The sequence below is a fragment of the Lutra lutra genome, chromosome 6, assembly GCF_902655055.1.
Source record: "Lutra lutra chromosome 6, mLutLut1.2, whole genome shotgun sequence".
NCBI classification, from domain to species: Eukaryota; Metazoa; Chordata; class Mammalia; order Carnivora; family Mustelidae; genus Lutra; species Lutra lutra.
Genome location: NC_062283.1, coordinates 152,528,711 through 152,814,504, shown reverse-complemented (window position 1 = coordinate 152,814,504; position 285,794 = coordinate 152,528,711). Strand labels below are relative to the sequence as shown.

General features: G+C 53.7%; 3 protein-coding genes and 1 long non-coding RNA gene across 22 annotated transcripts; 2 read left to right on the top strand and 2 right to left on the bottom strand.

Moving 5' to 3' along the window:
• The first annotated feature begins 58,033 nt into the window (after positions 1 to 58,033).
• On the top strand, positions 58,034 to 72,051 carry FRMD1 (FERM domain containing 1). The gene is given in 15 exon segments (XM_047732034.1): positions 58,034 to 58,298; positions 61,432 to 61,522; positions 65,273 to 65,352; positions 65,567 to 65,606; positions 65,609 to 65,642; positions 66,608 to 66,794; positions 66,953 to 67,243; positions 67,348 to 67,472; positions 67,924 to 68,041; positions 68,648 to 68,782; positions 68,784 to 68,823; positions 69,359 to 69,427; positions 69,580 to 69,678; positions 70,886 to 71,053; positions 71,921 to 72,051. Coding segments are annotated over 15 exon segments (1,677 nt in total). The 5' UTR covers positions 58,034 to 58,229.
• A 7,436-nt stretch (positions 72,052 to 79,487) lies between these two features.
• On the bottom strand, positions 79,488 to 124,517 carry KIF25 (kinesin family member 25). Of its 2 annotated transcripts, XM_047734678.1 has the most exons (16): positions 124,109 to 124,517; positions 116,831 to 116,896; positions 112,395 to 112,517; positions 110,745 to 110,883; positions 109,972 to 110,075; positions 106,427 to 106,515; positions 104,439 to 104,475; positions 95,098 to 95,165; positions 89,593 to 89,667; positions 87,117 to 87,245; positions 83,497 to 83,673; positions 82,380 to 82,531; positions 81,045 to 81,188; positions 80,559 to 80,714; positions 79,768 to 79,918; positions 79,488 to 79,633 (listed from the first exon to the last, which is right to left on the bottom strand). In XM_047734678.1, the coding sequence occupies exons 1-16, from the start codon at positions 124,178 to 124,180 to the stop codon at positions 79,615 to 79,617; spliced, it is 1,701 nt and encodes a 566-aa protein (XP_047590634.1). In that variant the 5' UTR covers positions 124,181 to 124,517; the 3' UTR covers positions 79,488 to 79,614. The 2 variants fall into 2 exon arrangements, with proteins under 2 accessions (XP_047590634.1, XP_047590635.1); XM_047734679.1 differs by lacking the exons at positions 112,395 to 112,517; positions 116,831 to 116,896; positions 124,109 to 124,517 and adding an exon at positions 111,017 to 111,498 and having other exon boundaries at positions 79,768 to 79,933.
• LOC125102978 (uncharacterized) lies at positions 88,183 to 92,942 on the top strand. The gene is made up of 3 exons (XR_007128247.1): positions 88,183 to 88,836; positions 90,365 to 90,473; positions 92,012 to 92,942. It is a non-coding gene; the product is annotated as an uncharacterized LOC125102978 (long non-coding RNA).
• Positions 124,518 to 126,862: 2,345 nt separating the features above from the next.
• Positions 126,863 to 260,778, bottom strand: AFDN (afadin, adherens junction formation factor). Of its 18 annotated transcripts, none has more exons than XM_047733893.1 (34): positions 260,489 to 260,778; positions 224,472 to 224,667; positions 221,172 to 221,287; positions 218,847 to 219,010; positions 216,036 to 216,196; positions 209,735 to 209,892; positions 201,809 to 201,920; positions 201,173 to 201,340; positions 193,778 to 193,872; positions 192,530 to 192,792; positions 187,158 to 187,227; positions 183,619 to 183,731; positions 179,963 to 180,024; positions 179,631 to 179,836; positions 177,756 to 177,776; positions 176,883 to 177,028; positions 176,498 to 176,592; positions 175,834 to 176,099; positions 174,185 to 174,328; positions 172,573 to 172,771; positions 168,717 to 168,820; positions 166,603 to 166,689; positions 152,670 to 152,735; positions 152,385 to 152,458; positions 151,853 to 151,971; positions 150,087 to 150,281; positions 149,154 to 149,245; positions 148,637 to 148,822; positions 144,866 to 145,864; positions 142,596 to 142,634; positions 136,052 to 136,186; positions 132,622 to 133,144; positions 129,573 to 129,657; positions 126,863 to 128,817 (listed from the first exon to the last, which is right to left on the bottom strand). In XM_047733893.1, the coding sequence occupies exons 1-34, from the start codon at positions 260,591 to 260,593 to the stop codon at positions 128,664 to 128,666; spliced, it is 5,718 nt and encodes a 1,905-aa protein (XP_047589849.1). In that variant the 5' UTR covers positions 260,594 to 260,778; the 3' UTR covers positions 126,863 to 128,663. The 18 variants fall into 18 exon arrangements, with proteins under 18 accessions (XP_047589849.1, XP_047589860.1, XP_047589851.1 ...); XM_047733904.1 differs by having other exon boundaries at positions 132,850 to 133,144; XM_047733895.1 differs by having other exon boundaries at positions 142,596 to 142,631.
• Positions 260,779 to 285,794: the final 25,016 nt, after the last annotated feature.

Genomic DNA, 285,794 nt, shown 5'->3' with positions numbered 1-285,794 from the left:
TGGTGCGTGGCACACAGTTATTTTCACTCACCGCTCTCCTGTTACACTTGGCCCTTGAACGGCATGGGGGCGAGGGGGCTGACCCGCTGCATAGCCAGAAATCCACATACTCCACGGACAGCGCATCGTAGGACACTGCATCCAAAAGTAACGATGTCCTGTACGGTGACTAATGTGACATAATAAAAAACATCCACATATTCCTTTTAAGTCCTCCCAAAATGTAACTACTCACAGCCCACTGCTGACCAAAGGACTTGCCAATGACGTAAAGAGTGGGTAAACAGATATTTTGTGAGACGTACGTATCATACACCGTATTCTCACAGCACAGTCAGCGAGAGGAAGGAACATGTTATTGAGGAATCATCAAGAAGAGAAGGTAATTTACAGCACTGCCCTGTATTTATTTAAAAAAAAAAAAGAAGTTACTCTGTAAACAAGTGGACCCACGCAATTCAAGCCCGTGTTGTTCAAGGGTCAGCCGTGGCCATCAGCCGCGTGAGGGCGGAATCACAGGCGTCTTTTTCTCTGCTCTATCCCAGCGTCTATGATAGGGAGACCGAGGAACAATGTTTTACTCACACGCGTGCGGTCCCTGCCGATGTGGCAGGGGACAGTACCGCCGTGTCCCATCGAGCTGGGAGAGAGAACACGCGTGCATGCACAGGTGTGTATCTGCGTGGGCACACACACGGGCTCTGTGTTGGTGCCACGAAGAAAGACCCGCACAGCAGGGGTGGACAGTGACAGGAGCGCAGGCGAAAGACCTACAGACCAGGGCGAGGGGAAGGGTGCTGTGTTCACCGCTGGACGTGTACGACAGTAGAGACAACAATATCGTCCAAAATGAACGACAATCAGCAAAGTGATTCTACATTCGCAGAAAGGGAAAAGCCAGACCCGAAATTCACACGGGTTCTGAAGGGATCCCCAAAGCCAAGATAGTCCTTGGAGAGAAAACGAACATGTTTCCCAAGTTCAAAACTTACTACGATGCTGCAGCAACGACATTAGTGTGGGGTGGGAGAAAGACATACAAGTCGGCATAGACGTAACTAATGAAAGCAACAGCACGTGCACGAGGGGAATCGCGGGGAGAATCCGGAAGTGGGCCTGTGCCTCTGCGGCCAGTGGCTTTTCAACAAGGTGCTACAACTGCTCGGCGGGAAGCCGGCAGCCCGGAGGACACGCGCTCAGTGTCACTGTGACCTGAGCCCCACTGCGCATTGATCTCACCCAGGATGGGTCAGACCTGGGGCACCTGGGGTTGGGGGGCATTCGGCTGAGCGTCTGACTCTTGATCTCGGCTCAGGTCATGCCCTCAGGGTTCTGGGATCGAGCCCCATGTCAGGCTCCGAGCTCAGTGGGGCATCTGCTTGACGATTCCGTCTCCCGCGCCCCTCCCTCCACCGCCACCCTCCTCTCGTTCTCTCTCTCTCTTGCTCTCAGATTAATAAATAAAATAAAATCTTTAAAACAAAAGACGAATTTTTAGAGTGGGCAAAGGACATGAATGGACAGTTCTGTATTTCTCCAAAAAACACGTAGGGATGGCCAAAAGACACGTGCAAAGGGCTCAACATCCTTCATCCTTGGGGAAATACATTTCCAACTGTGTCATCCCCTCTAGGATGGCCACCATGGGCGGGGGGAGGCGGGGAAGGGGGAACCCCAAACGTGTTGCTGGGATGATCAAATGGGACAACCACTTCCAAAACTAGTTTGATGGCTCTTCAGAAAGTTAAGTATAGAATTACAAGATGACCCCGCAAGTCAGCCCCAGGTCTACACCCCAGACAGAAGGAAACAGGACATGGGAGCAGCTGCTCATGCACGAAGGTCCCGACACACGGCAGGAAAGGGAGTCGGCAGCCCGGGGGCCTTCCGGCACTTAATGGAGGCGTGTGCTCTCCCCATGCAACAGAGCATCACTAGGCCATAAAAGAGACAAGCTCTGACTCGCGCTGCCAGGGTGAATCTTGAAAACATCGTGTCTGGTGAAAACACAGACACACAAGCTCACATACTGTACGATTCCTTTCGTGTGGAACCGGCAGCACGGGTCATCCACCGGTCAGAAGGCAGAGCAGAGGCTGCAGGGGGCTAGGAAGGGGGCAGTGGAGAGGGGCTGCGGATGGATGGGCACGGAGGGGCATTAGGGGACACGAACGTGTCTGGGAATAAGAAAAAGGTCTCGGGGCGCCTGGGTGGCTCAGTGGGTTAAGCCGCTGCCTTCGGCTCAGGTCATGATCTCGGGGTCCTGGGATCGAGCCCCGCATCGGGCTCTCTGCTCTCTCGGGGAGCCTGCTTCCTCCTCTCTCTCTGCCTGCCTCTCTGCCTGCTTGTGATCTCTCTGTCAAAAAAAAAAAAAAAAATCTTAAAAAAAAAAAAGAAAAAGGTCTCGGTCACACAACATTTGAGAGAACCGAAGACCACGGACACACTCACTGGAAAATGGTTCATGGTCCAGTCACGCTACACGGACGCGACAGGTTTCAGGAACGCGGACTTGAGCTGCGTGGAAGGCTGCACGTGACGGGGGCTGGAGGACCCGACCGCACTGCAGGCGGAAGGAGGGACATCAAGGACGTCAAGGACACCAACCAGCTGTGCGGGTGAATCATGTAAACAGAGGGCGAGGGTCTGAGCGGCAGCTTGAGGCTGTGGCGCCCGTGTCAGGAAGCTTCTAGAAACTCAGGGCGGGCATTGCTGTGACGGGCTTCCCACGCCATGCCATGAACTTTGTGCCACGGGCCAGCAGCCACTGAAGGTGGCAGCGTTTCTGGTGGCCCCACACTGGGAGCACCGCTCTGGAGGTGTGGGGAGGGTGGTCTGGGAGAGGGAGCACCGAGGCAGGGGCCAGGGGAGAGGCAGGCCAATCTCAGGAGGGCAGCCACCGGGCCGTGGGAGCCGCTGGGGGCTCGGGTCCAGGCAGCCCTCGAGAATTCGAGCTTGAGCACTCAGCGTCTGCCAGGCCACAGGGCATGCGGGCTCGTGGCGGGTTCCCACAGCTGAGGGCCGCGGCTTCCTCATGGGGACGTGCATCAGACAACAGGGCCCGTCCCGCCGACACGCGTGCAGTCAGTGCTGGGTGGGCACGGGCCATCACGGACGTCGCAGCGTCTAGAGCAGACGGACTCATGCTCGTCGGGGGGTCAGGGTGGCACACAGGTCAGCTGCTCTGACCACGGGCAGGGGCAGGAAAACGTCACCGTTGTCTCCTGTAACGGACAGTCTTTCTACCTGTCCCCACCCCGGGGACGATGGTCAGGAGCAGTCCCGGCCCTCCACGCAGGCCAGGAGAATCTGGTAAAGGCTCAGCCTTGCTGAGAACCATCCCTCTGTGGTCCTCCCGCCACACACCCCCTGGCAGCCTCTGCACACCTGGGAAAGGGGCTTTGGGCTGGAAGAGCGGCCACCATTGACTCGCACACGTCTTGTGCCCCTCTGATGCCCCTGGGCTCTGGCCCTGCCACCTGCCATCCGGACGCTGGAACCTGCCCCCCCCGCCCGGGACACCAGACCCTCCCTCCTCCGCCCTTGCTCCCATCGCCAGCCCTCACGGTTCCTCTTTCTCCAGCGAGCCTTCCCCAGCCGCACAGCTGGTCCCCGGCCGCACGGGACCTCACGGGGGAAACCCAGGGCTGGTCCCCAGGCTGAGTTCCCAGGGTGGTTCTAGTCCTGACCTTTTAAAAGCCTGTTCATTTTTAGGATTGAGGTTTGCTAATACCCATTTCCTAAGCGTCTGGTTGGCAATCAGACCAGGCCGCGGGGAGGGGGCTTCAGCACTCAGGGGAGGGCTGATTTGGTCATACCTGCTCGGTCGTGGCCGTGGAGCCCACTGAGGAAGCTGACAGCTTTCTGCTGAAGCTCTCCAGGACAAAGTCTGTGGCCCATTGTTCTTTGTATTAAAACACAATTGAAAGTCCAGTATTTTTTTTTTTTACCAACGAAAAACTTGCACTGTGGTATTGTAAGTCGGTCTCTTGGCTCTGGTTCTGGCTTTTATTCAGGATGACGGCTAAGGAAGTCAGCAGGCGAGCTTTGATTCTTTGTGCCGGGGAAACTCGTGGTGTTTACATTGGCACCTGGCAACCTCACCTGTCCCAGCTCCCAGGCAACAGAAAGCCCTCTGGGTCTTCAGGGCAGAATGAGCCATTGAGCTGAAACGCTACGGGATGGCACGTCCTGTGTCTACAGAAAGAAACCTTTGGAAATCCGAACACACAAGCACACGTTACAGAAGCCTGGTGTGATGGGTGTCTGTCCCGTAAGTTCTTAGGATTCTGGTGCCATTCAGGGACAGCAAGATGGGAACCCACTGAAAAATCAGGCTGACGAGTTTAGGAAACAAGTCACGTCTTTACACTAAAGAATTAGTGACAAGCTCTTACGAGCACGTTTCCATCGCATGACTGCCTTTTAGTGTCTCTCAGCCGCCGGCACCGTGAGGGCACAAGGAGGATGGGAGACCACCAGACGACATGATTACAGCCCCAGCTGGACTGAGCATCGGCCCTGGGCCTCCTGGGACTGTGGAACAGTGAGGAGGCCGTGACCTGGCTGAAGGTCCCCCCATAGGCTCAGAAGCTACAAGGAACTCAGTGAGCGGCTCCTCGTCAAGGTTTTCGCAGAGGCAAGTGACGGCAACCAACGGTCAGCATGTGCGCTGGGCTCGTGGGAGCCCCGGGCAGGAGCCCCCCACCTGGGGACCAGATCAAGGGTCTGATGAAAGCACCAGACCGTTTCCAGGAGAGAAAATAACAAAACACACACAGGAATGCACACACACACACACACACACACAGAGGCACACGTACATGCACACGTGTGCACACACAGGCACACACACACAGAGACGCAGGCACACAGACACAGACACATGTGCACACAAGGACACACATATGCACACACGGGCATATACACAGTGAGAGACACATGGGCATACACAGGCACACATGAACACACATGTACACAGAAATGCATGTGCACAGACATGTGCACACGCAGACACACGCACATGTGTGCACACAGAGATGCACAGGCACACGTGAACATGCACGCTCACACACAGGCTTGCACACCTGCATACAGACACCCACACACGCGCACACACACGCACCCGCACACACACGCAGAGGGCCGGGGTTTCCGCGGCCTGTTCCCCTGCCAGCACCCGCCGTGTAGGTCCCGTCAGGCAGCCCAAAGCCCCAGCTCTGCAGACAGAGCAACCGGCATCCTCCAGTCTGACCTACGCAGGGACCAGGTCAGCGTGCTCCGGGTCAGGGACTGTTAACGGCAGAGTCAAGGCAAGATGTGGCTCCCCGAGGCCATGCGCCCATCAGACGCCACCACCGGGCACCGGCTCCATGACAGACACACGCGGGAGTCCCGTGCCCCCGGGCCTGGGGCCTGAGGAGGACGGCTGGGATGTGCTCCTGGCCCCAAGGCTGGCATTCTAGGGCCGAGTCACCCATGAAGCAAGAACACAGTAGGGAACTTGTGAAAAGCAAAACAGCCAGTTTCCTTGCCCAAAAGAAGCATCGCGAGCCGTCACCAATCAATCATCCCTTTCTTACTTCACAGACAACGAAACAAACGTGTCTCCTTCTTCCCAGTCTCACCTGGAAATCCGTGAGTAAACGGGAAGTGCATAGACAGCTTCTGGAAGTGAAGAGGCATCCTGAGGTCCAGCAGGCCCGTCCCCAGCAGGGAAGGTGTGGGCGGTGGTCACACAGGTCCCAGGAGGGGACCTGGGATCTGCGCCCTTTAACCGCGCTCATGTACGGAGCGGATGCTCCGTGCCCAACAGAAGTGAGTCCCCCCGCAGGCCGGGACCAGGGCGTCTGGGAGCAGCGCGGAGGGGAACCAGGTAACGCATCCTGGAGCCATGGATCTACACGCCGCCTCCCTCTCCGCGTGTCTGCACAGACGGCTCCGTGAGCTTCAGTCTTCTCAGGTAAAGGGCTGAAGCCAGAAAACCGTCCCACCCGTTTTATGGGATGTTGAAGGAAACTGCCCACAAGATGTTTGCGTGCAAGCCTCACGGGTCCTCGGGGGCGCTCCCCAGCCAGTGGCCGATTTCTTCCAAAGGCAGAAGCACCTTAGCCTCGTGCTCGGGAGAGGGTGAAGAGCCAACGCCAGCCGTGGAGGGCGGACTGTGGCAGCCCCGGCTGAGGTCAGGGCACCGCTCAGAGCTGGGCGGAACGTTATGGGCCTCACATGTTCAAAATAAGAAACAGACCCTCAGACCTACACAGGGGGGAGGAAGGGAGCCGGCTGCTGAGTTAAGGCTCCCCTCCTCCACAGGGGTGGGCTCCGGCAAGACAGTCTGAGCCCCTTTCTGACGTCCCGTGACGACCCTCCAGCTGCCCCTCAGAGACAACCAGGCTGTTCCCTGGAAATCCCTTTCTTGTGATCACTTCAGGACATTATCCAGCCACACTCACTCAACCAAATCTCTTCCCCGCAAAAAGTGTTTTTAATTTTTTTTTAAATTTGTTTTGGTGACGTTGAAAGGACACCTCAGCGCATCCTTTCAAGCGGTTCCTCTGAGAGGGTTTCACGACCACCGTAGGCTGGACTCCACCGAGCACCCGCCCCAACAGACACACCCCTGCCGCCGCTCGAGGGGCGCCGCGTCCCAGCAGGCTGCGGGGAGAGCCAGGACCCTACGTCTACACTCCCCGTGGCTGCCCATACTTCCACGACCACTTCTCATCTTCAGGAAACGTTCTTTCTTCAGATTCTCTGGTTCGCCAGCGACAGTCCGGATGGCACACGTCCTAGAGCCATCCTGGCTGCAGAGGCGAGGCCAGTGACCTTGAGCAGGTCCAGTCTACGCAACGCCTTTATTGGCCTCTGGACAGATGTGGGCATGGGTTCCCGCTGAGCCCTGCCCAACCCTCCGGCACTTGTAGCCGTCACGACCTGGGAGGACTTCAGGAGCCGGTGGACAGGTTTCCCCGGTGTTTCCACACTGAGAGGGAGCGCTGTCCCAGGAGACCATCCTCTCTGCCGCTGTTGTCTCTGCCATCCTCGGGGACAGCCAGAGACGCAGCAGGAGAAACACACGTGAGCGCGGTCCACGCATCTGCCTTTGAGGCCCAGCTCCACCGCACATAGTAAGACCTCAAGCAGGACTGTTTGTCTGTTGAGACATTTCTTAAATTGTACTAAGTATTTACAAGCATGGAGGGAGAGATAGCAGGATGTGGGTCCTAACGTGACTCCGAGGCATGGACAGGAAAGTGCGTGTGGGCCCCTAAGCCCTGTGCTTGCCCTGCGTGGCCGGCGTGTGCTGGCTGCGATTCCCTCTGAGCCCCCGCGCGGGCAGGTGAGAGCAGCAGGGAAGGGAAGCCCAGGGAGACGGGCACGGGTTTGGGAGCCGCTCGTCCCGACCTCAGAGCCCAGGGCCATGCTGCTCCGTCGCTGGGAGGATGCCGTGTACTGTTCGACCACACACGTGTCCGTGTGAACACGTGCTCTTTTAAGCTCACCGTGGCACGGGCAGGGGAGCAAATCCAAGGCTGAGCACGTGGGGGGCCCGGGTCAGGGCGTAACTGGCAGAGCTGGCTGTCCCCACCCTATGCGCTGAGGGAACCTCAGAAGTCGCCAGCCCCCCGAGGGAGGCACACATACAGACACCCGGATTCCGAAGGCCCCGGCTAGAGCCCTTCACGGGACGGGGGTCTCAAGCCATGCTGTGCACATCCAGAGTGTCGGGGTCCCCAACGTGCTCCCTGTGAGCAGCAGCTGCCCCCCTTTCCCACAGAGAGCAGCAGGGATCCCGTCAGCGGTGTCCCTGGGCATGCTCGGTCCCCAGCTTCCTCTTCTCTCTTTGTGACGGGGACAGGCGGTTCCCAGGGACTCGAACTGAGGACAGAGAAGGCACACTGAGTGAGTCCCCGAGTAGGGGGCAGGGGACAGAATCCTGGATGCAGGGCCAGCGGCCATCCCAACGCACAGGGACCTGGGTGCCTCGGCCATCTCCCCAGGTCAAAGGCATCGTAGGCACAGGTGGACTGCTGGCTGGGAGTCCGACATCCCGCTCAGGGGTGGTGTCAGGTTCCCTCCCATTTAAGACGCCGTGGGACGTTTGGAGCATCAATAAAACACTTGAAAGACAAATTACTGTTGGGAAACACCATGAAACGGGCACGTTATTACGAATGAGAATGTGGGTCCACTTTCGAGAATCCTCCCTCCCACCTGGAGTGCCGTCAGCCTGCCTCAGAGCAGGGGTGGATGGAGCTCATTCGGAGGCCCCGTCAGTGTCCTCTGAGGGGAAGACCCACTCCTGCCCGGACGTCTGTCACTCGTCGCCACCTGACCCTGCTGTTAACCACTCGCTACCTGAGCCCCAGCAGCTGTTTCCAGACTTGCTCTCCTCAAGTCCCTAAACTCATACGGCTTGTAACAGAGACACCTCTGTGTTCAGAGACTTCATCCCTTTGCCAGGACATGGGGACTAGATTAAGAGAGGAAGCTCCAGGGCATTCAGAATAACTCGACAGGAAACACGAGGATAAGGCAGTCAGCCGACTCAACCTGTCGCGTTTGGCCCTCAGCTCGCAGGCCTTAGGGGAAGGCAGAGGGGACAAGGAACCGACTGAGGCCAGAGAGTGGCGGCCCCATGGGAGAGGCAGGTGCATGGGGAAAGGGGGACCCACAGGAGAAGGGCTGGGAGTCTGAGCTCCAAGGGAAAGCACTCTCGTCTTTCCACCAGGACCCCTCCAGCCACACGACAGAGCACAGGGGAACAGGGCTCTGAAGTCGGGGAGTCTGTAGGTATGGCATGGCTTCCGCTGTCTGTGGGGCCAAGCCCCTCGTGTGCCCTCGCCGGGAGCAGGAGCTGGCCCCAGAAACCCGCAGCGGCAGTGACCAGGGCCCAGCGGGGCCACTGTGCGGAGGGAAGAGAAGGGCAGAACCGGGGAGCCGTGCAGGTCGCGCTCCCATCACTAGGGGACTCACCGGATGTGACACGAAAGAGACGGTCCAGCTGATGTGCAGACTGGGGCTTGGCCACATGGGAAAACTGTGTCTGGTGTCAAGGTATCAGCTACAGACGGAGAAGCAGGGGCGTTGGTGGTGGGGAGGGGGCGGTAGTAACTGAGGAAGGGAAGAACAGCCCCGTCGAGGCCGGCAGGTTCTGACCGGCTGGAGAACATCCAGGTGCCGGGCACAGAGGCAACTGCGAGCGGCGGGCTGGGGCTGAGGAAGGGCTGTGGCCCTGCAGGCGGGTGCTGCCCCTCAGGGCCGATGCGCCAGAGCCAACAGCAGACAAGCAGACGCCGCTTCCGGCTGCATGGGGAGTAAGGACCCCAGGATAATGGGGGGTGCCTCGGCCACACCGTTCTAGGCATCACCTCCAGCGACCCTTCCAGGAGACCCGAGGTTGGACCGATCCTCCAGACAGGGAGACTGACTTCTGGAGGGACCTGCCCAGGCCACGCAGTTTTTAAGGGGAAAGAGAGGGGGGCCTTGTTCTCTGACCCCAGAGACTGGCCGAGAGCTGGGTTGGGGCTGCCACATGGGAGAGCAGAGTCAGACAGACACAGACTCCAACCTCCTGACCTCGGCCAGAGCGGTGGGCAGCGGTGGGTGCCTGACCTCGGCGTGGGCAGCATCTCTGGGGCCAGGAAGACACAGTGAGGACACAAACGACGTGACTCCGTCCCCGACCACCAGATGCTTGAGTCTGTGCTGGTAGCCAGGAGCACAGTGAGACTGCTCTGCGACGCTCCCCGGGTGTAAAGGCAGTGTCTACCCCGGGGCGGCGGTCACCGGGGCGATGAGACGGCGCGGGCATTGGCGGTCATCCTAGCGCCTTCTGTCCTGCCGAGCTGCACCCCGGCGTCTTCCAGGCCGTGCAGGTGCTCCTTTGTGGGACCGCGCACCCAGGTAGTGGAGGGAGTGCAAGCACCACTGCAGCTTCTCCCACCGGCAGCTCCGTCACACTGGCCCCCCGGTCCCCTCACTCCAACCTGATGGAGATGCGACCTCGGGACGGTTCAAGGAAAAACTTGGTCAGGTTAGGGGTCGCAGACGGCCCGCGGGCCGAGCCCACAGTTCATTGTTCTTCGCTCCTTTCCTTCTCCCTCGCAGACGCAGCCTGGGAGGAGACCCGAGGATGCTTGGGACCAGGCCACGGACCCCCCACGGGGTCTATGAAGCCACAATCCTCGGAAGGTGCCCCACGGCCGAGGGCACATGGGCTCAGGGAGACAGGGTCACGTTCATCTGCTCCAGCTGCCGGGAAAAACACCACAGCCCGGGGGACACGCGCAAGGCCGTCTCCTCAGTCTGGAGGCTAGAGATCCGGTGTCCCCGTGCCCCCAGGGCTGCTTTCTCCTGAGAGCCAGCTCCGCGGCTCACCGATGCCACCTTTCCTTTCCACGTCTCTGTCCAAACTTCCTTTCAATGAGGCAGTGGTCACCTTGCGCGGCGCGAGGGCCACCCCCAGTGACCACTGAACTCGATCACCTCTGCACAAACCCGATTCAAATACAATCATCATTCTAAGGTCCTGGGGTAGGACTTCAACACGGGGATTTGGGCGTTCACAGTCCAGCCCCCCAAAGTTGACACCACAACAGTGTTAGGGACCAGGTGGAGGGTCTGGGTTTCACCTGGACGGATGAAATCAATCGTTTACCCTCTTAGTTTCCCCCTCTCTGCAACACGGATGATTCCATCTCCTCTGCACGGCCGTAAAGACCGTCATCGACGCTCTGCACGGTTTCTAAACCGTCTGCCCCTGTTACTTACACTGCATTTGTATCTTCCTGGTGGCAGTCCTGGGCCTGCCCTCTCGCACCCCATCCGAGCCAGGGTCCAGTCACACCTGCTGCCACCCCTGCACCTGACTGACACCCACATCACACCCCGGCTGGTGTCTCGTGTCCTGCCCCTGGACAGCGGGTCCCCGAGTCTGCGTCTCCGTCCTCCCTCCTCGGCTCTGCAGTGGCTCTGCTTCCTTTCAGAGAAGGAGCCAGAGGGTCCCGTGGCCCCTGCCGACCGCATCCCAGCCACACTGACCTCCATGCCCCCATCAGGTGCCCGCTCATGCCTCGAATGCCCTCCACCTGCCTCTGCCCAGCTCAGCCCCCGCTTGGCCGGCCTGTCTCCTGCTCCGGTGACCTCCTTACGCTCACCTGGACAGACTCCTCCCCACAGCCCACCACCTGTCACAGGACAAAATCATCCGTGCTCGGTCACCAGCGCGAGAACCCGTGAGGCGAGGACGTGGTGTGCCCTCCTGACTCCTGGAGCTGTGGTAGCCGGAAGGGGCCCGGCAGAGAACAAGCTGTCCCTTCTATGCTCACAAGCTGACTCGGGCTCCACGGCGCCTGCACAGGAACCCCGCACATTCCCGCCTCGTGGTTCCTACACCACTGGGTCTGGACGGCCCTGGGGCCGAGCCACTGCTTCCCCTGTCACTCTCATGTCCTGAATGCAGTCTCATTTCAGGTTGTGGAACGTCTGGTCCAATCCCCAAGAGAGCCTTCCCGCGAGGATGCGAGGGGACGTCCCGATGAGCAGGTCAGCATTCTTCAAAGGAACCCTCGCAGGCCCTGGGGAACCGGGTTTCCTCTGTCACGGGCAGAGCCAGGGGCAGATTCAGTCCTAGGGCCAATGCCCACGGCCCCTGGTGGCCTTGCTCAGAGACTGGGGCGCACCCCAGCCCCACCCAGGGGCCACTGCAAAGGAGAAAGTACTGGACCTCAGGAGTAGACATCGTCTGTGAGACTCTGACCACAGAACCTCGCTTACAGCCCCGGGAGTCATGTCTGCACGGTAAGACCACATTCTCCCATGACCGCCCCCAGTGACGGGCTCGGTTTGGCTCCTATGAGTTTTGAGAAAACATCCCTCTTATCCCTGGAGCCTGGACCCCTCGGCAATTCTTCCTTACCACAAACACTAAGTCTCTCCAAGCGACCTAATCTGCTCCAAATCTGTGCCCCCGCACCTGTCACCTTGCTGTCACCGTGTGCAAACACGCTGCCGCGTTCACTCTGTGGTGCGTGTACGTCCGTTCTGGGGAGAGACACCAGTGAAATAAACACACACGCCGGCTCTGAGCAGGAAGGGACCCGGGTCCCCCCACAGCAGACTGAAGTAAGATGTGCTTCTACGAAGACTGTCCCTTCTTCTCGCGGTCACGGGGTCCCTGGACGCTGGCACAGCTGCGCTCAGAGATCCCGGCGGACAGAGAAGTCTTCCCTGCACTTCTTCATCCCATGGAAAGGGGGTGGCTGCGCCTCTAGCCTCGCGGCTGCCCTTGCCCCAAACATGCTCCGTGAGCCCAAATCAGTGTTCACACGTCAGGTGCCCGGAAGTAGATCCTTGAATTTAAACTTCCTAAAAGAGATTGATGAGAACCTTTCATTTATGAACGAGAGCGTTCCCAGCCCCAGACTCTGCCGGTGGCCGCGCCGTGGCTTCCAGAGAAAGGAGAGAGGAATTGCCCCACCTTCTAGTTATGTCACACACGAACCAGCAGAGTCTCACATCAGCATTTCTGTTATTAGGAAGGGCTTAGAGGGGCGCCCGGCCGGCTCCGTTGCTGGAGCATGGGACGCGGTCTCAGGACGCGAGTCTGAGCTCCACGTTGCGCAGAGTTTGCTTAAAAATGTCTGCATAAATAAAAAGAAAGAAAGAAATGCTAGAGATTGGAGGCGGAGGCAGGGAGCCTGGGAAGGGCTCCGTCTCCGGGCGGATGCACCCGCGCCTTCGCCCACCTCCCAGGTCCCTCCTCAAAACGCCCACTCGCAGTGGGTCGCTCACTCCACGCCCATTTTGTCGAGAAACAAACACGTCCTGAGCCGGTGACGGTCGTCAAGGGGCCACTTGTGGCCTGTCCCACGCAATCATCAAGGGGCCGCTGGCCCTCGGCGGCTCCATCTCTGGCCCTGTCTCTTCCCAGAGAGAATTAAACCGAAAGACCGTCCTTCCCCTGAGCGAGGCATCTCTTGGTGTAACAACGGTGCTCTGGGCCTTCCAGAAAGGCCGCAGGAAAATAACCGAACTCCCCCCTTCCGTGGCTTCGATGTCTCGTGCTGTCCTGCACATTCAAGGGTCCTCTCCCGAGCGGTGTTGTGGGGAATTTTGCGGGGAGACGACTTTCCTCGGTGAGACACCTGCTCTGAAGGCAGGTGGGCGGAGGACCTGGGATCACGAGAGCCGCGAAGGGCTCAGGGGAGAACTAGAACCTTCTGGGCTGCTGTCCTCAGCTCTTCATTGCGAGAGACGGGACGGGGTTCTCCAGCGTGGTCACGCCGCATGGAGGCTTGGAAGCCACCCATTGCCACTGTCCCGTCTCCTGTCTTCTGTCAGATGGACGTAAGCGTCTGGAGGAAGAGTCGCTTTTTCTGACTCACACGAAGGCATCCTTCGGGCTAACGGTGGCCTCGACCTGAGGGGGAAGACAGGACCCTAACATGTTCCCGCTGACGGGGACCCGAGACCGTGGCTTCTTCCCCTCCATCCCTCCCGTGACAGGCCCAGAGAGCATCGACGCCAGGACAGAGAGTCGGGAAAGCTGAGGGACGTGCATTCCCTCTCCTTTCCACCCCTGTTAGGGCAAGAGGCGGATCGCCGTGGGCCCGGCTTCGGAAACGAAAGAAAATAGTTGAGCCACGTAACTATGACATCCCATAATTAAATCGTGCTAAACTAAGTTCAAATCGCTTTTATTCAAGTGCCTTAAATGTTTCTCAAATGCCTAAGTATTCTTTTCTTTTTTTTCCCCTTCCGGAAACCGCCACAGCACGTCCAGAACATTCCAGCACCCCGAGAGGATAACAACGCTGACGCGACCTTCCCGGCAAGCAGCGACCCGGAGAGCGCGCCTCTGTGTGTCCTTCAGCACACGGCGTGCCGACCCCAGCGCCCGGAACCATTCTCCAAGCTTTTCCTTCCAAAATGTTGTGTGCGCCCCACCCAGGGAGGAGGACAGCTTCAGCCGTGAGGCCGGTTCCTGGGTGACGCCGGCAAGGCCAGGGCGTTCCCGCGGGCGTGGACAGGAGGGAACGTCCTGCACGAAACGGCGGTGATGTCATGCATTCCGTAGTCCCAGTGGCCTCGGGATATTAGCGCCTCCCAGTCCCAGCGCACTGGGTCATTAGTCACTCCCTGCCTCCCTCTCTTTTCCCTTGAGTGAGTCTGACAAAACCTACTTTAGAAAGTGACCGTATTTAGTTCAGTTCCAAACGTCTAGGAGGCGCCCGCCCCCACCCAGTGGGATGGAGCCCACACGCAGCTTCCATCGTCCGCGCCGGCTGAGGAAAGCCCGTCTCTGTCCCCAGCTACATGTGAGCCATGAGTGACCGGCTAAGCGACCACCTGGGATGCGTTTCCGGTCTCTGTGAACACGGACGGCGGTACTCCCGGAACACGTGACAGGTGCCAGCGGCGAGAGCGAGCACACCTAGAATTGCGGGCCTGGGCGTCACCGACCGTGCGGCGGAAGCGCTGGCGGAGCCCAGCACAGCTGTTTCGGGCCCAACCCACCGCCGCCCAGCGACTGGCCCGGATCACGGCAGGCAGCCCCTCACAGAGGGACACGAGATGGCCCCAGGGGTCCCTCAAGAGCCCAAGACTGTCCCAAATCCCTTAGCAAGAAGAGGACGGGGGTCCAGTCACAGCCTCCAAGCTCAAGGCAGGCCGCTCGGAGCAGCTTTCCGATGCTTTCACAGAGCCGGCAGATGGGAACGCGAGAATCCCCGAGTCCCCGCCCAGCTCGGGGTCGGAAACGTTTCCTTTCCAGCCGACATGTGGCCCAGAGCTGGGAGCGCAACGGAGCATCGGGGATCATGTGACCCACGACCAGTGCAGGTGCGTGGCCCAGGGGCTGCCGTCCCCCTTGGGACCCGCTCGTGCAGCTCGAGCGCCCACCAGGGCCAGGGACGTGTGGAGCCCACGGACCGGACCCCAGGCCCCGTTTGCTTGACCAGCACAGACGCTGGGACAAGCAGCTCCCAAGGCTGGCGCTTCAGGGAAGTCAAAAGCCTCTTCCCACGACTGAGCCATGTCCCCACCCCCACGTGGGTACCCCAAGCCCTCCCCTGCTCCAAACGCCACCAGCAGTGCCCCCTTGTCTCAGCAGCATCTGCCCAGCGAGCGAGGGCCTCACACCAACGCCCTCCCCCAAGCTGGGGGACCCCAAGCGCAGGGCTGAGACTCACCCATCGTCCCGCCGTCCTCTGCCCAGCAGAGGACCTCGGGTCAGGGAGGTCGGGTGACGTAACTCACACTTAAGAAAAAGGAATCCCAGCACCAACTCTGGCTTGACCCAAGGTCAACCCGCTTCATGCCTCTGGGACCCCAGCGCGACCCTGGGCGGTTCTGTGCTTCTCCGCTCTTCTGGAAACAGACGCAGAAAGAACCCGACCTCGAACGTGGCTGGACGTGCATGTGAGCCGCATTTCCTCTGTGTGAGATTTTTATTTATCTGAGAAAGAGAGCACGAGAAGGGGAGGGTCAGACGGAGAAGCAGACTCCCTGCCGAGCAGGGTGCCCGATGCGGGACTGGATCCCAGGACCCTGGGATCATGACCTGAGCCGAAGGCAGAGGCTTAACTGACTGAGCCACCCAGGCGCCCTGAGCCGCGTTTCTGAAAAAGGGAAGTCAGAAAACTTCTAACAGGACCGCGCGGAGCAAGGAATCTGTTTCCTTCCGAGGGACGGGAGGGTTAGGATTCTAACGTGTGAATTTGGGGAGGACACGTTCAGTCCATAGCACGTAGCATCCACCGTCCAGAGCCACTAAACGACAGTGCCGATCTGCCCACCAGAAGGGACCCTACACTCCAAGCCAGCCCTGCAGGCAGGCAGCACCACTCAGACTGGGAAGGTAGGACCTGGTCAGCTTAGCTCGTGACCCATGACCTTGGAGAGCATGTTGGGCTCTCCAGACCTTCATGACACACACAAAAGCCAGAGAATGCTCGGGATATAACTTTGGAGTGATGGGCCCCAGACCCCATCTGCCCGGGACTGAGACAGAGGATGGATGCCCGGGAAGAGGAGCCCCGTGGTGCGCACGCGGCCACCACTCGGATCTGAGGGAGCCCTCAGAGATGGTCCCTGGAGATGCCCTCCTCTCCGGAGTGTCCCAGGGCCCAGGGGATCCAGCACTGTCTGGTCTAACTTGGATGCTATTAGGGGAATCCAAAGGTAGAAATGTAGATACTAAGGGAAATTTTGGTTGGAATGGGAAAAGCGGTCATACAAATGGCTGGAAACTAGGAACTGTAGTCCCTTTCTGCTGAGAAGTGTTTAGATAAGCTGCCCAAAGTGTCTCCTGACGGCACCTCTCTCCTCCCGCCTAGACTCTTAGACAGCCCTCAGCTGCGTCCAGCACTCATGGGCCTGAGCCCTAACCTCCCTTAGTCCGCGGCCCGGGAGGCAGCCCAGGGTGTGAGAGGCGCAGTCCACATCCCCCTTCCTCCCGTCCCCACGAGGCTGTGGGCACTGAGGTTCCTGACAGGTGGATGATGGCTCTCCGTCACATGATACGGTCGGGGACACTTCCAGCAGGGTGCCCTAGAGGACGTCAGTGCTGGAGGTCCACCCAGGCCTGGAGGGGAGCCAGGGAAGAAGGAGGACGAGGGCCTGAGAGCCCAAGCAGCGGGCGACCCCAGCAAGGAGCCTGGTGGTTCGAGCCTCGGCGACTGGTACCTGGAAGGCTAAGCGTGCTCTACTTGGACTCAGTGACGGAGCCCAGCCCAGAGGGTGGAGGCCGGCATCCCCTCATGGGATCCAGGACTGGAGCCGGACATTCAGCAATGCAGGGGCGCCTGAGGGACCCGCCACCTGGCTGCACGTGTCCCGCGGACTCCCACACCTGAGCTGCGTGGGCCTGGACAAGCATGGATTCTCAGCATGGCCAGCAGAGCGAGGGGTCCCCTGAGGGACCTGCCCACCCCCTACGTCTGAGCCATCGAGAGACCAGACCGGCGTCCCGATGTATTCAGCCTCATCACGCTCCTTCATTCTCATGTTCCCGCGACCGAGTCAAGCATACGCCTTGGTCGATAGCGAGAACATGTTGAAAAGTGTCTCCAACCAGCTGAAGCGCCACAGGGATCCCAGCATGGGCCACGGACCCCTGGAAGGACGTCCCGTGGGTAAGTGCTCAACCCGCAGGCCTCCGGGGGGGCTCTCAGGGAGGAGAAGCCACAGCCGAGACTCAGGGCGTCGGTCGAGGCACGCGCACGCGGATGCTGATAGCAAGAACGCAACGTTGGAAGCAGCTTCCTGGGCGGGGAGGAGACGCGGAGACAGGGCTCTGAGGTCTTCGGAAACAACAGGATCCACCGCCATTCCTCCGTCACCGCACACCCTTCACTTGGCCGTGGGTGTCCCCAGCAGGGCAGTAGCGAGCCCGGCGGGCAGCCCCCCGGGAAGCCCGCGGAAGCACCTTCCCCGGAATCCCGGTGCTGGTGCAGTGGTGCGCGCGGAGCCCAGACGAGGCGAGGGGGCACAGAAGTGCCCAGAAACAGGCCGTCTCCAGCCACCCCCAGGGCCCTCCCTATCTGGTGGGTCATGGCAACCTGTCAGGTGGGGCACGGGGAGAAGCCTGGCCGGGAGGGGGGAGGTGGGGGCAGCCCGAAGGCCATCACCCTGGGCTTCCCTGCCTCCTGGTGCGTGATGTGGGGGAAGCGAGCGGGGGAAGCGACCTCACTGCAAAGCCCATGACGGGGAACTTCCTGCAGATCCCAGCAAAGACTCACAGGTGGGCTGAGTGCCAGTGACCCGGTGCTCCCGACGAGGACAGGGACGCATGGGGACGTCAGTCACACGGTCACGGTTACAAAGCGGACACGATTCCCTCACACCCGGTGGCCGAGCTCAGGCCCCGGAAGCAGCCTCCGCCCTCACAGCCCGGACGCAGACGCTCCGCCGCGGGTCCTGGGGGCCACGGGCCGCTCTCCTCAGGCACCTCCAGGTCAAGCGGCGGCGCTCTGACCCGCACGCGGCAGGAGGGGAGGGGGAGAGCCAGCAGCCGCTCGCTGTCGGGTGCTAAAGCTTCGCGACATCACCCCGAGCCTCCCAAGCACACGGAGCAGGAGGAGGAACTTGGCTCTGCTGGGGGCTCCTCGGTGGAAAGACCGTCTCCTCCCCAAAGCACAGAGTTGCCGACGCCGACCCCACAGGGTCCAGCGGGCCGACTTCCGGGGCTTCCTACACAGCTCCGGTGTAAGAGGGAGCAGCAGTGGGAAGGGGACGGTGCGCATCCTCGCCGGCGGCCGCACCCGGGGAGAAGCCCGAGCCCTCGTGCAGCTCACGGCTCATGGTCTCCTCACGGCCATGCCCCCGCTGCGCCCTTTCCCGCTGCTCCCTCTGCCACGCGAGTTCGGCCGTGGTGCTAGAGGATTAGCCGCCTTTGTCGGAAACTGTTTGGTTCATGAGAAGCAGAGACAAGTCGGTGACTGAGTCACCTCGCCTCTCGCTGGGCAGCAGAATCACTCTCATGTCGGTTCCGGCTGAGTTTTCCCAGAGGGCAACAATGTCCCTTCAGAAGGGCCCAGCCTCGGCTTGGCCTTCTTCCCTCTCCCGTCCCACCTCGGGCATCGCTCCCACTGGCTCTGTGGGACGCGTGTTGTTTTAGCTGCAGACACTGTGGCTCCTTTAATCCGTCCCTGGCCTCACCTAGCATCAGCGGCCACGTCCCTGCAGCTCCTGGGGACTCTGCTCCGTGAGCAGCTCAACCCCCCACCCCGGCCACAGGCTGCTCCCTGAGCACGATGACCAGGCTGGCGCTAGTGGTGTCTTGCGAGTTTGTGAGCTTCAGATGTCCTGACGGCTTGTGGGAGATAAAACACACCTTGACGGAAGGTGGGCAAATCCGTAAGCACAGGATAGGGAGAGACATCCCAGGCTCGCTGGGAAGACCGGGTGCTCTCCTGGGATGTTCCTGGGCTCCCGGCCCTGCAGGTGAGGCCCATGGACCAGCGGGCAGGAAGGGGACCGCCCTCCTCTGGGGAAGCCGAAAGCAGCCGCACCCCACCTGCAACTTGCTAAACGCTGACGGCACAAAGGCAGAAAGGAGAGCTCAGATGTTTGACAGCAAAGCTGGGACCGATGCTCTGGGATTTCGGGAGGACGTGCTGAGAACAGCGAGAACGCAGGCGTGACTGCCCTTCTGAGTCAGGAGGACCAGCCTGGACAGAGCTCACGCATGCGTGCACACACACGGGAAAGCAAAGGGAATAGCAAGCAATGGTGGGATGGTGCCAGCGCTCCCCGCCACACCGCTGGGCCGGGAAACCAGGGAGCGAGAGACCTCGGCTGCCAGCCTCCACCCCAGCCTCCTACCAGAAGAGGCTGATGTAAAAGCTCATGGGAGAAGGACACACGCCAGCTGGGACGCGGCCCGAGAAAGGGATGCAGGCAGAGCCCAGGGGCCCATCAGGCAAGCGTGGGACCCACCAGACCCTGCACGGTCTCTGCTTCGGGTGGGCCGGCTTCACCAACACCCAGCACGGCGTCCCGTTTTCCGAGAATTATCACTGAATTCCAGTGACATAAGTCACTTCACATTCACCTACTTATCTTGAAAGTGACGTTTATCTTGAAAGAAGGTGAACCGAGATCCCAAATAGAGAACATCACCGGGTGAAAGGCGGACTGGACCCTCCCTTTAAGACCGTGAGGAGCACGTGTATAAGTTCCGGAAAACGCTCGCGGCACCGTCACATTGAAGTCACTCTTCAAGCCGTGACAATGTCGGGGCGTGACTCGGTCACCTACACGAGGGTCTGCGCGGGGGCCTCCAACTTCCATGCTCTGCAGCGGAGCCGGGCGGGCTTCCCGGCAGAGGTGCTGGGGGCAGAGGTCAGGATGCCGGGGGCGGGGAGGCCCCAGATCCCCCGGTCCCCGTCACTGACACCGTCTTCTCTGCCTGGTTTCTCCATCTGCGCGGGGCGGAGGGGTCACCCAGGGCTCACCAGGGACCAGCGGAGCCCCCGCGCTCACGGAACCGGAGTCTTCGCTGCCCTACGTGCTGTCAGGACAGACGGATGGACTTCCACAGCCAGCCTGAGGTCGTGTCCACCTGGTGCCGCTGTCTGGAGGGGCTTGGTGGCGCCTGCTGCTCTGCTGAGGGGCAGGGCCCATCCTTCCATCTCATTTGAACTCACTGGGCTTCCGGCTCTTCGTCTGGGAACCAAGAGGCTGTTGACACGGTTTTTAAGGTCCCTTCCGGAGCAATTTGCTACGGATTCAAGATTCTACTAGGAAAAGTTAAGCTGAAAAGACCAGAGGTGGGGACGGATCCAGACCAGGAGCCTGGGACGGGGGATCAGGCTGCAGGGGTCTCCTGGCCCAGGGCTGCCTTGTGAGCCCGGCTTCCAGCCGCACAAAGGGATTTCAGGAAGGGGAACAGAGAGAAGCAAGTCCTCCGTGGACAGCCCCGCTCCGGGGGCTCCTGCGGATCAGACAGACGGCTCTGCTCCCAGAGGCTCACTGAGAGAACCCAAGAACCTCGTCGTAAGAGAAAACAGCCCACGGGACACGGGGCAGCCATAAGACCCTCCAGAAACATCTGAAATCTTGCAGCTTGTGGTCCGCGTGTGGCTGGGGACATGCTCCTCGTCATGCTTCCTGCCTGAAGCCCTCGGGTCCCGGGACGGAAGCCATCACTCTCCGACGGCCCAGCTGTGAGGGTGTGGGACTCAGCAGGATGCAAACATTTTCTCCCTCCCCTAAACCTCGGGGCAGGACACGTCTTTATCACGGTCAGCTCCTGGCCCACCCCAGGGCTCAGGACACATCCGTTCTATCCCAGGTGGGACCACACTTGGCTTTGCAGGTTCCCGCTGCGCGCGTGGCTAGAGCCCGGAGAGAGTCAGTGGCCGGGGTGTTCATGTGAAACGAAGCCGCCCTCTGTTACCTTTCCTGGTCCAGACCCCAAATCAAGGGTCCTGGTCACTCGTCCCCACCCCCCAACTCCGGTGTGTGCTGAAGCTTTGGCAAAGAAACAGGGCAGGGCAGAGGCCATGCTCCCTGCCCCCACCCCTCCATCTGCAGAGAAGAGGCAGCCCCCTACCCTGCTTCCTCAGTCCTCAACCCCGAGCATCCAGCCCTGAGAAGTGACTTAAGAAATAGTGGACGTTTGTCCTTGTTTTCGACCGGCCCAGACGCTGCGGATCACTCTGTATGCGCTTGCCTGGTTGTTTGCACAAAAGCAGCACCGTCGTCCCGTGTGACAGTCGGAGGAAACGGGACGCGAACGACACAGGGTTCCCAGGGAGGCGCCGCTGGGAGGGGAGGAGCAGAGGGCAAGCCAGGCCGAACCAAATCCCCAACATCCAACAAGACGCGTGAGAGTTTCAGCGGCTGGAAGAGACAGCGTGGATGGCAGAGGAGAGACAGAGGCCCGCGGGCAGGGCCCTGCTGGGGGGGAGCTGGTACAGGCCTTCAGGTGGGTCGCTTGTCAGCACAGCGAGAGGTCTGGTACGTCGCCTTCCAGAGTGACTTCCCCCGCGGGTGTGAACACATAAAACATGCACCTGTGCTTCCGTGTGAGCATTAGTGCACACATGTGCGCGTGTAACACGGCCGGACCGGGTGGCTGCTTTCTCACTTAAGTAAACCTGGCGTCTCCGCACGTCCGCACGAACATGGCGTTCCGGTTACTTTTAAATGTTGAGGTCCCCCGTCTCACTCAGGCAACATTACTGGCCCAGAACGTGTGGATTTCTTCACCTCTTGTCTCAGACGAGTCCCGCAGTGAACATGTCTGCACACAGGCTGGGTTTCCGGCCCATGAGCAGGCGCATTTATGATTTCAGCAGATACTGCTACGTGACCTCCAAATGGGAGGCCAGTTTACAGGCCACCGAGGTCGATGGGAGCACCTGTTGTCACGGCCAAGGTTCCGGGTCCTCGAGGACTGATTGAAAGCGGACATGACCTTGCCTTCGGGGGCGGCCCTGGGTCGCGTGGGCCTCCATGGGCTTCCCTCAGGGAGAGACTGCCTGTATCTCTTGTGTTCTTCAGGGTTTCGTCCCCCTTTGATAAGTGTGCGTTAAAACCACAAGCCTTTTGTTTCACGAACGGGAAATACTCCTCCCGCTGAGAGCTTGGGTCTGACTTTGGCCAAGCGCGTCCTCCTGCTCAGACCGTCTTGTCTTCACAGGGCACACACTGCCCGTTTCTGTCCCTTGTGTCTTTTGGGATTTGGGCCATCCTGCTTCTGGCCCAACACGATGAGTGCATTTTCCCTTCCGCTCTAGCATGTGGTGGTTTCCATGTTAAAGGCAGCCGGGGGGCCAGCCGGACCTCGCCACTGTGCCAGGACCTTCCGCGTGCGCTCCCGCAGCCTCTGACTGTCCGCAGAGATGCAAAGCTACCGATCTTATATCATCATTTTCCCTTGTAACTAACTCCGAAAGCCCAGTGAGCAATTCTGTCCTGCTGAAGGAGGATCCCACCGGCAAACCACCCCGGGACCATTGCAGGACCCGCCCGCCTTGGGGGGCCTAGCTCGGTGCCCCCCAACCCCACAAAGCCAGTGGGAACTCGGCCCCACATCCCCCGTGAGCGGCAGGCGCCGATCGCCACCTGCTGGAAGTACGGGCAAAGAAACAAAAAACAAAGACGAAAGCGCAGAACAGGTTCTGCCTAGAGACGGCCCTTCTACCGTCTGCAGGAATAAGAAGCAGCTTTAGATCCTGGAAACGCACCATGTGCAGGACACCGCGGCAAAAACTCACAGCAGCCGCGAGATGGGTCACACGGGGTTTCCGGTCAGACCTCAACACCAGGAGGGTCAGGTGGGGGGGTCCCAGGTCACAGGGGGGTCCTGGGTCAGAGCTCAACACAAGGCGGGTCGGACGAGGGGACCCTGGCGCGGAGCTCAGATACTTTTTGCAACCCTGTCATTTAGCATAACACCATGTCCGGAGGTCCAGGGACCCCTGGAAAATGAAAATGTTGATGAGAAAATTGATGTTCGAGTAAACCTCGTCCCCTAGGGAGACGTCATCATATACGTACAGAATAACTCCCCACCTTCCTGGCAAGCCTCCCCCTACCTGAGATGGCGTCTGAAGGGGTCATGAGGACGGTGATGGGGATGGCGGTGCCAACCCATGGGCACACGTCACCTCATCTGAACCTCTCAGGACACCACGGAGGGGAGGTCCCAGGCTGGTCTTTACTTTACAGACGAGGAAGCCATGAACCAAGAGGCCTTCAGGGCTGCGGGCTGAGCCGGGCCATCTGCTTCTGCAAAATTCCGTCCTGGGACCACGTGTGCCTTCTACAAGCGCGTGAACCACAGAATAACAGATGTTTAGATTTGGCCAAACTAGCACATTTTCAAAGCTACTTTGTCAAAGACAGAAAAATTGCAGAAAGTCTCCCCAAACCAAACACCAGAGACGTTTCCCCTCCTGCGGCGTGTTCTCCAGCAGGGCGGGTGCTGGACATTCCGTGCCCGTCCTCCCACCGCCCCCGCCTCCGGGCACGGCAGGCCGCGGCTGCTCTGAGCTCCCTCACCGCTCTCAGCCTGAGGTTTCCAGGGCCGTGGCCCGAGTCAGGAAGCTGCTGTCTGTTCCCGAGGAGCCCGGAGTCGATGCTAATCTGTCCCCGCGGAAAGTGGTGCTCAGGGTCCAGCAGGAGCCAGGGGTCCGCGTGCCGCCCAGCTCTTGCGGGCTCAAGGCCCCCCCGAGAGCGACCCTGTGGGACGGCCTCAGCGCCGTCTTCTGCTCCGATAGGGAGCGGTCCTCGAGCGGTGCTCTCGGCCCTTCTGTCTCTGTCACGTCACTTCTGGCATGCCCGTCCCCTCCCTCTCGCCTTCTGCCGGAGGGTCCTGAGGGCAGAGCTGTGGCCCGTCTGCCTTCTCTTCCCCACCTCAATCACAGGAGGCCCCGCGTGTGCTCGAGCGTCAGCAGCCTCCGGCCGAGGGTCTCCAAGCCCAGGGTTGGGGGGGGACAGGCTCCAGGGACCCTGGGCTCCGCCCAGAGCCTGCCCCCGTCTGTGGGAGCCTCTGGTGGATAATGAAGAGCGGAGCAGCCCGATGCAGCGCCTTCCTGCCCGCGGTCGGCGGAGCAACTGTCCAGCCCGGCAGACAGGCGGGCAGACCCCCGGGGGGCAGGGGCGTTTCTGCCGCGGCTCCCCAGCTCCCAGACCCCGAGGAGTGGTCGTGAAGCCACCTCCCAAAACGTTCCCCCAAATCTGCCAAAACCTTCTCAGTGGCATCGAATTCTATGTTCCTAGTTTCAAGTGGGAGGGATTAGGTGAACCCCCTTAACCTTCCATGCTACCGCGATACTATCAGATTGTTTCCAAGACCACCGCCTGGCCCTTCTGTTCAATCCAAGCCGTCTAATGAGTTGAAGGGCTCAGGCCGGTTTACAGGACTGCCTGAGCCAGGCCTCGTGGGAGGCCACACCCTGGGAAGGTTCCTGTCCTCTCGTTTCCAAAGCAGACACCGTAAGTCACGTTAGCCATTTAAATTAAACAACAGTCCGCCGTTGAGTTGACGATTTTGCATTTCCCAACAAAATATCTGTTAGCCCCTTGGCAGACACACGCGGACAACCCAGCTGTGAGTCTCTGGCCCTAACTGATGATTAATTTTTAAAAAATTAATTCCAGCAAATGATGTTCAAGGGATGAGAGGAACAGAAAACAGAACTCAGTTAAAAAGTTGCTTTCTCCCTGGACGGCAGGCGGGTCGGGAGCTCCGGAGGGCACGGGCCATGCCGCGTCCTGGTGCGGAGGAGGACATTTCCCGGGACAGCGGATCACCCTTCGCACATGCGTGCCCCGAGGAGACGTGAGGGGTTGGGGCAACCGTGCGGGACGGAAGGGGGCTAAGGTCTCACAGCAAAGCCGCCCGTAGTGGGCTGCAGTCTGTCCCCGAAGGACCACCTGACGCGCGTGTGGCCCGGCCGGTGGGGTTCACTACTTGCCGCGGGCGGGTCTTGGAGTCGCGGGTGGGGGAGGGGCTGAGGACGTAGAGGTCGCCTGGGGACGGGGTGCTCTTCAGGGCATCCTGTAGAAGGCAGAGCAGCCCCAGGCCAGCGGCCTGACAAAGTAGGAGCTGTGGGGTGCCCTCTGGTCGGGGCACGAGTCAGCAGCCACTGTGGCCTCCACACCCTGTCCCCCCACCCCCAGGCAGCCCCTGAAGGCTGGTTCCACAGCCCTCCCTGGGCACGGAGAGGACACATTCTGGCACCAGGACCCCATGTGGCCTCCACATACCAAGAAGTGCACTGTGGTCCCATTGACTCCTGACTGCCCCCCCCCCCCGGCCTGTCCCCAGCCCATCCGTCATCCAGCAAAGCTGTTGGAAGCCCCAAGCCCCCAACGGGGCCGCGTGAGAACCTGCTGAGCCCGCTGCTCTGAGCCTGCGGCATCCCCGAGGGGCCCCGAGCCTGGAGTGAAGGCGGCATCCCCACCCTGGAGACCGGCCCCGCTGCTGCAGGGGTCCAAGGTCCACGTCCCGGTCTGAGAACCGGCTCCCATTCTTGTCCGAAGACCCCTCCATCGAGCTTGTCCGAATGACCAGAGAGCAAGCTGCGCCCGACCAAGCAAGTTCGGGATCAGGCGGGAACTGAGGAGCACCCTGGGGAGCTGCGGGAGGCTGGGGCCCCCTGGCCTGCCCCCAAGGCTGTCCCTGGCCTCACTGCTCACCCCCCACCCCTTCTACCCTCCTTCCTCTCCTCCCCTCCCCCTCCAGGGAGCCCTCCTTTCCGGAGTCCGAGGTCTTCCCACGAAGTGAAGTGGGAGAAACAGAGCGTCTGTCCTCCAGAGCACCGAGCGGGCCATGGGCAGGTTGTCGGCGTGAGGGGGCGAGCAGGATCGTTCCGCGCCTGGAGGAACCTGGAAAGCACGAGTCCTCCAGGAAGGGTGGACAAGTGTGGTGATGAAGCGAATGGGAAGGCCCCACGGGGGACGACCCCGAAGCCCCAGCCCCAGAAAACTTTACCCAACTGAAGCAAGACTGGGGGTGGGCTCCGCAGAGCCCCAGGTCACCTGGACACGGCCCCTCCTGACAGGACCCAGGAGGCCCCCGTGACACCCCCCAGCCAGGTCATGGAGGCTGAAGGACCCCTGACGACCTCGGTACGCACCCCGGATGTCTCAGCCTTAAACAAAATGCCCTGATCCTCCCTCTTCCTCGTCTGCACTGGAAGTCAGTCTAGATTCTTTCCGAATGTGCTGGAAAATGAGCGTTCTGGGACAGCTGCCCCAAGCCCCAGGGTTACCATCTGGGAGAGGGGGTGGAGCGCCTTGTGTGCCCCAAGTTCTTCCGAGACTGTCCCACCATGATCCTTCCTCCTCTTGCCCTTAGTGGTCCCCGAGTGTCCAGCAGCACCTTCCACCAGCGGTCGGGACCCCGGGGTGTTTTAGATGGACGGTCACTGGGGCCTGTCCCCCGCCCCTCCACACCCAGCAAGGGAGGACCTGGGCTCCCTGCCCGGGGAATCCTGGTCTTTCGGTGGCCCTGTCTGCCCCGAGGGCCCACTGGCCAGGGAAGGAGCCGGCGTGAAGCCTTCACACGGTTGTGTGAGGGGTCGCAATTACCCCCACTTAAATCCCGCGCTCCAGGGAGTGCCCGATACCCTTCTGGGCAGGGGTTGGGGCTGGGATTAGTCCTTAAAAATCAGTCCCAGAACAGCAGCAGCTCTAAGAAAGTACCGCAGGCTGGGGGACTTGTTGATGAGACCTTTATTTCTCAAGTTCTGCAGGTGGGGATCCAAGACCGCGGACGCTGACCCCCACAGTCAGAGTCCAGTGAGGACCTGCGCTCCGGCTCATAGACACGGTCTCGTGCCGTGTCCTCACACAGGGGAGGGGGAGGGGGGTCTCCAGGCTCTCCCACATCAGGGGCTCATCCCACCTCTGAGGGCTCCACCCCATGACCTGATCCCCCTCCTAGTGCTCGTATCGGGGGGGAGGTTTCAGTACATGAATTTGGGGACACAAACCTCGAGACTGTAGTTGGGGTGAGAGGCATCTGGAGATGAGCTGGAGACAGCAGGCACCAGACCAGGGCCTTGAGTCTCACCCCAAAAGCCAGTTCCCAAGAGCCCTTCTGCCGTCTGTCTGTCATCAGTGGCTCATCTGTCATCAGTCACTCTGAGACTGGGGTTGGGGCTGCTATGTGGAAGGCATTGCGCATACCAGTGGTGCATAAGCGAGTCTGTGGGCTGGCCCCTGAGGTGCTCAGCGCAGCTGTGGCTACCGGTCCCCTCCCGTGGTAACTCCGCAGGGGCTCTCCTCGCCTTCAAGACTCTCAGGGCCTGGAGCCTGCTTCCCTGCGGGCCAGACTCGGATTTCACCCAGGACCAGGACGGTGCCTGCATGGGCTTTGTTTCCCTGGTGCACGGGCGTCCGGCCCCTGATGGAAGCGCCACAGCTGTTCGGGGAATGAGTGAAGGCAGGCAGCACGATGGAGCCTGTAGGGGGGTCTCTGCCCAGTGCGAGGAGCACCGCGGCAAGTCCCACCGCGGTGAGCACAGCACAGCCAGAACAGCCACGGGGCAGTGGGCATCCCCCCAGAGCAAACCCCTTGCTGCCTCTCCCTCCAGCACCCCCTTGCGCAGACATCTACCCAGGAGCCAAGGACTCCGGGTCTGTGAAGTCACTGCGGTTGAGACACGGCACATGTACAGACGGCTCTGAAGCAGGTCCCATGCTTGGTTGTAATCACGGCTGTGAGTGTCCACAGAGACCAGGATGAAGCACTCCATGGCCCCCGGGAGGAGAAGCTGGGGCCAGTAGGAAAGGGAAGCTGTGCCCATGCCAGCATCCACTGGCCTTTTGCAAGTGAGGGAGACACACATTTCCCTGCAAGTCAGGTTCATTGCATCCAAGTCATTGGGGCACCCAACCAAGATGGTGGCCACCTATGTCCACAGTGACTGGGAATCAATGTAATAAGGGGCTTCCAGTGGGATGGTCTTTCCATGGTCAAATCATTCTCCCCCCAAACTCAGCAGAAACTACATTATTTACCAAATAAATAACACACTATTTCATAGAAGGCTTAGCAAACACATCACTGTGGTCCACAAACTAACATTTACTGGGTGCATATTAGATGCCATGCTAAGCCCTTTGTAAAGATCGGATCATTTCATCCACATGAAACCTTCATTAAGAAGGTACTATTGGGGGGCACCTGGGTGGCTCAGTGGGTTAAAGCCTCTGCCTTTGGCTCAGGTCATGATCCCAGGGTCCTAGGATCGAGCCCTGCATCGGGCTCTCTGCTTGGCCAGGAGCCTGCTTCTCTGCCTGTCTCTCTTCCTACTTGTGATTTCTGTCTGTCAAATAAATTAATAAAATTTAAAAAAAAAAAGAAGGTACTATTGGACCTTAATGAAGAAGCCGAGACAGGTGAAGTGACTTCAAGACAGCGCAGGGAGCAAGAGCGTGTGCCTGGAGTTGCCGTCAGAGCTTAAATCCCAACTCCGCCACTCGTGACATCTCACGGGTCCGTGATGGTGATGAGATGCGGTGATGATGGTGGAGATGATGATGATATGATGGTGATGGTGATGGTGATGGTGGTGATGGTGGTGACAATTTTGAAGTAGAAGCCGGTGGCTGCTATAGGACACTCTGTACTACTAGGGAAACTGACTGGACAGCAGCCAGAGAACAATACTAAACTTTCCCACCAGCATGCAATAAGGAGAGAAATGTCTGGACCAAGAAGCAGAGCTCCATCAGCTGGAATGTGAATTCTCCTCCACAGAGATAAGTGTGGTAAACAAAACAAGGAGCTCTGTCAGAGGGCACTTGTGGAGTTTCTGAGCACTTGGCATTGCCGCTGAGAACCAGCCCAGACAGACGCTCCCACGCAGCTTATCCTGCCAACTCCAGTGCAGCCGGCGGGCCCGGAGCCTCTGAAGGGCCCCTCGAATTGGGGAGGATAATTTTCTTGACTTTGAACAGAGTAGATCAAGATAGCACACACCTGGATCTTCTCGGGCTGGCTTTTGATGGGGTTGGAGACATCCCCGGACAGACGCCAAGCCTTCCCGACAAAACCACGAGGCTGCAGAAGACCGTGGAAATCATCAGGCCTCAGAAAACCAGACGTGACTGTTGAGGCACATTCCCGTAAAGTGGATGGAGAGACGTGGTTTTCGTCGGAAGCTAACGTACGGACCTGCTTAATACGCAAGGCAGTTTAAGGTGGAAACTGGTGTTACAGCAAAGTGAGTATTGAAACAAGGGCGGAAAGTAGGTAGCGAAGCGGCCACTTATTTTGAAAGGGTGGGAAAGGAATTGGGGCACTGAGATGAGCTCTAAGGGATGGGACGTCTCGGAGGGACTTGGGTTCCGACTCGGTGTAGCTCATCTCTTTTCGAAGCAATTTTCCTCTGTCTTGGTTCAGGCATTCTGCAGGGGAGGATGCGGGCTATGGCGAGCCAAAACCATGCTACTGCCCAGCGGGAAATGGCCCAAGTACCAGCTGCAGAGGGAGGAAGAAGGCCCTTAGCTCAGGGGCGTCGCCTCGGGGAGAAGTCGCACACATACCGCGGGCGGCTCCATGCGTTGCCACCAGAGGGCGCCACAAGCCCGCCCGCCAGCTTGGCCGGGTACTTCGCGAAATCCAAGTGCAAAGATTCTTCTGTGCGAGCCGCGGTGGAACACCGTTGTTCTCCAGTTGCTGCAACACACGTTTGATTAAAATCCCGTAACCCCACAAGGTAGAGCCGACTTTCTAAACCATACATTTGTAAGTTTGGATCAAAATACGCTTGACCTCGTCAGTCCGACGTTTGGTCAGCCGCAGTCTGTTTTACTTCCAGTCATTTTCTCTCAGACCCTTGACCTGCCTTCATTTCGACAGAACACATTTTAGTTCCATGTTCTGCTCGTGGACAGCGAGTTGTCGCTTCCCGCGCTGACCCGTACAGGCGACCTCTGCCCTTTCGGAGGACGGCGCGGCTTCTGCCCACCTCCACCTTCTCTTCCCCAGTCCCACGGGAAACAGGATGTGAAACTGTCCACACTCCCAGACGGGCTGGTGGAGCAGGACAGCTATGCCCCGAGGCCGGCCGGCTGGCCGCCTTCCCAGGCTTGTCATCCCCCCGCGCACAAACCAGTCCTGCCAGGCACCCGGCCGCAACCCGCAGGCCACCACGCCATGCTGTACGAGGAAGGGGATGGCAGAGAGCGCCTCTCCCGGCGTGCCGGTGGCCGGAGAGCAGAACATGAAGAGTGGCCCTCACGGGCAACACGAGGCAGGGAGTGACACGGACAAGCTGGCCTTACTGATTTCTCGTGTGCGAGCTCTCCACGGCGACCCAGCTCTGACGAACTGACTGCCCATGGCCACCCCCGCGCATGCCTGACCTGCTCCGGGGGCACCCAGAGGGCCGTGTCACCGTTTCTGCAAATGGCCCCCGTAGAAGGCACGGTGCACCCCCAGGTCCCAGCTCTCAGACGTCCTGGTGGCAGGAGTTCAGGCCAGTGGTGTGTCGTCCACAGTGAAAGCAGGAGAACCAGGCTCCAGCACTAGGGTCGGGGTGCACCGGGCTGTGTCACGAGGCTGGAGGCCTCACCCACGGGTGCCGGATGCCCCTCCACACAGCCTCTTTCTCAGCACAGAGTGTGGGCCCCGGGTGTGGGCACCGAAGCTGCTGGGAGGGCACCCAGGAGGGAGGCAGCGACCCCTTCATTCAGCCGACCGCCCAGTGCAGGGAAGGCCGGGTGGGATGCGCTGCCGCAAGCCTGATGAACCTGCCATGTGGACACCAAGTGTGGAAAGTCACCATTACCCCAGAGCTCATTCCTGAGCCATGCCCCCCCCCCGTAGCAGCCTCACTGTCCCTCAGAAGGCTCCGCAGTCCTGGCGCCATGCTGCACCTGCAGGCCTGGGGGCCTGAATGAGCTGGGGTCCAGGAAGTGTGTGTGTCCTAGAGTTTGTTTTCTGGGGACAGCGTCGGTGCTGAGGAAAACACAGAACCTCTTGAGACTGTTCTTAGGCCAAACTACAAATTCGGACGACACACATACACGCGTGCACACACACGCACACTCACATGTGTGAGCATGGACACACACTTGTGTGCGTACACGTACACGTGCACACACGTGCCCGCACACACGGGGCCAGTCTCGGGGTCAGCATGGTGGTCAGCGCAGTGTGCCGTGTGCACCGTCATCGGGAGGAGCCTGGGGACGAGGGACTCACACACCTGCCAGGCTGGCCCAAAGCACGGGGGCTGCCTCCACTCTTCAGAGCGCCCAGCGAGACCCCCAGGCACCCTGTGTGTCAGGGGCTGGCTCGGAGTGGGGAGTTGAAACAGGAAGAAGCTGTGCCCATGGTATAAAGTGGTATTAAACATGTAGGTTCGCACGCTGGGCCCTCCGCCGGCCCACAATGCCCTGTCCAGCAGGACCTTCCTTCTCTTAGCAGGTGTCTCCCCGCACACCCTCTGCAAGCCCATTGCGGGGGGCAACCCCTCAGAGAAGTCCCACCCGAGGACTCCCCGGGGGACACAAACCGCCAGAACCCTGTGCACATAGGCCTTCAGGCTGGCTTCAAGCCTGCGCTGTGTGATGGGTGGTCACCACAGGTCCCCTAGCAGCAGAGGCATGAGTGTCCCAGACGCATCCCAGAGCTCCAGCTCCTGGTGACCAATGAACACCCCGAAGTGAGAGTGTTGAGGCTTTTCAGAGAGTTTTCAGCGATGTCCCCCTGTTGGACAGGTGGAGACAGGTTAGAATTACGTCTATTCGATATCGCCAAGGAGTTGAGGGACTGCAAATTGGCACGATACTGGAGGCTGGTCCAGGAATATGTCTGAAAGCTTCGAACACCCAGAAAGTCAGCGTCTCACCCTCCAGCCCGAGAAACAGCAGCTCGGGGGCCCAGACTTCAATGCAAGGATGTTCCAACAGCCACTCAGGATGGAGGACAGTGGGACATTACCCAAATGTCCAGCAGCGGAAAATCCACTAACTCCATGGCAGGATACACCGACCATGGGATACTTTGTATCCACTATCGTGACATTGTTACTCTGTATTTGCTAATGAGCAGCTGCTCACAATTTATGCTTAGTGAGGAGCCAAGCTGTATATTACCCATCCAGTTCTTGCAACAAAGTCACGTACATGTGTATATGCGTGCGTTTACATACAATGCACACGGCACATGCACACAGGACATGCACACGGCACACGGCCTATGTGCACAACAAATACATAAATTCCTGTGAAGTAAGCAATAACAGCTCCCGAAGTTTGTGTGGAGGAGCTAAGCTTTACCGAGCTGGGAGCTTTCTGCGTGAGCTCATTGGTGCAAATCTGAGTTTGAAGAGAAAGACGTCCTTGTGAAAATCCATATAGACCAAAGTCAGGCACAAGTTTCTCGTCTGATTATCTGCCCACCCCATCTTCTCCCAGGGCGCGGCCCAGGTCTGGGAGCTTCCCTCACGGGCAAGGGGTTGGGGGACAGCAGGCAGCCCTGTCGGGGCAAAGGGCTCCAGAGCTGTCTGAGCCCCAGTGACCCAGCACAGAGCCCCGGGCTGGTGGCCGGCCGCACACCTCTGCTTCGGGAAGGGCCCGCGGGTGCCCTCAGGGGCGGCCCCCCAGCTAGTTCACAGCATGGCCTGCTTGTCTCCCAAAGAGACAGTACCTGAGGTGGGACCTCAGCATAAATCCAGAGCCTCCGAAGACCGCTGAGATGAAAAGCTTCCATGCTTTCTTGCTGACTAGCCACGCTCCGCAGACCTGCGGAATCCTCTGGAAAGGCTGCTGACGGGGCAGGAAGCCACCAAGTCTATCTCCACCCGTGGGTCTCCGGGTCGAGCGGAGAACTTACTGAGCAAAAGCATGGCCTGCTCTGGCGACCCTCCCCTTGCTGGGCACAAAGGAGGCAGCCTGAGCTGGGCTGCTGGTGGAGAAGGATGTGGCCCGCAAGGGGGTCGGGAGCCGGTCGCAGGGAGACGTCCCCAGCGTGGGCTCTGGTCACAGGAGAGCCAAGAGCGTCAGCGCCTGGTGCTTCCAGGACGCCCTCGAGGACGGAGTGCCCAACGCAAACCAACCTCCAGCGTGGCTTCTTCACCCTGACACGAATTCCCAGCCACACAATGGCATCTGGGCATTGACAGGACACTACTCGCTGAACGTTTACCTCTCACTGGTTGAGTAACATAGAACCTGCTTTATTGTATGGTCTGAGGTCATCTGAATTTCCCCCATGTTTGGACAGTTCCTCGGCACCTTTTCTGAACGGCCCCCCTTTCTGCCTGACTCAGCCGTGGGACGAGCATGCGTCAGTGTCCACCCCAGGACCTGTGTCCGTCTGCACAGACACGCGAGCCCCGTCTGCCTGTCCTTCCACTGCGGCCCCGCTCTCACTCTTGTGACTGGTGCCATTTGAAGGTCACACGATAACGCAAGCATGACTATGTCCTGCTCAGTCCCCATTTCCTCCAACATTTTCTTGACTGTTTTCACACATTTGTCCTTTTTTCAAGAATTTTTAGGGGTGCCTGGGTGGCTCAGTGGGTTAAGCCGCTGCCTTCGGCTCAGGTCATGATCCCAGGGTCCTGGGATCGAGCCCCGCATCGGGCTCTCTGCTCAGCGGGGAGCCTGCTTCCTCCTCTCTCTCTGCCTGCCTCTCTGCCTGCTTGTGATCTCTCTCTGTCAAATAAATAAATAAAATATTTTTTTAAAAAAAGAATTTTTAAATGCACGAGAATATTTGATTATAAATGCAGTATCTTTATAAATGGATTTTACAAGAAACTCTATAATATTTGTCAGTTTCAAAATGGTGTCATCTACAACTGATCATAATTCTGCGTCTTCCTTACTCACAGGGCGCCCGTTACTTCCTCCTCATATTCCGTAGCATTTCTCAACGCTCCAGAGCAACGTGACATGTGGGAAGTAAGAGCAGAGGCCCCTGTTTTCATTGCAGCAGGTGTCTACCTCATGCTCCCTTCCCTGCCAGCAAGGACCTGGGTCGGCAAAGGAACTTTACCTGCTTAAAACCTGTATTTCTGTTCCAGCTTGACCAGTATTTACCCAGAAAAAGCTGGAATCTTGAGAAATAGAGCAATTGTAACCATTTAATTGTAACCCTGTGCGCTCTCAATGCAATGTATGTGACGGGATTTTTCCTTCAGTTACTTGTGCAACCCTGGGGTGGTCAAGTCACCTTCTTGTGTAAGAACCTCATGCAGGGCCATCACACCTCTAGCCGGGAGGGGCGGGTCTACACAGGCTTGCGTGCGTGTGCATGTGTTTGCATGCACGTGTATTTAGCAAAGATCAGGAGCAGCCCCGCTCAAGGAAATCCCAGAGGAGCCCTGTGCCCTTAGCCTTTTCCTCTCTTTATCACATTTTAAATTTTCACGTATTAAAACTTCTTTAAGCTAAAAAGAATTTTTGTAAAAAAGTAAAGCTGCAACGTTGTCAAAAATTATTTAGCCTTGGACACTTTAGATATTTTTCTGTCCTCTCTACACATTTTTCACATGATTCTGGTAATAACGAGGTATGTGTGAAATTTGGACCTGCCCCTTTCTCTGGCCGCCTTTCTAAATAATTTTCATATGGTGTGAGGACCCTCCCATTTCCGTTTTAGCCACTGCTTAATGTGCTACTGCTACTTATCCCTCCCCCATACACTTCCACTGTTGTAAATTTAATTAGCCCCTTCCCTCTTAGAAAAGTGAATTTGACAAACGTCTTTGTGTATGTCATTTTTACGGGATACACACATAGAATATTGTGTAAACTCAAAGTGTACAAGTGTTCATTTGATGACTTCAGTTTACATATTGTACGAGATTGTCAGTGTAGCAATAATTAGCATTTCTATCTTTTCCGTGGTCAGAATGATTAAGTTTCAGAGTGTGAAAAGTCCAACGGTTGTGGTACAACACGGCCGTCTGTACTCACCAGCCTGGCACTGGGTTGCTGTGGCGTATTTCTTAATCATTGCGAGTTCAGACCCTTAGACACCATCCATCTTCCCCAGAACTCCCAAACCCTCGGGACCACGATGCTCCTGCATTTCATTTTCTAGATTCCACGAGTGGGATCATACACTACTTGCCTTTCTCTGACCTCTCTCGCCCCACAGAACACCTCCGGGTCCATCCAGGCTGTTGCAGACGGAGAGCTGTCCTTGCTCGTGGCCGGCCAGCGCTCAGTCGGTCACACACCACGTCTCTTCCTCCCTTCACGCGTGGACATGTAGGTTGTCTCCGTGTCTCGGCTCTTGTGAACAATGAGGCAATGCACTTAGGACTGGAAGGACCAATGTCTTTTTTTTTTAAGTTTCTGGTCACTTATTTCCTTGGATAAGCATCAAGGAGTGGGATGGGCATAAGAAATGGGCACATTTTGGTGATTCTTTACAGTGACCAGATGGTGTCAGATAAGACCGTGTCCATGAGGTCGGTTCGCCGGGACAGACACGGGCCCAGCAGCTGAAACAACGCCTATTGTCTCCTAGTCCTGGAGGCGAGGCCAGAGGTCCGACACACGTGTGGACTCGCTGGTCTCTGCGGAGGCCTCGCTCCTCGGCATGTAGATGGCCATCTTCTTCCCGTGTCCCCACCTGGCCATCTTCTGTGCACGTCTTGTCCCACTCTCCTCTACTTGCCCGGACCCCAGGCGTTGTGGATCAGAGCCTGCACGATGATCCCTCAGTGGTGCTGGCTGGTGCTGGCTCCCCAAGCTGGAGATGCCCATGGCTTTGAGCAGACCTGGCCCCGGGGGGCCAGGGGCGGGGGTTCAAGTGGAGAGAAAGAGCCTGTGGCGGGCTGGTATGGGAATGACCCGAAGGACCTGTGCCCTCACCCCGGTGCTGCACATTCTGGGCACCTGGCTGGGCTGTCCCTTCAGAAAGGCCATTTCGCCTGCCCAGGACTGCCCTGGGAAACCCCTCTGGAGCCTCCCCTCCCTCCGGCTTTGCCCCCAGAAGCCTAGCAGGGGCCGCTCAGCTTTTTCTTCCCCCAGTAGTTCTCCTGTCTCTCAGGATCTTTCTGGGATTCCTAGAGCCTGGTGTTGAGATTATTGAAACTGGCGTTTCCAGTTTTACCCTTGGTGCCTTTCCTTTTCTTGTACTTTTCTTCTCTTCCTCCTTCCCCGTAGACTCGGGACGGTCACCTCCCGCCCACGCTCTACTGTATCCATCTGTCCTGTACGTAGCCACCTGTAATGTTGTCACTTACAATACATACATATACAGATTTAGTCTTTGACTGATTTCCAGCACAGGGCACCTACAACCCTCCGAATTTCCCAAGCACTGAGAGTGTAGTGTTAAGGAGGTGACTTTTGGAAACCAGCCCCCCAGGGTGAGAGCAGGTTGCCAGGGGAACCAATCACACAACTAGAGTCTCTGACCTTTCAGTCTCACCCCTACCCTGGGGGAGAGAAGGGGCTGGAGGTTGGGTTCAGTCACAAATGGCCAATGATTTCATCAATCAGGCCTCTGGAAGGAAACCTCCATGAAAACCCCAGTGAACGGGCTTGGAGAGCTTCCAGGTTGGTGAACACGTGGGGATTTGGGGAGAGTGGCGCACCTAGAAGGGTCACAGGGGGGCCCCAAACCTTCTCCCCCATACCTGTCCTTTATGTGTCTCTCCAATGGGGCCATCCCCGTTGTGTTCCTTCCAAAAATACTGGTGATCTCAGGACCTTCCTGAGTCTAACTGGCCCTGTGAGCCACAGGGCAGCCCAGCTGGGTCTAGGAGGAGAGGTGTCCGCCCATTCCCAGGAGCACCCCCACCCCCGCAGGCCCGGGGTGGGGTTGTCTGTAAGCTCTACTCAGTGATTTGGGCCCCTCGGCGGGAATGAGGGAATGTCACTAGGTCAGAGGGCTGCCTGGGTCACCCCCAAGTCATGATCTGATAAGACCCTGCAGCCCGCCTGGCGGTTTCACCTTCAGGACCGCTCACTCCCAGGCCCTCCCATGGCCCAGGATCTGCTTTTGTGTCTGCGGACAGTCTCGGCCCTTCCTCGGGGGATCCCTCCCCGAGGCCCCCACGATTGCAATAGCTTGGTGCCCAGCACCCCATAACACACCGAGCTCTCCCCCGCCTCGGGCAGACTTTCCCTCCGGGGTCCCCGCCGTCTACGCAGCGCCTGCAAAGCCAGTGGGTCGGCGCGGGGCTGCGGGTGGGGCGGGCGTTCTCAGTCTGCAGCGCAAGCCGGTCCGGCCAGTTCAGCTCGCGCCCAGAGCCGGGGCTTCTCCAGGGCCGCGCGTTCACCTCTCCGCGTCCGGGACGATCCCCTGACGGGCGGACCCGGGAGGCTCCCGCGACCCGGCGAACGCTGAACAATGCGACCCGGGATCCGGGCGACCTCGGTACGCTGCGACCCCCAGACTGATAATCCTGCGGCGGGCAACTCCACCGCTGCCTGCGAGCCGCGCCCCTGCCCTCTGGCGCGGAGTGGGGACCGGGCGGGGACCGGGGATGGCGCGGGGCGGAGCGAGAAGCGCGGCAAGGAGGGGGAGGGGACAGATCGGGGGCGGCTGGACCGCGAGGGGAGACGCGGCTGGAGCGCAGCTTAGTTGAGAGGACCCGGCGGGCCGGGATGGCAGGGGAAGGGCAGGAGGGCGGGAAGGGACGGCGGGGCCGGCCGGGGCGGGGCGGGGCGGGGCAGGGCAGGGCAGCGAGGGGTAGAGGCGGGACCGGGAGGGGAGAGGACGGGTGCGGGGCTGGGAGGCGAGGGCGGGAAGGGGCAGGGCCCGGAGGAGAGAGGTCGAAGCGCGGGCCCACCGCGGCTCGGGAGCTCCCCATGCGATGGCCCCCAAGCCCGGCCCCTGTGATCGCCCTGCGATCACCCCCAACCGCGGCCCCCGCGCGGCTCAGCCCAGATGCAGGAAAAGCGGCGGCCGCGTTCACGCTGCTGCACTTGGGTCCCGACCCGGACCGCAACCCCGACCCGGATCCCAACCCCCGACCCGACCCCGATCCCAATCCGGATCCGGACCCTGACCCGGACCCGGACCCTCAGCCGGAGCCGGACTCAGACCCCGACTGGTACCCAGACCCAGGCCCCGACTCTGACCCAGAGCCGGACCCCACCCCGGACCCTCACCCATTCCCGGACCCCAGTCCGGAACTGTGAGCCCGACCTGCACTGGGACTGCTACCCCCGCCCGTGAGCCCGTCTGTCCCCTCCCCAAGACCCCCCACGGACGGGCCACTGGGGGCCGTGGGCAACGGGCTGGACAGGCTGTCACCCTCTGCCACCGTCGCCTTTAGGAGTTTGTGTCCGGAAGTCCCGAGCAAAGGGCTCCCTGTTACCCCCTTGGTGGCTTCTGACTTAGAGGCAGGGTCGGGGTCCCTGCTCCCCACCCCTTGGCCCACCACCCTGCCTCTCCCCCCATCCCTCTCCCCATCCGGCTCTTCCCCTCTGCACCCCTCCCATCTTTTCCTCCTGGACCTGAGGCAGGTGCAGGGGCTGCGAGGCCCCTTAACCTTCCCCGGGGTGGCCAGAAATTCAGTTCCCTGAGCAGCCAGCTGGAGCAGGTGCCCAAATAGACTCAGAGGCTGGGCAAGACTTGGGTCTTCCCGGCCTGCAGGCTTGCTGTAGCCGCTGTGGAAAGCATCCAGGGGAAACGGGGGGTGGGGCAGGGAGGGCTACTGACCTCAGTGGGGCAGGACCCAATGCCAGGGGGGCAGGCTTAGGTGGTTTGGGTGGTTTGTGTAGGGGTGTGTGCAGGGGCCGAGACAAAGGTGACAAAATGACATCTTAGCATTTAATCACCAAGTGGAGGACGTTTCCTTTGTTCCGGGAGGCTCTCTAAAGCTCCTGAAAATAAGGCTAGAGCACAAGAGGGCAGTGGTCAGGGGGTGGGGCGGGCCGGGTAGCATGGGGTCAGAGGCGACTCTGGGGGTCGTGGTCCGAGGAGTCGGCACATGAGTGTTGGCGTGATAGTGTGCTTTACAGCAGGCCGTGGCCGTGGCAGGGGCGGGTGGCGTGCTGCTGTCCAGGCCAGGGGCAGTGCCTGCTTACCTGGCCCCTCACCTGGTCCCAGCAGAGCCCGACTGGTCTGCCCTGAGGTGTCTCTGGTCCCGTCCACTCAGCCATGCCCTCTGCCCTCCTGACCAGGTCCTCGAGCAGGTCTGCCTTCTGTTTGTTCTAGAAGTTTCTATAACTTCTGAGGAGCTTAGATGGCCAGCTTTGGCTAACAGGCGTTTGGGTCTTGCAGCGGGCCACGCCGTCTACGGATAAGGTACGGGTACGAGTAAATCCACGGTTCTTCCGGCACATTTCGTGTTCCTTTGCTTAAGCCTTGCAAGAGGTGTCCCGGGGGGCGAGGGGCCCAGCTGGGGGGCTGCGGCGCACGATGATGCAAATTTGTCCACTGTTGCGCAGATGCATTCCTTGTTCAGCGAGTGGCGGAACTATTTCCTTACTTGTAGGAGGTGTCCACGCTTGTGTGGACGTCTCAGGATTCCCACCCAGAACTTTCCCACCCAGAATCGCTTGCTTAAATTTCTGTCCGAAGCACCGCCCTGAGCTCAGACCATGCCCTTTGTACGTGACAGGAATGGCACGTTCTGTTGTTTTGTTTTGTTTTTTCCCTAAGATTTTTAATTAATTCATTTATTTGACAGGCAGAGATCCCAAGTAGGCAGAGAGGCGGACAGAGGGGGTGGGGAGAGTAGGCTCCCTGCTGAGCAGAGAGCCTGATGCGGGACGCGATCTCAGGACTCCGGGATCATGACCTGAGCCTAAAGCAGAGGCTTTAACCACTGAGCCACCCAGGCGCCCGTGCGTTCTGTTTTTAACATGACAGGGCTTTGAAGAGCGGCTCAGGTCTCCACTCCTGGAGACCTGACCACAGGCCTGGGCAGTCAGACGACGCCTGTCCTAGGGTGAAGCCCTCACCACAGCGGTGCTGCGATCACCTGACCTCGACTCTTCTCCCAACCGGTTGATCGCGTGGTTCGACCCTGGGACTCTGGCTCGGCTGCCTGTCTCTGCCCTGCCTGCTGTGCTAGAGCGGGGAAGCCCAGCCCGAGGCTGGTGTGAGAACATAACAGAGGAGCCGTCGCAGTTATAACGCGGACGTCCTGACGCTGGTTCCTGCATGCCAGTGGCAGCTCAGGGCCGGAGGGGCATCAGGCCCTTAATTCTGGCCTGTGCTCCTCCAGCTGCCCGCGTGACCTGGGCTCTCACCGTCCTGCCGATGGCACCAGGCCGGGACCCTGCGTCAGCGCCCCCATCATCTGTGAGCTCTTGGAGGGACAGTGGGAGACAGCACTGGTGAGGGCTGGTTCCCAAGACAGGGCCCACCCTCGTGGCCTGGCTGCGATGTTCAAAGTCACACTGCGATCCCCAAGGGGTCGTGACCCGGGTCACTTCCACCGACAATTTAATGGAGGAGGAAGGAGTGCATGTTTACAGAGTGTCCGTGAACACCCAGGACTCCAACTCCTGCTCTTGGGACAGGGCAGTCACTACCCTAACAGTCACCGTGGGACCCCCCAGGCAGGAGGCCGAGTCTGCTTGGATGAGCCCGCTGAGCCCCGAGGCTTGGCCCGCCCTGCCTTGGGCCTGCCCGCCAGCTGGGGGCCCCCCAGGGACCAGCCTGCTCTCACAGTTTCCCCTCTCCTGCCGGAGGCTTAGCGGGGGGTGAGGGACGCACTGTTGACCCTGAGGTCAGTCCTTTCTCTGAACAAATGTTCGTGGGGCACCTGCTGCGTGCTGTGAGTCAGGCTGGTGGCTGGACACACGGGGGTGTGGGCACCCAGTCTCCACTCTGCTCCTCTCCAGGAGCCCCAGACGGAAACCCTCAGTGTGTCACAGGGAAAGGTGGTGCGCCAGTGGGGCTGGTGCCCAGAGGAGAGCTCTTCAACATGGCTGGTCTGGCGCCTCTGCAGGGCCTGGGGACCTGCCCCGAGAAGGGTGGGTCACAGTGCGAGGCGTGTTGCAATCAGACCTGGTGGGGTGCTGTAATCAGGGGGCAGGAAGGAGCCAGGGTCAGAGGGAGCATGTTGCACGCGGAGGGACTCCAGGAGGGAAGGTCCGGTGGGGGCTGGGGGGACTCCAGACCAGGAGGGGGCAGAGGGAGGGCTTGAGGGTGGGTGAGGGCAGCCCACCACGGCTGGGGCTAGAGGGGCCGTGGGACAGGGGGACTTCATGTGTCTCGTCCTATTGTCTGGTTGCCCGGGTGCCTGGGGAGAGGCGAAGGGAGGATGAGGCTGTGAGGGTGAGTGGGCCGTCCCTGGAGCCCCAGCGAGGGACCCGGGTGGACAGAGGAACGGAGGAAAACATCAGAGTGACAGGAGAGGCGGCCTTCTGGGAGCAGGTGCACAGCTGGTGGGGAGAGACGGGAAGGACAGGGCAGCCCTCGGTGGCAGAGCAGAGGGGCAACGAGGCCCGAGTTCTTGGATGGGCGGAGGCGGCCACAGGCTCCTCCCATGAGCTCCCCCGGGAGCCATCGTGCTCAGCACCCAGCGCTTAGATGAGGAGAGTGGGTGTGGGACCCTGGGAGTATCAGTCCCTTCTCAGGGAGCCAAGAGAGCTCAGAACCAACAGGATATGCGCACAGCGGGGTTGGGGGAGAAGGCAGGTTTGCAGCATGGGTTCCCGGGCTTGTGGGACTGGAGGCCCGGGCAGAGCTGAGGTTGAAGGCCATGGACAGCAGAACCGCTCCCTCCCCAGGGCCTCAGACTAGGGTTCTGACGCCTTCAACTGATCGGACGTGGCCCTCAGGCATGACAGAGGAGACTTACCTGCTTTACTCCAGTCTGCTGACATCGAGGCTAATCTCCCCTGAAAACCCCTTCACAGCAGTGTTCAGGTAATATTTGACGACGACACCCCCCGGGGCTCTGTGGCCCGGCCCAGTGGACACATCAGCCGACAGTCCCCACACTGTCCTCTGGACGTCAGATGGCCCGAGGATGGACCCAGGCCTGAGGCGGGAGGGAGGAGGGGAGAGGGAGTCCCGGGGCAGCCAGTGGAGCCGGGGTGGGGGGCACTGGAGCACCTCCTACCACAGTTTATATGCAATATGAACTGGTTTTCCCAGTTCACTAGGGGGGCAGCTGGCAAGTCTCCAGGGAGTGGAGCAGACTTGGGGGGAGAGGGGTAAATGCTGGGTGGGGGACGCAAGGGGCTGGGCTGCAGGGGGCTGGCTGGCACCAGGCCTGGGGAGGGGAAGGGCTGTGGGCCGGCCATGGGCTGGGCTCAGATGGGCTGGGTGGGAGGCCGTTGCCTTCAAGGTGCCACACGCGGCTTAATGGGCTGCCCTCCGTCCGCTCTGGGAGTTTGCTGACCCTGTTCTCCCTGAGCTCCTGAGAGCAGGTGCGTGTGTCGGTGCCAGACCCGAGTCCAGGCTCCCAGGCAGGCTTTGTGCCAGGACGTGGAGGGGCTCGGAAACAGCCAGTGTTGGCAGAAACCAGCTCTGCGCCCTGGGCAACAGGACCAGAGTGACTTCAGGGAACATCACCACGCCTGCCGGGCCACACCAGGACTGGCTTTGTTGCTGAAACTCACAGAATTTCGTGAATGGTGCAATGCGTGCGTGTTAAAAAAAATTAGCCTGGGGACACCTGAGTGGCTCAGTGGGTTAAGCCTCTGCCTTCAGCTCAAGTCGTGGTCTCAGAGTCCTGGGATCGAGCCCTGCATCGGGGTCTCTGCTCCCCCCACCCTTTGCCTGCTTCTCTGCCTGCTTGTGATCTCTCTCTGTCAAATTAATAAATAAAATCTTGAAAAAAAATTAGCCTGGGATCGTTGCTTGAAGTTCGTATATATTTTACATTGCTCTTTGCCATCGGCAACAGTTTGGATCAGTGATCTCTCTGAAGATGCTGGAAATGCAGAGCTCTCGGGTCAGGGCTGTTTTCCCTGTCTGTGGGGGAGCCAGGCATGGAGCATAGCTTGGTATAGACACATGCTGGGCCCGGGCTGCTTCCACTGGGGGCGGGCTCTGCAGGACACACCAGTCCAGCTCGCTGAGCCACACACGCTTTCTCTGTAGAGGAAGGGGAATCAGGGCATCCCGGCGTCAGAGCCCAGAGATGTGCAGGGTGGGTTCCCTCCTTACTGCCAGCCTGCCTGTGCCAGGTGTCTCGCTCTGTCCACACTCACTGGGAAGGACGGAGACGTGGCTTTGAGCTTGGACCAGGCTGACCTCCGGTTCAGGGTTCCCTCTGTACCAGGCTGCCCAAGTTGTGGACTCCTAACTTCTAGGAAGCCCAGTTTCTGTGTGTTTATGTCCATGACTCAGTCCCAGAGCCCAGCAGGGAGCTAGCTTTTCAAAAGGGGGCAGTTAGCAGAGGACAGTGCTGCCCCCATAGGAGATGTCCCTTCCTGGGATCCAGGGGTGCCGGGGACGGACTGACCTGGGCAGCGCTCGGCCCTGTGCCTGGCGTTCTGCTGGATGTGTTAGCACTTTGTCTCATGGGGGCTAAAGGGATGCATCTTCTGCTGCTCGGTTTTCCTGTCTGTGCTTTGACCTTGGTTTGTAACTCTGGAACACCCAGGCCCTGGCCCCTTGCGTCAGACTCATTCTCCGTGGGATCGCAGGAGGGATCTTCGTGGCTGCAGGCCGGAAGGTGTGCCCTAGGGCAGCTCTGGTCTGGAGGCCCCGAGGGAATGCGCCAGGCCTGGGAGGACACCGGGCGGGGTAGGCTCGTGTTCGCTTCTAGCCCCATCGGTCCATTCTGTTCTTGAGCAATTCTCCTGTGCTCCCTTGGACGGTGGTTCCCTCCCTGTAACGTGGAGATAGCATGGCCTTTTTGTCTCATAGGACTGTGTATATGAAGGCATTTGGGAACGTTTAAAGCATAAATATAACATATATTTAAATATGAAGTACAGATGTCAGTTGTTAGCCAAGCTCCCAGGCAGCGCAGAAGGCAGCTGGGGGTTCCCTGCCATCAGCCTGGGAAAGCTGACTCTCCAAGGCCACCTGCTAGAGAGTGGCTGGCGGGGCCCCAGGTCACCTGAGCAGCACAGCCATCTCTTAAGACAGACCCGGCCGAGGATCTCTGTTCACCGTGACCACCCAGCACCCTACCGCCGGACAAACGGAACAGGAAACACAACAAAGCCAAAAAACCTTTTCATTCTACCTCTAACAAAAGGGGTTTGTTTACCTCTTCAGTTCTGGTTGACTTGCGCTGAACTCGGCTTCCCAAGTGAAGGAGCAGAAGGTTCTGGGTCGTTTTGAAGAGCAGGTGCCGTTCAGAGAGTCTAACCAGGGAGGTCCGGGTACGTTTATTTTACTCCAAACAAAGCATAGTCAGAGTCTCTAAGAGTTCCAAAGACTTGGCCTCTAATCCCATGTCTGTTTCCTGCAAAGATCTAAGAACCTCTTTGAAGGTTCTGTAAAAAGACCGTGAGTTTGCCTTCCTTGACCTTCCTGGGACACCGATGCCACCTTGAGCAAGAGAAAACCCTGGAGCTGGTCAGGGAAACCTGAGCCGCCTTGTAAAGGTTAACGCAGAAATGTGAAAGGAACCTCGTTCTAGTCCACAGTGACCTTCCTGCTTGGGGCTGGACATCACCGAGTGCAACACCACAGGTGTGGGCTCATTGCAGCGGACAGGCTGGAGGACGGAGTGTGTGAGTGACGCCCGTGGCCTTGAGCTGGGCGGTGGGGGAAGCCACACGGAGCTCGAAAGGCTTTGGGTCCTCAGGTCCATCTCCAGGACTGGGCGTCGTGTGCCCCATGCTCGTCAAGGCTGACTTTGCGCCGCTTCTCTTTGGCCAGGTCTGCCTCACGGGACGGCTGCCGTGGGGCCACCCTCGGGGTGGCCTTCTACCCGGGCCAGGTGTCCATCCATTCAGTGGGTCGTTACTGGGAACTCACTTTAGCCCGACGCTTGGCAAGGCCGTGGGGACACAGCAGCCGGGACGTGTGTGAAGCGGGGCCGGTCATGACCACGACCCTGGGAGAGCCGTCTCGGCCCCGCTGCGTGCTGGGAGTCAACGGAAACAGGGAGACGAGCTGGGTGCCTCGGGAGGGAGAGCTGTGGGCAGCCAGGGCGCCCTCCCCACAGAGACAGGAGTGAGAGGTCAGCCGCACTGAGCCTCGCCGAGAGCCATGGGTGGTGGGAGCCCCGGGGGCAGCAGGGGGCGGGCTCCGCTGTTCCAGAAGCTGGAGGGGCACCGGCCGGCAAGGCCAGCCCTGGAGACCGGGGACGGCAGCCGCCCGGACTCGTCCCTCCAGACCCAGCGCCTTCGTGACAGCACACGTGCTCCCGAGTGAGGGGGCGAGAGCTGTGGGGACGGGGGGAGGCCGTCAGTCTGATGTCCCGCGGTGGCCACCTTTGCATGGCAGTGAATAGACACGGGGTCCCCCACCAGGCAGGTGCCATGACCCCGCTCAGCAAGGTTTCTGGGTGCCTGCTGCGCTTGTGTGCGGCTCTGTGGCCCGGGTTCTCAGGCACGGTCCTGGGAACTTGCTCAAAATGCAGATTCCCAGGCCCCTGCCTCGTGGGCTGGGCCTACCGCAGAGCTACCGTGTTCCGGATGCACACTGGGGTCGGAGAACACTGCTCCTGGGAGCGGGGCGTCCCCGAAGAGGCCAGATTGGGGCCCGCAGGGACTGGGGAGGCTGCAGAGAGCACGGTCGGGAGAGACCTGGTGGGGAAGCTGAGTTCAGCCAGGGGTCCTGGGAGCACTGAGGGGAGGAAGAGGATGGAGAGCACATTCCTGGGGGAGAGGAAGGCCTGAGCCAGACTCCCGAGGCACAGAGGGCAGCTCGTGGGGGAGGATTCGAGGGCAGGGCCCTGGCGTCCTGCCCGGCCCCACAGGAGTCTGGAAGTGTTGGGCCCCACGGGCCACTCGCCCCAGAGTCTCTGCAGCCCTGCGGTTCTGAAGGCAGGTGCGTGTGGCTTTGCGATACTGTGTTGGTTACAGCGAAGTGGTCTTGACAAGTAGGAGGGCTTGGGATGTCCTTGGTCTTCCCCCACCAAGTCCTTGGAGAGTCGGCCTCACGAACTGGTGGTGACAACACCTTGTACTTCGCAGGACACCTCTGTCCTACTGAGGCAGTGAAGGGCTGGACCCAGGGGCCCCGCATGTGCCTGGGAGCAGCTCCCTCCGGGGCCTATGGGAGTCAGCAGACCAGGCAGGTAGGGGCTCTCGACAGCCCTGGGTTCCAGCGAGCAGGCCGGACATGAAACTGGTAGGAAACCATGGGCAGCAGCCCGAGGCCTGGATTCCAGAGACAATCCGCGAGGCTCAGTTTGTAAATCTGCACAATGGCTGCAGAAGCCACCCGGGGGTCACTGCGTCAAACCTGGGCAGGTAGTGGCTCTGTTTTAGCTCAACACACACTTGGCCAGTACACACAGTGGGGCTACGTCCGTGAACAAGGCTTTACAGAGCTTCCTCTCCAGGGAGAGAGAAACAATGAACGGCGTGTCTGGTTATGCTCGGTGCTGTGAAGGACAGTAAGCCCCGGGAATCAGGATGGGCCTCCCCAACAAGGAGGCATGTGAGCTGGCTTCTGAAAGCCAGGCAGGTGTGCAGGACGAGCCATGCAGAACGGCAGATGCACCGGTCCTGGGGCAGGAAGACAGGGAGGCCAGAGAGCAAACAGGGCAGCCCGTGGAGCTGTCAGTCTCTAGCTTCTCCCTTGAGGACAGTGGGAACCAGGCTTGGACATGATACACCCCACGGTCAGCAGGATTCCGGAGGCGGAGGTGTCGGGTATGTGAGCAAGTCTGGAAGCAGAGACTTTGGGAGCCCATGGTCCTAACCCAGGCAGGAGACAAGAGGGGTGTGGACCAGTAGTGTTGGGGGGTGGGTACGTGGGCAGGTTGGTGCGATGGTGTTTAAAAGGGAACTCGCTACTGTCTGGACTTGGGGTAGGGGAGAGACAGGAAGGAGGTGGCCCCCAGTTCTGTGTCCCAAGCAGCGGGAAGGACGGACGTCGTTGCTAAGGGGCTGTCATCTGTGCTTCTCAGTGAGGACAGCGGAGCCTGCGGAAGCTCGTCTGTGGCTCAGCACACGTCCCCTGCATCAGTGAAGAAGGGCTCCTGCCGAGGGCCGTGGCTCCAGCCATGCTGCCCGCTGTCGGACCGGCTCTGGGGCGTGCTGTTCCAGCCGTGGGAGGCCTTCTTGTCCTCCAGCAGACTCCTGCTCCCACCCTGAACCCCAGGAACACCTCAGTCTAACTCGGAGTTACCCCCTCCCCGCAAGGTGCCTTCTGGGATGTCTGGGGCCCCAGGGGCTTCGGAGGGTCAGCGCTGGTTCAGCCAGTAAGGATGCAGAAACGATGAAGTCACTAAGAGCCGGTCCGCTTTGTCCCGACGACATGCGCAGAGACCCAGCCTGTGGATGAGTGAATAGCCCACCCGGGCTACGGCTGCCATGAACCTATGAGTCACAGAGGGAGGGGTAGGACAGCCCAGGTTCCCCAGGAGGGCACCTGTGGCCCGTGCCACGGAGGAGGAGGCTTGCAGGCAGGGCTCCAAGGAGTGGAAGTGAGCCATCTGGCAGACAGACAGACAGACAAGGAAATCACAGGCACGTCTGTCTGTCCCTGTCACTGATGCGGGTTGAAGGGTGAGGGATGGGAGGGAGCTCAGAGCTCCAAGGCTTGGCCTGTCTGTGTGTCTGTCTGTCCACACAGCACCCCCAGGCCGCCCGCCCCTGCTCCCCATCCCAGCGAGCAGTTAAGCCTCAGTAACCCGCTGCGGTGGCGGGGCTGCTCGGCCCCCGCCCTGCTCGTCCAGCCCCCTGCCGAAGCCTGCCTTCCCTGCCCTTTCCTGCGGCCAAGGGCACGGGCATCAGGGCTCTGCTGGGCTGACCCAAGGGCCCCGGAGCTGTCCCACCATGTGTCCCAGCCAGACAGCATCGGCAGCCCTCAGGCGGGGACCCAGCTTGCGAGCCTCGTCCTCTCGTCTCCACCTCAGTGGCAATGATGATGTCCTAGCCCTCGCTCGCCACCTGTCCAGGGTGTGGGGGTCCTCGGTGGGACTCCTGCCAGCTCTTCCCGGGGACTCCATGGAGTGGGAGACCCACCGTCCTGAGGGGGAGAGGGGCGTGGTTCCAGGCGCACACCAAACACTGTCCACTGCTGCCATCCTCTGGCTGGCCCCGGTGACCCCCAGTTCTGGATGTCCTGCGTGGGAAGGCCCAGGAAGGTGACAAGGGCCACCATCCACAGGGACTCTCCTGGAAATGGAGGGGTGGGTGCAATGAGGAAGACGTCTTACTTCTCCCCTTAAATGCTGTGACCGAGGGGGAGCTGACACGTGATGTTTGAGTGGACGTCCCAGAGGCCGGCGCTGTCCCTCCTCCATGGCAGGAGGACAGACCTCAAGGCGGGATGCGCTCACAGTCGGCCAGATAGCCTCCACTCGCCAACGAGCTGGCCAAGAAGCTGATCTCACTGGCCACCCCTCGACTCTGTCCCCACAGCGGCCCCATGGCTGCTGGCCAGCCCCTCATCTGTGGCTCTGTGGGGCGTGCGTGGGGCACCCCTGCCCTGGGGCTCTCAGTGGGCCCGCAGCAGCAGCAGGGGAGAGGCCAGCTCAGGGAGGCTGGAAATCAGGCACCGCCTCGTGAAGATATGCAGGATTCCTTCTGCACGTGGGGTGTGCTCCTCCTATCTCCCGGGGACGCAGGGGCCATGCTCCGGCCCCCAGCCTCGGGACAAGGGCGCATCCCTGTCCTTGTCTGCCACACCTGGGTCTGGGGGCCCCCATGGGACCTGTGCCAGCGCCGTGCTGCTGGGCCCCAGATGTGCTTCCGTCGGGCTCAACCTCACTCACGGAGGCCCTCGCTCAACGGGACGGCCGATCTTTCTGATTTCAGAACACGTGTCCGCAGTGACTCATCTCCCTGAAGGGAACCCTTCCACGAGCATTTACACAAAAGGCACATGCCATTGAGTTATAACGAATTCAACCGTTTTGTGCCCGTTTCTGAAAGATCCGTGCCCGCCAAGAGACGGTATTCCATGAAGGGGTGGGTGACCCGGGACCTCTGTCCCAGCTGGCCTGCGGTCCAGGGGAGACTGAGGCGGCCTGGGGGCCAAGCAGGGCCTGTCTCGGAGGCCGTGGGCTGCTGGGGGGTCTGACCTGTGCTGTCTCAGGAAAAGAAATGCTCACATACAGCCTGGGCCTAGGGGCTGGTGGTCTCTAGTGTGCCCAGGGACGTCCCTCTCCAGGGCCCGAGGGTCTCGTGCTCCTGGGGGTGTGATGTTCACAGGCCTGGTCCTGCCGTGTCCAGGGGCCACGGGTCCCCCACCAGCCCTGGCTCCCAAGAGTCCCTCAGCTGCCTTCCTCCCCTGGTCTGTCCTCTCGCTGTCCCAGATGTGCCCTGTTGTGCAGGGCTCATGGGGATGGGTGTGAGCACAGGGCCCTGCGTCCTCCTGCAGGATGGGGGGCAGGCCCTGCTCCTTGCCCCGAGCAGTGTGTGAAATCCCGCACAGCAGCGTCTGTCCCACAGAGCGGTCGTCTGCGCCGAGGCCCGCCGCAACCTGCAGCGAAAAGAGGGAGCTGGTGCAGCCGGGCCGGTGTGGGGGCCTCCCGCACGCCCTGCTCCCGGGCTTTCGGTTTTAATTGAGATCAAGAGTTCTGACCGGGAGGCAAACAAAACACAGTCCCGTGTGGTCAGCACAGAACCTCCCCGTTGCCCTCGTCCTTCTCTGGACAAGCTCTTCCTGCTTCTTAGGGGACAGGGAGTCCCTGCTCGCCCCATCCCAGTGCAGCAGGTGGCCCCTGCTTCCCAAAATGCTGAGCTGTCCTTCCAGGGTCGTTGTAAGAGCGACGCTTCCCATGGGATCCCAGGAGGCTCCCCACAGGTGCAGGCTAGAAATGCCATAGCCAGCCCTGGGCGGGTCTCTTGGCTTTCTGCACCTGTTTCCCTAGTAATAAAATGAGCAAACCGGGGTGCCCCTGCCGCCACTCCATCCTGGGAACGGTGGGAACGAGGGAGGCGCTTGGTGAGGTGCCGTGAGGACCCTCGGGGCCTGCGGGCTGGGCGCCCCGGGAGACACATGGCGTATGCACACCGGACGCAGGGGTGCAGGTGAGGGGAGGCCACCGCTGGGCCCTTCACAGCCCGACACCTAAGCAGCGCGACCTCTGGACACAGAGCCCTCACCCCAGGGCGCGTCATTGTGACCACAAGCAAACCAGTGCGGGAAAGGGGGGCCGTGTCAGCAGGGCGTGTGCGTGGGCTTGGAGGAGAGGCCCCAGTCCGCGTCCTCCTCCGTCAGACTGTGCGCTCCGCACTCCCACACGCACGCACCGTGCACGGCACACACACGTGTGCTCACGCCACGCCTGGATTTTCATGTTTTTCTGTGGTAATATAAGGCGTTACGTATTTTAATAGCTTTCCGGGGGTGTGACTGAAATGCTGTAAAATACACTGCTTTGCCGTGAACAGTTTGGTGCATTTAGCGGATCTGCGGTCCGCAGCCCCCGCCGTCTGAGGTGTCCCTGCGCATCGCCCCCGGCCCGGCGGCTGCAAACCCGCTCCCTGCCCCTGCGGGCGTCGCCCATCGCGGCCAGCCCAGGGCTCCCCAGAACGCGCGCTGAGGGCCGGCCTCGGCCTCCGCTCCCGCCCCGCCCCGCGGGTGTCCCGCCCCGCGGGTGTCCCGCCCCGCGGGTGTCCCGCCCCGCGGGTGTCCCGCCCCGCGGGTGTCCCGCCCCGCGGGTGTCCCGCCCCGCGGGTGTCCCGCCCCGCGGGTGTCCCGCCCCGCGGGTGTCCCGCCCCGCGGGTGTCCCGCCCCGCGGGTGTCCCGCCCCGTTTCCTGAAGCTGCGCCGGCGACGTCCACTTCTCCAGCCCGGCTTTCCGGACGTTCTGAGCAGAGCCTGCAGCGCGGGGGGAGGGGCTGGAGCAGCGCGGGGGCCGGAGGGGGCCGGAGGGGGCCGGAGGGGGCCGGAGGGGGCCGGAGGGGGCCGGAGGGGGCCGGAGGGGGCCGGAGGGGGCCGGAGGGGGGCGGGGGCGGGGCAGGCGGCCCCGCGCTCCGGCTCCCCCCCGCCCCGCCCCCTGCATCAGAAGAGGAGCGTGGACAAGCAGCGTGTTTGGGGGGGCGGTCTTGCCACGTTCCTGTTTTCCCGGGGGAGGACCGCGTCCGCCTCGCGGCTAAGCCCGGGAGCTGGGGCTGCGGACCGCTGCGCAGGGGCGGAGGGCGCGGGGTCGGCCTTCCCGGGGCGTCCTCGCGCGGCTCCCCGCACCGGCCCTGGGCCTTCAGCCTGCGGGGCGTGGGGGCGGGGCTGAGGCGGGGCGTGGGGGCGGGGCTCGGCGCGTCCGGGAACCTCACCGGCGGGGAGGACGCCCGGTGTCCCCTTTCTTTCGCCGGAGGCGTTCGGAGCCCCGTCGCCCAAAGCCCTGAGACACGGACCCCAGCCCCAGACGCACGTGGGGCGCGTCACCCCCGCCATGTGGCTTCGGGACTTGAGCGCGCCGCTTCCCCGCTCCCTCCGTGCGCGCGGTTCCTCCGCCATCCGCGCGCGCGTGTGCGCGCTTGGTGGGGTCGCCCGCCGCCCCCACGGTCTCCCCGTGTGCCCGGAGGCTCGTGGAGAGGAGCGGATCCTGCCGTGCTGTGCGGAGAGACAGGAGCCGCGGGGGCCGCAGTCACTGGCCCCCAGGCCCTCGGAAGCCCGTGGAATCACGAAAACCAGCACGTGCTCCCTGGGGCTGTCGGCCTTGCCGGAAACGGTTAAAGCGCCCGCAGAAAGGCTACGCAGGCGTCCGGTGATGAACAGAGAAGACGACCGGGCGGCAGCCCTGCAGATCCGCGGGGAACCGGCTCAGCCTGGAGGGGCGGGCGTCTGGGCGCAAGGGGCGCATGGCGGACTGGCAGAGCCTGCGCCCGCTCCCTCTCCTCATCTGGGGAGAGTCCCAGACCTCCTCACCCCTGCAGGGCGACAGCAGAGGGGACAGGGGGACCCAATTTCACAGGACCTGCCCAGCTGCCTCACAGCACCCCCTGGACACTGCCGCAGGAACACCTGTCCCAGGGATCTGGAGCCCCTCAGGGCGCTGCTCTTCATCCCCTTTGATTCCGGGTCTGGTGTCACCCCTTCCAGAGGTCCGAGTTCCCGTGGCAGCTCACCCCAGCCTTCCCCTGTGGGAGTCTTCCTCACTGTGGGGCAGGGAGCCGGTGACCCTCGGCCGGGGGCTGCGACGTGGGCTTCTTCTGCTCAAGGGAGGCCGGGTGTGCCTGCAGGCGATGGCTTTGGGAGCCGTGATGCGGCATTCCACATCCATTCCCTCTGTAGCAGGGGACACTGGGGACTGGACTCTGGGCCCTGATACTCCAGGTGACTTTCTGGGATCTGTGGGCCCTGCTCTGGCTCTCCTTCTAGCTTCTCCAGAAACCTCCGGAATGATCCTGCTTCTGGTATTTGTGTCCTCGCCAAGGGCTCCTACTGTGACCCTTTGTCCCGCTCCCTGGGAAGGAGGGAGGCAGTGCTGGCAGAGGCACACGGGCTGTGAGTTGGTCCCTGGGGGGGGTGGGGTCAGCTGGAGGCAGGGGAGGGCAGGTACCAGCCTGACTCTGTTCATTTGCACTCCAATGGGCGCGCACCTGTCCGGGCCCCACTCCTCTTCCACTTACTTCCCCAGCCAGGAGCTCAAGTTGCGACCAGTCCCCAGGTGAGTTGGGGTGGTACTGATGAGGGAGTAGGAGGCTGGCTGAAGACAAAGCAAAAGCTGGCACCCTGCACCCCCTCTCCATCCGCCCTCCTCGATAATGTGTGTGACATTCCAACTGGGGTTAGTCTAACTCGAGACAGAGACTGTAAGGAATATTCCCACGCAGCTGCCGAAACTCCCTTTGTTTCGGGGAAGTTTCCCGGTCTTCTCTGGCCCGACGTGGACTGCTTAACCCCTCCGCCTTGCTGGTGGGAAAGCATGGCGTCTGCTCCTCTGTTGGGGCTGATGAGCTCTAACACCGGGAAGCCTTTCTCTGCCTCCTGGCGGCACCTTGTTTCCTCTGTCTCCCCTTCTCCTGCTTCTGCACCAACGTGCGTGCGGCCTGCATGACCGGCCTCTAGACCATGCACCGCGGCTCCTTCTCTCTTCACTGTAAAGGAGCACGAAGAGCAGCCCCTGGACCTAACACCCCCCACTCCAGATCCTCCCACCCGTGTCTCAGGTAAACATTCAAAGTGGAGTGGGCCCAGGTGGAACGTAAATCAGTATTGGAACTAAGTTAAGTTTGTTGGTTTAATTAAGATAAGACGTGTCTTTTAAGTTATCAGCAGTAAATGTGAAACTTTGAAGTTTACTGAAGGTCAAATAAGCTCGTGTTATTTGTTAAAATCTGTTAGCAAAGAAATGAGTAAACTGATGGTTAGTTATCTGTCTCAAAGTTTTAATGGGTAATTGCTGAGATAGCTTTCAAAGTCTTTAACCTGAAACTGAAAGTTTTAGTTGGATGACAAATGGAATTAAATTTGTTAGACATCTAGGTATTTTTCCAGATAGGATAAAATGTTAAGTCATTAGTTACTGGATGTAGGTTTGTGCTTTTGACTTCTTACTGCAGAAGAAACTAAGAGTATTTAAATCTTTTGATAAACGTGTTTTGCACTTAACTGATTCATAAACTTGCCTTCTGAAAAATTCTGTTGTAACAGTTCACAATTGGTTAATACTTAGTCTTCACTAGAGATGAAGGTATTTCTAAGAGTACAAAATTCTGAGTATAACTAAGACTGATGGAAATAAGGGAAACAACTCTGTGGAAAAGTAGATGATATGTAAGAAAGATTTAAGGAATGGAAATACACTTTCTTGAGGGTAAGAGAAGGTAATTTTGTCCTAAATGAGATGGTTGTTTGGAAGTAAATGACTTGGGACAAAACTTCAATGCAAAGGAAAGTTGTAGAAGGTTTGTGAAGGGAAATCTTCAGAAAAGGAATTTTAGCTATGGTCAGGATGGACTAAGATCGAAATGAATGGGTTTTAAAGGTACATTGGTATAAGACTGAAATTGTCTCTGTTCAAAAGGACAAAGTTTTCATAGATTAATTGATCTGCTGTTAGAAAATATAAATGGTTTTCTCTTTGCCTGCCCAGAAACCCAGTTTCTCTGTTTTGTTTTATCAGGTGTTTACCATCCCTAATTATATTTAGGCATGTGCTTTAAAACTTCATAAGATTTTAGCAAATGTTGACAAGATTTAAGTTGTAAATCTCTTTAACTCAGGCTTTTCCTTGGTATGCTAAGTTACTCATGAAATACTGCTAAACCAATGATAAACCTTGGGTTACATTTGGAAAGATACTATAACTATTTTAGAGATTCTATGCACTTCCTAAAGTTTTAATGTTTTGAGAGATCATCGCTTGATATTGTAAGTATGGAAATGTCGTGTGTCACAGAAATAACTTGATTTCTTTGCCAGCTAAATTGTAAACTCATCTCATCAGCTCTAACCATATCCATTCTGAGTTTTTGTCATTTATAATTGTTTTAATTCTCTTGTAAAATGAGTTTTATCTTCAAGGAGATTCATATAAAGGACTTTAGGACAAATACAGATATTTGATACACTTGAAAATCCTAAACTAAATGGGTAAGGATTTCCAGAACTAACGGAAGCTGCATTCACCAGGTTCAGTAACATGGGACTAAAGGAACTAAAACACTATAGTTTTGACTTATTTTAAAACATTGCTGGTTCTCTAATGTTTGCTCTTCCAGACTAGGGATACTTTTTCTTAAGTTATCTGTAACTTACAGAGATGTAAAAGTATTGATTTGTAAACAAATCAAGGCATTCAACTTTTCTCTCTATCTGAACCCTCTGCAACCAAAAGGTCTCAGTAAGTATTCTTCCTTCCATGGCAATCAGTCATTTGCATAAGTTCAGTAAGAATCTGTTCTCCTTGTAACAGGATGCCAGTGGAAACTGGTTATTTTACCAAGGCTTTGACTGGGATGTCCTATTTGAAAAGACTCAGATATGACCAGACAGCTTTAAGGAACTAAGGTTGACTTTATGAAACCTGGAGCCATAAAGCCCCTTGGGACTGTTGGCCTGATACGGTGCTTACAGAGTTCCCAGGAGCCTCACCAGGTGAGTAAACAATGTCACTTCCGGGCAGGATACTTTGGGAACCTCAGGAAGAGAAATTCGCCCAAATGGACAGGTATTGCTGGCGTATCTGACGGCAAGTACGTGGCTTGGCTTCTGGCCCGGAGAGGCTACTGAAAGTTCAACCTAGAGATTCCTCATAAGAAGCTCCAGCAAAGCAGATTCTAAAAGGTCTGTAAGATCACACTCACTGTTCTTGCTGAGCTTATGTAAATAATTAGGCCACGTTTGTTAAAACTGGACTTGTTTCTCAAGTGAATTAGACCTGATTTGGCTCTCTCTGGAAATGAGGGTTATTTTAGAGAGAAAAATTATGTTTTAATAACACACCTTTATGGATGTTAAATTCTAGATCGGATTGTCTTTAAATGTTTGTTTACCTAAGCTAGACAACTTGAGGTAAACTTCAAAAAAGTTGCACAATAGCTTCTTTAGTTGATCTTATTATTTTGTGGGGATATTAGCAGAACCCCATGGCACATGATTAAACAGCTGGAAAAATGGGATTGATTCCCCAACAATTGTATAACTTAACTAACACCTTGTGTGTGGCTGGAATAATGAAATTGCCTAAAAGCCAACATACCGCACTCCATAGGATTAACTATGGACTTGTGGAGATAATGGATGACCCCACTTTCTTTATGAGTGGATTGGATGATGCATGGGGGACTCCCCTTACCTCTTGACAAGTTTTCTCCCACTTGCCAGTGATCCTCTGTAATCAGGATATTGTTAAGGCTGGAGCACTCAAAGGGCTTCTTAATGGTTTCATCCCTTAGTCGTATGTATCCTAGAGGCCACCACTGTTGAGGTGCAATTGCAAACAGATGCTTTAGCTAAGCAGAGAACAGCCCTCCTCATAAGAGCCTCAAAGCTCACTATGGGACAGCCCCTGACTGTAATGACGTCACATCAGGTCCAGATTTGTCTTAGAAACCAAAGGCCACCAGTGGATGATGGAGGCCGACTTATTAAATACTGGGCTACACTTACAGATATGCCAGAAATAGTACCTAAAACTTGTCAAACTTTAAACCTAGTTACCTGTATGACTGAACCTGACCACTGTACTTCTTTCTCTATAGAGCAAAACTGTTCAGAGGTTATTGATCTTGCTTACTCTAGTTGGCCAGATTTAAGATGCCCCTGTTAAAAATACGAATGACAGTTGGTTTACTGATGACAATAGTGTTCATAAAAAGAATAAGAAAAGCTAGATATGCCATAGTGCTCACTAGCACTTTGCAATTGCCAAAGCCTAAAAATAAACATTAACACTGACTCCAAATATGCCTTCCTGGTACTACATGCCCATGGAGCTGTTTGGAAGGAAAGGGGATTGCTGTCAAGCCATAACTCCCCAATCAAATATGGGCCTAAATTACAAAATCCTCCTTATCACTATACTGAGGATGGCATATATCAAATCTGGGATACATATTTGTGGCTCACACCCACGATTGGACGGCTCAGTCAAAAGGCAGTTTTCTGCTGGGAACAAAGAATCATATGTATGATACTTGGGCAAATAACGCACGACATCTGGGACGGCTATCATTAGAAATGTGTTCCCAAATAATAGTACTCCAGGCTACTGACTGGTTTGCTACTGATTGGGTAAGGCGACCTGGCATTAGATGGTCAGCTCCAAACGGAACCCACTGGATATGTGGACTAACCTGTGGCCCTGGCTTCCTCCAGGGTGGATAGGTCGCTGTACTTTAGGATTTGCCTGGATTCATGGGCGCATTACTAAAACCATCACCACTCCAGCTAATCTCCCCAATTTAAAGCAAAGATGGACACGATCTGTTTTTAAATGATATGATCACTTAGCACCCATTTTTGTTCCATCTGTGGGACTGGAGGATGTCATGTGGCACGTAGAAGCCCTTAGTAAATATACTACAAAGGCACTCAGTGATTCACTAAATAGCATCTCCCTACTTAATACCGAAGTCTCGCAGATGTGCAAGGCGGTCCAGAAAACAGGATGGCCTCAGACGTCCTGCAGCAGCACAGTGTGGCACATGTGCAGTTATCAAAGCAGAATGTTGCGTGCACATCCCAGACTATCACCGAAATGTCACAGGACTAATAAAAGGTATGAATGCCCAGATTAAGGCTCTACAAGATCCTTCTCTCTCTCAGTGAAGGTTAAGTTCCTGGTTTGGAGGAGGACTATGGCCAACAATTAAAAATCTCCTTTTCGGGCTTCTCATTCTTACCGCCTTCTTAATCTATTATGTTGCTTTGTTCAGTGTTTCTCTCCTTGGTGCCCAGACTCCATTGCTGCAATGACTTCAGCGACAGATGATCCTGACGAGGCACAGAGACACTTCTTCACTGTCAGAGCTGGATTCAGCTGCCTCCGCCTCTCCTACCTCCCCTACACATTCCTCAACTGATCAATGTTGACCGAGTCGGTAGGGACAGCTCTACACCCCTATTCAGCAGGAAGAAGTTACAGAAGATGAGACCTTCCACCTTCAACTACCTTAAAGATTTAAGGGTCAAAATTGTTCAGGGGGGAATGATGAGGGAGCAGAAGGCTGGCTGAGGACAAAGCAGAAGCTGGCACCCTGCACCCCCTCTCCACCCGCTCCCCTCGGTAATGTGTGTAACATTCCTGGGCACCCCTGACCGCCATAAGAAACAAATAGTTAACTTGCAGAGATCACAATCCTGCAAGACAGGAATCTCCCGCCTATCTTGATGTTAATGGCTTGCTAAAAGACAACAGTGGCCTCCCCGCACCTCTGCACCTCCGCACCTCCTAGGCCCTCTTTAGCATATGAAAACTCCTAACCTCCCTTCCCCTCACCTTCCCCCAACCGCAGGGTACAGAACCTGCCACCCCTCACAACCCGGGGGGGCAGCTCTTCCCGCCCACGGTCCTGTCCCCGGGCTTTCATAAACCGCCGTTTTGCACCAAAGATGTCTCAAGAATTCTTTCTTGGTCATCGGTTCCGAGCCTCAGCTCACCGAACCTCACCTAGGTTCTAGAACTTCATCAGTATGTTCCCCACCTGTGGCCGGGGAGGACACAACAGGTGGTGACACGTGGCCCCGTCTGTGTGGGTGGCACATAGGTGTGGGCAGCTCAGCTTTTCCCCCCGCAGTGCCCCTGACCAGTCTTCCCTGCAGGAGGCCATGGACGGGGCCCCATCCTGACAGCCTGCGTGCCACCACAGGAGTGGCTGACACAGCGACACAGCAAGATGACCATGGAGCCCAGGGACATCCTGGTTCTGCTGCCCACCCAGGAGCAGCTGCGGCTAGCTGTGGGGGTGAGCACGGGCGAGAGTGGGGGTGGGGGGACCATGGAGAGGACAATGAGGTGGCTGTGGGGGGTACAGTGGTTGTGACTGTGGGGGGGGTGGTGGAGGGACTGTGGGGTGGACCCTGTGGGAACTCTGGGGGACTGTGGGGAAGACCGTGAGGGTAACTCTGGGGAGACCATGGGGGTGGACCCTGGGGGACTGTGGGGAGACTGTGGGGGTGGACCCTGGGGGAGCAGTGGGGAGACTATGGGGGGACCTTGGGGAGACCAAGGGCATGGACTCTGGGGAGACTGTGGGGGGACAGTGGGGTGGACCCTGGGGGACTGTGGGGAGACCATGGGGAAACTGTGGGTGGACCTTGGGGTGACTGAGAGTGGCACAGAGGGACTACAGAAGTGGCTATGGGGGATCGTGGGGACACCATGGGGGTGACTGGGGGAGGGGACCATGTGGGAGGAGCAGAGGCAACTGTCATAGGTTCCTTCTTCCAACAAAATGATGATGTTAGGGAGTAGGTGGCATTTTGTGGCACATTTTGCCCCAAACACCAAAGCTTTGTGTTTGGTTCTTGGGGCCCTGGGTTCTGTTCTGGACGAGTCGCCTTGGCCCTTCTTCCCTTTTCTTCTCCATCGGCCGCGCCTGGCTCCTGGAGCAACCCCTCTTTCCCAGTCATCTCTGGTACCTCACCCGCCCTCGTCTTCAGGGAGGCGACGTTCTTGGCCCTTCTGGAGCCCCGTCCGCGTCCCTCAGGGACGCCCACCGGTGAGGGCGAAGCTGGCGCAGGCATGTCCCCCTGCCTCGGCAAGTGCAGGGACCGCAGCACCCTGGCCGGGGGAGGCACCGCTGAGGCTGCCTGCCCTCCTCTGAGTGCCAGCGCCCGGGGCCACAGCAGACGGCACCACGGCTTCACTTGGGTTCCGCGACAGACCGCCTGGCCTGTTCCTCGGGTCTGCTCCCATGAGATGCCGATCACATAACCCATTAATTCAGGGGTTCGTCCACCAGACCCTGGAACCTTCATCTCAAACACAGATCAAGACTCACTGGAGCGTGTCTCTGGAGGCTGAGGCCTGACGCTCGTCACAGAGCCCTGTGGCTCATCCGCCAGGCAGTGCAGCTGTTTAAAAATCCCAGACGGCTGACCAGAAGGGCTTGTCTGCTGCTCGCAGACAAGTGTTCCAGCCACCAGAGCCTGCTTCCGGACACCCACACACCCCCGGAGACGGGGCCAGTCCTGTGTGCCGTCATGACCTCCACACCAAGCTGCCCTTTCCCATGCCACCGGTCACCCCAGGGACAGAGCGGTCCCCAAGCCATCATTTCCAGGTGGCCCATGGTCCCGGGGAGTGTCAGCCAGCCTCTTGTCCCCCAGAGACTCGGTCCTGCTGTGTCCTCCTGCCCTGGCGAGGCGGCGTCCTTAAGCAGGAGAAACAGGAGGTTAGGGGTGTTCGGGGAGAGAAGGGGGTGAGGCGGAGCTGGCGGGCCTGGGGTGCGGCTCCCCTTCACGGTGTGTCGCTGTGGGGGTGCCCGGGAGCTGTTCATGGAGCAAACATGAGTGGGGACACGCTGGATGGACAGAGGGGTGGGCATGAGTCCACAGCCCCCCGAGCCTGGTGTGGCGCCCCACCAGCTTACCCTCAGGGTGTGCAGCCGCGTGAGCCACGAGGGCGACCCCACGTGTGCCTGTGCGTGTCTGCACGCCGGGGCACCGGGAAGCTGCAGTGGGGAGGACCCTCCCTGGAGGTGTGCAAAGCCGCGCGGCGGGCATGTCTCGGTAGTGCCGCCGGCGCTAACCCAGGAGGGCGAAGCCGATCTTACCGCGTTTCACCGCTGAGGACAGCCACGTCCCCTGAGTTGAGATGGTGGCAGGCCCCTTCCTGAAATCCTAGGGCGCATCTCTGGGGTGTCCTGGGGACACCCCCGTCCTAGCGGAGTGCTGGGCAAGAGCCCACGGGCTTCACGCTCAGGCCACGGCCGGTCCTGCTCCCTGTGCGTGGGTTCGCACGCGGGGCGCTCCTGCTCGCTGCTGGGCCGGGAGCCCAGGTGGCTGGGCCGGGAGCCCAGGTGGCGTGGCCGGCAAGCAGTTTGCCCTGGGACGGTGCCTGCGGGGACTCCCATACACACCGGAGCCACGGCCTGGCCGGGGGGACCGTGGCCCCTGAGGCACAAGGCCAGCAGCTCCGGGACATGCAGAGGCCCGAGTAGCATGCCAGATGCACGGTGCAGGCTGTGGGCAGTGCCGTGGGCAGCGCCGTGGGCCCCGGGGCCAAGGGTGGCCAGAGAGAGGGCAGACCTGTCCCCGGTCCGGCACCAGCCTCAAGCCCTGATTCAAGTCAACAAAGCGTAAAAATCCGGCCTTCACGGGAAATAGGGAAATAGTCGGAAATAGGGATGCTCACGGGGTATTTGCTACAATTTTGAGGTGTAACGGAGTGTTGCTGGGGTGACACGCACATGTGTGTGACATGGCCAACCTCAGGGGCGTTGCTGGGACAGCGGGTGTAGCCGGAAGGTGCTCCTCCCCTGTGTGTGCAGATGAAACCCACCGGAGGAGCCATCGCAGGTGAGGCGTGGAGGCGGCTCCTGACCCCGTGAGTGGGAGCCAGGGGGCTTCTCGGGGGGTGGGGGCCAGCGTCCCTTGAGGCAGGAGTGACCCACGGCTGGAGGAGCCCGTGGGGAGGCTGAGGCGGGAAGGTGCAAGGCTCAGAGCACACAGCCCGGCCCATGGGGATGGTGGGTGGGGCCAGGGACCCTCTGACTCAGAGCACCCGCAGGACCTTCTGGGGTCCCAACCCACTGAGATCCCTCTCTAGGGTGCCCGCGCCACCTGCTTCCAGGAAGGGTCTGGGTGAGGTGGGTGTGCAGTGAGGAGCACGGCCAGCCAGGGGGCCCATGGGGCACGGAGGTCCCATGGGGCACAGAGGTCCCATGGGGCACAGAGAGCTCTCCCCACCCGTCCGTGGGTGGCCCCCGCATGGGCCAGGATGAGACCTCAGGCCCCCCACACCGGCCGGGTCGGGGGCCTCCAGTGTCCAGCACAGGCAGCACCAAGGAGCTGGGTGGGACGCAGCGTGGTCCTCCCACCCCGCCGGTACTGCGCACCCCTTCTCCAGGCCCTGAGCACCCGCACGCCTTGCAGGTGCGGGCCACTGGGCGTGAGCTCTTCCAGCAGGCGTGTGACACGGCCAACCTCAGAGAAGCGCGCTTCTTCGGCCTCAGCGTGGTCAGAAGTAAGTCAGTGCGCCCTGACAACCCCACCCAGGGACCCTCTGCCCAGGGGCACTGGCCTCTTCAGGAAAGTGCCCACCTGCGCCACCCACCGTGGACAGGCTCTAGTGTGCACCCAGGTCATCCGGATGAGTCCGTGTTGCCGCTGAGCACACGCATGCTTGCACGTGTACACCAACATCCCCCGCTCGCACACTCACACAGTTACACAGGGCACGCACACACGCCCATAAACACACACGTTTACTCGTGCACACGTGCGTGCTCACACGCTCCTGCGCAGGCTCACACACTTACATATACTCCCACGTGTACACACACTCCCTTGGCCTTCTAGAGGGGAGAGGGTCTACTCTGGTTCTTTCTGGAAGAAACCGTGAACTGGAAACCCTGGGCGAGGACTGCGGTCCGATTCAGCCATCCGGGGTTCTGGAAACATGGGTCCGTAGCAGAGTCCTGGGTCCAGAAGAAACCTTCCCTGCAACTCGAAGGGATGAAACCCAAGGGGGGGGTGTGCTGCAGAAGAGCGGGGGCCGCCCAGCTTGTCTCCCATCTTGGGGGTTCCCTCTGTGGCCCCCAGCTCTAAGCCTCTAGAGACCCCCAGGGTTGGTGGAGGGGTCCCCGGGGGGAAGAGGGAAGCAAGGGAGTCCAAGGGGCTGCGTGTGTGTGGGAGACGGGGCCGCCGCACGGGGCTCTGAAGGGCTCGTGGCCTCGGGGAGGGTGCCCGAGGAGTGGCTGGCGCCCCCCCCCACGAGCCATACTATGAGTGATTGGGACAGTCCCCGTCCCTGGAGGCTTGGGCTTGTCAGGACGATGCACCTTCTCCCCAAGATGCTGGGACAGAGCGCCAGAGACAGAGGGGTTCCGATCCGCCAGTCGGCCAGCGGCCTGAGCTCCTCCGGCCTCTGCCCCGGCTCGGGGAGGGGATGATGGAGCCCCTGGCTGGCCTCCCGCTCTGCGCTAGGCAGACAGACAGCCGTCCTGGGTTTACAGCCCCGGGCAGCAGACTGTGGCTTTGGTGGACTTTTCCCAATCTGCCCGGAAAGCTAAGTTAATGGGTAGCTTTGCCCCCAATTTAAAGCTTATGTCTACAAGCCTCGTTTTAGCCACCTGCTGGTTGCTGCCCAGGTCTGGGTCCACACAGGTGATACATCAAAGGAAATAAGCGTTTGCATAGACGCCCGCCGTATTTGGGGTGTGTGCACCGGGGGTTGGGGTTTTATGCTTCGTAAATGGACTTATTCCTGGTTCGTGGGACAGAGCTCATCACGCAGCGGAAGGCCCCCCGGCTTCCTGGTGGGCCCCAGCGCAGGCCAAGCTCTGGGCTATCTGTTGGGGAGGGCTGGGACCCACAGCCCTGGACACACGCCTCGTCTTCCAGGACCCGCGGGGCCGAACACCGGAGCCCGCCTGGTGGAGTGCGGCTCGGGGAGGCATGAGAATTCCCGAAGGCCCTGGGGGTGGGGGCAGGGGCGGCCTTGGGGGGCTGGGTCTCCTGCGGCAGTGGGGGCCGTGGCACACTCCCCTTCCTGAGCCGCACCACTTAGAGCCCGCGTCTGTGCGGGAGCCTGTCGACTGGCCTCTGGTCCCGCAGAGCCTCCAGCCCCTCCGCCTGCCGGCTGGCCCCGGAGCGGAGACAGAGGCCCCTGGCGCCTGGCTGAGGACCGGTGCGGACCGTTCCGGACGCGGGTCGAGTGGATAGACTTCGGATGCGGGAATGAAGGAACAGCGGCAGGCACCCCGGGGCTGGACGCTTGGTTCGGGTGCCTGCTAGGCTCCTCCGCGTCCGGGGCTGGGCCCCCAGAGAGCCCGCGCTCCCCAGGACGTCGGGCGGGTGCTGGGCAAGGAGTTGCAAGTGCTCGTCCTCCTACCTGCCCCCCAGATGCACTAAGGTTGCCCAGGCTCCCTGCTTTTAGATGGGCGCGACACGCGCTCTTGGGACGGCTGTCCTGGGGGCTGAGGCTGCTGTCACCCTCCGCGGTCTCAGAAACAGAGGCAGAGCCCGCAGGCAGCGGAGGGGAAAGTGTCCCTCTGCTCTTGTCAGTGTCTGGTATTTGAGGCCTTAGTGTTAAGCTATTGGGGCGCATGGGAACCCCGAGGCACGGGTCCCGTAGTGGTAAAGGACGTGAGCCGGAGCTGGAAACGGTCGCCCGTTGGGCGGGGGGCTCTGCCCTGTTCTATTTCTGCGCTCTGGGTTCCCTGCATTGAGACCGCCTTGCTCTCCTTAGTGGGGGGGACACACCAAAGGGCCCCCTTTCCCGTGGACATGATGGGCTAAGGCAGCCCTGAGAGGCCCCCATGCCTGTGGCAGAGGAGCCAAGTGGCCCTCGGGGGTCCCTGTGGCCAGGAAGGCCTCGTGAAGGCGCGATGGCGCAGCCGGTCGGGGGCAGTTCCTGAAAGTGAATGGGAACCGTGTCAGGTCTGGGGTCCACACACGAAGGGACCACACCCTCAGTAGGTGGAGATGAACCCACACATCACAGCAGAGCCCCCAGGGTCCCCAGCATCTCCCGGCATAGCACCTGGTGGCCCGGCGTCCCTGTCCTCAGACTGACGGTGTTTGACCTCAGACGCCCGAATGATGCCGCTGGGGGATTGAATCCTGGGTGGAGAGCCGCATCGGCGCTCTGAACCGTGACCTGTGCGCATGTGTACACACGTGTTGTTGCACGTGTGAGTGTGCACGCGTGGGCGTGCGTGTGAATATGCATTGTGGGCACGCGTGTGCGTGCGTGCGGGCACATGGGTGTGCAAGCACACACGCACGTGTGCACACAGCCACGGATGCTACACCCAGGGCAACATCATATAAACGGATCAGCCAGGCTGTGAGGGGACAAGCAGGAGTTGGGGTCCCCGCAGGACCAGTCAAGGATGGGGGGCTGGCAGGGCCTGGGGGCTGGCTGAGAAGAGCCCCCCAGGGATTGCTGCACAGAGGGGGCTGTCGGTGGTCTTCCTAGAGGAGGGACGTTGACTCAGCAGGGAGATCCCAGGGGAGGGTCTGCAGCCCCTAAGCGGCCCTGTCTGGCCAACTCCTCTGAGTCCGGACATCTGAGATTGCCACACTGAGAATGAGCTGGTGGGGGGGACAGGTTCCAGGAAGGAATCTGGGGTCACCCCTGTGCCCGGGACTCCTTCTCTGCAAGGGGGACAGGCCAGAGCTGCCCCACCCTCTGCGAGGACCCAGGGCCCAGCCAGCCTGGCCTTCATTGCTGCTGAGCAGTGGGCCACAGGGTGGCTGGACGTGGCAGACCCTCCTGGTCTCGGCGCTGGAGCCCTTCTTTCGGGGAGCTGGGCCTTTCAGGTCATGGAAGGTGATGCTCCAGTGACCCCATGGTTGTGTGGAGGGCACATGCTTGGGACTGAGTCTGTAGCCAGAATCAAGGCAGGAAACCTCTGCCTATAGCCCAGGAACTAGGACAGAGACAGGGACAGACAGAGAGACAGACAGGGACAGACTGAGAGACAGGTGGAAAGACAGAGACAGACAGAGACAGGCGCTGTGGACTCCAGGTTGGTGAGGGCTTGGACACTTGGACACTCGGGACACTCAGGAGCTCCGGGTGGGAGGCCCGGAGATGAGCCGCTGGGTGGAGGGCAGGACACAGACACGCCAGCTCCCGGCCACCCCAGAGAGCCCACGGAGTGACGCCCCGACTGCCCAGGGAGGGGCCGCGGGCGCTGCTGGGCTGCGGCTGAGAGTGCCCGGGAGGCTGGGCGCCGGGGCCCACGGACCGGACGCTGCTTCTCAGACAGCAGGTACGTGTTCCTGGACTTGGAGCGGAGGCTCAGCAAGTACTTCTCCGAGGACTGGAAGCAGGAAGGGCCCCGAGTGAGTCGGCGGGTGGCGGGCCTGTCCCCAGACGGGTCCCCAGACCCTGAGAGCAGGCCTGGCCCCAGAGCCACCCACGGGTGGCTCGGCCGCTGGCCTGCGTTGCCCCAGGGCTGCCGCTTGCAGGGTCGGCCGCGGGGAGCCGGTGGGACACGGCGTCCTCCCGCCCGTCAGCTCCAGGGCTCTCGTCTTCTCCCTGCGCTTGTCCCTGCAGCGCAGCGGGCGGCCCCACGTGCCCTTCATCGCCTTCCTCAGGTGCAGTTCTACGTCGAGGACGGGAGACTCATAAGGTAAGTCAGTGATGTCCAAGGACACTTGCTGGGACGAGAAAACCTCCCCGGGGGCCCAAGTTGGGAAGAACCTGAAGTCTCTGCTGCTGGCGGCCACGGGACTCGGTTTCACAGGAACGCGCCACCAACACGGTCCTTGCCGCCCCAGGGGCCGCCTCCTCTGCGGCCGGCGTGTACCTGCCAGTGGGCGCCTAAGACCTCAGCCCGGGGGTCCAGGCTCTCGGTGGACCTGCTGCCTGTGTCTGCGTCTGGGTGGGAAGGGTCACCGGGCAGGCGCCCCTGCGGGCTTCCTCCTGGGTTGCGGGAACGGCTTTCTTGCGAGACCCGCCCCAGAACCTGTAGGATGACACAGAGCTCCCCAGGACTGTCCGGCGACAAGAGTGACTCCCAGAGCAGAGGCAGGGGAGGAGGGCCGGCATCCCCAGGAACCCCCAGAGCTCCTGGAGGTGGGCCAGTGACAGACGGGTGGGGAGGAAGGGGTGAGGCCATGTGGTGTATGGAAGGTTCTGGAGAATAGGATTGGGTAGCTGTGTGGAAGGTTCTGGAGGGTCATGACCCTGTGCTATGAGGCCAACCATGTCAATGGTTTTAGAAGCTTGGAACCTGCTCTTGCCTGTTACATTGGAAAATGAGCAGGAGGAAGAGCTTCTGCACGTTAGTTCGGTCTGGGGCTCGTTCCAGTGGGTTCCAGCTGACCCCCGTGCTCCTGCCCTCCTCCGGGGCCCTGCCCACCACGCCCGGGACGCACGAGACAAGGAGCCTGACCTTGGTACTTCCATTTGGAGCACTGAGGCTCCCGGGCCTCTCTGGAACGTGGCGTGTGGTGTGACGAGGACTGGAACTCCTGGGACTCGGAGAAGCCCCGATGACGCAGGGCCGGGGACGGCAGGAGAGCCGTATGCCGCGGCGGGACCCTCGGGCTGGAGCGAGCCGGATTCTCACCCAGACCGCTCCCTGCCTTCCAGCGACTGGACGGCCAGACCTCTGCACTACTGTCACCTGAAGGAGCCGGTGCTGAGGTCCCAGTGTGTCCACCGGGAGGAGGCCTGCTTCCTGCTGGCCACCTACGGGCTGCAGGCCGACCTGGGCGACCACCGGGAGCCGGTCCACGTGGGGCGGTACTTGAAGCCGCACGCCTACTTCCCACTGTGGGTAAGACCAGCCGGGCTCCGCGGCGGCCTGCGCGAGGTCCCCTCCCCTCGGGGGAAGCTCCTCTGGCCCTGGCCCTGGAAAGCGCGGGGCGGGCTGAGGGGCAGGTTGGGGGAGGACAGAGCAGCCCGGGCCTCACGGACGCATGGCCTCCTCCCCAGATCACTGCCAGGCGGGGCAGTGCCTACGTCCTGCAGCACGTGCCCGCCCGCGCCGTGAGCAGCGGGGCCTGACCCCGCGGAGCTGTGCCGCGCCTCATCAGGGACGCGTGCCGGCTCGAGGACGTGCCCGTCCGCTTCTTCAGGCTCTACAAGGTCAAGCTCTGGTGGAGCTGGGACTACAGGCCGCCTCAGAGCTCCCACTGCCCCAAGGCCCCAGGGGACAGAGCCCAGGGGGCAGCCAGGACGCTGCCCCAGGACGGGGTGGACAGTGTCCTCACAGCTGGCCTGGGAGTGGGCCCCGACCCCAGGACGGGGGGTGGACAGCAGCACTGAAAGGGTGACATAGCACTGGGCAGGGCGCCCTTCCAGCTCTAGCGTGTGTGACGTCCTTTCAGCCCGGGCAGAGCGGGGGCCGGGGCCGCAGCCCTGTTGGGCCTCCCTGTGCTCAGAGCTGTCGCACCGGGCGCAGGGGTGAAGGAGCTGGTCTGCTGCGGGGACCGGTTCTGGTGTTTTCCGGCTGGTGCCTGCATGCAACACGGTGTTTGTTTCCGGGGGAAGTCAGGGCTGACGGCTGGTGAGCGGGGCTTCAGGAGCTCAGCTATCTGGGCACAGGAGTTTGGGCTGGTGAAGGAGGCAGGGAGCTGGGTGACAGGCCTCTAGCGTCAAAGGGAAATGGGGTCCTGCTTGCCCACGGCAGAACCTCCCCACCAACCCAGGCACCGGGCACTTGGCCTCTCTGACGCTGGTGCCCCTTTAGGACAAGAGGGAGGACTGACCCTCAGGGGATACAGATCTATCAGGTGTGGGGGAGGAGCTGGAGGCGTGCCCTCCCCCCTCTCCTTTCCTGTCCTTTCCTCCCCCCCTTCCTCCTCCCCCTCCCTCCCCTCTCCCTCTCCTCTGTCCCTCCCCTCTCCTCGCTGTCCTCCCCCTGCGCCTCCCTCCTCCGCCCTCCCCCACCCTTCCCCTTGAAGGGCCGCCCATGGTGCTGTCCTCTGGGACCAGCTCTCTGTGGTCTGGCAGGATCGGAACCACGCCCCAGAGCTGCTCTATGACTTCCCCTGGTCCTGCATTGGGAAGGTGACTTTTCTGGTACATGTCTGATGGGGTCCGAGTGGGAGGGGTTTCAACCTCCAGGAGCCCAGGGGAGCCCAGCCCGGGGCAGTTCAGCGCGTCCTCCGTGGGGTGCAGGCCCAGCAGAGCCCTTGCACCCCAGGCATCCAGGGCAGAGATGGCCCCGCCTTTGGGAAGTGCTTGGCAGCCGGTGCCCTGGCCCCTGGCGTCAGATCCCAGGTGACCTGCCGGCTCCCGTGGGGAGAACAAAAAGGGAAACAAAGACTCGGTCACAGAAACACACTGCTGGGGCCACCAGCCTCCAACGGCTCCTGTCGTCCTCACGGGGTGTCCCTGGGCCCCGCCTGGCACAGGGATCCTGGACACAGGCTGGCGGCAGACCCTCCCTCTGGACAGTGGACCCGAGGCCTGGCGTCCTGGTCCTGGATCCCGGGCACCCCCACGGCTGTTGGCTGGGGCTGAGGGGACTGAGCGCAGAGCCCCACGCCCCCCCACCAGCCGCCTGCTGCGCACAGAGCCGGGAATCGTGGGTGGCTTCCCAGTGGGGTCATGGCTGCTGTTGGGGACACTGCTGCTGCCTCACGGTTTCCTCACGAAGCCCCACCTCCTCTCCTCTCGTTTCAGGGGAAGAAGCCTAAGCCTCGACCAGAGGGGCTGCTGTCAGCGCGGAAGCTGGTCTACTACTCGGGCTGCCCCTGGCGCTCCGGCCACCTGCTGCCGCTGCTTGGGGCCAGCCACCAGCGGCACCCGGGCCTGCGGCCCCGCGCTGTGCAGCCTGCGGTGGCGGGAGGAAGCCCGAGGTGCGCACCTTCCCCCCCTCAGCCACCTGCCCGGCCCCCGGGGTCTCCCGACACTTGGCGCAGCAGCTGGGGTGCCTTCCCTCCCTCCCGTCGGGGCATCTTGGCTCCTGTTTCCCCCTCGTGGGGGCGGAGACGACTCCACTCCCCCCAGAGCCCAACTCTAGGCACCTTCCAAATTCTGGGAAAGCGTTCCCAGGGGGCCGGTGGCCTTGGCTGACGTGTGTCCGTGTGAGTGTGACGGTGGGGGTCCTGTGAGCTGCGGGCAGGAATGATCCCACGGGCATACAGCAGGAGCTCCCACCGGGGCGGGAGACGGAGGCCAGCCGGTGGCCTGGGCCGGAGCTGTGGGTACCGGGCCGTGATCCCTGAGCAGCGCACTCCTCCCCTCGCCGCAGTGAGCCTCCCGGGCCTCAGCCCCCACTGAAGGGGTGGGCGTCTGCTCGGCCCCAGGCCGCTGTCGGCCGCCCGCAACCCCAGGACAGGGACGCAGCACCGTGCCCGATCTTGCACCGGCTGTCCCCCTGTCCCTGCACAGAGAAGAAGCACTATCGCGAGTCCTACATCAGCGACATGCTGGGGCCAGACCCAAACCCGGGCAGCAGGGGTAGCGCGGCCACCACCCCCATCCCCAGTCCGCCCCGTCCGCCCACAGCCATGGCAGAGCGCACACGTCAAGCATCCAGGCTGCCGCTCAGCCCGTGGCACCCGGGGAGACGGCGGTGGAGGGGCCCGTGGGCGCAGAGGCTCCCGGTGCAGACACGCCAGCCTGCGGCTCCAGCGCAAGCCCCAGCAGCCACTGCACTGACGATGACAGCCGGGACAGGCCTGAGCGGGACGCCCAGGGTCGGGCCAATGGTGAGTCTGCATGCCGGCCACACGGGCTGGGCCGCTGCAGTGGGTGCCACAGTGACACACACGGGCCACCCCCGGAGAGGCTGGGGCACACGGGACCGTGATCTGTGTGACTTCTCTGCCATTCCCCAGGAGGACCCCATCCCCACTGCCAGGAGGCTGCCCTGGGGCCTGGGGTCAGAGACAGGACAGTGGGGCCTCGGTGTGGGTGTGCTGTGGCGGGTCTGTGGCCTCCTCTGCAGCCGGTCGCAGCAGGCTCCTTGGAGTGTCGGGAGCCCGACCTACCGGAGCCCTCACTCCTCATTCAGACCGCGGGGACCCTTCCAGCCGGGGTCTCCTCCGGCCGCACAGGGCAGGGGGGTCACAAGACGAGAGGTTTCTGGGTGTTGTAGGACCCAGTGTCTGCCGAGCTTAGCCCTTGGGGCAGTTTCTGCAGTGGCTGGGTGTGCGGGGCCCTGGAGTGCCTTCCCTGCCAACCCAGGAATGTCCCATTGGCTCTGCTGTTCCTAACTGTCCACAGAGCCCCTGGCTCCGCACGTGACAGGGGTTGGTGGGGGCCAGCTGTAGTGCAGCCACCCAGGGCCAGCCGGGCCCACCCAGAGTCACCTCGGGTCACCAGGACCAGCCGGGGTCGCCCTGAGTCAACTCAGGACAGCAGGGCAGGCGGGGTCATGTGATCTCTCGTGTCTGGTTTGCTGCTCCATCCGTGTTTCTGTCCAAGTCTGCGGTCTTCGAGCCACTGTGACGGGAACAAAGACGACATGGGGTTTGCCAGGGAAGAGCCTGTTTGACTGGACAGCAGAGCATTTGGTCACCCAGAGCACGCCTGCTTCCATTGAGAAAGGAGGGGGCGGCGAGCACCAGGACCCTTCCCGGGATGATAGCAGGGGCCCTGCAGGACCACGGGGGCCCCACGGGAAGGTGCCCTGCTCTGGGACTGTCACTTCCGCGGGTGAAGACCAGCTGAGCGAGGAGGAACCCGGTGGCCGCGAGTGTGGCCCACGGAAAGCCTGGCCCATGCAGGGGGGCTCAGACACCTCCATGGGGACACGCGGGACCCAGTGTATGACGGTCCCTGCAGATCAAGGCCCCTGGAGGAGGAGTGCGCCGAGGCTCCTGGTCCCAAGTCAGAGTCCCCAGGGGAGGAGGGAGAAGTGTGGGCTGCAGGAGCTCGTCCCTGGCTCTGCTCACACCCCCTCCCTTCTCCCAGCCTCCAGCCCGGGGCCCTTGACGGTCGTGCAGGTCACACTGATTGGGACGAGGGCCGGGAGTACCGAGGCCCTGTACCAGGTGGGTTCCCCAGCCAGGCAGCCCCGGGCTGGGCTCCTGTACCCTCTGGAGGCCCCCAGGGAGAGAGCCCTAGACCTGCCATCAGGCCGTGGGGGAGCGGGAGGCTTCCCAGGAACGGGGCAGGTGAGGCTGGCTCCCTGGGCCTCCGCCTTCCCGGTGGGGTGCTCGCTGGGGGGCGGAGACCACCATCCTGGATGGTGAGCACCCGAGGGGCAGGAAGAGGGACAGACGCCAACGGTTATGGGAGGGGGGTTCCCCGCCTTGCTGGGGGTGGACCTGGGGACTGTGTCCTGGAAGGAGAGAACATTACACTGTGATGGCCCAGAGAAGGATGGAGCTAGACCTGGGGAGGTGGGGGGCAGGGGGAAGGAGCCACAGCCCTGGACAGGCTTCCTCGCGCAGGAGCTGGGGTGGGAAGCTGTTCCGACTTCCGAGGATGCCTCCTGATCTTACTCCTATAATCCACCCAATAAAACTAAGTCCGATAAGTTCGAAGGAAGACAAGACCAGGGCTGTGAGCCCCCCACCCAGCAGCCCCTCAGCCCCTTGGGACAGGAGTGGGCTCTGCCCCGGGGCCCCGGAGGAAGACCCAGGCACCTGCTGTAGGAGTCCCCTCCAGGCTAGAAGGAGGGAGGAGACCAAGCAAAGCAGCGCTCCCTCCCCAAGCGGTGCTGGTTGAAGCAGGGGCCATGGTCTGTGCCCACCACTGCCCACAGAGCTTGCAGCCTGTGTAGGAGAAGGGGGCTGTGTAGACAGTGTGCCTGGCGGGTGCAGTGAAGACAGGGCAGGGCGGGGGCCTCCAGATGAGAGACTCTGGGGGTGGGGGCAGACAGGGCTGTGTGGGCCTCCCCAGCCAGGGCGCTGCTGTGTTCGCTCAGGGAGGACAGAAGTGAGGGGTGGCTGGAGAAGGAGAGGCGGGCGGGAGGGTGGATGCACCTGCTCTCCCCCCCCACAGATGGCGGGGGCAGACCCACACCGCAGCAGCCTGCCCCCCGCCCCGCCGGGAACGTGTGCAGCAAGGTGCCCAACAGCCTCTGCCTGGTCCTGTGCGGGGACGGCCAGCTCCCAGAGGAGTTTGTGGTGTAGACAACTGCAGATGCGGCTCTGCCCACTTGGGCCTCCTCCACACTGCGCAGCCTGTCCATGGGACACGGCACGTGCCCCTGGGGCTCCGTCCGCACAGCGCGACTGCGTCCACACGGTGGGGCTTGGTCCACACCTCGGCTCCACGTCAGCAGCGTCCCGCATGGCCCTCACCCCTCCCTGCTCTGGAGGCTCCTGCCGCTGCCGCGCTGGCCGAGGCCCCCACCCCACCCCCGCCCCTTCCTCCTGTGCGTTCACCGGTCAGCGTGCAGAGCAGACTCTGATGCTGGGCCTGGAGGGGACGAGGAGGTCCCCCTCTCACGCCAGCCATGACGGGTCCCAGCTCTATCCATCTGGGTCACGAGGAGGCAGAAATCAAGTTCTTGACCACGCAGGCCCCAGGTGAGAGGGGTGGGCCGGGCTGTCCTGGTCGTCCTCCCCCATCTGTCTGGGAAGGAAGGGGTGTTCGCTGTTCCCCTTTGCGTTCTCTCTGCACTGACCCTGATGGATGGTCAGACACGTGCACAGCCTTCTGGGAGTCTTCGACCCAAGGTCATGGTTACTGGTCATCGCCCTGGCCACAGGCTTCCGCTGGACCCTTCTGTCTGCGATCCCTCTCTGGAGGTGTGGGCCTGCTGTGACCCAGACCTGAGCAGACCCGTGCAGACCCATCCGCCAGCTGGCCGCTGCCCGCGGGACGCAGACCCCACCGGAGGCACGGGGGCTGGAGCTGCAGGCTGGTCTGGACTCCCGGTCCCTGCGGGGCTCCTACAGCCAGACGCAGCCGGGCCGACCAGCAAAGCCAGGGCCTGGTCTCTGAGTCCTCCTCCCTCGGTGCCCAAGACAGAGCCCAGGCATCCTGGGCCTTTGCCATCACAGGTCACACTCCCGGCCTGGGACCACGCTGGTCACACTGAGGGGATCCGAGGACAGCAGGGGGTTGGGGCGGAGCGGGGCCAGCTGTGGCCCCACCGTCCGCACCCGACCCTTGTCCGCGTCTGGGCTTGGAGGGGTTCCGGCCAGCCTCGCAGACTCCGGTTGGCAGCTACGCACCACCTGACGGCCCGGGGCATCCAAGTTCCTGTGGTAGCGAGATCGGAGGGACAGCTGACCTTCACCCAGGGCGTTCAGAGGCCGGTGAGCAGGACAGTGGTTGGACTGCGTGGCCCAGGAGGCCACAGGCAGGGAGGCTTCCCTGGGGTGGGGACATGCTCCCCGGCTCTGGGCCCTGCTTGCGGGCGGCCTTCCTGGAGCCGGCTGCCACCTGGATGGCAGTCGCTGGGCTGAGCTCCGTGCGTGTGCCCGCGAGCGGACTAGCGCCTGTGTGCCGGGTGGAAAAGCGTGGCTGGTGCTGGGTCTCCCCTGCCTCTTAGCCCTCTGGCACCTACACCCCTTCCTGAGACCTGAGAGCAGCCGCTCCAGAACGAGAGGGACGGGAGATGGTCCCAGCGAGCCTCGCATCTGAGGCTCCTCATGGCTGTGGGGTGGCTCCCTTCACCTGGGCCCCTCTGGCCTCTCCCCTGCCCAGGATCCGCACCCGCGCACCTGCTGTGCCCTGGATCTAGATGACCTGGGTCGTGCCTGTCTGGTGGCCCTGAGTACTCAGCGGGTGGTGGGGAGCGCACCGCCACACGGCCCTGTGCCCAGGACATCTCCCCATATCTCGTGCCTGTGCTGGGAAGGCCACGCGGGCGCGGGAGCTCAACTCAGACTCATTTTGGAGATGGAGGGCAGAGCCGGCCTGTGTGCGTGTGCATGCGTGTGTGTACGCGTGTGTGGGTGCGAACACACAGACACACAGACAGCAAGGTTGATGCCACTGGGGCTGGGCTTCCTGATCTTTTCTGTGAAAGGGAATCTTGTGTGTGTGCACACCAGGCACGTGTAAGGAAGTACTAAGTCCCCACCTCCTACACACACTCGGACCAGCCTGCGCCAGTGGGCCAGGAGGCTGGGCGTTGCGGTCGCATGAGCAGACAACCCCAGAGGGCTTGTCCTGTGACCGCGCGCTGTGTGCTGGCACTGCCAGGACGGGAACGCGGAGGACAACTCGCCCCGTGGGGCTCACACTTAACAGATGTGCTCCTTAGAGATGAGCAAGGCCACTCTGCCACCTTCGGCTGCGGCCTGACGTTGCCAGGGGGCAGTGCTGCCGTGCGGGGTGGCCAGAGGTGGCTGTGTCACTAGACGGACGTCCCGGGCCAGCCCTGGGCCGGTGCCGGCCAGGGTCAAGGCTGTTCCCTGTGCAGAAGTCCCCAGGCCCCAGGCTGCCAAGGGCACCCAGCCTAGCAGCCACAAGACAAAAGGCTAAGGAAGGGCCCCGCTGTCCCCCCGAACAAGGCAGCAGGAGGTCGGGGCCTGAAGAGTGGGACAAGAGCTTCCAGAGCTGTCTGGGGCTGCTGCTTCCCATGATTTTCCAAACTGGAACCGAGACTGCTCCCCATAGCGACACGTGGGCTTGCTGGGATCTGAAGCATCTGGAGGTTATTTTCCTTCAGAGAAAACACAGCACAAGAGCCCGGCCGACTGATTTGCTGCTGCACAAAGGTGTCAGGTGGGGCAGAAGGGAGCTGGGGGGCGCCCCCCCCGCCCGACGCGTGCACAGGAGGGTGAGCGGACAGGCGTTGGCTGGGGTTGGGGAGTGGGTGGCCCTGGATGATGCCACGTCTGTCCCCAGCTGCCACGAGAGGGCGCTGGAGATACGCCATGGCGGCCCCAGGCCTGGGTGTCCAGGAGGGGCTGGATGTGGCGCGCAGGACCCGCCTGGCGAGCTCAGGCCCGCGTGGTCTCTGACCAGCTGCTCTTGGTGCACGTCGGGGCTCACACCCAGACTCCATCTCCCATCACCCCCAATCCCACCGATCCGGCACCGGAGGATGGCCCGGGGCCGGAGGAGGAGGCAGGGCAGGACCAGTGCCCGTGTCCTTGGCAGATGGGGCAGCAGGGACCGTTGGCTGACCCCGAGAAACCACCAGAACCCGGGAGGGGCTCCTATTTCTGTGTTTCCTCCAGGCCCCGAGGACAGACAAGGAAAATTATGCCAAGTGTCTGTTAGCCGCAGGGTAATCTCGGGTTGCTGGGGCGAGCGGCAAGCAAAATTAGAGGCAAGAGTGCGCTGAGGCCGAGGTCTCCAGCCCTCCCCGCTCCTGTCCACCCAGAAAAAATGAAAGCCATAGAGCGGCTGCCAGCGTGGCCGGAAAGTCAGAAATGCCAGTGCTCCTTTGTGATTAGGACTGTCCTTCAGGCGAAACAGACGTTTTCCTGGAAAATGGGTCTTAACTAGCAGCGATCGGTGGGTCTGTGAGAAGGGCAGGTCCGAGCCACAGAGCGGGCTGAGGCACCTACACCCTGAGACCACAGGTGACCTGTGAGGAGGGTCATGTGGCCTGGGGCTGTGGCGGCCCGGGGCCCTGGACATAGCCCCCACACGTCTCCCTGCACTGCAGCCGACGCGGGCGGGGGCTGGAGAGGAAGCCCACCCAGGACCCCTGCGACCCAGGAGTGGGCAGACAGCTCAGGAAAGTGTGTGCCAGCGTGGCCGGGGCCCAGTTTGGATGGAGGCCAGAGGTCGGGTTACCAGGTCCAGAGTCACAGAAACCACGAGGGCTGGCTTGAGGTAGCTCCCTGGGCCGCCCTGGGGTTGAGGCCCGGGGAGCTGGGTTAGCACAGGGGGAGCACTGGCTGCCGCCCTGCTGGGATGTGGGATGCAGCTCCTGGACCTGGAGGCACCTCTGTTTGTGCTGGCTGTCACTGCAAGGGGCCTGTGGCCCCCGGACCCAGGAGTCCAGAGGGCATGTCTAACTTTCACTTTGGCTTGGTGAACTCTGCCCTGTGACGTCTGGGTTACCGAGGCCAACCTCCTCGGGAGACAGAATCCAGAGCACAGGACGTCCTTTCTCAAGAGAAGCCTACCGAGTCCGTGGCCCTGCATGGGCTGGGAGACTCAGCAGAGAAGAGTGGGTTGTCGGGGGACCAGGGCATCTGTCCAGGAGACCTGGGGCTTTTAAAGAGGAGCTGAGCCCCAGGCACAGTGGCCGGGGCTTCAAGGAGGAGAGCGGAGGCACCACGAGGCCCATTAGGGCTCTGGGTTGGGCGCCATCCGCACGTGGCTGTGTGGTTTTCTAAAATTTGCAGAATGAAGATGTTTTCGACTATCAGTGGTTAAGACCAAGTCACCAGGAAGGACGGGTCCCACTGCCCTCGTGGAAGGGCAGCAGCGCGGGGACCAGCCAGGGGCCTCATGTGGGGAGAGGCATGTGGGGTTCTCAGGTTACTGCCCCCCGGGCAAGGACAGCGTGGCTTTCAGGAGGTGGGAAGGGCAGAGGCAGGCCTGTCCCCCGGAATTCAGCCTGAAGTTCAGCACGGGGATGGGGGAGGGGCCCTTGGGGTCTCGGGATCTGAACCTCCTGCCTGGAAGCGTCTCTGTTTTGTCCACGAACCCCTCACAGCAATCCGTCGCCTCACCGTTCCCTGCAGGAGACCCCCGCTGTACCCGCTCTGGCCCCCAGCCCCGGGCCCACCCTCACCTCACCCTGCAGGCTGCTCCCTTGGCGCAGACACAGTGAGCCGCGGACCCCGCCCTCTGACGCCCCGCGGCCACTCGCCCCTGCAGCCCCAGGCCTCCGGACGCGGCGGCTCAAGGTCCAGGGTTCAGGCCGCTGCTGCACAAACGGAAAGTGTGCGTTGAGGGGGATGTGATCTCCGAAATACCCTTGGGGTGGGGGCACCGAGCACCAAGGAGGGGAAGCCGTCCTCGTAAGCCAGCCCCAAGGATGAGGGAGACAAGCCCAAGGGGCGCGGCAGCTCCCAGGGCGCGTGGACTCAGGTACCCACGACAGCATGTCCTGGGCACTGTGGCTTGAACCGTGTCTGAGGAAGGTCAGGCCGCTCTGGCCCCAGGGAAGGGGCGGCCAGGAGGACATGGGAGCCACAGGGTGGGCCACTCGGCCTGGGACTGGAGGGGCAGGGCTGGGGGCAGAGCCCCCGAGTGGCAACAGGGGACCTGAAGCCGCGAGCCCGGGCCACTGAGGACAGAGGGGCTGTGCTCCCCACCCCTGGGCCCGGCCTGTGGAGCAGGTTCTAGTCCGCACTGCTGCCGTGCGCCTGTGCCCCCGATGTTTTGTTTCGGGGGGACCAGGGCCTGGGGGACAGACAGGCGAGGACAGCCCTGGTTCTCATCCCAGTTCTGGAGTCTCGGGGGGATCCATGTCGTGTCCCCAGCGGCTGTGCTTCCAGCAGGCAGCCGTCGGAGTGGGGGGGGGGACAGTGCCCCGCGTGTATCTGGGGGCCAGCCAACCAGGCCGGAGGCCACAGGCCCCCCACATCCTCTCCCTCCTACGCATGCGGGCCCCCACCTCGGGGACACACAGGCCCCGCAGGGCGACGGAGATGGACACAGGCTGTGCGCGGGGAGTGGGGACATCTGGGAATTCGCGAGGCCCTAAAACCCCGGGACGTGCTCCGGCGTCCCGACAGGGACACCCCCGAGCGGCTGAGGCCCCAGCTCCCTTTTCCACAGGTGAGGTGCTCTCTTCTCTGCCAAACGCGCACGTCACAGACGAGTTCGCAGGATCGTCACGCCAGCACGGAACAGCGGCTCTGAGGCTGGCGCTGTGCCGCCCTGAGTCCTGGGGGCTCATGCGGGAGACTCCGCACCACGGAGTGGGTGATAGTGACAGACACGGTCCCCCCGGACTTGATGGGGAGCAGAGCGGGGCCGTCCTCACCTGTGAGTGTCGGGTGGGTGCTGGGGGGGTGTCTGTCACTGCAGGATCCCCGTGGCAACAGGACACCCCGCAAGGGGACGGCCAGGGCCGGCCTGGGGGGCACCAAGCAGATTCTCAGCCCCTCTCTGGGGCGCGGCCCACTGCCCGCCGCCAGCGGTCTTTCTTCCTTGCCAGCGCTGTGGCCACCTCCTCTCTGTCTGTCCCCTTGCAGCCCTGTGTCCTGTGCCTGCCGCCCCGGACTGTCCCGCCACAGTCCCTGGACTCTGAAACTGAGGCAGTCACCGGCCTCACCGCTGGAGCCCCGCGGCCCCGAATCCCCACGGAGCAGGGACGACGCCCTCGAGCCAGGGGAGCGCGTCCACAGGCTCACGGCCCGGGTGCGCACTCAGGGCCTTTGTCAGCAGGAGGCCGGCCCTGCCAGTCCCCGGCCTGCCTTGGGTTCAGGGCGATGCGCCCCACACAGGCTGTGTGTGGAGGGGCTCCCCGGAGGCCCACCGGCCCTGGGGCTGTCCTCGCAGACATGCGGGGGTGTCTCAGAGCTGTGGGGCGTGTCCTGTTGCCACGGGATCCTGCAGTGACAGACACCCCCCCCCAGCACCCACCCGACACTCACAGGTGAGGACGGCCCTGCTCTGCTCCCCCTCAAGTCCGGGGGAACCGTGTCTGTCACCGTCACCCCCTCTTTGGTGCAGAGTCCCCCGCGTCGGGGCCTTGTTAACGGATCTGTCGGCAACAAGGCCGAGTTCTCACTTTTCTGGGAGGTCAGATCACCGGCCCCTGCGCGGCTCACCCCGTTTGTGTCCCAACAGCACCTGAACGCCGGGTTCACGTGTTCCTGTCGTCGTCACGCTCATGGGGCCACACACGCGCCCAGGAACGCTCCTTCCCAGTCGTCTGCGTGACCAGCCCTGCCCCTGCCGTGTGTGGCGTCCTCTTCCCACAGGGAATACCCTGCCCTGGGAGGGGTCCCGTGGGCCGAAAGCTGGCCAGGAACCGGGCTCCCGGTAGGGGCGGGAAGGGATGGGAAGGTCCGTGAGGAGCCGAGGCCACCCCGGGAGACTGAGGCAGGCATAGGTCCTCGCGCCTCCCTCGTGGCCATGTGCACGTCCCGGGAGCCGTGCGGGGGGAGCAGGCTTGCCAGTCTGTGCTGACGAGAACCCATCCTGCTCCCTCTCCCGTCAGACAGGCTGAGGTCAGAGCGGATTCTCCTCACTCCGGCGCGTGCGCTGCATCCAAACCCCCTTCCAGAGCCGCATGCCCCGTGCACCACGTCCGCGTGTCCTGCCACTCTGTGACCCAGCTCTGAGCCGCCTCCAGCCAAGAGGTCCCTGTGGCCGTGGGGACGGCACGACACGCGCTTCTCCATCAGCGCAAGGCCAGCAGTCGGCCGGGGGACTTCACGCTGTGCTGGGCTCCCAGGGCCCCCAGATCCCACGCACGACCCCCGCGCGGAGAGCCCCCCACCATGTGTCACCCATCATGGCCAGCTCTGGGACGCTGGCTGGGGACGGCGGGCCGTTACGAGGAGGAATAATGACACGAAACATCTGCTCTCTGAGGCGTGTTTGCGCAAACCCAGCATCTTGCAGCGCGGGAACGGGCTTCACCGCTGAGGAAAGTGCGCGGGTCAGACAGCGGCCCGAGCCCCCCCGGGCTGTGGCTCTGGAGCCACCACGGCCCCGAGCCCTGTCTGGGCTTCACAGCTTCCCCGCCGGCCAGCAGACCCGAAGCTCCTTCCGCTTGGCCCCGAGAGCCGAGAGCACCGCCCCCACGTCCCCGGCCTGCAGGGCTCCTGGGACCTGCGCTTCTCCCTGGGCGTCCCCCGCTCCTTGATGACAGGTCAGCGTGGTGACCTGTTCCTGGGAAAACAACAGGCTCGTGAAGTCCAAGGTGAACGAGCTTATGTTAGGACACACGTCGTCCGGTACAGACAGGAGACCCGTCGCCGGGGTGCAAGCCCGCTAACCCTAACCCGACCCTGCCCCTCCTTCACCTGGGTTTCCGGGCGGCGGCTCCGCCCCCTCCGGCGGGGCCTCGCTGCACGTGCCTCACCTGGGCCCCAAACCCCAGGCACCGCAGAGTTTCTGCCACGTGCTTCCGGCAGGGCGACACGCACAGAATCACCAGCAGCTTCGCGTCCCCTCCTTTAAAATAAGAAGCTACGGCCTGTGAAAAGAGCCTGAGATGCCGCCCTGCACCCCGCCACGTGCATCGGGGATCCTCTTAGAGGGAGAAACTGTAAGGTGAACACTGGATGCAGCCCGGCCTCTTCCTGAGGAGAAAGCCCATCTGCACAGAGAGAGAGGAGACGCATAGAAAGTCTAGAACATTCTATCCCAGCTATCCTCAGGGTGAGTGGTGGCCTGGAGAAGAGCAGACTATCCCCTTCAGTCCTGCTCTCTGTGAGGACCTCAGCCTGGGTTTCTGGGACCTGCAACCAATGCATGGCACCAACAAGGGCACATGGGCCAGAGGCCAGCACACTCCGTGGGCCCACGCAGGCTCATCAGCACGAGCCCTCCGCATACCCGACAGGATGGGACACAGGACACAAAGGAGCCGAGCACCTACTCGGGGAGCTCGCCAGGCTCGTGCAAACCAAGCAGCCCAGTGCACGGTGACACAGAGAATGTGCAGGGAGTGCACAGTGACCTGGGGGCCGGGAGGTCCCCCAGGGAGGTATGGCCAGGAGGAGCAAGGCCCCCCAGGGCCGGGGACAGGGTGGCGTGGCACCCGGGCATCCTGTGGTCTAGGGCCTCTCCGGGTGGGGGACCCTCACGTTACCGAGAACGTCCTGGAGAAAGTGGGTGAGCTGGCTGTTGCGGTAGGGGATGTGGTCTCTGTGCTCCGCCAGGGCCCCCAGGACGTCCGCGAGGGCCGCCAGGCTCCGGTTTATGAACGAAGTCTCTCTGAGGGCCGCTCCTGTCACTCCAGACACACCTGGGACAGCACCAAGACCCCATCACGTGGTCAGCATGGGCAACGAGTTCTCTGGCCACATCAAGAAATGAACAGGAAAAGCAACACCGTCCCTCCTCGGGACGGGAGCCCTGAGTGGGGGGACCCTCGATCCCACCGACCTTATCCTCTGATGGCCTGCACGGCCTTGGCTGGGAGCAGCTGGCCATGCAGAGCCCTGGAGGGGGACACGGCCGTGGACAGACCGTGGCCTGCTGGGTGGAGCAGGGCGAGCTCGCTCAAGATGGGGACCCTGCTCAGGCCCCCCACACCCCCGCTCGCCCCAGACGGAGGCGCCCTCTCCGGGCTCACCCACACACTCGCTGCCCGCCAGATCCACGAGCTGCAGCTTGGCATGCACCTGCTCCCCTGCTCGCTGGGCCCCGGGGGACTCGGGCGAGGCTCTGCAGCCTGCTGGCTGCCCCTGGAGCTGTGGTCCGAGTGACTGCCCGTCCGCTGCAAGGGGGTGACAGGTACCCGGGAGTGATGTGCATGAGGCCTCCCTCAGCTTCCCGCGGTGCCGGAGAGCGAGCCTTCCTCCCGAAGGACCGCACTCCAGAGGGTACTTCCTCGGACGGACAGCCCGGCAGGGTCTGGCCATGGGACGGGGCTTCTCTGAGTCACATAGGGACGGACAGCATCACCCTCAGAAGGCAGGCCGGAGCCCACGTGGTCCCAGGAACAAAGTGATGTTCCGGAAGTACTCAGTGATGACACGCATTAATACCCAAGGGGCCCCGACGGAGGTAAACCCCACCGTTCGCTTCCCAGCCCCCCACAGAAGTCCTGGCAAAGCCCTTCCTCACTTCGCTGTGCATCCGTTTCATCAAGCATTAATCCTACGTGGTCTTCTTAAAGAGATTTTTTAAATCTAAATTATATACTCACTGTGGAAAACATAAAAAATATACACAAAAATACCACTCTGGTCTCCACAGCCTTCTCACCGTGGCTGGCGACCGCCAGCTCCTGGACGATGCCTGCCCACACGGCCCCACCCTCCCTGCAGGCGCCTGGCCCTGGGGCCATCCGGCCGAGTTCGGGGGACACAAGGTAGTCAGGCATCTGTGCCGCTCCCACCAGCCCCCGTCCTCCCTTGCCTGGGCCGCCTTGGTGGCCACGAGGTCAGGGGCGTGCCGCCCACCAGGACCGGGCGTCCGTGTGACCGCGTGTGACGTGGGCCCTGGACCAGCCATCCCCCGCTGGTGCACTGTGGCACTGGGACCCTGCAGAAACGCGGGCGCTCAACCAGTCCGTCCCAGCCTGGGGGCTTGTGCTTTGCGAGTCCCGCAGGCCGCCCTGGGTGCCCGCCCCATCTTCGCCGACTGGGACGCATGACCCTCGCAACATGTGCCTTGCTTTTCTTACATAACTGGCACCACTTTATATGCTGGTTTGTGACTTTCTAAACCCAAGTCACACAGTCTCACTCATGGAGCAGGAATCCCGTTCCCAGATACAAATGCGCCTGTCCTCCATGTCATGTCCTGTCTAACGAAGCCTTGTCCTCCGTTCCCCCTACAGCCCCGGTCCCCTCTCTTCTCAGCCCGGGTTCCGGATCCTCCAAAGTTGTGTTTGCGACCCCCACCCCCAGGCCGTGGGCCATTTCTCCTCTGTGCCCCTGCCCGGGCGCGCACGGCCACTTACTGGGGCTGCCGCCGGCGGGGGCTGCAGTGAGAGTGGCCGTTATTATCAGGTGGGACCGGGAAGAACAGGCATGCACGCTGGTGGCGAGCCGTGCCCGGAACTGCAGGCTTCCAGCAGCAAGCGCGACGAAGTCCTCCGCACTGTGCACGGGCCTGGAGGGGCACACGGGGGATGGGGACGCCCGCGGGGCGACGAGGGACGCCCCCTCCCTCTCCCACAGACCAAGCGGACCGACTGGAGGAAAGCAGGCTGGAGCGTGTCTTAGACAAAACAAAACAGCAAGTCAAACCCCTTCCTTGTCTGAGGCCTCACTGACGCGTCCTCCACGGCTTTCCTCTGGAGTGGTCACCTGGGCCCACACATTCCAGTCCCGCATTCCTTTACGTAGTGCAGCCCCGTGGACTCCAGCAGAAGTCCGGGTCCCTGCTCTAGCCGCTGAGCCATGACAGCCACTCAGAGCATCCCACCAGTGGGACCTGGGTCGTTGCAAGTCTTAGTAGAAGCTGAGGGTTTGGGTTACCCCGTGCAGGCTCACGGCTCAAGGCACCTGGTTTTCTTCAGATGCGAGAACAGGCTGCAGACGCTTCCCGTACTGACTCTAAGAGCCCGGGACAAGCTCACCCCCCAACCCTCATTAGCAAGGGGAGACCGCCTCCCCCTGCCCCCTGCGAGCCCCCCGACACCCAGAGGTGGATCCAGGGAACAGGTGTATCAGGCAACGCGAGGAGACTTCCTTCTTCACCACACAGAGGCTTACTGTGTTCTCTCAAATACGGACCCGCACAAGTGGACATGAGGGCGTGTGCACTTAACCGCGGGTCGGCGGGTGGGGGGTCCGCTGTTGTGAGCCTGCTCTCCCGTCTGGAATGTGGGGACAGGACCGGTCCCACACGTTTGTCATCAGGATATTTTAAAAGGTTAGTTAACGTGTCTGTTGTCATTGTGATTTTAAAAAGATAATTTCTAAAGCGAGTCAAAAGATGCAGATGCGTTTTAAGGCAACACAGAGAACCTTCCAGCGATAAACCCGCCGGTCTGGCCCACGCGCTGGTCTTACTCGGGGTCCTGGGGAAGCCGCCGGCCACTCAGAGAGGCCGGGCCACAGCTGAGTACTCACACTCGGGTGGGCGGTGACACCTCCCGCTTTGTGGCCTTGGTCATCGGCGCCTCCCGCAGGGGCCCAGACACCGCTGGACGCCGCTCTTTGGCCAGAAGGTCCAAAATGTCGTTATTATACACTTCCACTGTGGATACGTCAACCTTCAGGCTCCTGGATGGGTTTTCTGAAATAAGCCTGGGGGGTGGGACACGAGGGACTCAGCCATTGTGGCTCGGGCCGCCCGGTGAGGAGAGCTGCCAGGGAAGCCGTCTCGTGGGGGAGGCTACAGTCCCGGCCTCGCAGCGAGACTCCCGGCCGGCGAGCACCACCAGACGGCCTGTTCTCGTCCAGCTGCGGGGGGCTACCGTCCTGGGAACAGCGGCTTTCCCTGAGCCGTACCTGGACCAGTGATCTCGGTCCCTCGGAAAGGGCCCTTAGGATCCCAAGCCCAGGAGGGCAGGAAGCAGGGAGGACACGCAGCCGCCACGCAGCCAGCCCCCGGCCGGAGGCCCCTCACTCTGCAGAAGGCCGAAGCCAGCTGTGATGACAGGAGGGCTCAGCACCTTTCCGGGGCCGGGTTAGCTCTGTTCCAGGCAGGACTGAGTGCAGACCCCTCTGCAGCCCGGCTCGCGCCCCGACGTCCAGCCAAGTCCTGCCCGTGCCCTCCTGACAACCCACCAGCCTCTCAGAAACAACACGTCTTGTCCCGACGCATCTGGTGAAGTGCTGTGTGCCGACCGTGGAGAGGTTTAAAAATACTGATACTACCCACTTGGAGAAAAACCCCATAACCCCAGTCAGGGGAAGAGTGACCACCAGCCTGGCTCCTCCCGCCCACATCCCTGCCAGCGCCTTGCCACCAAACTGCCCACACAGCCCATGGAGGCCGCCCTGTCTTCTGGGACCACTGCCTGCCTGACATGTGCATGGCGAGACCAGTCGGAGTCGGATGACAGTGCTGTCTTGTCCACAAAGAAATTCTGTGCCTGGGGCTGGGAGGCCAGTGTGGGAGGAGCGTTTCTGGAACACGCGGCGTCTCATGCCAGCATGGACAGATCGAGTTTACTTAGGAGCTCCAGAGAGCCCAGAATAAAATGAGCAATTAATGTCTTCCAATGACACAGTCAAGAAAACAAGAAAGCCCAAAACGGAAGAAAAATTCTCCAGTAAGAATAATTTTCGGTTCAGAGTTCGGATTTGGGTCGTCCTCTGCGGTGGGGTCTATGGACAAGACTGAGGATAACCGTGGGAAGAGCGAGGAGCCAGGTCAGCCGAGCTGGGGGCTGGGCGTCCCCCGCGGCTCCGGCCACCATGTCCTCGAGCCTGACCCCTGCCTGCGTTTCTGTCCCCTCGTGGGAACGGCCATGTCTTCCCAAGTCGCAAAACCCGAATTTGGAATTTCTCATCTACATAATACCAGGGAGCTGATTTGAAGATTTTCTTCCACTACGTTAAGTCCTCGAACAGTGGCATTCGCTGGCCCGCGGGTCCCTCTGGCAGCATCGCTCGATTCCGCGGACGGTGCTGACGAAGCAGGCGCCAGGCTTCGCCTCGAGGAAGCGAGTGGTCAGCAGGCAGCACGCGGGAACGGTCACAGCGCCGTGTGGGGCATGTTCCACAGAAGCACATGTGGGTCCCATGAGGCCACGAAGCGGGGAGCCCCTCGTCCCACGCATCGCCCAGATCCTCGCTGTGTCGCTCTGGGGCTGTTGAGGGCCGGCGATGGTCACACACTCCACCTTCCTGGGGCATCAGCCGCCGTGTGGAAGAGCCTCCTCACGTCGGTGGTAAGTGGAGATCGGCTGTGAAGGAGGCGGCGTCACCGGGCTCGGAAGGGGCCAGGCGCCAGAGTGAAGGAGCTCGGAGTGGCAGGGGTGGCGAGGACCCCGGAGCCCGGAATGGCAGCAGCCCCCGGCCCCCCTCTCTGCGGCAGACACCGCAAGACCACCTCCGCGGCTCCTGGTCTCTCGGGACCCCTCCTTCCACGTGACACCCAGCAAAGCCCAGAGCGGCAGTGGCTCTGCCGTGGCCTCACGTGGCCGCTGCTCAGCTTCTGGGCAACGTGGCTGCTGTCAGGTGAGGTCTCCCCGGAGGAGGAGGACGTGCTCTCCTGAGCACGCCTCAGGCTCCCCCTACAGTCCCAGCCCCTTGAAATTCCAAAACAACCAAACAGCTGATGGAGAGCCGCGTCCCCAGAGGGAGGGCCCTGGCACCCGAGATCCCAGCCCCGCCCCAGGGAACCCCGAGGCCTGGGCTGGCTGGCATTGAGCCTTCCTGGGCCGAGCCTTGAGGGCTGGGGTGGCGTGCTCCCTGCGGGGAAGTCCTCCGCAGGGCTGGTGTCCGCCCCACACCCCCTCCGCCCCCACCACCCACAGGCACACACGCGGCAGTGGGGCCCCTGCATGGTGCCCGGGTTGGCCTCACCGCCACTGAGCCAGAGCGCTGGCTACACAGCACAGCCTCACCTGTCCCCACACATGCTTCTCCGACGTAGTTAGCGGAACAAGCTTAGCAAACGCGTTCTCCGTGTGCACTAACACTTAAGGATCATTGGTTTGAAGACGCTTCAACATGTGAGGACTGTGTGGGGTTCTTCCGTCCTTGTCCCGTCGCGATTCTAAGCCATGAGAAGCTCGGCAAGGAGACACAGACAGAACCCGAATCTGAGGGGGTGGGGGGCCTGGAACGCACCCAGCCCGCCGGGAGACCTGTGCCGGGAAGACACTTCTCTCCGGGGCAGAGGGATTCACAGGGACACGGCACAGACGGTCGCAGTGTGAGCCCACGGCGCTTACAGAGCAGGGTGAGTGGAGGGAGAATGAGTGTGGTGCACAGTGGCCCCTGAAGGCAGGGACAGTCAGTGTCCAGGCCTAGAGCACGGAATTTCCCAGCTTTGGTCCTGGATTCCCTGGTCACTTGGGCAGTCGAGGACACCCTGTTACTAATTTTTTCCAGGAGTAACTGTGTTGGTAAGATCACCAGAGTGCGGTGGGTCTCCTCCGGGAAGGTTTTCCCAGACCAGAAGCATCTTCAACAGGCCCAGCTCACCCTAACTTCGAAGAAGAAAACCAGATGTGTCCCCTCTTTCCAGGCCCAGAAGGCAAGGAAAGGCAACGGGGGTCTCCCTCTGTCCCCGTCCCAATCTAGGACAGAAAATTTCCATGCTCTACCGTCTCCTGACCAGGGAGGCTGTCCAGCTAGGGAGCCCTTGCAAGTTCTGATTTGAGGCGCCCGGGCGGCTCAGCATCCGCCTCTTGATTTCGGCTCAGGTCAGGATTTCAGGGTCGTGAGCTCGAGTCCTGGGTCAGGTCCCATGCCCAGCTAGGATTCTGCTTGAGACTCTCTCTCTCCCTCGGCCCCCACAAAATAAATAAATAAAAATCTTTAAAAAGAAAAAAAAGCAAACTTAAAAAAAAATGTTTTGTCTTGACAGAATTTCAACATAAATGTGCCATAAGAATTTCTAGTGTTTGTGGTACTGAGGGCCCGAGCGTTTAAACACTGGGTTGCACGCGTTCCGGTAGGAGCGTGGGGCTGCGGGGCTGGGCGGACTCTCTGCAAACAGGAGCGCTCCGGCCCTCCCTTTCCCGTGCTGCCCGCCTCCCACCCTCCCTGCTCGGCTCGCCGCCCCGGCGTACCTGAAGAGCTCCCCAGCAGCCCTGGGCACGATTCCGAGGTCGCCACGCTCGTCCTTAGAAAGCGGACCCAGCATGGTGTAGCTCTTCCCGCATCCGGTCTGCCCGTAAGCCAGGATGCAGACGTTGTACCTGAAACCCGACGCGACGCGGACGTCAGCACAGCCTGCAGCACCCTGGGTCCTGAGCTGCGTCCTCGCGAAGCACTCACTCGGTCGCAGAAGCCCCTGCACCGCACACGTCGCTCTGCGTTCCTGCTCCCCGCCCCTTGCTCCTCGTTGGGCTTCCACAGGAGCTGGTTTTCACGGGACCCCTGGGGCCGTTTGGTCACGCAGTGTCAGGCCGAACCACACTCACCTTTGCACCCGCTCCACACGCTCCTGCCAGCACCTGCTTCCCCTCCGTGACTCCACATCTCCTCTGGAAGCCCACGGCTGGCACACAGGGTCCACACTGGGGTCCCCCCCCGCCCCCCGCAAGACCCCTCGTGCTCCCCATCCACTCCGTCAGGGCAGGGCTGGGGTCATCCGACAAAGCTCATCTTGGTAAACGCGGGCTGCTTCTAACACGTGTGAAATAGCCTTTCCCTGGGGTTTCCCAGTCACGCATGGGACCTTGAGCGCGGCGGACGGTTCCCCCGTTACTTGTTCTTAGACTCTGTTATTCCAGGGGGCTTGATGATTCCGTGTCCGCAGTGAGCCAGAACACGCCAGCGCGGTCTCCGTGACAGGCGCGCTGTCCCCCCACCCAACAGCTCCGGATCATGTCACAAGGACAGGGACAGTTGCTGCCTCCCTGCATTTCCTTCCAGCTGTTTCTTCAGCCCGAAATGTCAGTGGGAAGATTGGAACATCACACCAAAAGACTATTTAAAATAGATACAAACTTATATGATAGGATAAGCATTTACGATATAAACATATAAATGATACAAATGTGTAACCTTGGCCGGGAAGGGACGGCTGATCCAGGCCTACAGGGGCTGAAGCCTGAGCCCTGACGCTCCCTTCCGGTCTTGGAGGGGCGAGACGGTCCCCACGCAGGCCCCACCTCGAATGTCTGATTTCACAGATGGACCTTTAATCAGATGGATTTTTCGCCTGAGGCACCCCCAGCAAGTCCCACTAGCAGAGGCCTGTTCCCAGGAGTGGGGCCAGTGCTCCTGCTAACCGGCCTCGCACAGCGATGGGGGCCTCCCTCCAGGACCGACTGTTCCAGTCCTGCAGGAAGCATGTCAGGGCAAAGACCGAGCCAGGACCTCACGGCCACCGCCCTGCATTGTTGGTCTTCCGGAGCGGAGAAGTCTCAAGGTCTTCACAACAACAACCTCGCCTCGTTCCCATCTCGCACCTTCCCTGAGGGCTTGCTGGGCGCTTCTCCGGTGGGAGCACCTTGGTCTCAGCAGAGCCAGAGCCCCTACAGGGACCTTCTGAACCCTCAGGAATGCAGAAGCCTCTTGGAGAAAGCAGCTCAGCACTGAGATTAATGCCATCTGTTTCACATTTGGGATGGAAAGGCAAGTCTTGCAAAGATCATTTAACCACTGTGTCTTTTTCATTTCTGGAATCTGCTTACTTAAGAGAGGCCTACTAAAAAAAGGAAAAAAGAACCCTCCTATCATTTTCCATGGAAGAACTTTTTTTGGATGCCTCTAAGAGCCCCAGCATTCCAGAAGAAGCGTGTCAGGAGAAACCGTGTCATCGCGGGAGGCCTGGCCCCACAGGTGGGTGCAAGGGGAGGCCCGGGGTTCCTGTGGGGACATGACCCATCGCCTCCCGTGCCTTTCAGGCCCCTGGGATGGGCTTCAGGTGCTGGGGCACCGTGGGCAGAACCGGGGCTCTGCTGATGGCTTCTGGTCTGTGGACGTTGGCTGTGGGAGCCTCTGCCCGGCCAACACCAGGACGCCTTCTTCAGGCGGCCGAATGCAGGCTCCTCCGCCCAACCGGGCTTCTTCTGGGCGTCCCACGGCAGGAGGTTTCGGTGCCTTGTGTCGCCACACAAACCTGGTTCTATCTGTCGCCGGGAACCCCGCACGGACCCTGAGTGCAGGGCGCCAGCAGTAAAGATGTGATCTTTACTCAGAAGGAATGACCCGTGGCCTTGGGACTTGGCAGTCATGTGTCCGGAGCCAGGGGCTCTCCTCCCAAAGGAGTGATGCGTTCCTTGGTCCAGTGTCAACACGCACCACAGCCTTCCTGAAAATTCTAAAATGCAGAGAGTCCCAGAGAGCACAAGGGCAGCTGCTCGCTGTCTTCACACGCATGAGGACCGGAGAGTAGGAGCCCACTGACAGCCGCTTCTCAAGTCTTGGGTGGCCCTCTTGCTGGCAGGCAGACCAACTCCCCCTCCCCCCACCACTGGTTGGCTCTAATATTGTCGCAAATACGCCGACTCCAAGGTCACATTCTGTAACACGAGTGAGACCTACTTACAGTTCCTCGTAACTCTGATCACCGACCTTGAAGATATGTCAACTCACCCGTCCAGGAGAGACGTAAGCAGCGGGCACACATCTGCAAACACCTCTTGCTGAGACTCTGCCGGACCATAAACCCTGAGATGCAAAGGGAAATGAGAGATGTACGTTAGGAACCCAATATGAGAAACGAGAGCCTCACCCACTCCCATCTAAGCCTCCAGCACAGTCAGGATCCATCATTGCAACAGTAAGAGATCAACCCATTACCTTTCAGGCTAACAGGGGTTAAGAGAGACTGGAGAAATGTCTCCTTCCATCGTAAAAACACAATTATGAACGCTTGCAAAGCAGAAAGAAAGAGCAAGCCAGCAAGAAGAGAAGAAAGGATACCATATAATTATCCTGGGACTAAATTAGGTCCATTTAAGTGGGTCCAACAAGAATAATGTAAAAAATCATACTGTGGGCAACACTGGGTGTGTAATATTTAATTTTTATGTTCAAGCTCTCCAAAGCGGTGTTCTCCTAGGCCCCGGGTTAGTTCAGCAGAATGTCGGTCCCCGTCATGGGACTGGAATGTCGACTATGGAAACGGGAATCCCATGTTTATAAGCACGCACAAACTGAGCTAAGTAGGAAGGAGCTATTAAAAAGTGCAGTTCGTCGCACAATTTGAAACAAGACTGGAACGCAGCTGAAAGCAGAATTTGGGCCAGACTCCCAAATGTATGAACTAAGCATTAGTGGTCTGTTGTATTACAGCCCATGTGCTTTGCATTTAAGCTTAGACGTCTGGATACTGACACCAAATATTTCCTTCTTCCATTTTCAGAATGTCTCATCGTGGCCAATGGACCCAAAGTATCTCCAGAAGCAGCAGTAATTTTAAGCATATAAAATGTTCTCATTGTGCCTGATCAGGAAGGCATTTGGAGCAAGTGGTATGGTGCTGAGCTCTTGAATCTTTTTTTTTTAAGATTTATTTATTTATTACTTTAGAGAGAGAGCAGGGAGGGGTGGAGGAGCCGAGGGGGAGAGAGAGAGAATCCCGAGCAAGCTCTGCGCTCAGCGGAACGTCCATTTAATGCGGGACTTGATCCCACGACCCAGAGATCACAACCTCAGATAAAACCAAAAGTCAGACGCTGAACCTACTGAGCCACCCAGGGGGCCCCTTGAATCTTTTTTTTTTTTTTTAACTTATCACAGAATTCCCCGTGGCAGGCTACTTGGCGCAAGCCGGCAGCCCCGCACTTGGAGCCTGTGGAAGCTGACCTAGCAAATGTTTCAGTACATACCTGAACAGAATGAAGACTCTTCCGAAAAACATCATGATGGTACTTACCATTACCACATTTTAAAGAATTAATGGTTATTCCTTAACATCATCCCCCAAAGTCAGTCTGTGTTCTCTGATATTTCTCCAGTTCTCCAGTAAGCTCACTTTTCCTGTTGGTTTTTAAAACTCATGATTCAAACAAGGCATCCCCGTGGCCACTGGCCCAATGTCTTCTACAGTCTAGTCCACTGCAGGGCTCAGCAGACTTTTCCTAACTAGTAAGTAGTTTAGGTTTGGTGAGCATCTTACTTAAACACTCAGGTCTTTCCCACCAACATGAAGCCAAGGTCAAAGGTGCTGCCACCTATACTTTGTAACATTGTATCGAGTCATTACTCAGGAACACAGCAGCTGGACACAATGAAGCATCTGCTTACATAAAATGGGGGGGAGGGGCTGCGAAGCCTGCGCTGGCAGCACCTGCGGGAGCTGAGACAAATGCAGAATTAGACCCAACTACGCCCGGCTTGTGGGATAAAGGAGACATCTCAGATTATTGGGGAAAAGCTCGTTTCACTAAGTGTTATGGCTGTACCTACGGAGGCACATGGAAAAAAGTGAGATCATTCCATTCCTAAGACATTAATTATTCTAAAATATATCCCAAACAGATCACAAGTTTAATGTAAAAAATAAACCATAGGAGGGACGCCTGGGTGGCTCAGTCAGTGAAGCGTCTGCCATCGGCTCAGGTTATGATCTCAGGGTCCTGGGATCCAACCCCGAATCGGGCTCCCTGCTCGGTGGGGTGTCTACTTGTCCCTCTGACCCTCGCCATTCTTGTGTTCTCTCTCTCACTCTCTCATTCTCTCTCTCAAATAAATAAACAAAATCTTTTTAAGAAAGGAAATGCTTGTTAAAAAATAAAAAATAAACCACAGGATTACTAGGAGAAGATGTGGGTATATTTTTCTCTAACCTGGTGACCTTTGTAACTGTAATTAAGTTAAAAGGGAAAAAGCTTTGGTGTGGCTAAGAGATTTCAGGAAAAAAAAATACAAATAACAAACTTGGAAAAAGACTTGCAACTTAAATCACAGATAAAAGATCACTAACCCTAATACATAAAGTGCTCCTAAAAATAAAGAAGAGAAAGGCCAATCCTCTCTGTGTTGAACTTTAACATTTCCTTCTACTTAGGAATATGCCCCTTACGTCTCTCCAGACATTGGAAACCACTTCTCTGTCTTTGAAGAAGCGCGTCTAGAGACTCGAGCGCTCCCAGAGAGGACTGTGCGTGCCTCTCTGCTGCCTGAACGGACGTCCCGCCCCGCGAGAGAAGCCAGGCGCGGGTGACATTTTGGCCATGGAGGGCGTGGCCCATCGGGAAGGCCAGGCCGAGTGGGGGGGCCTTCATTCCACACAGCCAGCACCCCCCACCGGCTCCAGCCTACCCCCAGCTCCCCTGCAGGCATCAGGGGGTCTCTGAGCTCTTCTCCTTTCTCTGTGCCTTGGACTGTTTTGTGTCCTGGTTAACTGAGCTGTCAGCACCCGGTTCGGAGGCCCTCGGGTCCCCTGCAGCCCTCCGCCTGCATGTCTGGGAGCTTGGGGAAGCCTCAAACTCGTGACCAGGGGAGTCAACACGAACATGTGGTAGGTCCACGACGGCATAAACGCATGTAAGGAGGGAAGGCAGCCAGGGGTCCTCTGGCCACTCGATACGTAAACTAAACTTGAGACAATAAAATTACTTATTATTTTTCTTAGGGCATTTTGGGACAATGGCTGTTACTTTTAGTTTGCCATTTTAACAAGTAATAATATATTTTTATTCTTCTTGGAAGGCAGCAAGTATCCTCTGACTCTGGGACAATTCATGTTTTTCCTGAAGAGCAGGAGTGCATTTTCCTTTGACGCACAAATAAGGGGTTAAATACTGAACTGTTGAGATTTTCTTTCAGAACTGAAATAAAATATTTGGCATCTACTACTTCCATAAAAAGCTATTAGTTTCACAAAACAGCTTCATGAAGGGAGACAGTCCTGGTACCAAAACAGTATTTCCCCAGAATAAATTCCTGTGCAGATTTAAATTTAAGTTCTTGGGGTGCCTGGGTGGCTCAGTGGGTTAAGCCGCTGCCTTAGGCTCAGGTCATGATCCCAGGTCCTGGGTTCGAGCCCCACATCGGGCTTTCTGCTCAGCGGGAAGCCTGCTTCCTCCTCTCTCTCTCTGCCTGCCTCTCTGCCTACTTGTGATTTCTCTCTTTCAAATAAATAAAATCTTTAAAAAAAAATAAATTTAAGTTCTTGCTTCCTAACTTAGATGTATAGTGACTTGTGCGTACTCCTTCATTTGTTTTTTTAAGATTTTATTTTTATTATTTATTTGACAGAGGGAGACGCAAGGAGAAAAGGAACACAAGCAGGGGGAGAGGGAGAGGAAGAGGCAGGTTTCCTCCTGAGCAGGGAGCCCGATGTGGGGCTCAATCCCAGGACCCTGGGACCACAACCTGAGCCAAAGGCAAACATCTAATGACTGAGCCCCCCAGGCACCCCCCTTCATTTCTTTTTTTGTCCAAACACCAAAATCGAGATCTCCCCCTTCAGTCCGAACCCCAGCCTGTGTGACCGCTGGTGCAGAGCCTCCCAAGAACCCTGGCATCTGAGGGAGGTGTGGCCACGTCTCTTCCCCACTCCCCAAAACAAGGTCCCGGTGTCAGCCGGCCCACGCCCCTGTGCCCTTACCAGCCCTTCTCGGTTCCCACAGGTGGCAGCTGGTGTCATAGGAGGACCCGGACTTCATTCCAGGAAGGCGTGTGACCCCTGGGCCTTGGTCCCCTCACCTGTGGCCCCTGCCCAGCTTTTCCTGAGAAGGTCGGGAGGCATGGCCACCTCCCCCCTTCCACACACACCTAACTCCGAGGACACAGAACCAGAAACGCTGTACAGGACACATCCGGGAAGGACAGAGGGAGAGGAATGTTCGGCTGCAGGAGGAGAGGCCACCGAGCGGCGGAGAAGCTGGAGCTGCCCTGCTGGGAGGCAGAGGGAAGGTGCGGGAGGACCCCAGGCTGGGCCCGTCCTCAGAAGGGGGCACACACAGGGACAGGGGGCCCAGGCCCTCCACAGGGGTGAGGCCCAAAGGGCGGGTCCTGATAAACAGATGGTAGAGACTGTGTCACAGGCTCTTGATGGGGTGGGGGGGGTCCCCCTGGAGGAACCACAGCCGCAAACCCACAGACCCTGTGACTGTGGACCGTGGCCCTGGGGTGGGGAAAGCCAAACCCAAGCAGTTCCATAAGGATGGGGTCCAAGTATGGGGACTCCCAGCCTGGCCCCCCGAGACTGGCTGGTCTCAGGGTGAGAGGCCTGTGCTCCCTGGAGGCCCCCCCACTCCACTCCTGTAAATGGAAGCCCTTCTCCGACCCTGGGGGGCTGGCACCCCTCGAGGCCAGAGGCCTGTTGGGCCACAGCTGCGGCCCTGTGCTGGGAATCCCTTCCCTGGCCGGACCAGCCCTCCGGGGAGAGTCACTTCCTACCAAGTCTGGACGTGTTCATCTGCTCCCAGCCAGCGGCGGTGGACACCAGGGGACGGCGGGAACAGCTCCCAGCAGGGAGGGAAGCACCGTGCTGAGCCCCTTGTCCTGGACGGGATCATTCACCACAAAGACTCGAGAGTTTGCTGCTCAGAGACTGCCACCCCAGGACCATGTGCCTCAGTGACCCAGACGAGACCCCCGACATGTGGGGTGGCGGCTAGCAGGCTCTCCCTGACCTTCCCGGGAAACTCGGGGCATCAGCATTGCACTCTGGTGGGAGGTCTGTCCGGACACTCGGTCTGCTTGCTGAGCGGCCGTCCGTTCTCCTGTTTTCTGGGTACACGTGCTCGGGGAGCTTTGATTTCCGGGGGTTTGCTCTAGCACCAGGCCTGCCGGCTCGTTCCCCCAACAAATCGCACAATGGTTTCAGAGCGATCGGGCCGGCAGTACTTTTCTCGTAGAGATCACACTTTTAGTGGCGTTTCTCAAGGTCACAAAGTCCTTCTCCTGTGTTTTCTGGTTTTATACCTCGTATCTGGTCTAGATTCCATCCCGCTTACTGTTTGCAAAAGGTGCAATGCCCAGGTCAGGGGTCACCTGCAGGGGACGCCGCGGGCTGAAGAGACCCCTTTGCTCCAAAGGGTGCCTGCTGCTCAGCCAGGAGCGGAAGGGACAGGTGAGTCTCGGGAACCGAACATTTGCGGGAAATCTGTGTTTCATGTCGTTGTTACGCACCGAAGCACTTACCTCTCGAAACTATACGTCTTGTCGATCGAACGGTGAGCCGGACGGTCCCATCTCACCAGGACGGTTTCCTAACAAAGCAAAGCAGACAAGGCGGTAAGAGTCAGCCGGGGCCGCATGGAGAACACGGAGAACAAGGAGCCGAGGCTGGCTCGCCATCGCCCTCGGGCTGGTGCGGCCTGTCACTTGTTGGTGAAGGCGAGTTCCGGTGGCCACGGCCACGGCCCGGCTTACAGATTGTACTGGACGCACTTGACTGAGCTGCGCGGTGGAGCGACCAGACAGAGCCCGCAGGGTCCCCAGGACTGCGATGTTCGCTTCCCCTCTCGGGGCATGGCGGGCCAGGTGCTGCTGGGAGAAGGAAGGGCCAGGTGCTGCTGGGGCATCCGCGGGGACTGCCCGGCGGGCTCCTTCTCTGCATCGGACGGAAACGCAATGGCCCAGGACAGCGCCTCGCGGGGCACCCGATAGCTCGAGGCAGGCGCATGACCCCCCCAGCGCTCACGAAGCCCCATCTCAGACTTGCTGTAATTCAACCATGGCTGCTGGTGCTAAAGGTTTTTTGTTTTTGTTCTTTTCCCAAATACATCAACTTATCATCATGCAAAAGTATCCCCAACACCACCGTGCGCGGGAAGTGAAGGCCGTCTCCAGCTGGAAGCACAGCATCAGATCACTCGTCCTCGGGCAAAGGGAGGATGAACACTTGGACTTGGTTCCACTTCTAAAACAAGATGCAAATTCGTGAAAAGACAGAGTACGGGAACATGTGAGAAAACAAACTTGCAGCTGCAGGGGTGAGTGACCGGCGCACAGGGACGTTGCCGTGACGGCTGCGGCAGGATGTGCGCGTCTCCTCATGGCACACACACGGCCGTGGGCTGCTCAGGAGCTGCAGACGTGCTGCGGGACCGTGTAGCTCTCCGTCCCCGGCGCCGCTGCCTGCCCTCCTATCCGCCGCCCGCCGGGGCTGCAGGGTGCGCATTCCGCAAGGCCCCGCTCTCACCAGAGAGCTGTCCTCTCCGCGGTGAGCTGTCCTCACGGTGGAAAGCGAAGCGATAGAGGACCACAGGGGCATCCGGGGAAGTCGGGCTGTGTGACAGTTCCTAAGCAGTCGCCTTGCCAACACATCCAGCCAAGCGTCTCGTGTCCTTGTCCCTTCCCAACACCCGTCGCCCCCCAAAGAGATGGCCCCCTCGCCTCTCCGGAGCTGGCCTCTCTGTCCCCAGCCTGGTGCCCTTCAGGCTCTCTTTAGGTCACTGCCTTAGGAAACTTCTCGAAATGTAAACGAAACAGAAAGGGGACAGTGTGACAAAGAGAAGCGTGTGCAGTGGCCCCCGGGGGGTCCTTCTCTCCAGAGATTAGTTGCCCCTGGCAGAGCCGGAGGCCGCTTGCTACCACAGTGGAGTGTTCGGCAGCACCGACGGGGTGGAAACCCAGTCCACGGTGACTTCGGCCAGCAAGGAGCAGGGTCTCCGGCTGCTGCCTCCTGCGTGCCACGACTCCCAGACGCCTCCTCCGGGTGGCACACGGAGACTCGTGCACGGCTGTGTCCCAGCCTGGCTCTCCAGGGCAAGGTCTTATTCGCAGGGGAGTCGCCAGCAGAGAGGTCATCACCCCACGGAGGGTCTCTCGAGCCCCTGCTGCGCTCCCAGGGCGGTTTCAGGTGCCGTCTAGCCTCGCACGGTGACAGCCATGTTGCGATGTCACAGTGGTCATATTGTCCACAGCAGAAGTAGCTCCTCAGTCTTCTCCACTCCCGACCCTGAAAGAACGGGGTCCCTACCCGACCCCAGCCCCAGGACGGACGGACAGACAGGATGCTGGGAGCAGAGCCCATATCCCGGGCTCCCAAACCCAGAATCCGACCGCAGCCCCGGGCCCTGCCCCCTCCCAGAGGCATCATTTCCCTTTTCCGTTGCCTGATCCTGGTGGTATTCCTTTAATATTATGCCAAGATGGATCCCCAGTGCCTCCCGGTGAACTCTGCAAAGAATACGGCCCCCAAAGTGTTTGGCTGATGTTTCCAAATGCCCAAGTTTTAACCATAAAGAAAAACAAATGAAAAAATGCAAAGGTTCAAACTGTCTCCCCCAAAAGCTCGAGGGACACCGTGTAAGGAATATAAAAAGCCATAAAAACAAGCCCGAGTCCAGAAGCGCCCCACGACTGTTTAGAAGGCCGTCCTACAGCGTGATCACTGGATCTTAAATTTCTGAACTGATTCCAAGAACAAAGTTTCACTTTCCCAAGCGCAGCTGCAGCGTCCGCGCCGCCGGCCCAAACACACCACCTCGCTCGTCCTGCTCCACACGCCTTCTCCTCACAAGCAAGATTCCTTCCCTTGACCTTTTAAGATAATTTCCTTTCATCCAAAATTGTAAGTGCCTGCCCTTCTTCCCGGGAGGGGAACAGCCCGACGTGCAGACGTAACAGAGACCCTCGGGGCTCCCCACGGCATGGACATCCCTGCTCGCGGAATCCCAAGTCTCCTGGGGGCTCCATGCGGCGGGTGCCCCGCTCAGAGCGGGTCAGGAGCAAAGGCGTCTCCTGACACCAAGGTGCTTTCGGGTCTGCTTCCAGCCCCCTGGACAGCTGCAGAAACCCCCAGGGCCTACGATCTTTGCCACGGGCTCAGCCATCACATTTTGAAGCTAAAAGTCAGTGTTTAGAGATTTTATTTATTTATTTGACAGAGAGAGGGAGAGAGAGATCACAAATAGGCAGGGAGGCAGGCAGAGAGAGAGAGAGAGGGAAGCAGGCTCCCTGTTGAGCTGAGAGCCCGATGCGGGGCTCGATCCCAGGACCCTGAGATCATGACCCGAGCCGAAGGCAGAGGCTTAACCCACTGAGCCACCCAGGCGCCCCTAAAAGTCAGCTTTAATCCAACTGCCAGACGCTGAGACCAGGAGGAGCTTAAGTGAAAGGCATTCGACACAGAAGGCCCTGCCCTGCCCTCGGGGCTCCTTCACCCCAACCTCGGGGAGCTGGGGAAAGCGGAGGCCGCAGACGGGCTCACTCTGAGTCTGTGAGTTCTCAACACTCTCTCAGGGAGCATCATCTCCTTATTCTGAAAAACCTGCTGGATGGGCCATGAGTTTTGCAAATAGAAGGCAACCATCCTCTCCCAGGAGATGTTTGGGTTCCATGGCCCAAGGGGCGGGAACGGTGAAAGACGGTCGTCACTCTGGTCTCATTACCTCTCAGTCGCTGCCTGCATCGAGACAAATACATCTCGGCAAATTCATGTTCAGTTTGGGGTGCTGGGGGGTGCTCAGTCGGTGAAGCGTCTGCCTTTGGCTCGGGTCATGATCTCGGGGTCCTGGGGTGAATCTGGCATCAGGCTCCCTGCTCAGCGGGGAGCCTGCTTCTCCCTCTGCCTCTGCCCCACTTGTGCTTTCTCCTTCTCTCTTTCAAATAATTAAATAAAATCTTTTTAAAAAGTCACAGAATCTGTCCATTAAAAAAAAATCATGTTGAGTTGAAAAACTCAGTCCCCCAACATACAACTAAAACTCACCAATGACATTTTAGGACCAAATACAGACAGGAAAATTTATTTACATATAACCATCCACAGTGTATGCAGTTTTATTTATAAGTATAATTTCTGTAAGTTTTTATACATAATTTATAGGTATTTTAAGTACTTATAAATATTGTGTAACCCACGGCTTTTATCAGCAACCGCGTCTATAATACCTGTTCAATGCACGACAGCTCAAAATGAGATCGGACACAGTGATGGACTCAAGACGGTGGGGGGAGGGTGGTCACTGCCACGTTCCAGCTCCCGTGCTGGACGATGCGGTCATAGAGGTCTGTGTGCTAGTAAGCAAGCGGCGTACATTCCAAATCGCCCTAAATCCTGCATAAAAACCAGACAGCCAACCAGACAACGAACAACCCCCCTGGATACTGACTGTGAAGTGGCCGGGTTTCCTCCCGACTACAGAACACGGGCGCATGAGGACACACAGATGGAGACGAGGTCAGGAGGCCCCCAGGGTCTCCCAGACTCTGGAGCCTGGTCTCTGAGCAGCAGCAGAGCCTGGTCTCAAGCCAGCATCCTGACACTTAACCAAACCTTCCCTGGGCACCTGGGCAGGAAGCCAAGGAATCTGGCGTTATTTTAAAGCTGATGAGTAAAGGGGAAAGGACAGAGCTCCCCCGTGGGCTGTCCCGCTGGGCAACAGCAAGGACACAGGGGAAACGTCCAGGAGTAAAGGAAGAAGGAATGACAGAGCTAGACTAACACCATTTTGCAATGTGGTGACACCAATGAGAGCCACCATTGTTCCCATCACAGAGAAGCCCCCCCCTCAATGGAGAATGCAGCCCCTTCCTGCCTCAGGGAGGGAGCCTGGGTCTGGCCCAGCCTCCGGGCCCACCTGCCTCTCCACAGGACATGCAGAGGAAATTGGGTGGAAATTTGGTGGCTGCGGCGAGGTCACACACATCTTCCTGGAAAGAATGGGAAGGCCAGATGGTGGCATTTGTGTCTCATCTGTCATCTTGTTCTCACGTGGTCATTCAGGAAGCACCTGACTGCTGAGAGGCCCCTCTCTCATGCTGGGGGCCCCGCGAGCGTGAGCAGGGCCGCCACACGCTGCCATCGGGACAGGACCTGTGAGCTGGCAGAGGGGCAGAGCTGGGAAAAGGCACAGAGACAAGTGTTCTCAGACCGTCTGCCCGCGGCCTCAGCCTGATTCCCAGCGGTGTGTGTGTCTCGGTTTGTAGGAGTTTCCTGACGCATCTTATGAAAGTCTTCAGGGAAACTCACTCTCTTGTCTGGGTTCAACATTCCCGTGGGCAACGGGCGGAATCAAATCCAAACTCAAACGCTGCTGCTTCTTCCTGCACACTGAGCTCGGAGAGACTGACAACCTGCTGGCCGGCGCCTGTCTTTCTGCCTCTGACAAGTTCAAAGATTCCCCTTTTGTTTGCAAATTCACCCCCAAGGCATCCCGATTTCCTTCCCTGGTTCTTGTCACTGGGAACACAGCCAGTGTTGATCCCACAGGGCCTGTCCCTACAGCTGGTCTGTGGGGCGCTGCCCAGCCCCGCTTCCATGCTCAGCTGCTTCTGCCCCTCTCGTCCCCAGAACAGGATTGCGACACCTGTTCCCTGTCCCCCCAAACCTAACCCCTGCTCACTGGAGTCTTGTCTAGGAGTCAAAGACCACAGGTCACATACCCAATACCGGGTGCTAAACCCTGTGTCATACACTCTTTATGATCACGTAAGGATAGAGGCGCTCGGCGCCGCGTGCTGGTAACCGCGAAGGGGGTTCCACGGACTCCACAGCGGCGCTCGCAGATGGCACGCAGCCGACTTCTGTCTACGTGACCGGGCTCACGTGGCAGTATTAGGCGACACTGCTTTACTGTTTTGCTGTTCCTCGATGAGGACACGAAGGGTGGTGTTTGTGTCCTGTTGGAATTATTTTTCAGAAACAGCGGGAAGAATATATTTATTATTGTGTTTGTGTGTTGCTAATAAATATTAAGTAGTCCTGGTTCTTTCCACATTCTCAGCATGCTGGTGACCGGCAGGCCGGACCGAGTGTCCCTACGCTTGCTGGCATTCTCACTACGCGTTCCCCTCGGAGGTCAGGAGCACGGTCAGTGCGGGCGGCCCCACGCACGTACAACGCGTATGTGTGCGCACCGAGGCCGGATGCTGGCAAGTTTGCACATGGCGGGGAGGGGACAGGACATCCCAAACGGGGTCTTATGAACACAGGGGCGACGCTGGCATGGGCTGACGCAGACCAGTCGCAGATGAATTCTTCCAAGAACCCCGAAGAAGTAAATGGATGCTGGGAGGTGACAGGGACGGCGCATTTCAGACTGGGACCCCCGGCAGGGCCTTTGCGGGTGGTGATGCTTGTGCTGAGTGCAGAGGTGAGGAGGGCAGGCCAGGCCCAGAGCATGGAAGGGGTTCTGGCCCGAGGAGCAAGTGCAGAGACCTGCGGGCAGCACGGGGCTGGTCCCGGTCAAGGCCAGCGTGGCAGGAGTGGTGCATGAAGGAGCCGGCGGCACAGACGGACGGGAAAACAGAGGTCAGACTCAAGAGTATCTGACTTTGCCCTTAAGTCCTTGTGACTTCACGGAGGAGCCGGAGCCGGAAGGGCTTGTACGCCATCCCACTGTGCCTTCAGGGCCTGCTCCCAGCTACGGAGTGGATCAGACACGGGCAGGAGACAGAGGAACGGGTCAGCTAGCTCTGCGGAGGGGAGCACGGCCCTGAGTGCAAGGGCGATGGGAATGGAGTAAAGAGACCCAGGGAAGGGATTCTGCAGAACACACAGGGCCTGCTGAGTGGTGATAAGGCAGGCATCGACGGTGACTCCGGTTCGAGCACCAGGAACTGAGTGGATCGAGTTGCCACTTGCAACGATGGGGAGTCGGGCAGAGTCTGTCCAAAGGGGAAACCAAGTGTTCAGTCTGGGATGTTCTGTCTGGAGATCATGTGAGCCATCTCGAATATCGGTTCTAAGACTGAGGCTGCCTGGAGCAGGGACACAAAGGGGACAGCTGCTTTACATCTCATCGCAGCAGAGCTGGGGGTCCTGAGGGGCAGACGCCAGAGTTTCTGCAGCACCACAGGTCTCTGCCTTTTCCAGAAGCCGCAGCTGTTTGCAGAGGATGGCGAACCTCAGGACAAGGACAAGGACGCTGTTGAGGACTGTAGGAACTTCGACCATTAAAACTTTGTCTCAGGCGTTGCAAATTCATCAGCCTTTGTAAGCACCTCTCAAAAGAGCCTTGACCTCAAGAACAGATATTTGCATGAGAAGTGACAGACCTATAGGCCTCGTAGCTGCGTTCAGAAACTCAAGCATGTGGCAGTCAGACTGACGGTTCAGTAAGAGTGAAAGGAAGGAGAGCCGCAGACAAGAAGACAGAGCCCGAGACCTGTTCCTGCAGATCCGGGTTCACACGGGCCACGAGAGCTTGGAGAGGGATCAGGCTGCCCCAAACTTACAGGTTGAGTCTGGGACTATTTAAGGTCGAATTCGACAGCAGACTGAAAGGAAACTCAACACACACTTGCAGCCTCTTCTGACTCTGGAAATAAGAGCCCACCACGGGGTCACCCTCCACCCATGCTCCCCCCACCCCCCCTCAGCAGAGTCCCTGATACCACATTCCTGAACAAACAGCTCTGTTAGGTTAAAAAGCAACTTGAGACCCCACTGATTGCCCTAAACAACCCCAAATCACCCAATCAATCTTGATGGGTAAAATGGGAAAAAAACCACCAAACCCTCCAACTTCTGAATTTGAAGCTTCAGAGGGACTTGGACAGGGACTAGAGGGGACAGTTGCCAGGATGAACGTAGGTGCATCAGGGCGGGAGCCGCAGCAGGTCCTCCGCACGTGGAGGCTGGGCCCCAGGCTCAGGAGACTGGTTCCTAAGGAGAAATAACTCTGAAGGTCGACCAGGATGCCCACAGATCACACAAAGTGTAGAGAAGGTCAGAACTTAACCATGAATACATAGTGTCTAGAGCTTCTTTTAGCTCAAACTCTTAAGAAGGAGAATTGCATCTATTCCCTGCTGTTTGAGGTGACCTACGATGCATCCAGTGACAGGTAAGAAAATACCTAAAAACAAGGACTTTCTAAAGTGCTCACTTCTGCAGCCTGTCGGGAGCGTTAACTGGAGCACCAGACGCCCCCCGGGCTGCTCTGCAGAACAGAGGCCAGCGGCGCACGGAGGGAAGGGTCCTCACCTGGGACCTGGGACCGTGGTGGGACACGCTGCAATAGCCAACCTCACCAGAGCGGGGAGGGCGGGCAGGCGGGCAGCCGTCCAGAGGCCGTCACCACAGCCGAGAGCTCACACCCCACAAGCCCCTACGTTCGTGCTGTGACGGTCGCGACGCGCTGCCCGGATGCGGAAGCCCAGCACAGTCACGACTCTTCCTGGTGAGGACTCTCAACCGTGCACAAACCCGGGCCGTCACCGCCCGGCTGACCTTCGCTCCCGCTGGCTTCAGACGCGTGCCCAACCCACTGGCCAGCTCTCTGGCGTGTTTTATGATGCTCTGCCGACTGAGCTATCCGGGCTCTTCTCTGGCATGTTTTAAAATGAATGTCAGACAACAGCATCCCCGCGTTCCGCTGATGAGGACCTCCATCTCCACACGCGCACCGCGCCGTCACTAACCCCACACTGTGATGTTAGCAGGACAGATCCAGTTCCCCTGGCTGTCCCCACAGCGTGCGGTTCACAGCTGGGTGCGGGCACTGTATCGCGAGCCCGGTGCGTCTCTCCTGCTGGCTCCTGTCTCCCTTCCTGGGGGTCTGATTTCTCAGAGAACTAGGGTCACTTGTCCTGTAATGTGTCTCCCCTTCTGACTCGCAGATTTCTTGCTCTGGTTCAGAAGGACAGACCCTGAGACTCTGTTCGATGGAGGCTCGGCTTTGAGGCCCCAGTTTCTCCGTCACGGGGCTGTCGACACCTCCCATCCATCACCACTTCCTAATGTCTGAGCATCTCGCTTTCGGGGAAATTTTGAGGGTTCTGGATTCCAAGGGCTTCTGGAACCTTCCGTGGTAAAGATCCTGCTGACCCCCAACGGTCTTGCACCCACTGAAGTCTGTCCCCCAGAGCCATTAGGACTTTCAAGTGCCGAGTTCTAATCGTCTCCCATACTCCATACCTGTGTCAGCCAGACTCTTCTACAGAGAACCACTTTCCCTGCCAGCAATCCGCAGTCCATTTCATCCTGGAAGCCCATCATAATGTTTACCTCTTTGTAACTTCTAGAACAATTGGCTGAAGGTGTTCGACTCTTGGCACCCACGGCCACTGCAGAGCCCCATGTCCCTGCACGTGGAAGCCAGGCAGGGCGCTGGGGTTCCTACTGTCACTTCCAGGCCTCCTGGGTACAGAAAACTAAGAAACACGCAGGTTCTGAAGAGAACACAAAACCACGAGCCAGTGGTCACTGTGGCCATTGCATGAATCTAAAACCAGTTGGGTCACCTGGCTACACGGGTTCGAGGCTTGTGTTTCCTCCCTAATGCTCTAGACTTCATGCCCACTCTCACCTGTGCTGGCTGGTTTGGAAGCCGGGAAACCAGGTAAAACAAAGGTGAAGTTGCTTTCCTCACACACCCCCATGGGTAGGAGCCTTGTGGTGTCACACGACGCATGTGTGCCCGGAGGTTCATCGGTGTCTCGCTCCCATGGAAACCAAGCCCCAGAACCCGTCATTATCCAGGAGGCTCTCTAAATTACTCCCCGGGCAGTGGGGGGACATCTGGGAACCGTGGGAACCACCACATGGAAGGCTCCTCCAAAGACGGTGTGTTGGGGATGTCACTCACGTCGTCCACGGCGTGGACCACTCCTGCAGACGCCGAGCTGGGGGTAGAAGGACAGTGAAAACAGGCATCACGGTGGCGCTTCCATTTGTTTCCCCACCGTCCACACTCTGCCACACTCTTTCCTTCCTTCCTTTCTCTTTCTTTTAGAGAATGTGAGAGACAGAGAGCACACGCATGCGGGCTGAGGGGAAGGGGCAGAGCCGGAGGAAAACAGAATCTCAAGCAGACGCCGCACAGAGCAGGGAGCCCGATGCAGGACTCCATCCCAGGACCCTGAGATCACGACCTCAGCCGAAGGCAAACACGTCACTGCCTGAGCCCCGCGGGCACCCGACACTCTACCCCACGCTCATTTCTGCTGAGCCCTCTTTTGTTTTCACCGTCTGGTCCTCCCCACCGGTGCTCTCCTCGCCTCTGGCTTCGTCTCTCTGCGCCCCTGCTGCCCCCCATGCCTCCCTCTTGTATCAATGTCTCTGACTCTTCCCCATTGCTCAGTTTCCCTCCCCTCCTCCCTATTCACACTCTCTGGAAGTGTTTTCTCCCACGCCTCTGCTCTTCATTCCATACCCCCTGTGTGTCATGGGAGAGACAGGACATCTCTACTCTGAGTCTCGGGGTGACTGATGGGCAGCAAACCTCACAGCACAGTCTCTGTCTTTGGGAACTCGGGGCTTTGAGGGCAGTTGGGAACCTGGAAAAATGCAACGTGCTCCATAGTGAACGTCAAGTGAACATAGGGGAGGCGGGAACATGAAGGAAAGTTTGCGAGGCCGCTGGGGCCGTGCCAACAGGCCGACCGGCAAGAGAAGCACTGGGCAGCCGGACTCCTGTGACGGTGCGAGCAGCCCAACCCCGGCAGTGAGATGTCGCTCACGCCACAGGAACCCCACGCTCAGGGAGACACTTCGGAGCAGGACCGCCAGCCCTGTGGTATGCCACGGTTCCCGACACACCTCGCTTTCCGGCCCTTTGACAGATGGCTGCTGGCCGCCGGCCACCACGGCCCAGCAAAGTCTGAGCTAGCAAAGTAAGTCTGGATGAGAAAGATATCCACTCGCTGTCAAAGAGATACAAACTGTGTTTCACACTGTAGGGCCGGCCCGGGGCCTCCTGAAGACCTTCCGAAGTCACACGCTAGACCGCATGACACACACACACCAGTGAGACGCGAGGCAGGCCCCTCCAGGAGAACGAGATTTAGGCGGACAAGGGGAGGCCCCCGACATGAGCCAACTCACAGGGCAGGGGTGAGAGCCTGTTGGCCGCAGAGCCCCCAAGGCTGACCTAAGGGAAGCAGGGGGCTAGTAGGCAGCATCGCGTAGGCCGGAGGGCCCGGAATGTGGGATCCATTCCACAGGACACGGGGCCGACCTTTCCGCAAGGGTTTGTTTCATCTGGGGAAGAAGGGAAGGTCCAATTGAGGACGGTTTTCAAGTACACAGCCAACTAAAGCCAACTAAAGCCATGTCAGGTAGTTCTGTGCTACTCATCAACACCACCAGAACTCTGTCCAAGTCACAACGACCAGCCGCGTCCACACTGATGACCTTCTCGCACCCCGGAGGGGTCTTCGGAGTCAGTAAAGAAGGATGCCCTTTCCTCTGACAGACTAACGGACAGAGAAGGACCAGCCAGAGCCTGGCCTTGTCAATTGCTGAAAGAAGCCTGACCCCGTCAGGCCGCAGAACCCCTACGACCCACACGGGGCTCGCTCAGAACTTCTGGCCACATTCAAGCCACATTCCAGCAGCCCATTAACTACTCAGCTCCTTCCAGAAAATCACCCTCCCCCAGAGCATGAGAAATCCCGCTTCAGGGCCAGGGGCAGGAACACAGGAGGCACAGGAAATGGCTGCACTTTCTTTTTCCTTCAAAGAGACATGTGCGTGTGCGCACACACACACATGCATGCACACTTGCGTGCATGCACACACGCACATGCACACACATACACACACATGCGCACACACCATGCAGAAGCAGATCACCTGTCCCGGGAAGCTTGACCATCAAATTCCTCATCAGAAGGCAGCAGAGGGCGGATCCGACAATGAACTCTGACATTCCCTTTCAGCTCCTACAACCAGAGAGTTTCCACCTGTGAGCGGAGGAACCGTTTCCCCAGAGAGGGCATCCCGAGTACTGGCTTCTGAGCAAGTCCCCAGGAAGGGTACTGGGCGCTCAGTGCTCTTTCAAGCTTTTTAAAAATCCCCACGTGAATGTGTTCCCTGGCAAATGACTGTCCTGTGGTGCTCAGACACGCTTCCTGGCATGGCGCTGGCCCCGTTTGCCCACAGGTCCTTTCCCAATGTCGACACCATAATGAAGCCGTCCGTTCCTCCTTCACGACACAGCGTGTCAGAAACACAAACTCTGCCACCGTGTCCCCATGCGTCCCCAACGCCTTCCATCAGCCCTTGGAGCACAGCTGTGCTGCGCACTCCCCTGATAGCTAAAGCACCGGGTTTTTATCGATCCTGAAGGGCCGTGTCCAGAACAAGCAGCTCACCTCCAGCTGCACATCTCTGACCTTCTGAATGACGAGGGAGCAGGAGGCTGACTAAGGACAAAAGTTGGCACCTTGCACCCCTCTCCACCCGCTCCCCTCGGTAATATGTGTGACTTCCTCAGGCACCCCTGGCTGCCCTAAAAGAAAAACAAATAGTTAACTTGCAGAGATCGCAGTCCTGCAAGACAGGAGTCTCCCTTGGTTTATCAATATCCTAGAGATTTACAACAAAGAAGCTATCTAACAATAGCACAATTTCCAGAGGCAAATAACTCAGTTCCTCAGGCCCTAAATAAAGTTAAATTTCTTCTAAACCCAAATCTCACTAACAAGGACACTTGATAGGAGAAATGTGAAACTTTAGATCTCCAAGATAGTGTCGAGAATCATTCCCAAGCATATGGCCCACTGATATACATCTAAAGGGTCTCACTAGAAGATTTTTACTACTAGTAATGAATAACCTTTATCCCAACAATAGCTAGCCCCTCAAGGTCCTGGAGAACTTCCAAAATTCCTTAGAGACTAACATCACCCCCTTTGTCCTCACCTACCCATCTCCTGTGTATATAATCAGCCACTCCTCAGGATAATGGCGCAGCATCTCCGTCTGCCCACGGGTCCTGTCCCCGTTCTCTAATAAACCACCTTTTTGCACCAAAGACATCTTAAGAATTCTTTCTTAGCCATTGGCTCCGAACCTCACCCCACTGAACCTCACCTAGGTTTAAGAACTTCATCATGACCGTCCTTGCAGCCTTGACACCAACGACCTAGTCCGTGCTTGGGACTGTCACCTGACATTGGAATTCCGCACCCACCAGAAGGGAGCCACGCACTCCTCCCCAGCACCCCAGATGACAGACACATCAGTGGGAAAGCATGGGAATTGTCGGCATGGCAGGGGTTCTACCAGAATCCAGCATCTGTGGGGGCAGACATGGGCTTGGGAACCAACACTGTGTCACAAGACAGGAAAGACCATGCAGAAGGAGGGGGAGGGCCAGGCGGGAGAACCTGGGAGACAGCAGGTGAAGGGCGGTGTCAGGTGACCTAAGAGGTGGTCGCATCCCTGAGTGAAGAAGTGTCACCAACAGGAAGGGACAGCCACCTCCACTTCACACGTACCAGGCCTCCATCGGCACAGCCCAGTGTGGTCCACGAAGCCTGGGGGAGGGACCCAGTCCCCAGACTGAGCCTGGGGTCCGAGCTCATGTGGCAGGGCTGCAAGAGGGACTCCCGCTAATAACCACCATGCTGCTGCTGCTGCTGTGAGTTCTGGCACGTTCTCCCATTTAAAAACCGACCTCAGCTCGCACGGCGATGCTGCTGGCAGTCACCTCTCTAGGCCCCACTTCCGCATCAGCCTGCACCTGTGCACCTGCCTTCTGCTTAGCCTAGGGCTCTATCCTGCGGGAAATATTTTGGGATACTTTTTGCCATTCGATACGTTTGGTATAAATCCCTTTCAAATTTATATCCTTGTCTCCATCAAGTCAGTAAGAATTAGGATCCAAAGAGTCTGGGCAGAGCCCAGAGGATTTCCCTGCACAGCTTCTCTCCTGGTTGTCATCTGGGTAGGGGGTCCCGTCCCTGGCTGATCTGGCCTGCCCCTCCTCCCTGCGCCTTCTCTACAGACACAAAAACCCAGGGGGCAGGGGCTGGCCTCCGAGCTCTTATACCGACGTTCTGATCATTAATATTCCATGTCATGCTTTTGCAAATGCCTGGCTGAAAACCAGACACTCTGTATATCTCCTATTCTCTTGATGTGGCACCTGGAAACAACAAGGGGACGTCTTCATTCTCGCACATGCCTACTGGTTCCCGTGAGCAGCACGTTTGCCGTCTGAGCAGTCAGAAACCGTTCCCTGGTGGTCAGTTCCAAATCTTAGCGGGACTCACAGCTGGTGGGTTCAACCGGTCGCCAAGCACAGCTGTTTTTGCTCCATCAGCATGAATAAGACGCCTACGGACTGATTTACAGGCTGGAGGGCTCTTGGGTCCCTGGGTCTCCCTGACGCTGAGACCCACTGTCTGTCAGCGGGTCTTCCAGGGTGCAAAACGCAGCTGGGGGTCAAGCCTCGTCCCCCTGGGCCTGGTTCCTGCCGAGAGGGCCTGCCCGGCCCCTTCAGGCCCAGGGAGAGAGCAGGGGCCCCCCAGCTCCTGGCTGGTCTCTCACCTGGTCTGTGCAGCAGGGCGACACGGGGTCAGGACGAGGTATGAACACGCACCAAGCGCTTCCAGAGCGCCTGGCTGGCAGGAAACGCGCAGTGGATGCCGTCTGCTGCGGTGGCCCGGAGCCCGAGCCCCGCAGGCAGGCAGCCTAGGACGGGGAGGGGGGCCACGCCAACCCGTGGGGGAGCCCGGGGGCACTTCCCAGGAGCACAGGCTCCGTGGGACCATGAGCTCGCCACGCACCCCCCCTGCGATCTCCCGGGAGCAAAGGTCATCCAACAGACCCAGCTCCAGCCTCGCCTGAGCACACACGGAACCGGGGTCCTCACACCTCCCGGGCCTCAGCCCCACACCGCTAGAGAGGAAGGCGAGCCAGCCTCGGCGTCCTCCTGGCCACGGAGGAAAGCGAGGGCCAGCGCCCGCCGGAAGGCTGAGCTCTAAGGACCCCAGCTCAAGCGTTCCAGGTGCGCCCTCGCAGACCCCAGCCAGCGCACGGGCCTGCCCCTGCGCTCACACTCAGCCAGGGGACTCACCGCCGCGCCCCACCCCGCTGCCGCTCAGCCCCGCCCCTTCCAGCCTGCGGGCCCCACCTCCCACAGGCCACGCCTCCCACAGGGGCCACACTTCCCCCGCTGGCCACGCCTCCCATCGGGTCCCGCCTCCCGCGGGCCACACCTCCTCGCTGGCCACACCTCCCCCGAGGGCCACGCCTCCCATCGGGCTCCACCCACCTCTCTGGCCACACCTCCTTGCCTATCCACCCCCACCCCCACCCGGACCTTTCACTGAGGTCCCTCCTCCAGGTCCCCGTCCCGCCCCCCTTCTTGGACTGTGGACGGCACTCACCACCAAACGGTTGTGCAGCACCTTCCTCTTCTGCCTCTCCAGCTCATACAGCGCGCTCACCTCCTGCAAGGACCTCTCGAGGCGGCCCGCCTTCGACTGCCAGGCTGCGGGGACAGTTTTACCCCAAGTGTGAATGCGGTTTCGGGAGACGATCTTCAGACCCCCGTGACCTGCTCCTCCTGCAGGAGACTGCCACGTCCCAAGGGAAAGCTGGGGCTCTTCTCCCTCTCCCCCCAGCCCCCTTTCCAGAGCCCAGGCACACTACAGCCCATTAGATAACCCAACGGTCCCCTTTCCTGGAGTGCGGGACTCGGAGGACCACCCGCGAGCATGCACGTGCCCACCTGCCACCTGGCCCAAGACCCAGCAGGAGGGTCCCTGAGCGGAACCCTCATTCCCACCGTGCTGCTGGGGCGAGCACTTACAGCCCCGGAGCCAAAGGCACCCTGCTTCCCGGGCGGTAAAGTCTGGTAGGTGACAAGAACATCCCCATCTCCACCCAGTAGTGACCAAGCCCAAGAAAGAGGTGACCAGACAGAAGGGACATCACACATCAGGGACATCTGACACAGGAGACTCAGCAGGGACACGGCCCCAGTGCAGGGCCAGCATCAGCGTTAAGGGAGCCTCTTATCATCCCCAGGGGACAGGGGGAATCTCGGGTCCATTCCCAAGCAGCAGCACAAAGTCACAGCTGATGCCAGCTCCAGTCCCCGCAGGCCCCTGTCCCCGGCAACGGGCTGGGCAGCCATTGGGTTAGGGCCTTACCTTACCTAGCAGAGCCTCGTGGCAGAGCGGTGCCCTCTGCACGGCCACCACCACCTCAGAAAGCCCGTCCTGCAGGTGCTCCCGGCAAGCTCTGAAAACCTCCAGGGAAGAAGCTCGCAGCGCCTCTGTGTCCTGCTTCAGGGCCTGGACCAGAGAACACACATGGCTGAGATAATGTCATGGGTCACATGGCACCATTTGGAATAGTCAAGTGAGTGTCTATAAAACAAGAGCACAGCCACACGGGTAACACAATCACGCACAGACTTCCCAGGACCTGCGTCTCTTCAGAGCTGAAGCTCTCCAGCGTTAGAGGGAGGACAGCTTCCTGTCCGCCGCGGACTTCCTCACGAGGCAGGCCAGGCCCCAGTCCCCACGCCAGCCTCCGCACGCAGGAACGGAGCTCTGGTCTCTTGCCCCGACCGCCATCGGGAGCACACTGTCCTGAGCACACGGCGACAGCCATGCCTGGCCCCTGTGCTTGTGTGACCCACGTCCAGGCGCACACGCAAGCGTGTTCAGAGAACTCGGGGGATGATGGAGCCGATAAGCGGTGCCCCCCACGTCAGGGGCTCTTCCCTTCTGAGGCCGTGGGACACTGTTTGGCACCAGGACAAGTGGCCCAGAAGGAAGGAGCCGACGTCCTGGGGTTTGACATCTAGCAAGTGAATCGCGAGATCCCCGCCGATCCGAGATACATGTTCTTGGGTTAAGTCTTTCTTTTCCATAGAAAGACCCTTTCCGTATGTTCCATGTCAGAAACATTCTGACAGAATGTCCACACTGACATTCCGCATTGTTAGCACATAGGGCGCGGGTAAAGTCACACGCTGCGGCCAAAGACGGATCCCTTCCACCGAGCTGCAAGAGGACAGGCGACTCTGCACGCACGCCCGCGGTCCGTGGGCAGGAAAACAAGCCTGCTGGGTGGATGATCATGTTTACAGATGGCGTTTCTGCTGTTATCATAATGATCTTTCCTTTCCCTCCTAATTTCTACCCCGGCCACATTGTTTGTGAGGAAAGGTGACCAATGCTCGTGAGCACACCGCAGTATAAAAATAACCCAGCACCGGCTCGCCCTGGACACTGGCCAGGCGCCCTAGAGCCACGGCCATGCTTTGCCTTTTCTTTCCGGCACCGTAGCAGCTCACAGGAGCTGCCCCTGGTGTGGTGGCGAGTGTCTGGCTTGTCCGGGCCCCAACGAAGCCGCTCTCCGCCCTGTGACACTGGATTAAAGGAGAGGCCCACCCTGCCTCCCCGTGTGGCAGGATCAGAGCTGTGTCACACAGGCCGACCACAGCCACACGGTGCTTCTCCTTCCCGCGTGGGCTCAGGATCCCAGACCTCCGAGTCGGCAGGTGGCCGCCAGGAAGGCAGAGCTCCCCACCTGAGCACCAGGGCCCCGTGTCCCCAGCACAGGGATGCTTCTCCCGCCTCGCGAAGAGGGCCACGGGGACAAACGTGCCGGGACCCCACGCCTGCCGACTGAGGAGCTTCGCTTCCCTACACCAAGGCTCCTCCTAACCCCTTCAGATGGGATCTGGGCTCACAGGCTTAAACTTTCCCAGTCTCAGCAGAAACGGCCCCGTGAGTGAGGGACGCGGACGGCCAGGTGTAAACACAGCGACCCACTCTCGGGGAGCTGCTCCTACCTGAATGTGGCGCCAGAGCTGGGGTGCGGCCAGGGCTGCGCTTCTCCGCGGGGGCTCCTGCTCAGGGCACTGGGAGCAGAGCTGGGCGGCCGTGCCGGCCCCCTTCCCACTCATTCCTCGGTACTGCTGTGCACAAGAGAATAAAAGACGGTTCACAGTACCAACCCCTGGGAGCAGGTGCACTTTCTCTGAGGGGAGGCTGTTCACTCGCTGTCTGCTGAGTCCCACCTACCCCACCTGCCACTGCCTGGCCGCACCCCTCGGCCTGCGCAGGACCCCCAGGGGTGGGGGGGTGAGGAGGGTTATGCGGTACAGGTACGGGGGCACAGAGGGTGCAGGGACAGGGGTGCGGTGGGGGGACGGGGGCTCACATGGGGCCATGTGGACACAGGGCTCAAGGGGGAGCGGGGGGTGTGGCGCGGGGACGGGGGCTCACATGGGGCCGTGTGGACATGGGGCGCAGGGGGTCCTGAAAGCTTCTGCCTGCGGCAGGTGTTTAAGGACCGAGGTTGTCTGGCCCCATGAGTGGGCAACAATGAAGAGGACAGTGAGTGGGACAGGGGTGCGGGGAGGCCGCAGACCTCGTCAATAATAGGGTCGCTGCTTGGGTGTTTCCTTCAGGGTGATGCCAAGCGCACGGAGATTTTCAGGACAGAATCCTTGTTTGGGAACACGGCTCCGGGAGTTCGGTGGATAAGGACAGAGTGGAGGGGGCTGTCACGAGAGACAGAGTAGAGGAGTCAGGACACATTCAGGGACAAACTTGGCATGTCCAGGAGGTGACGCGGTTGGACGAGCTACAGACCCTGCAGCTCCAGGGTCCCTGTCCTGTGTGGCCAGCTGCGGAGGGGCCATGACTCAGGTCCCGAGGGAATGGTGATGCGTTCGGGATTTTGCTTTGCTTTGTGCTCCACAGTGTTTGAGTCCTGACGCTCTCGTGCTGTGTCCTTGTGGCTCGTCGCGGTGCCGACGGCCTCCCGCAGACACCAGCCGCGGTGTCCCACGAGGAGAAAACACGCGGCTCGGTACCAGCACAGTGCCATGGCAGCTGCTGCTCAGGGAGAGCGACTCGCCACGACCTCACCACGTCCTTACGATGTCCTAACCGTGTCCTCGCCACGTCCTCACCGCGTCCTCACCACATATCTAGCGTGACAGCGCGTGGCTCTGAGCTGCAGGGCACGTGAGCTTGCTGCGTGAGCAGGAACCGGCTTCTCCTCGGGAAGAGCGCGGAGGCAGAGGACGCAGGCCTCCCAGCATGGTGGGGCCAATGGGGGACACCTGGTCCCCGAAGCGCCCCTGCGGCGAGGAGGAGGCCCCAGCGGGTGCGGGGCTCCCCTCAGCGTCTGCCCCTGGCTGTGGACAGCACAGAGAGCGGGCGGGATGCCAGCCATGGAGACAGGAGCGCCTGGAACAGGTGCTGCTGTGGGGCTGGGACAGGCCGGGGCTGGGGATGACGCACCCTGAGGACCGGCGCCGCCAGAGCATGGGGGGTCGGGGGCCCCGCCCGGCTGCGGATCTTTCCCTGGTGCTTGAAAGTTCTTCGCTACAATCCTTTCTACAGCAGGTGACAGAGGCGAGCCTGCCGTCAGCTGGGCAGGGCTGGCCCCCTCCATGCCGGACGGGAAGCCTGTCCCATAGATCCAGAGCTCTGCACACTGGGACCCGGAACACTGCGCCATGCCAACGACTCGGGACAATCCTTATCTCACGGAGACGAGCTGGGCAGGAGCACAGCCGGGAGAGTCAAGGCCCTGCCCCTGGCTAACAGTCATGCAGCCCCAGGTCGCGTCTCTGCTGACGGAAAGGAAATAAACTAAACCAGATGGTGATTTCATTTAATTTGGCTCCTCTGCTCGGAGTGCGGCAGACACTTCCACTGAACTCCACTCGGTGCCTGGAAGGTAGGAAAGCGCTGGGTTGGCAGATAAGTGGATTCTGTCACAACTGTCCGACAAGGGAGTGGAGGGGACGGGGAATTCTGTTCCTTTTGAGCCGCTCTCCCGTCCCTTCTCTCATCGGTGCTGCAGAATGGGGCGTCCAGTAATGCCAGAGAGGAGACGTGCTCGTGCCTCTTGGAACGGACCCGTCGGGATGGCCGGGGTAGGCACTGTGCCAACACGGCGGGGCCCGCTCCCCTCCACCCCAACGCTGAGGTCTCATGGCAGCTCCCATGGTTGTGGAAACCCACGTGGTCCCTGGACTCCAGAATGCGAGGACGGGTGTTTCCTTCCAATCAAAGCTTTTGATTGTAATTCTCCCAAAACCATGTCAAGCAGACTCTTCCTGTGTGCCAGGAGCAGGAGGGACGTCCGAGCTACATGTGCGACAGTGAAGGGGACACGGAGGTGGCTGGTGGAACGGGCCACCGCGGCTGGAGGACCTATTCTTGATGTGAGCCCTCCACACTGAGGAGAACCTACACGCAGGGAAGCTCAGGGCAGCCCGCCCATCTGTGGGACGATGATGGCTACAGAGAACCCACCGGCCCATCCTGTCCTGGGCGCGGCAGGTACAGGGAGCCACGTGGGCACGGGCCTGTACAGACTAGAGCTTGGGGACATCACGCGGTTCATTGCCTCCACCCGTCATGTGGCTACTGACAAAACTGAAGCAAAACAAAAACCCTAAACTCTGAAGGCTCAGATTCTCTTGGAAAAAATATAATGTACGTTTATTTAAACGTACAGACCCGTATTCCAAAGTCTCCGGTACCGACTGTAGGTCCAATGGGAATTCAGAGGGAAATGAAGTAGAGCGACAGAGTCTGGAACGTGGGATATGGGGCCATCTGGCTTCCAGGGCCAGGCTGGCCAAGGAGGGACAGGCGGAAAACCGCTGGCACCCAGGGGTACTGAGCCCCAAAGCCCGAGAGCAGCAGCACAGGGCTCTGGGGAGGCAGAGGATTCATTTGGAGACAGACACTGGAAACAAGAACAGTGTCCACGAGTAGGACAAGCTGCCCCAGAGGTGTGACCAGTCACTCTCTGCACCCAGGACGAGCCTGGTGGACAGCGGCTCCTGGAAGAGTCCCGCGTGCACCCTTCCCCTTCCCTGGCACGTGGGCTGCACAGGAGGCCTGCACCACAGAAGGAAGATGTTCTGTCTTATAATCGTCAAAAATGACGAAGAAAGACTTAACCATACAAATGCCAAAAATGTTACAGGCTTTTTGTGTAACTGACACACAATGCCTGATGATCTTAACTGTGAAAAACATGTTTTCAATTTCATCTCGATGACATTTGGGAACACGGCTGGAGCTTTGTGGCGGCCCCTGGCAATGGAAGGTCGTGAACTCCACGAGCCACCTGCTCCACACCTCTAACCCTGCGATGGAGGAAGGACCCCCAGGGTGCGACCTGTGGGGTCCAGCCGCCAGCCCATCCATGCCCCTCGGAAGCGCCGTGGGAAGGCTTGGGTGCAACGCGGGAGACGTGCTTCACTGGGGCTCGGGCCAGAAGTGCTCGCAAAACGAGCAAATAAATTAGTGCTTCATTTAGGAAACAGCATGGAGAGCCCTCACTTAACCTACAAATGTAGTGCGGCTAAGTCCGGCTCAGTGAAACGGGACAATGTAATTCAAGGAGCATCAAGGGTTTGAAGACTGAGTTCCGCTGGGAGGCCCTCAGGAGAGGTCTGCAGAGGTCACATCTTACAGATGAGGGACCTAGGCGAGCCCTAGCTTTCCGGACTGGCTTCTGTTAACAAATGACCACCAGCTGGGAGACTCAGGACACCACAAGGGCATCAGCTCACGATCCTGGAGGCCAGCACCCCAAGCTCAGAGGCTTTGGGGCAGGACCTGCACACCTCTCTGGCTCCCGTGGCCACTGAGGTGCCCTGGCCATGCTGCATCAAGTCCCCTGCTCCGTCCTCACGTGGCCTTCTCCTCCCGCAGGGACTGCATGGCATGCAGGGCCCAGCTGGAGCTCCAGGGGCAGTAGCGGTTGGAGGGCTGTTCCAGACCAGAGGGGACAGGCTCCTGCCGCCTGGCACTCTCTGCCCTGCTCCCTCCCTTCCAGGTGCGTGGCGGACAGGGGTCCACTCACACGAGCGTCCTTGCCAGGATGCCAGGATCCCTCGGTACGTGGGGGAGGGCAGGGGATGAACCTGAGCGGCCCAAAGGTCCTTGGGGAGACAGGCAAAGGGGGTGTGACGATAGCCGGGCAACCACGAGGGGACTGAACACCCACTCGTGCGCTTCAGTCGGGGGAAGGCACGTCCGTAAGTCGGACCTCAGTAAAGCACGGGCCCCTCACTAACTTAGTCCTCACTAGATACTCGTGGGCACAGGATCAGACCTCGTGCTGCATCGGAGGCGGGGGTCCTGGCTACCTCGCTGCATGGCAGAGAGGGAAGGCCAGGCGGGGTGGCAGCCTGGAGCCTGGGGAGGATCAGTCCAGCTCCACATGCCAGACGCGTGGGGGCACTACCTGGGCCAGTCGCAGGTGAAGAACAGCATTTTCTGTCTCCAGTTCAACTATCCGCTCTTCTTTGGCCTACAACAAGGACCAAACAAGGGAATTTATCACCATAATCGATACTCATCAGTAAGCACTCCATCCTCGGAAGGAAGCCACCCCCCGCCTCAGTGAAGAGCTATAGGGGAGGTCAGCTGGGGCAGGGGGCTGTTTCTGACACGGACAGAGCCCACGTGCCCCGCATCTATGACCCCCACTCCAAGTGCGGTCCCTGGCTGCCGCTCCTGGGGCTTGCTGGAAACATAGAATCTCACATTATGGCACATAAATTAGAGCCTAATTAAACTGCTGAAAAGCCCCACCCCAGATCTACCAGAGTCTGCATGTTAGAGAGAGTTCCAGGTGACCTGTATGTAACGTAAAATCTGGAACACACTAAAATCAGCCTTTCTGTCCTTATATTAGCTCACACTGAAAAGCTACCTGTTAGAAATCTGTCATGTGCCAAGCACTTGTCTGGATACTCTGGACACAGCTGTGAACCGATCAGATGCGGGTCTCCCATCCTCATGGGAGACGTGGAAGAGCCAGTGCATGGGTAAGTGAGCTGGGGGAACAGTTGGCAACACCACAGTTAAATCAAGTCTATGGGTTCAGAGACAGACAGAGACAGAGTGGCTGCCCAAGGTGGGGGCAGGGCTGGCAGGGTCAGCAAGGAAACCGGAGCAAAGGGGAAAGCCCGTGCAAAGGCCCTGGGGCAGGGACAAGTTTGCGGACTTGAAGAGCGAAGAGAAGGTAAGACTCCAGGGGGGAAGCTGGGGTCTGGGAGGAGGGATGATAGGGAAGAAGGGACTGTTGTCTGCAGGGTTTTAAGCAGAGGAGTTTAAATAAGAGCTATTTAGAGTGAACGCTGAGCAAGCCAGCTGCTGGAGGCCTCGGTGGACAGAAAAGCATGGGTTTCCCTGAAGGTGGTCCAGAGGCCATCCTTCCTGCAGGGAGTCCCTCCCCCAGCCCGCTGACACGCAGCTCTCAGATTGCTGTGATCATTTTGGGACAATCTCTTCGTGACTGGGTATAAAACCAGAAACTTGGCTGTCATCTAGACTTTCTGTTACCATGTTCAGTCAGTTTTACCTCTTGAAAAAAAATACCAAACTTGGAGTATTTCCACAGAAGTCCACTTCTGGCATCTAGCAGATGCCGCCCCTGGCCGCAGCCCTATGGAGCTGGACTTCACCTCCACGCAGTTCACTGGCCCAGGTGCGCAGGTCAGTGGCTTCTGTATACTCACCGCTGTGCCAATGTCACTGAAGCTAGTTGGCAGTTATTTTTATCTCCCTGAAAGGAAGCACCACCCCTTGGCCACCGCCGCTGATGACCCCCAACCCATCCCAAGGAAACCACTAATCTACTCTCTGTCTCCACAGATTTGCCAATTCTGGGCATTTGGATCCACAGAATCATAGGCTGTGTAGCCCCTGTGAGCGGTTTCCTTCACTGGGCACCTTGTTCTCAAGGCGGAACCATGTCGTGGCATCCTACCAGAATTTCATTTCCTTTCATTGCCTGATCATGTAGCTGTATAGCTGTTCCTGAACGAGTTTTTGTGGGACACACATTTCCCTTTTGCCTGGGAGTATTCCTAGGATGGGGACCACGTGTGCTAGCTCCAGTTAGCATCTGGGGAACTGCACACTGCCGTCTGCAGTGCGTGACAATGACAACCCGGCCACACCCTAGGCAAAACTTCCCATCTGTCCTCTGAGCACGGCCATCTGAGTGGGTAGGAAGTGGCATGTCATTGCGATTTGATCTGCGTTGCCCTGATGACTAATGCTGACTGTCAATTTTCAAGGTGCAAGTCATGCAATCCTTGGTTAAATTCCTTCTGAAGCATTTTATTATCTTTGATGATATTTAAGTAGAATTGCTGTTTTTAATTCACTTCTCCCCATTGCTGTGACGTAGAAAGACAGTAGACTTTTACACCTGGATCTTGTATCCTTCAAACTTGCTGAAATCACTTACTAGGGCTAGTAGTGTTTTCCGATGGATTTCTTGTGATTTTCCATATATGAGATCATGTCATCTGTAAATGGAATCCTCTTCCTTCCTCCTTTCTGAGATAGAGATCTTTCCCTTCTGTCATCTTGCCTAACCAGTGGACAAGCATGTCCAGGAAGATGGTAAATGGATGTGGTCAGAGTGGACCTGTTCATCTTGCTCCTTTCACCTCGTGTGTGTCAGCTGGGGGTTTCGTGGCCGCCCCTTTATCAGCTTTGAGGAGTTGCCATCCGTTCCTAGCTGGTCGAGTGTTTTCTTCATGAAGCGGAGTTATATTCTGTCAGAAGCATTTTTTCTGGATCTATTGAAATGATCACGGGGTTTGTCCTTTCTCCTATTGAAGCGGTCTATCACATTCACGGACTTTGGAATGCTAGACCATTTGGGGGATGACTCCCACTTGGACATGGTTATAAGCCCTTCAGTTTGCCATTATTTTCCGAAAATTTTTCTATCTATATTCATAAGAGATACTGCTCTGGTTTTCTTGTGAGGTTTTCATGTAGTTTTGTCATCAGGGCAATACTAGTTTCATGGAATGGGAAGTCTTTCCTCCTTTCTATTTTTCCGAAGAGCCCGCGAAGGATGGCTATTAATTCCTCTCTAAATGTTTGGTAGAATTCATCAGGGAAGCTGTCTGGACTTGGGCTCTCCTTTGTGAGATTTCTAATTCCTCATGTAACCCAGTGCGTTACAGTTGTGTTCACAACTCCTACTTCTTCTTGAATCGGTTTTGGTGATCTGTGTCTCCACAGGAATCGGAGCATCTCCCCCGGGGTTAAATTGTCAGCAGTGCTGTTCACAACATGTCCGTGTCTCCCTTTTTATTTCTGTGAAGTTGGTAGTAATGTCCTCTCTTCCAGTCTTGATTTTATTAATTTTATTTAGTCAAACGAAGGGTCTGTCTGCTTGATTCATCTTTTCACAGAGCCCACTTTTGGTTCTGTTGATTTTCTGTGTAGTTCTTCCAGGCTCTGTTGCCTCGTTTCTGCTCTAGCCTCTGCCGTGCTTCCATTCTGCTCCTCTCAGTCTTGCTTCACTGCTTCATCCAGTGTCTTGAGGTGGAAGTGTAGGTTGATGACCTGAGAGCTATCTTCTTGTTTAAAGTAGCTGTTTCCATCTATGAATGCTCCTTCAGGTGCCGCTTTACCTGCATCCCATAAACACGGCTGTGTGGCTCTTCATTTTCATTCCTCTCAAAACATCCCCCGACCTCCCTTGTGATTTCTTCTTTCACTCACTGGTCATTTAGAACTGTCTTATTTAATTTTCGCCTATTTGTGAATTCCCCAAATTTACTTTGGTTATTAATTTCTGACTCCCCTCTGTTGTTACTGGAGAATATATTGTATATGCCCTTTATCCTTTTCCACGTGTACAGGCTTCCTCTGTGGCCAGCAGGTTGTCTAACCCAGAGAGCGCGCTGCATGGGTATAAGAGCATATCCTCCTGCTGCGTAGACGGGGTGTTCTGTGCATGTCCTCCTGGTCGGGCTGGTTCAGTAGCACCGTTTACATTGTCTGTCTCCCTGCTGGTCCTCTGTTCGGTCTGTCTGTCCGTTGCTGAGAGGGGAGGGGTGTCTGCCGCTGTTATTTTTGAGTTGCCTTTTCTCTCTTGGATTCTGCCAATTTGGGGGCCATGTCATTAGATGCACACATAATTTTCCTATCTTCCTGATGGAGTGATACTTCTGTCACAAGCAAATATCCCTCTGGATCTGTTGTAACATTGTTTTCATCTGAAAGTCTGTTCTGTCTGATATTAGTACAGTCTGCTTGTAGCTGATGGTGGCGTGGTGGGTCTTTTTCCACCCGTTCGCTTACAACCTATTTGTATCTCTGAATCTAACCAGGCCCCTGTAGACAGACAGCATGTAGTTAGATGCGGCTTCATAGCCGTCTGACAGTACTTGCCTTTTGACTGATGGTTTGTCCATTCACATTGAATGTCCCTGACATGGCTTTATGCCCAACATTTCACTCTTGTTTTCTATGTGCCCCATGTCCTGTTTGTTCCTCATTTACTGCCTTCTTTTGCATTCAGTGGATATTTTCTGGGGTGAAATCTTAATTTCTTTGATGCCCTTTTCCACTACTTTTGGAATAATTTTCTCAGTGGTTGCACGAGGGCTTGCCCTTACTTTGAACCTGGAATAGACTACTTCACCTTTACAGTCAGATTCCAGTGAGATACGGAAACGCTTCTGTCATAGCTCTATTCTCCTGTTCCACCTTGTGCTAGTACCATTACACATCACGTCCATCCATGTATGTTACAGACGCAACAATGCAGTGTGATCATCGCTGCTTTAAATTCCAAGTTCATTAAAGAAGCTGAGACAAGAAGGGGCAGAAGGTATATATTTACAGGGTTTGCTCTGCTGGCCTTCTTCACCATTTTGACTCCTCTTCACTTGGTCCTGTCCATTCAAACTACCATCTGGCATCATTGCCTTAACTCAAAACTTTGCCTCCATCCACCTACTTTGTACGACTTTTGTCAAAGATAATACATTTCTATATGTTATATTTTCAATGACACAGTTATACATATATTGTTTTACACAATTGCTTTTTAAGTCAGTGAAGGAAACAAAGAAGAAAAATACACCTTTCCTCTGTATTTTATAATTACATGGCCATCTCTACTGGCATTCTTTGTGGATTTGTGTTTCTGTGCGGGGGTGCCTGCTTTCAGCCTGAGGAACTTCCCTTAGCATCTCCTATAAGGCAGACAAATTTTCTCCAATTTTGTCTATTGGGGAATTCCTTTATTTTGCCTTCATTTTTATAAGACCGTCTTGCTGGATGAAAGATTTTTGGTTGACAGAATTTTTGTCTTAAGCACTTTGAACAGGTCACGCACTGCCTTGACCTCCACTGATGCCGATGACAGTCTCCTGACAGTCATGGTGGATTGACATGACAAGTCGTTCTTCTCACTCCGCTTTTCTCTTTATTTCTAAGATGCAGGTGGATGTGGATTTCTTTGTATTTTTCCTAATTGGAGTTCATTAAGTTTCTTTCATGTGTACCAAATTTCAATAAATTTTGGGAGTTTGAGCAATTATTTCTTGGTCTACTTTCCTGGTGCTCCCCTGATGTATATGCTGGTGTGCTTACAGGTTTCACACCTTTTCCAGAGGTTCTATTCATTTATCTTCTATTTTTCTCTGTTTTTAGGATTGCATAATGTCTACTAATCTAATAGCTTGCAGATTCCTTTTTTGTCTATTCAAATCTACTCTTGAGTCCTCTAGAGAACATCCTCATTTCAGCAATTTTCAACTCTAGGATTATAATTTAAAAAATAATTTCTATCTCTTTATTGATATTTTCTATCTGATAAGAAATTATCATATTTTCCTTCTCTTCTATAATGCAGTTTCCTTTAGTTCTTTGAACATATTTATAATGACTGTTTTGGCTTCTTATTAATTCCAACATCAGGCATTGTCATGGGGAGTTCCTATTATTGGTTTCCCTGCTGTGGATGAGTCTCACTTTCCTGTTTCTTCCATGTCTTATAATTTTTTGTTGAAAACAAGACATTTTAGGAAATGGAGAAACTTTAGATACTGATGCCTTTCCCCCACCCAGTTTTTGTTGTTGCTGTCGCTATTTGTGTGCTTTGCTGAGTGACTTAGTTCGCCTCTTCCGGGGAAGTCTGCCCGGCCCCACCCTCTCAGCAGCAGGAAGGACACAGCCACGGGCATGCACACAGGTACTGGGAGACAGTAGTTTAAGGAGGGCTCTTCTTAGCTGCCTCTCCCCAATCTCTCTGTTACTATGTCTCCCTTGGTATCACAACAACCCCACTAATTATTGACTGCCTTACTGTTTTCAATAACGGCCTGGGGTATAAATTTCTCCACTGTCTGGTCCGGTTAAACTGGGGCAGGGATACTTTTGGAAGCCAGTCTGAGGTTTGTCCTAACCCCAGGCTCTTCTTAACCTCGAGTGAACTAGATGGCCTATTAGCATGTTGCTCATTATGAGCTGTATCCCACCCCCACCCCCCACCATTCACTCATTGAAGTCCCAAGTCCAGGACCTCAGAATGTGGCTGTATTTGGAGACAGGGCCTTTTAAGGGGTGATTAAGTTAAAATGAGGCCATCGAAGAGGGTTTCAATCCAACCTGACTGGTGTCCTTACAGGAAGAGAAGAGTAGGGTACAGAGGGTCCTCCAGAGAGGACACATACAGAGGAAAGCCCACATGAGTGCACCCCAAGGCAGCCACACAAGCCAAGGGCAGAGGCCCCAGGAGAAACCACCCCTGCCTGCACCTTGGTCCCCGATTTTCCAGTCTGCAGAACTGTAAAGAGCATATTTCTGTGGTAGTTTGTTATGGTGCCCAAGCAGACTGCTAACTGCTCTCGGTTGAGAAGAGCTTGTGTTTCTAAACGTCCCCACAGCATGTTTTGGACACAGGTAAAAGAAAGTTCCTTTGGGAAGAACTTCAGAGCTCTCTCTTCTTACCGGCTGCCTCTCCTCCTGGGCTAAAATCTCCAGAAGTAAAAATCGCCACTCGGGGTACTGGGCAGGGCTGTGGCCTCTGGTCTCTTGGCTGCCTCTGTCACTATGAAACCTTTGTGCTGATGGAGGGTGGAAAGAGCCCTTGGGACCCCAGTATTCCTGGCCTCTGTTCTGGGGTCAAGCCTCTGTCATAGGAGTGGGGGTCCACATGGGTCCCCAGGCATCCACCCCCCCCACTGGTAATTTGGCCCCTTCCACTGTGTGCTGGTGAGATGGCCACCCTGTGGGAAGCGACACACATGCCCAGAGTGGACCTTCTGACCACGGACCTCCCCGCTGTAGCATCATCATGGGGCCACTTTCGTGGTTTACGTTTGTCGTGACTGTTTATTCCTTTATCCAAGAGAGTGGGGTGGTTGCTTACCCACCCTACTGCCAAATTTAGCACAGAGAATAGTGAACGTTCAGTAAGTAACAGGAGGGCCCTAGGCGGAAGACACAGGTGCCTCAGGTGAAGGGCAGTGAGGCCTCAGGTGTGGGTGGGGGTGGGGTGAGGTCGGAGGGGGACAACAGACTAGGACCTCACACCCTACAGAGAGAAGGGGAAGACGACGGGGCCTGGGCTGCACGAGGTCTTTGAGGGCCATCACCCCAACGCTCCCCTGCTGGCCAGGGCCCCAAGGCTCAGAGCGGAAGGGGGCGGCCCCAAGGCCAGTGCGGCTCCAGGTGCTGCTGCAGCTGCGCTCACCTGCACCTGGCGCTGCAGCTGCCTGGCCCGCTGCTCCGAGATGCGCCCCCAGCGCCCGTCCTGCGCGGGCATCGCGGGGCCCAGCTCTCAGCGGAAACACTGTAACAGAATCCACCGGAATCCGCGTGGGCGGGCGTTTGCGCCCCTCCCCCACCGTGGTTTCCACACGACCGGGTCAGGGGTTGGCGGCGGCAGGAGGGGGAGGGGTCGGAGGGCCCTGTGGGGGAGGGGAGAGGCTCCGTTTGAAGACCATTTCCTAAAGTGTGGCTGCTCCAAATGCCATACAAACAAGCGTCTTCGGGGGGGACGAGGTGCTTCACTGCTGTCCTCACGTCCGTCAGGCGACCACGGCTTCCTTTCCCGGAGGAACGGCCCCGCGGCGAGGGGTCCTGCGTGGGGGCCGCGCCCAGACAGCGTGGGGCGCAGGGGTACTCAGTTCAGGGTCGGCGGCCTCACCGCGCGCATCCGGAGGAACAGGCAGGCCTCGTGCCGAGAAGCCGCATCCTCGTCCCCGCCGCTGCTCGGGAGAGGCCGCCTGCAACCCAGCCCACAGACAGGCCGCGGGGTTGGGGTCCGCTGCGCGGGCGCGAGGCCTCCTTGTGCGCTGCGGCGGCCGGCTAGGCGGGGGGCCACCTGCTGACCGGCTCGGGGCCCCGTGGGACGCACGCACGACCCGCGCTGCGTGTGCTGTGTGCGCGCCGTGCACTCCGATGCCAGCAGCTGCTCCCCGACCGGACGGGGACCTGGGGCAGGGGCGGGGCCGCCACACTGGCCGGAGTGTCAGGGTGCTGCCGCCTGCTGGCTCCCGTGTCCCTCCCACCACTGCCCCTGCCTGAGGCACGTATCCAGGCAGAAGCTGGTGTCGCAGCCGCTCGCCTGGACCTGCACACGGTGGGTCGCCCAGCCTCCAGGCTGACCCCCGCCACAGGCGGCGCAGAAAACACAGCTGCGCTTGAAAAGGCTTCCTGTGAAAACTGGAGTGCACTGGCTCCTGCACACATTTTGCGCCGACTGCATACCGCGAGGCTGGTTGCCGGACCGTGGCTAAGTAGAATATGCTGGAACTTACTTCTGTTTGCCTCTTTTTTCCACAGCTGCGGGAGAACAAGGCCTCGTGCTATGGGGCGCCGGACCTTCGCCTTGACCGGGAGTGTGCGGGACGCCGCTCCCAGGGGTGAGGTGGTGGCTGCTCGGCTGCTGAGTCCGGTGCTGCCTGGCAGTCCCTGGCGCCCCGACTCCGGTCGGGGGGAGCGGCCCCTGCAGGCAGCCGCGTGAGGGCTGCGAAGGGGTCTTCGGTGGAAAGCCCTGGTCTCCGGCGCCCTCAGCTCCCACTGCCCTGGCCCTGGGCTCCTGGCGTGTGCGGGCGGTGGCCTCTCTGCTCGGGGGTCTCCTCCACCACCGACAGCCCTCCTGCTGTGGAGGGAAGCTTCCGGGAAGGGCCCGTGCCCGGAGTTAGGTGGGGCCGCCCGGAGCGCCCTGTGCACCTGCCGTGCACGAACGAGGGAGGAATCGGGTCTGTGTCCCCGTGGACCACCTGCCTGCATCTGCTGTGGGACACTTGGAACCAGAGGCCCCGGTCACTGACGTGGCAGGCACTCATGACTCGTATCTGTGTAATGAAGGAAAGACTTTGCCATGACTTTGAACGAAGCGGCTGGAGCGGTGCACCGAAGCCCATCCCTCGGCGTCTCCTCTCCAGGTGACGCTGTGCTGCGGGTGACACTGGTGCTGAGGCCGTACTGAGCTGCTTCCCTGACCATCCTACTGCGCTGCCCCACGGGCGCTGCCTCCATATTTCTGCAGGGGTTTGACCTCCTGCCAGGCCTGGTGGGGGATCCTGCGCAGGGGGCAGAACTAAGCCGGGTTCTCTGCCTCTGCCCATCCCCCCCCCCCAAATCCGGTCCCCAGGGCATCCGGCGCTCCATGGTGTCTGGTTTCGTCGACGCCCACCACCCAGAGCCCCCATAGGTCCTCACCTTCGTGAGGAGCGACAGAACCGTGGTCCCGAGAGCCGGACTCAACATCTAGGTTGTCCTCCGGAATCTTGGAGCACCGTTCTGGGCATTCAGATCCACAACCAGTGAGTGTCCCCGTTCGGTGTGTAGGCAGCTGGGCTGACCCCAACGCCTCCCTGAGCCTCGGCAGCCCTAAGACGTCCCCACCTGCCACCCCTCCAGGAAAGCTCTTCCCGAAATTCCATGGCAGCATCTTCCCTAGCACGCCTGCTCTGGGGCCTCGAAGGAAGGTGGCCAAGGCACAAGGAGCACAGGAGGCAGCCCCTGGGAGAGGCAGGGCCGGGGCCCTTCCAGGGCAGCCGGAGCTCCCGGCTCCCTTCTCGCGGCCCCTGTGCGCTTCTGTGACCCCATTGCCCCCCATGAGCCACCTCAGGCGGGTCCTCCCCGCTACTGCATCGCCAGGACACCTGGTCCACACAGCTTCCCAAGCTTGGGGTGAGCTTAAGAATCCGAGACCGTGAAGGGGCCGCGTGAGTCTGTGTGACCACGGGGTCTGGGGATGTGCCAGCGGGTTGTGCAGATAGGGTTGGGGAGCTGAGCTCAGGAGAGCAGGGCCAGAGTCGCCTGGGGCCTCTGTCAAACTGTATGCACAGTCAGGACGAACCGGAAAGAGCGTCTGACAGGGGACCTGTCCTCAGGGGACCTTTTGTGAATGACCACACAGGCAGAAGGGGACGGGAGGCGAGGCTGCCGATCACAGATGCGATTCTGCCTGCCGGACTGCAGCCACAGCAAACTCTTAAATACATACAAAGTTTATTAAAAATAGATTGCAGATGAAGCACAGTAGAAATGGGGAGGTACAGCAGCTGTGACGGCCACAGTGACGCACAGTCCTGAAAAGCACGTGTTCACATCTGACCCATCACTCGAGGGCAGCCTGGCCCACCTGCTCACAGGTCTGACGACACACGCACACACACCCCCGTATGCCAGGATTTACAGGTACTTAGGTGTGTGTATTAACAGAAAAGTCACTCATCCGCGTCTTTTCATCAAAGAAAGCGTGGATTTCGTCCCTGTAAGGTGGCCAGCGTTCGCGAGTGCCCCGGGTAGGGCCTGCTTTTCCTGAAGCCTCCAGAGCAGACACCCACATCCTTCATCAACACTTAGTGCCACCGCGGGACCCCCTTAGACAAGGGGAACGGTGAGAGCACACTTCCAGATAAGAACCCTGATCGATATAAGAATATTTACACTCACATTTCAGTGATTAATCGTGCAGCTCTCATTAAAGTGATTTCTACGGCTAGAAAGCCTCCCTCTTCTACTTGAAAGTGTGCATTTCCCTAACATACGTATCTGTAAGAGAACAATCTGGTAGAGAAGAATCATGGAGATCCTACAGCAGGGCTCGGCACATAAGAGGTTTGCTCATTACCACAAGGTAATTCAGCACTGTCCGAGCACACGGGATGAAACCCAGTGAGCTCCGTCTCCCCAGCATCAGCCACACGGTCACAGCTGGGGAGACAACAGTGATCACCAGTGACTCACATGAAAATTAAATAACTTTCTATTTGATGTTTAAAAAAAAAAAAAAAAAGCTTGAACTGCCGCACGAGTCTGTCCGACATTTTCAGTCACAGACACCACATGTCAACGAGCCTTCCATCCGGGACAGCCCGCAGCCGCAACTCGGCCCTCCTCTGCAGCCCCGTGCTCAGGCGTCCCTAACCACCCATCCCTCTCAGATGCTTCCGTTTCTCTCCACATCAACACGGCCCAGATAAACGTCCTCGTTTCAGGGTCCCCTGAAGAGTCGAAATCCTCTGTGAACTAACTTAACTGCCATCTTCAAAATCACCAATGATTTATTAGCCTAACAATACTCTGGCATTTATAAATATAAAATATCCTAAGCTTAAATCCTCAAAATTGTCTTCTTGGAGCATTTTTTAAAAAATCATGTATGTAGAAATCCCAGGAGGGCTGTCCCCAGAGGGAAGGAGGACAGGGGCAGGGGCCTGACAGGCACCACCTCCCTTTTGGGCCATGTGGGTCTGAGCTGCCTGGGGACCACCCACGGGGGGCGGGTGAGGGGGCCGTCCCCCAGAGGCTCTCTCTCCTGGAAGGGGACAGGTCACCCTCTGGGCACGTGGTCTGCAGCTGCTCCCCCATAGTGCAAACAAGGTCTGGGCAGTTCAAGCTGGTCCCCACCCCACGGCCGCAGCATCGTGAACGACACAGCACGCACACGGCCTCTCTGCGACACGCAGGGCTGGGGGGAAGACATGTCCCCACTGTGCTCTCCTGCCCTGCATTCTCCCGTCTCCCACTCAGACTTTAAAAAAAGAAACAAAAAACTTATCTTCCTGTGAGTCAGGTAATTAAGAAATGAGACAGTGTTTACATCGTATAAATGATCATCTCTTGGTGAAAGAAAAGAATTTCTTGGAACAGGACTGTCTCTGGGGCCCAGCCGACTCCAAAATGGCGCTTCGGTGACTCAGGCATGCCGGTGTGGCCTCCTCGCCGAGCCCGTCCTCCGGAGCCGCGCCCCCAGGACCCTGGGGTGGCCCGGGCACCTCATCCTCGGCTCATTTTGTGTTCAGTTCGTTTTCCAGTTCTGTCAATTTACGAGAGGCTTTGACTTTGTTGGACACATCTTGACCTTGTGAAAAAAGACGCTGGCGCTCTTTGAATGTCAAGTTTTCAGGGGCTCCCGAGCTTCCGGGCAAGTCCGCATCGTGGCTGCAGTGGAGGAAATGCAGACATCACTGGTCAACATGGGTCAGCCGCTACTCCCACTCAGTCGGTCACTCTACATAAGGGACAAGTACTGTTCCAAGAGGGAGACTCACTCCTTGTTAACTTTGCCATAACCCTTCCCATAAACACAATTACTGGGGCTGTCGTTAGACGTGTTCTTCTAACTAAGCTGCTGACTTTCTCCAGCCACGCCCAACTCTCAAAATGCAGGACGCTTCAATTTGAGCAGGTCGGGGATTCTTCACAGGTGAGTTTAACTAAAGAGGTACAGCTTAAAAACACGGACCTGTAAGGAGCCCACGTGCACCTGGGAAACATCTGTCAGCAGACCTACCTTAACAAGTTGCTGTAAGACCCTACACATTTCTCGGGGACTCGATGTCAGTGTTCTAAGAACGGTCTGGACTACAGGCTAGGTGAGGCACTCGGTGCAGACACGGGGCCCGCTCGCTGTGTGTCCTAAGGGCTGGACTTGGGCAGTCTCGCAGCTGTCTGGACACTGCCCCAGACTCCCCGCCCTCGCCGGCAGAAGCACACGGCAGCACGCCCAGTTCCCATGCGAGTTTGCACCCATAAGCCCCATACCCGCAGCCCCGTCTGAAACGCAGCTCTACAGCAACGCGGAACCAAAGAGCGTCCAGGCTCCCCCGCTTGCGCACAATGAGAAACATCGGAGAACACAATGAGGTCTCTCTGTTCGCTCCAGCCGCCTGCAGAGCTAGCCCAGCCGTAAATACCTTTTAGACGGTCTCTCTCTCGGATCCCGGTAAGCATCATGGGCCCCAACAGCTGTCCCAGCCGATCCCATGTAAGAGTTGGGTCCTTTTCCATAAAAGAAAAAATCAAAGTTAAAGTGCCTGCACAGTTTCTAAAACTTTACTCACGATCAAGATGCAGTGCCACAGAGGAGAACGCAGAAGCCCACAGGAGGCCCGGGGGTCTGAAGCTCGCAGCACTCGGTGGTCTGAGGTACCCAGTGACCCGGCCGCGGGCGCATGGTGCTCCGAGCCAGCCACGCCGTGGGAACGGGCGGGCACGGCCCAGGCCTTAGGCAGTGACAGCCAGACGGGGCACATCAGTTAAGATGCATAATTTGTAAGAACTCACAGGGAAAACCCACAGAAGACTGACTCAAATGGGGAGACTGTGAGACACTCCTGACGTGAAGGGTCTCCTCACAAAGTGACTGAAGGCAAATGAAACCCCAGCAGTGAGCAGGGGCCGCGCCTCCAGCCTCTCTTTTCAGGACAGCCACGGAAGCTTTTTGCTACATGTATGTATGGCTACAGTTACCAAGACAAAACTCTTTACATCAAGTTTCCACGGCACAGGAAACCCCGTTTGATAGAAATGCTGCAGACACGAGGTCACCCGACGCCAGACAGCAAGCCGTGCGGAGAAGCGCACGAGCCTGTGGTACACCGGCCTGTGCCCGGCCCGGCCCCGGGGGGGACCGGCAGCAGGCAGCAGGGAACAGCACCGCGTGCTCCATCCACTCCAAAGGGGTGTTCGAGGTCAAAAGAGATGATGCAGATACAAAATTTAAAATGTATCCAAACAGACCACCACTAATGATACACTACTTATATCACAGCGTGCACCCGTGCTGACGTTCTGTTAATTTTAACATCAGCAAGAAGAGAACATTCCACGCCAGCAGCATGTCTCATGTACAGCCCCACCGAGCCGTAGTGATACGTGCCCAAGACGTCCGGCGAAGGCGGACAGTGCTGGGCGCGGATCAGACAGGCCGCAGGAGTGACGCCGTGCCTCAGGGTGGAAGTTTTCCTTCTCGGCAGAACGAAAATGACCCCCTGCCGGGTTTCTGGGCGCAGGGATGCGCCAGGTGGCCCCCGCTGGCTGGCCGCGCCTCCTCGGGGCACTACATCTTTCCCGCTCCTCTGCGACGGCCCCTGCGGTGGCTGTGTGCGAAAGCCTCCCCCGCAAGACTCAGAAGAGGACAGAGGACACTGCCCCACACGCCCACGCGGGGTCGCCACACTCGACCCCCACAGCAGTGATCAGCAGCAGAGTGCGGTTGTTTCCGATTTTAATTCTGCATTTTCCTTGTTTTAGAAGATGTGTTGTATCTTTTGAGCTTTAAGAAAGATACTTGCTTCTTCCACTGGTAATTTTCTTCACAATTTTAAAAATTAATCAGAATATTACATCCTTTCAGTGGATATGGATGAATTAATCCTGCACGTTCCAAGTAATCTTCGAAAGCGCTCTAGTCAAAGAACATTTTTTTTAAAGATACGTTGATATGCTAGAATGAGACACTCTTTATTCCAACTCGCACCCCAATGCTCCTCCTCAGGCAGCCAGTGGAAGAAGCCAGTCCCCCGCCCAGGAGCATGCTGAGCGCGTACAACAGAGAAACGAGCTGAACCCAGGGGCGCGGCCTTGCGAGGGGGTGGCAGTGAGGGGATCAGAATCGCGCTGACGGGGTGCGCACGGCTTCGTACTGTGCGAAGGCAGTCTTCAGAGAGGCACGAGCCGCCAGATGCAGGATGGAACCTGCTCTGACGTGGTCTTTTCCATGTGAAATAAAGTAAGGGTTAGTGGTCTGAGGGAAAGCCAGGTGGTCGGCAATGAAAACATAGCCCAACACCGCGTCAGCAGCCTGGTCTATGCCACGACACGCGATGAGGGTTTTCAGCTTGTGGCGCGACACAAGGATTAAGGGCGCCCTGCTGCAAAAATGACTATCACCCCAAAAACGTCTTTCTAGATATCGACGGCAGAAATTTTATAAGAAGATTTGATTCTGGCCGCCGAGTGACTCCGTCTCAATATGATACACTGAGACTTCAGGGCAGGTCAAAGTTCTGACACGCAGGGAAGAGACCCTGGCAGAACTCGCTTGTTCTGGAAGAGCCAAGGTCACGCACGTTTTTGATTATTCAGGTTCTTTTAGAATCCTGAGCTCTGGGCATGACACCAGGAGCATTTTAAAAGACCCTTGTGTCCGTGAAGACCACTAAATCGGACCATAGTTACGGCCAGCATTCTAATTTTAAGCTAGTAAGAGGAACCTGGTATTTGGATATTTGCACACGGGTCTTGGACACTGGTTAGGGTGGACGTGCCTGTGGGCAGGACCACTGTCATGCTGGTCTTCAGAGACCATATTAAGGCAACTGTGTGACTGTCAAGGTCTGGGTACTAGGACCATGACGTGCAGGGAATCTCACGTAACAGGGGAACAACACCAGCGAGAGGGAAAAGGAGTAATTTCACGATGGCTGGGTTCTGTGTCACATTTAAGCAGGACCATTAGTTCAGCGTCTGGTAAAACCCAGCCACAGAGCACATAAGCCAGAACGGAAAGTTCTACTCATGTTAAAGAATGGAAACTAGCACGTGACCACGACACTGCTAGAAGAACAGCTCACTCTATCTTTAGACACCAAGATGTGTTAAAAAAGCATGTGTTCAACCAAATGTAACAGTTATTTGAAGAGGCAGCGAATGGAGGCCAAGACCAACGGTACTTCAAGTGACCGGGAGTAACGGAGGGCCAGCTGCCGCCAGCCGGTCCGAGGGACAGCACCCTACAGGTGGAGAGCTGGGGAGCTGGGGTAGGTGCTAGAAGGACTCTTAGCACAGACAGGACAACCAGAGGCAGGGGAAGATCACCATGCTGAGGCCAGTGATCAGGTGAAACCAGAGCAAGTGCTGATTGAGGGGCCCACACTGCAGCGGGGGGGGGGGGGGCAGAGTCCCGATTTTAATCAAGAGGATAAAGAGGGCTTGATTTGCAGTCCCACGTTTTACCTCTACCTTTCGAGTGGCTGGGCTGGTAGAAGCCTGGTTTTTTTGGAAGGGGCAAGGGCTGGTCTGCTCTGCGAGCAGTACTGTTGGCACGGGCCGAGGGTGGCTGGAATGAGTTGGAGAGAAAGATGCCATCGGAGGCCGGGCGCGGCGGGCAAGGGGGCTGCTGTGGCTCAGGGGTGGCGGGAAGCAGAAGGTGCCCGTGGGACTTCCTGGTGCCAGCGTGCTTATCCTGACCTGCCAGACTGCAGGGCTCCTCCTCCTCCTCCTCCTCCTCGTGGTACGAAACGAGCCTGGCGGTGTACAGGGAGTCTGGGGAGAGGGCCGGGGCCTGGAGGGAGGAGGCGGTCCGCTGAGGCGGGGGAGGAGGGGCGGCAGCCGGAGGGGTCGGCGACGGGAGCTCATAGCCCCGCGGAAGCGGAGGTCTGCCCAGACCCGGCTCCTCGGGCTCCAGCACCCTGCGCTCGGCCGCGGCGTGCTGTCTGCGCCTCTCAGCTTCCAGGCGGCCGTAGTAGCCTTCTTCCTGTCGCCTCTGCAGGCCGAAGAGACAAAAGCACAAGAGTCAGAGTCAGGAGGGGACTTCAGGGCACACGAAAGGGCTCATTTACCCTCCGTACCCCACCGCCACACTGATTGTGAGTCCAGGGGACAGCGGCGTTTCAACGTAACAGTCTACGACAGGACCGGGCCGATTCCCCGGAAACACATCCTGTCACGGGACCATCTGACCTGGAACGGCCCCACGCACGGAGCGCGGGGCCTCCACGCACTCCCGGGCTCCAGCTTCCTCTTACTGCACCCCTGTCCCCGTCCCTAGTCCTCCAGACCCAGAATTCTCTGCCTCTCCGCCTCTCTCCTTCTGTTCTTGCGGGAGATGAACTTACCTGGGACTGCTCGGTTTAAAGACAAAACAAAACCCCAAATAGCCTCTCGCTGGCTTTCGAGAGCCGGCACGTGTGAGCAGAGGCCCGCACGCCAGCTTCTCCGCCGCACCCCGGGAGGTCGGGGGCGGCCCCTCCTCGACCAGAAGGACCATTAAGTCACCTGGTTTCTTTCCAGTTATTCAGAAGGAAGTTAACACAAACCATCAACTGTAAAAAAAAAATGACTCATTTCCTCAAGGCAACAGTCTAACAATTTGCTTTCCACAGTTCTTAGTTCGCAGCTCGGATCGTAGCAGCCTCCGTGACAGACAGAAAACGAGAGAGCCAGGCGTTAACAGCGACAGCAACACGGAATTCAGATATATTTGGACACGCACTGTACATTTTCTTCCGACGTACATCTGCACACACTACAGTTGACAGAGTTGAAATTATTTTCACATTAAAAAAGGTAAGAGCACGGTTCTGTTAACGATTGACAAAAGCTGTCAAACACACGGAGGAAGAGAGCGTGAGAAGGGGATCCAAGACAGAAGGCCGCGCCTCAGCTGGGAGCACGCAGGGCTGCAGAACGGGGCGACCTCGCCACGCGCTCACCAGAAGAGCGCTCACGCGGGCCCCAGCGGGCTCGGGGACACACGTGCTTGCGATGCCGCTGGCGCTCCTGCCCTGCGTCCCCAGGAGCACGCACGCCCCGGACAGCAGTGCCCAGTGTGTCCCCTTCTAAGGGGGGGAACCGCGAGGATTCGTGCCAGCCCCGGGCAGGGCCCTACACCCAACTTCTCACGCAACCTTCTCACTCTGTGTGGAGACATCCTGAAGGAGAGACATCTGGTACCTCATTTCCTCCACAAAGTTAAGTGTTTGCATGAGGGGGGCTCCACTCCAGAATGGCCCGGATGACCTCTACATCAAGGGATCAGGAATCATAGTGTGACACAGAGAACATTTTAGGAGGAAACCAAAATCCCCTTCAGTTACACGGAGAGCAGATACAAGTACATGACCCCACAATTATTCTACTGCAAGAGAATGGCACGTTTTCTGTAACAAAGCAAGCCCATCAACCGTGGACATTCTGTATAAAAAATAGGTTATTCAGCTTGTTTTCACAGCGAGCACTCAATTCCAGAAGCAGTTCCTAAGACACAAGCGTACTTGACACGATCGTGCGTTGTGAACACACAGGCTGCAAAGACGGAGCAGCACCCAAGCGTCCCCAGAGAAGATGCGAGAAGGTGCGCTGCTCCTGCGGCAGGGCTGTCCCTGCTCCCACGCACAGTGGTGGGTCTGTGTGGTTGCCTGGGCGGACGGAGGCCACCCACAGCCCAGGGACAGCAAGACCACATGCACCACAACGGAGAAGCCGAGGGGCTCATGTTCTGGAAAACTGATTTCGATTCTACTTATCGTGACACCAGGTAAAGCGCCAAGGGAGACCTAACCCTGAAAGCTCAGACTCCTTCAGAAAACCGCACAGCTAGTGGCACCCGGCCTCTGACGAGAATATGACGACAGACTTTAAGGAATGGTGAAGGTCTAGAAGACGCAGAAGTCGCGAGTTCCCACACAGGTACGTGTGCTAGCATTATTGACTCTACTTTCATTTACGTGAGTCTCATCGCTTCTGTCAGTCTTGCTTTCGCTTGTCACAGATCCGCACTGGTTCTACCGCTACAAAAAGCTTCCTGAAAGTTCTGGTTCGGGGCGGGGAGGAGGGCGCTCTGTGAGGGCAGCTCACTGGACTACCAAAGGAGCGACGAACGGAAACTGAGCTCCTCCCCATCGGCAGCCGGGCGCTCCGGGCCGCCCTCCACAGAAGGGAGGCAGCGGCGGCTGCGCTTCTCCTGGCCCGTGTCCAGGACGGGCGAGCCCTGCGGGAGGGCCCAGCCGGCATATGCAGCAGCAGGCCGCGGGCCCCGTCTCTCAGAATTGGTCAAATCAGTTGTCATTTTAAAATTCAACTTAAAAAGATTACTTTCATAAGAAAAATCCACGTATGGAAAGCAAGTCGTAACTCAGGATATTTATCAGATCATATCCTGGCTGCATTCTCCTGGAATCGTGTTCTCCATACGCCATCTGCTCTCTTTCCCGTCAGCCCGCAGTGAGTGACGTCAGTGAATGATGTCAAGTGCGGGGTGTGAACAGACTGTTACTATGTTCCCGTCGCCTGCCACAGCTCGCGCTGCCCCTGCCCGACTCGCGCACACGCACCCCCTCCCAGTAACCAGCCGGACCACATCCAGGAAAGGAAGAGCCCAGAGTGAGCGGGCGGGCTGCAAGGAGGCCCACTCACCATAACCAGGCCAATGAGTTCAGAAGCAGGAGAGAGACAAGACTCACAGGGTAAGAGAGTCTGGGCACAGTTTGGAAGAGAGGTGGGTGGGCCAGGTCGGGCTCAAGTGCTGGGTCCAAGAACACAGGTGGGGGTCCAGGCCCTGTTCTGTACTGTGCGTCTGAGGACACAGGTAAGGTCTAGCCCCTCTCCCCAGCCCATCGATGGGTTCAGGCTAATCTGGTAAAGGTCTAAGCTGCCCCTAGAGGACCATAACCTTTTCTTCAGCATCACGCTTTGTTCTCTCCTCCTCCTGGCGGCGCCGCTCATCCTCCTGCCTGGCGCGGTCCTCGGCTTCCCTCTTGCGCATCTCTTCCAGCTGCTGCTGGCGCCGCCGCTCCTCGTCCTGCAACTGACAACACAGCGCCTTGAACCTCCGCTCCGCCCGCCGGCCGCATGCGGCGTACAGGGCACATGCGGACACACGCAGACACACACACGGGGTTAAATACGAGATAACCAGGTTAGAATCACTGTTGAAGGACAGTAAAACACACACATCTTAGAGCTCTACAGTTTCAAAATTAAGTTACCTAAGGGTGTGGTCCCCACAGTCCATTAATTTCCCATTAAACTGTGGCTTAGAGAAGGGAACGGTCTCCTGCATTCGCATGTTAAAGGAGCATGGTTCTCGTATCAGAATAAACGGGAGCTTAACCAGCTCCTGGAAAGCAGCAGACTCGGACAACAGGCGAAACTCTCAACGGATGGAACTCTGGAAGCCGCTCACCCCCTCTGCACTCTTCCCCTTGTGCCACCTGGCCTGTGCTCCAGGGGACTATGGCGCGCCGCCGCCGGCTCCCCTGGGGCCAGCACACGACCTGGGCGGGACAGGAGCCTGAGGCAGGCCCGTCTACATCAGCCCACCTGGGCCCCGACGCCAAGCTTCCAGGGGGCCGGCCGCGCCTTGTGCTCTCTCTGAACCCCGTCAAGAATTCCTTCACAGTCCGGGGGTGCCCTCCAACCCTGAGTCAGAGAACCGGCACCTGAAACTCGGAAGGCACCTCATTGTACCTCCCTTCTGCTCCGTCTCTGCCAGGAATGGCCCGCTCTGTCTGGGAACCGACCACCCCGCTCCCCGAGACAGGGCGCTCTATCTCCAGGCAACTACTGAGCAAAAAGTTCTTCTGTGGGTCTAAAATTCACCACCTGATGGTTTGCTTTCTGTTTTTTGTCATTCGGGTTCTGCCTTCTTGAAACAACACGGAACAAATTTACTATCTTTCCTTCGCAGCAAGCAAATGCTTCAGGATATTTTCAAAAATTTACCACGTAGCCTGTTTTGTTTCTGGCTCCTTTATCCTTCTGGTCAGATTTCTCTAAGTACTGTGGCCTCAGGGCACCTCTGGCCAGAGCAGGACGCCCTTCTGTCGTTACAGGCCAGGATAAAGGCAACTTTGAACGCCCGCTTCTCAGTTTCGGTCGTGTGAGACCGAGCTGGCCTGTAGCACTGCCCACGGCCCCACGCCACCCTCGACATCAAAGGGAGTAGATTTAAAATTTAAAAAGTGAAAATGTAACTCAATGGCACCCACTTAAATTGCCGAAAGCACTGTAGGAATCCCTTACATAAAACTGCTCATGGTGTATCTCAGTATTTACAGAATTACTAGTTAGTTATTGTATAAACTGTTCACAGCAGAAAATGGAAACTGGACTAAAATCCATTTTTATTTTTTTAAGCAAAAACCTAACAACTTCACTCTTACCCGGTTTCTGTGGAATGAACACTTCATCTGGTGGGAAAGTAACAAACTAACGTGTGTCCCTAACTTTTTCATGTCAGGAAATAACGCTAAGACACCTTAGAAAAAAAAATGAAAACTGTCTCCTCAAGAAGACAAACCTGACGTCCTCTTTTAGTACAACCTAGAAATACGCCCGGGACGGCGGGCGGGGTGGCCTATGCGACAGGCGCAGGTGCTGCTGCCTGAGAAACCCAGCCCCGAGGAAGGACGTCCACCGTCCTGCTCCAGGCAGCGCAACCCCGCGCCGCACGCAGGGCTCACAGCTGGCAGTGTTCTGAAGACGGCTCAAGCATGTTACAGCCGTCGGTCCAAATTATGCAAACAGTACCCAAATAAAAGTAACACAATAAAACAGCAATTGAGAATACTAAGTATTCTACAGAAGAGTAATTTATGGAGGAATGTCAAACTGCATTAACAAAATAAGTTTTTCTGTTACCTAATAAAGCACAAACTCATTCATCATGTTATACTCTCTAGATCTAATTAAAAACAAGTCTGAGCAAGAAAACCAGTATCCACTGAACCAGCCCACTCCTTCTTCTAAATTAAAGAGGAGTATCATTTTAAGAAATGAGAACAGTTAACATTCTCATAATTACAGGTACAGAATGTTATCTTATGAATCTGTAAACACTTTCTCTGAAAAGACTTCACTCTTCTAAATCCAGATGGGGGTAAGCGAGGAAACGTCTCCTGCCTTAGGTTCGTTAGTGCCGATTTCTAAAGTGGGCAAACGAGCCAGTGCTGGGAGGACTGAGGCAGCCTCTCTCCACTGGGCGTTAAGCTGCTTCACGTCCCCTCATCTTCAAAACACAGACTGTTCTGTTCCTCATACATACGCTGCTTTACTCTACCCTCCTCCCCCCAAACCACTAAGGACAGAAGAGAATCCAATCTCTTAATTTACTCCCAACAGTAGCTCAGAACAGCGCACTGAGCTGACGTTCAGCACCAAAGGGCAGTTCAACTCGCTACAGACCTCAGGGCTGACGTCCGAGGACAGACGGCAGACTACGCTCACCCTGCAGTCACGAGCTCACAGTTCCACAGTGACATGTGTCAAAGCCGTCCGGCAGGAAGGTACGTTCAGGGGAACGGATCGGAGTTGACAGATGGAGAATTCTCGCAGAATGAACACAAGACAGCTCAGACTGAAGCTCTTCTAAACCAGCTGGGATTCCCCAGTCCTCCAAGTGTGAACTAGCTCCGCTTCACTGGTGGGCCGGTCCCCATTTCTCATTTTCAGGTCAACAAAAAAATACGTTTAAAACTATGTGTTTATGACTTTATACCACAAGACACTAACTTCTATCTTGAACTTACAGTAAAAGCCCCATTAAGGGAGACAAGCACATTGAGCTATTGGAATACAAAATAGGGCAAAGGTGTCCCTTACTTTTCGACAATTTCACTCAAAATGTCCGACAAAGTCTGTTAAGCAGGTTGTTCTTAAGAACTTGGGCAAGACTTTTCTGCCTGTGTTCCTACCCATTAAAAATACCCTAACATTTTTAATATCCCCTCCCCCCTGAGGAACCCCTATGATCAGGCAACTTAATGCCTCCGGGCTTTGGCCTGCAACTCCAGGGTCCAGGGCAAGCGCTCAGCTAGCAGCCCCACGCGGAGAGCGCCGAGGGTGGGCTGTCCTCCCTAGGAAAGCCGTCCCCACGGTGCGGGCAGTCCGCCGGGAGCCAGCTCCCTGCCCTCGGCACAGCCCTGCCTCTGCCTGCTCAGTGGGAGCACGAGAACGACCTGATCAGGAGCTGCGGGAGCTACGGGTTAGCTGCTCCAATAGTCTGGCGGCAGGGACAGGACGTCACCCACAAGGAGGCCGCGTGGCTCCAAGAGCCCAAGACGCGCACCCGAGGTTCTCTTCGCGCAAGAGCCGAATGGGACACAGCAGGTGAGTCTCATGTTCTGCTCTGGAACACGGGCACGATGGTCTTACTGTGAACGTGCTCTCCACGCTCCTGGAGCAAGACAGCCCACCCTTCGGCTTCTGCTGCCCCCTCCTGCGGCCAGGTGCTCCCGTGGGAAGAGGCAGGAGCAGCCCGTCTCCCCAGACATGCACCCCACCACTGCGTTTCCCACGAGCTCCTGCTTTCAGTCCAAACCCTCCCACGCCCAGGTCGCCCGGGCCTGCCCAGTTCCTGCCGTCCCACACGAAGACCAGCCAGGGAGGCAGCTGACGAGGGCAGATCTAGCCTGGGCCTTCGCAGGAGGAAAACAGGAGAGCTACCAAACTCCCTGAAAACATCCCTTCGCTGGCACGGGGCCAAGGCAGAGGGGCTTCCCCGTGAGCGGTCAGGTCCCGAATCAGCGGCTGAGCCGTTGTAACGGTACCAAGACAAAGCCCAAGACCAGCCAAAACAGAGCCTGTCACACATCACGTCCATTTCTAGTTGAAAAATGGGTCCTATCAAGAACTTCTCGAGCAGGAAAAGCTTCTGTCTAGCAGGATTTGAAATATATATAAACTGAGAACTCCAGTTAGAATACTGTCTCCTGGGGCGCCTGGGTGGCTCAGTGGGTTAAGCCGCTGCCTTCGGCTCAGGTCATGATCTCAGGGTCCTGGGATCGAGCCCCGCATCGGGCTCTCTGCTCAGCGGGGAGCCTGCTTCCCCCGCCCCGCTCTTGGCCTCTCTGCCTACTTGTGATCTCTGTCAAATCAATAAATAAAATCTTAAAAAAAAAAAAAAAAGACTCCTGTCTCCCTGACGTCTGGTGAATCTCTTGCACACGGGCCTCGCCCCTGTGCTCTACCCACATCACACAGCTGTCACGAGGGGATGAGTGACGTACGGAACCATCTGGAGAGCTGGGGCAACAGAGGCATGAGGGGCCCATCCTGTCACTGGGTAGAAGGGACCCACTGCCCTTCGCCCACAGCCAGGGGAAGCCACAGTGACGGCTGACCCCCGCACCCCACAGCGCCGTGGTGAAGGGGAGGGCGGGCGGGGCCGTGGGGAGGCACGGATGAACCTACTGCACTTCGTGGCCATGGGAAGACTTGGACGTGTCTTTAAGGGACAAGGGAGCCACTGCTGGGTTCTGAGGACTCCAGAGAGCTGACACTTCTTTAAGCAGGATCCCTATAGCTGCTGCACCGGACAAAGGCAGAAGAGGGACTCAGTAAGAAGGCCTTTGCAGTGAGGAGACGGCAGTGGCTCGGGCCAGTGTGGGTGTCCAGGGCTCAGATTCTGAGAAAGTGAAGACGGCGGGATTTCTCAGCAGACAGGAACAGGGCTTATGGTGACGAAGGTTCACCAGAAGGTCATTCAAGCGTCTGCTGACACGGGCACAGCAGAAGGCACAGGTGAGCAGTTGGGCGGGCATTTCGGGGGAAACACACTGGGGTCTGCCACGACCTGTCTGACTCCCAGTGGAGGTGAGACATGGGCAAGTGCGTATGGGTCTTTGATCTGAGAGGGTTCGGGCCAGCAGTGTGAGTGGGGGTCTCGGACCGGGAGGCGGCCCTTGAAGAGCAGAGGGCGAGCAGAGCCAGGCCTGCCACGATGATGCCGCTGAGCCCAGCCATCCTCCCAGTCGTCCTGGACACTCCGTATGAAGGGCACACCGTAGACCCCGCACAGGGGACACTTCTCTGTCTGTCACACCTGCCACTGCCCTTCTCCTCTTAGAGAGAGGACTGACACCAGCAGAGGAGGACTCTCCATGCAGCCTGCCAGCTGACAGGACTCTGGAGATAAGGACACTGTGGCCGTCCCATTCGTATTCACTGGGGAATCAGGCTAAGAAATGCTCAGACTGAGGTAGTTCAAGTCAATATTAATACTCGACATAGGTACCTTTTAAAGAAAGAAAAACTCTGAAGTGTGTCTTTAAAATACAAATCTTGGTGTAACCCTTTCTCCCTGGGCATCACTCCTCTGCACAGAGGCCTCTGACCAGCCCACGGAGCTGGGGACCCCTCAGCCCGTGCGCCGGTCAGCATCCGGTGTGTAAGGGACACCCTGTGCGCGCGTGCGTGTGAGCAGCTGACCCTGGGAAACCGCTCTAAGTGTCCGACCGCCTGCCGCAGGTACACCTCCCCACACCGAAGTACGGAGGGGACATCTGTGTTTTCTGTCTCCTGTGGGAAAAGTAGAGCTAAAGCAGTATGCCCCTCAGCCGTCAAGGAGGGCAGCTATGTCCGCGAGCGACTTCTCTTTGGAGCAAACAGTGCCGCCACACTGCTTGAATTTAAAGAAAACAAAATGAAGACAAAGGGCTTATTTGGTGACCGGGACTTTGGGACTGTTCACAGTCCCGTGTGACGCTGTCCATATTCACTTGGAAGCCGACTGACAAAAATGACCTCAAGAGAACGTCACGGGTACGCCAGCAGGACGTGACTCTGGCGGACGACACAGGTGACGGTACTTGAGCGTCGCCGACACCAAAGGGCAACCAAACTTCCCCACTACGGACAGCGGACGCACGGAACTGACAGCAGGAAGGGCTTAGCGTTTCTCGACCAACAGTACACCGCACGGCTGATAAACCAAGTCCGCCCAGGATTATCAACGACGACACCGAATAAGTGTCTACCGAAGGCTCGTGTGCCACCGACAGACGGTGCTCTCCTAGAGACCTGCACCTTCATCGGCAAAACAATGTGAACACGAATTCGTGGGTGTTTCTAATAGTTGATTATTCCAAATCTATCACACCGAGGTAGTAAAAATGAAACATTATTCATTGCAAAATTTCTTTCATTTGCTCACGCATTTATGACTACATAAGAATACACGGAATCAGTTTTATGACTAAATCAGAGAAAAGGTCAAAAACCATTAACAGACAGTACAGTCAAAAGGAACGGAGGAAAGCAAAGAGGAACTAATCTAAACACACTGAGAGGCATGCGCTGGAGAGGACGCGGCTACGCAGCCTGCTCTGGGACACCCCCAGGAACCGCTCCACAGAAACACAAAACCACCACCACTGAAAGGAAAAAGAAAATCAAGACAGGAAAAAAGTACCAAAGGGAAAGAAATGAGAACATACCAAATCTAGAACAGAGATTGCTGGCAGAGCAGTCTGCTGCAGGTAACAGAGAAGGAAAAAAAAGAAAGACGAAGTGTGAAAACACGTTCAGACCTGTCCGCCTCCGCCACCGGCGTGTTTGCTGCTCCCGCGCGTCACCGGCGTCTGAAGGACACCCCGGCGAGAACAGCAAACGCTACACCCCGGCTTCCCGAACTCAGAAACAGGAAAATGTCCACAAATGTATTACACACTTGAGCTTCATTATTTGTTCTGCTGAGTAGAAGAAACTTTAAAAAGCACAATTTCCCTGAGCTCTCTTATTGGGAGACTAAGATATTAATCTTAAACATGATTAGTGATAAATACACAGATACTTTTAACGAAATCATCGTACAAAACTTTCCACATGTCGTAATTCATGTGAACAGGCTCTCAAACAGTCAGTGCTGAGCCGTCTGGGAAGCCCAGCGGACCGTTAGTGAGAACTCGCTGCGGAGAGTAAGCGTAGAAATGCCACAGAGCAGGTGCTGACTTTTCACTAGGGGACAGGGTCACCAAGGTGAAGGTGAATGATGTCTGCTGGTTCACCAGAGACATCGGCTTCACACGCAGCGTGGACCGCAGCCGACACGCTCTCCTGTTTCAGGGGAGACCTGAGGCCGGGAGCGCACTTGGCTCCTGCGATCACCTCCTGCCACTAGCAGCACCGGAGGCAGAGGACCCTGCAGCAAGCACTCAGCCACCGTGTGGACAGGGAGGCCGGAGTCCTGACCCCAGAGTGGAGACTCTGCAAAGAATTTGGACATTGTAAGTGAGCCATTAGTCACCCGTCAGTTGCTCTTTCAAATTTTAAGAATGTTTATCACTGGTGACTCAGATAAACCCGTAAAATCATGTCACAGTTAAGATCTGGGCTTTTGAGACACCGCAGTGTTCCTGCTGAATTTGGGGCCGAGTTCCACATACCTGTTGCTGAGAATATGTGCGTAAGGAGAGGTGTGTGACATGTTTCAGGAAAATAATCTACAGGGCAAACTCGAAAAGGGATCAGACTAGGGTTTTACGTATGAACAATTATCTAAGATTAGGCTGCGTCCTGACGTGGAAAGACGGAAACATCGGACTGAACAGGTGTCTGCTGAGACCTCTAGCAGACAGCCCCAAATCCACGCTGCCACTAGAAACCAGACCCAGAAGTCACGCTCCAGGCTGTCTTTCCCAGAACACTGCGCTGTAAACAAACCCATGGACGTGACCGGTCGCTTAAGTGCCTGTCAACAGTTCTCTGGACAGGGTAACAAAGACTCTCAAATTTGGCACCTTAAGGGATCTATTGTGTTCTACTAACACGAATTTCACTTCTGTTATTTGATTTGGAAGAACAAGTTACTTTTATCGAGGGGAAACGGGAGTAACACCCCAAACTCTCAGCGTCTCTATCCTGACGCTGAAGCAGAGGAGCTTGGTCTCGGAGGAACCTGCCTCCTGAGAACGAGCGCCCCATGGGGTCGCTCGCTGGTACTACGGTTCTCAGCGGTGCTCTTTGTCACCCCGCTCAGGGCTGGTTCAGGGCTGATAATCGAGACCAGGGGTGAGCACAGGACCTGCCGGCTGGCCGCCTGGGCGGCTCCAAGGAGCACAGCCCCCTCGTGGCACGGGCACCATCTCCGTCAGCTCCGTTGCTGGACCGGGCTGCACCGTGAAGACAGTCTGTACGGCCCACCTGGCCTCAGACCCTCACTCTCTGGCCATTTAAGAAAAGGTTTTGCCGGGGCGCCTGGGTGGCTCAGTGGGCTGAGGCCTCTGCCTTCGGCTTGGGTCGTGATCTCAGGGTCCTGGGATCGAGCCCCGCATCGGGCTCTCTGCTCAGCAGGGAGCGTGCTTCCTCCTCTTTCTCTGCCTGCCTCTCTGCCTACTTGTGATCTGTCTGTCAAATAAATTAAAAAAAATCTTAAAAAAAAAAGAAAAAAAAAAAAAAAGAAAAGGTTTTGCCAACCCCTGATGAGGACTATTACCGGTTACTAACGAACTAGTGGTTATTAACTGATTTTCTCAACTGAAGCGTTAACGAGAAGCTACCTGAGGAGCCAAGCTCCGTGTGGACGGGGTTTACTCTTCAACGTCTGTGCCTCTCACCCTGGCTCGCCCTGCGGGACGCTGGCTAGCAGCAGCGGGTGCGGCACTACGTGACAGGCCGGGGCCCTGGCCGACTCACCAGGAGCCCGGGCATGGCCGCCCCCAAAAGCGCCGCCCCGGGCACGCGCGCCCACAGCACCCGTCCCCTTTACCCTCGCTCTCCGCTCAGCCTCGAGGCGCTGCATGATCAGCATGGTGTCCACGTCGTCGTCCTCCTCGTCCTCATCCTCCTCGTCCTTCTGTTTGGACTCCTGCAGCCTCTTCTGGAACTGCCACTCCAGCATGAGCTTCCGCAGGCGGTCGCTCTCCTCCGCGCTGCGCTCGGGCCTGCTCTGCAGCTCCTGGATCTCGCGGCTCAGCATGTCCACGATGTGCATCTGCTGCTGCTTCTCCAGCTTCTCCCTGGCGTCCCGCTTCCACGGGTCCGGGGATAGGCTGTCTCCCGACGACAGCTCCTCCTTGCTGACCGTTACGTACTGCAGGTCTCTGCGCTCGATCGTGCGGGGCTGCAGCTGGGGCTGTAGCTCCCGAATGACCGTCTCCTGGGGCCTCTGGAGCGTGGAGGGCTTTTCTGGCTTCACGTGGGGGACGGTCCCCGGAGAAAACGGGGCTGGGTTCAGGGACTGGGAGCGCATCTGGCCCAGCTTCCGCTCCTGCTCCCTGCGCTTCCTGTCCCGCTCCTCTTCCAGCCGGGCCTTCTCCTTCTCATACCAGCGCTGGTGCTCCTCCCGCTTCCTGCGCTCTGCAGCCGCCACCTGAGCCGCTGCGGGTCCCGTCTGGCCAGCGGGAGGCGGAGGGAGAGGCAAGTCCACAGGGATTCCGTCCAAGTCCCCGGCATAGTGCGTGGGAGGCGGCGGGGGCGGCGGGGGCAGGTCTGTTTGGAGCGGCTGGGACACAGCCACCGGCACAGGCTGCACGGCGGCTGGCGTCTTCCAGCGCCCAGGGCCACTTTTGGTCAGAGTGGACGCGGGGGTGCCTGACTTGGAGGAGTGGTCCAGGTGCTCCTGGCTGGAGGCGCTGGAGCCCACGGAGGGGCTCTGATGGATCCACATGTCGCTATCGGACTTGCGGTCCAAGGCTGCCTCGATTCGACGCCGCTCTAGCTGGTAAGCTCTGTCCTCCCGAAGTTCCTCTTGGGAACGGGTAACACGCTGGGAAAAGAAAAAAGGAAAACTGTTCTATTTCAGCTGCTTAGAAAAAAATTACTAAAAGTGCATTAATATTTTATCTTCAGGGAGAAAACATTTTAGGGAAATCGTCAGGGGAGTGCGGAACAGAGGCTGAGACCATCAGCTCTGTGGTTCTATGGGACGCACGAAGTAGGGACACCATGTTGGGGGTGGGGGAGTCAGGGCTTTTCCAGGGAATTTATCTGTTACAAACAAGGGAGAGCTGGGCTTCCCGTCTGCATCACGGTGCGCGCACACACACACACGGCACATTCAGCTGCTTCACGGACGAGCATGGCCTTCCCGCTCCTGCATGGGTCCCTGCACACACCTGCACTGCGGCTCTTCCCATGATGGACACTGAGAGGGTAAGTGTGTTTAGTGTAGTGCAATTGTGAGTATGAGTCACGATCGAATCTTAAACGCGTCAGCCATGGCTCCACCAGCAGATGACTGACTCTGGGGACTCTGACAGAGCTGGGCACGTGCCAGGACAAGCCAGGCATCCCGGTGTCTCTGTTCCCGTCTCACAAAGGTACAAAACGCAGTGTGTATGTGTGGAAGAGAACAAAAGGAACAGTCTTCCAGAGGCCTAGTCTCTGCACAACGGCACGTCTAAAAGTAGTTTAAATTGGTAGAAATGATTCACTCTGATGTCAAACATTTTTTTCCTGTCCTATTAATGTGTAGAAATTAAAGATGCAAATCTGGAAAATAAGCTGTTTCCTTCCTTAAAAAATAAACCAACAACAAAAAAAGGAAGTACCACTTGAAAACACAGTAGCCTGAGAGAAGAATGGAACATTTACTGCCCACATTTGCTCTATCTGTACGGTGCCCACAGAACCAGTTTCTTGCTCACCAAGCAGTATCCAGACCCTCAAAAGAGGCAGGGGATGGGGCACTGAACCCTGGGTGGTCAAAAATCCACACACCACTTCTGACTTCCCCCAGACCTTAATGACGAGCAGCCGACTGCTGACCGGAAGCCTGATGGAAACAACAAGTATTCAGTACGTCTCAGCACACACCGTACTCTTACGGTACCGTCGACCACAGAAAAGAACATCACTATCAGGAAGAGAACATACATTCGCAGCACGGTACTGAAAAATGTGGGCATAAAAGTGGACACGCGCAGTTCAACCGATGCTACTCATGTCAACGGTGTCATTCGATTTCCTGCTCTTTGTCGCACACTTTTCAAGTGGACGATGTCAAAGGTCCTGCCTCAGACCCTCCAATGGCTCCTCCTGTCTGCTGCGGTACCGAACCTGCAGGGTCACGCTCTGCTCTCCCTGCAGACCCCGCGCGGCCCTGGGGCCCTTGCTGCCATCTCCCACGTATCCCCTGCTGAAGTCCTACGCTGAGGCTCAGTCATGTCAAGATCCATAGAACTGACCCGTCGCCACACGGACCTCTCTGCGTTCCGACTTCCTCTTCGAGCTCACTGACCCCCGAAATGAGGCAGAAGCCAGCAGCAGATATACACTATGAACATGGAGGCCTAACAACAATATTCCCACAAAACAGGAGCAAACGTGTAGATGACCATGACACAGGGTAGGGACAGCTTCCTACGGGCTAACAAAAGACACCAGAGGAAGCAGGCCACTCGAGTACTCCCCTGTGAAGGAGACATCTGGAGGAAGACCCCTTCTCCACTAACTCCAGCTGGCCGGTGGAGCTGGGCACCCAACGGTCCCAGACAGACTGGGCCTGTGGGGGTCATTAGGCCTCCCTAGGCAAGTGGCAGGCTGGCCCTGTGGACAAGATGGCATCATCTGTGATCTCTCCGTGTGGCTCCTCCTCACCACCACTTGGGCTCCCCACCCCCCGACTGGGAGCCCTTCTGTCATCCTGGCCTTCTCGGCTCAGCTCCGCCACATTTTCAGCCCTGGGCGCCTCCGGCCACCCCGACTAAAGCGCCACACCCAGGATTCACCATCCATGACCCATACTTGTTACATCTGTATGCCCGCATGTGATTTCTTCTTCCAGTCTTTCACAACCCAACGTCCTCTTTCTAAAACAGAAAAGCACACCTGATGATGTTCCCAGCTCAACGATTCAGACGGACATTCCCTTCTCTACTAACTTGGGCGGACCCCAAATTCCTCAGCTTGTCACTTCAAGCCCTTGCTGTGTAGTTCCGGGCAGCAAAGACCGGGCACTGCCCCCTGCCCCGAGCCTGGTTCCCGCTCAGTGGCACGTCTCTGTGCCTTGTCCCTTGGTCTGAAAAGTGAGGTAACGTGGGAGCCCAGGTGCCGGTCACACGTACATCAACAGGCAGCTCTGCCACCAGTGGGGACTCAGATCCCCAGCAGGGGTCAGTACACGTACTGACTTTATCTGCCTCATTTCCCAGCCACATGGTTAGTTCCATGGGCAGGGACCACGGTCACGCCTGTGTCCCAGTGCCCGGACAGCTTCCGTACAAACAAAGAAAAACGCACATCACTCGCTTCTCACTCCTCAAATCCAAATCCTGCCTCACAGACTGTAATGCAGGTGTGCCGTGACGAACCCTTCACTGATCAAACATCGGGGGGTACAGCATTCCTCCTCACATCTTGTTTTCCTTCCTATCCCCTCTTCCTCAGTTAACCAGGAACCCGGGAAAGAAGAACAACTATCAGACTCGGTTCTGTCCTACAGAGGGTGTGACCTGTCTCTCTGACATCATTCAGATTTTCCCGTCACATGGGTTTATCCCTGAGGGCTGGGAACGTTCACAGACTCCTTCCCTCTAACCTGAACTGCGACACTGGAATGATTATTGTCTGTGTGCATGTGCGGCTTCTCCTCGTAACTTGGCCACTGGTTCTGAGGAGCCGCCACCCGGTCCTGGGATCTGGAGGCGGGGAAGGTGAAGTACTCCCGGCTGTACGTCTGTGTGGGGATGGGGTAGGCCTCCGGTCTCGGTGGGGGGGTCTGCTCCTGGAAACCGGGAAGAAGAAAGAAACGTGAGCTCCTGGCAATTTGCATATAAACTAATTTAATTTCCAATGATCTGTTTTAAAATATAGTAGATACATTTAAAACTGTGTTAAAAATTTAAAGCGTTTGATCCCATACTGAGAATAATTAAAACATTTTTCCCTGATTCCCTCATTTAAAGCTAATTTCCTTATTGTGTTAAAAGTGAAGAAGGCCTCTGGAATTCTAAACACGGCTGACGTGTGGAGTGAATGTGGGAGGAGACAGGTCAGGGACCCCGCGGGAGGCCTGGGCATCTGCCGCAGGGAGGACGCTCGCTTCGCTCTCACACCTCCGTGCAGAGGTTCCCGGTGGAGACAGACGTGATCTTGGCGGTTGTTCCAGGGGTGTACGCGCTCTTCCCTCCAGGGCTCGGAGGCTGATCTGTTAGAAAGGGTCAGGGGAAAAAAAGTTTAACATTAGATTAAAAAAAAAACGCGATGTCACGTGACAGAGCTCTCTGAGGGTCGTGACCACGCGCCCCGCATCTTCCGTCTGCCAGCGAGGAGTCAGCACCCGACAAACAGTAGCCACGTGGGAGATCAGGGCTCACCACACCCTCTCCCCTCACTGGCATCATCAGAGCCCCGAGCTACCAAGTGTCATCTGCAGACCAGGGACTGGCAGACATTTCTGGCAACGGGACAGACAATAAATATCTTAGGCTTTGCAAACCTTGTACATGTTGCATATCCTTCTACTGGTTCTTCTTCTTTTTTTTTAAAGGTTTTATTTATTTATTTGACAGACAGAGATCACAAGCAGGCAGAGAGACAGGCAGAGAGAGAGGAGGAAGCAGGCTCCCCGCTAAGCAGAGAGCCTGATGCGGGGCTCGATCCCAGGACCCTGGGATCATGACCTGAGCCGAAGGCAGAGGCTTTAACCCACTGAGCCACCCAGGCGCCCTGATTCTTCTTCTTGCTAACAACCCTTGAACAGTAGAAGCACCACTAGGGGACCCGCTGGCAGTCTGCCCACTCCCGCCAGAGACCGTATCAATGACGCGTCCAGAGCACGCATTGAATCAGAGTTCTAACCTAGTTTTTACTGTCTGCCGGGAGAACACGGCTTTCCACCTCTCTCACCGAGAGCACGTCTCCATCAGCGAGCGCCCACAGGGACTCCCACCACCCTGGTAACTAAGAGAGCACACGGTGTCTCCCCAGCACCGACGGGAACCGTGCACGTGCAGGCCAGGGAAAGACAGGAAAGGGACCCTTCTTACTTGCCACGTTGGGGCTGGAGCGGTGATCGGCCCGGTTCTTCATCAGTCTGTCGTCACCCGGCAGTTTCTTAGGTTCACTGTATTCTGCCCACGGCAGCTGAGGGCTCTCAGGTGATCCGTTTGGGGCTGAATTATTATAGAGCTCGAAACCTTCACTCTTTGGTCGGGGTTTACCTGAGCCACGACGGTCTGAAACTGAAATCAAAGTGTATTCAGGTTCTCCTCATTTGCGTGAGATTTTATTTTAAACACCCTAGTCTTTTTTATTTTTTTAAAGATTTTATTTATTCATTTGACAGAGAGAGATCCCAAGTAGGCAGAGATGCAGGCAGAGAGAGAGAGGAGGAAGCAGGCTCCCTGCTGAGCAGAGAGCCCGATGTGGGGCTCGATCCCAGGACCCTGCGATCATGACCTGAGCCAAAGGCAGAGGCTTTAACCCACTGAGCCACCCAGGCGCCCCCCTATTTAGTCTTTAAAGACAGATAAAACCTACAAATATTTAAAATTTCATAAGACCATATTTTTAGTGGGAGAAATAAGGTAATTTTTTTAAATCTAAGAGTAAAATCTTTTTCTAGACAATCTTCAAAGCAACATTTAACTGGCACTGATGGGAAAAGGTGCTCTTTCTTCTCATAAACTCCACCTGTTAAGTCACGAGACAACTTCTAAAGTAACTTTTCAAAGTGAAAGATAAATATACTTCCCTCACTTTCTAAAACACACTAATTCTTTTAGTAGCTGGTGGTGTGACTGTCCACGTCCGCTTCTGGCTTTCATGTGCCCCGTGTGGCAGCCCGGACATGTTCTCTGTTCCAATAGCTTCCCTCTGGGGAAAGGTCATTTCCTTCTTGGAAATGACCATAAGCTGTGCCATTAGCCCACCAATGCGGTAGCGTCATGAGAAAAGTGAGAGATATGCTGGGTCGAGGTCTACACCACACATGGTTGGGCTGAGCTATGCTCTGTTTACTCTGGTACACAGCAGGTCCAGGTTCTCAGAGGCTGTGGTTGCAGCCATGTCACCATTAGGTTGACTTCAGGTCCTGGACTTGGAGGAAGCTCCCAGAATACGGACTGACAGAGAAGGGAACTCCATCAAGGCCAGACTTAGCAGCTGTGCACAAAGTTAGCAAAGTAAATGCAAGGTATATAATGATTTAAAAGATAACGTGAATCCTAACAGGTTTCTCCCTGTGATTTCTGAACTAATCCTTTCCAAAAAAGCCCTAAATTTCTATTGGTTTTATTCTGATGTAGTGACAAAATCATGGTTCCAAGAGATGATCTCATGTCAATAACGGAGACTTTAATTTAAAGTGACCTACGTACAAGAAGACAGTCACGTCCTGCACACGCAGGGCTTACGTAACTGTTCACGCGCAGTTCTACAGCTGTTTCAGTGGCGAATCCTGCTTGTTCTCTGAAGATTTCACATCCCACCCGCATCCCCTGCTGCCTACAACCAAGTGCCTCCAGCAGCCGGCTGGGCCCACGGGGGCTTCTGCGGGCAGGAACCTGGGGAACCACCCCGGGGCCAGACACTGGACGCTGCTCTTGGCCACTTTTCCCGGGCATCTCACTGGAGGGCTTGCACCCTGCCGGGATGCTGAAAGCAACAGCACCCAACCCCCCGAGATCCTGTGGCTACAGAGAGAAGGCCAGGACGCTAAAATCCATGGGACGCACGAAGTGACCCAGACCCGCCCGCTGCTCCCAGCAGCAGTTACGGAAGAGACGGCACAGCCCCCGCCACGAGCCCTTACTTCTCTGCATCATGGGGGACGGCTGATTGAGCAAGGTGGCCAGGCCGTGATAAATTGCTCCCTGCTTTGCTACTTCCAGCGTCACCACAGAACTTGTTCTTGTCATGAGTTCTGCCGCCCTAGGAAGAAGAGGGAAGCACAAACGTAAGAAAATGAAATGCAGCCTGTGGCCACACTACTCTGAGGAACAGTTCTGACCTTCAGACCGACGACCTACTGCCCATTCCCTTCCTTTCGAGAGTAACGAAGCACGCACCTCCGGTTGCCATAGTGAGGACAGCCTGACGACACTCGGACATTCCCGGCATGTGCCAAGAGTATTTTTTTTTAAGCTTCAAAGAAACCACTCCAAACTAAACACATATTTGCAATCTGCTAACAAATGCGGTATCCTGTACACTATTTTACATTTAAAAAGGTGAAGAGTAAGGGCATAGCTTTTTGGCATTTTTGGTCTTCTAATTCCACATGTGAAACACCCCTAAACATGCTAATATTCAGCTTTAAACAAACAAGGACATAATGACGATACCTTTCTTGAGAGAGTCCTACCAGACTCCGTCCGTCCACACTGAGGAGCTGGTCGCCCGCAGCCAGGCGTCCATCCTGAGCATAGCCGAAGGGCACGTGTTTGGGCAGTGGGGACAGCCAAAGGCAAGAGGAGGAAGAAGAAAGTCAACGGTAAGGAAGCTCATGTTTGTTTCTTTCAGCAAACAGTCTACATGGTGTTTTCTAACGATAAGCATCAGTGAGGCCTCGCAGGTCATTTGTGGAAAAGGACTCGCGTAAGACTTCCATCTTTAAAACGGATACTAACCACGTCCGCAGCGCCTCCTTTTACAACAGACTTGACGTAGATTCCGAGTTTGTCCTGACCAGCGCCCTAAACAAAAACAAGGCAGGACACACTGCTTGAAGACACACAGTAAAAAAACACAAACCTCAGTAAAACACAACGCAGTAAGAGTACACAGATAATTGTAACAGAAGTCCTGCTTCTTGGTTTTACATGAAAATCAGTACTAATAAAATTAACACTCTATTTGGTAAATATAAAGGAACGGATGGGAAATGTACCTAGTTTGTTTCTAAATCAAGGAAAGTCCTCCTGAAAAATCGATTACTAATAAACCAGTTGACGAGGAGAGGAAGACCGGCATCCTAACGGAAGTTCAAGATAAGCTCTGATGGCCCTGGGTTTGAACGAGCCACAGCTACCCTCACGACTTACACTATTCACCACTCTGAGACAAAAGCGATTTACCGGAGTCTATATCCCCGTATTCCCAAAGCTGTATTTTAAAATTTCAAACAAGAAAAAACTTCTTGTGGCATCCAGCGAGGGGCACTTAGGTAAGTAAAAGTAAGAGGGCTGTGCAGAAAGCGCTGCGCATCGGTGCAGTGAGATCATGAGGTAGAACTCCACATGAACGCGGAGCTGGGAGCCCCGAGCCCCACGGCAGGCTTGTCAGGACAAGCAGCTTCTGCCAAACAGGTTTAAGGACTACACATAGCTCCCGTGCAGAATCACCAACGTTCTACCTGGACAGTCCAACAAGAACATAAAAACCCGTAGGAGTCATTTACTGGACTGGCCACAGGAAGCCATCCCATGCGTGAAATCCCCCTTGGAGCACTGCCAACGTGCCACAGCCGAGGACACGAGGACACATTCACATTTCGTAGCTCAGGGTAATTTCAATAGTCATGAAGTACTGTGTCATAAAGGGAAAATGCAGAAGGTGCTCAGAGTTATAAAGACAGTGAGTTCAAGAAATGACTTCATGGAAGCAAAGTTCCACAACACCGTGGAAGCACGTGGTTTCCACTCGAAAACTCCTCACTGCTGCCTTTCGCTGACAGCCGGTTCAGAGAGGACAGTCTGACTGGGGAGCGCTGCTGAGGCCTGTGCCCGCTCTCCCCTCTAGCACGTAGCATAGCATGCCATTGTTTTCCGCGCCTAAAACCATCTACTACGGATCTCATTACGAAAATGGCAGAGACGGTCTCAATTTAACAAAACAGTTTTGGGAAACGGTATGTTTCAAATTTCTGTGGTTACATTACCTGCGAGCTGTGTTTATAAAAATTCTATACAAGCTAAAACCCAGTCCTCTCTTTTGCAGCCCGCCCCCAATCTGGCCTAGGTCTTCCCGTGTTCACCCCCATGTGCACCTCGGTGTCTGTCTGTCCCCGGTCCCCGCGCTGCACACCCCCTGCCCCGCCCCAGACTCCTGACTGCCTACAGACAGATACACGCCCCTCAGAGGTCAGCCAGCACGTCCACTGCACTACGTAACCACGTGCAAGTGGAGACCTCCACCGGTTCCTCTCTCTCTCACACACACACACACACACCCCAAAAAGCAGAGACAGTTGGCAAAGCTTGTCCTTTTCTGTAAATCTGACATTTCACAGTAAACAAAATACATACAGTAGGCACTCAATAAACGGCAGCTTTCTAGACTGCAGCATGTTCCTCAGCGAGAGCACAACAGAGCAACAGCCAAGCCGTTAGCCTGACTCTGCTCTGGCCGGTCCTGGGTCTCCCTGAATGTGGGGCCCTGACGTGCACGTGGGAAATCACCCCCAGCCAGCCGCGCGCCGTCTGCTCTGTAAGGCAGGCTATTCCCTCGCAGGCGACCCGATGAAATGATTTTGTCCCCAGTATACTCTGCACTTCTATGCGGTCTGTGACCGACTGCTTAATGCCACAGCCCAGCTGTCTAAGTGACCATTTCTCTCCTCCGGCAGGCACCCGCCGACTACTCACACTGGGAAGGGGCCTGTGCCACACGCGGCAAGGGCCGCAGCTTCGCCGAGAGCCCCCTGTCTGCTTTCAGCCGCTCATTCGGACCAGGAGCCGCCCCCCGAGAGGAGCCAGCAGCCCCACATTCCATCTCAGACAACGGGTACAAGCTTCCATCTGGGGGACTCCCTGGGAACCGCAAATACTGCGCAAGTGAGCGGAAAGCCCACGGCACCTTCAGAGAGGCCACATACGTGTGCCGTGAGGTTCACAAAGCGTAAGCTCAAATATTCACATAAAACTGATCGCGTGATACACACACTGGACAGCACCGTGACCGTCACATCTTCAGATGCAGGCACAAGTGTCCAGCATGATCCTCCAACAGTCCCGGCAAGCCCTCCTTGCAGCCGCCCCGCTGGTCCCCTCAGCGCTCCCGAAGCACGCCCTGCGGGACCCCAGGCCCGAGCCTGGCACCGCACCCTGGAGCCTGAGCGCAGATCCTCGCCCTCTCACTACACACCGCGCCCGATCCGCCCTGCCTCCGTCTCCCCGTTTTGGCTTATGCTGTACTTTCCACAGCAACGTCTGACGCAACAGGTCTGCCAAAACGCTTTCGTCGTTCGACTCCCGGCTCACCGGCCACCATCCGCCAAGCCACACGGCTTCCAACATCGGGCAAGACGCAAGCTCCTCCTCACCTGTGCTCCCGGGACACTTCCCCGGGTCGCCTGCTGCCGCCAGTACAGATGGCTCTCCCCACCGGCCTTCCCGGTCGCTGCCTTCTAGCCTCCAGCACGTGGTCAAGGCCTTCCTCCCAAGCCCACCACGAGGCAGCCCAGACCCCATGAGCAAACAGATCAATACTTGTACCGTGCGCCAGGAAGCAGCTGACGCGGCCACCACGGACGGAGCTGCTAACGCCGCAACGTCCCAAGCTTAACTCGAAGCTAGGAACCCTGAGCATTTCCGACTGTGGCACCACAGGGACTGCTTCCAGGAGGAGCTGTCTGCCTTCACTGTCGGGTGAAGGACGACGGGCAAGGCTCAGCATTGAAGAAATGCTGTTTTCTTGCATGATGGGAATTTATCTAAGTTCTAAGCTACAATGACATCTTTAATTCCAAGTTCAATTTATCAGTGTATCTGCAACTCAGAAAAGGAGATCTTCATCTGAGGAATGACAAGACAGTGATCATTACAGCCCTCAACTGCAAAGGCCCAGTAGGTTTCTAAGAGGTCCTTTTGAGGGTGGTCATAAAGATGGACTTTAAGTCACGGACAGTACATGGTGAAACACATTAAAAAAAATATTGTTGGGGGGCGCCTGAGTGGCTCAGTGGGTTAAAGCCTCTGCCTTCGGCTGAGGTCATGATCTCAGGGTCCTGGGATCGAGCCCCGCATCGGGCTCTCTGCTCCGTGAAGAGCCTGCTTCCTCCTCTCTCTCTGCCTGCCTCTCTGCCTACTTGGGATCTCTTTCTGTCAAATGAATAAATAAAATCTTTAAAAAAAAAATACTATTGGGGGAGGGTGATACACAAAGGAAGAATTGATCCAGAATATTCTACAGAGGAATCCAAGCTGTGGTTAGCACTTGAATCTCGCTAATGTGGTCTCAACCGTGCACCACGTACCTAGAAAAAGTCTTGATTTAACACCCCTACTTCTTACATTTCTGTAAACACATTCCCATTCCGCTAACCTTTAACCTTCCCATTGACGTGGCCCCTAAAGCAGACCTGCTCCACCTGAACTCCCTGCCCTCCCATCTCTGCGTACTCGAATCCTGTCCATACTTCACGTGTGGCTCACGGTTACAAACAGGACATAAAAGAAATCAAAGTACAACTGTTGTATAGAGAAATGACCAGCTCCACTGCTTATTATTTTAGAAAAACAAAATTACAGATGGATCAGAAGTCAAAGAAGTTTAAGGACTTTATTTTTTAAAAGATTTTATTTGACAGAGAAAGAAAGTGTGCACACATGAGCAGGGGGAGGGGAGAGGCAGAGGGAGAAGCACACTCCCGGCTGAGCAGGGAGCCCGATGCAGAACTCGATCCCAGAACCCTGGGATCATGATCTGAGCCGAAGGCGGACACCTAACCGACTGAGCCCCCAAGGTGCCCCAGAAGTCCAAGGAATTTCTAACCATACACACATACACATACGTGTGTATATACATAAAACCAACACGGGTAGCTACTTTCAATGCAAAATACCACAATCTCCGACCAGCTGTAAGGAGACCCGACATCTTCATCTGGACGCAACTCTCCTGGTTTGCAATGTCCACCGTGGCAGGCTGGACAGAGGGGAGGGTCGGTCGGTGCTACTTCATCCCTGCTCGTGCTACCCAGGTCGGGACCAGGCCAGCTCTTGGGAGCACTGAGGCAGACTCACCGCCTGCCAGGTCACAGTAACTCCTCAGCATTACGGAGCACTCACTACCTGCCCCACTTCTCCTGAAGAAAAGATTATAAACTATGATAAAAACGGTATAAACTAAATTATTTCAGAAGCATTAAACCTCCTCTCTCTTATTTCTGATAAGAATGCACACACTAACCGAGCCTAGAAAGACTGAACTTGTATGGCAAGTCCATTCCCTTTCTTTTTTCAAAAATTTTATTTACTTATTTGAGAGAGCAAGAGAGTACACGAGGGCGGGGGGCAGAGGAGAGGGAGGAGCAGGGAGCCTGATGCAGGTCTCCATCACAGAAGCCTGGAATCAACACCTGAACCGAAGGCAGGTGGTTTAACCAACTGAGTCCCCCAGATGCCCCAAGTCCATTCCTTTTCTAGTTCAGAAAGGCAAACAGGGCCCAGGAATTTTTTGCTGCTACATGTCCTTGTAACACACATCAGTAAAAGAATGTAAACACGAGCTATATAAACATTAGCCAAGCATCGGTGCGATGGCATTAATAGACACTACCAGACTATGCTGTCCGGTACGGCGGCCACAGACCACACGCGGCTCTACTGAGTACTCGGAATGCGGAAATGTAGCCGGTCCAAACGGAACGTGCATGAAGTATACAACAGACCCAGATATCTAAGCTTTGTATGGAAAAAAGAATCTAAATATCTCAGTAATGACCTACATTCCAACTACATGTTGGAATCCTAACACTTTGGATATACTGTGTAAAATAAACACATTATTAGAATTTCAGGGTTTTTTTTTAATGTACCTAATAGAACATATAAATTACCTTTGTGGCTCACACATTCTACTGGACGACACTTTTCTAAAACTACAGATTTTTCATACTATATGTTATTAGTAACCACAGGTACTAGCAATAAATTTATAATTAAGCAGATAACTGCGTAAAAACAAGATTTTCACAACATATAACATTATGTACCCTGATTTCCAACCATGGAAGAGTAACATTAATCATTAAAATGGAAAGGCTAAGTAATTTTAAGGATTACTTGTTTAAAGTTACCTAAGCTGGTATTTAAAGATATTTCTGTATTTTTAGTCTTTTATTCGTAAAATTTAAAAGGTTAATCAGAATCATCCAGAATTATCGATTCCCCATTTAACAAATCAAATTCCCTTTTATTTTTCTTATGTTTTAAAGATTTATTTATCTGAGAAAGAGAACGTGCCTGAGAGCATAAGCAGGGAGAGCAGCAGGCGGAGGAAACCCAGGTGCCCCTCAAATTCCTTCTGTAAAAGGGTCTCCTGGAGAGCAGTTATATATTTCGAAGGCACCAGCAATTATGAGTAACACTAAGTACAATTGTGGAATTCAATTAAACTAATGAGAAGTACATTTTTAAGTGTCAAAGCCACATTTTCCCTTCGGAAGACACTTCGAGAGTAACAGGGCAGTCGGGCGACGGAGCTGCTCTGTCTGGGATCTGTGAGCTCTGATGTCACTCAGACTCCTGGAGAGTACAGGGCGGTGACCAGTACGTCCAGCCAGGCTGTGCAAAAAAGTGCATAGAGCTACATTCTCAGTCCTTAGAAAAGCAATTACAGTGAAATAGCAGAGATCACCACATGTGTGATCTTAGTATTTAATCTTTTTTTTAAAGATTTTATTTATTTGACAGATCACAAGTAGGCAGAGAGGAAGGCAGAGAGAGAGGGAGAAGCAAGCTCCCTGCTGAGCAGAGAGCCCGATGCGGGGCTCGATCCCAGGACCCTGAGACCATGACCTGAGCCGAAGGCAGAGGCTTAACCCACTGAGCCACCCAGGTGCCCCTTTAATATTTAATCTTAAGTGTACCCGAAATCTGCTCCTCTCCTTTTCCAAAGGGAAAGGAAGCAGGACTGGAGATGGAAGCGGAATTACTGAGGATGAGGAGGGCAGGGCAGAGGAGGAGGTCTAGCAGAAACGCACTGGGGTTTCCTTGTGACAAGAGCAGAAGAATGGCAGCACGTTAACAGAAAAGGTTCCCGAACAGAATGATGGAGGCAGAAATAAGAACTCGGTGGCTACAAGCCACACGTTCCCCAGAACTGGACGGAACGCGCCCGGGGCTGAGCTGCTTACGTGTCAGATGTGGACCGGCTACGGGACAAGGCTGCCCTCGGACAGCCGGTCTCTGCTCCTGCTGGCGCACCTTCGGGAACACAGAGGGTGAGGCCCTCTCACCCCGGGCACAGAAACTCAGTCAGGAGGAACCTACGCCTCAAACGCTCAGTGGCCAACAGAGTGTGTGGGGGAGTATGATATGACTAACAGCATAAAAACATCATTAACACACAATCCAAAAGAAAAAAAAAAAAAAAAAGAAAAGAAAAGCAGCCTAGGAGGAAGGAAGAGAGGCCGGCAGAGAGTCAAGCCTATTGTTCCCAGGGCTGGAGACCCCATCTGGACTCTTCACCGAAGGTTCCAGAACAATGATGGGCTGGGGGGACCTGAGAGCCCAGCAGCCTTAGAACTCGTCAGGATGTTCAGCACAGGGCTCTGCCCACGTGCTCCTTCCTTATGGTCTGAAAGCGGCTTTTTTTCTCATCAGACAAGGAGTTCTGATTTGCAAACTAATAAAACTCAGACGAGGGTTTTAAAAGCACGAAAAGCTCTCTTCTTGGTAGGAATTACCTTAATTCCAAAACAAGCAGTTTTAAAAGTCACTTCTGATGCGCAGTCTGCCCTCAACTAGTCTGAGGGCACGGGCTAGGTGCTCCCGGACAGGTGTGGTCCGTAAACAAGCCTGGTTTCGGTGAGCCAGGCTCCGGGCCCTGCCGCCGCTTACGCTTTGCAGAGAATACAAAACCCACCCTCTCTACCCTTTCCCTGTGTGTAAGTTGAAGGAAATGAACAAACTAGGGAACTCCTAAGTTGGCTCCCTCAGATGGGCTGCAGGCGGTCCGCGGGTGTGTGTGTGCACGGCATGAGGGCAAAGGCACAGGGCTTTGCTGAGATCTCAGAGTGCTCTGGGGATGAAAGGGGTGAGACCAGAGCAGGCGAGCTCCTGGCTCCTGTTCACTGCTAATGCAGGTATGCCCCATGCAGGGGTGAGGCCGGACTCCCCAGCCTTGGCTGAGAGCAAGTGGGCTAGGCTGAGGCAGCCTAAACCTTCTTCAGACTGGGATGTCCCACGGCCCCCTGCGTGCAGTGCAGCGAGCCACAGAAAGATCATTTCTTACCACGAGTCCTAGGATGTGAAATGGTTCTGCTTTAAAGCATTAACGTTCAATGTTTCTGTTACGTTAATACTATAATAAAATTCAATAATTTCATCAATGCAAGAAATTAGTGCTTAGACCGTTATTATAAAACAGGTAAAAAACAATAATTTTTTATTTTTATATAATTTATTATTTTGCTTTTAAAACAAAACCATAAAGCATTCTTTCCAAACTCATGAACTGCCACGGAAGGCACTGCACTAGTCATTTCAGACAACTTCACGGAAGATATTTCTGGCACTTCCACGAAAGAAATTCTGCAGTCACACTGGGTACTTTGAAACTGATTTTTAAAAGGAACTAAAATTTCCGGACTTCATCTTTTTGACTAGGTCTTTCCCGTGTGGTCACAACAAGGATGTTAAAGAATGTGAGAATGAAGGTCTCAAATTCTTCAAAGGACTTAACTGTAGTTCATGTCAGGAATTTACTCTTCAAAGAGTGAGAAGGTGGCATGTTAATAAACATTGTTTTCATCTTCTCCTTTTTAAGGCACAGCAATCTTTTTTTTTTGTGTTTAAAACCAAGATTTAAAGACTTAAAATCAGTGTATTGTCTAAAAGCACAAACTGAAACACCTTTAAGATATTATTCAACTGTTCATTTTTTTTAAAAAGATAGTAACATATCCTAAAGTATCTCTAAAATGGTCATTTCTAGCCTCACTTGTAGCATAAATGGGTTTCAAAGCCAGTCAAAGCCCTCCATGCATCTGCGGGAAGCTCCCCACCCGCTCGACCATGGGCGCCCAGCGTCACTGCAAGCCATCCTCACCACATTATCATCAGCATGAGTACATTTACGGACTTTTTTTCCTGTGCAAAAAGGATATAGGAAGCTTTTCTTTTTATGAACCTTAAAAATGTGCAACACTGAAATACAGAGCAACAAGCCCAGGGTGTGTAATTACAAGCCACAGTAAGCGGCGGCTTCGTGAGCGAGTTAATCACTGGCAGGTTTCAACAAGTTCTAATGGAAGCAGCCGCGGAATGCAGTTCCGAGTCTGCCCGACACCCACAACACAACAGCACCCTGATGAAACTCACCACCGGTCCTGTTCTTCCGACAACAGAGAACCACATTCTGATCTCGGGACTACAGCAACTTCTCCAACTGAGGGAAAAGACAACTGCCCACTTCCCTCGGTTTCCCACGGCAGCCAGAGCTGGTCTCTGAGGACACGGGTCCGCGCCGTTCCGAGCTGGACATTGGGACACTGAGCAGCATCTCCCAGCACGGACTGCAGCGAGCGCCGCGCTCAGACTCTTACGTAACCAGTCAGCTCTGACTTGCCTTCACTTGGTACTTTATTAAACTTTAAAAAGAACTAGGAAAATAAAGAGGGAATTGTTTGTATTTTAAAAATCCAAATTAAACAGGAAGCATTGTGTTGTCCCACAGATGAGTAAGAAGGAGCATACTAAACTTCCCCAAAAACAACGTTTTAAAAAAAGTAAACTGCACACACATACTCTTCCAAATCATCTGGATTTCATAAAACCGAACCGCACTGTGGAAGGAGCGTCGGGAAGCCGAACATCAAAACATCGTCCAGGCTCAAAGCAGCTAGCCACACACTAATTAGGAAAAAAAAAAAAAAAAAGACTGGGCCAGATATGAAGACCACAAGAGCTTAAAGAAAACACAAACTACACAGACACCAGTAACAGTCACTGGGGCCTCTAGGCTCTTCTGCGCCAACCGTGCAGCGGCAAGGAGGGAGCCCGATGACAGCGGGCACCATGCAGCCGGCGAATGCCAGGTCAGACCTTCCCCACGGCTTCACGTGCTTGCCCTTGTGCTTGTCTGGTGTGATCTACTCGTGGCTCCAAGGCTGCGAGGTGCACAAGCAGATCCCGCGCCACAGGACCAGCACAAGCACACACGAGCGAGCCCTGGCGAGAGGGACGAGACAACTCCCCGTCGTGCTGAGCCCTCCCCCCGCCGCACGCTGGCCTGTCTGGCACTTAAAACACATTCTTGATATCCTGAAAACCAATCTCTTCTAATTGTTATAAATGATGCGGACCTATGCGACGTGTCAGCCTCACAGTGCTGTTGAGCAGCCTGTGTAATTAAGTGACTTCCTATTTTCACTGCTGAATGTTCCTTTCCTAGCACCAAAGATACTACAAATCAGTTAGAGAAAAACAGGTTACTTCGTGAAGCCGTCGGGAGCCATGGCATTCACGCGTCATTTCAAGAGCAGACATGAATGCCCTATTCATGTCTTCAAGGGGCACACTGTCCACTTAACAGATCACAGCCTGAGTCACTTTCTCCAGAACATCTCTCTGTGTGCGGACACCCAAATTCTGTCTCTGGCTCTGAGTTTCTGAGCTCCATACCCATCAATCCAACTGCCCATGACGTCCCACTCCTCAGCTGAACCGGCGTCCCGGCTTGCAAAGGCAGTATGTGCAAAACTGAACACCTGACTCTCACTGCCAACGTCTCGCCCCTGCCCTGCTTGCAGGACACGCTGCGTCCACACGCTCCATGCTGAGGACAGGAGTACGGTGCGTCCTGCCACTTCGCTCTCACCCCCTACAGCCAATTCATCCATCACACAGACCGTGGTCGTTCCACAAACACGCACCAGCAACAAAACCGAGTGCCCGACCTCAGCGACTGTGCTCTGCCCCGCCGTGGCTGCTTCCTGGGGCCACGCCTCTGTCACCTTCCAGGGGGCCGCTGCTGAGCATGTCCTTACTGCTGCTCTGCTGGCAGGACTGAGCCCTCGAGCCCATGCTCTCTGAAGGATTGACAATCGACTTTTGAAACCTCACTTTGACCCTACCAGGCCTTTATCTGAACCCCTTTGATGGCTACTTCTCAGAGCAATACCAAAATGCACAAGCCCACCAAGATCTCAGGGACTCTTAAGTTCCTCTGGGACACAGCCACACTCCCGCACCGGCCGCCACCCTCCAGCTGCAGCAGAGCCCGCAAGGCCCACACCGCGGAGGACACTCACCACCTGGGTCCCCTCAGGAAAAGCACGCCGACTGCTGTACGAGACGTGGTCCTGCCTCCCCTGTTCCAGAGGCACCCTGGAAGGCTGGCCCCCAATTCCGTGCTCTGGCACAGAACACAACGGCTCCACAATGGCTGCACCTTTGCCCGCAGCCCCTCGTCTGAGACTCTCTGCCTACCAGGCTCTGCCCGGCTAATGCGTGTGCGCCCGTCAAGCTCCAGCTTAAGAGGCACTTGCTCATGAAGGCCCCCACAGATGCGCACTCTCCGCCGCGCTTGGTCGGCAGACGCCCCGGAGCGACAGCCTCTGACGTCACGCACTCGCTCGTAGTCACTTCTGCTTCGCCCCTGAAGTGAGCAAGGGTGTGCGTGTGTGCTGATAAAGACATTCTCCAGGGGAGGAACTATCCCGAGAGCCGGGGGCATACTTTGTTTTATTACGTCTATTGTTTAATAAGCTGATGAATTTGGCACCTTAGCATTAAATCTGGAATCTCTTTTTCAAAAAACTTGTGTTACTTTTTTTCTAGTTCTAAATGTATGCTTTCACTGTGGAAAGTTTTCAAAGAGGCCAGAAAACAAGAAGAGTGTGGGAATCCCTGGGAGGCTGGGGAGGACACCACCTTCCCAATCTAGGAAAGGAAGGAGCAGGCCCCCACGGCCTCCCTCCCACGGGGACTGCTAGGGGACGAGGCAAGCCGGGATAAAGACACTGAGCGGTTGCTCTCTGTCCTGGGTTCTCTGGCTCTGCGGCGGGGCCTGTGGCTGGCAGCTGCGGCATGAGCCACATGGGAAAGAGACCCCGCCACACGCAGAGACGAGGTAGCAGCCGGGCCACCGCAGATGTGGCACAGAAGCCACGTTCTCCGCTCCAGCTTCGGGAGGTAGAAAGGCGATCTTTGGATTTCTATCTAATGTCCTGTGTTGTTCCTATTCCCCATGGAGCCCCAGTTCTGAAATCCTATATCCCAATTAGAAATGCTAACACTGATACTTTCCTCCCATTTTTTCTAGACATCTTTTTTTTTTTTTAATGTGTCAGTCTAGAAAACGCCAGCAACAGACACGCAGACACTTCAAGGTTAGAAAGTGGAAATCACACTCCGTCTTTACACAACAGGCACCTGGTACTCTCTCTTGGAATAAACAGTGCCTGACAATTAACTACTAGTTTCACGTTGAGTTTATTATTCTAGTACTAGTGAAAGGAACAGAAGACCTCCTCTTTAGACTATCAATAACCGGAAACTAAATCTTGCGTGTCTCCAGCTTCCGCGAGGCTGTCGGTCGCTGTGCTACACGATCTCTTAGCACAAGTCACGAAGACTTCCGTCAGAGCAAGGATCCCAGAGTGCTGTCTGTTTCTACGACCAAGTACTTCCTACTGACTAGAGAGAGCACACTGCGTTCCCATGCCTCCCTGCATGAAGGCAGGTGCACACAGACCGCGAGGGAGCCCTGAGGGAGGGGCAGCCAGCACAGGTAGGGCTGGGAGAGGTGAGCCAAGTGCAGGGACCCACCACCAGGACAGAAACACAGCTGCTCGGCCAGTGGGTGAAGGCCAGGTGGTGGCAGTGGGCGAAGGCCAGGTGGACGAGCTGTCGTCAGCGGTCCAGCCCAAGCACCTCCACATGGAGACCTCCTCTTGGGGCCTCAGCTGAGGTCCTGTCCTCCACACTCACTCGATGCCCCTCACCCCTCCCCCTGCTGCAGTCTGTATAACGGTGCAGGGACCCCTCCCGGCAGTGAGAGGACTCTCCCACGGCCTGCCATCTGGAACCACTCCTGGGGAGAACGCAGGCCTGGGGCCAGCACCCTCCCTTCTGCCTCTCCCCCACAGGCACCGTGAAAGGAGGTGTGAGTGGGACTTCAGCCCATGTCCCAATCCTAACCGCCCACTGACACCTGGCCACCCGGCAAAAACAGAGGCCAGAGGCCCGCGTGGGGCCCCCCTATGTGTGCAATGCCTCTACGGGTTACAAGTAAGGATCAGAGGCGCTTAGGTAAATAGGACTTTGCCTTTCAGGGACCAGGTGGTTCTGTACTGAGAGAGAGCACAGCCTTCCGGGCTGCAGAGAAACAGATGGAGAAGACCGAAGTGCTGACAACCCCACAGGTCAGTACTTCAGACCCCAAGCAAGATGAGCGGGGAAAGAGGATCCATACGTATAAACGCGTAACAGGAAACGTGTAGGTTAAAGTTTTCCTGTGTCGAAGTGTGGCATGTAACATCCTGGTATTTTTTTCCCCTAAAAATGAGCATTTGATTCAGTTGGTAAGTATAGAAAATAGTCCATGTCTAATACCTTCCTATTCACAACTTTGTAAGTTTTGGGTTGTGGGTCCATTAAACTAGAATAGCCTGGAACTATGGCCCATAAGCATGGCCCTTATCAGGAGTAAGGGACTCTGGGCCATGAGCTGGACTGACAGGTTCTAGACCTGCTGTCTGGCCCAGCTTGGGTGACCCCACGTAACCTGGCACCTCAGAACCAGACTACTGTGACCTCTGTCCACACCTGACACTGGCTCTCGTTGGCCAGCTGGTTCCCAGCTGGAGCCCCACCAGGGTCCCAGGTTCTTCTAGTTATCCTACATACCATGCCCTTCCCAGACGCAGCTTCCTGAAATGCCAAATTCCAACACGTCCCTTTCATTTCTCTGTGGAGTCTACAAGACACAGTGCAAAGCCCTCATGTGTCAATCACCGGAGCACCACTCTCCCTTAGCCAGGCGGGTTTCCAATGACCCTGACACAGCCTGCAGCCCTGCTTCACAGCATCAGTGCAGCTGGCTCCCAACCACATACTCTAAGGCTGGCTGGGGTGTTCTCTGTGGGAGGCTATGGCACCCGGCACATAGCGGACCCACATGTGGCCCAGGGGACAGAGGTGACCTCCTCGGCCCCACCGCACACCCATTGGAAGAGAGCACCTGGATGGGGATGCAGAAGCTGGCCTGGGTGATGAGTGTGCAGGGACGCATGTGTGCACCAGCACTCGAGGGGCTGTCGGAGGCCCCGCTCTGTCCCCGTGCCAGCCCTAGCTCCCGTCTCGGACTAAGGGACCCTCCCTTCTCCGGTGCCTGTTGTGACTCATCAAGTTTTGCCTCCACCTGCTCCTCAGAAGTGCCAGTGACTCGGTGTCAAGGTCACACTGTCTGTAGCTCCCCTGGACAGCAGGATGCCGTCCCTGCGCTGCCTGAGCGCCGTGAACCCTTCCATGGACCCTACCCCGAGAAGCAGAACCACAAGCACGCTCTGTCCACAGGCAGCGAAGGGCTCCCCACGCTCAGCTCCGGCCCGTGGCTGACTGACTGAAGGTGCAGAGCGAAGAGGGACGACGCATCCCGCTGACCGCGTCTCACCTTCGCTGCGACTATGCTGAGACCCATCCCGTTTTGCTTTTTCAGAGTCACGGTGATGATTTCAGGTTCTTTTCTCAGAGGCTGAGCCTGGAGGACAGAAACAAAGGTTTATTTTCTGGCTAAAATGAAGTGTTTCTAGGTTAGACAGTCACGAGTGACAGAGCCGATCACATTTGCTGTGGTTAGCGGCCCAGACAAGGATTACAGAGAGGGCTCACGGCGTGACCAGCAAAGGATCAGTACTCTCGCCTCCAGAGCTGTGAAGACACTAGTCATGAACACTATTTAAATGTGAAAGAACTTATTTTAGAAAACAAAAGTACATTTCCATTATTATCAGATTAGAAAAACCCAATCATAAAAATGAAATTAAAATGTTACTATATTACCTTTCAATATAAATTACTAGGTGTTTTTTAAAGAAAAAAGGCAAACTTATTTTACACCATCCACGGGGAGGTCAGCATGAGACAGCTGTAAGAAAGATGATCTAACATGAGTCTCCTGGGAGAATGCAGGGCTCATGTGACGTTAAGCCACCCCGAGATGCGGGCAGCACTGCTCCAAGTACTTTGGGCTCAGGGAGGAGGTCAGTCCTTGAACTGATCCCTAAGCAAACGCGGTGCTGTCCGCTGAAGTTGCATGTTATCCGTATGTCACACCTCACCCAAAGAAGAAACAAAATTACAGAGGAAAACCACCAGTGCATACACACTATGGGATCCGCCAACAAGTGGTCGTTACATACATGGGGCTTGTTCATTCAGAACCAAGGTCAGTGAGAGAACACTGGAAGGAAAATAATTTGTTTTGAGATTAAGACTTGAACGCTCCCAAGGGATCTCTGAGCACACTAGGAAGATGAAGAACCCGTGATCCCATCCAGGAAGGTATTTGCTGTCCTATTAAACCTGGGAGTTGGGAACAGCTATCAGTTGGACTGTGGCAAACAACTCGGGAGGCCCAGAGAACGCTGAGAGGCACCGTATCCGGGTCAGAGGCTCTGGGCGACCGGCTCCCATGTGGCGGAGCGGCCAGCCGCTACCTCGGCCACTGGAGATGGAAGGACACACGCTCCAGTCTAAAGCAGGCCATTCAGCCATGACGAATAATAACTTGGAATTTGATATACAAAACACCGTGCGTGCTTTATTTTGTGGTAAGTGTTGCCGCCTTACGCCACCCTGACACAATCTACATTTTCTTAGAATTTAGATGCACAAGAGGTGCACAGCTTTGACAGGCTGCTGGTCAGTATTGTCGGGTGTACAAGGACGTCTCTGGAGCATCAGAAGCTACCTGGCTGTGTCTGCACCCCAGAACCTCTAACCCTTGGCCCAGGCACATGGACGATTCCCATTGGCGGGCAGGGGAAGACACGGCCACATGCAAACACGCACAACACACTGAGCCTGACCCCCAGGAACTTGGACCAAAGTACAGTCCCATCTGTTTGCTCCTTCGAAGGCTTAAGTGGCTTAAAAGATGAAAATGGTAATTACAGGAAGATAAGTAATGTGAAAGATATCTAAATGAAACTCCACAACAAAGTTCAAAAAGGAAGATTTTCCTTTGTTTCTATTGATCAGATGTGGCAGTCCAAAGCACAGGGACACAGTCTTTGTTATTTAAATCTCTAGGCAGGAGGCAAAGCAGAACTCTCCACAGAATGCAGGAAGCTAGTGAAGAGAGGACTGACCAGCTTGCAAAAGATACAAAATTACCAGCAAGTGATTTGACACATATTTAAAACAAGGTAGACCGACTATAAGGAGAAAATAGTTCTACCAAAGAAATACATTTTCTAATAAAATTCGTAAGGCTATCATATTATCTTTTTAAAAATATGTGTTAACATTAAGGCTGGTATAGCTGAGGGTAGAAATATCTTTGTTTATGGACAAAAGTATACAGACATGGCCTGGAAAAAATATGTATGTATATAAATCCTAGTTTCAGATTTTTTAAAATAAAATCAGTACTTATAGATGATTTTAAAATACTCTTATCACAACAATGCTCACTATAACCACAGAACGGGTTTGCATTACATTTTCACACCGTACGGGACACGCGTGGGTGTGTGCCGCACCCGTCACACTCGTGATACTTGCCAGCTCCGTGCTCTCGCGCAGAAGGTGGCTCTCGTAATCTGCACCTTCGAAGTAGATCGTCCAGGTGCCTGGTGAGCGTGCATGAGGAATTAACCTGCAAAATCCTGAGGAGAAAACAAGCAAATTATAAAATTGAAAAGGAAGGCAAGTCAGCCACATAATCTCCAAGAAGGGCAGCAACATCACAGGTCAATGGCTCGGCACCTACAGACGACCCTTCTTCTTCGTACTCTACGTACACTTATTGCCTCTGGAAATGGAACTTTCAGACATTTAAAATCATTGTTTTGGTCTGATGGAATTCAACACCAAGCTGAAAAGTGAAACTGGTCTCCCCTTCCTGTTTGTTTCAAAGAACTTTTCTCCCTATTTCTATGAGAAATCACCGACGTGCACTGTAACTCCTTCCTTGCTGACCAAGTGCTCAGCAATACCCAGGAGGCCTTTCTTAACAGAGACCGCTGTGAACAAGTAGTGAACAGCTAGTGAACTAGTTCACACGTCTGCCCAGTGTCACACCCTGGGCTCTACGGCTTTCAGGCAGGACAGTGTCTGACCTGTAGGATAGGCCCCCTCACACAACTCTGTCCAAATTTCCTAACCAGTCACTTAAATGTCTTACAAATAAGTTTCAGAATCATTTCATAATGTTTTGAAAAGTATTTATGATATTCTCATCAACTAATGGCAGCTTTATAAAACTAACCTTTTCAATTCAAAATATGTCATTCTTCATTTAGGCAGATCTTATTCTGTGTTTCTCTGGACCTTCCTGACAAAGTTGTATCACATAGGCCTTGCACATTCTTCTGTTTTCTCCAAAGCGGTCTGGTCTTCCTATTACTAGCAGCTCAACAGTTCCGAGGAGCCTCGCGTGTGCCCGACGTCACACGGACGGCTCTTGCGAGCACGCAGAGCCTCAGCTAGTCCCCGGGACTGGGGAGAGCCCTGGCTGGTGCCTCCCACCCCTCTCTCCCACTCTAGGATTCCAGCCGTGAGGAAAGTTTGCCTGTTATTTTGGGGCACTTATGAGGTTTTTTTGCAGTAAGCAGAAAAGGAGATGTCAAAAGAGCGCAGTTAAAATAAAGATATAAACTTATAGCCCTTTTTATAAAAAATCACCATTTCAACCTATTTTCATTAAAATATACCTACAACTTCTCTTTCCCCCACTTGAGGGAACTGTGATTATGACAATTTTGAAATGAACAATCTTTATTATTTTCTTATTTTTTTCAAGTGTCAAGGCCGGATCATATCAAGCAGACACCTCCTGCTCTTAGCTGAAGGAATGCATCTCAGATCAGGTGTAAGTCCGTGCTGGTTTTACAGCCTTCTCTCACACAACTGTGTTATAGGACAAAACAAAAGGAACATAATTGAGAGCACACAGTAGTCCCTTATTCAGCTCAAAGACTTGAGCATGAAGAATTAAAAACACTGATGTCATAAAAGAACACACCCAGTTCTTTGTAAGTCTTGTAAAGGCCCCTCTGTAATAGACTGTGTTATCATCTGACACATACAGAACGAGGCAGGGACGCCAAGACCGTGATGAAATACCACGTATGTTCTGAAATCAATCACTCTGGGAGCCTCAGGGGAAGTCACGGAGGAGACTTCACCACCCTGGCAGGAGCTCACTTTTCCCAACCTGGCAAGCTCTGGCTCTGCGGCACGCATCACAGAACCGACAGCTGCGTACGCAAGTCCACACACACAGATCTGGAAAATGCTAGTAAACCCGTCTTGCCGTGTGCTCGTTCACAGGGTTAGTGAAGAGCTGAGCACTCGCAGCCCAAGCAGCCCTGGGCTGGGGGCTGAGGGTCAGGGGCCTGGCCCCCAGGACTCCAGCTCGACCCCAGAGACAGGCGGACACACGCGTTTCAAGGGCTGTCACAAAAATGTCCCAAAAGAACACAGAATCCCTTGTGGGGAAAGTGGCGTTAAGTGTCGGGAGCAGGCTGAGGTTTTCTAGACACAGGGCTACCCGAGCGGGACTTCAGAAAGTAAACCCAAGCGCGCGTGAAGCAGCGGGTGGGGGTGGGGTGAGACAAGGCCCAGGGGTGTTAACACCAACATGTTAATACCAACGACGGGCTGGGAGCGGGGTGTCCTGCTCAGCCGCCGGCGTGCTCAGCTCCCGGGGGGGAAGGGGAAGTGTAGGGGGGTGTGGGGGGCAGAGATCCAACAGCCATGAAGCAACTGAGGGCGGCGGAAGGTGGGGGGCACAGAGGGGGCACAGAGAGTGGTCCGGGCAGCAGCCAGCCGGAGTGTGTGGCTGCCCCCCACACGCGGGTGTGCCAAGTGCTGATGGGCCCGGCCCTGCAGGCATGACAAGCAGTGCCCGCATGGCAACGGAGGCCCCTGGGCTCGGCCCTGAGGCCACACACGGGTGCCAGGGACCAGTCTGGGTCCGCTCTGCTGGGCAGGAGGGCTCCCCCCATAGGAGCCCTGACATGGGGACTCCCAATGCCGACTGAGGCTTTCTCAGACGTCACTGCAGCCTGGACCTCTGTCCTCCCTGCTCGTCCCAGACATGAGCCCAGGCTCGTCCCAGCTGCGTTCCTCCTTCACACAAAGCTCCTCGAGGACGCACCCGCCTCAGCTCTGCTGCTCTGAGGACGGTGCTGAGAGGAAACAGGAGTCCGCACTCCCGGCACAACCGGACACGCTGGCTACTAACACACCACCCTTCACTACAAGAAGCAGCCTTTGTAGAATGGAAATTTTAAACTATCATAACCTTCAGAGACATAACAATCTGTTTATCGTAGCATGTGAAACAGTCACTGAAATTAAAAACCACACTCACCGAATTCACGTCGGCGAGGCTAACCCTTCACTTTGCCACTGTCATTTTTGTTTAAGCTAATTCCTGAACTCTGAATCTGTTTCTCAATTCACCTGAGCTCACGTTACAAACCATAGCAGACTAGGGCTGAACTGGGGTCTGATTTAGAAGTTTGTGCTTCGAGTGTAAACGTGGTATTTTGGGGGGAAGAGGCGGAGGGAGAGAGAATCTCAAGCAGGCTCCCCGCTGGGCAGGGAGCCTAACACGGGGCTCGATCCCAGGACCCCGAGATCAGAATCTGACCTGAGACCCAGAGTCAGCACCTTCAACTGCCGATTCCTAGCACGTGTGGGATTTTTACCACCACATTCCGACAAGAATATGTAAACAGCTACGGGATCAGACCCGGGGAGCTCGCTGCCCTTAGACAAGCCCAGCCAGAGCGTGGCTCATGAGCCCCGGCAGGCGCTGCACATGTGCTCACGGTGGCAGCTGTACCAATGTGAGGTTATGGCCGCGCCCTGTGCCACAGGTCTAAGCATCCCACAGGCGGCTGGCCCGGTCCCCACGAGTGCCTGCCATCCATGTGCCCGTGTCCTGGAAGGGCAGTCTCACGGGACAGAGCTGGGGTGCGAGCGGAGACGGTATGCTTGTCGCCCTCGTGCTGCTCCCGACAACTCCAGTGGAAGCCACATGCACGGATCATTTTCACGGGATGAGCCAAGCTCCCAGCTCCCCAAAACCAGCAGAGGAGCAACCAAAGGTCCTCTCTCCTAGCAGGCCAGGCAGCAACGTGGCTGTGACAGCTGGCGGGTGGAGCCACGCCATGGGAGGGTCACAGCACACCCACGGGAGCCTCATGGTGCGACAATGCGGACTCCACAACACCATGAAATGCTTACTTCCACGTCCTGCCACACGGCTTTCTCCAGAAGCACGTGCTGTGTGCTCCGCATGTGTGGCCTGACGCACGTGCGCACACCCACACCCACACCCACCGGTACAACGCTCACTCTGAGCCGGGTCAGAGCTCGGACTCCAGGCACAGTAAGCGGGACGCACCTCTCTGGCACAGAGGGTCTAAGAATTCCTGCAGGCCGTTGGGAATGTTCCTGACGACGTCACAAGAGTAGCCGTCTTCCGGCAGCAGGAAAGGCAGCTGCAGATCAGGGTCCTCCTCCAGCTGCACCTCCCTGCCGTCACTGCGCGCCAGCTCGTCCGCCGTGTTCTCGGCCACAGCCACCACGTTCTCGATCAGGTCCTGGTCAGAACACAGACGCACAGTGAGCACGACACACCAGCGGGCTGCCACTCAGACCTCTCGTGCGTGCCGCGGCCACACACGCAGGCAGGGCTGTGAGGGACAGCGTCCCCAGTGTGCCAACACCGGCGTGCCAGGCGACAGTCGCTGGTGAAGCACAGCCTGCAAACACGCGAGCCAAGATAGTCAGGGTTAATCTCGAGTAACATGCAGCCTTAAAAGGGAATTGTTCAATCGTAAGAAAACGGTTTCCCTTTGCCAAAGTAGCAATTTTTTTCCCTTGCAATTTAACATCCAGGTGCTAATGATCCAATTTTTGCAGAATTCATAATGACAGAAAAAACTCACACAACGGCGAATGTAAAAAATCAGGACAGAAATGTCTATCCCCAGCTAATCGGGAAAGAAAGCTCCCCCAGCTTCACTGTACAGCTCGACAAAGTGAACACGGCGCCTCAAGTCCCCGAGTCACAGAGCAGAGCCCTCACGGGAGAAGCAACCCTTGCCGCCCTGTCGGCCCGGGCTCCCCCGCCACAGATCCCACCACCTGCTCTGGGAGCCCGTGCGGATGCACCCCGTGCCGCACTTCTGTGCACACGCGCAGGGCATCTCATCTGCTGTGCACTTCCCTGTGCAAACGCACAACTTGTGCTACGCCGCGCTCCTGCATGCGACGGTGACGGGACCTTCTAGACGCTCTCCTGTCGGGCGCATCTGCCGGCTCCTGATCCTGGCTACTCCGTACACGTCTTCTGTTGGCATGAAGTCAATCCTAGGGGTCGGCCCACCCACCTCCGGCACTTCCCTCGTCAGCACTTCGGCCTTGAGCAGATTTTATTCGCGGGTGACAAGAAGCACTTGCGGCCTTTCTCGTTCTACACACAGGAGCTGTAGCCCACATCGTGGACCAGGCCGTTGGCCCCCCATGCCTCCTCTCCAGACACATGAATGCCAGAACTTGATTCCCACCAGTAGGAGGCGTCCACACGGGTCGGGGCAGCCCCCCTGGCTGGGTGGTGGACCTGAGGGGCACTCTGTGCCCACGGCACACTGATGTCCGTGCTGTGGCAGGAGCTCTGGGGCCTCTGAGCCTCAGGTCACAGTGGTGAGCCTGGGAATCCGGGCAACCTCTTAACTTCCTCTCCCGCCAGGCCTTCCAATCATTTTCTAAGAACCTACATCCCTGGATAAATGCCTTTCTACTTAAAGTGCTGTGTATTTTCTACCTCCTGTACTGAACCCTAACTCAAGTATCAACGAGAAATACGGTCTTAGGAGATGACTCAGAAGCTTATTTGTCACAGAAATAAAGTAATTATAAGCAGCCCTCCTGCACCTTTTGGAAGCGGACATTTCCCTAAGCAAACAGTCCCCAGCTGCTGGCCCGCCGCGCGGCCGACAGGCGGCACTCACCGCGGGGACGAAGGGCTCGTCGGGCGCGCAGTGGTAGTTCTGTAACAGGGCCTGCAGCTGCAGGGAGTTCAGCTTGAAGCACGTGCTGTTGACGGTCGGAATGTCCTCCGCTGAGTACTTGTCCATTGTGAGCAGAGTGGTTGCCTGGTGGAAAGGGTAACAGGAGACATGACTGGAAAGTATTTTATAGCTATTCCCCTTCATGTAACATTTAAAACTGTAATAACTTGCTAATTTAATTTTAAAACGCAGAATGTTTTTTAGGGAAACACACTTCTATTAACATTGAATTGAACTGAAAAAGCGCTGTCTAATAAAGGTTTTTAGATGGCTTAATTTCACTAAAATACATAATTTGTATTTTACTAAAATATAAAATGTAAATAAATTCAATTATTCATAAATCATTTTTAAAAATTCTCTTAGAAACTGTGAACATGGGTCGCCTGGGTGGCTCCGTAGGTTAGGCTGCTACCCTCGGGCTCAGGTCATGATGCCAGGGTCCTCCGATCGAGTCCCACATCGGACTCCTTGCTCAGCGGGGACCCTGCTTCTCTCTCTCTGCCTCTGCCTGCCACTCTGCCTACTTGTGTGCGCTCTGACAAATAAATAAATAAATAAATAAAATCCTGTAACCATTTACATCACAACCACTCTGATCACCAGTTACTGGGGTCTGAATAAAGGTTCCCTGTAATGATTTTTTTTTACAGCCAGCTGATGCAATCCAAGGAGGATAGTAGCCTCTTTCTATACTAAACTACTTTAAATGAGATTAAGAAATTGTGCGAAAAATGCAAAATTATAAACTATAATAAAAAAAAAATACCTGCCGTAGGTTCTGAGGCTGCAGATCATCTCTTTGACTGCAAAAGCCCCGTACCCAGGGCAGGCTCTGCAGGGACACCCTGAGTACTGGCTGAGCCACTCACACACAGCCATCGCGAGCTCCTCCATGCCCTTCTCCGTCTCCCGCCCCGGCCTTTGGGACGTGACGACCGCCAAGTGCTCGGCCCCTCTCTCCTCCTGCGCGTGTCCCCTGCGGGTTTCCGCTTTGCGCTGCTCACCTGGCTGCGTGTGCTGAAGAGCAACGCGCTACCCAGCTTCACACTGGGATCTGTCCTTTTAGCTGGGAGCCTCACAAAATACTGGTCTGGTAAGAAAGAACCCCTTAAGGGTATTTATTCTAGTGCTTACCACCTGCTGCGGGCTGAGTTGTGTCCCCTAAGATCCCAACCCCATGCACCTCAGAACACGACCTTACTTGGAGCAACGGTCTTGACAGTGAGAGGAGTGAGTGAGGGAACAGGTCTAACGTGACTTATGTCCGTATAAAGAGTGGACACGTGGAGACACACATGCCCCCGGGGAGAGTACCTGTGAAAATGAAGGCAGAGAACCACCCTGCCCACACTCTGACCTTGGCCTCCTGGCCTGTGAGACAATGTCTGCTGCTGAAGTACGGGGCTGGCCGAAGACGGTCTCAGAGACCCAGGCAAGCCAGCGCCCCACCGCTGCTTCAGTGGAGCACACGAACACCCACCAGGGGGCTGCTGACTCGGCTGAATCCCGGGGCTGCCCCCTGACGGAACGAGACACTGAGAACGAGGCGCACGACCTGTGGGCAGGCGAGAACCGCGCCAGCTCACCTGCACTATGCGGCTGAGGTGACAATCCGCCGCCAGCTCCAAGCCCTGCTTCTCCGCCCAGGCTTCCACATGTCCCAGCTGCTGGCGGATAATCGCCCCCCAGTAGTGGGAGCACAGCCCCGACTCGGGGTCGGTGACCAGCCGGTTGAAGAGCCACATGTTGATAAAGTGGAAGAGCTGCGAGAAGAGCTGGATGGTCAGGGCCGCGTTGACTCGGCAGCGCCGCAGCAGAGACATGGCTCCCGTGAGCGTGTGCAAGACGTCATCTGTCAGACACGCGGGACGGAAGCAAGAGTCTCGTGAAAACGCTGGACACACAAAGATCAGGAACGGTAAGGGCGACTCGGTCACTTTTGAGACACCAGTCCCTTCAGACGGGAGGCGGGAGGGAGGTCTGAAACCACACACGGGGGTTAACCACGTGTCCTGCAGCTCACCCCAAGAGACCTTCTGAAAAAGCACGACACCCCAAAACCGGAGCTATTCTTAAAACAGACGGTGGCTGCGATTTACTAAATGGCAAATCCAAGCGTTTACCTCATTTATTCTAAAAATACCTCCCTCTTATGATAGTAAATATTAAAGAGAAGTTAAACAGGAAGGAGGGAAGAAGAAAGCCGAGAGGGAAGAGGAGAGAGACGGCGGGAGCAGAGAGCATCCTAACCTATTTTTGGTCTTTGCAGGCTGCTCTCTTCAGGGTCATCCAGAAAGGCTGGCATGTAATTATTCAGTTCTGATTGAAGACAGTGAACTAGGTATCTGAAAATACGGAGGCAATTTTAATAACCCCAGCAGGACGCAGCGCTATTGTCAGACATGACATCACAAACGGAATAGTTCACACTGCCGAGAAACCGTTTCCATTTACAGTACAATAGCTTTAGTCTCAGGAGTCTCGAAACACAGCTCAACAAATTCAATTTCCTAAATCAACACATCTGGCACACAGCTACTCATACTTCTCGCTATTCATCTTCAATCAGGGTAAATAAAAACTTAAAAAAAAAATCTCTACAGAAGAGTGCAATCTCCAAAAAGGTGCTCCTTACTTAAACGCCATCTGAACCAAGTGTGCTAAAACGTCTTGGGCGTCCAGTGTGATTCGACTAAGATCTCGGTCCTGTTTAATGAAGTTGAGCAGCTCAGACGCGTTGGCCATCCAGAAGGCAAGTGCTCCTGCAATATTCTTCTGCTTCTGTAGACAGAACGGATTTCCATAAGCAACCCCAAGACAAACAAAAAGAACGAAAATACAAAGGAATGCTCTTGAAAAGCTGCTGAGATAGACCAGTACCTTCCCATTGTCACCAAGGTATTTACCACAGATACCAGATATTTGCAAAGGAATTTGGATGGGTTCACAGCAGCGTAACTGCAACACCTCAGGATTCATGGACAGACACATGGATCCAGGTGGCCACCACGGACAGAATCAGGGCCAAAAACAGAGGTATCAGAGCCTACAACGCCCAATTGAGGATTGTGCATTATCTGGTAATCTGTGAAGGACACACGCGTCTATCCACGGTTACCCACAGCCACCCTGATACGCACAGTCACTGGCTCGGACGCCGAGCAACTCGCTATCAAGTACTGATCTATCGCATTGTCTCCCGACCACATGAGCAGGCCAGGCAACCTCAGATGAGATCCACAGAATAGGAACCAAGGGTAAACAAGAAAGAGGAGAAACAGAACTTCCGTCATTTCATATCCACACTGAAGTGCATTAAGCAGAAATTATGAAATGCTGATAAGGGTTGCACAGTCAAAAAGGATTTAGTACTGCATGTTTCAGTTGCTGAATGAGTGTTATGAACCGTCCAGTCCGGCTGCTGGAGTGTTGTGTTTGACATGGAAGCAGCGCGAGAAACTCAGCTAAGCCGACAAAGCCAGGACCAGTTCCCAGCAGCACGTCCTACCTGATCAACCTGGTCTACTTCCTGGAGAAAAACAGACGAAGGGAAATCAGGCAGAACGAGAGAAAGAAACTTGTAAACAATCATGATAGTTTAAAAAAATCAAAACACTAACATGAAGGTACGACATGAAGGTACGACATTTAGTTCTGTTATTCCCAAATTACATATTCACTCCTGGCTCAGAAACAGCTTGGAAAGTACATGATGTAAAGGGTTAGTTCTACGTTTTTAACACTGGCCCAGTGAGGGAGGGAATTCCCAGAATTTATATACAGAAATGTGACATTTAACACGGGAACACACTGATCTCTTTAGGAGATTTACAAATGAAGGACTTCTTAATGTCTTTCAATGGATCTCGTGTGTCTGACTACTCCAAGGTATGTGAGATGAGTGTCTATCCTCTGGTTTAACAGGATGAAAGAGACAGAAAAGACCAACAGAAACAAAAAAAATAAAAGTTAAAAATTTTTAAATGTATAAAAAAAACATAACTACACTAAAACAGAGTAAATTGGTTTTTCAAAGTAGGTTTTTACAAATTAAAAAATTTATTCATTACTATGGTTCTTTCCTAAAACTGTAAGGCTCCTCCGATCGATCACACAGTAGCCCCTAAATGTGTTTTAATAGAGCTGTTTTGATAATGATGATTACATAGACTAGTTCCATTTCAACCAGAAGAAGTCTATCAATAGTAGCCTGATGAAAGGAATTTCACAATTTGAAACAGGCTTTGGAAATGCAAACACGAGGGAAGACAGACAATGGCTTTGAACTAAAAGGAAATCCGTGTTTCTTCATAAATTAGGAAGAGAGGGAACACAAAGTGGGATCCACATGAAACGACAACCCTTTTAGGGTTTGTTTCTTCACTTGGGGAAAGGACCGCAAGCCCGTTAGACTCACAGGCTCACCCCCAAACGTAAAAGAAACAGTTCTTGAAAAATTCGGCCTTTTGAAATGATTCAGAAGGAATCAACAGACTTGTTTGCTCAAACTGTCCTCACAGGAGGGAAACCACCAAACCATCTAATCAGGCTGCTTCACAGGACATAACCAGAGTTTTGGATTTTGTGACCAAATAACAGCTCTGATAAGTGGTTTGGGAAAAATTAAAAAAAAATTAACTTCACATTGACTCTCAAGGACGTAGAATTAAATCTTCAAATTGTCTGTGAGTTTGGAAAACTGCTATGCCAATTTACAGATGAAGAGTACTTAACGAGAAACACACCACTACAAGAGAATACCCTGACTTCCTGAAGCTTCAGCCGTTTTGTGACAGACTGTGATCATGCCGTCATCGAGAAACGTCATGACGTACATCACACCGAAATGAGTGCTGCCAAAAATCCACAGAAATCCTACCAATGTCGCACTCTCGGTGGAAAAGAGCAAATACCCTCAGAACCTTGAGAAGACTCTAAGAGGGTGGCTGCCAGGCGCTGGCAGGGAGGTTATGAGGACAAACCGCTTCGTGGTACAGGGTTTTACTCTGGGTGATGGGAATGTTCTGGAACCACAAGTGGTTGCTGCACAACACTGTGAACGTCCGAAATGCTACCGAATGAGTCACTTTAAAACGGTTAATTTTACATTAATGTGAAATTCACCTCAACAAATTATTTTTTCTAAAAAAAAATCCCGTCTCAACGTGTTCTCACAACTACCACCATCGTAAGGCTCTTTACTGTGATCATTACATTCCCACAGAGATTAAGGAGAAAACCAGCTGAAAACCAGCTGACACTTCTTTGCCACTTTTAAAGCTATGCAAGCGTCCAAGCTCTCTGCAGAGCGGGCGCAGTCGGACTCGGGGGGCGGGCCCGGGACGAGAGGCTGCGCGCGGGGCGGCTGCACGCCGCGGCTTACCTGGATCACCGCCTCCATCATGCTCACCATCTTGTGGACCGTGGCGGTCACTCTGTGAGCGCGCTCGCTGGGGCTGGCGTCGGGTCTGCACCGGCTGGACAATACATACCGACACGCCATGTATAACACATATGTAGGGGACAACTTAAAATGGACTGTAGAGCTATTAGTATAGTTTATGATGGCAGATAAAAATGAATCTTCAGCTGTGAAAAGATTTCAAAAAAGAAAAAAACAAACAAAAAACAAAAACAAAAAAAACCCATGAAAATCAGATGGAGGAAAATGGAACAAGAAATAATTCACTAACAATGGAATCTGAAATTACTCACAACTCTCCCTGAATTCGATGCTCGCAGGCAGTACCAGCTCGGGCCCAGGAGCGTCCTGAGTTCTGCAAGTAGAGAGCAGCCCTCTCTTAGATCGTGACAGCACCAGCAACCGCGCCTCCTTCGGCAACGGCTGCGGCCGTCTCCACACAGTGCTTATAGATCACACACGCCCAGCGCCTCGTGCGCACGTGGGAAGCGCTCAAACACTCAGATGCGCGCACTGGGAGCGATCATACCCCTGTTCCTCCCAGAGGTCAGCTCCTTAACGTATCTGCTTCCATCGTGAGAACTGATCTGACCACGAGTCTCTATTATTCATGACGGTGTCGTGTGGAGGAGGGTGACCAAGCTGTCACACGCCTGCTACGGCAATGGCTCAGGTCACAACGAAAAGCCACTGCTGGGAGACACGAGGAAAGCTAAACCACCGTGAGCCTGAAACTGAGCTCCTACACGAAGAAGAAGTTCCTAAGAGCCGGACGCTGCCCTTGGCTTCTGATGAAGCTCAGAGAAGAGGACGCCCACAGACCCCTTCAGGCACCTCGTATTAGCATTTCTTGGTGCTCACGGGGGAGCCACCTTCAGAAAAAGACATCCGACTCACACTTTTTCAGACACCCCTCCTCATTTAGCCAGACACCACGAAACACGGCACTGCCAAGAAACAGAACCCAAGAGCAGCCAGGATCTGGAACACTTGGAAGAATCCGCGCTGAATAACATTATGTATTTCCACGTATCCTGGATCAAAGTACTTCAAAGGTCAGGACGTCCGTATTTCCGTAGAAGAGTTCTCCAAAGAGTGGATGACCCTGCCCCCGCTGGCAGGACAGAAGGTTCACTGTTGTGTGAAATTCTTCCTTCAGCTATAAATACACACATCTGGAGGCATGTGTCCACTGGGGCACAGCGCACAACGGGGCTCTGTGTAGTGTACTGTGGTCAAACAAACCCGACAGCCACTAGTAAGCACAGAGTTTCTAAACTGTAAAATCATTACAGACCCAATGTCGACCTCCTTACCTCCGATTTATACTGTTCTCGATGGATGGCTTCAGAGTGACTTAACGACTCTTTCACACAGACACGTGACTAGAATTTCAGGCAATTTAAGCATTACTGGAGCTGGCCGGCTCCCAGCTGTATTTCACGTCGGACACTTGTCAGCTGCCCCACTTCACTAACAAACGGGCAAGTGATTAGGTTCCCAAAGATCAGTTTAAATCTTTACCACTTTAGTTCAGCTTTAACAGGTAATGGAAAAACTTTCCAAAAATCTTCCATCAAATAGATTAAGAAAATTAAAACTGATAGCAAAAGCAAAGAAATGTGTTGTGCCTTCCCACAAACTTCACTGGAAGTGAGAAGTGAGGCCACAATGACTTACACAGGGACGGAAGCAAGTCAGGGGCAGGGACTGAAAACTGAGGTCAGTGTCCAAACAGAGCGTCCCACCCGGTGGGAGGGAGAGTCAGCCGCACTGCCGTCTCACGAAGCTGTCAGTGAGCTGAACGCCAGTCACTTCTAAGAGCAACACTGAAGTCTCCCAACCCCGGACAAACAGTGACGAACCTGCCCGGTTTCTGCGTTTGGAGTCACGGCTGTGACGCTCACTCAATAACCTGGCTCCTGTGACAACTTCTTCAAGAAAGGAGCTGAGAGGGAGAAGCGCCCATGGCCACTGTCCCCAGCAGTTTGCGCCCCTCCACCCTACCTCCCCCGGGACACTGAAGCAGCATCAAGGAGAAACACAGCAAGTTACGTCGAACTGTTATAAACACCAGAAATAAAAACAAGAGTCTTTCCATGGGATTATATGCTTCAAAGCTTCTTATCTGGTCTGTGATTACATGATTTGGATTCAGCTCAACAATTCAGCTATAAAAAAAGATTTTAGAAGCAAAAGAATGTCAATGCCCAACATGTCTCTCTTAACTGCTATGTTTACAGCCATCTGAAGCTGCAGATACGCAGTTAACTTCCAAATTTACTATCCACACAATAAACTGGATGAAACTTACCAACTCCTGGTTTCATCAATTTAACAAATCCAGTAAAAATAAGGAATTTAAATTCTCACCAAAGAAAATAATGCGTCAGTCATAACTTAAGGAACTCCATTATTCAAAAAGATATTTTTCCCTGACTAAAATCAGTATTTTAAAATATCTAACAACTTAGACTTTCATGAACATACCAATTAAGTGAAGCACTGCTTCTTCTCACATTATATACATGAAAAGCAAAGAACGAAAATAGAAGAATCACCTGTTTCCATCGCTGCGGTAGTGTGGAAGTAGTACACAGCCACAGTCCCAACAAAAGCCCTAGTAAAATCCTGCTCGCAGCATAACAGCGGTCCCAGAACACGGCGAGCCGCCACCGGGCAGCTACTGGACACCGTGCTTCACACGCGACACCTGTGCCGGACACACGCACTCACTGGTTTTGTTCTAAGTGCTCTCTCCTCTCCCCCATTTGATTTATCCATCATTCAACTACTTCTGGGCTGAGAACGATGATGCGCTCCTCTCGATCACCTCATAAACAGGGTCACTCTGTACGGTACTAGCTCACCGTCTGAAGTTCTTATTCTAGAACACACCATCAGAAACAAGTACAGACACAGAAAGTAGGCTTATCGTTACACCTAAAAGAATTCACACAGCCAACAAGAATCTTGAATACTAACCAAAAGTGCAGGACAAAAACAAGGGGAAAACCTGAGATTCCCGCATCAGTCTGCAAGAGTCCCGCGTTAACTGAGCTGACGACCGGGCGACGCACAGCGCCCTCTACTGGAAGACGGGAAATGAAAGCGCGACCGCCAGCAGTCCCCTGCCTCCCTTAGGGGACCCCGGGGGAGAAGAGCTAGCATGGCAGCAGGAGACGGACTCCCCCAGCCCAGTTCCGCTGCCGATAAAGAGGGGACGTGCACGGCACTCCTGAGCTCTTCAACTGCCGTCTGCGTGCTCAGGGCCCTGCGGGAGAAGCGCTGGAGCCACACCCGGAGCTCAGCGCCCGTTATTTCAACATGGGAGGCACCGACATCACTTTGCAACTCTAAACAATGTCAAAAATCACGAGGAAGTAGAATTCTAATAAAGGTAGTATGTCCTTAAAATTCATAAGAAAAGGAAATCACAAAAGGTGGATGTTCTCTGTTCAAGAACACTAGGCAAGAGCCCTGGCAGGAGAAACCCATGTTCACAGCTATGCTTTTCGACAGAATGTAAGACACAGTAACGCGGCACTTGACAAATCCTAAAAACTCCACTGAAGGCCTGCCTGGCTTCATATATTTAAATATGGAAGGATTCTGTATACGGATGGGGAAATGATCAGATTATCTTAAAATAAAAATGATCAAACAGTAACATCCAGGAAAAGTCCCTTTCTCCACGTTTCACAGAATAGCCCATTTAAAACAGAAACCTCTTTAAGTGCTCTCCATTTCACCCGGACAGACGACACTGTGGCCCAGGGGTAAGGGGACGCCTGCTCGTGGAGCTCAGTCTCTGTTCAGCTCAGTAACGTGAAAACAAAGTAACTCCCTACAAATGTCAGCCAAACCTCCGTCGGTTCAGGCATCTCTCCCCCAAGCGCTTTCCGGGACACTTTCACGTCCTCCCTGCGGAAGCTGAGCGGCTTCCTACCTGCTCTCTTGCCGGCGGTCCTGCTGCTCCACTCTGATCATCGGCTTCACCATCCCGCGCTCCGCCGAGCCGGAGGCAGGCACTGCCCGGTCGCCGTCCAGCCTCGTGGCGCTCTAGGCCGGGGGAGACACAGAGCACTTAAGAACACCACACGGACCACCCGGGCGTACGCGGACCGCTGCCAGTGAAGGTCTGATGCCAAGCTGCCAGGCAGGGGAACGCGGGAGAGGGATGCAGGGCAGGGGCAGAGACGAGAAGGCGCAGCGCCTCTGAGGACACCAGTGCGCACTCATGCCCCGAAACACACGGGCACTGAAAGAGCAGTAAAGCTCGCAGCCCCTTTCCTTTTCCGAGAGCTAGACGTGGGCTTGAAACACAGTCAGGAAGGGCGCTACGCGTGCGCAAGGGCTCCTCTAACAGTGCAGAACCGCAGCAACTCCTCCAAAACGTTCTCTTAAGGAAGGAGGGAGCGGAGAGAACACACACAACGTAAAGTCAGGGTCTTTGTTTTACTTGTTTAGAAAGTGTTTGAAAATCATCATAGCTCAACGTCCAAAGACAAACTGAGCACAGAAGCAAAAGCCCATCTCCAGCAGCCTAGAGCCGTACATTTAAACTCCTCCACGCAGGGCACATTGCTAACTAACCCATGGCAGACAAAACAGATAAGCAACCTATATGAGTAAGAAAACAGAGCAAGATTATACAAAAAAATTCACTGTAGCAAAAATTTTGTGTCAAATTTCTCATATTTGATTATAGAAATTGAGCTTGATAACAGAAATCATTCTTGTCTTACCAACCAGAGAGTTACACTGGGCTGTATTTATCTTTACGGTTCTTTACGATTTTTATTTTTCATAAATGAGGTCATAACCTGCTTTGTAAAAAATACTTTCTCATACATTGTAAACATCTAACAATATTTTTATGTTACAGAACTATAATGGTTGTGTAACATTTTGTTGTTTATCTACCAAAGTTCATGGAACTAACCCTTGATCACACCGTATAAAATGTGTTCACCAGGACCGGGAGTCCCGACAACCAGGCTTGTAAATATACACATTCACACACAGTGGCTACTTCCACAAAATGCATTCACAGACAGAAGAACACCAGGTCAGATTACCGCTGAAATAAGTGAAAAGGCAATAGAGAAGTTAGGGTATGTTTATAAGCTAACACATTACAAAATAAATTTAGCCCATTTTCAAATAAAAAGCTTATGAAATCAGAGCCAAAGGCCACAGGACAGAAAGGTTTGTGTGTGCGCGTGGATACCTGATCGTTTGCAAGTGTATAAACGAGCACCGGTGACACAAAGAGCTCAGAAAAGGATCTGTCAAAGTGTTACCAATAGCCAACTATAAATTGTGAATGAATTTGTCTACTTTTTCTTAACTGACCAAGTTTTCTGTTTTAACTATACACTTTTAAAAGAAACTAAACTTTTCTTTAAAAGATCTGATTTATTTAAAGAGAGAGCATGAGAGCAAGAGAGCGCGTGCTCAGGCACGCGGGGAGGGGCAGGGGGAGAGAGGATCGTCAAGCCCACACCCTGTGGAGCGCAGAGCCCTGAGGTGAAATCAGACTCCTACGCCCAATCGACTGAGCCACCCAGGCGCCCCTTAGAAACAGCTGTGTCTGAGGACAGTCCCATCTGGTTCCCAGAGCACCTGCTCAGACCGTCGCTGTGCAGCTCTGCGCTGCGGACCCCGGTGCCCGGCGCGCTCCCAGAGCACGAGCAGCACAGCGGCGAGCCCGCCCAGTGAGACCCTGCCTGCGCCGAGCTCGCGCTGCACCGTGGCCACCCGCGCCAAGGATCCGACGGCCGCGCAGGCATTAAAGTAAGGGGCGATTGCGCCCGGACACTTGCGGATGTGACGTGTAAGTGGAGGTCGCACCAGGAGGGGCCAGCCGCGTGAGAAGCTGTGGGAAGAAATCCTGTAGGCCGAGCAACACGCCCGAGGCTTCAGACGGGGAAGAGGCGTGTGGCTGGGTCAAAAGGAGCTGTGCGAGCCAGAGGCAAGAGTGAGGGGTGTGTGGGGGCGAGCGGCTGTGAAAGCAGGGCAGTCACAGGGTTGAGTTCCCGTTTTCACCACAGCAGCCTGGTCCTTGGAGAAGACTGACAGGCCAGGGCAGCAGAGGAAAGGTCAGAAGCCACGCAGACTCCCTGCCGTGTGACACCTGGAGCCTCCGCCCGACCGCCCACGGGGGTGACAGACAGAGACAGGCACTTGTGGACTGTTCCAGAGGAAGAGCAAACGGAGCTTGCCAACGACTGAAAGTGGAGGCTGAGGGAAGGGAAGGAACCCGGGATAACCAGTGCCGGACTTCTGTGGGGACGACTCCTTGGGTGAGCAGATCGTTTACTGAGACGGCGAAGGAGCAGGGAAACAAAGAAAAGCTAGTTCTGTTTTCGCCGTGTTAGACTTGATACACGTCTTAGACAACATGACAGCTGTCGCAGGCAAGCCTTTGGAGTCTGCACAGGTCAGGGCCAAAGACAGTTCAGAGTAATTAATGTCTAGATGTACTTAACTCCCTGACTGCGTGAGATCACCCAGTGAACATGGACACATGGGAGAGAAGGGGCCCTATGTCTGCAACCGGCGTGAGGAGTCAAGTGGAGGAAGACGTGGAGAAGACACCAACAGAGGAGACCCAGGAGGACTGAGCACCGAGGTGGGAGAAATCGGGACGGCGACACCCCAAGGCTGAAATAACAAAGTGTCCCAAGCACGTGGTGCCGACCTGGCTCAGGCCAACGGAGGGAAACACACAGCAGACCGGGCACCGTGAACATGGCCTCGGCCAGCCGCACCGGGAGCAGCCCCTTTCCCGAACCATCACTAAGCCTGTGTTTGGCTTTAACCAATGGAAGGTCAGGGAAGCAAAGCTGGGCCCCAGCTCTGGCCCGAGCCTAAGAAGGCCCATCACTTCGGGATGCTGTGAAGCACCAAAACATCTGGCTGCTCCCGCGGAGAGCACCTGAAAAGACAGGGACACAGGGAGGCCCAGCCAGCCCAGCAGCCAGCCCACGAGCAGCCCCCGAGAGTCCAAACCTCACCGCACAACTGCTGTAAAGACAGCGGGGGCTGTTCTGTTTGGTTCACTACGTTTTGCGGTGGTCTGTTGCTGAGCGATAGTGAACCAAAATGAGGACAAATTCCCTGATCATGCGAGATGAGGGGAACTGTGGAAGCGAAGTGCCTGCAGAGAAAAGGTGGCAGGCGGATGAGAGCACGGTGGTCCTTATCTTCAGAGATCGCCGGGCGGGGAACACCGGGCGGAGGAGGGCTGCTGGGACAGAGGCTGAGCCTAGGATGCCTGCTGAGAGGAGAAAGCATGGTGTGCGGCCTCAGGCCTGTCACGTGTCACAACAAGACAGCACGACAGATTAGCACCAGCCTGCTAGAGAGCACTGTGTGGTCTTCTCTGTCTTCACAATCGCCCCACCAGCGTGTTACCAGTAACCCATCCCCGGTGTCCTACAATGCTACGCACAGTGCCGGCAGGTCGTGGAAGTCGCCTACCTGGCTTGCTGGCAGCGCTGTTCCGCTGTGAACATCTCCTCCTAAATCCAAAGTCGCCTCTTGAACAACTCTTTCAGGGTAAGAAAAAGAGATGCGCACAATTAGTGGCCCTCAAACGATAAGACCACCTTTTTCTCAGTAATACAAAAGGAACGGGTAAACATCCCAATTTAAAGAGCTTCAAGAAATCAATCGATTTTCAGCATATAAAAGTTAGAGACAAAAAAAGCTGTTACGATTCTTTGAACTTTTCCGGGTTCCTCGGTGGTTTAGCTGGTTAAGCGTTCGCCTTTGGCTCAGGTTATGATTCCAGGCGACCAAGCCCCACATAGGCTCCCTGCTCAGGGGAGAGCCTGCTTCCCACTGTGACACACTCTCTCTCTCCCCCCAATAAATAAAATCTTTAAAAAACAAAAAACTTTATGAACTTTTCTTACTGCTACACACTGGATACTCTCAGGATCTTTTTTTTTTTTTAATTTTATTTATTTATTTGACAGACAGAGATCACAAGCAGGCAGAGAGGCAGGCAGAGAGAGAGGAGGAAGCAGGCTCCCCACGGAGCAGAGAGCCCGATGCGGGGCTCGATCCCAGGACCCTGGGATCATGACCTGAGCTGAAGGCAGAGGCTTTAACCCGCTGAGCCACCCAGGCACCCCAGAATCTTATTTTTTAAGACTATATTTTAATAACAATAAATTGGAAAGAACCACAAAGGAAAAAAGCAAGCTGTTTCATCACGTCACAGCACATAAACGAATGCAGAGGTCTCCAGCGCCATGAGCCCATGTGCTGACACAGGGGGATAACTGTGTTCACAGGAGGATAAGGCAAGGTGGGAAGCTGCCATCCTCCAGAAATCAATCTGATGACTTTTTAAAAGCTCATGGATACCAGTACTGAGGCTAAAATAAAGAAATGGAGAACTTCTGTGTAATGTTAGTAATCAGATCAAGAGTTATTCTATTTTAAACAATTTTAAAAAATATCTAAAAAGACCAAATTTTTAAAATCATCATTATGAAAAGTTCAGAGCAAACAAAATCTCATTTTAAAGAGTCAATAACCCGAGGCAGGCTATGGTTCTTTGGCACAAATAAGGATAAATACAATCCATTAATTCCAGCCCAAGACAAAGGCCCCAGAAAAGGGGGAAAAAAGAGCCCTAAGAACACCTGGAAACCAACAGGATGGGTTAGTGCTTCAATCTCCTGGGCTCCTGCCCCAGGTAATCAAAAAGAACCACAATCTCTTCTGCTACCTGAGAGACAACCATGTAGTGTCATAGCTCCGTGGTAGCTTTAAACTTGTATTTAACCCCAATCTACAAAATGAAACCCCAAGTGATGCAGAAGTTCAAAACAATTCTTCAAATTAGAAAACCAGGTACAACTTCCTCCTCTTCCTTATCACTATGAAAATAAGATCATCTTGTAACACCAAACAATGATCACACTTCAAAATAGAAACTGGAGAAGTAAAAGCTTGTACTCGAAGCTAAATACTCTGTCACCTACCCTCTGTCACCAAGATATTCACAGAACATAGAAACTGTTTTTCTAGTTTCTAATGGTTTGACTGGGAAACTCAAGTTATTTTGCCTGTGATAATGAAAGCAGAGGTATGATAGTTCATCTCCGTCATCTATCAAAGGCTACATATACACCATACCTATCCCTAAATTCATGCTATCCACATATAGAAACACAGGCCAAGCCTTCTTGACCCCACTTGTAATTCTCATCCTAACATAACAAACTTACTCAACACCATGCAAAGCTCTTTATTTCTTCATCCAAAGCTAATAGGACTTTAAAGTTTCACATGGACCCATTTGTACTACACTTTGGATTCATAAATGATTAGAAAGAGACTTTATTCATGACTTTAATGACATTATCTAAGTATCACCACAGAGGGTAGGAACCATGTCTCAGCCTCCTCAGCCCAGAGCACACGGATACACTGACATGTGACACAGGTACTCCACGAATGCGCACACAGAGAGGTTAATGAGTGCACTGAACGCACCAACAGAGGGCCCAGCCTGACCGTGAACATCCAATTGTGCTACCTTGCTAGTCCACCTTCCACTAAGGCTTTCAGGACACAGACCCTAAAGTCTGCAATTAAGAACACATGCATCATGTATCCCTTAAGGAACTAGAAACAAAGAACAAAGCCCAAAATTACTAGAGGGAAGGAAATAAAATCAGAAATTAAAAGAGAAGACTTTATAACTGGTACCCAGAAACAACGTTAACAGTCCATTAGAAACAACTATACGCCAACAAACCGGACAACCTAGGAAAAACGGATGAAGCCCTAGAAACACACAAACTACCAAGACTGAATCGTGATGAGATAGAGAATCTGAACAGACAGAGTACTAGCGAGGAGATCGAATCGTTCATCGAAAACCACCCAACAAACCAAAGTCCAGGACCAGACGGCTTTACTGGAGGATTCCACCAAATGCTCAAAGAATGAACACCAATCCTGCTCAAACTCTCCAAGAATGAGAAGAGGAGGGACCTCTTTCAAACTAATTTTACGAGACCAGCATTACCCTGACACCAAAACCAGACAAGGCACAAGAAAAGAGAATTACAGGCCAGTATCACTGATGAACAGAGTTGCAGAAATCTTCAACAAAATACTAGCAAGCTGAGTTCAACATGACATGAAAGGGATCACACGCCAAGATCAAGGAGGATTTATTCCAGGGATGCAAACAAGGAGGGTTCAACATCCACACATCGGTCAGTGAGTTCCACCATATTACCAAAATAAAGGATAAAGACCACATGAGCAACTCAACAGATGCAGAGAAAGCATTTGACAAAATCTGATATCCATTTACACTGAGAACTCTCAACAAAGTGGGTATAGAGGGAATGTACCTCCACACAGTAAAGGCCATACATGACATGGCCACAGACTCATCATCCTCAGTGATCAAGAGCTGAGGGCTTTTCCTCTAAGATGAGGAGCAAGACAAGGATGCCCACTCTCGCCACATCATCACTCTGTTCATTCAACACAGTATCAGAAGTCTTAGCCGGGGGCGCCTGGGGGGCTCAGTGGCTTAGAGCCTCTGCCTTCGGCTCAGGTCATCATCTCCGAGTCCTGGGATCGAGCCCCGCATCGGGCTCTCTGCTCAGCGGGGAGCCTGCTTCCTCCTCTCTCTGCCTGCCTCTCTGCCTACTTGTGATCTCTCCCTCTGTGTCAAATAAATTTTTAAAAAATCTTAAAAAAAAAAAAAAAGAAAAAAAGTCCTAGTAAGTTGCTAAGAGAGCTAATGTTGCAAGTTCTCATCACAAGAAAGTAGTACCCATGGCCGGTGGGTGATGATGGCAACTGGACTTGCTGTGGTGACCACTCAGCAACACACACACATGCTGGTCATTACGCTTTGCACCTGAACCTGACACGTCATTATACATCAATAACAAAACACAGGTACATGCCTGTGGAAAAAAACCCATGGGTTGTCTACCTAGACATCTGTACAATAGCTTGACAGTGGGACAAAATTAGTGTTTATAAAAAAAGTGAAAGTTCTGGTTTATGGATGGACGTGTAAGTACTGGCATATTTTGCCACTAAGCAGTTTCCACCAGATCTGTGAGGAAAAAATGTAAGAATACACAAGAAGTTTCACATTGTATTTCCATCAAAAAAACCAAAGCCATGTTCTTAGTATGATTCTGCTTTTGGCCAGACACAAGATGAGAACAGACACCGGTGGGCCTCCAAAGCAGGAGCCACAACGGCAAAACAGCTGGGGAGGGACCTCGCATGCAGAAAACCAGACAACCCTGCTGAGCAGAACTCCCGAGCTGCAGTGATGGGACAGATGCAGTTGCGTCACTTCAGCAGCAACCCCTACCCCCAAAGTAAGGATCATCCGGCACTCAGGCATGAAGCACGACTGGGAAAACCACAGGACTCCTGAGAAATCACGTGCAAGCGGCCAGAAGTCATGCCACACGATGACTTCTTCAGCTAAACACCCTACAGGTAAGTGGCAAGTAAGATTCTCAGGCGTACCCTGGCCTGTCACCACCTCGTGCTAAAAGACGCAGGCCTGAAGCATGGAAGGTCAGGATGGAAACCACCTGAACAGGACTGTCGGGTGAAGCAAAGCGGCCACGCAGAGGTCACGAGGAGGGCCAAGAAATGCGGACATGGCTCCTAAGTAAATACAATTTAAAAAGGAAGAGAAACGACAGGTCCTCCCAGACACGAAACGGAAGGATGAGTTTAGAAACACATTCTGTTCAAAGCTGGAGGACTAGTCAGACAGAAATGGGCTTCCTGGGGAAGTCAAGGCCCACACCCGTTTTCCTTGGGAACCGAGGGGCTGGTCCTTGGTGGAAATGCGGAGCCAGAGGTGAGCAGCTGGGAACAGGAGGTCTCAAGCAGCCGAGGACATTTCCCATGTCCCGTGTGCCTAGGGGAACATGTGTGATGATCAACAAAGTGTTATCTTGGAGCAAGACCTTAAGTCTTACTTGTACGAGCCGCCTTTCATCCTCCTCCTGGGCAGGATGTGAGATGGCCACAGAACGAACTAATGACCCCGGGAACGACTGCAGTAGAGTTCACAGCGCTGGGAGACTGGCGAAAGACCAGCAGCACGAAGAGACTACAAATTCCCACCTGCCCCAGAGCACGAGCTCTGGGAGGTTGAGCAAAGGTCCGTCACAGACAGAGAGCGGTGCAGGCAGCTGCGGGGAGACTGCGTGCACACGGTGCGGCCGGGGCACAGCGCTGCGCCCATCAGCAAAGACCGCGGCTGTACTCAGCATCGTGCGTGGGGACCGTGCCCTGGCAGCCTGCAGGACGGGCAAGGGGGCCAAACTGCGCATTCTTTTAAAAAATTACCACTACCGAAACGAAGTTTTACTCCCTTTCCCCGGCATGAAGTTTGATTAGACGGCCAGCGAGGACTGTGGTTTTCGGTGACGGCCACAGTGCACGTCCTCGGACAGGCACTAGGGGGAGTAAGATACTCTTCCTCCTGTGAAGACTTCGCGCAGTGTGGCCTTACCACAATCAGAAAAAGACACCTCCACAAAAATTGGTGATATGGGGATGATTACATAAAATACCACAGTGCTCCCTAAAAGAATAAACTACTGGCTAAAAAAACAAAATTTAAAACTATTAAGAACCAGCCACAACTTCCCATTTTACAATAAAGTCAGGATCCCTTTCTTCTTTCCTCCGCAACCAACCCAGATCAACAAGAACCAACCACACTTTGATTTTAAAACTGGAACGGCCTGTAATGTGTGCCTGATTCAGATTCTCTGACACATAAACCAAGCCACTCTAAACTCTGAGAGCTGATGGAGAGCAGTTACCCAGGCTTTTGTCTGGGAGCCTTGGCCGTCAGGGCCCCATCCGCAGATCTCTTTGCCAGAGCGTGGTCCTGGCTGGGGTCCACGAACTTGAACACATGTGAGGCCCCAAACTGCACTTTCATCCCACTCTGCAGCATGGTTGTCTCTGAGATGCGCTGTCCTTCCACGTAAGTCTCAGCGTCCATGCTTCTTGGCGTGACAGTGACCACTCCATCCATGTTTGTGAGGTCACAGTGATGGGGCTGAATTCCTGATCCAAAGAGCTAAAATAAAAGCAAAGGAACATTCATCATAAAGGACATGGTATTTAAAAACAGAATTTCTGGGGCGCCTGGGTGGCTCAGTTGGTTAAGCGGCTGACTCGATCTCAGCTCAGGTCTTGATCTCAAGGTTATGAGTTCCAGCCCCATAAAAACAAAAACCAAAACCCCAGCATTTTAAAGCCATGAGTTCCTCTTTTATGAATACAAAGTAAACTAGATTTCTGGTGCTTTTTAAGTGTATTCCTCCCCACAGTACAAAAATAAGTAAACACTGTCAAAATAACGTCAAAGTAATAGAACACATTATGTTTAGCACGGAGCAGCTTGCTTTGACACACACCGTAAATCTGAACTGAGAAGTGCGTGGTCATCTTAAACATATGCTAGCTAAGTAAGAATAAATCTGTGCAGGGCATTAGGATTACACACTTTATTTACCTGTTTTACTGCTGGGCTGAAGGAAGGGACATGAGAATTGCAAAGGACACTAACTAACCTGACCCACCATCTGCGACTGGGAAACAGACCGCACGGGGGAAGGGCAGGCTGCCGGAGCTCAGCTGAGTTCAATCGGGTAAGGAACACTGGCCTCCATTTAAAGAACACACTACGCAGTTTCACTAAGTCCCTGAAAACCCCACCTAGCTAACATCGCACCTACAGTTCAGGCAACGCCCATGGCTACGGGCATCAGACCGAGGGGCAGGCTATCTCCCCTAATCCTGAAAAAGACCCATGAAGTCATCACCACCATGACCAGATCAAGTTTCCAGAGGTGGAGAGTGAACATAATTTCAGTCGCTCTGTTCATGCTGAAGCAAAGGAAGTGAGCCAGAGTGCGCCGTTCCTTCTATTAGAACATGAAGTCTTTCCAGTCTGTCCGTCCATGCACTGCTACCATGTGGCAGGCCTTAACCGTGGGCCCCCTCCCCCTTCCCACCCAAATGGAAGAGCTGCCCCAGGCGCTCGAGCCGCGCCCATGCACCTGGATGGAGTCCTCGTCGAACTTTTCCGTCCCAACCTCGGTGACACTCAGCTGAAGGCGGTAAAGCTTGGGTTTATCTCTGGAGTCCGAGCCATCTGCGGGAGAAGAAAAAGCTTCATTTGCCAAGTCTGATGTTCTTGTCATGGTATTTGAAGCAAGCCAACAAAGCAAGTGAACGAAAGGTCATCTTAAAAACGACTAATGGTTCTCAGTTCTCAGGGTTTCATTTCAAAGAACTCTCCAAATTTTAATCATGCAACATACCTAACTGGATACAGAAAATTTAAATTAAGACATCGATACATTAGCTTCTGTTTAATCTCATTTAAGTTGCTAACATCATCATCTATAAGCAACATTTTCTTATCACATAAAAGAAACTTCTGCACCACGCAGCCCTGGACTTTTGTGAATGATTCTGAAGAGCAATTCTATGAGGCAGACACATGGCCCTTCCCCTCAGAGTAGGCTGCTCTCCCAGCAAACGTCCACCTGTAGAGCCCAGGGCGCCGTAGGGACTGATGGACATTTTCAGTGTACAGCCTCACAGGTCACCCAGTTCTTGGACCCCAGTCTCTGGGGATGAGGCCTGCACACATACCCACTGAAGATTCCCCCAAGTGATCCCAACGCCCATTCCTGACAGTAAGTCCCAATAAGAACTACAGTGAAAGTGCTTAGCTTTGCAGAGTGGAATGTGTGTGGGGTGGAGGGTAGACAGAAAGGGACACTGGGTTTTTCGGGTTTTGTCATTTTATACCTCTGTAAACTACTGACATTTCCACTGCCCTGTGCATGAATCTCTATGATGGGGATGGCGTGGAGAGAAGGAAGAAGAACCAGTGCCAAGACATCCACTCCTTATACCCAAATGCTCCTTCCCTTCTCACCTACTATGTTCAACCTCATACAAGAGGTCAGTCAAAGATTTATTCTGATTTCAGAGATGTTAACATACAAGGAAACATGCCTCACGGAACTAATGAATCATGACACCATCTCCCAGCTGTGAAAGCCAACCTAGCGTGGGTATGCAAAGTCCTAAAAGGGCCCCGTAGAGTCTCTCTGACCTACTTTAATGCCTTAATAACTTGCTGATTCACTTATTAAGTTGCCAGTTGCACTCTCTGGTCGCTGGGACTAGGAATTAAGCTGTGAGGGCTGCAGAAGGTAAGCACCCGGAGTGTACGAGGGTTCAGACCGCGACAGTCTCTTAGCTGTGCTGTGGTCTGAGCTCTCAGACAAAGCACACGGTGAATACAAAAATCTGTTACAACTGCTGCTAATTTAGAGCACACAAAATAACATTCCAATCACAACATTTCTCGCTTCTGATATATTTCCGAAACCTGTCACATCTGCGTGACGGGAAGCCGTCTGTGAGAGCCAGGAGAAAGCGGACACCACCTACGCTTCACAGCTCCGACAGCCCCACTGCGTGCGCCGGCAAAGGAAGCCTTATCTCTAGACAGTTCTACTTTCAACTCCAACTCCACGTCCTGAACCCGAGCGAGGCATCGGCGCCACCTGGGCCTTTCCCCGAGGTGAGCGGTGCCCTCCAGGGCTGCTGAGTCTGAGCCCCCGAGCAGGGCCCACTACTTTGCAGCTCTGACAGCACAGGCGGGCCCAGGAACTACCGCCCGCCCGGGAAGTGTTCTTCCATCCTCCTCAGCACCACGGCTACCGTGTCTTCCTACCGCTGACCTAGTCCACGGTTACTCCGTTTCCTGGCCCCCCGCCCCACCCCATCCTTGACGGCTAGATTTAAAAGAAAATCTCTTGATCCTGGCGCTCAGTACAGCGTCTGGTCCACAGTATATATTCAACAAAGATTTAATTTATTAACAATGAATGATTAGTAGCTAAAAATGAATAAAATAAAGCAATGTGGTTGCACAGAAATTACATAAATTACAAAGAAAGCAAAAGAGGCAAATAAATGATGAAGAACGATGATTTCAAAACAAAGTTAAAAATACAAGAGTATGAAAAATACGTGTTTAGGGGTGAAAGAAAAAATTCACATTAATATTCTTAATTCTGAGTGCTTCTGAAAGGTGACTAATAAATGGATAGCATGTATTTTCTACGTTAACAGATTTGCAAGTGTAAAGAAAAAGGGGGGGGGGGGACAGATTTCCCCTCCAATGCTTCCTTTTTCACCACAGCACTACACCGGAAACCTCCCCACCCATGGGGAGAGGCAAGCTGCTTTCCCAGTCCCACTTTTCTTAGACGTCACAGCAACAGAAAACACAGGTAAAGCCCTTACGGATAGATTCTGGCCATGGAATTTTACTAGACACAATGCTGTTTGAGTCGGGGAGATGCAGGCAGGTAACAAACAACTAACATCTTTCTTTTTGGACAATCTCACTCCCTTCTCCTTCGTAAGAGTACGAGGACCATCTCATGGGCATTAGTGAACACAGAATAGTGTGGCCTAAAACAATACCTTGTGTTCTCTTCCCTTCCTCAACTGAACAAGAGCCCCTAGCACCTTTCGTCCCTACAGATGACGAACCGAAGCAGCCCTCCCACAGTCAACAGCGCTTCTACCAGAGGGTTTTCAGGCTTTTTCTTTGCGTCACAATGTCGAATTAAAAATACATGAAATATTCATGTGGTTTGAAATTTAAAAGGCACAGAAGTATACAGTGAGAGGCACCCTTCCTTTCCTGCCTTAACTCCGCACCCAGAAGCAAATCTTTAAAATCTGTTTTATGCATACACCATTAAGCAACTCAATACACGCATTTTTCTTCCCTCTTTTTTTTTTTTTTCTGCACCGGGATTAGAACACCAGTGAAACACGTGTCATAGAGTCAATGGGCAATCGGTGGGACCCACTGACACAAACACCAGTTTTCTATGTAAACCTGTCGTGTCTCTGAACGCCCTGAACATTACTGACCATCCGGGCGTCCCTAAGTAACTACTCACATTGGCCGAATCTTGTTTTTCTGCTTTTGCTCTTTTTTTTTTTTTTAAATTTGAGATATAACCGGAAATTTTCTTTAGTATTCTAAATATTAACAGGAAATGGACCATTATGGACACAGCATAAGGACATTTTTTAAAGAGCACCTTTGTTCTGACAACAGTTCTCTGCCTCCAGCTCTGCTCAGGCCTTTGCCGGTTCCCCGGGGACCACCGGGCGCCATGAGTGCGTGGCGCTGGGTGCGATTTTGGCCGCGCCGCTGAGGGGAGGGCGAGGGACTTGTCCACTGAAGGAGCGCTGATCGGGGGTTCCAAGTCCCAAGCATGGGAAGAAGCTGAACACACATTCACATCCCCGCAGAGCTCACATTTTAGTGAATGAACAGTTAAACCAGCGATCAAGTTCGTGAGGCTTCCTGAAGCACACGGCCGAGAGCGAGCACTGAGGCCACTGAGAAAACACACCCACTCCGCTCAGACACAAATGGAGAACTAGAAGCACTTTGGTCAAAGTTCTGATGAGTTTATTCTAAGCATTTTTTATACACACCACGTAAAAAAGGAAATGCCATTTTCTCTCTGGTTTCCCTTCCTTTACAGTACAAATAACAAAAACATGAGAAGGTTAAACAGTCCTTTTCAGGAATTAAATGAAATAAAAAGAGGTCTTAGAGTCTATGCATATAGAAGTATTAAAATAGGTGATAAATATCACTTATTTATATATTTGTTTAAAAAGAACAAAATCCAAAACTGCAAGTTCAGTTAATATCCAACGACTGTCTGTACTGTCAGTTTGGAGACAGTCCAACGAACAAATACAAGCTGCTAAATGGGGGGTAAACGTTACACAGCACGGGGAGGCATCTGCCACATTCAACATGTAAGAATGTCACACTTAAAAGACAAAAACAGACAAAAAAGTATTTCCATAAAACCAAAAATTAGCTGTACTACAGAATATGATGAAGACAGAGATACACAAATCTGAAAAACGTGTTCTACGTAAGAAAGTACATGTTTGCTAATAAAAAGAAACGAATTTCAACCAGGAAACAAGGAGAAGCCCAAGGACCCCCTAAAACCTGGTCATAACGTGACACGCTAGTTCCCTACAGGAAGATGTAAGTATGAGTAAAGGGCAAGCATATGGCTGAGTCTTCCTCTCAGCTTCCCAAATGCTGTTAGACACACGCGACTGGTGGGGACACCTCTTCCCCATCAGCACTACAGCCCGGTGTGTGACCGCAGAGCCCCTCCTGCACAGCTCTGGGTCCTGGGGTCAGTCTTACCCACCATCCTCACTCTTCCCCCACCAACCCCATCCTCCCCCAGCTCCTCCCCTCTTCTTAACCTTTTTTGGTGGGGAGGAGGGGAAGGACAGGAACACAGCCTGTCCAATTTCTCACTCTAGACTTCGCCTGAATAGAGGAACTGCACATTTCTGTAAAACCAGCTTTTCTGTAAAATGAATCGAATGCGGCGCGTGGAACTAGACACCACCAAAGTGACGGCACGTTCCATTTCTCAGAACAAAGTTATTTGTATCAATTAAGAAACCAATACATAAAATGTTTGGCCAGTAACGTTATCTTGCCCAAAGGTTGTTAGTGCTCTAGTTAAAAAAGTAGTATGAAGCATAGCATTACCTTCGTAAGTGTGATAGTTGTAGCAGGCAAAGTGATTCCTTCTCCCTGGGATTAGAAACACATGCACGGGACCCAGGTGAAGGCAGCATCGGCAGGACAGAGGCCATGCAGAACACGTGGGAGAGGGAAGGAGGAGAGAGACAGGAGAGGGTGAGCTGCAGTGGGACACCTTTCAAAGGATGAAAAAGCACGTTTCACCACAGCTTTCGGAGCTGCGGGGACAAGACAACAGCACTCCAGGAGGGTGTGTGTTAGAAACCAGTGCACACTGTTAAGGAAAACACCAATACAAAAGGTGAGTCACTGGGCAGCCGGAGAGCAAAGTTAGTTCATCATCTAGAAGACGACCACCCCACTCGGCTAATGCCTTCTGTTAAAAGAACACATTCAATTCCAAACCGAAGAATTAAATGACTGTTGATCCCCATTTCTCCAAAAGACACACCCACATCTCAAAAACCTCCTGCCCACCACTCCTGCACCTTGGCCCGACCCTGAGTGCTTGCTTGGCTGGTGGTATGTCCCGCGGAAGGACAGCACATATCCGTCCGGGACAGATCAACATCTGCTTGCGAGTGGGCAAGGCAGCCGGTGTCATCCAGCAGGCTGACTGTGCTCAACTGATACCGATGGAAACGGGCAAACACAGCACGGCCACGTGAGCATGACGTGCCCGCTCTGACCAAGACCGCGCCCAGGCTCCAGGCCCGCCACTAAGTGCTCCCCCTGCAGCCAGTGGGTGCAGAGGTGCAGGACAGGCCCCTGTGGAAGGACCGGCAGGGCCGTGGGCAGAGGCCCCAAGCCCTCGGAAGGGAGCCAGGCTGCGGGCGTCCCCGCGGGATCTTGCTATGGGGGCGTGAAGGCCGGCGCTCCCCGCTCTCCCTGAAGCAGCCGCGCGGCGAAGGCTCAGTAAAGCAGCAGAGCGCCGCGAAGGGAGAAGCGTGTTAGGAGCATTAACCCGGTATCTGGTACAAGTACTCGAGAATTCATTTTTATCTATGGCCTGTCGTCCTTCCGCGCCTACAAAAGTGTCTATATGTGTTTTTAGCTGGGAATAAAAAACATGAACTAAACTGTCAAAACGGCAGTTTCCACTAGAATGGAAGTTGCCCAGGCCGGCGGGCTTCATCTGTTCCGTCGCTGCCCCACCCCGAAGGCCCGCGACGGGGAGGGTCTGACACCTAAGGACAGACCAGTACTTGTCGGAGAGACGGAGGACGGACTCTCACCCTAAGTCTGCGAGCCGGCCGACCACCTTCCTGCTACTCAGCTGAAAACTGCCACGCGCAGCGGCTACTCAGCAGTTCTAATATTCCTAAATCCTCAAAAAACTTGGAGAAAACAATCATTAGCTTCTAGCATGTAACGCAAAATTTTAAACAGCAGACCCAACGCCCGCGGACCCCGAGCACCTGTCGGCTGCGGCACAGCAGCGGGGCCTCCGCCGCCGCCGGCCCAAACGGCCCCAGCTCCGCAGGCCGCAGCGCGCGGCAGGACCGCACGGGCCACCCAAGCACAGTGAGCACGTGAGTGACTTCTCCAGCCCGAGAATCACGGGACAGCAACACGGACAGCCAGCCTGCAACACTCCTCGGCCGGACCCGGCTGCGCGCGCAGCACAGCACCGCGGGGCCGCGCCGACCCGCCCTGCTGGCGCCGCTCACCGCGGGGCACAGGCGCCTCTTCTACGCATCGGCTCCAAGCTCGTCCACAGACACAAACACCCGTGGATCCCGGAAGAGAAAAACGTGGCCCAGTCCAAGCAAGCACAGATGAGCTACACAAACATACTGGCTTCCAGCTTTTTCTGTCCTAACTGAGCTTTATCTGAAAGCAGTTCCGGGGCGTCTGGGTGGCTCAGTCAGCTGACCGTGTGACTCATGACTCTGGTTCTGGTCCTGATCTCAGGGTCCTAGGATCGAGCCCCACATCAGGCTCCCTGCTCAGCCGGAGTCCTTTGGGATTCTCTCCCTCTGCCCTCCCCCTCACCACCTCCCAAAATTAATAAATATGTCTTTAAAGAATAAAAACAACAAATAAAGGCAGTTCTGGGAGGGAGAGCTCAATGCTGCGTTCCTCACAGCATTTCGTAATACAGATTACACACTACCATTTGAACCAAATGAAGAAAAACGATGTCGTTTAGCTGAATGATAAAATATCATGTACGTATATACACGTCACATCTGCACACTACATTGGGATACGTGTGGGAAACACTTCTGCACGAATGTCAATGTATTTCTCTACCCTGTGGCTAACTTAGAACAGCTTTAGTTTAATTAAGAGAGCTCTAAAAAGGAATATTTAGAGGTCTAACATGAAAATAAGCTCAGTCTATTATTTTAAAACCAAACAAATGTTCTTCCTCTTACAGATGGATTTCTTACATGTACTATTAAATTTAAAGATATTTTTCTAGACACTGTTCATACACACAAACTTGCTTCTACTAATGTGTCCTAAGAGTATATTTCAGTGTGTCATTTCTAGTATTTTATAAAGTTATTTGAGAAAAAAAATTTTTAAATGGACCATTTAAACTTCAACTCTCCATATTCACTTATTTTAAATTTTGTTTTTCAATATTCATTTCTGTCCATGTGAACTCTATTTTTATGCATACAAATGCATATCCTGTGACCTTAAGGTTCTGGTTTTTTTAATGTCATCTTGTAAGAATAACTTTAAAAAAAAAAATGGCCTAAAAAAATGTTGTCAACCAACAGAAAGGACACTTCAATAAAATTCATTGAAAGTATAAACATCTGAAGCTAAAACAATGTTTACTGATAGTATTTCTCACCTGGGCTTAGCTCTACTAAATAGGGCAGCTTCTCGGGCGGAAGTGCAGAGCCATAGCCTGACCCCTCCACTTTCTCCTTGCCCTTCGCCAGCTTCCCATCGACGTGTTTCTTAGTTTTCTTTGGGATATAGTCTGGTGGCCTCCTCTTCAACTGAAAGACTAAAAGCCCTAGAACAGTGCACATTGTCAATCATCAAGCAGACTCACGTCAGTATACAAGACAAACGACTTACCATCAACTCTTCTAAGATCTACCAAGAAAATGTAATTTAACATCTCCCAAGGAGTGACTGAGTGAAGGCTTACCCAATTTATTCTTTTACTCTGTAGAGGAAATTTTAGTCACTCATGTTCTGAAAAAGTCTACCAGCAATTTCCAAAAATTATTTCAAATCAACTACCTTGATTGCGAGCACATCACGTGCTTGAGAACGACACAGCAGCCGTTTAAGACCCAATGAATGTCCACACTGGCAAATCGCGCTGTGCTCAGTGAGCGCACACACACACACACACACACACACACAAATACCCCCACGCATGCGCCCCTGAATCCTCAGCTGGACAACTAACATATCCAGCAGAGATTTAATGTGTCATACAAACAACTCTTTAACAAACAAAACTGCCCTTTACCTTTGTCACTCGGCCACTCCCTGAAGATTTGTAAAGGGCACTCATCGTCATCAAGGATAGTTTCTTTAGCACCCTTTTCATCAGAATGCTGGGCTCCAGGAGGAAGCATAACCTGGAAGGGAAAAATAATGAACTGCACTATGCCTAAAAATGAAATTACCAGGATTTACAAACCAGAATTTATTGTAAATAGAAGTCATGGTAGAATTAAACTGATCCAACACTAAATTCCCCAACTATCAACGGAAGGACAACAGCTTCCAAGAAAAGGCTTAGCCGGCTTACTGGGCCCTTTTATCTACCTGCCCCTCTGGCCCCCAGAAAGAATAGTGCAGTCATTTTGTTTGTTTTTCAAAAAACTCTCCTGGGGAAGGGTGGTACACAATGGTCAAATTGGGAGTAAGTTCTTAAGGAAAGACCACTCCACTATTGCTCAGTCTCTGGTCCCTAACCCACGTCTGCGTCATCAAATAACTGTTGCCATGGTCTCGTCTACTGTGGGATCTCGCAAGACAACTGGCACCTGACAAGGAAACAGCACAGATTTCCTTTTCTTACAGAGAATGTGTCTTTATGACGAAATCTTAATCAGACCATTTAGCTACACCACTGGGCTATTCATTCAACAAATGTTTTTAAGCACCTGTTTTAAAAGACTACATTCAGAGACACTCTTAAAATTCATAATGCTGTATTACTTTTTATGTTTCTATGGTAGCCAACAGTCTTCTTCATGGTCCGAGAAAGCCCCCAGCAATACAGAGGAAAGATCTAGGAGACGGCAGCCCAATAATCTCCCGCACGGCCTGGACGTCTGCCCTCCTTCGTTCTCCTTTGCTGTTAGAGCAAACCAAAACGCAGTCACAGAGATTCAGGGAAGAAGCGAAACCACCGGCATGTGAACGTCATTCCCAGCCTACAGTACCACAGTGACGTCACCTAACACTCAGATACATTGTCACAGCCCCTCACCACAAATGGGTCAGACCCCCTAGAGAACCCTGGAATTTCTCTCCACACTGCTTCAAGACTATCTGAAAAAGACAAATGTATTATAACACACTGTCTTGCTAAAGTAATTAATCTTCCTTGTACTGTTTTGTATTGAATTTAGTATCTTGGGCTTAGAACACACATAGTTCAGAACCGATCTTCATTCCTCTCGTGTCCCGATCTTCATCAGGAGCCCTGGCAGACTCCAGACACGCCCGACTACTCAGAGCTCTCAGATGAAGCCGTGAGTTCCACATGTCCATGCGCTGTGGAGCCTAAAAGGCTCGTCTCCCAGCGTCCATGTGTAGCTCAAGCACAGCTCCTCCAGGAAGCCCTCCCCGACCACCACTCTCATTCCAGGGCTCCCTGATTTGTAATTCTCATGCTTGGCTTTTCTGTCTCCCTTTAGTGTACGTTCTTTTAGAGACAGCTCTTGCTTCCGTGGCCCCACAGAGTACCTAACAAGTAAAAGGAACTTAAATATTTATTGAATAAAAGCTAAAATAACAAATGAGCGAATATGGAAGCACTACCCGTTACATAACTGGTGAGACGGCAAACCAAGAGAAGAAAGAATATGTAATTCGAGATTAAAACAATAATCAACTCCCTAAGCTTATGAAGTAGAATTTACAAAGACATAATAGAGCAGAAAAACCCAAAGCAGGACACCCTCAAAAGAAAACATCACATGACCTCAAGAAGGCCAGTTATCACTGCCCAAAGCAGGCTTTTGTAACTTCAGGACCCTGACTTAAGCTGCCCCTTCACATCTGATTTTCAGCAGTAAAAGTATGGAAGAAATTAATGAAAGGGGAAGAAATGATAAAGTTCATGACTATTGTGTCGAATGCAACTTTATGCGGAACTGAGTGTTATTTAATAGATTCACACGTGTTCACACAAAAACACTCCCTTGGCAAAGCCCTGCACGCCCAAGTCCCGGGCGCAAGGCCGCGGCTAGCAAACCTCCTGCCGCAGGTGCCCACAGACCCGCGGGGACCAGCTGGAAGAGGGTCCGGCCTCTGCGCCGCAAGCAGGCCCTACGCACATCGCTGACTGATTTTATTCTGACCAGGAACACTGTCCACAGCCACGACTAACCACAACCGTATGGGACACGCATCCAAATCCATCCCTCTCCACAGGCCCAGTCACTGCACCGGCGGAAGTGTACTTCCCAGACAGACAGTGATGCTCGCTGTGGATTCCTCCGGGACGGGAAAGCGGCGATCTACCAAACCCAGCGCTACAACACGGTTCTCCTCAACTTCGGACCTAACCGCCAGGAGGAAATGCACCAGAAGGGCCTGGGTCTGAAGCATCTCCCCTTCAGAGGCAATGCCTGATTACCTTCATTACCTACTCTCCCAACCGCACCCCATGAGTCCCCCCCCTTCCCAAGTAGGGCAGAATTTTGGTTCAGGATACCGTTTCCTTTTCTATGAGCCCACTGAACCATGATCCCATGAATCCCATACAAAATATATCTTTTATTTCTGGAGGCATCGCTTTCCCTTCTAATTTATCAATCCCACTTCTTACTCTCTTCTAGTGAGCCCAAAGGAAATGAAAGAGCGTATCAAAAAACAAACACTCGTGATCACTTATCTTTCCCCACCCCACAAAGAAATGAGCTTTGAGTTTGGGGGGGTTTTTCTGGTTCCAATACAGGCTCACTGTAAAAAACTGCAATAGAGAAAAGCATAAGGAGGGGCGCCCGGGTGGCTCAGTGGGTTAAGCATCTGCTTTTGGCTCAGGTCATGATCTCAGGGCTCCCGCTCAGCAGGGAGCCTGCTTCTCCCTCTACCTGCTTCTCTGCATACTTGTGATCTCTCTGTCAAATTAATAAATAAAACCTTAAACAAAAAAAAAAAAAAGAGAGAGAGAGAGAGAGAAGCATAAGGAAGGAAAAAAAAAAAACAAAAAAGACCAAAATCCACTGTGAGATGACTGTTTTCACAATCACACGTTCAGTAATGATCTTTATGCATCTATCCATGGCACATAAGAAGGCTCCTGAATCACACCTGTATTTCAAAGTCTTCTGTTCTCCTTCCTCCCTTCGGGTACGTAACTGGTAAGCTGCTGTGCATTCTTCCAGGCATCCATCCTTCTCTATGGTCACGTATGCATAGACACAGACTTGTGTTGTTCCGTTTTATTTTATGGCGACTGTTTTTCCAAAAACGGGGTTATTTTATAAAATATGCATGTAGATTTAATTCATAACGTTTCATAGCAACAGGTATGTGGTGGCATTGCACTCCTTTAGTGATGGGTGTTTAGTTTTGCTTATTTATTACTGTGACACACAGGGCTGAAGAAACGTCCTCACAGACCACACTCAGGAAGGTACTGGCCATGTTTCAGACAGCGTGACTTTTACCACCTCCTTTACAGACAGATTTCAGACTCAAACAATCTCCCCACTGTGCAGAGGGTGCTATGTGGGGTGACTGCACAGACACCTTCCAGACTCTCCGTCGCCCTCAGGATGACCTCTGCGCTAGACTCTACTCGGGGAGCCTGTGCCTTTCTACCTCTTGGCCCACTTCACCATTTTGCTGGAGGATGTCCTCTGCTACCTTTCTGAGAAAGGCTGGATGGGTGGTAGACTTTGCCTTGAATGTTCTGAAATGTCTTTGTTCATCCATCTAGCACGCGGCAGTCTGCCATGGAGAGCAGCTCACTGAGAGTTAGAAAGCGCCATGTCCCGTCACGTGTTCTAGACTCCATGGTGCTGACACAATGACCGGCACCGGTCTTGCCCCCAACCTCTTACATGTGGCTACGGTCTTTTTCTTTGGAATCATTATTCTCTTTTCTTTAGTTTTCTGCAATTTCAAAATAACGCACCGTAGTCTGGCTCTTTTTGGAAGTAACTATACCATTATTCAGCGGGCCCTCTTTGAGCTCAAAACTCAAACCCTCCAGTTCTGGGAGCCATTCCAGGACATTTCCTTGGTAACTTCCATCTCTTCACGTCCTCTTGCTTTCTCCCTCTGGCCCTCCTTTAGCTAGGTGCTAGGCAGTCTACAAGATGACCTTTCTGATCGTTTCTCCCTGTTCTACACGTGGGCAGATATCTTGAACTTCCACCCCCTCCACTGGCATTTTTTTTCCTATCCCTTTTTTACTTCTATTTTAAAGTTCCCGGTCTCCTTCTCCAAGTGTCCCTCGTGACAGCACTGTGGTCCTCTCCAACGGAGCCACGGCCTTCCTTCTCCCTCTGAGTCACAGTTTTTCTGAACACTACCGTATGCTTTCTGCCTTGTCTCCTCCACGAAATAGAACCAGGTTCTTTACCTGTTTGTGTTGGTCTGTCTTTCATTTTAAAGGGGTTTCCACTATGTGCGGAAGCTTGCTGTCTGCTCGCATTTGCCCGTGGGGCACAGGGAAGCTCCAGGCGCGCGGCAAGATGACCGTCGGGGGCCCTCTGAGCGAGGTTCCCGGGCTGGACTCCCGCAGGCGAGCGTCCATACAGACCTTCCTCGAGAGGCCGGAGGGTGCCTTCCGGGAGAAAGCCTCCGATCTGCTGGCTGTCGGGCCCGGGGCCGAGCGTCCACCTCAGCCTCCCACCTGCAGGAAGACCCTGGCCGTACCCTGCAAGGCCAGTCACCGCCCAATGCAAGGCCTCCTTCCCCGTCTCCTCTACCAAGCCTTCAGATGGAGAGATGGCAGGGAGCGGGGATGGGGAGGCGAGCTGGTGCGGTCTATCGCTTCCTGTGAAAGCTCCCAACCCCCGTTTCATTTTCGCCCCGCGTCAGTGCTGACTCAGGAAGCGCTCCAGCCCCTCATGCCCAAGTCTGCTGGGGACGGAGGCAGGCCCCTGGCCGGTGCCATCTGCTGCGTTCTCTCTGCAGCTTTCCCGGGGCCCAACCAGTCGGACACCAGTCTTTACTTCTGCAGAATTTCATCCCCAACTCTGCTCTTTTGCTATCTCTCCTTTCTCTTTGTTCTTGTGCATTTATACAATTATCTTATTTCTTTATTGTCATTGCAATGGGAAGAATGTTTTATTTTCAGCTAACAACGGAGCTATATTCATAAAATTACAGATCTACCAAACAGTCTTTCCAACTGAATATAACTTCTTAGCTTTTCAGCAGAAAGGTAAAAGCCATAAAAATCAACAAGCCCTTTTATTTAATTTCATCTATAGCTAACAAAAGAGGCCTCAGACCTCTACACTGAACGCTACAAGACACTCCTGGGACTCAAAGACGGCACCAACAAAGGGGCGCCCTGGGCTCACAGCCTGGCACACAGGACACTTGAGGGTGGCCGTCTCTCTGACTCATCTACAGAACCCAGGCAAACCCCGTCACAATTCCAGCAGCTTCTGCATACGAATTGATGAGCTGATTCTGAAATTTATTCAGAAATACAAATGACCTAGAAAAACTGAAGCAATTTTTAAAAGCAAAAACAAAACAAAAAAACAAAATTGCGACTTATTTTACACAGGAAAACTTTAGGACTTATTATAAAGCTACAGTAATCAGTACGGCTTGATGCGACCAGAAAGATAAAAGACGCGCGGATTAACAGAACAGATGACAGAACTCGAACCATATATAAATGTATAGATAGTTACTTATATATATATAAATATATAATACATATAAATATATAAAAAAGATTATATATCTATACATTGTGTATATAAAATATATAAACATATCTACAAATATGTATAATTATTCTATATTACATACACAAATACATATAAATGCATATAAATAAATACAGATCCAACTGATTTTCAGCAAAGGTGTCAAAGCACTCCAGAGGAGAAAAGAAAGTCTTTTAACCAATTGTGCTGCGCCAACCGGGAAAAAATGAACATCTACCCTAATCGCACACTGTACACAAATGTTAACTTGAAATGGAACATACAGACCTAAGTGTAAAAACTAAAGCTATAAAACACAGGAGGACGGGCACCTGGGTGGTCAGTTAAGTGTCTGACTTCTGCTCATCCGGCTTCTGTCCTGGAGTCCCGAGAGAGGCATCATCCAGCGCTGGGCTCCCTGCTTCTCCCTCTTCCTTTGCCCCTCCCTTCCGCTCCTGCTCTCTCTCTCTCTCTCTCTCAAATAAATAAATAAAATCTTTAAAAAAATAATATTAAGACACAGGAGGAAAGTATTTTCAACCTCAGAAAAGGCAAATTCTTTTATAGAACACAGAAACAACAGAACGCTTAAAAAAAAAAAAAAAAAGGTTGACTTAGCCAAAAGTCAAAAAAACTCTATTCTCTAAAGGGCATCATTAAAAAAATGAAAGGCGAACCAAGTCACAGACAGGGAAAAAATATTCACAACAAATGTATCATACAAAGGGCTTAACATATATGTATCTCAAGAGGGCAATTAATTTTTTTAAAGATTTTATTTATTTATTGAGAGAGAGAGAGAGTATGAGCAGGGAGTAGCCCGATGTGAATCCCAGGACCCTGGGATCAAGACCTGAGCAGAAGGCAGATGTGTAACCAATGGAGCTCCCCAGGAGCCCCTAAAAATGTCTTCCACAGTGAGAGAGCCCGATAACCTATCCGAACGGCTGGTGTGGAGAGCGACTGAGCACATCCGACACGGTATTCTCACCAGCTTCTGGTGCACATGGCACACGACACAGTCAGCTTGCAGTACAGTTTCAAAGTTTCTTAAGAAGTTACACAAACACTTCACTCAAGAAAAGAAGTCTGTCCGTGAGAGGACCCGCACCCGCACACTCACAGTGGCTTCACTCTCGCAGCCCCACACCGGAAACTGGAAACAACACAAGCGTCCGTCAACAGGTAAGCAGATGAACGAGCCTGGAAATACCCACATAACGAGCTGCTGCTCAGCAACAAAAGAGCAGCAAGCACACTCGAAACCAGTATGCCAAGCACAAGAAAGCAGGCAGTAAGAGGACACGCTATATGCTACTTACATAGAAACTCTACAAAATGTAAGTACTTCCTAGTGACAGCAAACCAGGGGCGGCCTGGGGAAGGGAGACGAGGAAGGGATGAATGACACAGAGGCACACAGAGATTTCTGGGGGTCACGAGATGGCCCTCCACACTGGTACATCAGTCCCAGTGGGGCCGCAGAGGGCAAGTCCGTGCCGTTCCCCGCACGGCAAGCATTCCTCCATAATCCGGGCAGGGAGGGGGACTGAAACGACGAACCACACTCTTTTATGACTTAGCCGTCGACTGCTAAGAGGAGGAAAGGCGAATCTCTAGGAAAATCCCAGTGCCAATGCGACTTAACAGGGAAGTCCTGGTGATGAAGTCAGCAAACACTCTTCACTGACTTTCGGGTTAAAAATTGTCCAAGCAGTCTGTCTCAGAGAGAAAACCTGCTTGGTTTTGCTTAATATGACCCACTCAGTTCTGAGGAATAAGAGCTCACTGTGTGAAGCTCACTGGGTGAAGATACACGGCCTCCATCTGCACGGAAGGACGGTGAGGACTCGCGGCAGGCGCCCAGTGCCAGCCAGCACAGCAACCAGGGTGTTTGCTCAGAAGGGAATCTTCATGCCGCGATCTTAGTCGACCGTTAGAAAAACCCTCAGATATGTTAAGTTACCTGCATACGCGAAACAAGAACTAAAAAGATATATATCTATGTATATATACGGATAAGGGTTATCTTTTGGTATTAGAACTATGGGTGGTTTTTTTTCTCTTCACGTCACCTTTCTATACTTTCTTCTTTTCCTTGTATTTACTTATTACTTTTGTAACAGAAAGGAGAATGTTACTTTTCTATACATATTTAAGACAGGGTTTCCATTCGTTACATCCTAAATGACACTACTGGGAGAGAACAAGGCTACCTTTAACGTCAGCTACAGAGCGCATTTCCGCTGAAACGTGACTCGCGGCCTGCGTAACGCCAGTAAGCTCTGCCCTGACAGTCACATACAGTTACGTACCCGGGCAATGCAGTAATCCTTTGGGTTTTCTCTCTCCAGACCATATTTCTCTAAAGCTTCAGCCACAGCAAAGTCTGCAGGGTCCGTGGTAGACAGCAGGATTGTCTTGTATGGAATATTTGGTTTTAAACTATCTGCATAAATTCTCAATGTTCCACCTGAAAAAAACATTTTGACATCTTTGAGCACTATTTTATTCCAGTAACAGAGACAGCTAACATTCATGATCACTTAAAAAAGGGGGCACCCAAGTTCCAGGTGCAAGGCGCACGAAGATGGAATCTGTGTAGTAATTCTATATTTGTGTCTGGGAGACAACATGCAAGGGCAGTCCCTTGTTGGTCTAACAACCTTCTGTGACACTGACCCACCCGGTAGGACGAAGACGGTTTCTGTCCTCTCCTTAAGCCCAAGCAGTTTTTATGACGATGAACCGATGCCCACTATGGGTCCCGGGTGAGAACGGGAAGAAACTCCCGAAAGCTTTGATGGTGCTGCCCGTGAACACGTTTAGCCACACACAGACTCACACGGACCGCGCGCCCCCAGGTCCCAATGCCAAGGATACAGTGACGAACAGGTCAGCAGGGCCGGCTTACTGTGCGGCTGTGGGGCGCAGGAGGAAAGGACGGACAAGGGAGCGAACAGTAAGACAGTGGTACATGTGGTGCAGACGCAAGCATGGCTGTGAGGAAGCGAGTGACCAAGAGCCTCCTAAGCACTGGGACTGTAAAGCCTCTACGAGGACGAGCAGCCACCAGGAGCCGAGCCGCAGGGGCAGCCAGGGGCTGGCGGCAGCCGCAGGGGCCCCTTGAGAGCTCCCAGGCGGAGCTAAGGTGCTAAGGCCTACAGCTGGCGTGGGTCTGGCTGGGCTCACCGGCCAGAGATGAACCCCAGGTGAAAAGAGGGAAATGCAGTGAGACTGGCCAAGGCCAGGTCACACGGGCCCTCCTCGCCCGCCATCACACGGGCCCAGGCCAGACCATGACCCTGAGAGTCTGGGTCTGACTCTAGCGGAAGCGGGAGCCAGAGCCGCCGGGAGGCTCTGGCTCCGTGTGCGCACACGTGTGGGGAGTAGGCAGGTCGCCCCTTGTGCTCTCCTGGGGCAGGGGGCTCTGGGGCCGCAGGCGGGACGGCAGCCCCGCAGCGAGGCCAGTTCTGATGCGCGCATCCGGCTCCACCGAGGCGCGTCCCTCTGGTTTTACTACGTCCAGATGCACACAGGAACTGACTTACTAGAAGGACGTGGACAAGAGAATGAGTGAAAACAATGCTACGGGCTGAGGTAACATCTCCGTGTGCTTTGATCAGACAACAGAGCAAACCAGACTACCTGTTCGGAAAGCGGAGGAGATGGCTACAAAAAAGGCAAATGGTCAGAGATTTAATTTTTCTAAGAAAATTTTGTATCCGCTAAAAGCCAAGGCAAGTACTTGGCAATCCCAAAGTCACAGACCATAGAGAATGAAAGACTGTTGGGTCTGCAAAAATGTAAGGTCAGGGTTTACCAGAAAATCATTTAACAAGTCAGTAAGGTTCCTACGGACAGCACACCTCCAGCAGCTCCTCTTCTAAAGGACACGTTACGATGCAGCCGCTGTAAAATTCACACTCACAGGCCAAATGAGCTCAGCTGTTGGGTGGAATGACTTCTAGCACCTGTCTGAACGTCCGGCATATCCACAACTTGAACTGGTTTTAGTCTGAGCGTGGAATCGAATTCAAAGGGCTTTCGGTTGACAAGCCTAACGCGGCAGTACCCTCCTCGCAGAGACACCCCCCCCAGCCTGCTGCATCAGGAGAGAGGGGCAGCTAACAACTTAAACGCCCTACTATGCACTGAGATCGATTTGCACGAACCTGCGCGTCAGCTCTAAGACTAAGGCAGGGCTGCCACTCCACTCTGAGGACAAACGGCCAAGGCCTGCGGGTCTGTGGGACTCCAACTGTGGGATCCCCGCCGCAGTGCTCTGCAGCTCCCCAAACTGCTGGTGAGGAAGCTGAGGCAGGAGGACAGACACCTAGAAGAACTTCGGGATGCTGCCAAAGACGCCTTGGTAAGAAATCCACGGCCCTAACTGGTGGCAAAACACTGTGCCACGAACCAATTAACTGACAGACACAGGGCACTTCGGAGCCAACAGCACTCGGAGGCATCACAAGCAAATACACCCGAGTACTGAAGAAGGTTCACGAAGTCCCAGGTCCAAGCTTCTTACAAGCTGCGAGTCTGATCAGCTGTGTGGTGAGTCAGGTCATGAGAATTCAGGGAACCAACCCTCAGGCCAAGCAGACACGAAAATAACGGACAGGGCGGCGAGTCCTGGGAGCCTTACCCCCATGGCCGCGCCCCCATCTCTTCTACCAACCAAACAGCTGGGCTAGTAACTCTGACAGGTTATGGAAATATATTTTTAAGTCATTTATTAAAGAAACAAAATAGCTGGACTTAATGTATTTGACATCCTTAGTATTAACCATAAAGAGCTATTTTGCTAATATTTAGTTTTTTAGGGTTTCTTGGGACTCTATATAGAAAAATGTTCCTTCTGCTCCCAACTATCTCTTCAACCTCTACTTGGTAGATGTTCTGCTAGTTTTCCTAATTCTTTGGAGGTTTTGTTTTCCTCTTGTCTTTGCCTACTCCTCTTAACAGTAGCCTTCCCTTAAATTCTTCTATTACCTGTGTACTTTCTACCGAAAAGAATCTCACCACGTCCAGTGGTGCTGCCTGACAACCACAGATCGCTCCCAAATCTCTCTCTCCAGCTGACATTGTGACCAGAACCTGGTCTTGAGCCACTCAGCCAGCAGCTCAGAACATGCCCCAGGTCACACCAGCAGCTCCAGAAACCCGTCTTCCACTCCTAAACGTTCTCTCACTGCAGCCCATCAGCATCCATCTGACTGGAGACAGGTGTCGCAGTCTGGACCATGTCTTGGTAACCCCACCTCTTGGGGCCTCGGCTTCCGTGTGACCAGCCTACGGCCAGCTGCTGTGCTCAGGGACCCAACCCTCACACGGGCAGCACGCGCTCACTTCCAGACGCAGTTCCATGAGATCCATCCTCGATTCTGCTCCCATGGTAACCACTCCAGACCTGAAGCAAGGCTACATTAGAAACATTCTGAATCCCCACCTTATAACCCTTCAGCAGCATACTAACAGACCACATCTAATTTTCGCCATAAACATGGGTCTCTGTGGCTACAGCCTGAAGTGACATGGGAGTTTCCCGTAACAATACACACGTTACATCCTAATCCACATTAAAATCACATTTCTTCTAAAAGTATTTTATTAAGTTACTTACAAAAATGGATCCCCTGAGCTAGCTACGTTTCTCACAACTCACGCGTCCCTGAGCACACTTGGCTATTCCTCAAGGAATCACTGAGAAAACGATAATTTCGATCACGTCAAACTCCTTCCTAAGAGAATCCCTCTGGGTCTGTCAAGCGAAAGGCATCTCTGAGCACTCCTCTTGTTCTTCAAAAATTTTATTCCTTTCTTCCTCCTCTTTGTATTTTCTTTCCCTCCTCATTTTCTTTTTTTTTCCTTAGGGCACACATTTCTAAGCCATTTCGAATCTTCCAGCAAACAGGACAGGACAGCTATAAACAGACGGTCACCTGGAGCTCGGGAGTGACGGGTTACATTTATCCATGGAACTAGGAAGCGGCCCGCTCTACCCACTGCTCTGAGTCACGGACACTGCAGCTCCCACGGAACGTGTAACTGAGACTCAGTTAGAAGAAGGCTGAGGGCCCAAGTAAACACGTGACAGAGCCCGTGTGGCTCCCCGTGGGGAACACATCCCTGACACAGCACCCGGTGTGAGTTCCAAAGACATGGAATCCCTGGCAGTTTCTGTCAAGTGACCGAGCACATCAGAGCCACGGTCCACAGACAACCCCAAGAAAGCAGACAATACAGGCTGGGAGACTAACACTCTTCGCATGAACGTAATATGGGCGTCAACACAGCCCCCCAAGGGTCTGCCCCGCTGTCACACATGCAAACTGGATTACAGTTAATGATTGTCATCTGGGTAGGGGTGGAAACCCTCTGACTTGGGCTTGGGCTCCAGAGAAGGGGTCCACCATCGGAGAATTGCTGCGAGTCCCGATATTCAAAACCCTAAACCGAGTGAGTGAGCAAGCAGGTGCAGAGCAGACAATGGGCCACCAGCAGCTCCCAGTCTGCAAGCATAAGGTGGGGGAGGACCGCAGGGTGGTGGGCCCTGCTCAGTCAGACACCCACACAGAAGGCCGGATCGGTGATACAGTCCTCACATATATGGCTTCTTTCTGAAACTCAAAATGACTATGCTGTCATTCTGTAACAACCAAAACTAACTGGCAAGTTTCTAACAAATATTTTCTTTGCCGAATACAATTACAGGTTAATTACAAATAACAGTTTTATGTCAAATAGCTAAATAGCTAAAAACATACATGCCCAATTTACAGCTCAAATAGTAAAGTCATCTGTTATAACTCTCTCTACGACGTGCTAGAGTCATCTCTAGCAGATGCCCGGAAGCAGAGGAGACGAGGTGGGGGAAACATGTACGGACCATGCTGCCGTTTAACTAAAGGGGCTGACAGGGACAAAAGCTGAACTTCTCTACATATACCTTGTTTTGCAGATATGACTTGGGAACTACTAGGTACATGAAATTTTTAAGAAAGAAACCTCTAAAATCAAAAGCAAAACAAAATGAACAAAGCAAAATATAAATCAGTATGAGTGTCTGACCCCACAGTCAGGGATCTATACTATCATTTCAGAACACAGTAATTTCATAGTGCACCTTAGTGGGCATACTCACAGACAAGTTTGCAAAAAAGCTTAAAATTTCTTCAGTATCACACTGTTGTTAATATTAGTATTATTTTCTTTTGATATTACTATTTATCATAAGGAAAAGCAAATAATTACATTATCAGTATTAGGTGCGAAGAATTTATAACCTAAGTGAAAAGATACTCAGATCTTCTGAAATCAAAATAGTAAAACAGAACAAAACAATACAAAAAAAACAAAAAAGAACAAGGTATTAAAAGTATTTCCTAGCTCATCCACCAAACAGGTGCACAAGCAAACACTAACCAGGAACAAGGAGCAGCCCCAGCAACCAAATATTTGTCCCACTACAAAGAAAAGGAGCCCGGGGCGCCTGGGTGGCTCAGTGGGTTAAGCCTCTGCCTTCGGCTCAGGTCATGATCCCAGGGTCCTGGGATCGAGTCCCCCATCGGGCTCTCTGCTCAGCAGGGAGCCTGCTTCCCCCTCTCTCTGCCTGCCTCTCTGCCTGCTTGTGATCTCTGTCAAATAAATAAATAAAAATTAAAAAAAAAAAGAAAGAAAAGAAAAGGAGCCCTTGGAGAGACAGCAGCTTCCTCACTAGGGCAAGAAATGCCCTGGGTGGGTGCGCCGGACGTCCTGTCACACAGGGAGACCGTGGAACCTGCGGTGCCGGTGGAGGACGCCCACGCCGCCTCCAAGTGGCAGCTCAAGAATCAGAAGGACGGTAACGGCAGCAGATGGGAAATGCTGCCAAGTTTTAGCTCTACGAGTTCATGGAAGCATTCCACAAACACTGCTCACCTGTGCTCACCTGTGGACGGTAACAGGGGAGTAGTTCTCCCCTAGAACCCTAAAGCTGCATGTTCACGTGACTGAGGAAAGAGACAGCAGGAGGAGAAACGGCCGTCTGCAGGATGCTGTCCGCAAACGCTACAAGAGCAACAAGCGCCCAAGTGACGCATCCTGGAGGGGAGCTAAGAGACAGGACCGGAACCCGGAGCGACAGACACGCCAGGCAGGGGCCACATGCAGGTTCCATGGGGCCCCCGACGTGCCTGGACACTTCTCTGAGCCATCGGCAGCACGTGACCGACAACAGCAGACGGCACTAGGAATCAGCCTCAATCCTTTTGCACGTGACAATGGGACTGCGCTTCCTTCTGTTTTCATTTTTCAAGAATCCTTACCTCTAGGAAAACCGTGAAATGGAAGACGAAACACTGAGAAATTTGGGATCTGCTTCAAAGCAGTCCAATTTAGGAACAGGAGCAATGCATGCAGGAGCAGAGACGAGACACGCGTCCTCCATCCCAGGCGCTGGGAACGGTGTCTCCCGTCTCCTTTCACATGCGTTTTCCAGAATTACAAAGCGAAAACACAAGAAGAGCCACACTGGGGAAACTGTGTCACTAAACCTAAGTCTTAGGGAAGGGAACTCCTGTACTTCAAGCCAAGCTGGGCCGGCAGCGCGGGGCAGCCCGCCGCGGGTACCTGAGTCCGGCCGCCCGTCCGAGCTCCGGAACTCCTGCATCCTCCTTTCCAGCTTCTGCTGCCGGCGCCGCTTCATGACTACCTCCGGATTCGAAATCGTGCGCGTAAAGCTGGTCTCCGGCATGTCTTTGTAAACCTCGGCGGCCAGACGGGAATTCTCACTGGAAGACAAGAAAGGCACCGGCGGTCTTTTCTCAATGCTGTGTTGGAAAGAGCTGTGCTGTAGTCACACACACACGCCCCTGGCGGACGGCCCTGGGGCTCGCTCTGTCCCGCGTGCCGCGGGTACAAAATGAGGTTCCTCTCGTTATAAGCAACACACTAAACTAAAGGGAAACTTATCATCAAGATCTCCCGATGAGTTTATGTGACTTAATTACTGTGCATTCACCAGTCTAAAAGAAAACTGTATTAATTACACGTCAGGAATTTCCACCAGCGCTTTCCTAAAATAGACAAAATGAGCAATACAACATTCAACCATAAGAAATAAAGGAACAAATATACTTTTACTGAGTAAAACGGTCTTAAAATTACAGTAAATCTTGAGCTCAAATAGTATGGTTTTTTAACAAAATGATTTACCAACATTCACTTTCCTGAAGCTAAATTTTCAAAAGGAAAAGGAGCTGAATGACAAGGAGTCAACTGCAGAGAAGGAGGACCAATGACTAAATTTTGATAAATACACTTTGAAGGTGTCATTTTTAATCATAAAAATACTTTAGTTAAAAACCAATCAAGCACTGGGGTGCCTGGGGGGTGGTGGGCACAGTCGGTGAGCCTCGGACTTCTGGTTTGGGCTCAGGTCATGATCTCAGGGACCTGGGGCTCCAAGAGCAGCCCTCACAACAGGGAGTCTGTCTCTCTGCCCCTCCCCATGCTTTCTAACAGCAAAAAATCAAGCTTTGAATCAGCCCAACTGAACGATTTAACTCATTTTAAGTGACTAATTTTCTAAACACAGACAATATATCACCACGTAAACTGCACTGATAACCAGGACAAGCCACAGCCCACGTCTCAAATGCTCCTTGTCTCTGGCATTTCTCCTGCGCCAGCACTGGACTTCCATGAGCTCTACTGCTTACGCTGGAGAGAACCTTACCACGTAACACTGTGCTCGAGAGTTTGTGCTCATTACACAGACGTCACTGCCTGAACCCACTCTGATGCAGTCCAAAATGGACCCGAGTCCACTCTAAAGTAAACACCATTAACTAAGGAACGGTTAAGTGTCCTCAACAGATACAGAACGCTGTTGCTAACAAACAGAATATAGACGGTCGGTAAGTGTATAAAAAGACATCTGCCTTGTTGATGATAAAATAAATGCGAGCTATGGGAGCTATTATGCACAGTTCCTAGGGCAGGAGGAAGCAGGCAGGCTCGTGGGCTCCAGAAGACACTTCCAGGGGCAGCCTGTGACGCATGCGTCCTCAGGCTGCCCGAGCCGTGGTCCGGAACGCTCCCAGAGCTGGAGAGTGAGGATGCCCATAGTAGTAGTGCTTGTAGTACCAAAACACCTAGGAACTACCTACAGCACACAAAAAGGAGCCAGTGAGATAAAACTGTAAAAAAAAAAAAAAACTCTGAGACCACGACATAATCATCTAAATTACTTCATGCTTTTATGACAATACATCCTTGTGAATGTATATATGCATTTATGGGACATATTCCAGTGGAAAAATGTCATTTGGAAAGCTCTAGTTTTAAAAGCCCATAATGTATTTTTTTAGTTTACAAACTCTACATAAACACATAAAGTATATATTTGTGTATGAAAAGCAAACTACAGGGACGTGTGGGTGGCTCCGTCAGTGAAGCATCTGGCTTCGGCTCAGGTCATGATCTCAGGGTCCTGGGATCGAGCCCCGCATCGGGCTCTCTGCTCAGCAGGGATCCTGCTTCCCCTCTCTCTCTCTGCCTGCCTCTCTGCCTGCTTGTGATCTCTCTATCTGATGAATACGTAAAAAGAATCTTAAACAGAAATAGTAACCAAAAAACCTACAAGTTCTTTTTGGGCTCCTGTGAGGACAGGTGACTCCTCCTCTCTCTCTGACAACCATACGCTGACTTTCTACCGTGAACGCTGTCACCTCAGCACTGGACGGACAGTGCAGACACCACGCTGCAGGCCCAGCCAGGCGACAAGAGGCCTCGGGGGCAGCACACACCATGCCTCGGGCCTAACGACCAGACTGACACACGTTAAGACGGGCGGGAAGAGGCCAAGCTCTCCCACCCAGGGGGAAGGTCAGCTTCCTCTGATGTCTTTCCTGTCATCATCAAGATGCAATGATTTCCCTTATTCCGGCAGCCCTGAGGTCAGAAGCTCAAAGGCCTTTCGAGAGGAAGTACAGCTAGGACGGGGCTGGTGTGGCGACGGAAGGAAGGGGAGCTGGCGGAGCTGGAGTCAACCAGACAGCATCTGAACCGCAGCTACTGTTCGGGCTGTCCCTGCCGCCCTCAGGGGAGCAGTCAGTGGAGGGAAGGACTGCAGGACGGCACCTCTGCCTTAAGGACCGAAACACCAGAGACAAAAGGCCAAAGACGAAGAAAACACCGACCTCCGTCGTCTACTCCAAGAAAACACGACTGCTCACCAGCGTGCTTCTCTGGGACTAGCAAACCCACGAGACAGGAAGGGTCGGCCGTCGGCCGTAACCCTTGCTTAGGTGAGACCCTCCCCCCACACAAGAGCCAGAGGCGACCAAATTAACTTCCCAATGGATGTGCACCCTCTTCACAGTTTCTCTGGTAATTTAACGAGCAAAGGGAAATAGAGATATTTCCAGAATTACTTACATGTCATCCCCCTGGAAAGGTCCATCATCCTTATCAGATGCCTGCCTCACTGCCTCTTTTTCTCTCTTCTTTTTCTCCTTCTTTTCTTTCTTTGAGAGAGTTCTCTTGAAGTTCTGGATAACACCTTCTTTCTCCTGCTTTTCAGGTCCGTTGCTTTGAGCCTTCTGGTGAAAGCAGCATCGTTACTATGACGGCTGGTACACAGAGTCACAGAAAGGTCTTTAGGCCGTGCTAACCGCGTGTCGCGTGCTACCCCAACACCCAGCTACAGGAACAGGGAAAGGTCCGGGTGATGGAACGCGCTGTACCTTGACTGGGCTGATGTTACAGGCATGTATTTACAAAGCTGAGTGAATTATACATCCAAGATCTGTGTGTTTCCCTGTGGTATATTTTACTTTAATTCAAAACTAATATGTAAGTAAACAGAAAACCAAACCCACTAAGAAAACTAGGGTAGGAATCATGAAATCTGATTTTCAATTAATAAAAATCCAAATAATTTACATAAAGTTACTTTTTTTTAAAAAAGCCTAATCAAAATACGGAAATAACTGGGGTCCTGAGTAGCTTAGTTGGTTGAGCATGGCACTCTTTTTTTTTTTTTTAAAGATTTTTATTTATTTGACAGACAGAGATCACAAGTAGGCAGAGAGGCAGGCAGAGAGAGAGAGGAGGAAGCAGGCTCCCTGCTGAGCAGAGAGCCCAATTCGGGGCTTGATCCCAGGACCCCGGGATCACGACCTGAGCCGAAGGCAGAGGCTTTAACCCACTGAGCCACCCAGGCGCCCCGAGCGTGGACTCTTGATTTCATTTAGGGTGATCGTCTCAGGGTTGTGGGATTGAGCCCTTGCACGGGACTCCATGCCCAGTGCAAAATCTGTCTGTCCCTCTCCCTCCCCCTTTGCCTTTCCCCTTGCTCTAATAAATAAAATTAAAAAAAAAAAAAATGGAAATAACTGTTTAAATCATTATCTACTTCATATTTAACTTCAAAACAAATATTAAGCATACTGTAAGAAGCTGACTTTTTTAGAGCAAAATTATTAAGTACTGTTTGTGCTAAGACTTCCAGTTTCTTTCCCAGATCTTATTTATCTGCTTGTTAATTCTTAATTCACAACATGGCCTGCTAGCAGATGACACAGAGGCTTTTTTGGGGGGAATAATTAATAGGCTGGTAAAGAATCAAGAAAAGCACGAAAGAGTGGTTACTATATTGGGAAATAAACTACCTTCTGTTTTATCTAAGTTAGCATTTCCATTTTCCTTGCTAGCCACTTCAGCATTGTCCTAACCCTCATAAGAGCTCTCATGCACATGGAAGAAGATCTCTGGCCCACTGCAAGGCACATCAGCTGAAATCAGGGGGCAGGAATGAAATAAAACATGGACCAAAAGAAAAAAAAAAAAAAGAGAGAGAGAAAGATGTCCGTTATTCCTTTATATGAATTTGCTACAAATGCCAAGCCACTGAAGCACGTAACAAGTAAGGCCGAGAACACAGCCCGTGTATCTAACACTCTTCAGCACAGAACACCGACATCATGGAAATAAAGTGGAACGTCTCTGTTTCCAGAGTGAACAATGACACTCTTTCCCAATCTGTTGAGGAAAATGATTAAACAGAAGATTTTTTTCAAAATATCCCTGACTTTTGCATTTACTATCATTTGTCAATACTGAATTCTAGTGTAAGGTGCCACTTGATTTGACACAGAGATGACAGCTGTTTTCGAGTCTTGTCTGTGTTTCGCAGTGCTCCGCAGAAGAACAGCAGCACAGGAACCCCCGTCTCCCGACCCCTGAGAGAGTTTCAGCATCACTGCATGACCTCAGCCCAGAAAGTCTGCTAATTTCTTATCTTACACAGGGTATGAAAAAGGTTGAAAATGTGCCCTATTAAGTTGTATCTGAAAAATCCATGCATAATACGTTATTAAAGTTCTATTTTCCCTTATGATTCTTATTAAAACATATTCTGACTTTCTAATTTGGTAAAAAACCCGGGGCTGATTACTTGATCATTCAATCTCTTAATAACAAAAGCTTCCATAATGCTTCTTTGCAAAAGTAAACAGCAATATTGGGGATTATTTAGCAAAACAGGATGAAACAGAGAGAAGCAGGAGTCCTTTCCATTTGCTTACTGGGAGAAGGGCAAAAAAGTCATTTAGGAAAAGCAGCAGACGGGACAGGTCAGTGGAGTCCTCCCATTATCGTGAATCTGTCATTCACCACGGTCAGACCTGGACCCAGGATGTGGTCAGCATGGGACACAGCCAGCAGGGTACGCGGCCAGCACGGGACGCAGAGGGACCCTACCTTAGGAGGAAGGGCATCATTCTCATTCTTAAGAACAAATCTGCCCTCTCGATCATCTTTATTCCAATTCAACTGAACAACAAGGGGCTTCTCATCTATATCCAATCTTCTTTCTTCTTCAAATCATGAAATGAAAAAAAATTAAGTCATGGTTATTCACTGGCACCAGCTAATACAACATTCTCATATACGTTTAATTTATTACTATGCTAATCCCAACTAGCATATGTTAATCAGCACAGCAAAGCTACCTAATGCTAATACAATATTCTCATATACGTTTAAATTAAGATATAAAATACTTTATTACCACAAGTACTTACTAACAGGCTGAAATGTCATTTAAACTGTTAGGTGCTAGTTTTACTTACTTACTATTTTGTTGCCACTGTAATATATACTACCATGTACCCAGTGCCAAACAATGACCAGGGCTAATGTCCTTATGACATTTAGAATCCAACTGGAAAAATAAAAGAATTATACACAAACTAGGAGGAAAATAGTATATAGGGCTTTGCTACCAGTCTAATTCTGTAAATCAAATTATCTCATATATGCAATTGGAAAATAAAGAAACAGTGTTAACATAACACAGGAGTTCAGTCAACCTGTGAGATTCCCTTCTCACACGAGTCTTAGTGACTGCTGTACTCTTCTTTCTATCCCTCATCTCCCAAGCTCACCAGGTCCAGCCCTCACAGCACCTCCCACCAGGAAACCACCATCCCATGTCCTCGTCAGGGTGAAGTGCTAGGGTTAGAATACTCCTTGCTTGCTAGGCATGTACTGGTCAGGATGGTGACGGAGTGGGCATCCTGAGGGCCCGGCACACCTTGGCCGCTTAGTAGAAGCCTACAGCTGGCAAAGAGCATCCACGTAACTGTAGAATGTCCACACTGAGGGCGGCAAACACAGGAGGTGGAGGCCAGCTGGAGAACCACCATGGTAAAGGAAGCAGGAATGAACGGGACAAATTTAAAGGATAAAAAGACTTACTCAGGCTTTTAGTAATTACTGTTTATAAACAGCAATGTTAATTATAGGAATACAGAAATAACAAATTCTAATTTATTATTTTATGAACTGAAAATATGAGAAATGAAAGAACAATAAATTAGGGAATGGATGAAGTTTGAAATTCCTGCTACAAACCAAAATTACCAAGTTCTTCCTGTTGCAAAATTTGTACTAGATCAAAATCCTTCACAGTGTATTTTTAGAGAAATAACTTTGAGAACAACTAAGTTGAAATTGTAACAGTAAAAACAAAACCAAGGGTGGGGTATTCTAAAGAACGGGAGCCTACTTATTAAGTGTAAACACAGTCAGGGTCCTACCGCAACTTTATAACTTTTAAAATCTCTTTCTGCCTTGGTGGGTCTCACACCGTTGTTTTTTAACGGGCAGAACTCTGTTTATTTTCCCTGTTGATTTCACATAAGGAATCCTGAAACACAGAAAGGAGAGGAGTGGAGTCTCCCGGACGGCGGGGTGCAGCTCGGGGCCTGGGCTTCCGCACGCTGGACCTTCGGTTTGCAGGCATGAGGCGAGGGGCCCTCGGAAACATCAGGGAAACGAGGTGCACTGGGTGGGTGCTGCAGGCACTGCTAGCCGCAGGCAGCCCCTCGTCCACACCAGACCGCCTCGTCCCCTCTGCTAGCGCCACGGCAGGGTCAAAGCAGGAGTTCCGCGGTGCCGGACAAACCAGCAGCGCTGCCCCAGACCCACGTGGACAGGAAATGAGGACACACAAACCCATCAGGGATGAAAATTTTAGTCTTCCCTGCATTTTACATGCACAATTTCTTCAAACATCTATCAAGTTGTTATTAGAGTATAAATACTTATTAACTTGTCTGAACTGAACTACTCAGTAAAATGAAATGTTAAGTATTTCCTTTGACCCACAGGTGCTACTGAAAATCAATGACACCCTACGGGCTCCCTGATCTGAAAATGGAGAACAAGCACACGAGGGCTCTCCCTGCATGGGAGGCACAGGTGCAGCCCGCTGTGATGAGCACCACGTGTGCAGGGACAGAGTCAGCCAGTCCCAGCCGCTCACCTCCGGGCATGGGTGGCTTCCCCGCCTTCTCCAGACACCTTTATTGGGCACGCACCCCCTTACAGGGAAGACAGCTTACTTTTTAATTAAAGGAAATTTAAGAGAAACTTCATCAAAATCATTCCATTTTAGATCTGAAATTTCAATCTCACGTTTATCCCCAACCCTTCATTTGGTGGCTTTTCAAATGACCAAAAAGTAAAAACACAAGAAGGTCTGAAAGTGAGAGTTACTTTCTTCTCGATAACCTGGTTATAAGGATTCCGAGGTAAAGGAAAAACTCAACCTCAGAAAAACCATCCAGAGGAAATGCCCTCTGTTGTGAGATCTAGCTTTGGCACCATCTGCGCATGGGACGCCCGCCCTCATGACGTCACCAGAGTAGTAAGTGAGCCTGGCCCACCTGACATCCTACTGGAGAAAAGAGTGTGTGGTCATACCCAAACTGCACACAGTACGAAAGTGTTCCCCGAATTCCGCATGTACACAGAAAACTGTACTTCTGAAGCGGAGACAACTTATGTTCAAAGAGGGCTCGGGGGTGGACTTGAACAGGTGCCACATTCCGGTCCGGATGGAACGTAGTCTTTCGCCTGAGAGCTGCCTTTTTTATAGGTGACTCAATACTTCTGAAGGACTCAAAACTTTTAGAGATTTTCACATTTCTAATCAGTCTAACTTAAAATTGCTGCTTGATATAGATACATAGGATATTTTCAGAAACTTTAAACTTAATTAAAAACAAGGAGAAATTACTATCTACCTAAGACAATTTCTTCAAGATGCCCTAATTATCCCCAAAGAAGAATGAAAATATACTGCCTCACATTAGAAAATACTCATTTTTGTAAGACTGATGACTCATACTCACATAACGTCTATTGGGGTTAAAATGAACTGTCATATTATATATAATCTGCACGTAAGAGTTCCAAGAACCACGGCTCCAGAAGCAAGCAGCGCCCTGTGTCATCGGTGCGCGGGCGACACCTCGGGCTGCCAAAATTTTAATGAGGACACACCACGCTACATATCCCTGCTGACCCAGCACCTGCACGCTACCTTCCCGCGGCGTCTCACACGGACATTTCGCAGACATGCCGCACTATGCCTGCCCCTCCAGAAAGAGAAGCCCCTGCGGGAAAGTAGGCTGTGACCAGACAGCCCCATGGACCAACGCGTGTCTGGGGAGCTGGGGAGCCCCCACCAGTGCCCCAAGTGTGCGCACGGACCTCCACTGACGTGCACTTCATAGAGGGAGTACTTGGGGGATGACAGCATCCGCATGTCAGGCCGGAATTTCTCCGCCAGCGTCTCGATGACATCCTGGGTGGTAGCAGTACTAGACACCCTAATGCATTTCGTTGCAAAGTTTCCAGCAGCTTTATCTTGAAAATAAAATCTCATCACTCCATGGAACTCCAAATCCTAAAAGAAAACAAAAAGATACGATTTTGGAAAAATAACATTCTAAACTCCTCGACCACCCTCACTGCCCCCCGTGCGACTGAGGTCCACAGGCTCATCAGTTCCTCCTACCATCGCCCACCACGCTAGCCCAACCAATCATCCACCTTCGACAGACACCAAGGATCCAGCCACAGTCTCGTTCAAAGCAAGTCAGATGATGTCACTGCTTCCCATTACTCCTGGCAACGACCGTCCTACGGGCTCAAAGCCCATCACAAGTTAAGTTTTCTCTAATTCCTCCCAATGTATTTGCTGATTCTTCACTAATAATTATGACCTAATAATTGTAATAGTTATGGGATAGTAAAATGTGGCTAACTGCATAAACCATATGAAAAGTAAAGCAGAAAATGAAACACTGACACATATTTCTAACCCCAAAGCTTTACTATGCTTGCTCAGACCCTGTCAGATCACTAGGCAGTCTGTCCTACCCACTTCCCACTGCCCCAGGGAAATACAGGGTAAGTTAACATGTGTGTAAAAAGAAACACACACACACACATACCATTGAAGCACAGATCTTGGGTTGAAATAGGGCCACTGATTATGGGGGGTGACACTGAAAAAGCTTTATCAGTTAGCAAAATGGGTACTAACAGCCCTGCTCCGGTCTCTCAACAATCCTATAAACTGCGTCTTTGTACAGCTCAGGTCAGGTGGCAAAGAAAGTCAAACAACATCCTTTTGGGAGGTTTGTCTTTTACTCTGGCAACCCTGGACCTCCATGAAGTAACAATACCTGTGGAAGACAGCCCTGAACTGTAACCACGTCTGTCAGCACAGCACCGTACCACTGTGACCAGCACCATACCACTGCGAACAGCACCATGAGACGCCGCTGAGCTGTGACCGTGCATGTCAGCACGGCACCGTACCACTGTGACCAGCACTGTAAGCACAACATTCCCGGTCTTAACCACAGCTCCTGCGTGCCAAGTACGTCCTATACTTCCTCGATGTCAAGAGCTGTCCGAACGCTTTCCCCTGCAGAGCTTCCCCAGCTCTCCTCTGCTGGCCGGCCCCTCCCCTCACCCGTCCCCTGGCCTGTCCCTCTCAACATCCACGTTTCCACTTCAGGTTACACTCTCCCTATCCACCCCCCCTCAGGCTATCCTAAAACGGCAGAGGAGGAAACAAGAATTACTCTACACCTTTAGTTGAATAAATTTAGGTCTCTATGGGAGTCCTACTGCGATCCCAGGATTCTGATGCTATCGTCACCACTACCGCTCTGAAATCACCTTTAGATTACACTAACGGTCTCAAACATTAACTGGCAAAACTACCCTGGCTCCTCCCATGCCTCATGCTTTATAGATGAAGTTGAACCAAAAAGGCAAAGTAGCCTCCCACTTGATCATTTTGCTAACACAGTAATCTTCCATCATTTGCAGCATGACTAAGCCAGGTGCGCATAGACAAGAAAACACCACTTTCTCTGGTAACTGCCCACGAACACCTCCACGCTACCAGACGTCAAAGATCGGGGAGCGAACGCCCAACTGGGCAAGAACACAGAGGAAACCATCAAGAATGAATCTGGTACCACAAGCATGGAAAAGGCATGCTTCAACTACCCTCATGAAAATGCCTTATGTACAGATTACTACCGTTTTTAAGAGGAAACTACAAATACAAAATCTGTTATTAATATGGTTTTGCTACTGATCTCACATAAAAGGTTGAGATAAAAGGGAAAAAAAGGAACAAACCCAAGGGCAGAGATCCAAAAAGCAACAACATGTCTACAGAGAAACAGTATTTCTGTTGATGTTTTTAAAAAAACAAATCTCCAGGTTCTACAGTGAGCCTAAATAAAGCAGCCTACTAAAACTACCTTTGATTTCATTTGCACTAGATAAATGTTAATAAATAATAACTTAGTTTGCCTGGTTACCTCATTATCACACAGAATACCTGAGTATAGCTATTACTAGAATAACACCTGAATAAATTAATACATTAGCACTGTTTAATTATTCAAAAAATAGTTGGCCTGTGTGACTAAGTCCACAGAATTTTATCAGATCTGAGAAGATTGATAAATCAGTTCCTGAACCTCAAAGATCAAACCAACTGTAACAACTAATATATATTACTATAATATAACTAATAATAACTAACATATATTAAGAGCTACCGTGTGCCAGATACTAAGAGTTCAGCATTTAATTCCTCGAACATGAATTAGGTACTGTTATCATCCCAACTTTCCAGGGGCTACGAAACAAGGTCCACGGAGGTTTACGTCTGTCTGAACTCAGATCAGACAGCTTGCCAAGGAGCAGGGCTGAGACACAGACAGCATGAGCTGTCCCCTGAAACCGCAACTCTTACATAACCACCATGCCCTAACCCTCCTTCAAGACGCTTCATCTTCTAGAGGAAGAGGGGTGTGACGTCTTCCGTTCTTTACAACACGTAGAAGAGGGGTTCCAGAAAAACAGTGAAGAGAAAGAATTCTGACACTCAGAGGGGTCAATAACTTGCCACACCCCCGCCTAGACAGATCTGGCATCCGGATACAAGATTCTCAAAGCTCACTCTGGGCTCCGAGGCGAGGCGAGGCTCACACTGTGCGCGGTGCCTGATGAATTTCTCTATTAGCCTGTGAGCCCGCACGCTGCGGGGTGCGAGGGACACCTGGAGTTTGCAGCAGGGCAGAAATGAGTTGGCATTTCAACTTAATAGCTGTGTCTTTGAGTGAGCTCTCTGATATGCATGTGAGCTCCAATTTCCTTGATTATAAAATACAAATAAGCTTGTTTTGAGGAGTAAACTATATAAAGAATGAGCAATCAGCACTCCCACTAGACAGAAGCTTTCCTGAGGGGCCTCTGATTCATTGTTCTAGGCCCTCCCTCAGTCGCTAGTACACTGCTTCACACATAAAAATAACAACAAATTTGAGTCAAAACTTCCAATAACAATATCCGACTCTTCCAGCTGTGGGTTGTCTGTTCTGAACTGAGAAGGGCTCTGGGACAAACTTCCAATCTGTAATAAGCAGCCGTGAAGTTTCAATGACAGGCTAACAGTTACAACTGCACAAAGACAAATGCTTCCTTAACGAAGTCCTTACACAAACTATGCAAAAGACAACACGATTTAAAATTTAAAAAACACTGTTGTAGGTCCCCCAATACCTAAATGTACTGCCCACTTGCTAGCAGCATATTTTCCGGAAGACACTTGAGTTTGGAGGCAGGCAGGCCAGTAACTGGGGTACAACCGGGGTAAGCACTACCATCAGCTCCAGCAGCCACCATGTGCAAGGGCAGTAATCTAGAGGCAGAAGATACAGTGTATCACCTGTTTTCCTTTCCTTACAGGTTATTTTTTCCTGGCAGGAAAACAAGTTTCTTTCTTCCCTAAAGGTGTATACTTACTTACCTTTGTATAAACTTCTCCCTGAGAAATATCACCACAAGGATTATTACAATGGAAATGGAACACTCCTTGGAGTGGACTTAATGACAACCCAGAAACAAAACTATTTTAATATTTATCAGAAAGAACAGGCCAAAAGCAACGACCACCCCAAACCGCAGAAGGCTGTATCATCAATTACTAGAGAGCCAATGCAAAGAACTAAGGGTTAAAGGTGGAGATTCACTTTGAAGCATTTTACCAATATCTTAATCAATGAAACTGATCATCAATTCGCCCTCCCCAAACCAGTAAAAACTCACCAGGGCAATCCTACATCTCCTTTTGCCCAAAGTACTCAGAAGCATTGGTTCTAAAGCCAACCAGCGGGCAGCGCTAGTCCCTCCTTCTCACTGTGACCGGCACTCGTGCGAAGCCACTTCCAGCCCACAGCAAAGCAACGCTGACTGGAACGGGTAGTCATCCGACTCCCCGCGGAAAAAAGGGCCGCTGACAGAACACACTGCTTTATTACACACAGAAAATTCATTCCTAACGCTGGTGCTTCCAACAATAGGTGCAAATGTTAAGAAAAAAATACGGCGTGTGCCTCACACACACATATTATCAGTACATAATTGATCAACTAGACAAGGGCCATCTGAGTGTTAATAATTTAGGTAGAAGATGGAAAAAAATACTTGAATATGGGTTTTTGGAATCTTACTTATATAAACACTGTTTCTTAACACCAGTACTTCAAGGATACTCTTCAAAAATTATATGCATTTCAGGAAAGCTTAAAATAAGTAACAACTGTAAAACGATGTCCTGGCCAGGCTCATGCTTACTCCTCCCATGGCATTCATTCCCAGAGGGGCCCTTTCCCTGCCCTTTCCGGCCTACTCCCCATTCCCATGGGAGGGGAGCTCCTAAGAAACCCTGTGTTTTCTTTTTAAAATATTATTTAGTATTTCTTATCAAGTATATTCACATCCAGTGCTGCGTCAGTTTCAGGTGGAGAATGTTCAACTACACAGAGTTCTCACGCTCACCACCGCAAATGTCCTCTTAACCCCTTCACCTAGTTCACCCACCCCCCCAACCACCAGTTTGTTCTCTGTATTAAGAGTCAGTTTGTCTCTCTTTTCTTTGCTTATTCACCCTTTTCCTTTTCTGTTTAAAAGAGTCTAAGTCACATCTGCACACCGATGGTGGGCTCTAACAACCCAAGACGGAGAGTTGTAGGCTCTGCCCACAGAGCCGGGCCGGCGCCCCCATTCTGTTTCTAATGGCCTAATTACGGCACCTGTAAATGGGACCTTACAAGGCTTCTATAAAAATTAAGTAAATGGTTTGTTTTATACTGAACACCCTTCAGATAACTACAGAGTACAAATTAAGAGTTTCCTCTTGGGGTACCTGGGTGGCTCAGTGGGTTAAGCGTCTGCCCTCAGCTCACGGCACGATCTCAGGGTCCTGGCACTGAGCCCCACATTGGGCAACCTGCTCAGTGGGGGGGGTGTGTGGGGGGTTCTGGTTCATGTGTGCGTGCTTGCTCTCAAGCAAATACCTAAAATCTTAAAAAACAAAACAAAACAGAAAAAAAGCTTCCTCTCTTCACCTCCAAACCCAGCTCTATAGAACTGTTGCAGAATCTGTTTCCTCTTCCGTGTAGAAAGGACTTCCACAGGGCACCACTGCTCTGTGGGTAGGAACGCAAATGGGTGTACAATCACGTGAGAGCCGCCTCTCTGACCCCGCAGTCATATTTTTATAATAAAATAATTCAAATATCTTTGTCTGAAAATAATTTGTAATCTGTTACACACCACAGTGTCCCCTGTTCAAGTGTGAGCCAACTACTTTACCTCTAACATCTTGAATGCCAGTTCAGCAAAGATGAGAAAAACCAAGTTTACCGAATAGGGGAAAGTTATCTTTCAGGTGGAGAGCAAGTTTTCTGGATTAAAACACACACACAGACACACACCAAACACACACATACACACACACCCTCAAAGACAACAAAGCACATCTCCCATTCTACAAACTCTTAACAAAAACCATCCGGTGCACAAACACCTTCACACACTATACACGAGCTGTCGCCCACTGGAGAGCACAGCGTGCTGCGAGAACCAGGAGGCCCCCCTGGTATCTGAGACGCTCAGCGCTGCTGCCTGCAGGGACTTCTTACCGTCGCCCGCCCCCGTGGCTAAACTTGTGAGCCCGGACTCTGCCAACTGTCACCGCGAGCTAAACCTGCGTTCCGCTGCGAGACCCTAACAGAATCAGCAATCTACCCAGTTCCTAAGTCCGCATCAGGGTGGGGTGAGGGGGAGGCAATCAAGAAGTGAAGGTTTCCCCATGGTACTGTTAGAATTTTTAAGTCTCCAATGGCTACCACACATACGCACAACCGTGGACTGAAACAAGACCATTAGACGACGCACTGAACCACCTGACGAGAGCGATCAGCACATGCATGATCAAGGACGATGTCTACATTTCGGTGTATATTCAGTGTAATCTTTAAGTGTATTTGCATAACAGATATACAAAACAACCCTAAATGCCACCAATCTGGTGTAGAGGTTAAAATCAACTTGCCGAAGATTCTCTGGAAGTCTAGTAAAGCCCATCAATCTGTTCTCAGAATAAAAATGTTAAATGCATTAAATAAAATACAAAAGATTACAAAGGAAACAATTACATTAAAACACAATTATTAAATAATTTGGGGGCACTTGGGTGGTTCACTTAGTTAAGCATGTGCCATGGGCTCAGGTCATGATCCCAGGGTCCTGGGAGCAGGAGCCTGCCTTCTCCCTCTGCCTGCTGCTCTGCTGCTCCCTCTCCTTGTACTCTCTGTCAAATAAATAAATAAAACCTAATTTTTAAAAAAATACGTAATTTTAAAGACCATAATATAGTAAAAATTAGTGCATCCTTATTAACACACTAAATAAACTCCAGAGTTGATTAATAGAACTCTAATTCTGAAGTAGGTGTGAGTATAACCTCATTAATGAAGAAAGCAAAACACATCTCTGGTAGCTTCAGCAGCTGGGCTTATCTTACCCTTTGGTATTATTTAGGCCTATATTCAAACGGTGGTTTATGAATGATCATTTCCCTCCCATTACTAATGAAATGGTATACAGGAGAACAGACTTCTACTGGGTACAATGGCCTCTGGGTAAGGAAATGGGGTAAGCAGCAGCTCATGGAATCTTAATTCCAGTTACTCCTGTGTATACCCTGGACTACAAGGTAAAATGCAATTCTTTGTCTTATTATAGGGGACAGTTAAACCAATTTAGTTTGAGAGCCGTTTTTTGAACTTAGCACCATGACATCTGGGACTGGACAGTTCTGCACTGTGGGAGGTGTGCTATGCACTGGGATGCTGAGAGCACCCAGCTTCTGTCACCTGGACGCCAGAAGCTCCCACCCACCTGTGAAACTAAAACCATCTCCAGACATCTGCATATGTCCTCCAGGGACAACACGGCGCCTGCAGAGAACTGTGGGTTTAGAACAAGTCTAGTCCCTCTCCAGAATGGCCTTCTAATTCTAGTTCCTCCAACTGTTCTCTTTCCTGCGACAAAATTCCAAATCCACTTACTCTGTCCACGTCTCTCCTGAACACATTTGTGTGCTATCCACCCGGCCTGATACCATTTCCAGAACTCATCACCAGGACTCCCAACATGTAGTTCTGGTCAAGTCCGATACTGCTGTTTCTAACACCACACCTGTAATGAATGCAATGTAAGATTACATTAGCCTTTGCTTATCGCCTAAATTGTTGATATCTCATGGAGAGTCCAGTAAATTTAAATTCCCGAGTCATCTACATGCCAGTTACCGAGTAACATTTCTCCAGCATGGCGCTAAACTTGGAGCTAATCAGCCTTTGAGTACAAACTGGCTCCATCATTCATCTAACAGTACTTAGACCCAGATCATCAACCACAAGAATACAAAGAAACAAGAATACTGCTGAATTCCTTGATGAAGTCCAGACACGATACGGCTGACACATTTCCTTGATCTACAAACCTGGTAACCCTACTGTCTCTCCCACACATGTGCACACACAAAATGCCATGTTCTCTCGGCTTGAGCCGTGACGGCCCCTATGAATGAGATTACATGGCGTCCCTAATCCCAAGACAGCGTCCCTTGCAGTCTGGCCACAGTCACGGGGAACATTTCTATGAACAGTTTTAAGTTCCCCTCCCACAGTGCCCACATGTTCAGGTTACATGGTGGTTTAAAGTTTTTACTATATAACAAAACATCTTTATGGAAATACATATTTAAGAATTATATACTAGAATATAATGTATATCATTCAGCAACTAAAGAAAACGTTAACAAATTTGACCACATAAATCTTCATTTGGAGGACAAAAAGCACACAATAGGGTACGTGTAATGACAAGTGACAAACTCGGGGAAAAAGCATTTCCAACTAACATGGCAGAAAAGAAATATAATCTTTCTGACGTAGAAAGAGTTCTGGGGGGTTACAGGGACCACGGGGCTTCGACCACCGTGAAGATGAGTCAGAAACACTGGGAGCTCAGCGTGCTCACGCTCAGCCCAGACGACGCTGGTCAACAGCTCTCCCCTCAACAAAGGGCCTTGGGGAAAACAACACCGCCGCCCTGACGCTGGGCTTCCACATGAAGAGCACGGAAGACAGAAGGTGAACCCCTGGGCTATGGGCAGCCAGTGGTCCCTGCGATCCTCCTGGTGGAACTGGCAGGGGACAGCGGTGGCAGCCGGCTCAGCCAGACGGCCAGCAGGCGCTCCAGAGCCTGTGCTGGAGAAGCCCGGCTGGAGCAGCGCTCCTCACTCCGCCAACGAGCAGGTCCTGCCTGGGCTCTGTTCCCTAACGCCAACCGTGAGGCCTGGGAGCCGGGCTCTACCCACAGACACCACGGGTGCACTGGGGAGATCCTCCTGCCTGGCCCTGAATGGCTTCCGGGGGACCTTTCCAGGCACATCCAGATGCCCCTTCCCTCGCAGCCCAGCGCCCCACTGCAGCACCCACTGAGCACCACCCGCGGGGGAATGGGAGCCCACAGGCCTGACACTCCCCGCTGCACCCCGTCCCGGCCACGCTGCCTGTGCTGGGGGTGGGCACATAGCCACTCTGTGGCCTGGGGGGCCGCCCCTCCTGCTACCACGGCTGTGCGCCTTGGCCTTGGCTTGGCTCTGAGAATAATCCCTTCCTTGCTTCCTCCCCCCGTAAGTAAATAATAAATAAATAAATAATAAGAGTTCCTAAAATTTGAGAAGAAAAACACCAATAACTCACTTGAAAAAAATGAGCCAAAAACCATCCAGAACTACAGACAGCTCAGAAAAGAGGGAAACAGGACTCAAGTATCAGAAAGGACCACAAGCTCACCCACGACAAAATGACTTCAAATAAAGTATGATAGATGCCATTTCTCAACAGTCACACTGGTAAAAACCTGAAAATTTAACAACATACTCTATTTGGGTGGTGGCCAAAAAAAAAAAAAAAAAAAAAGGGCACCTACTCAGGAGCAGAGTGTGGCAATATTAGGCAAAGTGAGCCTGACATGCCGCCCCACTTCCGCGGCTCTACCCCAGCCGCGCCAGCACAGACGGGGGCCTGAGCGCCCCACCAGCCCGGCGTGTGCAGGCGTGAGTGTGCGCAGGACCCAGCGCAGGGCACCGGCAGTGGAAAGGCCTGCTGCTCTCGGGCAACGCTGCCACTGGCAGGCAGGAGGAAGAGCTCTTTCCACGGGGACGCAGCCCGGTTAGCGGGAAGAAGGAGCAGGACGTGCGCACAGCAGGCCTGTTTCACGCGGAAGCGCAGGAAGCACAAACACGCACGCGCTCCGTCACATCTGCAAGAGGAAGCCAGGAGGGCAGTGGCGCCTCTGCACCCGAGACTGACCATAGCTTTCAGCTGCGGAGCCGCCTGATTATTTCAATAACAAAAATTAAATTTTAACAAAAAATAATCACTAAAATTTTAAAACAAACTGAAATTAATGTCTACCAGTATACAGGGTGGTTACATTACTTGAAAAAAATATTTTTTTCAAGTAATGTTGGAAAATAGCATTTTGACTTTACCTCCCTGGTAGACTCTACTCTAAGCACAAATATCTTGCAAAGAAACATTAATCTCACTCACAAGTCCTACTGCTAATAGCAACACCGGTGTTATGTGTGATACAGAACGATTTGATAGAATAAAGCAAACAAGTCATCGTGTTAATATAGTTATAAAACAAGATTGCAATTTAAGAGAAGGAGATAAAATTTTTTTAAAAATCAAAGAAATTAAGTAAAAACCCTGTAAGGCCAAATCTAAACAGTTAACACCAGCAGAAATTCATGGATTTCTCCCCCCCACAAAAAGGTAATTGTCTCCTAGTTCTTCCCATGCAGAGACCTTGAAGCAAAAGATAAGCTCCAAAAAATAAGCATGTGTAGCACAGAGACTACGATCCGACTAACACTCTCCACTAAAAGGCAAAAGGGCATCACGGCTCCTTGGAGAAATGGCTGAACTCGGGTATATGTCAGAAAATGGACAAGATGAGTTTGGTACATTTTGTTACGCTAGAAAAAAAGGAAGTTCTCAAAAACTAACTGGCTCATTCAAGAGAACCTTCGAGCCAACCAAAAGGTGCACCTGGCCAAATCTGGGGTCATCTGAGCGCCGGCCAGAATAACGATTACAAGTGACCGAAACATGAGCACATAAAAATACAGCAGCACTGCCAAGGGCAGCCACACTGGGGAAGCAGCGCAGGTGCCTGCACTGATGCAAGGACGGAGAGGTCGCGTACATGGGCACGATGCAACAGGAGCCACAAGAAAGATGAATTCTTGCCATTTGTGACGACCTGGATGGATCTACAGAGTACGGTGCTAAGTGACTAAGTCAGAGAAAGGCAAGTACCATAGGATTTCACTTGTATGTGGAATTAAAGAAACAAAACAAAATAACAACAACAAAAAAAACCCACAAAGGAAAGGAAGGAGAGAGAGAGAGAGACCAAAAATCAGAGTCTTAACGGTAGAGAACGAACTGATGGACATCAGGGGAAGTGGGTGAGGGGATGCGGGGGAAGGTGACGGGGTTAAAGAGGACACTTATGAAGGGGTGCCTGGCTAGCTCAGTTGGTGGAACACATGCCTCTTGTCTCCAGGTTGTTGAATTCAAGGCCCCACAATGGATGTAGAGATTACTTAAAAAAAAAAAAAAAAAAAAATCTTAAAAAAAAAAAACACTTTTCATGATGAGCACTGTGTAATGCATAGAACTGCTGAGTCACTATACTGTCTCCCTGAAGCTAATACAACCCTGTATGTTAACTATACTGGAATTTAAATAAAAGGCTTATTTTAGAAAAATGAAAAAAAAAATTCTCACATTCATGATAGTAAAGAAAACCAAGCAAGCCGAAAACAAAATCACTAATCACCGTCACCACTGCAGGTAACTAGGGCACCAATTCCTTGGCCTGAAAATAAGCAATTAAAGTGAAAGAACTCAGAAACTCGGATTTCCTTAACTTACATGCAGAAAATTTGTTTCTGTTTTTTAAAGAAGAATTCCAGCCACTCAGTGTGACAGAAGTGATAGAATTAGAATATCACAATTTTTAAGGCCTCCTTGATTAGGCACAGGTCTACTATGCTGCAAAGTCTGCCCTGGAGGGTCAGTGGGACAGGCCCCCTCCTGCCCTGCAGCCAGTGGGAGGCCACAGTCCACAAACAGCACTACTAAACCAAGCATTCTTATCCAATAGTTGGATCTGAAGCCAATGCTGCTTTAAAGCCATGGAAACAAGTCAAATGCCACCACCATCCCTGGAAACAAAAAAGGGAAGTCCGAATGGGGATATTCTCTAGGAAAATTTAGCCAGTTTTTTCCAGCATGTCCAGTTGGAGAGGGGTGGGAATAGCTCCAGCTTAAAAAGAGACATAAGCTAACTAAGTATGACGTGTGGACCCTGTTTGCATCCTGACTCCGATAAATTAACCGTAGAACAGTTTTTCCGAGAGACCGGGAAATCTGACACAGATTAGATATTAGAGAACAGTAAGAAAATACGGTTAACTTTGTTGGCAGGATTACTGCATTATGGTTAGATTTTTTGGGATACACACTGAAGTAGAAGAAAACCATGTCAGCTTTCAGGATTTGCTTTAAAAATAGTTAGCTAAAAATAAAAAAAAAACTAATGCACTAAGAACAATGAAATTTTGAGGGCGCCTGGGTGGCTCAGGCGGCTGAACGTCTGCGGTTGGCTCAGGTCACGATGCCAGGACCCTGGGATCCAGCCTGCATCAGGTTCCCTGCTCAGTGGGGAGCCTGCTTCTCCCTCTGCCTTCGGCTTCTCCACCCACTACGTGCTCTCTCTCACTTACTCTCTTTCAAATAAATAAAATCTTAAGAAACAAAAAAAGAACAATGAAATCTTGAAAATTTTTAAGTCATGGGGATGAATATAAAGGAGTTACATCTATTTAATTTCCTTATTAAAAGTGTTTAATATAAAAATACATTATAATTACAAACTTATTATTAAATATGAAATAAATCTATTTCATAAAAATACAGATGCTTTAGAAAAAAATTCAAGGAGCTGGATTCTCTAAGAAGAGAATGAAGTAACACCAGAAGCTACGCGTCAGCAGCTCGCACTGAGCAAGCAGCAGGTGTGTGGAGGAGAGAGGGAGGGAGGCAGGGCCTTGGAAATGGGTGGACATTAGCTCGAACTCCGGTGTTTTCACTGAACGCTCACGTGGGCTCCGGGCAAGATGCCTGAGCTGTCGGGTTCCCTGCCTACAAAATGGAGAGGCGACTCTGTTCCACTGCGTTTGGGGTCACCACACCCCTGCGGTATCTAAAAGCAGCTGCTACAAATAAGGCACTGATGACAAATGCCACTTCTCGTGTGCACCCTCACGACCACGCATTTGAAAGGCACCGAATCCCATCTCTAGCAAAACAAAATACAAAAGCAAAAACAACTGAGCCCATAAGAAAAGTAACAGAAAAATGTGAAATAGTTAACTTTATAGAATAAAACTGACACTTTACAACATTTACAAATTGCTTTGAAGCTCAATATCCAGAAGTTTCCAAGGATCTGACTATAACCGAATCCACATACACAGAATTCCTGACCTCTGTCCTCAATATCACAGTATGATAATATCAAAAAGAAAAGCCAAGAATGTAAAATTAGAAAATGTGTTTTTATAACCTGCTTCTTAAATCTGTACTGAGATTCTTTTTTAAGTACGTAAAATGTTAAAAAGGAGTTTCAGGGGGCACCTGGGTGGCTCAGTGGGTTAAGTCACTGCCTTTGGCTCAGGTCATGATCTCAGGGTCCTGGGATCAAGCCCCGCATCAGGCTCTCTGCTCAGCAGGGAACCTGCTTCCCTCTCTCTCTCTGCCTGCCTCTCTGTCTACTTGTGATCTCTGTCTGTCAAATAAATAAATAAAATCTAAAAAAAAAAAAAAAAAAAGGGTGGAATCTTTAAAAAAAAAAAGGAGTTTCAGGGCGCCTGGGTGGCTCTGTCAGCGAGGTGCCTGCCTCCTGGCTTCAGCTCAGCTCACGGTCCCAGGGCCATGGGATGGAGCCCCACATCAGGCGCCCCACTCAGTGGGGAATCTGCTTGGATATTCTCTCTCTCCCTCTTACATGTTCCCGCTTACATGTTCTCTCCCCCCAAAAAAACCAAAACAAAATAAGTAACTAAGAAGGACCTTCTAAATCTGAGCGAGGGTAGCACACCACAGCAGCTGTACACACAAGCAAGCAGACTGTCCTGTCCTGCACTTACGGCAGCTTGCACATCGAAGTAAATTCTCTGCTGACTGATTCAAAGACGCTTCCTATAATCAAAATGCTGCCATCCGTATCCTTCTCCTATAGTAGTACAACAGACTAAAAACTGAATTCATAATTCAACCTACTTTGATAAAAAAAAAAAAAAAAAGAAACCAACCTTCACGCAACTTTCCTAAATTAAAAATATCCTCAAAGCTCTATGGTAGAACTGCATTTTACGACCATAAAATACAGGCTGTGGTTTGTCCTCTATGTCCTACACAAGATACCCAGAGGGGGCTGGGACAGAGGAGAAAAGAACGAGTTAGAAACTAGTAGTGGGACCGACAATGCCGCAGAAGTGACACGGACTAGGGTGGTCTTACAGTGGGAACTTCACAAACTCGACAAGCCCTCTGGTCAGGGCAGGCTCCGCGCCTGCCATGCACACGGCTGGCACTCTCCCCCTTGGGATCAGGAATGCTCCTGAACCGCACAGTCAGTGCCAAGCAGTACCTTCCCACCTGACTTCCCGTCTCCCTCTGCCTTAGCCAATGACCCCGGCCGACTGGAATGCCACTTAGGACCAGGCAAGAGAAAAACCAACAGGTAAGGTGTGTAAGTCGGCACAGGGACTTTGAAAAGGAGTCCTGTCCTTAAGGAGGATTTTTAAGAGCACTAGTTTAGAAAAGGAACACAGAACCTCTGTGTAGGGCAGAGCCAGGCCGAGGACAGCTCACAGGTCAAGTGAGGCGCCTTCTTAACAAGTTAACTGCGGAAGAGAATTAGCACGGAGAGAGCGATCGCTGGACAGACGCATCTTAACGTCACTGAATACTCTCACCAGAATACTCTCACCTCCTCGCCCGGCTCATGCCAACTGGTAAACAGCGCGAGCTGATGCACGCGCACATACAGACGACAGAAAGCACACTGTGGAATAAAGTCCTCAGGTAATCAGCACAATGGCATAGGACACGACCTCGCAAACAGATACAGAAATACAGTGTTACGGTCCGTGAAACGAAAACCTACGAATCACGGTGTTCTTCCACACGGAATCACGCCGCTCACGACACCTGGCTCGAGAGACGTCTGAGGGGAGGCTGCTGGGTCTGGATGTGACCGCGGGCACGGTAACCAACAGCGACAAATAAGAGCTTTTGTTTCAACTTAGGATACTGAAGGCAGAGTCAACCCGAAACATACACTGTCAAACCCCCTCATGCTGTTGGAAGCCTCCTCTGCCCACAAATGGTGTCAAGGGACACTAAGACAGGCAGACGGATCCAAATTTCGGCTCCGAGACGAACAAGGAAGACATTCTGCTCCAGCAACGGAAACGAGAAAGGGAAAGGAAAACAAGACACGAATAATGACGATGACACAGGAACGTCCTAACACACCCGGGCATCCCTCCTAAAACATCCCGTTAGTGCGGAAGGAGCCAAACGCGGTGCTGAGATGAGAGCTCCCCGGCCGTTCTCCCCCTCAGCGCCACCCGCAACCCTAGAGGCCGGTCCTACTGCTCTCCTGTCCCGCAAAGGAAGAACTGGGTCTGAGAAAGACCGACTCACTTAACCGTGAGGGCACAGCTAATACCCGTGGGCCAGAGTTCCTACTGAGGCAATTTTGAAACAGGAGGCCATACTTTTCAATCACGAAGCAACACTGCCTCTTACTTACCCCGTTGTATAAAAATAAGACTGGGGGGGGGGGCTGGGTGGCTCGCTGGCTTCAGCCTCTGCCTTCAGCTCAGGTCATGGTCTCAGGGTCCTGGGATCGAGCCCCGCATCAGGTCTCTGCTCAGCGGGGAGCCTGCTTCCCCCTCTCTCTGCCTGCCTCTCTGCCTACTTGTGATCTCTGTCTGTCAATAAATAAATAAAATCTTTAAAAAAAAATAATACTGTAAAACTCCCACTTCTAGCATGACGGTACACTAAACACTCAGGAACCATCACCTTATATGACAGATAATACAAAATAAACCTTCTCTTAAGTATACCGCTGAGTTATAAAAAGAAAGAAAACTCCAAGAAGGAAAGCCAGAAAACCAGGTGTACCGGGCGGCCCCAGAATGCCCAGCACTGCGGCCCCCACTACACGAGGGTGAGGGGAAGTACACAACCATACTGCAGAGACCTCAAGGGGACTACATCTAACTGTAAAAAGCCACTGTAAAACTCCCAGAGTAAAACATGGAATGTATGCACCAAACAATGAAAAAATATAAACTTAAAAAAGATACACCCAACTCGAAAAGTTTTGAAATCTGTGACAGAAGACACTGTAAAACAAATGAGAAAAAATGTAAAAAAAAAAATCTAAAAATGTAAAAAACGTTGTAAAAAATGAGAAACCATAACATCAACATATTTCTAAAATACATAACGTACGAAAAATCAGAATTCAGATTTTACAAAGAATTTCTGTGAGTCAGTGTGAAAAAGACAATTAGCTCATGGGAAAAAATATATACAAAATATATAAACAGGCAATTCAAAGAGAAAATCGGAATGACCATAAACATAAGAAAACATGTCCATTCACTGAAATCAGGGTAATGTATAAGCAATAAATATTTCGTATAGTCCAGCTTCTAAAAGAAAAAAGTCTGAATACACTGAGGGAGGACATTCTGGAATTTGGAATGCAAACTGATACACCATCTCAGAGATCAATTTGCCAGGCCGGGTAAACAGAGTCTCTGCATGGCCTATGACCTAGTAATTACCAGGTGTCCATGCTAAAAACTGTCTTTATACAGAAGGAAACATGAACGAGGGTGTTCATGAAATACACATCTGTAACAGTGGAAAAATACAAACAACCTGATCATTTCCACGTAGGGGTTGGGACAGATTAGCCGGGCTGATGTGGACAGTGGAGAAGCACAGAACAGCTGAAGTAAGGGAACGGTCATCCACAACTCTCAGTGAGTAGTTCTCTCTGCAAAGGCAGAAAGCGGGACGGAAGGGCTATGTCTGTACTATTAGTTCCTTAACATTTCTGAGCCTCCATTCAACTGAAAGAAAAACATTAAGACCTCCCTTGCTGTTCTGGGAATTAAATGCGGTTCACAGCCCCCACCAGGTGTGGAGCGCATCCTCGAGTCAAGGAGGCCTTGAGACAGCCCGCTGCCAGGACACGTTCGCCTTTCCCAAGGAGCTGTCCCCACAATACAAGGACTGCCCAGGGAGGCAGGCTGAGGGCACAACCACGGTTCTACTCAGAACGGGGTCCGAGCGTCCGGACAAGGGTTGTCTGTTTCTCAAGAGATGGAAGGAAGAAGGGAAAGAGAGAGAACGGTCCACAAGGGAGGAAAAAACAAACACCACAGTTCAGAATTTCCAAAGCTGGGACACAAATCAGTTCAAAGATAAACCTCACTTTGCTAATACTTCTGAAGTGTATTAAAAATGTAAAAATTACACATTCAATAAATAAATGTAACATTCTGTAATATGGGAATAACGACTTAGAGTAATTTTTTTGTTTTTAAGATTTATTTATTTGAGAGAGAGAGCAGAGTCAGAGAGAGAGATGGAGATGCGGACTCCCCTGCGAGCAGAGAGCCTGACATGGGGCTCGATCCCAGGACCCTGAGTTCATGACCTGAGCAGAAGGTTAGACATTTAACCAACCGAGCCACCCAGGCACCCTAGAGTAAAATGTTTCAAAAAGAAATGAAAACTGCAATTTGGTCAAGGAAGACTTAAGAAAGTAAGCCTAGGGGACAGATTAGTTTTATTTCCAGTTAAATCATCATGATCATCTCTTCCCCTCATCCCCCTCCCAATTCTAGGCAATGGGGAAAGAGCAATGAACAAAATAACATCCCTTATTTTCGGGAAAGTACAATCCAGCAGGAAATACACAACACTGACAGGTGGTGGCAAGCAGGAAGATGACACAGAGCAGAGGGACCACAAGTCCACTGGGGGTAGAAGTGGGAGGGAATACTTGAACAAAGCCCTAACTCTAGGCAAAGAGCATTTCCAGCAGAGGAAACAAGTACAAATGCCCCAAGACAGCAGCCCGGCTGGCACGTCTGACAAATAACAAGACCACGATGACTACGGCCGAATGAGAAGCGGGAGAAAATGGCATCACGCTGGGCTTTGTAGGCCAAGGTACGTTCTGAGTCATATAAAGCCATTTGAGAGTTTTGACCAGAAAAATGACATGATTTAATTTAGGTTTAGAAGTATTATCTCTGTGTAGGAGACAGGTAAGAGGGCAAAGGAAATGATGGGGGAAAAGAAGAAAGAAGATTAGGGAAGAGGTCACTGGAAGAGTATGGACGAGATGAGGGTAGCGTAGGCCGGGCCAAGCATCAAGAAGCAGTTAGACGATGAAACCAGCCCAAAGGCAGAGCTGCAAGGATCCGCTGAGAGATTCAGGAAGAGGCCCGAGAGAAGGGAAGAAATCAAGAATGATGGCCAGGTCATGGGCATACACAAATCAGATGAGAGCGGACTAGCGGAAGCCTGCAAGGACGGGGAAGACTGTGAGAGACGGAGCAGAAGTGGGCCAATGGGAAAGGAGAGCTCCGTTCTGGAAGTGTTAACTCGGGGCAATGACTAACCCTTGGGATATAAACACAGGCAATTCAGCACTTACATCATGAGCAGGGGCAATCTGACCCAGCAAGTAACTGTGGAGATGAGAGGACGTAGCTGGGTCAACCCCTGGGGTCCCTTCACTCAGCAAGGAAAGCAGGCCAGTCCCAGAGACCATGGGGACAAAGAGCTCACGGAGCATGTGTCTGATCAAGGTGTTATGAAATGGCTGGGCTTGGCCGTGTGAACGGTCGTTGTTGACTTGGACAGGAGAGGTTTTGGTGAAGGTCAAAGAATTCAGTCTCTTAGGGTAAAAAGCAATGAACAAGTTGTTAAAATTTAACTTGTATGTTTAAAGTTAAACGATTCAAACTGAGAGCAGAGTGCAGACCCGCGCTTCCCTGTTTCAAAGAGCCAAGCTCGGTGCAAGCGCCCAAGTGCTTGACAATGTGCTGTGCTATCAACGACCCACTCTTCAACCTTGGAAATAAAAACAGCCGTCTTATACTCACTACCTAATTCCTGCCAGTAAATTCATCACGTCCTCGACTCTACGCAGATGCCCCCTAGCTATTCTATCTTCCCAAACACTAGGGAAGAGAGGCCAGAAATTGCTAAAAAACATTTCAGCATCGCGAGGCCTGGAGGTGCGGGAGTTTGGGGGAAATTACTTGAACACCTGAGCACAGAGGAGACTGGAAGCAAAAAGGTCAATCACAAGTTTGTGATGAGGAGAAACTGGTGTTCTCGTACAGACCAACCTGAGAGAGAATGCTGGAGCTCTGAGACAAATCCTACCTCCAAAACCCGCCAACCAAGGGCACTGGCTGACCGCTACTGGATTCTCCAGAACTCCACTTACCTTCCTTTCTGCCTCCTGCACTATCCGCTCGTTACTAGTCCGTTCCTCAGCCCCTCTCCTCGAAGACTGGCCCCCGAAACCGAACACAGTTCTTGCTTTGGGTTTGGGCCTTTATTACAGATAACGGGAGAGGCCTAAATGTCCATGTGCGCAACAGCACTACTGCAGGGCTGGACGCCAGCCCGCGCCAGCGCCTCCTCAGGAACAGTCACCACACGAACCCACCAGCCCAGACTCCAAAGCAGTACCTGGATGTGGGCACAGCAAGTCATGGCCTCGACTGCCTGGTCTAGAAAACACAGAGTCCAGATTCTGTGACGACAGCCATAACGTCCGCAGTCCAGTCCTGGTAAAGGAGAGGAAGGCAGAAGATGTCCCGGGGAGCAGCGGCTACCGGGAGATCAGTCAGGCCCTCCGTAATGCCCTCTTGCACGGGCATCTGTGACCAGGAGTATCGGCAACGTTTTTTAGCATCCAACGAGTGTGCATAGTCGGAAGCCAGTAAGTAAGTGGGCCACGTCAGCACAGTCGGTGTCCGTTTGTCCCCGTGGTCTCAGACCAGGCCCGTTACTAATCACGGACCTTCTTTCACTGACAGAGAAAAGCCTCTCTGGGGCCTACAATGCCCAAGTGAGTTTGGCAACGGGAGGGTGGAGGCTCCCTGGGGAAGGGCGGTGGTGCAGGCAGGGGCGCTGCCCAGCAATCAGTCCGGACAGGCGAGGTCACAGGTGTCACAGGTCACAGAGGGGAAGGCCTGGCAAGCGAGCTCCCTCCATCAGCCCCGCCCCGTCTGGGCCGCAGCAAGACTGCATCAGCTTCTAGAGCTGCTCAGTCCTGGGCTCCGGAGCGCCCCTCCTCCACCGCTCCAGGCGCAGGGCGTTCTCAAGCCTGCTGTCCGGGGCTCTCGCCTCTCTCACAAGTCTTCCCCAGCAGGCTCCTCTCTGCCTGGCGCCCTCCCACCCACCAGCCACAATCACCCTTCGTCCCCTGCTGCTGCTCCTCCTCAGCTGTCTGCACAGAACCTTCCACCCGGACGCTCATGGGCACCCAAATTCAAACTACCTCAAACACAACCTCCTAGTTTGCCCCCCAAACCTAATCTACTATGTGTATATATATTTTAAAGCTCTGGTTCAGGGGCCTACCATCTGTCTAGGTGGCCAAGCACGGACGTGGGACTCGCCTGGACTTCCTTTGCTCTCAGACGCTCCCCTCGTCACTCTCCGTGTCCCCGTGGCACGTCCTGAGCGTAGGCTCCGTCCTTCCCTGTGAACTGAGCAGCCCTGGTTCAGTTCAGGCCTTCATCCCACAGGAACAAGAGCCAAAGAGCCCGTAAGAGTCCGGCCTCCGAGCAGGCTCTCCCCGCACTCCTTACACTCTGCGACCAGGAGGGTCTGCTGGAGGCAAACCTCGTACTACTTCATCTGGGTCATGCTCGCTTGGCTAACAAGGCCAGTAAGAAACTGTCCCTGGTGAGCACGTCCAGTGTCACACGTCACTGACGCCCCCACTCCAGACACACTAGGGGGCACACACAACACACACTGTACTTCAGTCATCAGGTTAAGCTGCGACAACAAAGGACACAGCACCTCAGGGGCTCACAACAACCAAGACCCATTTCCTTCCTGTGACAGCTCCTGGGTGTGTGGGCAGCTGGGAATGTCCCCCAAGCCTTCGTTCTGGTAGCAAAGTTGAAAGAATTAGCCTCCAGCTGGGACATACCAGTTCCTGGAGGAGCGACGACAGCAGCACAGCATGGGACTTAAAGCTTGGGCTTGGAGGGGCCTGTGTCACTGGCCAGAACAAGCCACGCAGCCACGCCTGCACGGAGAACCAGCAGCAGCCGCGAGCGTCACGCGGGAAGGAGCAGCGTACTCCCAGCTCGGCAGGCACACACGGGCTCGGCCAGCCCCGGCACCCCCCGAGCGCCCCACGGATTCCCCCGGCTAGGTCCTAAAAACACTTCAGGATTCAGAAGAAACACTTCCTATGGCTCCCTTCAACCTGCCAACCTGGCAAGGAGGAGAGGTCTCCTGCCCTGGCCCCTCGGGGCCTCCCTCCTCGCTGCGTTCACTGCAAACGTGCACCGGCTTAGTCGTGCACGTCTGCCGCCAACGACGCTCCCGACAAGTGTGCCTCTGGCTCGGCTCTCGCAACAGGTCCCAGAGGATGCATGTTTGCTGAACCGACAATGCTCTCTGCCAGGAACGCCCTCCCCCTTACCGGCACAGAAAATTCCAGACAATTCTCTGCCATCTAAAGTCTCATCATCTCAGTAATCTACGGAGATGGCCCCGGTGCCCACCACCCCAACAGAGCACTTACCACGTGCCTGCCGTGTCTTCCGCCATCTGTCTTCCAGACTAGGGTGGGAGCTATCTGAGAGAAGAACCGTGCGTCCACACGTGCCGCACAATCAGCACTTGCAGACGTGGTCCGTCAAGTTAACCGCCCAAAAAGCGACCTTGGAAACGGAGACAGACAGGGACACCTCTACTGAGTGGGAAAGCCAGGATTCAACCTCAGGCCCGAAGTGCAGTCAGCGTTGTCGGCTGCCACTTAGGTTCTGGTCCGACAGCACGATGGGGCCATGACGGTGAGTCTGTGTCCCTTCCCCCTTGGACAGCAGACCGTTTCATCCTCTCACCTCTGCAGGGCCAGTGTCTGACCAAGCCTAACACACAGCCAGCACTCAACGAAGACCGGCCGGCAGGAGCGCTGGGTCATGAACCTCAGAAGAACACGAGAGGAATGTCTACAGGTCCACAGTTTTCTCAGGGCAGAGCCACAAAAACACACACCACAGAAGCCATTTCTCCTAACACTCGGCTGTGATATAGGCGCGTAGCTATTTCCAAAATTTCTGCTCACAGTCGAAGGTCACAAACGCAATCAATTTTCATAGTATTTACTGTAAGATCTGCAATGGTTCTCAACAATCACGCTGGTGATGCCGATTACACGCAGTCATAATTACATACTAAAGATAAAATGTAAACATTCCAGAAGCACTGGAAACTTGTTCAGAAGCTGTGCAAATCAGAAACCAGTGGTACTTGTTCGATTCAGTCGCCACTTGGTTAAAAGAAAATAACTTCTTACAGGTAAGTTCTATCGAGGCTAGAATACAAGAGAGGGAAAACGGTGCAGCGCGCATCTAATCTCCCTGTAACACTAGTTTAGAGACAACGCTTAGTGTGCTGTGTTACAAAATTACACACGAACACGTAAATTATATAATTATATGTGTGTGTCATGTATACATGGAAACTATGTAACTTACAGTCCATTATTCAGTCCTTGATCCATAGAAGTAAGCTTAACCTCCCATCCAGAAACTACCCCATGTGAGAAAACATAGGCTCCTAACCAGAGAAGTGAATTTGCATGATCTAAGAAGGTCCACTACACTGCCTCCTAAACCTGCCATTTTATCTGAAATTCCTCCTTCTGGTTTGAGAATGGCAAATATTTGCTCAACAGATGTTAGGTAGAATTGTTAGTAACAATCAAGGAATCCTCTCTAGAAAACCGCCGAAATTCAAACATTACCTAGGGGGAAATCGCTAGTTAATATATAAACAAAACTTTACGAAATTAAATTAAGTGAGCCCCAACTGGAATGAGAACAAACAAGTTTCATTTGTTGTTTACTCTGAAGCATGGACCAGAAATGGGCTGAGGTGACACCAAAGCCGACTCAAGGAGGACGGCAGGAAGCAGCAGCAGATCAAGGGAAAAGGACAACCCAGCCTGTCCCAAGAACAAGAGGGTCTGAAAGCAGCCAGAACCGTGGGGAGGCTTGTCTTGTTTCTCTCCGTGAGGCTTTCACTCCAGCCTCACACTCCAGCCTCACACTCCAGCTTCTGGCTGCATCCAGTCGTCGTGGTTAGAACATCAGTACGGCCTGCACCACACTGGCTGCAAAACACACAACCAGCTGTGTCCAAGATGGTGTCACAGCTTCAGGACATCAAGAAGAGAACCAGTACACCCATGTCTACAATATACACACCTCTATACACACGTGCACACGACATAAATGGCACAGAAAGGGGTTCCTTCTGTCACGCTTGTGATTCTTTCTGAAAATCAAGCTCTAAATTATCCTACTTATTTATCCTTTTTTAAAGTTTTATTTTTAAGTAAGGTCCCCACCCAACATGGGTACGAACTCACAACATGGAGATCAAGAGTCACATGCTTTTCTGACCGAGCCAGCCAGGTGCCCCTAAATTATCCTAGTTATAAATTATTTTCCCAAAATTTCCAAACACTGCTTTCATCGCAGTGATCTTAGATTCTTGAGTTCTACGAGCACCGTCGTTCAGGGTGTGAGGCCGAATGGCCAGGCTCCAGCCACTGCTCGTCAGCCCACTCCACCCGCACACCGTGAGCAAGTCTCTTCCTCTCCTGGGCTTGGTCTCTTCACCCAAAACTGAGAACAGCAGAAGTGCCCACCTCGTGGGACTGCCACGGAAAGTCAAGACAACGCACACAAAGCATTAACGAGCAAACAGACTGTTCTAACTTAGCTGGGTAATAAATACAGGTAAGAAATCTTGACGAATAAAAGAATCTGTAAATGACTCCTTTGCAGACCAACAAAGCTTCTGCTTCCTCAAGAGAAGAGCGGAGCACCTAGCGCCAACAACTGCTGGGAGGAGGAGACAGGCCACGCACAGCGTTGCGGCTCGTGTCAGGTGCGTGTGCGGCGCGCTCACTCGCTGTCAAGCACTACAGCGGTCCGAGCGGCCTAGGCGGCTGTCAGAAGCTGCACTCCTGACGGACCTATGGCTGGTCAAGAAACAGAACACAGTACTGACTAACAATGCAAATAATTAATAAACACGTATAACCAAACATACACACATGCGGCAAACATTTCCCAAGTACTCTAAAACATGCGTGTTACTTTCATAATAAAAAGACACCATATCACCTCACCGCAGTAAAGCATACGTATAAACTCCTATGTCTAACTACATTTTCAAGAATATACTTTAAAAATAAACCATAAAATAATATCATAAGTGTTTCCTAATGCTTTTCCAGATCTGCTGGTCTTAATTTTACTGTCCTTGATATTCCCAAAGTAATAATTTCCTGAAGGTAATTAAAAAAATTTTTTTAGGGGCGCCTGGGTGGCTCAGTGGGTTAAGCTGGCCTTCGGCTCGGGTCATGATCCCAGGTCCTGGGATCGAGCCCCACATCGGGCTCTATGCTCGGCAGGGAGCCTGCTTCCTCCTCTCTCTCTGCCTGCCTCTCTGCCTACTTGTGATCTCTCTCTGTCAAATAAATAAATTAAAATTTAAAAAAAAAAAATTTTTTTAAAACTGAAATCAGCAAATTTGGAATAAAAACACGTTAACTATACTAAGAACTCAACGAGGCCACCTATGCCAAACTTGAATTAAAAACACATTTTTAAATGGCTGAGGCTCTAAACGTGAAATGTGGAAACACTGTCCATGGTACTCCCGGCCGGTTCCTCCTCTTGAAAAAGCAGAAGCCAAGCTGGTCTACAAAGGAATCATTTACAAACTGGCTTCTGCAGCAAATACGACCGCTTATCTGTATTTTATTCCCTGGTAAGTTAAAAGAACATGTTTACTAACGCATTTCATCGAGTGGTTAAAAACGGCGTATCATCAAAATGACGTAGTGATGTCATCTATAAAAAGGAAACGGTCACCAAGAAATCAAATGAATTTACACCTCACCATAAATAGCACAATATATTTGCTGTGAGACAAGTCGCCACTGGATAAATGAATTCACCTTAAACATGAATCCAGTTCTCTAACATTTAGTTTTTACCACACACATTTTTAGAAGTACTATATTTACATATTACTTTGAAGTACTAAAATTCCCATTGTGTATGGATTTTAGAAAATAAGTATTACCTGTCTGTATTTGTGCATTACCCCATGAATTACACTAAAACTGAGAGAAAATACAACTAAAAAGTTGCGAAAAGACCTCCTCACACAGTCAACAGCTGGCCGGACTGAGTTTGCACGTGGGATGGAGAGCACGACAGGGCAGACCAGGGCTGGGAGCCGGGAGCCTGCATCAAAGAACACGTCCACCCCCCACAAAACCTGGGACTCCATTCAGGGCACTGTTCTCCTCCGCAAGGAGGAGTGGCCGAAGTCTTATCCTAAATGAATGAGAGTAGTAAGACTCATAGGTCACCACTTGGGTGAGGCCGTGGGACAGCATTCCTCCATAACTAAAGTGTAAATGCTTGCCTCTTGTTACTGAGAAGTGAAAGTTAAAATAGATGCTTATACAGGAAATAACCACATACGTAATACATGAAAAATTCATACATGTTGAAATCTGCCCTTCTAACATTCTGAGCCGTACGCTCCCATTTTAAGTGATATGCATGTTAATTTTATAGCCAAAGTTGGAAAATAACATGAATATAGGCTTTAACAATACAAACCAGAATTCCTAAAACTCACCCCTACATACCCTCGGCCAGCAGCTCACACAAACGCCTGGGGTTTCCCCCAGAGCTTCCAAAGACAGCCGGGAAGAGAGGACCCGCGGACCCTGTACGCACAGCACGAGCCCCGCAACGAGCTGCCATCCGTGCTGCACTCGTGCCACCATTCATGGGGACGTTCCGAAGCCCCGACGGGCCGAGCGTGTGCCTCGTCAGCACAACTCAAGGCAGCAGCAAACCTTCCTCAGAATCAATGAAGTTTGCAGTGCCCTGAATCCACACTTACAAACAGGGGTGCAGTTTCACTTAAGAGTGTCTTTGATAAAACAGAAAAAAGTGATTAATCTTCGTAGAGTCTGACTCTCGGGGGCATGTTTGCTCAATAATCCACGTACCACACTGGGAAAAAGGTCCACACGGGCTGCGTGTCACTTTGATGGTTCTCTCAAGGAAGAGCACTGGGAAGTGCCGACTGCTCCCGGGGCACCACTTCCGCCAGACAGATGCCCGCCAGATGCCCTCACCTGAAGGATGAAGGCTGAAGGACCCCCCTCCCTCCCACAGGAAGCGGGCCCTCGGGTCCCTCAAGCGCCACCTGCCCAGTGGGCCAGGACCGGAACTGGAGCTTCCACAGGAACTGAGATGTGACGAAAACCTAAGATTTTCCTGATCAGCAGTAATATTAACAGAGTATTCTGAAACTGTTTACAGAAATGTCCCACATTGGGATTATCCACATTAGTCACTGGACCATTATTTTCTACATGGTCAACACCTGATGGCGGAATCCACGCCTGAGTAAAAGTCCATTCAAAGAACAAGACAGTGAACTCTGATGTAACAGAACATAAAAAATATATAAAAGGATCTTGCAAAGAATTAGTAGCAGAAATTAAAATACTTAGGCTCAAACCAAAAACCTTCATAACAGATCTTTTATTACCAATGTCTTAAAAATAATCACCCCCTACGGGGCGCCTGGGTGGCTCAGTGGGTCAAGCCTCTGCCTTCAGCTCAGGTCATGGTCTCAGGGTCCTGGGATCGAGCCCCGCAATGGGCTCCTGCCCAGCGGGGAGCCTGCTTCCCCTTCTCTCTCTCTGCCTGCCTCTCTGCCTACTTGTGGTCTCTCTCTGTCAAATAAATAAATAAAATTTAAAAAAATAATAATAATCACCCCTAAATCACCCTAAGTTTTTGCCAATACAAAAATTCATTAACGTGAAATGTAATGTAACTTAAAAACTCATTAGAGAGCTCATGTAAAATCATGGTATACTGTAAGCTTATGTACAATCATGCTATTTTTACAAACATTGGTCTAGAGGTCTGAGGCACTCAAAAATTTACTCAGATAGTAATACCAATATCCACGAAAAGATAACATATTTGAAAGACATCTTCCCAATGTATAGGCTTTATACTAAACATGTATGCAGAAGTTATCCATTTTAAGAATACAATGATTTTTAAATATTTGTGTCCAACAGTGTGTGTATTTTTTTAAAGACTTTATTTATTTGAGAGAGACTGCAGGGGGACAGAGGGACAGAGACAAGCAGATTCCAAGCCCAGTGCAGGGCTTGATCCCACAACCCTGAGATCATGACCTGAGCTGAAATCAAGAGTCGGATGCTTCCCTGACTGAGCCCACCGGGCACCCCAACACTGTATGTATTTTTGCTTCTAGTTCATTTCTGCACCCAAACATATGGAACTTAGTTCAAAGCAACAGGAAAAATGGACAATCTCAAGTCTAAGCACCAAAACACCATGGCCGGTAACAGTGGCACACAAAGAAATTGTAAAATGGAAATCGTGTTGGTTCTCTTGTAAAAATCAGGAAATAAAAATAAGTAGGTCACAACGGAAAGCGCCACTCTTAGCAAACAAGGGTAAAGAGAAAGTACATTCTTGCAAGGAACAACAATTTAAATTTGCGAAAGGCAAAAGTCTAATTTCCCTTTAGCAAAACGTATATGAAACCAAGCAACAGAGAACGATAAGCTGTAATTCTGAATATAACAAGCTCACTAAACTGCTCTTACGAGCATTTCTTCACGGGTTCATTTTAGGAGTAAAACTCTCTTCTACTACAAAAGAACAGTGGAACTCTCAGATGAAGTTCCAGAAAACAAGGCAAGACTTCTTTATCTGAAAATCCTGTCACAGCGGCAGAGCCAGACTCAACAGCGTTATGTCCTCTCGCAGTGTGCTTCTGGGCAGTGTGCTTCTGGGCTACCCAAATGGAAGACAGTTTTAAAAAGGCAAAGAAAATACCTGACATTCTGTGAAAATGGTCTCGTCCACTCTACCTAGGTCACCTGGGCACTGGTGCCAGGAGTAAACCAAAGAAAGTTTGAGACTTCAGAAACTGTTTATGTGAGTTCATCTTGTTTGCACCTGGGGTAATGGAGACAATCCCACTTTATTCCTCTTGTTCTGGTAGAATTATTACTCACATGTTTTCCTTATGGTAACTGTAATGCAGAGACAACATTTAAAAGCAACTCTCCACAAAATGAGTACAAAGGATCATACCTCCAAAATAATAAAGGCCACATATAACAAACCCACAACTAATGCCATACTTAATTGTGAAAGCTAGAAGTTTCTCCTCTAAGATCAGGAATAAGACAAGGATACTCTCTCTTGCCACTTTTTTCAGAAAAGATTTTTTTTTTTTTTAATCTGAGAAATAAAGGGAGAGAGGGGTGAGCACAAGCAGGCAGAGGGTCAGAGGGAGAAGGAGAAGCAAACTCCCTGCTGATCAGGGAGCCCAATGGGGGCTCGATCCCAGGACCCTGAGATGATGCCCTGAGCCAAAAGCGACCCTTTACTGACTGAGCCACCCAGGCGCCCCTCACCCTCCCCACTTTTACTCAATGTACTATTGGAACCCTGTGGTAATAAAACATCAGCAAAGTTGCAGGATACAAAACTAATACACAGGACTCTGTCATGTTTCTATGCACTAATAATGAACTTCAGGGAGATTAGGAAAGCAATCCCATGCACAGCTGCATCAGAAAGAACAAAATTCCGAGGCCTAAACTTAAGCAAGACGGGGAAAGACCTACACACTGAAAACCACAGACACCGATGAAAGAACTGGGAAAGGACACAAACGAGTGAGGAGACATACCATGTTCATCAGCCACAAGAATATCCTCCCAACCCATGCGAAGACGTGTCGGAACGCCCGCGCCACCCAAAGCCCTCTGCAGATTCAATGCCATTCTTGTCAAAACACCAATGGCATTCTTCACAAAACTGAACAAATAACTGCTAAACTTGTATGGAACCACAAAGGACTATTTCGGGAAGAATAAAAATGGAGGTATAATGCTCCCTGGCTGCAAACCGTACCCACAAAGATTCAGTAACCAACACAGTGTGGTACTGCCACCAAAGCAGTCACACGCATCAACGCAACCAAGACGGGAATCCAGAATAAACCCGCATTCGTGTGGTTGAACCAACCTTCAACAAAGGAAGCAAGAACATACAGTGCAGGAAAAGACCACCTCTTCAGTAACTGGTGTTGGGAGAACTGGACAACTATGTAGAAATAAAAGAAATGGGACCACTTCCATATATTGTATACAAAAATGAACTCAAATGGGTTAATAAAGGACCCATATGTCAATAGACCGCTATAAAACTCCTAGAAGAAAACGCGGGCAGTAAGCTCTTGGACAGCAGTCTGAGCAGTCTTTTTGGGTCTGTCTCCTCAGACAAGGGCAACAAAAGCAAAAATGAATGAATAAAACTACATCAAATTAAAAGCTTCTGCAGAGCAAAGGAAACCATGAAAAATATGAAAAGGCGATGAATGGAATGAAAGAAAACATTTGCAAACCACATACCACATATATCCAAACAGACAAAAGCATTTACACAAAGCAACAGAAAAAAAAGGGGGCAGAGATTGTGAATTGACATTTCTCCAAAGAAGACATCCAGATGCCGATAAGCACATGAAAGATGCTCAACATCACTAGTCATCAGGGAATGCAAATCAAACCCACAAGAAGATACCACCTCACACCTGTTAGAGCAGCTACCATTAAAAAGACAAGAAATAACAAGTGTTGGGTAGGATGCGGAGAAAAGGGACCCCTCAGGGCAAGTAGTGGTGGGAATGAAAATAGTACGGAGGTTCCTGGAGAAATTAAAATAGAACTACCCTATGCTCCAGCAACCGCACTTCTGGGGTTTACCCAACAGAAAATGAAACCGTCTGTAAAGGTGAAGGCACCACTCCGCTCACGCAGCGTGACTTACAAGAGCCAAGATACGGAAGCAACTTAGGTGGTCATCAACAGGTCAATGAGTAAAGATGCAGCATACACACACAATGGAGTACTACTCAGCCGTTAAAACAAAAGTGAAATCATGATGTTTACAATGACACGGTTGGACCCAGAGAGTATTATGCTAAGCGAAGTAAGTCAGAGAAAAGCAAATACCATATGATTTCACTTACGTGAAATCTAGAAGAAAGCCTAACAAACATAACCAATAACCACAACGAAACTAGGAACAGACTCACAGATGCATAATCTGGTACTTGGAGGAGGAGGGAGGGGTGGAAGACGGATGGGGGAGGGGGGTAAAAGCTATAATCTTCCAGTTATAAAATAAGACATGGAGATGTAATGTACAACACAGGCAATCTAGGTACTGCATCGAACAACCTGGGATGGTGACGGACGGTAGCTAGCTCTACGGTGGAGACCGTGTCCTACGTATATAAACGCACACTGACGTTGCATCACTCTGTTGTACACCCAAAACCAGTTAACGCTGTACGGCAGCTGCACTTCAGTCTCTCTCTCTCTCTCTCTCTCACACACACACACAGAGCAAACCCTGTCGTGTGTAATCAACCTAAAAACGTGGCAATACAAACAAGTGCAACAAAAGTTCACCCATTTTCTGTAAGCCACAGAATTTAATTTCCTTTAACACCAAAATTTCTTTGAGTAAAAATACAGAAATTCTGGCTACTTTCCAGTCGTAGTAAGCTATTCAGTTTCAGTTCCTCTAAATAAATTCATTCATGACACACGCTTGTAAACTTGCAAGTATGAAACTTCAAATTATCCTTATCTTTTGCAATCAACATAAATCAGGAAGATGCTTTCCTGGCTTACCTATACACCACTACTACATGTGCTTACTTATACCTTACACCTTATAAAATACATTCACTTTCTAAGTTAATCATAACACGATTTTGGTCAATCACATGTAACAAAGAGGTGAGGTGAAGTTTTACATTTTTGTTTCCAGACCCAAACCTCAAGCAGATGACTGAGACAGGCGAACAAAACCCCCTCGCCAGCTCTCCGCTTGTTCTATTTGGTCCCGAAATGCGACTGGAAATGTAAGAAAAGCTTCTGCTCATTCATAAAAATGGTCCAGCTTTGACAACATGCCCACATCTGCCACCAGCTCACACACACGGGGACACTCACTAGAAGCCCTCGATGGATCTGCAGGCCCTACCAGCCCGTCAGTGCCCGCTAACAGACAAGACACACCCAGAACTGGTGAAAGGGTCTGTGAGATTTGGCAAAGTGTTTACTATCCAACTCACAAGTACATGTAGGTCGAACAAACTGCCGCGTCTCTCCTGGGCATCTTCAAGGGGAATGAGTACATCCTAAACACAATCAGCCAGGAGAACAACAGAAACAGCAAACTTCTGAACAAAATGAACAGAATTTACCCAGCCTGGAAATAATTTTCAATTAAGAGATCTGTTTAATTTTATGTTCTACTAGCAGTACTCACACCCATTTCGTTTATAATAAAGGAAAGCAGATTGCCATCAAAATAATTGCTATTATTATTTATCAGCATTTTCTGACATTATACCTAAGTCAAGTCTGGTAAACTGCTTATAAACAAATTAACCTATGCCACCAGAATGAGCAACTCCAGTAACAATGCCTTACACACTCTCTCTGTCAAATAAATAAAAAAATCTTTAAAAAAAGAAAAATTAAAAAAAAAAAAACAAACAAACAAACAATGCCTTGCGCACTACAACTGCTCAATTAAATCCTTCATGGCATAAACCTAACCTTCTTTCAGAAGCTTCCCACCAATTTGGGACATACCAATCTGATCTTCTGGACTCATTTTTTCAAGAATATGAAAGAGACACTTCTACTACTATGCTATGAACCACAACCCAAATTTTACGATTCTAGAAAAGCCTAGTTACAACAGTTACATCCCATTAAGTCTGTAAGTCGCAAAAATTAAAATTAGTTTTCACTGGCAGAAGGAGAGCAAACTGAAGCTAGTCTAGATGCAATTTCAACCTAAGATGTTCAACACTGTTGGACAAGGGTTCACCTCAGACTGACAGGCTCACACCCATACAAACAAATCTTAACCAGTTCTTACAGGAAATAAAGATTAAAAGGAAAAAAGTCACAACCACCATTGAGTTTCACATTAAAAAAAAAAGACAGATGCCTATGAATACTAAAAACACATCACTGGCAACTGCCTGTATCATTACACGTTAGTCACCAGAAAAAGAGATCTTCTGAAGTACCCGTGGCAGTAACACGACTGTGTTTTCCAAACAGTTTCAAATGTAGTTAAGTCTTATGATAAAGCACAGTCACAACCTAAGCACTAGTCTGGAGCACAGACTCAGCTATAAATTATGCAACTTCTTACTGCTTCACACCAGGACTTCCTACTCCGCCTCTGCTGACAAACCAGAAGTTGTTTCTTACACACACCTCTGGGTAACATGAATCACATCACTTCTGAAGATTACTCAGAATATTAAAAACATACCATATTCACCCTTAATAAAGCAAATGTGAATGTACGTACAAATTCCAGGTTCTATTTTCCCGTCAATACCAAAAGAAGATAATGAACTCAAATTACTTCTAAAAAACTGACTTTAAGGACTATCTCATAAAGCCAATGAGTCAACTACTTGAAACAGTTTCTGCATTTAGGTGTAACCTTTATGCAAAAGAGTAACACATGAAAATAAAAATCTCTAATAGCCTAACAGATCATCTCACCACATTTTTACTATGTATATATCCCACATTTTGTCAAGAATAAAGGTATACGGGGGTGGCTGGGTAGCTCAGTAGTCAGTTGAGCTTCTAGCTTAGGCCGGGGTCCTGATCCTCAGGGGTCCTGGGACAGAGTCCCCCATCAGGCTGCCTGCTCAGCGGGGAGTGTGCCTCTCCCCCTCTGCCTCTCCCCTGCTTGTGCGAGCGCGTGCTAAATAAAATCTTAAGAAAGAAGAAGAACAAAGTTATACAGAAAGAAAGTCATATCTAACACTTTTCGGCAAAATATTTATGAGCACCTACCACAATGAAAGACCTAACAATGCTTAAAAAAATAAATTCTAAGCTCTCACTTCCATGTAATCAGCGAGGGAAACCGAAACCAATGGCTATAATAACAACTATAATAACAAGACTGGGATAAGTTAAACAACAGAACTCCAAAAACCAAGAGGGAGACCTTTGGGTAACCAGAGAAGCCTTCTTCTGACAAAGTCATGGGAAGTCAAGATTAGCAACAAGCACTAGGCCATAAGAAATAATCAGAAGTCCTTAAAAGAAATAAAGACTTAGCATTAAGAAAACAACAGGACTAAAAAGCTTAAGCAGCTTTTATTAGGAGCTATAGTTTTCCACAGTAATCAAGATCTTAATTCAACTTAACAACAATGTCCGAGTGATAAAATATCAACAGTAAATTTAAATCAAATCTCACTTTACAATTCCTAAAGAATCTAGGACCCAAGTGAGGAAAGGGCTGAAAAATACTCAGTTACAAAATACAACTTGCTTTGTCTTTGGAAGCCCTCCTTTTAACATATAAATGTGATTATGAAGGAAAAAATTAAACATAACCAGGTTGATTAGACAATATTCTAATTTTCTTAAGAAGTAAATATAATCCAAAAACCAAAGTTTATCATCTTACTGAACACAGAAACCACAGAATTATCAGTGGTTATCAAGACGGCCTGAACCACGAAACACAAGTGATTTAACATAGTTAAAAAATGTGATGATAGATCACGATGACTGTATCCTCCCCCCCAAAAGCAAACAAAAGAGAATTAAGCCACAACTATACTCTCATATAGATACATAAAAGATTATCCAAATATTTAAAAATAAGGCTTAAATCATACTCCTGCAAATCAGGCTCTGTAGTAAAGTTGTTTAACATCTACAGAAATAATAACGGCCCGTATCACGCTTACATTCTCGTAGAAAGCTAAGGGAGGCGACCTGTGATGCCGGGTAAAGTAAACATTCGTCATCAGGCAGTGCACACTTCAGACGCACGTTTAGGTGGAGCAAAGTGAAACCATGAACCTTGAAACACTGGTTTGGAGAATTCCTGACGCGGAGGCTACTCACACCATCATGAAAAATACAACCTGCTCAGTGTGAAGCTCGCCCTGCAAGACCAAAGGAAGTTTAACAGGACGCAAGGTTCTGCAGAACACGGAGCACTAAGTGTGCACTAGTTCCCATGAAAAGCTAACATAAGTCACATCAGACATGAGAAGAACAAAACGCAACAGTTTATCCCATTAGGCACCGCTTTCCCACGTATTTCTGGACAATCGCTTCTCAAGAGAGATCAGGTGTTAGACGGGCCGGAGAACTACCAAACGGGTCACAACGTCTCCGAAAGCAGTCCTTCAACCCCGCGTGCTTCAAGACACAGGCCCCGCGACTTCTCACCTGCAAACAGCGGCTCTCCAAGTGACAAGCCAGTTTTAAGACCTTCCAGGATCTCTAAGAAAACAGACAAGTTTTCAATGGACTGCTTAAAAATGTTATTTTTGAGGCCAATAACTAATCGGCTTCTGACTTACATTTTAAACGCCAAGTCAACTGAAATCCCAGAGAGTAAACGGAATGATCTGTTACTAAGTTGAGAAAATACTCCTTTTCTCAACCGGACTTGGAAATCTCTCAAAAAGCAATTATAAACAGACTCAGCGAAGCAGGAAACAAACCAGCCGGCACCACCGCGCGTTTTACGGCGCAATCCTTCACAGCGGAGACAGAAACCCGCGTCCAGGCTCGGGAAGGCGACGGCGCGCGCCACCGCCCGAAGACCGCGAACACGCCCAGAACCCGCGAGGCGCGTGGCCGCTCGGCGGGCCGGACCGGGTCACCGGAGACGCCGAGCGGCGGACGAGGAGCGGCGCGCGACCGCCGGGACGGGCAGCCCGCGCCCGAGAGCCGGCACCGGCGGCGCGCCCCGGACGGACGGGGCCCAGCACCGGCCGCGGAAGCCTTCCCAGCGCAGCGCGGCCCAAGCGCAAGCGTCGCGCCAGCGTCCCTCCGGCACGCAGCCGGGCAGGACAACAAAAGGAAGGGGCTCCGGGACAACGTTCCGATGCGGCCGACGAGACGGGCGCGTGCAGGCCGGCTCCGAAGCAGACAACAGGGACCGCACCGGGCCCCCAGCGCCGACGTGACCAGCTGCCACGAGAACCACGTCCCTGCGCAGGTGCGCGGCGCGCGGCCCAAGTTTGCGCAACGGCCACTCGGCGACGACGCACGACCCGCTCCGGGTGTCCGCCGGGCCGGCCCCTCCTCTCGGCCCGCGCCGCCGCTCCCAGCCCCGCACCCCGACTCCAGCCGGTTTTCCAGAAACCCTCAGAACTCTCGGGGCAGCTTCGCTATAAACAACTGCCATTGTCCTAGGCCCCGAGCAAGTGCGATTTCCTCCTCCACTCGCGAGCACGCCCAGGGCTGGCCGCCCCCCAGGCGAGGCCGCGCGGCAGGCCCGGGAGCTGCGGAGGGGCGCGGGCGCCGTCCCCGACCCTCTGCGCGGCCCCCGGACCCCCCCCGCACGGCCCCCTGGCCCTCGGAGAGACGCCCGGCACGGCCCCCGGCCCCCGCCCTCCCCGGGCCCCCCTCCCCGCCCCCAGCCTCCCGGACCCCCGGACCCCGCCCCCGCCCGCCCCCGGCCAGGTCACCGCGGACGCCGGGGCGGGCGCGGCGGGGGGAGGGGCGCGCCGGCTCCGACCCGGGCGGCCGGCGACGAATGGGAGGACGGCTCTCTCGGCGCCGCCGGAGTTCAGTGCCGCCGGCCTTATCAGCAAACGCGCACAATCAGAACTTTCCCGATGTTTGCTCCGCTCCCGCGGCCGCCAACCCCCAAGTTTCAACCCACTGGAGCAAAACACCGCCGGTCACATGCTCCCCGAGTGACAAAGGTCCGCGGAGCCACAGCCCCGGGCGGCCGCGGACCCCGTGCAGCAGTCGGGGCACAGCGCCATCAGGTCACGCCCGCCGCCCACCGCACGGCCTCCCGGCGCAGACCCCGGCCCGGCCCGCGGCCCCCGCCCCCCGCCCAGACGCCGCTCGACTCCGGGCCAGAGACCTCGCTCCCCGCCCGCGGCCCCGCCCCCCGACCCGCGACCCCCGCGTTCGGCCCGCGAACCCCGCCCCCGATGCCGCCCAGGCCCGCGACCCCCGGCCCCGCGCCGCACAGGTGCCCGCGCGGGGCCCCCCGGGTCCTGAGGCGCGGAGCGCGGCCCCGGGGGCGGGGTCGGAGGGGGGGGTCCCCGCGGGGGCGCCGCCGGCCGGGAGGGGCAGCGCCAGGGGCCCGGCGGGGGGAGGGGCGCTACCTCGGTGGGCTGGCTGATCTCGAACAGGTCCAGCCGGTTGGCGTTCCAGTGCCGGATGATGTCCGCCAGCTTCCGCCGCTCCTCGTCGCGGCCGCCCGCCGACATCCTCCCGGCCGCGCTCCTCGGCCCGCGCCGCCGCGGGGGTCGGGGCCGGGCCGGGTGCGACCGCGCGCGCCCACAGGTCCGCGGGCCCGGCTCTCCCCGCGCTCGGCCGCCCCGCGCCGCGCCCGGGGCTCCGCGGGCTCCGCCGCCGCCTCGGGCTCCCGGGTTCCCGGCCGCCTCGGCCGCCTCAGCCGCCTCGGCCGCCTCAGCCGCCTCAGCCGGCCCGCCCCGCGTCAGCCCCGCCGGCCGGTGTGCGCCCGAGCGCCCGCCCGCGCCGCCCGCGCCGCCCGCGCGCCCCGCCCCGCCCCGCCCCGCCCGCCGTGCGCGCCCCCGCGCGCCCGCGCCGCAGCACCTCGGGCGGCCTCCGCTAGGTGCTGCTGCGCCGGCCGCCGGCAGGCCCTCCGCGCGCCGGCGCCTCACCTCCCGCGCGCCGGGGCCGGGGGCGGGGCTCCGGCGGGGGGGCGGGGCTCCGGCGGGGGCGGGGCTCGGACGCGGCGGGGTTGGGAAGGTGCCGGGTCGCGGCCGGCGGGGCGGGGTCCGGCCGTGCTGGGTCTGCGCGGTGCTGGGGCCGGGCGGGGCTGGGTGCGGGCGGCCGAGGGCCGGGGGCAGAAGAGCGCGGGCAGAAGTCTCGTGGGCGCGGCGGGCGCGTGGGCGAGCGCGGACCGCGGTGGGGACCGGCCTCGGCGGCTCTGCTCCTTCTCAGCCCGCCCGGGTCCCCGCGGGGCTGTGGGGGTCACTGATGTGACCTTCCAGGTGATGGCCCTTGTCGCCGGGTCCAGTCCCAGCGCCCTTCCGGAGCTGCCCTCTGAGGACGGGGACTCGGCGCGCTGGGTGCCTCGCAGGTGGGGTGCCCCGGGCTCCCCGCTCCGCGGCCCGCGCTCTTGGCGCCCTTGCTGCGTCCGCGCGTGTCCTGCGTGCGGCCGGGGCGCCCGGCGCGCTCAGTGTCTGCGACGGAGCCGCCGCTGTCGCACACCCAGTGTCCCGCGGGGCCCGAGAGGGAGCGCTCGCGTCCCTGGGCCGCCCCCGCACACTCCCGCGGCGCGCAGGCCTCACGTGCGTCTCAGCGGCAGGTTTTCCGGAGTGACCGCGCGTCGGTCTCGTCGGTGTCCCTGTCACGGCCCCAGCTGCCCTCCTCCAAAGACCGGTTTTGGCCTCGGAACACGCTCCGCAGACCCTTCCCTCGGCGCCGCGCTCAGGCCGGTGACCTTGGGGTCTTGGCGGATCCGCGACGTGCTGGACCCAAAGCCTTGGTCTCCGAGACGCCGCAGCTCAGGAATGGGAGTCTGCGCTACCTTTGACGGAGCCTCTCCCTCTTGTCCCTCCTGTCTCCCAGGCCGCAGAGAACTTCTGTCCCCGCCCGGCGGGTCTCTTCTCCTGTGGGAAGACCCTGGGGTCCTCCGCGCGGGGCTGTCCTCAGCCTTCCCGTCCAGGGCGTTCTGCAGCGCGGCTGCCCGAGGAGGCCCTTCAGCTCGGGCCCGCGGCGGAGGGAGTCCCGCAGCGTGTGCTCTGCGGCCTGGAGACCAGACAGCGGTGACTTCGGTGGTGACTCGCGCAGACGGCGTCTCCGTGTCCTGGCACCCCTGCCTTTGGACCGCGGAGTTCGGGGCTTCGTGACAGACTCACGTCGGGCTTCCTGTTTGTTCCGTTACGTGTCTGTAGTGACCGTCGTGGTGTCCCCAGGGCTCAGCACCGTCTGGCCAGATGGCATGCGCGCCCGTGCTGTCAGCCTCACCGTCGGGGCTTGACTCCGGACGATGCCTTCCCCGGACCCTCTCTCCTCCTGCAGGATGAAGCAGCCGCAGGGCTGGCGAGGACACTTGGTGTCCAAAGTGAGTACGCAGGGTCCTGCTGGACAGAATCCGGCGTTGCTAGAAGTTGAGTATGAGCTGCCCTTTGAGATAAAACACGTCCGGCAGGCTCGGAAGGCCTGCGGTGTGGCGCGGGACACGCAGAAGGCCCTTCATGTTAATTATCATCATTTTCACGAGTCTCCTTAGAGATCGCCACTTGTATTACGTGTGAGTGGCATATTAATATCCAACTGCAAGTCCTAGTAGATCGCGACCAGCACTGCTTTACCGACAAAGGTTTAAAAGACACCCGAAACCCACAGAATACCTAGGATTCCTAAATCCTGGAGAACCCAGATGCGTTCAGGCCATGAAGACGTTCAGGCTGACATTGTCCTACGAACTGTCATTGTTCAAGACCTCAAGGTAATACACTGATCCCTGTGTTAATTCTGATACCACATTATAAAAATAATCAGACGCTATCTTCCATTTTCAATGTGCTGCTGAGTTCTGATACATTTAAGAAATCAGACTTAACTGCTACCCAAGAAATGCTGTATAAAAATAAATTCGTGCGGGATTTATCCTTTACTTCAGCTCATAGAGAAACCAAGATGTGAGACCAGCGATGAGGTTGAAGGGGAGCAAAGCTGGGCAAGGCTGAAAAAGAAAATCTGTGTCATCTATAAGTCTGTTAAAAGATTTATTTTCACCTCATATTGACTAATAGCTTTCTCTTTTTTTTCTTTAAAGATTTTATTTATTTATTTGACAGACAGAGATCACAAGCAGGCAGAGAGGCAGACAGAGAGAGAGAGGGGAGGAAGCAGTCTCCCCCACTGAGCAGAGAGCCCGATGCAGGGCTCGATCCCAGGATCCTGAGATCATGACCTGAGCTAAGGCAGAGGCTAAACCCAATGAGCTACCCAGGCAACCCCCTTAGTTTGCTTTTTTACAGTGTTATTTTTAGTTACACTTAGAAGAGTCACAGCTCCTGCTTAAATCTGCATTGATCTACAAAATATTTCTGAGTATCTCTAAAACTTAAATCTACTTAAAACCTTAAAGTATTATGTGATGGGAACAAATAAGTAATAATATTTTAAAATTCTGGTTAAACTCTGAACTTAAAAGAATTTTTTTTTAATAATAATGAAAACCATGTTCTAAGACCAACCAAATGAAATAAACCTATTCCTGCCCCAATTTTCCCAAGCGTTGGAAAACAGAAAATGCCAAGAGAATGATTAAGAGCTTAATCATCTCAGAAGAAGAAATGGTACAAATATATCGACTATGCTTAATGAGCTATAGGTCATTTGGTTTTCCAGCCACCAATAAATTTCATATCTCAGTAAATTAATTTAGAAATATTTGAATCCTAAAATTGTGCAGATCATCTTAAGATCCCTTTAGCTAGGTCTGTGAGTTCAGAGGATGGTCTTTAAATGAGACTTCAAGTAAAGGGACATAATAAAGTTACAAAGAGCAAACTTCCTGGGGGAGATGATCTCCACAGTAGCCTCAAAAGTAAAAGTTAATCTAGTTGCTTATAGAAAGTTAAATAAGCAGACTCTTCTCTGCCTAACCCCATGGCTAAGAAGGTCAGTCTTGTTAATTTAATTCTTAAAAAGAGAGATTCCAAAGGATTAAGTCTCCAGAAGTAAGGAGGGTATGTGCTACTACTGATAAATGGAGGAATGTACCTTTAAATTCTTCCTGCATTGTATTGCCATGTTCTTGATAGCCAAGTTTTAAGTTCCCTGTTAGAATTTTCAGGAAACAGAGCAGAGATACAAAAAACCCTTAAAATAGGAATTTAATCTTACCAACTCAGACATCTGGTTGAATGTGTTTGTTAGCATTTTATAAATTAAGATAATGCTGCAAAAAAAGATGCCAGATCTTAAATAGATAAAGAAGGTATTTCCACTGAATGCAAAGGAAGTAGACCGTGTGTGTGTATAAGGTGTGAGAGGGGAACTGTAGCTTGTGAGCACGGGTCACTAACCCTTAATGTGTTGTAGAATTGCTTCATGTTACCTTGGTTTACCTTCGGCCCCTTGGTGCCCAGGACCCGTCTTTCTGACTCGACTTACCCGGCTCCCAGCACCGAGCACAGCCCTGTGCCCGGCGCACCCAGATGTGGGACAACGAGTAACCCTTGACTGCAGTGGAGGCCACCCAGGGGCGCGGCACACAGCCCAGCACCGTTGCTCCAGTGACTGGTCTTTCCAAGGGCAGACGCCACAGCATGGAGGTCACACATGGTCTCCACCCAGCCTTTCCCCTTTCTCTAGATAATACAAGGTGTAGCTCCAGACAGCGAGGCGGGAAGAAGGCATGTTTGCCTCATCCTTCCAATGGGGTCTTGGTCTCCTGAGTGGCTTGCCCAGGCCTCCGGCCACTGGCTGCCATTGGCTTCCCAGAAGCAAAGAGAATGCAAGAGACACCGTCAAAACCAGGCTCGAAGGTGAGCTAGTGTCGCTAACCCGACTTCTGCCCCAGTGTCCACAGGCTTCCACAAATAGAAAGTGTCAGGAAGAAATCAACAATTTAACAGACCTTAGAAGAAACGAGTGGTACAAATATATCAACCTTTACTCTCTATGTCTCATGCCCCTCTCTGCCAGAAAGTGGGTATGATATATATGTATCCAAACACATACTGTACGATATAGTTATATATTATAAACATAATATATAAATGAAATATGCCATATAATTATTTACATAAATAATATAAATTATACATATAATATATGCTGGTGTATAGAGTATATATAATTTTGTTAGGAAACATATTTTTAAATGCAGACTCCCATTATGTTTTATTTGAACAAATGAAAACACAGAGCAGACGGAGGGAACGCTGACGGGTAAATGCTTTACCAGCAGTAAGAACTGGAGAGACCAAGAGAAGTAAATGTGGAGAAATGTGTTGTCCGCGGGAAACCTGAAAGTGGAATATTTCAGTCGTCGCCCAGGCCTCTCCTTTATCCACTAGCATCTCTGAAAATCAAAAATACCAAATTATAGGTGTTTGCTTTGGGGAATGCAGTACAACTTAAACATTTTTAAAAGTGCTGATGTTTACAAACTCTTGTGAGAAGTGAAAATCTTGGCCTGAGGCTTTGGTTAACACGGTGTTTGTGCTCAAGGCACGGGTGCCCCAGCTCTAAGTATACACTAATGATAGCTGAAGGACAGAGAAAATGTAAAATTAGAGGGTACTCGAGGCAGCCAGACATCCCTGAGGATCTGCGTTGGACACGAGTGCACAGGGGGAGAAGGAGCTGGAAAGCTGTCCTGCTGGACTCGGGGCCCAGGGCAGACAGATCCCACAAGGATGTGGGGTCCCATTGGCCAGTGGGGATGACAGTGCCCACAGGCGGGGGAGGAAACGCGGACCCAGCCTTCCGAGCAGCACCTGAGCTAAGCACACATTTCTGTATCCGGATGCCTCCTGCCAAGACAACACTCCTTGCTCAGGGATGAAGGCCCCCACTTGGACCAGGTCAAGGCCTTTGTTAGCCAGAAGGGGTGAGCAAAGAGGCACTGAGAGGGGGAGAGAGAAAGAACGATGAGAATGAGGGAACCATCACCTAGGATGAGTTGACCCACCCAACATTCCAAAACACACACAAACCAAACGCTGGTGTTCCATCAAAAGCGGCGACTGGAAGATGAATTCACTCCAGGCTAAGCTAGCCCGTCAGGAGACAACAGGTGTTGGCGAGGACGCAGAGAAAGGGGAACCCTCTTACACTGTTGGTGGAAATGCAAACTGTGGTAAATGGTATGGAGGTTCCCCAAAAAGTAAAAAATAGAACAAACAGTTCATGTAAACAATGGCTGCTTACAACTCAGCAATTGAACTACCAGGTATTTGTCCAAAGGAGACAAAAATAGTGATCCAAAGGGGCACCTGCACCCCATTTATAGCAGCGATGTCCACAATAGCCAAACTGTGGAAAGAGCCCAGATGATGTCTATGGACAGATGAATGGATAAAGAAGATGAATGATGGTATGTATATCTACAATGGAATATTACTCAGCGATCAAGAAGAATGAAATCTTGCTGTTAGCAATGATGTGGATGGAACTAGAGGATATTATGCTAAGTGAAATAAGCAGTCAGACAAAGACAATTATCATATGACCTCACTAAGTTGTAGAATTTAAGACACAAAACAGGTGAACATAGGGGAAGGGAAGGAAAAATAAAAGAAGATGAAATCAGAGAGAGAGACAAACCATAAGAGATTCTTAACTATAGGAACAAACTGAGGGTTGCTGGAGGGGAGGTAGGTGGGGGACAGGGTAACTGGGTGACCGGCATTAAGGAGGGCACATGATATGATGAGCACTGGGTGTTACATGCAACTGATGAATCACTGACCTCTACCTCTGGAACTAATACTACATTATATGTTAACTAAATTGAATTTAAGTAAAAATTTTTTAAAAAGATAAATTCACTCCAGACAAAATAAAAATACAAAACATCCTGAAAAGAACTTTAGATAGGAAACTTAAAGAAATATATGATGAGATAATACCCATAAAAAGGGATAAGAAATTGTGAAATATTGAACCAGTTGAAATAAAAGAAGCTTACATGTAGAAAGAACCCACTAGAAATCCTCGAGATGATAAATGTAGCGATTGACATAAACACAAGAGAAAGAAGAAACGTGCCCAGAAATGCATCTGGAAAGTAGAACGGAAGGAGATTTTGCAAGACAGGAGTCCTATGAAGGACAAGAACAATAGGCTAAGGGTTCAATCTAATTAAAATTCCAGAGGAATGAAGGGAATGACAAGCAAAATTAAAACAATGAAAGCTGGGAATGTTCCAGAATGTGAGAAACACATGACTCTTCAAATTAAAAGTGCTTCCAAATACCAAGCAGGATGAAATAAAGTGACCCGACACCTGATACATAGTTGGGAAACTGCAGGGTCAAGGTCAACGTGGAAAGGTGAGCAGTTACCTGAGAATGGACGGGGAATGAAAGAAAAGGACTAGAATCCCAGACAGGACCTAGAAAACATGCCCCTGTTTTTGAGGGACAGACGGCAGGTGAGAGAGCCCTGGCTCACACAGGGACGCGGACATCCAGCCACTCTCGCTCACTCGCTTCACTACACCCCTGTCCCTTGAACCACATGGGTTTGACAGCGATGGTCCACTTGCACGCAGGGGTTTACGGGGTGGTTGGACAGACATATTTCCCTTGAGGTTTTTCTCAATAACACTTACTTGTCTCTAGCTTGCTTCATTAGAATACCTTACAACATGCACATAGTATACAGTATGTGTTAACTGTTTATGTTATCAGAGGCTTCTGAGGGTAGTTAGGGTTTGGGGGGTCAAAGGTTATACACATACTCTTGACTGTGAGGGCTTGGTGCCCCTAACCGTTGTGCTGATCAAGGGTCAACTGTGTTCTGAACACCCTATTTCAGTCGTACTGTCTCCTGATGGCCGCTGCTGGCCAGGAGGGCAAGTAGGTGCGTTCTCTTCAGCACTACCTCTATTCCAGAGCTGAGGGCAAGTGAGCCAGCTGCCAGCGAGCCTCTGTAATTACGGTGGTGTGCTTGGGTTGGATCTGAGATTCCGAGAGTTGGTAGCCATCAGAGATTCCTAGGGAGCTTTTGAATTGTTTTGTAACTTTCTTAGAAAATTTTCAATGCTATCCGTGGACGTAATAGCAGAGAGAGCTCCCCTGCCCTCTCCCACCCTCCCCCGCTCCCACACTCATTACAAGCCTGCTTCACGGACCCTCTGCCCTCTTTCTTCATCCCTGGATTACTTTTAAAGGAAAGTCAGACATTATTTTATTTCATTCCTAAGTGTTTCCAATGTATACCTAAAAGACAGAACCGTTGGGGCACCTGGCAGGGCTCTGTCGGTGGAGCGTCCAACTCTTGGTTTCCACTCGGGTCATGATCTTGGAATCATGAGATCGAGCCCCACATTGGGCTCCACGCTTAGCACAGAGTCTGCTTGAGATCTCTCTCCCTCGGCTCACACACGCATCTGCCGCACACTCTCACTCTTAAATCTTAAAAAGGAAGACGACGACGATGGTGATGACAAGGACTGTCAAAAACACACTTTCCAAACATCATCATCATAACTTGAAACAAGTAATTACTCCTCAGCTGTCAACTACCCACTCCATGTTCACATTTCAGAGGATGTTTTAAACCTACACATTCCCTCACCCCAATCCTAGACACTGAATCAGGATCCGGAATGTTCCTGAGTGATTCCAATAGGTCTCATTCCCACTGGCTTCAATGATCTTTTAGATCCTTGCTGACCTGGAGGCTGTGACTTTTCCAAGGTCACACATCTGAAGTCACAACTAAGTGAGATGTTTCCATTATGCCAGAACCAGCGTGGGAATCAATTCTGTACGCATTACCCTAGGTGTTGGGATGAGAAAGTAGCATGGAGGCAACAGTCAAATTGTCAAGTTTGAGGTCTGTCTCTTAACACTAATTGTAGGACAGTGAATGGATCCTTGCAGCTCTCTGAGACTCAGTTTCTGCTGGTAAAAAATGAGCAACGTGGTGAGGATTACCTGACCATCCACCACTGCAGATTCAAGTAAGGCACGTGAATGAGCCCGCCACGGGTCCGTGCCCGTAGAGATGTTGTCATTCTACTTTGAACATTGGCACCGTAGGGCTACAAACGTACATGAAAAAAAGGGAAGTACAGGGAAGGGTTTTTTTGAGAGACGTGAAAGTGAGTGAGAACGTACCGAAGTTTCATGCTTATTATGCATTTGGAAAAAAGAAAACTTGTAAAATTTTAACTTTTATGCATATTTTTAATTATTAAAAGACACCACATTAGAAATTCCATTTGTTCAGAACATTGCAGTGAACCTCTGAAGGCTTGGACAGTTTTAAGCAATAGAAAGCTGTAAGAAATGTCTGACCGGGTTGTTGTTTTGGCTCTGTATTTTGTGACCGTTTTCATCACAGCGCAATGTCCGTAATGGATTTGGTGCATCACGTGCTGTGAATGCTTAAGCTGCACCTCTGTATGTCGGAGAAAACAAGTGCTCCTCTATCCTTCCCAGATTACTAAGCCACCTTTCCAGTTGTTTCCATCTCTAAGACGCAAGGGTGTCTGGGTGCCCCTCGTTTCCCCTCTCCTCCCGCCCGCACCCCACCCTCCACCAACACCCGCCTTCTCCAAATGCCCCAGACTCAGGGGCTCCGCGCTCTGATTTCATGGTCATCCTAAACTCCCTCCTTTCTCATTTTGCATGTCCTACTGGTCCCTAACCCTGGCACTTCTCTTTACCCTCAGTACTCTCCTGAGGTTTGCCGCACTCTTCCTCCTATTCAAATCCATCCGAACTTCCCTACACATCACTGCTGTCACAGCATAGCTGCGATCACGCCCAGTCACCCCCGCGTGCTGTCAGCTCAGCCCGGTCACTGGGCAGCTCAGGTCTCCTGCTACTTCACAGGTGAAAGCGTCTGCATCTCACAAACTTGCTTCTGCTTCCTCACCTTCCCACTTTGGCTCACATCTTCCCTCCGCTGGGAATATCCCTGCTTGGAGCCACTGGTTGAACCCTACCCTTCTCCCTAGACGGCTGTGCTGCTTGCCGGTTTTGATTTTCCTCCACGAAGCACACAATTTCACCTTCCCCCCCGTGATGGTAGGCACGGCCCTGTGACTTGTTTTGGGTTAACGAAATGGGGTAGAAGCGATACGTCCTCTTGAAAGCCGGTGAGTGACCGGCGGCCAGCCCTGTTTCTCCCTCGCCCCAGTGCCTGGAGAAGTCTGTGTCGGGGTGGGGAGCCATAAAGCCCCATCTCAGCCACAACCACCCCTGCAGGGTCGCTGGGTCCCACAATGAGTGTGAAGCCCTGAAAAGTGGGGGCTGCTTACTCCCATGGGACGACTTGCCCCACCGCAGAAGTGCTCCCCGCGAACCAGACCCGGAGGGGCACTCCTGTGGGACCCCCATGGCGCCTCGTCCCTCTGTTTGCAGTCATGCCCCAGCTGACAGGAGAGCATGGACTTAGGGTCACATAGAGCCGAGTTGGAAGGTCACACTGTCATTGGCCATTAGTGGTCAAGTATCTTTCTAAAAACTCAGTTTTCTTTTCTACGGAATTAGCAGGCTGCTCAGGGTCCTGAAGGTAAGCGGGCGGCAGTCCCGCAGTGTTCAGCCTTCCGTGAGATCTCTCTCTCCCTTATCACAAACACACGCCTGAGAGTAATTTCAGAGAATAAGATGGACTTTTTCCTACTATTTGTAGGGCAGTGGACAAATTTTTCCGTCCAGTATTTTCACCAAAGTATAATCTCTTTTTTTTTTAAACGTTTTTAAAGATTTTTAAGGACTCTCTCCCCCCAGCATGGGGCTTAAACTCACAACTCTGAGATCAAGAGTAGTATAGTCCTGAGCAATGCGGCCCTAATCTCTTTTAAAGTAAAGCACAGATACATAGTCTTTTTAGGTAGTTAACAAGGCAGACATAACTGTGTAATTAATTTGGTGAAATTACTATGTAATAATATTCTTGTCTTTCTAAAACAAATTTTAGGTGGAATTTTCACAAGAAAAGCCTTTCAAAAATTGTCAGAAAAGGGGCGCCTGGGTGGCTCAGAGGGTTAAGCCTTTGCCTTCGGCTCCGGTCATGATCTCAGGGGTCCTGGGATCGAGTCCCATATCGGAGGGGGGGGGGGGGGGTCTCTGCTCAGCAGGGAGCCTGCTTCCCCCCCAACCCCCGCCGCCCCCGCCTGCTTCTCTGCCTGCTTGTGATCTCTCTCTGTGTCAATAAATAAATAAAGACTTTTTAAAAAATTGCCAGAAAAATAAGAAAATATGTAAAAAATTTTTGTTATTCAAATATGTCTCCAATTACCCTTGAGCTGAGTATCTATTTGAAATACATGACAATTTTTGATTTCAGTGGTTTTATTTGTTTAATGGAGATATGCTTAAGTATTAAGGACAAAATGAATAAATATACCGTCGTTATAGAGTAACTTACATTGTAGACTGGATGAAAGCAGTTTGTTGTTTAGATACTAAATTCTTTAAAATAATTACATATTAATACGTACTGAGACCATGTTGCTCTCACTAGAGTAGCGTAAAGCCTTGTGCAGTTAGAAATACATCATGAGAAAAACAGTATTAGGTACTAAGTAATTTCAATAATTCATGATTGCAGTTTCCATGAGAAACTTGAGACATCATTAGCATATTTTAAAACATTAATCTCAGCAGCGAGTTTGGGGAGAATTTTCTATGATTTTATACTTTCGTTGCATTGGGATGCCAGAAATGGACGGTTTGGGTTTAATAATAAGATTTTTTTCAAGGAGGAATTTTTAACTGTTGTTTTCCCCCGCAGTTATTAAATAAAAGAAGACAAGATGACAATTTGAATTTCAATTTATGAATTTAGTGAACTGGCAATAGAATAAAAATAAAATCTTAAAAGGGCTGTAGCCAAGAGTATATATAACAGAGTATCCAACAGATGTAGGCCCAATTATGGGTGAGATAATTATGTTCTAGCTAAAAAGCCTTCTTTAAATATAGAAGTCCAGGAAGAGATGTCCATTCAAAGACTAACGACAAATGTTATTTTTCTTTCTTAGTTTAATAATGTGGTTTATTTGTTGCAAGGCAATTACAAGGAGTGGCGAAGCAGGGTGAGTTTCATCTTTAAGAAGGCACCTTCTAAAATACTTCCAGTGTTGTAGGATTTTCTACACCCTAAATCCACAACTGACCTTTATTTCTGAGGTCATGCAGTCTATGGATTAAGATGAATAAGGTTAATATTTAAAGCCGGGAATCAGCAAATGACAGCCTGTGGGCCAGATCCAGCCTGTCTTCTGGTTTTAAATGAAAAAAATCAAATGAGAGGTGACACCTGACAAAATGCTAATTTAAGACCTAGATATAGACGGTGTTAGCTAATAAACAGGGATAATGTTACAGAAGTAATAGAAAGGAAGTGTCTGTGTCTCATCTGTTAAGACTTGACCTCCCCGTACCTGCCTTGTTGGAAACGGAAAATTGTCAGGTTTCACAGCTTTTCTGGGAGGGCAACAATAATTACCCCAGAAGAAAGTGTTTTAAAACGTCCAAAATGAGAGTTCGGTATCAGGAGATATTCGCAGTCAGAACACCCCCGGAAGATCCAGCAACAGGGCTATCCGTGCAAACACCTGACGTGTTCGGGGGATTTTATAAAACACGGTGTTGGAGTCTGGAATCCACCCCAGACGGGGGTCCTTGAGGAGACACTGCAGGGACGAGAGCTGAATTACTATTTTTAGTTGACAACCGCGTTTACTTAGACGGAACTAGACAATAGCTGTGTGTCGGGTTCCATGCATTTGGGAAGAAGCACGATGATGAATTAATGAGCGTCCTCAGCTAGTCCTGGGAGAAGGGCACAGAGCACAGAGCAGGAATTTCCCACGCAAAAGCGGAAGCCCGGATCACTCTTACCCGGGCATCTGCCCTCAGGTAAGAAATACAAGGGTGGGTGGGAATGCTGGTTGGGACCCTCTGTCTCTGCTTCCTTGCCGAGGAACCTGGCTGACCGCTGCTTGGTATTCTCTCCTCTGGGCTCGCATTGTGCCTGCTGCGTCAGTGATGTTTCTCTCCACGTAGGACCCTACCGGTGCCTGGAACGCCTATGTTTGGGTCACATAAGTACCAGCTCACTTAACGCAGCACAAACATTCCTGTTCATAAGATAAAACAAAACCAGGGACGGTTCCTAACACCCCAGCGGCCCTACTCACGTCTCTTCTCGTGAGTGCCCTTCATCCCTCGTCCAGGTTAAACACTGTCCTGATTCCCGTTGCACAGGTTCATTTGTCGTGTTTCTGGAGTGTATAAGAGCAGATCAATGTGGGTGGGGGAAGGGTCAGGAGTCATCACCAGGTCGTGTGTGGCGGTTCTTCCGTCTCAGCTATTGGCAGCGTCCCGTGCTATGACTGGGCGGTGATTCCTGGCCCCCGCAGGCCGTGGGCTCGGTGCCGACTTCTGCTGCTGAGGACAGTACGGCTCTGAGCGGTCCCGTTGGGGTCTTCATGTGCTCTGGCTTGGGTGTGTGCCTCGGAGTGGCCTTGGTGGGGCGCGGGGTCCATGAGCAGGCGCGGTCCACAACCACCTGCGCAGGGGAAGGGCTGCTCTTGGTTCCGTCCAGAGCCTTTGTGCTGTCCACATAGGGATGCTTTAGTATTTGTTCTCGTGTTTGTGAGAGCGACCCTCTTGTCACCTATTTACGGAGCACCGGAGATCCTACTTTGTGACGCGCCTCTTGAAGCCTTGTGCTTATTGCTCTGCTCGGTCCTCTGTCATCTCTGGGTTGGTTTGTAGGAACTGGGGACACATCTTGGGGGCAAACTTTCTGCCTCGTACGTGACCGCTCTGCGACTTGCCTCCCCACTCTCAGTAGCGTCTTCTAGTCTTCACGGTCGAGCAGTTTCCAATTTTCACGTAGTTCCCCCTACGCCCCTTTCTTTCCATGGCGAGTCTCTTTTGGGGAACTCTGTATCCTAGAGCCACCACCGTTCGCTCTTGTGCGATCTGCCCGTGTTTGACCCTCCCCACTGGGTAGACGGCGGGCTCGGCCTTAGTTGCCATGCACGGTTGCAGGACGGGAGCTCTGTCTTCCGGTCTTCCTTGCTGACGATCCAGTTTCTCTGAGTGTCGTCGTGAGTTTCTCCCATGGCTCCGACGTAAGCCTGCTGTGCCGTAAACCGTCCTGTCCGTGTGCGTGTGAGTCTGTCTCTAAACTAATTGTTCTTCTGTTTCTTTGGTCTACTTGCCCATTGCTGCACAAAAACTTCCCTGATGACCAAAATGTTGTAATAAATGTTGGTATCTGGTAGATGAAGCCTTTCCACTGTGTGCCTTTTATTTAAAGGTCATCCTGGCTTTTCCTGATCCTTCGTGTTTCCATGTAAATTTTATAATCAGATTGTCATGACCACAAAAAATGCAGCTGGGATTTTTGTTGGCATGGCTTTGGATTCACAGATCAGTTTGGGGAGAACTGATATATTTATAATAAAGCATTTTAATCCGTGCACATGGCTTATCCCCCCAACCATCTTTAAGTTTTCTTAATAATGCATAGTTTTCTCTTTGTAACCCTGGTAAATCTCCTTTTTAGATTAATCTTAAATATTTGATTTTTATGCTATTGTAAATGGTATATTTTTTAACATTTCATTTTTATTGCTTTATTGCTACTGCATAGATACGAAATTGATTTTAAAATAGTGACCTTGTTCTTACCAGCGTTGCTAAAGTCCCTTATTCATGCTAGTAATTTTATTTTCTATGTACACAATCATTCCAACTGCATGTAACAGCAACTTTGTTACCTTTTTTCCAACCTTTATATCGTTATTGAATTGGCTGAGATGAATAAGGCAGTGATATCAAAACTTGTTTACTTCCTTATCTCAGATCAAAAGGCTTCAACATTTCACTATTAAACTTTTTTAATACCCTTTTTCATAATAGTGATGTTCCACTCTATTCATACTTTAAAAAAAAAAATACCCTTCACCATAACAAAGGAATACCACTCTACTCCCAGTTGCTAGGAGCTTTTTTTTTTAATCATAAATGCGTTTAAGTTCTTTCAATACTTTATTAATTCTATGATTGTATAATTTGCTTCTTTTTAAAAATGTCGTTACTATGCTACTCCCAGGGATGAACCCCAATTTTGGAGATGTGTTATATCCTTTTTAAACATTGCTATATTTGATTTGTTAATATTTTATGTGTAAATTTTGCATCCATATGCATGAAGAAGATGGGCCTATCATTTTTGTCTCTTATACTATTCTTGTTAGATTTTGATGTCAAAGTTACACAAGTCTCATAAACTCATTGGGGAGCATTCCCCTTTTTCTTTTCTCTGACTTTCCCAAACCCAAAAAATCTAATAGAATTTACTAGGGGCCTGGAGTTTCATTTTGGGAGTGTGAGTGGGGAGGGAGGAGGGTTAAGTATACGAGCCTCGCAGACATCCTGCCAGTCATCTTTCTGTTTCTGCTTTTGTGCCCATTCTGCACATTTCATATAAGAAGAATTGTACATACGTGGTCTTTTGTGACTGCCTCTTTACTATAGTATTTCAAGGTTTCTTTATGCTGGAGAACAATTCTTTTTCCTAAATGGAAAAAATGAGCATACAAGTTCTAAATGATCAAAATGTAACTATTACTGTTGAATAATACAGACTTACTTATGGCTACCTTGTAGGCAAATCAAAAACGAATTTTATAGATTAAAACATTCTCAGTTCATTTGGCTAAAAGGACAAATTTTCAAGGATAACATTGTACAATTAATATTTCTAAAATAAACTCTTAGCTAATGAAAAAGTTATTCTACCTTATGAAACATACTTTTAAATCGGATAACTTATTTTGTTGGATACAATTATTAATTGAAAGTTTTAGTCGAAAGTAGAATATAGCATATCTTGCTTTCTCTGTTTTCATATCTTGCTTTTCTATACAAATTAAAAATGTAACACTTTCGCAACGAATTTAAGAAGTTTTAATTTGGAAACATTTATGTTTGAGTTTTATTGAGATGCCAGGATTCTATTCAAGGTCTGGAAGGAAATAGTTACAAAACATACACCTGGGAGAGGAGAAAAAAGGATTTAATTGATATGTGTGGTTCATTACATGTTAATTATACCTCAATAAAGTTAGAGAAAAGATTCTACTTATCTGCAGCCCAATCATGTTACATATACAGCAAATGCCGTGTGCTTGGTCAGAGTGGTTTCCTGTTGTGGTTTTCACTTCTTGAGGTGGTCGGACTCAGGAAAAATCTGGCCACTTTTTTCTTTCTGATCCTTTTTAAGACATTTAATTTCAACAATTTTGCTTCTTTTAGAAAAAAATAAGCATGTACAGCATAAACACTTTAGAACTAAACCGAGTAATTAACACTGGAATAAAACCATGCATTCAAGTGTGTAAAATCTTTCTTCATGTCTAAAAATAAAGTATAATTCTTTTAAGTTTAACTACAACTTTAAAAAAAAACCGTTTCCTGGTTACAAAAAAAAAGTCCCTGCAGATAATACACATATAACAATGACTTATAAAATTTGTTCAGAAACCAGATTAATTTTTATGTTAGATTACCAAATTATCAAAATTTATGAATATAATATTATTGGCTTTATAAGAAAGAAAATTAAGTGCCACCTGCTGTAGCATTGAAAGTCACAGGGCCTGAAGGGTGACGGATAGAGGGAGCCGAGGTGGCTTCTGCTTGGCCTTGCGTTCCAGAGCTGGGACGGAGCACCCCAACGATGTCCCTCAGACTTGCTACAATTCGGATTCTACTGCTAGTTTACTTCTATGTTTCGTGTCCTACGTTTGAGAAATGGGATGACAATGCCGGACACGGGTAGCAGGACTGATGATAATATGTCTGTCACTGAAATGTTAAACACCCCAGGTATGGGCACAGTAAGTTCAGGAATTTGTGGCAGTCGTGCCGTTTAGCTATTGATGAACTACCTCCTGTGTGGGAGAAGGCTCTCCGGCTGTATGGTGCAGAGCGTAGTGTGGAATCCGACCCACCGAGATGGGAATCCCGACTCTTCAACTTGATAAGCTTGACGGCCTTGAGCAAGCGGGTTTGGTTGCCATTTCAAGTGACGCGTTTATAAATCTGTGACAAGTGGAATGTTGTTCAATGTTGGGAGACTGTCCTGCCTGGGTCTCTAGGTTTCTGCATGTTTTGTGGCAGTGGCCCTGACAGCTTTTGTGACAACCACAGTTCCCAGGACGGTGACAGCAGACAGCCTTAGGAAACACAGAGGGTCCTCCCCTACCTTATCTGTAAGCAGCAGATTTTCCCACTGGCCTGTGCGATAAAGATAATGTCTCCTGGGGGGCAAAGAGTAGGTTCTAAAAGACGGAGAGCTCCTGGGCCTGGAGCCGTGGCAGCTGAGCTGCAGAGACCCCTGCACGGGCCGCGTCTCCCAAGAGCCCGCAGCACCCCAGGGGCCCCGGAGAGCAGGGGGAGGTGGACTGAAACTGACATTGCCTGCTGTGCCGCGAGCAGCACAGCCCTTCGTCTCTGAGCCAGGAGGCTTGTGTCTTCCGCCAGCATCTTGGGGTGCTGTGCCAAGCTAACCGGTTACTTGCAAGAAGGAGGAGCCCTCCCGTGCCTCTGGTCGCCCGCCTGCTGTCAGCGTGATCCCGGGCACTAGAGGAGGTGCCAGACCGCCTCGGCCAGTGCTAGTCCCTCGAAAGTATGTGTCCTTCCTGACATCAGCTTCTGAAAATCGTCAACATTTGTCAACCAATCATTGCGCTTTTTTTTTTTTTTTTAGGTCAGTTGGTCCTTGTGATTATATCTAAACAGCACATCCTGAAGATCCGTGCGGGACAGTCGGATGAGGGGAAACGCCGTGCGCCGCTCCTTTCTCTCTTCAAGCCAGCTGTGAGCTTCTTCCACGTGACAGACCGAAGCTCCTCGGCGGAGGCGGCCCGGTGCCGGGCACCGCACGTATCGAAAACCCCCTCCATCCAAAGCGCACTTCGTACGGTTTCGCAAGTGTTTTTAGGGAAAAAGATGCTACTGACTGTTGCTCGTCCTTCTGTCCTGCTGTGTTCGCTTTCTTTCTCTTTCAGATTTATTCCTTGGAGAGAGAGTGTTTGCATGAGCGGGGGAGGGCAGGCGGGGAAGGAGGGGCACCTCGGACTGCACAGAGCAAGGAGCCTGAGGCGGGCTCCCTCTCTTGACCTGAAATCAGGACCCGGGCGGGAAAACCAAGAGGCAGATGCTTAGCCGACGGCTCCGCTCAGGTGCCCCTTATGAGGTTTCTTCCTGGAGTTTGCAGGAGATCGAAGACTCAACTAGGACCAGATCATGAAAACCCCCAAATTCTGCTTAATCTTTATTGCACTGAAAAATGGTTTCACGGTGTGTTTCTGGAGGTCTTCTTGCAAGCCCTACCACCAGCAGATGCGGCCTTGGATGTGATCTTCAGTTTGCTGTGGAGGTTGGAGCTTCCTGCCCAGAGCGTGACACATGTCCCCGTCGAAGCCCGCCGTCCTGGCACCGGGTCACGTTCCTGACGGTTGTGGTTTGCTGCTGGGAGTGAACAATAGGACCGGAGGCCGGGGTCGCCCTGCAGGGGTCGGGTCTGAGGACGGCACGTTTCGGGACGGATGTATTTGGGACCGAGAGAGTGTCTCCATGGGGGTGGCCATCAGCAGCAGCCGTGGCCTTCGGTCTCACTGCTCAGCACGCCTGTGGGGCAGCCACAGCATGTCCCAGACCTCCTCCTCCCTCTGCTGGGGGTGAGCAGGCTGGTCACGGCGGCCCTCGAGAGGCTGGATGGACACTGGGGCGGCCGAGATCCGGCGAGGGAAGGAGTTGGGAGTGAGGACACGCGGGTGTGTGTGTCCACTTGGTCCGGGCCCGTCACTGCCCCTGCCCCCTGTCTGCAGCGATGGCTTCCGGCCAGTGCTCAGTTCCTAGATGTCCAGAGGCTTCCCCAGCCCTACTAACATGCACAAGAGCTTTGTTGAGACATAACTCACATACAGTGTGAAGTGTCCCTCCCGTGGCTCTGGCGCGTCCCCAGATGCAGGCGGCCAGCTGTACAGGCCATCGGAGCACTGTCTCCAGCCCCAGTAGGCGCCTGTAACCCTTAGCAGCCCTTACACAGTGCCCAGTCCCTCAAGCCCTGTAAGCCACAGATCTGCTTTCTGTCTTCACAGAGAAATCTCTGTAAACAAATCCTGCAACGTGTCAGCCGGCCCCTGGCCACACCCATGCAAGCTCCCTGGCTCCGCCCCTGCGTGTGCCCCCTCTTCCCGCCGGAACCCAGTGATTTGGAGCAGGAGGGGGGCTCCTGCTCTGGCTCTGGGCAGTAGCAGAGGGAGGCCTGACCGACGTTGGCAGCCCCCCGCACCACCAGCGATCCCAGGGAGGCAGAGAGTAACGCCACAGTGCAGGGACATGGGTGACCCTGTGCCTCAGTCCCAAGGCCGAGGAGAAACCCCAGCAGCCGTAATTCTCTCCTTGTGCTTCTTGAGCAATGCGAGACCCCCGGCGCCACTCAGAACCTCTGTGCCCCCCTCCCCACCCGCCTCCGTGCCTCCCCCAGCACCTTTCCCTCCATTTCCAGGCCTTTCCAGTGCCCTTACAGCCTCAGACATGCAGCACAGCGGGGGCCGTTCTGGTCTCACAGTCGCCAGAATCCGTGAAGACCTGACCCTGTTCCCCCCACCCCTGCAGGCCACGGCCGCTGCGTCACTGCGTTTCCCATGGCTGCGGAGTGGAAGGGAGAGGGCAGGATCCCTGGGCCCCATGTAAGGGGCGGGTGGAGAAGAGAAGCCCATGGAGGTGGGTGACAGAATGGCAGAGAGGGAGAGCTCGGTGCAGACAGCACAGCTCCCAGGGATGGGAGGAAGGAGGTGGGGCGGGTGGGGGTGCTGCCGGCGTCAGTCAGCAAGCGACGGCCTCCTGGGGGCCAGGGAGCCACATGTCAGCTGTCTGGAGAGTGAATGAGAGGGAGGAGAAAGAAGGGGGAAGTGTCACGTCTCTCTGTCCCGAGGTTTGCTGGTGAAGGCGCCAGAGCTGGGGGATGCACGGTGTACGGACACGGCCTGGGAGGGATGAACCACGCTGGTGTTGGGGACAGAGCCAGGTCAGGGGAGAGAGGGCCAGGCACTACTCTGCTTCCCCTCTTTGCCAAGGCCACCAGGAGCCTCAGTGTAGAGCCAGGGAGGCCTGGGGGCAGAGCCAGAAGCCGGGGGCCTGGGTGTGGAGTGGGGGTCAGGGATCGGGGGCAGCAGCACGGGGGCCGTGGATCTGAAGTTCCCAGTGCCCTTCCCCAGGCTCTCTCCCCATCCTGAGGGTGTTTTCACTTCCTCTCCTTACTCACCATCGTGTTTTGTAATCCACAGGATAAGACTGGTGATCTATTAGAGGAAAACACAGCGAGAAGTGTGAGGAGGAAGAAGCAAAGACTCTAGAAGGCCAAAACCACAAAGACTTCGGTAATGGGAGCCTGGAGCCCCTCTCAGTTCAGTGGCTCCAGGTGACACCGTGGCCCCCAAACTTCCTTTTCTTAACAAAGACACTGAATCACACACACAGAGAAAGCTTAATTTGTCATCTGTTTAAGAATGCAAAAAAAAAAAAAAGAACAAAATTTCACATATTACAAACCATCTCAAATGGTTTTAAAAACGTTGGCCTTTAAGTAAGGAGTAGTATTTAGGAAAGCGAATTGTATGAAACAGATTACCGTCCAGTAATGCCAACCAGTAAGCTGTCAGGATGGCGTTAAAGGCATGATGTCTTTGCAGAGGTGCAGGCTCGGCGCTTGGGGGAGGTGAGGGGTAGGAGCCCAGGTGCTGGGGGGCTGCAGGGCCCTCACCCAGAAGCCGCCCTCTGCCTCCCCTCCCCTCCCCCCCGGACCGGGGTTCCCTGGGCTACCCAGCCCCCTTATCTAAAAACTGTTTTGTTTTGGAATGGACTAGAAGCCCGTTGTTTTCAGCTGTGTTGCTGGTTTCGTACCACGACGGCCGACGGAAGACGTTCCGGCTTGGCTCGGTGAGTTCCCATAAACAACGTAGGCGAATGTGTTAAAGGAAACTGTAGTCGACCTCGGTGGTTCTGCCCCCAGGGACTAGGGGTGCGGGCGTGGGAGCAGTCACCAGGAGTTCCCAGCATGGGCGGAAGCCCTGCCCTCCCCGAGGGCCCATCTGCCTGTCCCCTCGCTGTTCCCTCGGCTCTGATTTTCCTTGCTCACGTTCCCGGTAGGCTTGTCTTCTGGTCCGGAATACCCAGTTTCCAGGTGCGGATCCACAGCTCTTCTGCTCAGTCCCCGCGGCCCCTTGCACGGTGCTCAGCGGCCTGCAGCGGCCACACTCACACCCAGAGCCCTGAGCTGACCAAGCCGCGCCAGGCTGGCTGGGCCTGTCGTTGGCTATCGCTATCTGCCCCTCCTCCCTGTTTCAGTGCTCCCTGGAGGGCTGAGGACCCTCCCATGAGCTGAGGGGATACCTGGCCACCTCAGCAAGGCTCCGAGTGCCCACGCGGGGACCCTTCTCCCCTTGTCGGAGCCTGCCGGGCTAGTGGGCTGTCAGAGAGACACTGGTCAGCTTCGCTGGGCTGCCGGACGCTGCCGGGAAGTCCTGCGCACACAGGGACTCTGCGTCCTCACACGCCCCTCTCGGCCGTAGGACCCCCTCCTGGCCATCGTACAAGGAAGCTCTGTGAGAGCTCAGGTCACCGTTCGGGCGCGGAGCGGAGCTTCAGGTGCTGAGCTTCAAAGACGCAGGAGGCCTCGTCACCAAGTTGGGCCAGACCCTCCCCCAGCAAGCGCATGGGCCAACTGGTTGGGTCGCAGGGAGGGTAACATGAGCTACTGTGCCTGTCGGAGCCCAGCGGGAGCTCTGCTTCACCTGGATGTTAAGAATCCCTTCACCTGGGGCGCCGGGGGGCTCAGTCGGTTGAGTGTCTGCCTTTGGCTCAGGCCATGATCCTGGAGTCCCAGGACTGATCCCTGAGTTGGGCTCCCTGCTCAGTGGGAAGCCTGCCGCCCCCGCTGCTTGTGTTCCCTCTCTCACTGTCTCTCGGTCAAATAAATAAATAAAATATTTTAAAAAAATCCCTTAACCTATGGACATTTTCATGATTCTCAGAACGTTTTCCCTTTTTACCAACTCGTATGATCGTTTTGCTTATTCGTGGACCCCACTTTGTTCTAGAACTTTCTACAGAAAGGGAGAAAGACCCAGCATTCAGCTCTTGGCACTTTACAAAGCACCTTTCTCTTTCTCCCGCCTGACATCACGACCTTCGATGCCAGGCCTGAGGGCGTGTCACTATGTTACTGTGTTCCCTTTATAAATGGGACGCTGGCACAGCTGGCTGGGGCCTGCGAGGCTCTCAGCCAGCTCGGGGACCTGGCCCTAGGTGCTCTGTCCCAAAACCGAGGCCACGCATGAGCCTGAGAATGCCGTGATGGTGAGGGGCAAACATGTTATGCTTGTCATTGAGGAACGTTCCAGAATTTCCTCAAGTTCAGTGTTGCAGAGCAGTGCAGCTTAGAAGGCGGTGGAGACCATGTCCGCCCCCCCCCCCGCCCCCGCTCCGCTGCCGGAGGAGCCGTGGCGGTCGGGGTGATTCCACTGAGAAAGCAACAGCAGCTTGTTCTGCTTCTCAGACGACAGAAGAGGCCGGAGCCACCGCGAGTGGCCCAGTCGCTCCTTCACGCACACGCCAACCCTGAGCGTCCCATGGGATTGCGTCCCCAACATGCGGCTGTTGCTAGAGACCCAAGAGCTGCCGCTAGTCTGTCAGCAGGGCTGGGCTCCTCAGGAGTCCCCAGAATCTTCCACAACGGATGGTTAACCGTTAAGCTTGCCCTTTGTGGCTGCCTTCCTCGGGCATCTCCACGGCTGGGCTGCCAACAAACGTGCCGTCCGTTCCCCTTGGTAACTGGACACGTGGAGCTGGAGTGTGCCTGCTCCCCACGGACCATTCCCTCTGGGGTCTCGATCCCGGGGCCACCCGCTGACTGCCGACCTCACCGCAGTCTGCTGGCTGGCTCCCTGATGGAGGCCCGCGGGCTGGCTCCAGCGGTGGTGTCCTCGGCCTCAGGGTGGGGGCAGAGGGAAGGATGCAGAGGGAAGGATGCCGAGGGGACGAGAAGTCAGGGGAGGGAAGGGCCCCGAGAACAGGCACGGTCCCAGCAGGTGCTCCCGCTGCTGCGCAGCCTGAGGCTGCTCCCAGCCATGCGTCCCTCCTGCCCGCTTCGGGGACTCATTCCTGCCCCAGCCTGGAATTGCTCAAGGGCTGCGTGCACATGCGGGACGGCGCTCCTGGGCACGGCCCCCAGGGCCCGAGAGTGCCCACATCCTTCCACGGTGCGGCTGACGGGAGCCTGCTCACCTCCCTGTGCCAGTCGCCCACACAGGGCTGTGCTGGGCCCAGACCTGGACCAGCTCCGGCTCATCGGGCAGGAGCAGGCCCACAGAGCCACCGGCCACGAGTGCCAGATGAGGCTCTGGCCCCCAGATGAGGCTCTGGCTGGGTTCTGAATGTCCCCCCTGCATCGGGCCCCAGGAGCTGGGCCCCAGGAGCTTGGCTGCTGCCCTCGCCCTGCTCCGATGGGCGCCCGGCGTGCCCAGCTGCAACCCCGCCTGCCTCCAGGCTTAGCTCCCGAGGGTCAGCTGCCCTGCACGCAGCCCCCCATGGCATCCCGCCACAGGGTCCCCTGCATCTCTGTACTTCTCTGGGCCCGGGCTGCTCAGACGGTGGGGGAGCTCACTGCACAAGCGCAGAGACAACCCCAAATGACGGGGCGCGGGGAGGGAGCCGCTGGGGCTCTGCCCAAGTTCCCCCACTGTGGATCACCCCACGCGCCCAGGGCTGGCAGCAGTGAACTTGGTTAGCCTTGGTTGCCTTCCTTCTTCCCCTTTCCCTTTCCTGTTCCCCCGCCTGCTCCTCGGGTCTCCGCTCCAATTAACCCCCCGCTTTCAGAGGGCTCCGGGCAAGGCGTCACCGAGCCCTGCTCATCAGACCAGTAGGCCTGTGCTTCCTTATTACCACACTGATGCTCCCAATGGTGCCGCTTACTGGAGGCCTGACTCCGTTCTTGAGAGCATCGTGGGCCTGTCTGAGGTCCAGTGGAGTAATCAGGACAAAGGCAACCCAAGTCTACAGCCGGTCCCTGGGGAGTCAGCCCTGTCCCCACAGGACCTGAGCCTGGAGGCAGGCGGGGTTGCACCTGGGCACGCCGGGTGCCCATCGGAGCAGGAGGCCAGCAGTGGTCTTCCCAGGGCCAGGGCAGTAGCCAAGCCAGGCCGGCCCAGCTCCTGGGGCCTGATGCAGGGGGGACATTCAGAACCAAGCCCGGGTGCCAGAGCCCCATCCGGCACTCTTGCCCCAGTGGCTCCGTGCCTGCACCTGCCCTGCGGGCCGGAGCTGGGGGAGGCCTGCTCAAGAGTGCCGTCAAGGATCCTGGACCAGAGTATACCTCCTGGAGTCCTCGGAGGTAGATGGCTTCAAGGCTGGGAAGGGAAGGAGTGATCTGAGAGAGGGTCCCCACCCGAGTTCTGCTGCGTGTTCCCGAGGAAGCCCCCAGACTCGCGATGGGGACACCAGCACCAAATCCAGCTTTCGGACTTTGAACCAAACCTCAATAGCTCGGCCCTTTTGAAATTACAGTTGTTGAAAGTGAGGTAGACTTTGGATTTTAAGTTCTTATCAGGAACTACTTTAGGTCCTTGTCATAAAAGCCGGGGCAGTAAAACACAAACATCAGGGTGGGGAGCCGTGGGTTCCCTCTGGGCGGCTTCCCGCACCTACTGCCCCGTCTGACTCGTTTGTGGCTCTCAAGTCTTTACGGGCAGCTCTCTGTCCCTGCAAGTGTGTGTTCCCAGGTGTCGGTTGGCGACACCCGTGCTCGGAGGCCCCGTGACGGAGGATGGATGAAAGGGAATGACCCCGACAGGCTGCAGGCCCGGCGCGGTTCCGGAAAGAGCAGCAGGAGTGGGTAGACCGCCCACACCACTGGCCACCGCTTAGAAGCACAGCCCCAGACCACTCAGACATAGCCTGCAGGCCACACTTGGAAACAGATTCTGTAAACACGTGAGTGCGGAGATCCGAAACACTGATCCATCGGTCGCCTTTCTCACGGCCTGCTTTGGACTATCACAGCCGAGCAGAAGCACGGCAATGGGGACTTCCCGTAATACCACCTGGGCACTTGGCACTGCTGCGTGTCATGCCGTCCCCTGTGTGAGCGCTGCCACACACCGTCGGCCCGCTCCACACCTCCCAAGGCATCACAGGGTCTGGTCACTAAGATGCCTTTTTCTCGAAAACGCAGCCTGTGTTGCTGGGCTTCTAGTGAAAGGAGCATGAACGTGGAAAACGCAGTTTTCCTTCCCTTTCCTTCCATGACTGGGAAGGACATTGTCCTGGCCCCCAGGGGCCACTGTCAGGGGAAGGTGGCCGGGTGGCCACAGCGCCCGAGACCTGTGCAGGGTTCTGGGTTTATGCAGCGGTGGCTTTCTGACAAGGGCAGGGGACCCGCAGCCAGGCACCGTCTCTGCCCTGCATGCCCCGCGGAGGCACCTGGGGGCCGAGCCCGGCCATGCGCTCAGACACCTGCACACCTCCCGGCCTTGTAACCCAGCCCTGCTCCCTGTGAACGCTCTGGTCAACCTTCACTGTCTATGGAATGTAACGTACAGACAGAAAAGTGCACTGACCGCGTCGGCTCGGTGAATTTCCACAAACTGAGCACAGCTGTGTCCTCAGAATTTCCACAAACTGAGCACCTCAGATTAAAACTGGAACA

Bases quoted from the DNA above. Each gene is read 5' to 3' on its own strand.
- KIF25 (XM_047734678.1), bottom strand. From the start codon at position 124,180: ATGCCCGCGCAGGACGGGCGCTGGGGGCGCATCTCGGAGCAGCGGGCC. The intron at 83,674-87,116 runs GTACGCCGGGGC...CCCACCCCCCAG, and splicing joins GCTGCTGGGGAGCTCTTCAG to GCTTATTTCAGAAAACCCAT. The intron at 79,919-80,558 runs GTAACGTGAGGG...CTTATTTTAAAG, and splicing joins CTTTCTCCAGGACGTTCTCG to GAGGGGACGCGAAGCTGCTG.
- AFDN (XM_047733893.1), bottom strand. From the start codon at position 260,593: ATGTCGGCGGGCGGCCGCGACGAGGAGCGGCGGAAGCTGGCGGACATC. The intron at 187,228-192,529 runs GTAACTGCTCTC...TTACCCTGAAAG, and splicing joins GCTCCCAGACAAAAGCCTGG to AGTTGTTCAAGAGGCGACTT. The intron at 176,100-176,497 runs GTTAGGATGCTC...CGTGTCTGACAG, and splicing joins CCTGCAAAGACCAAAAATAG to ATGACGTCTTGCACACGCTC.